Genomic DNA, 288,358 nt, shown 5'->3' on the forward strand with positions numbered 1-288,358 from the left:
GAACAGTCAGGGCTTGCTTATCCACGCTTACCTTTTGCTCTGCCCCTTCTAGGCTTTAACGCTCCCTGTCCGAGTGTTTTGTTCTTGTTTTGCCTTGAGCTTTCCCCATGAAAACCTGCTGTTTAAAGCTGAATTGGAGCAAATGTCAATTCAGGTTTTCTGTGGATTGAGCTTTAAGAGAGGATTTTCATGGGGAAAGCTGCAAGCCTTTTGCAATAATACTGTAACCTTCTCAATACCTTGCATGGAAAATGGACAGAGCAGTTTGGGCAATTGCCGCATCACGCCTTGCAAGCTGAGGTGGCCTCTCTTCCTCTCAAGAACTGCCTACAGAAGGCTGGCCAAGAACTATCCTGTCCAGAGGCAAGGAGAGATCTCACATTCAAAAAGTTTTCTTTCCCTGTAGCTTGTCTCTTTTACTTGTACGTGGTTTTAACTAATGCTTATTGTTTTAGCATTTTTATGTAAAGCAGCTTTCTGAGGTTTGCCGAGAAGCATAAATAAAGAAGCATAAATAAATAAATAAACATAAATAAAGAGATGGGCCCCTACTCCCAGCAGCCAGTCTGGCCAGTGATCAGGGCTGGGGGGGCATTGGAGTCCCACAATATCTGGAAGGACACCACAGGTTTCCCATCCCTGTCTTAAATAAATAAATTAAACAAGGCAGGACATACATCTGTGAAACCAACGGAGGACCGTAACATGCAATAGAGCATTAGACCTTCAGCATAAGGCTGTGTTGCAAACACCTGGCCTGGTGGATCCTCACAATGGCTGCCAGCTGACTGATTCTGGATGTTCTCCGGTGGATTTTTGTTCTTGATTTTAGTGGAATATAGATTAGCACTTTTATGTCTCACAACAGAAACCAATGATGGCCAAAGTGCACAGATTTAAACCCAATTCAGTCCCATGGTAGTGAATGAAACTGATTGAATTGACCTGAATTGCAGACTAGAGATCTTGCATCCTTCAACATGTTGGAATACATGGCTCTGCTCAAGCATTTGGAGGTCCTGACAAAAATCTGTGACCCAGGTTATGTGAGACAGCTCTTTTGGAGTCAATGGAGCTTAGATCTGGAGTTACAGGGCAGTGGTTCTCACAGGTTTTCCGTAAAAAGTATTTTTGATAGCAATGCTGTCTTTTTACTATTTACAGTAACCATACAGCTCCACAAGATTGGGAGCACCTAGCTCTGTCCATGCATCAGATTTATATCGCAGCCTGGATCAACATTATAGGCAGGCCAGATCCATTTTTCTTCCAGCTGCTCAGGTGAGCTGCATTCAGATGCCTTTACTTCATTTGCTGAATCTGTTTCTGCAGCTCTTCCTTATCCAGTTTCATTTTGGCTTCAAGAACCTGCCGCAGAGATCCAATGCTCTCGTAGATGGTCGCAAATCCTAAACGGGAAGAATTGAAACAACGTTTGCTATCTTTTTATTTTTAAACAAACTATGCTGACACTAAAAGCAAGTTTCGCTTTCCCAATCAATCAATTATTGTATATAGCCAAAGGCCTTTACAATGTACAAGAGGGGTTAAGATCAAGGCTGAAATCACAGAACATGACCTATAAAAGTTAAAACATAAAAAAATTACAGTTTGAGGTTTTAAAATTAGGAAGCATTCACAAATCTAGAACTTCTTAGCTGCCAGAGTGAACTTGGCTACCAGATGTGCAATCTGGAGATCTTTATCAGCTAGGGCTCGACTGTCACCTCCTGGGTGGGATTGGCCTAAGAAACAGTCAAGAACCGATGGTTTAAAAAATTCTCCGGGCATTGAATTTAAAGGGAAAAGCAGCAGGAAATGCACGACATCCCCAGCTTGATTGTATCCATAAATGCACCTGCGTTCCACATGGGAAATTCCCAGGTATCTCCCCTCTAAATACTCTGAGGGCATCTGCTAGAACCTTAGTTCAACAAACACCCTACATACACAGCTGCAGGAAAATCAGTGTCTCAAGGTAATGGGGCCTTGAGTGGTTGATCTTGATTTGGGGGCACCAAATAGAATAACGGGCAACCATAATGGATCTTGGTTGGCATCCTGATCAAAGATCCAATTTCTTAGGTCACATGGACTGAGGACTAAATATTTATCCATTTGGAGATTGTAAGCCCTAAGCTTATCATGACACTTTTGCGCCCAGCCACCTGTCCTTAGTTGCTCTAACCAACAGAGCTTGGTAAGGATATGGTCCTCAAAGGCATTTAGCCTGCACCAGTATCTGAGATGGGCTGGATCGATTCTGGCTGTCATTGAGGGGAGACCCAACTGGGCTCTGGAGTGAGTTGCCAGCGTCACTGGTGGAAGCCCCAATATCTGCCTCATGAATTTATTTTGCTGGGCTTCTAGTTCTGATTTGATACCGCTTCCCAAATCTTAGCCCCATAAAGTATTTGTGCAATGATCTTTGACATGTACGGTAGATCTTGATGGCTGGATTGATTACTCCCCTTTTGAGTAGAGGAACCTGTATAGCTGTCCAGAAGAGCAGGCAGATAATAGCTTGATTGCATCCAGATAGGGTTTCCATGAAAACTTTTCATCAATAAGTAATCCCAATTTATTTATTGGCATGGAAGGTTTTTCAGAAAAAGGCCGCCTAACAGGGCCGGTGGAAATTTTAATTTATATACTGTATTTATTTGGACACCTTAACTTTGGCCCTGATAGTCGCTCTTTCTCCAATGCTGAGTTGGCACCATTTGTCTGCTATAGAAACGTTCACTTCTTTACTTCCAATACAATGCCCCTCTTGTCATTTTTGAGTGGGAGCTACAATGCTGGCCAGGTTATTACATCAATAAACACATTCTTACCAGCATTAACCTCAGCTTTCACTTCTTTTATATCTTCATTAATATCCATCTGAAGTTTGCTGAGCTGGATGCTGATTCTGTCTTCGGTCTTCTTTGCTCCGTGTTCTTCTGTGGTGATCTTTTGCCCATCTTCCATTTTATTAAGTTTCCCTTGGATCTCGTTGAATTGCATCTCTAAGGCCCTGCTGTCCATTTCCTGGGATCAGTCAAACAATTTAAGACTTGCAATGATAAGATTTAACTGCCACATGGTTAATTTCTAGGCTAAGTAATTCAGGAAGTGCAACCCTCCTTGGGACCCCACACGAACCAAGGCCTGTGGTCTGCAAGGGTTTTTTGCAGGATTTCCCTGGCACAAATAAAGGTGAGATGGCTCAGGAGGCACTAAGGCAGCACAGCAGGAGGCTGAAACTCAATTCAAATATAATGGGGAACTGGCTTCCTCTTATGAGAATAAATCTCAGGCTTGCATGCTCCTTTCATTCTCCTTGGAAAATGGAAGCTTCAGATTTGGTTTAGGATGAGCTACCTATAGTTTTCTATTACATCTGAAATCAGGGAACTGTGTTTTATTCTAACTATGTTAGTTAGTTAAAACAAACTAGGATCAAATATGTATAGTGAGGGGCCTCAGAACAATTTTATAGAGGGCATAGGAGAATTGGGGAGGTGTTGAAATAACAATATATTTCCAGAGCCCATAGCAGTGGTGTGGCTAAGCAATTTTAGACCTTGGACTCAGTGGTCTTACAGAGGCCCCCTTTAGGCACCATGTATATTTATTAAGTTGTGAAGTTTTACATTCTTGATATACTGGAGCAGAAAACAAGAAACAGTTGGCAACTCTGATCTTTTTATAAAAAGAATACCCTGAGCAGAAGTAGTTTCTCAGTTTAAACTCACAACTCAAAGTCTACATTACATCTGCAGGAATAGAGTGGAGTTTGTTTTTGCTGCTAAACATCTGGCTTATGAATAAAAATCCTTGTTGTTGCATTAAAGGATAACCTATTTATTTAAAGTAAAAATAATTAAAACGAGCATCTGTAACCATGCCCATCCCATTAACTCTAAAATGTTTTAATAATTCAGAGGAAAGCAAGGCTACCATGGTGAGCAGCACCGGTCCCTGGTGGACCCAGGTGCTGAAGGTGAGTCTGTTTGCTGCTGCCTCCTGGATGGTCATTTGGGGGTGGGGCGGGGCTGAGTGGCCCTGGATAGCATGCATGAGGTCCAGCCCTAATTGCACATAGCAAGATCTGGAAGGGGGGTTGTGAAGGTCTTTCCAGGTGTGCTTGGGGGGGGGGGCAGGATTGTAAAATTACTTTTCAGGAGCTTTTGGAAGACAGGAAACGTACACTTTTTTCCTTAATGGCCAGGGACAGCTGATCAATCTTCTCCAGAAACTCTTTCTCAAACCGGTCATGCTCCTGTTCCATCCAGCTTCGTGCAGATGAGATCTGGTTACTGAGGTAATCAATGGCATCCTGTAATCTAGGGGAATAAAATGCATTAAGAGGAAATATTTTTTAAACATGACCTCTGAATGAATTTGGCAAAACTTAAGTGAATTTTTTGGGGGAGGGAAATCTTAACTTGACCTGAATTTCCTTGCAAATATTTAAATTTATATTGTTCTAGTGTGCCTTTTTGTGCAACACTCCTCATTAGGAAAAAGTGTAAAATACCAAATTTTGGCAAGTTAATCAGTTAGTGATTTAAAATCTGAGACAATGTTAATGTTTAATTATGGGATGCGGGTGGCATTGTGGGTTAAACCACAGAGCCTAGGACTTGCCGATCAGAAGGTCGCGGTTTGAATCCCCACGACAGGGTGAGCTCCCGTTGCTTGGTCCCTGCTCCTGCCAACCTAGCAGTTCGAAAGCACGTCAAAGTGCAAGTAGATAAATAGGTACCGCTCCGGCGGGAAGGTAAACAGCGTTTCCGTGCGCTGCTCTGGTTCGCCAGAAGCGGCTTAGTCATGCTGGCCACATGACCCGGAAGCTGTACGCCGACTCCCTCAGCCAATAAAGCGAGATGAGCACCGCAACCCCAAAGTCGGCCATGACTGGACCTAATGGTCAGGGGTCCCTTTACCTTTCCCTTACATCAAAATTGAATTTTAAAACAATCGTTTTGGATTCATAAGACTCTGACCTGAAGAAAATGAATGAGCTCATGTTGAAACATGCAAGGTTAAAGAGGCAAGAACTGTCCCATTGCTGCATTATAGCTCAGCATTCCACTTTCATTTGTGGTCAGCAGTGAACAGTAGCCTGGGGAATATGCAGATCACACAGAAGCAGCCTTCCTCTCCACTGTTGTCCATCCCCTGACATCTGGTACTTAGAAGTACACTGCCTTTTAACAAAGAGGCTCCATTTATTTAACTAACAGCCTTTAATAGGCTTATCCCCAATTAAGTTGTCCAATTTTTTTAAAAAAAGGTTTTGTAGCGTGAGGCCTTTTTCCTGATTGGTTTTTTCCCCATTATGCAAATATAGACAACTGTGGTTTGCAAACAAGCCTCTTGTTTTAGTTCTCAGAAAGTTGCTTCCCCAAAAGTCTTCTGTGGTTTCACACCAAACTTTCGCAAATTTAGAAAACTGGATTTTGAAATATATGGTGACACTCACTTTGTGTCCAGAAGGTGGAGCTGTTGGTTGCTCTCTTTATATGTGAGCTTCAGTTTGGCTTCCTGTTGCATAATTGACTGCTCTATTCTGCTCAAAAGGTGAGAAATCTGAAAGGGAGGAAAGAACATTTCTTCTGCTACCTGTTTACTTAATCCTGGTTTCAAAGGATAAAACACCTCAGAAATGCGTGAAAACTGATAAACTGATAAAACTGAAAGAAGCTGAAACAGGAAGAGTATTTAAAACAGCTTCTTTCATTTTGGTTTTAGGCAACTACACAACATCCTTCAAGAAAACAAAAGGCCACCCAGTGAATGAGAATCATCCTGTAACAGCGATCCACTGTGAAAGAGCCCTCTTTCCCCCCAAAGAATAGAGACCCTTTGGATGGAGATGATCTGCCATCTTGGCCCTTTCTGCAAGGGAGGGGACACCTGTGCTTACACCTTTGGTTGCATGGAGTGAAACCACTTGAACGATCACGCAGAAAGTGGCTGTTTTGGAGGCTAAACAGATGTCTTGTCTGTGAAGGATGAAGTTTGGATTTTGTTACTATGGTGAGCTTTTGCTAGGGACTAGCAGAAGCACTGTACTGTATAGAAAAACACCCAGCAGAAGCGGGGGCAAGAGGAGAGGGAAGCACTGACCACCCACACATTCCTAGCTAGAGAGAGAGAGAGAGGAGAGATCAGAAATAGACACCACAGATGTGTGTTCCCAAACCCAGGTAACCAACCATGGGGTTATATTATATATAGATATATGTATACATTCACTTACGCTGATTGCATTTTCTTGCACACTGGGGACTTTAAGCGCTGCTGAGGTGTTCCTTTGTTGCAGACTTTCAGTCAGCAGAATTAAAGCTCTCATTCCACACAGCACTTGAGAGTGTGTGCTCCCTTATCCAGCAGTACCCTTACCCCACAACTAAGATGTTTTTGTAATGTTTACTCCAAAGTAAGCCAAGATCAGCAAAGGTCACTTCCAGTGTTGATTAAAAGTTTCCTGCTTGCAGAACCTTTGTCCCCTTTCACTGCCCCTAGCAGGGAATCGCTTCCTCCAAAAGCAAGCTGAGGAGGCTGACTACTGACACGATTGGAGTTGAGACAGATCCACTGAGACACAAGAGCTTGACATAAACCCCGATGTTTGCAGTAGTTGGGTTTTTTTTTAAGTTTTAAAGAAAAAACTAAGCCCTCCCCACCTGCCGCTGCCTAAAACACTTCAGCTCAATGTGGACCAAGCATGTTCATCCGTCAACGATGAATGTCAGAAAAGGAAAATGGAAAGGAGGGAGGGTGAGGAGGGCGGAATGGAATGGTCCGCTAGGGGAGAGCCTGGCTGGCTGGCAGGACCACTCCTGAGAGGAGATAAAGAATGCACTGCAACATTTTGTTTCAGGTCCCACTTTTTACTCATGAGTAGCCTGTTAGGGACGCGGGTGGTGCTGTGGGTTAAACCACAGAGCCTAGGACTTGCTGATCAGAAGGTCAGTGGTTTGAATCCCCGCGACGGGGTGAGCTCCCGTTGTTTGGTCCCTGCTCCTGCCCACCTAGCAGTTCAAAAGCACGTCAAAGTGCAAGTAGATAAATAGGTACCACTCCAGCGGGAAGGTAAACGGTGTTTCTGTGCACTGCTCTGGTTTGCTGGCCACATGACCCAGAGGCTGTACGCCGGCTCCCTCAGCCAATAAAGTGAGATGAGCACCGCAACCCCAGAGTCAATCACAACTGGACCTAATGGTCAGGGGTCCCTTTACCTTTACCTAGCCTGTTACTTGCTCCTTGATGAGCCTCTCTGAATTCCTCTTTCATGTTGTACATCCTTGTTTCTCCACTGGGGTGGGGGAAGTGTTAATTATTGGTTTCTTCTCATTCTGCTTCTTTTTCTTTTCAAGAAATAGCACTATATATACAGAAAACAGCAAGATAAAATGGGCTGACTGGATTCCATGTAAATAAGGAGTGAACCAAGGATGGCAGTCTTAAGCTAAACTGCTGGTTGCAGGGAGGAACTGAAAACTCATCTCAAGCTCCATGAAACCAGTAGCACGAAACTGCCTCATTCCAGATAATGTGTATTTATTTATATATTCTGCCTTTGAGGGCAAGGGTAGCCTTTTTCTATTGCTTGTTGCAGGCTACCCTGGAAGGCTACCCTGGAAGCAGTGAAACAATAACGATTTTATTTATTAAATATATATATATATCTCTAGCCACACTTTTTGGCCACACTCAAAATGTAGTAAAAAGGAACATATCTGGTTGATTTCATTGCAGCCTCACACAGCTTCTCCCACTCCTGGCTGGTGTGCTTAGTACTACAGTGTAAGTGTGATGGGAGGTTGTTTGGCATTTCAGGAGCAAAAGAGGTCCACCATCCCTGTTGCTGAACCTTAAGACTGCACAGCATTTGGAAGATAAAAACTAAAATGGGACAACTGGGGGCTAATTTCCCAGTTTAGAATCTGAATGCCTAGCCAGCCTGCTGGACTCAGGATGACCACCTTCTTCCCCTACTGAGGAAAACCACAGATGTCTAAATACAGCTGTTTTGGATGTCATGGGATTGTGTTTCCACCATGACTAATAGACAGAAAGCGCTGCAGAGTAATGCAGGCTGGGTGTGTTGGGGGGGAGAGAGATGATGACTTTACACATTTTTATGGAACAAATTTCCTTGCAAATGACTTTCCAGATTGTGAGTGGGCCTTGGCAAGGCAGGATAACAAACACGAGCTTTCTTCAAGAAGACAGATGGGTCAGAAGACATTTCCAGGACCTGTTTGCAGTTTTCCCAAAGGCATCCGGCAGAACGCAGTGGGAAATAAATGCAGGATTGTGGTGCATAGAACTCTAGATAGAGTTGGGAGTTATTGCAAAGTTCATCTGGTCCATTGGTCTTCAACTGGTGTGTCCAGGGACCCACTGGTAGGCTGTGGCTTGATCCAAGGTGGGCTGCATCAGGGGCACCACCAACACCATGCAAATATATGGCAAAAGATTAACAAAATGGGTCCCCAATTGCACATTTGGGTTAAAAGTGGGTGCTGGGTCTGAGAAGGTAGGAGATTGCTGATGTAATCCATCCAGGAGATCTACAGGAGATCTGCTGCTACAGCATGCCTGGCAGGTGGCTCATTTACATTTTCTGTTTGTGACATTTTCTTCCTGCTGCCTTCCAATCCCAAAAGAATCCCCACATTCCCCAATTCCAACAGATTTCAAAGGATATAAGGCAGTTAATAAAAATTATGAAACAAGGCAAAAGCATCAAAATGGCATAACCTCAACTACTATATTTGCCCATATCTACAAACAACATGAGATTCATCTGCCACAAAGACTTTCACGAACTGTCACTGTCGAAAGGTGAGCAGTGATGAAGCTAGGTGGGCCTCCAGCAGAGGGCATTCCAGAATTGTATTGGCATTGTGAGGGGCTTTGTGGGCCACCTCAAACAGAAGGCCGGTAAAGCCAAAACAAGCTCCCACCTTCCAGCAGGTGTACTGTCTGAATTTGGGTTTCCTCTGGAGGACCTGATGTGTTTTTGTAACATTTGGTTCATACTCACATATACCAGCAGAGCATAAGTGGAGGGGAAACAGGTGGCACTCCTAGAAAGCAACAGATCCACTAATCCAAATCAGCTTCCAGGAGAGAAGCCTCTCAGCTTCCAGGTGTCTTCAGCTGTCTCACAGCTCTCTTTCTCTCTCATTCTCCATTGCCAACCATTTTGCACATGCACTGTTGGCATCAGGCTCTGTCCCCCACAACCCCATAGCTGGAGGTGAAGTGTGTCACCTTCTCCAAACTGTGGCAGCGCTCTCTCTTCAAAACACTCAGCAGAGACTGCCACCTCTCAAAAGACCCTCCCTGGACAATCAGATCCCACCTTTGCCAGTTACTGCTCTTCTAAATGGTCAATGCACATCTCTTGTTCACATGGAATTGTCACAGACTCTTGTCCTTTGCATTTTGTGACCATCTGGGCACACAGCCTACAATTTCCCCGCTCTGTACTAATATGTGTGTGTGTAGGTGGTTCATATGCATCAATAAGTCAAATCATGGTTTAGTGTGGGTGTGTGGACCCAGACAGATCACAGCCACTTTGCTCATCTTCTGGTCCTGCTGCTGTTGAACAGCCGGCTGCACTAAACTATGGCTTGGCTTAGCATACTGTCAGCTCCTGAGCTCATGGTTTGTCTCACTCCAGTTTGCTTTCAATCCTTGATGTTAGTCCTGCTCTTCTGGCCCGAGAGAAAACAAATGCCTGCTCCATCTTTTGTGTATGAGACATCCCATTGGATAGAAGAAGAAGAAGAAGAAGAAGAAGAAGAAGAAGAAGAAGAAGAAGAAGAGTTGTTTGGATTTGATATCCCGCTTTTTACTCCCTTTAAGGAGTCTCAAAGCGGCTAACATTTTCCTTTCTCTTCCTCCCCCACAACAAAGACTCTGTGAGGTGAGTGGGGCTGAGAGACTTCAGAGAAGTGTGACTGGCCCAAGGTCACCCAGCAGCTGCATGTGGAGGAACGGAGACGCGAACCCGGTTCCCCAGGTTACGAGACTACCGCTCTTAACCACTACACCACACTGGCTCTGGGCTAACCAGACCCAGATTTTTCAGCTAATCCTTATAGGACTTGGTTTCCATCCTGATCACCCTTCTCTGGACACATTCCCATTGGTCTACCTCTTCTTAAATGTGGTACCCAGAACTGGACAGAGTACCCCAGGTGCAATCTGTCCAGCATGGAATAAAGAGGAAATGTGACTTTTCAAGATCTGGACACTATGTTCTCCTTCATGGAGCTGAGGTTGTGTTCACTTTCTCAGATGTGGATGCCCTATGCCAATAATAAGTGGAAAATATTCCAATTTTCCCTGATATTCATAACTGGAAAGCAAATACATCTAAAACAGTAACTAAGAATTATGTGGGATCCATTATTTTTTTATATCTTACCTGTATTTCTGCTTCTTTTATTTTAGACTCCAATATCAACTTGGTCGCCTGCTGATCTTTGCTTAGGTTCTGTAGTCTTTCGTAGGTAACTTTGTGTTCAGCAGACAATCTGGCCAACCCAGTATCACACCTATTCAGGAACAACAGGGATTATTTGGAGTTGTCATAGGCACTTTTTTTGCTTGCCTCCCAGCAGCTTATTCCAAAAATACTCACCTTACCTGCCACACTATCACAGACTAGAATGTCATTTAATTGTTGATAATTTTATTACTCTTTAAAAAAGAAGACGTTTGAATTCAGACACACTTCTGGCACATGAAGGTTTTCAAACTCGCACTCTGAACCTATGCCAACTTACTCTTAAGAAAGGCAGAAGGTTTGGCAGTAGATTCAGCACAGATTTTAAAAAGAAATTCTGTATTTGCAGAATCTGCTGCCACAGAATGTGGCGATCAAAGAGAAGTTCACGGAGGTGGTGACAGCAGGAAGCTGCCTTCTGCTGAGGCAGACCATTGGTCCATCTATTTTGGTGTTGTCTACAGTGACTGGCATCGACATCGTAAAGTGACTGGCATCGACTTTACGATGTCGAATTACAACAAGAAGACGCCCTACTCCCGGAGATGTATAGATGTTTAAAAGCTTGGCCTAACTTTGCAGCTGCCCCTTACTTAACTAACATCACTAACGAAGCTTATAGATGGGCTTTCTCCAGAGCCCGCTTTGAGACAATGCCCTCAGCAGTGCTGTATGGCAAATTTACGCAGGTACCAATGCATGTGCGTCTCTGCCCCTGTATGTCTAATAAGGTAGAATCTGTCACTCACATCCTTCTATTTTGCGAATTTTATAGTGAAGAACGAGTTCAACTTATTTTGCCGCTTTTATCAAAATTTATACCCCTTCAACATTATTTGGAATCCTCCCCCGAAATTCTACGAAAATACCTTCTGGAAGATTCCTCAAGCTCAATATCATATGAGGTGGCCAAATTTTGCACTCTAGCAATCAGGAAGCGTAAATCTCTTTTGTTGAATGACACACTGCGAAGCTCCCTTGTGTAATTCTTTTTTTGGGGGGGGGATGTTGTTGTTGATTTCCTTTTGTTTGACCTTGTGGTGTTCTGTGTTGCTGGCTTTTGCCGTAATAAAACTAACTAACTAAGAAGTGACTGGCATCAGCTCTCCAGGATTTCAGGCTGGAGTTTTCCCTCAGCCCCACCTGGAGATGGAACTGGGGCCTTCTGCATGCAAAAGTGATGCTCTGCCATTGAAGCCAGCCACAAAGGTGTCAGAGCTGATTCAGTGTTGATCCTCTCTATGGAGGTTCCATTGTGCAGTGTCCACATAAAGGTAAAGTAAAGGTAAAGGGACCCCTTACCATTAGGTCCAGTCGTGGCCGACTCTGGGGTTGCAGCGCTCCTCTCGCTTTACTGGCCAAGGGAGCTGTACAGCCGGCGTACAGCTTCCAGGTCATGTGGCCAGCATGACTAAGCTGCTTCTGGCAAACCAGAGCAGTGCACGGAAACTCCGTTTACCTTCCTGCCAGAGCGGTACCTATTTATCTACTTGCACTTTTTGGCATGCTTTCGAACTGCTAGGTTGGCAGGTGCAGGGACTGAGCAAGGGGAGCTCACCCCGTTGCAGGGATTTGAACCGCCAACCTTCTGATCGGCAAGTCCTAGGCTCTGTAGTTTAACCCACAGCGCCACCTGAGTCCCTTCAGTGTCCACATAGAGCCAAACTATTTTGAAAATGGGTTCTCGTGTGAATACTCTAGAGCCCAGGTCTCCATTTCCTTTTGATCCTGCAACTTCTCCACATGTGTAATTACCTCCTCATTCGCTGACCTCCCTGCCTGGCCTGTTTCTGTTCATAATACCAACGGCTGTTCTCTTCTGGTGCAACTGTGTCACAGCTGGCAGCCACTGGCTTAGTTACGCTCGTGTCAGAGAGAGATGCTGGACAAAATTGTATCTGGTAACTGAGTTATATGACAAACATGGGGAATGGATTTCCATGTGCACGATTAACAGTTGTTAAATATAGAAACTGCTGAGATAATAGACCTAGGTCCTGTGTTTTATATAAAATTTTGGCAGAGTTGGAACATCTGTGGGTCTTAAAATGTTGTTGGACACACACACACACACCAGCTACAACTTAGTTAGCCCAAGTCATCACTACTAAAATGAGCTTCCATTCTTCAAATAGAAAACCTCCCTGGAACAGCTCAGTCGGTAGAACATGAGACACTTAATCTCAGGGCCATGGGTGCGAGCCAGGCATGCCGAGTTGGGCCCAACATTGGGGGAGGGGAGTTGTCATGCGTGCATGATGTCACACGCATGATGCCCCCCCCTTGGGCCATTCCTGCCAGGACACTCTGGTGATCACAGCAAGGGCACATGGAATGAAAATCACCCTCCAAACCTCCCGCCCCCACCTGCCATACGGGGCAGCGGGGGAGGGCTGCCCCCTCAGTTTGGGGAGGGTCAGCACCCTGCCTCAAAATATTGAGGGGGCTGTAGCCCCTTGCACCAGTGCCCCTGGTTCAAGCCCTGCATTGGGGCAGAAGATTCCTGCGTTGCACGAGGTTGGACTAGATGACTCTCGTGGTCCCTTCCAACGCTACAATTCTATTATTTTGTGGCCCTTCTGTATTATTCTGTAGCTGGAAATCACAATGGCTATATAGAACTTCTGTCTCAAGAAACAATGTGCCATTGTGGAAAATTAAATTTGAAATTTACAGACTGTTCTCTTTTGAAAGAAAATTACATGAAAATGATGTATAGATGGTATATTACACTAGTACAGATAGCAAAAATGTATAAAACCGGGTCAAACATATGTTGGAAATGTAAAGAAAAAGAAGGGACTTTTTATCATATGTGGTGGGAATGTAGAGAAGTTAAAAAGTTTTGGGAAATGATATACAATGAATTGAAAAAAATGTTTAAAATGACATTTGTAAAAAAACAACCAGAAGCATTTTTGTGAGAGATTGTAGGACAAGACCTGCCGAGGAAAACAAAGAATTTATTTACCGTGTGTATGCTACCACAGTGGCAAGAGTCTTGATAGCACAAGGATGGAAGAATGAGGAAATCCCAATGAAAGAACAGTGGCAAGAAAAATTGATGAGTTATGCCGAGTTGGCTAAACTGACATACAAACTGCGGGACAAGGACAACTGTGACTATAAGGAAGAATGGGAGCTTTTTCTAAATTATCTAAAAAGACAACAAAATGAACTGGACTCCTTGGCAGGTTTTGAATAAACATACACAAATTTATTGGTTGATAACATGATAGATAGACAAGGCAAGGATAGGTATAATTTTATAACATGCAGAGAATAATAGGTGCAGAGAAATCAGAGAGAGGAGCTGAGGGAAGTCCCTGGTGGTTGGGGGAGGGGGGAGGGAAAATGTATGTGATTACATGGTTTGATAATTTGTTAAGTTGAAATTGCTTAATAAAAATATTTTTTAAAAAGAAAGAAACAAACAATGTGCCATGGAATAGCAGTTTCTGTGGATTAACAATGGGTTGAAGCCCCTCCATCCCGCTTGCTGGGTTAATGGACTTGACCAGGGCAGGTTACAACAATGTGAACATTAGAACCAGTTAGAACAATTTACAATCAAAAGAATAGGGTGGGTCCTAAAGCCATACCTCTCTGGGGTCAAAGGCCAGGGTCAAGACATGGGCATAGCCAGGACTTTTGTTGGGGGGACAGGCAGTGGCATTTGGGGGGGGGATCCATGTCAGGAGGTGGTGTGAGACACACCTCTGTGAAAAGGGAATTCCACAGCTTTTGGGTGCCACAGAGAAGGCCCTCTCCCAGCCCCACACCCTGAACCTCTGAGGGCAAGAGAACTGAAAAAGGACCCCTCTCTGCTGATGTTTCATCCATGGAGATCATGGTGGTGGACCTGGTTCCCTCACGTCTCATTTTTTCCTTAGCAAAAGCCCTGTGAGGGAAGTTGGGCTGAGAGACAGGAGGTGGCCCAAGTTCACTCAGTGAGCTTCATCAACTGAGTGGGGAATTCAGAGTAAACCAAAAGGAGGAGTTCCCTCCATAACGCACACGAAATATACAAGCCACGGACCAATCAATGACAAAAATGATAAATAGGTGATAAAGCTCATATACAACAGTGGACTCAAGTCTCCAGCATAATATGATATAATGTAATACAGATATGGATAACTACCAATAAACAACTGATGACCCATGTATCAATGAAAATGCAACATGATACAAAATTTAAGTTTTATTGAAGTTGGACAATCAATACGAAGGCCTTCTAAAACATAAATAACAGTCCATGAAAACTGTATGTAACATAAATAATAGTCCAATATAAGTTATATGAATTCCACATGTTTGAAGACAGGTGGCATGTCTGATGCATCAAATAAAGCTGATGTACAAATTCCATGCGGCAGCAAATTTAATAGGGTGAAAATTCCAGAATATGTTTTCATTTTGGTGCTTCCTCAGAAACTACTGTGATGGATGGCAGCCAAGTTTGACTCTTACCAAGAGATTCCTAGCTGCACAAGAATATAAAAATCCATAGGTAACATAAAATGGTGAGCTTCATGGCAGGGTGTGGATTTCCATGGAATTCCATGTTCCAGTCCAACACTGACCATCACATGGAACTCAAAGACGTCTCCCATCTAGGCACTGAGCAGACCCAGGCCTGCTTAGCTTCAATAAGTACCTGCACTGTGTATCTTCAGATCATTCTGTTGCATATAAATATATTATATTTGTGTGTGTGTTTCAAGAGAGGGGGAAACAGCTTGCCAGAGACTGCGCTTTCCATGATGTATAGAGATTCTTCTTTCTGTCCTACAGCAAAGTTTCCCCAACCTGGTGCTCTCCAGATGTTCTGGCCTACAAATCCCATCAGCCTCAGCCAGCAAGGTTATATGATACTGGGACTGATGGGAGCTGGGATCCAAAACTTTTGGAGGACATCAGGTCAAGGAAGGCTTCTGTTCAAGAAACATCCAAATCTGTCTAGTAAAAAGTGAATTTGGGGTACACAGTCCCTCTTTTGAACTGGCTTTAGCTGCCTGCACAAAAGCCACCAGCTCTTCCCAACTTTCAGGAAAAAATGGTTTCTGAAAAGCTTTCTTTGCCTGCTACCCAGAAATAAACCCCATGTATGCTCCAGATAAGCATGCTGGTATAGGGCGGTATACAAATTTGATAGCTAGATAGCTAGATAATTGTCTGGCTTTAGCAATCAACACCTTTCTTACACACACTCTTTTGCCATAAAACCTATCATAATCGTCTCCTCCACGTGGCATGTGGGCCACAACATTCTCCATACAGCTTAGGCCAATGGCCCATCTAGTCCAGTATTCAGTTCTCACAGTGGATAGAGAAGTGCCTGTGGGATGCTGGCAAGCTGGACATGAGGACAAAAGCACTCCCCCCTCCTGTGGCTTCCAGAAACTAGTATTTAGATGCCTGCAAATGACTAACCTGCTAGTGTTCCCTCTACTAGCTTAATTTGTTGCACTGGGACGGGGCCTACTAGGGAAGATCTGTCATTACACCCTCTCTTATCCCAAGAGTGAGGGAGTCCCAGAGTTAACTGCAGCTCTGTGCCCTAGTGTTAACTTTCCTGCCCCTTTTCCAGCACGGGTGGCGCTGTGGTCTAAACCACTGAGCCTAGGGCTTGCCGATCAGAAGGTCGGCGATTAGAATCCCTGCGACGGAGTGAGCTCCTGTTGCTTGGTCCCTGCTCCTGCCAACCTACCAGTTCGAAAGAATGTTAAAGTGCAAATAGATAAATAGGTACCACTCTGGCAGGAAGGTAAATGGCGCTGCTCTGGTTCGCTGGTTCATGCTGGCCACATGACCCAGAAGCTGTTTGCAGACAAACGCCAGCTCCCTCGGCCAGTAAAGTGAGTTGAGCGCCACAAACCCAGAGTCGCCTGCGACTGGACCTAACAGTCAGGGGTCCCTTTACTTTTACCTATCCCAAGAGTGAGGGAGTCCCAGAGTTAACTGCAGCTCTGTGCCCTAGCGTTAACTTTCCTGCCCCTTTTCCAGCCAGGGGCTCATTCACACTTCCCTTTGTCTAGGCACAGGTTGGCATTTGTTCTGAATCAGCAGTAAACAACAAGTTTTCCCTGTGAAAGCAGTAGGACAAAAGAAAAACCTATTGGACTCGTGCCTAGGAATCGCAGTACAAACGAAAGTGTAGGTGTGCCTTAGGTGCTGCTGCATTAGCCGCTGATGCTCTCGGTTCTTCCCCTCCTCCCTGCAGAAAACCTGCTTGCCAGAAGGGCTGCTGTCACCTAAATGCAGGTCTAATTTCACCACTGCAGCGTCATCATGGCGTGCACACAGAGAAATGGATTTATAAAATATATGGCTGAGCCCACACACCATTGTGGTGGAAAGGATTTCTGCTCCAGGAAATAACTTTTTCCAACCAATAGGGGTTTTTTTGCAGGAAGGCCAAATAAGAAATATATTTTTTGGCATAGGCTAACTTGAAATGAGGTCATTTCTAAAACATAGTGCACTATTTAAGGGCACAAATTAGGAATAATAAAAAACTTTCCCCCAGATAAAATAATAACCCCTTTTCTTTAGTTGGAAAAGGGTCAAGTGTTAACATGTGCTAAGCAATATACTTCACAAATGATTTTTATTTTTTTTAGTTACCTGATTCTTTTCATGGGTACAGCAGTCAGCAAATCAAAACAGTTAAGTGTGTTGTCTTATAATCTCATGCACTCTTACTAGGAAATAAGTCCTACGGAACTCAGTAGGACTTGCTTATGAGTAGACGTGTATCGGATTGCACTGTGCGCAAAGTTTTAGGCAACGTGAAAGATTGAATTACAATAAATCAAGAGATTCAATGGACTGTGAGCTGAATTAAGGTAACTTTTTTGAGAATGGCCCCTCTTAATAATGTAATTAAACCAGGCTTCCTCAACCTCGGCCCTCCAGATGTTTTTGGCCTAAAAGTCCCATGATCCCTAGCTATGATGGGAATTGTAGTCTCAAAACTTCTGGAGGGCCGAGGTTGAGGAAGCTGGACTGCAAGAAGATCAAATCTATCCATTCTTAAGGAAATCAGCCCTGAGTGCTCACTGGAAGGACAGAATCTGAAGCTGAGGCTCCAATACTTTGGCCACCTGGTGAGAAGAGAAGACTCCCTGGAAAAGACCCTGATGTTCGGAAAGATGGAGGGCACAAGGAGAAGGGGATGGCAGAGGACGAGATAGTGGACAGTGTTCTTGAAGCTACCAGCATGAGTTTGACCAAACTGCGGGAGGAAGTGGAAGACAGGAGTGTCTGGCGTGCTCTGGTCCAGGGGGTCACAAAGAGTTGGACATGACTAAACGACTAAACAACAACAACAACACTTTTGCCATAATAAATTTGTGAGCATCCACAAAACACTCTTTTGTTTTTGCTGCAACAGACTAGCATGGCTACTGCCATCCTAAACACACTTAGCCCCACTGAGCACAGTGGAGCTTACTTCTGAGTAAACAGATGTAGGATTGTGCTACACACATTAAGGTTTGCCTGTTCTATTCCTACAAGTAAAAAAATGTGAATTAAAAAAAATTACTCAAGCATTTTTTAACACCTCCTGTTTTGGATATGTTTCCCAACATCTGATTTGGATTCATAGAAAGAATGATCCATTTGCAAATCGTTGGAAGGATCTGGATTTGAAAAACAGCAGCGGCAGGCAGGCTCAGCAGCAACAAAAGCAATCGGAAAAAGCTGGATTTTAGTGCTAGTTTGCTTTGCTAGTAAACAGTATAATCTTGACAAACCAGAGTGAGTGTCTAAAATAAACTATAAAATTATGGCACAGTGCTGTCTTCCAGATCTCAAAGGGGTAAAGGGAGGGCTTCTTCCACTGTGTAGCTGAAAAGCCTTTTTTAAATCTCTGACAGTTCTAAGAAGCGGCTGCATAATGTGAAAAAACTCACTGTTCTATTACTCCTGCCAAAGCTGTGCCAAACAACACGCCTCACGCTCTCTGAGGAAGGCACAAAAAGATGTTTTGAAGTAAGTGGGTCCTCCCTGGCCTCCATCGCAGCATGATGTGCCTCTTTGAACAGCCTGTTCCAGTGCAACAGAGGATGGTCAGTGTGATTGTAGTAAAGTTAGTATTATTTAGAAATTATTCTTTGGTCAAGTAAAAGGAGTGAAGCCTTGTGGGAGTTTCATCAGCCACAGGGACCCTGGGAAAGAAGTTGTGTATCTTTAACCCCTAGACTAGTTGGCTCCTCAGCTGAAAGCTTTATTGAACCCAAAGAAGTCTTGATTTAATGAAAAGATCTAACACCTGAGTTTGAGGGTGTAAACATCCCCCCTCAGTGATGCTATCTGTCCTTGAATTGCTTGGGAATGTGTCTCTAGCTAATTTCCACGGAAGGGAGGAACCCTTTGATTTAAAGTTTGGATGCCAAATTGGCCCAGCTGTCAAGAAGTAAAATAATTGACCAGCAAACCGGTCATTGGTGTATTCAAAAATAATTTGAGTCTTATGATTGGTTTGAAAGTTACGACGCCTTGTGCAAGTTGTGAATAAAGGATCAGGGAATTATCCTGATCTGCGCTCTCTGCCTTTGCTCTGCAATCCGCAAAGATGCCGGCTCTATTGTTCCATCCTAATGGCCGTCGTTTCGTCTTTTGAAATGGAGATCTTAAAAAGCTTTCAACTTGCAGAGTCCTAAAGACCTCAGCTATCCTATCTTGTGTTAGACCTTGTGAGTATGTATAGTTAGCTATACTATGTAACTTTGTTATTTTCCTTATCTGTAACGCCCAAAAGAGTGCCTGCTATTCTAGCATGTTTTCTTATGTTATTTTAAAATAAACCTTTTAAGAATGAAACTGTTTTAGTTTGTGTGCCTTTCCGGAGGGAATAGCTAAGTCCTAGCCTTACGCTTTGTTACGCTCTACCATAGAACTTCTGCCTGCAAGTCTGGATGCAGCTTGTGGAGTAAGGGGACAGCCAGGTTAAATGGGTCGCAGCCTGCTCCCTGGGTTGTGATTCGGAGTCCCCTGGACAAGAGGGAGTGGTGGCAGCCCTACCGGGTCTTACTTGTTCTGTTATGCAAAAAAGGTAATCTCACCTGCCAACCTTGCCCTGGGCGTCCTGGCCTGGCCGGAGAGCAGAGGCAGGAGCAGGGAGGGGCAAGCGGTTGGGGGTGAGCATTACTACAGTGATCCTCCAGAGTTCCTGGCACAGCTCTGAAAGGGGGTTAGTCAGATTTGTGGGGGATCAGTCAGTCCATCCATGGCTAGTAATGAGAGCTGCATGAAACTTCCACATTCAGAAGCACTCTAACATTCAGAGCCAGTTATAGGGGATAGAAAGCAATAGCAGGAGAATGTGACCTCCCTCTGCCCACAGCTCAGCTGTGTTACACACAATGGTGTCAGTGGCAGGACATACTGCAAGGGCAACCAAAGTGGCAAATGTTTTTAGGGTGCCAATGAAGCAGCATGCAGCTCAAGAGGTGTGGCTCAACATCCTCTGCTAAGCTGCAGATTCAGGAGCTCGGGGGTGGGGGGTAGCCCTGAGCTGGGAACCCTTTGCCTGTGGGGCATGCAAGCTGAAATGCCTCTCACGGGGCATTGCAGGGTGTGCTGTGCAATGTGAGAATTGTGTTGTTGGGACATTGGATGTTTTGAGGGTCTTGGGCTCCCAGTGAATGCTCTGCAACTGGTCCCACCTGCAAAGGATCCTGGACTATGCTCCTCAGGTCTTACACTGCCATTATTCGGAGCAACAAAACATCCTGAGATGTAAGGCATAAACCGTGTCCATTTGATTTCCTCCTGGCTTGCGCTGAGAGTAAACAAACCATTATCCCTGGCTTGGTCTTATATCCCAGCCTTGACAGTGTACTCTGAGGAAGCTCTACAGAGTTGTGGATAACTTACAACACTCAGGAGTGTTGCCTAAACACTTTCCACGTGTGCTGCATCAGGAAGATTTTGGGCATCAAATGTCAGGACAGAGTCTCAAACAAAGATCTGCTCTCTCAAGCCTACATTCCCAACATGTTCACACTCCTGTCTCAGCAACATCTACACTGACTTGGTCATGTCCACAACTTGAAGATGGCAGGATCCCCAAGGATGCGCTCTATGGGGAGCTGGCTTCAAGTACCAGGCCTATTGGCAGATCAATTTTGCATTACAAAGATGTCTGCAAATGTGACATGAAGGCTGGCAACATTAATCGTGCCATGTGGGAATCCCTTGCAGATAACCGCAGCACCTGGAGATAATCAGTCTGATTGTGTATCCACAGCAGTGACCAAAGGAGGAATGGGAGGAGCAAAGGGGAAAAAATGCCACCATGCACCTGCATCACAGCACAACTGGATGCCTTCAACTGCCCCAGCAGCAACAAAACATGTCACTCTCATATTGGTCTCTGTAGCCACAGCAGGTGCTATAACTCTCCAATGGTCTGATTCACCCCCAAAGGCACACTCTTCCATTGTCTCCCGAGACAGACAGATGCAAACAACAACACTGACTTACATTATAAATGAGCAGCAGCAGCAGCAGCAGCAGCAACTGAGTCACAGGGAAACACAGAAAAAGCAAGAGTGGAATGGAAGGAGAAATCATAGCTAGATGTTTCAGATCCCTCAGCAAAAAGAAATAGACTGGTGGTGGCTCATAGGTTGAATGGAGTCCACCAAGACTCTCTATCAAACTCCCAGGGCTTTCTCGAGGCCACAATCCACATCAACCCTGCTTCACACTCTGCTTAATTGCTCTTGCCAAGCTAGACTACATCTTTACATTTTAATAATGCCTCTTGTGCCCTGGATGGGCACTAAGTTCCTGGAAGAGTTGTTTCCAGTCAGAGTAGACCAGCCTCCCCCTAACATATGGTGCCCTACAAATGTTGCTGGGCTCCTAATGCCACCAGTCCCAGCCAGCATGGCCACTGGTCAGGGATGATGGGGGTATCTGGAGCATGCCAGGTCAGAGAAGGCTGGATTAAGCAATTCTGGGGTAGACTGACATGTGGTCTGGCTTAGCCTGTGAATGCAACTTCATGTATGTTCCCATGGGTGTCATTAGGGACTATTGGGGCTGGAAAATGATCTGCCAAGGAGCTATCATCCCTCCCCATAGGAGGTCCCAGGCTCAGTCCCTGGAATCTCCAGGTAGAAGGTTCAAGTAGCAGGTGAATGGAGGAGGCAATGCAGGGCTGGATGGACAAATAGCCCACCTTGTTGTAAGACATTTCTGCATTCTCAAGAATGCATGTGTATGCATATAATGTGCATGTCAAAGAGTAATTTAACTGGTGATTGAACCAGCCTGTAGTCTTAAGAAATACAGTCAAAATTATAGGAATAAACATGGAATGGATGAATCTGTCAATTTTTGTTCCCCCTCACCGTCCCAATCTCAAATTTGGTTTCATGCACCTAGGCCATCATTTGCAATTAAAAAAGACAGTCCTCCCAAACAGTTGTCAGTATTTTGGTGGCTATTTATCCTAACGTTTTCATTTAGGATGCAATTTTGCCTAACACACACATTTTTGTAAGCAATTTTCCTTAATAGAATGCATGTTTTGTGTTGTTTTCACAAATATATGTGTTTTCTGCACACTTTCCCCTAGCATGTTCAGAGGTGTGCCTTGCTTTGTGTATTGATTTCAGTAAGGGCAATTTTAGAAGGTTCGCATAGAAAGTTTTGCAACCATAATCAAATCTCTCTCTCTGCCCCATCCTTGTTATAAACAGATCTGAAACTGGCCTTGAGTAAGGCAGTGGCGAGCCAGTGAATGGGTGTGTTTTTGGTCCACAACTGTGTTTTCACAGAATCTTGTACAAAGGAGGATCATCTGCCATGCTGCAAGATACCCCAAGTTCTACCTCCAAAGGGCAGCAGCCTGCTTTTTCTGACTCACAACAATACACATCCCTGATCACTGGTACAATTACACCTACAATTTTTCAAAGAATATGATGACACCTATAAGGAAGAAAACAATAACTAGCTTTCAGAAACACCTGACAGTTCAATGTGCAGAAGCAGTATGCTTCAGTATGCTATTTTTGCTTTCCTTGTGTGGGAGAGCAAATGATCAACAAATTGTCATGGACAGGGAATTTTGCCGATTGCTCCCTTCAGTCAACTGGCCTTCAGCTGCTGAGCTGTGACCCAAAGGCAGTCATTTCCCATCAGTACTGGCACCATTTTCTCATTGTCCTCTTTAAAGTGGGGAAGGCAAAAAGATAGTGGAGAGAAAACAAGAAACAGACCTCCACTAGAGACTTTGCCTGAGTCATTGTTTTGAAAATGCTGGTCTTTTACAGTGAAGAACTGAACGTTTTAGGCTGGGATGAAGTCTTTGCAAAACACCTTGTTGATTACTATGGGTGCTGTGCGTGACTGGAGAGGAACCATAACACAGTTCGTAGAATCTGCAGCAGCCTTCCCCAAGCTGCGGTCCTCCAGATATTTTGAACTACAACTCCCATCAGCACCAGTCAGCACAGCTGTATGATGTGAGAGCTGATGGGAGTTATAGTCTTCTCTGGTTTGCTTCAGTGCCAGGGAATGCTGTAGCTGCAAGTATGGCTGATTCTGCCTGCCCACCTCCCCACAAAACCCCAGAAATCTGCTTTAGCTGCTAGAGAAATAACAACAAAGAAAAAATTACCTTGTAACCCGACCTCTGAGATCTCCCAGACCAGATAACTGACGCATCTCCAGGCTCTTCAGTGTTGAATTCGTTCCGTAACTGAGGTTATCCCTGACACGGATCTGTTCCTGTAGAGCCTATAATTGCAGAGGAGTGAAATGGGCAACTCCCCTCTTAAGTGTGTGGTGCAGAGAGGCTGATGGAGTGCGCCAGCTGTCAAGAGTCCTTCACACATGCTCCAGTTGCCCCAGGGTTTGACCTCAGGACCCTTAATCCCCATGCACATTCATGCATCTCCCCAAATCTCTTATCATAGACCATGTTGGCTGGGGCTGATGGAAACTGTAGTCCAAAAACTACTGAAGGGCACCAAGGTTAGATGGACGGCATGGAGAATGGATCTATCACTGGCAGTTTTGTTCATATTCAAAGGCACTCTGCTTCTACATACCAACTGAAAGGGGAGGGTGCTCCCTTCATGTTGAGCTTGTGGGCTACTCAGAGGTACTGTATCTGGTTGGCCACTGTGGCAAGGAAGATGCTGGATGAGAGAGGCCTTTAGTATGCCTCTTATTATGTGCTGACTGTGTATACATGTTGTTGACACATGGAGAAAGACACGCATGATCAATCCCATCAACCTGGCTTGTAAAAGAACCACACAATCAACCCCACCAAAAATTGCATTATTTGCCTAAATACCACAGCCAGTTGGGGTTGCTTCACCAACAAGTGGTGTGTGTATGGGGAGGGGGTCCTTTGTGATTGTGGGTGAAAAACCAGAAGGTGGTAATTATGCATCTCAGATATTTTGATTAATTAAAAACAAATAGACTGCAATGTACCTTAGTGGGGATGGTAATTATCCCAGACTAATTAACACTGTGTGTAAATGTGTGATCTTAGGTGTGTGGTACTCATGTGCTCTCAAATAGAACTGTAAAGAATTTGTCCCAATTCTTCCTGTAAATAAGCCTGCACCAAAGCCTAAGGGCAAGTACATGAAACAATTGCATGTTTCTTCCCTGTTTACGTCCTAAGTACATAGCAGGAGCCCCCCTGGATCAGACCAATGGCCCATCTAATCCAGCACTCTGATCTCACAGAGGCCAAGCAGATGCCCATTATGGGATGCCCACAAGCAGGTGCCAAGTGCAACAGCAGTGCTCTCCCCAGCTCTGCATCAGTCTCTGCTTTCCTCTGTGCAGAAACTGAGACTGTAGGTTCTTTGGCAGCAGCAAACTGTCTACGTGTACACTATAAAGCACTAGGCACGTGGATGGCACTAAACAAGCAATAAATTATAATTTATTTCCAACATTTGTTTTCTTTTGATTAAAAGGGAAACATGAAGAAGGGCTGCAGATTCTTAGGTTTGAACTACCTGTGTGGTGTAACTGTTAGTGTTGGATAATGACCTGTAAGGCCTGGGTTCAAATTTCCATGAAGCTCACAGGGTGACAATGAACTAATCACGATCTTTCAGTCTAGCCTACCTCACAGGGCTGTTGGGAGGATAAAAATGGGGAAGGGAGAACCATCTATGCCACACAGAGCTCCTTGGAGGAAAAGGTGGTACAGTGGTAACTCGCAAGACGAATGCCTAGTAAGACGAAAAACTCGCAAGACGAAAGAGTTTTTCGTTTTTTGAGTTGCTTCTCAAGACGAATTTCCCTATGGGCTTGCTTTGCAAGACGAAAACGTCTTGCAAGTTTGTTTCCTTTTCCTTAAAACCGTGCATTCAGGGGGTGCAGTTGCGACTTGACTTCGAGGAGCAACTCATAGCACGCAGTGTGGTAGCCTTTTTTGAGGTTTTTGAAGACTTTGGTGATTTTTGAAGCTTTTCCAAAATCCGTGCTTCGCAAGACGAAAAATTCGCAAGACGTAAAAACTCGCAGAACGAATTAATTTCGTCTTGCGAGGTACCACTGTATATAAACATAATAAATTTAAAAAAGAAAAAGAAACCACGCACCTTCAGAAATTTTAAAATGTGAAGACTGGGTACACCACACCACCAGAGAATTACCACTGACCTCAATGTCCCGGTTCAGCTGCCTGACGATGGCTGTGATGTTACGGATGTGCTCCTCCAAGAGCTGCCTGGCCAGCCGGTCCCCTCCACCTTTGTTCTGCATCCTATGCAGCGTGCAAACAATGTCTTCCTTGATGCGAAAAGCGTGTTCCACAAGGGCGGCTGTCGTCTTCTCATGGCTGAGAATCCTGTCTTCTAGCTGGTCCACGAGTCTCGCTGACCCAAGAGGAATGGCCGTTAGAGCTTGGCTGTGGAGGGGGATGTTCCGGATTCGTCTAAAAGAAGGAAGTGATGGACATGCTTGGTTTGATGGAGCAAGTGCTCATCCAACACCCCACTTATTTCTACAATATCTTATCCTCCCCCTCCTCCAAGGAGGTCAATAGAACACCTTCTGCCATTTCATTGTCACATTGACACTATGAGGCAGGTCAGCCTGAGAGACAGTGACTGGCCCAGGGTCACCCAGTGAACACAGAGAGAGCGAGGATTTTAACCTGGCTCTTGCCATACTTAGTGCAGCACTCTAACCATCACACTACACTGCTCAAGCCATTATAATTAACTGTTTATTGTGCACCAGAATCAGCCAGGATGTGCATTGCTCTATGTATTGTGCAGCATTGTTGTGAGCCATGAGAGGAGCAGGATTATGCTCCCAAGGACCAGAAGGGATCCACACACCTGGTACTGAATCAGTTCCCCTCATCTGGACTGGTGAAAATTGATTTTGGGTCAGGCTCAGATCTTCACCTCAGCAAGAGCCAAATTCTGGCCTTGCCTATGTGGCTTTTAGTCTCTCCAAGCATCAGTACTTGTTCCTCTTCTGTCTCCATGTGTGCCGGCCAGTTGTAAGAACCTAAGAAGAGCCTCCTGGGACTGGCAGAAAGTGGCCCATGTAGTCCAGGACCCTGTTCTCACAGTGACCAACCAGATGCCTCTGGAAAAGTCACAAGCAGGACCTGAGCACATGAGCATCTGCCCCTCCCATGGTTCCCAGCAACTGGATTCAGAAGCATAAATGCCTCTCACGATGGAGGCAGAGCAGAACCATGATGGCTAGTAGCCATTAATAGCTTTCTCCGACATGAATTTGTCTAATCCTCTATTATACACATCTATCATGTCACCCCTTACTTGCCTTTTCTCTAAACCAAAACCCCGCCAAATACTGCAACCTTTCTTCATATGGGAGTTGTTCCATCCCCTTGATCATTTTGGCTGCTTTTGTCCCATGTTTCCTATCCACTTGTTCTGCAGCCAAATGCATCCTTGGCCTAGTCCTCCTTCGAATACACCTCTGTGCTCAGATCTTGGCCTGCTACTGATTCCACTGCCAGATGGGCATTGGTGCATTTGTGGCTCTTAGGAAGTGTCCTGCCAGAGACAAGATTAAGGCTGGGTGATATCTGGTTTTCAACATCGTGATACATCACCAACTAAACATTGTGATATATCACGATGTCTGAAATAAGGATGGAGCAATGTAGAGGCATTGGCTGGCAGCATGGTTTTCCCCACATTGTGATTCCTGCATAGCACACACACAAACACACACATCATGATTTGCGATGTATTGCCAGGTCAAAAATTATGAAACTGATATCACGATATGGACTTCAAACCAGTTTGGATGATATATCAATCAGCCCTAACCAAGATCCATTGAACCCAGCATCCTCCTTCCCACATCAGCCAATCAAACATTATCAGGAAGAAGCCTACAAAGAGAGCTGGAAGGCAAGAGGCCCTCTCTCATGGCTGCTCTTTAGCAATGGGCAAAAGTCTTTGGGTCCAAACAGGCAAGTCCTCTTTTGGCCCCTCTCACACTCAGCTGAACTAAACCTGAAAATGCACCATAGTGGGGAAACATGAACCCTGTGTGTTTCCTGACATGCCCTGAACCTGGGATGTTCTGCAAGCAAAGCACCTGTCCTTTTGCCCCTGAGATTTGTTCTGACCCTGTAAGAGCTCCATGGAAGGATGGGCCTTCCTCACCAAATGTTGTTTGACCTCCAACTCCCATCATTCCCAGCAAGTACATTCAATGGTTGGCAGTGATGCAGGCTGGAGCCCAGCAACATATGGAGGGGGCTACCGGGTCTGGGAAGCCTTCAGTAAATAAATATTTCAAATCATACACACACACACACCCTCTGCCACCCCATCAAAGCAGTTCCCTCACACGCCTCAGGATACCTTTCAGTTGGGCCGAGTGTGGAGAATATTGGGCTTCGCTGTGCCATCCTCTCTTTCCAAGAATTTATGCCTGTTGGGGAAACAGCAACACAATATGACTGAAGCAGTTAAATTATTCATCTGTTTATAGCTGGCACAGAACAGCCACTTCATGCCAGCAATGCCACTGTTGGAGGGCACTTTTGGAATCTGCACAGCCAAGGCAGCACCCATGGAGAAGGCAGTGGCTTGTGGAGGCTCCCAGGATTATCTGCAACATGGGTTGGGCAGAAGCAAAACACATGGGAGTAACACATGGGCCAAGACCCCTGGCATTGCACCAAAGAGCCTTAGGCCTACACTACATGAGAACGCTGTTCCCGTATTGAACATGCAGGTAAAACATACCTGTGTGCAGAGGTCCAAAAGAAGATGTGTTAGGCCCTGGCACTCTGATGGGATACAGGAAGGTCTGCTAATATTGAGTCAGGAGCAGGCCCATGTCCTGATGGGCAGCCCTGGTTCTCTAAGATTTTGGGGTTGGGTATCTCCCAGCCCTAGCTGGAGGTGCTGCTAGGGACTGAAATGAGGAGCCTGCAAAGAAGTGTGCTCCCCCGAGCAACAGCCCATTTATTGAGAAATAGATTGAGCTAGGACTATAGCATGGCCAGTCCACTTCCAGAATCTCAGCCAGAGCAATTGCAGAATCCTGGTTTGGGCTGGTGTCCCAGGGCAGAGAGTCTGAGAGATCCAGAGGCTGGCAACACACAAGCGGGTCTTTTCTGCAGTGGCTCCCCGCCTGTGGAATGTTCTCCCCAGGGAGGTTTGCCTGGAGCCTTCATTATACATCTTTAAGCACCAGGCAAAAACGTTCCTCTTTAACCAGGCCTTTGGTTGATTTGATTGACATATTATGCCCTTTAAAAATGTGTTGGGTGGTGGTGATGATTGTTTTTTAATTATTTGATTATGCCTTTTGTGGTTTTATATTCTGATGTTATCCTGTGACCTGCAGGTATAGGGCAGTATATAAATTCAGTAAAGAACACAATAAAAAACATACTGGGGAATATCTTATGTAGCTGTCCTTGCAGTGTTTACATCTTCTTCTTTTTTTTATCTATATGCTTTAGAGCTGTCACCAGAGGAAATAAATCTTAGTGAATTGCTTGTATGAGCTTGATTCACCGTTTGGTTACAATAAACACAATTATTCTGGAGGCAAGACACACGTTTCCTTTGTTTTTTGAGGATGCTGAGAGGCCTTGAAAGGGAGAAGATGGTGGTGGCAGAGATGGGCCCAGCCAGGCCCGCGGCAGAGGAGACACCTAGTTGCCCCTGCCTCACCTTCCCCCTCCGCCACCACTAACTTCTCCTTCCTCTGTGCCTCTGGGACCACCTTCACACCACACATTTAAAGTCCTATGAATACCACTGAAACACTCATGGCTTCCCTCAAAGAATTCTGGGAGCTGTAGTCCGTTAAGAGTGCTGAGAGTTGTTAAGAGACCCCTATTCCCCCCACAGAGCTACAATTCTCAGAGTGGCTTAACTGTCAATCTCTCTTCACAGGGAACTCTAGAACTGGAACTCTGTAAGGGAAATATGGGCCTCCTCACAACTCCCAGAACGCTTAACAAACTACAGCTCCCAGAATTCATGAGGGGAAGCCATGTTGATTCAAAGTAGTATCATTGTGCTTTAAAAGTATGGTGTGAATTTGGTCAGAGTTGAGGTGCCCAGTAGCAGGGGAGGGGGGGGGGAGAGAACAGCTCCAGTGAAAGAAGGTGAGGACAGGTGACCTCACCTAGGCCCGAAGTCACCCCCCACCAAAGCAGGCTCAAAGCTTCTCAGAGCTTTTCAAAATCATTTTTCTCAGCAGCTAAAAGGCATTAGCTAAGCATCAGAAACATTCCACTCTGCTGTAACAAAGGTAGAGAACAGTCCATTGTTTCTCAGGCCTTTCTGATGCCTTCTGGCCTTGCTAAAGAACCACATTGCAACTTACTTTCTGTCCGGGAACCATGCCAGAACAAGAGATTGAAACATATCTGAACACTCTGAAACCCCTTTCCTGGGAAGGGTGCCAAGAGTCCAAGAGTCCCAAGACAGCTTTCTGTTCATGCTCAGAGGACTCCTGAGGGAGGAGAAAGGAGGAGGGAACTGGAAACTGCTTGTGCACAGAACTGTGAACTTCGTGCATGCTTTTGTGGACTATCACACTTGCTCCTTCTACCAGTTCATGGATGGTAGAAATAAAAGCCTTTTCTCCAAAACTATTCCTTGAGTGTCTGTTGACTCCCACTTCCCTTTCCCAGGCGCAATATTTTTCCCACCCAAGGGCAAAGCCTCATAAGGGTACACCAGTACTGCTCTACAGCGCTGTGTGATTAAGAAGTTTAAAATAATATATACATTTTAAACGTCCCATCCCATAGGCTGATGTCAAGCCTTTTGAAGGTGACTTCTGGGCCTTTTCTATCTCTTTGGCTTTTGATTTGATTTTGCTCCCCTTTCTCAAGCCCATGTTCCTTTCTTGCCCGCTGGTCAGAAGCTACTGCCCAGATACCTTCCTGGAAAATGTCCAGATCTTACTCTGATGGACCATAGGTTCCCATTCCAGCCTACTTTCTTTCTGCCTCTCAGCCAACTTTCATGTGACTGTGGAGAAGGAAAGCAAGAAAGAGAAATAAATGGGAGGGGAGCTGATGGAGCAACAGAAGGAGGGAGAGCCCTCTGCAAGTGACCAGCTTGGACCCCTGGAGACAGACTCCTGGCTGTCCCCCAGCAGCCTGCTGGGTGGGGAAGAGAGGGAGGGAAAAGGAGGTAGCTCAAACCACTTTTTGTCCTGGCCCATCTACCACCTAAACACCTTACATTGTTCCCCTGTATCTGCTTTAGATTGCAAGCCTCTTGAGGACAGGGACCTTTCACACCCATTCATTGTAAAGCACACAGTCGGCACTATGCAAATCATCATAATCAAAGGCTCATTTCATTCCAGCACAATAACCTGCAATATAAAATTAAACCAGACTCTGGCCCTCACCGCTTTGCTTTCTGAATGGAATTCACAAAGATTAGATAGTCACCAAGGCCTGCTACCAAAAAAGAAAAGAAAAGCCAGACTGGAGTCCCACTTGCCACCTCAGAGGCCATTTGCTCTGAGGCTGATCTCACATGCTCTGAAAACACTGAAACACCCACTGAAACCTGGCAGGATGTGCCATCAGGAGGACTGCTTGGGGATTACTGATTAAACATGATGCAATATGGTGCACAGATGGAAAGGGAACAGAGGGGTTATTTCAATGGAAGTGTCAGCTTTGCAGAGAAAAAAAGCCCACAAGGGATATCCTGCAAAACATCACAAGATACTGCTTGTCTATTAACCAAGGCCACGATTCCCAAGCACTGCATGGAAAAGAGAGACTTGCTCAAAATGATACCACCTCTCTTGGAGAGAGCTTTTGAAAATAGGGCTGCTCCCATGCCTGTAGGAACACCATATACATTAGATGAAATTGCCTGTTGCCTGTCAGCCCCCATCCCACAAGCTGTTGACTAAGATTCTGGGGATGCCATGGAATTCTCCAGATGCTTAGGGGAGAGGTATCAGCAACAGACTGCCAACAGGCAGTGCTGCTTATGAGAGATGAGTGAGAGGTCCTTTGCTAGACAGGAGAAAAAGATAGCTAGCCTGTTGAACTTGGAGGGGTTTGACTTAAGATACGGTTGGCATGCGTACTTATGGTATGACAAAGTTAAAGTACATAGAGCATGGGTAGGTAAACTAAGGCCCAGGGGCCGGATCCAGCCCAATCGCCTTCTAAATCCAGCCCGTGGACGTTCTGGGGATCAGCGTGTTTTTACACGAGTAGGATATGTCCTTTTATTTAAAATGCATCTCTGGGTTTTTTTGTGGGGCATAGGAATTCATTCACCCCCCCCCCAAAAAAAAATATAGTCCGGCCCCCAACAAGGTATGAGGGACAGTGGACTGGCCCTCTGCTGACCCCTGACATAGAGGGTTCCTAAATCATATAGTAAGGAGGAGTTTATACAGTTTGGATAAGGTATAAGGATCTTTTAGAAAGGAAAACACCATGGTGGTTATCACCTGTGGAATTATATATATATTATTTTCCTGGCTAATAAAATAGCCTCACAAAAGAAGAATCTGGCATTGACACCTGGCCAATCAAGGAAAGGCTTTATCCAAGAGGGAGAACCAAATATGGACCTTGTGGAGGTAATGATGGAAATGCGGAAAGATCTTCAAAGCCACACCTAAGTGGTAGGTGAATTATCAACAAAAATAAAGGCTCTTGCAAGTAAAACAAGTAATTTGGAGAAAACTGCAAACTCTTCAAGATGCAGTCCAAATAAATAAAGAGGAAAATAAAGAAATAAGGAAGGAACAGGAAAAGATGCTAGAGGAAGTTGTGGCAGCCAGAGCAACTCAGGAATTAACAGTGGATAATTTGGTGTTAATTGAATTAAGGCAAAAAGCGATGCTTTTGAGATTCAGATCTATTTCTCAGCAATCAGATGTAGCAATAAGGGATAAAATAACCGAAGCACTTGTGTCTTTGCTTGAGATGCAACAACAGGACGTGGATACAGCTATTGAGTGTGCGTTCAGGGTTAAATTTCCATATGCTAAGAAGAAAATCTTTCCAGGGTCCTTTTTAATTCTAGAAGTATCAAAGACAGAGTGCTCCAGACATATTATGGAGGTATTGAAATAGATGATGAAGGATTATAATTTTAAAAGACATTCCAGTAAAACTGCTGAAAAGAGAGAGATTACAATTTTTTGACAGAAGCCCTTAAAAAGATAAAATTCCGCTTCAGACGGGAATGACCTGAAGGGATTTCCTATACTTATGAAGGTAAAAAATAAAGGTGTGTAGCACCAGTGAAAGTACATGCCTTTGTAATGCCTTTGTGGTGAGACTTTGGGATTGAGCATGGAGAATAAGAAGAAGAAGATAAGGAAGAAGAAGAGGATAAACAGTAAAGAGGGAAGGGGTAGAAGGAAAACTAGAACTGTCAAAAAATATATATGTGTGTGTGTGTGTGTGTGTGTGTATATATATATATATATATATATGATAAATAAGATATACCGTAATTTTCGCTCTATAACACGCACATTTTTTCTCCTAAAAAGTAAGGGGAAATGTCTGTGCGTGTTATTGAGCGAATGTGTGGTCCCTGGAGCCGAATGGCCCGAGTGCAGGGGCAAAAATCAGATCACGCGTCACGGAGGAGGGAAGGCTGCAGAAGCGAGGCTGCTGCTTTCCTGCATTCTGCCTCAGAGTCTTACTGCCCACCCGCTTCTGTTTTTGGTTGCTGTGTTTGCTCAAAAGCAACAAAGAGCAGGGAAATCCCCTGCCCTCCTGGCAAGCAGAAGGGAAAGGAAAGGATCGCGTCCTTCCTTCTAATTCCTTCCTAGCCACACTGCGCGCAGGCTCCAGCCCACCCGGCTCAGGTTCTGTTGACTAGGAGTGCAGCCGACAGCCACCACCTCCTCCTCTCCGTGCTCCGGTGCTGCTGCGTCCAGCATTCTAGGGACTTGCAGGCAGCCGGACAACATGCAGGTGGGTGGGAGAGAGAGGGGGGGGGCTGGCTTGGGGGGGGAACTTTTGCCTTCCTTTCCTCCCTCCCGTTAAACCTCTCTCCTGCATTGTTAGCCAGCTGCTTCTCTGCACACCCCTCTCATGCTCCTTGTCCCTTCTGTGTTTTTCCTTCCCTCCAAACTTAAACGTGGTTACAAAGTACAGATCCACATGGATCCTCAGGATCTTTGCATTGGATCACCCCAAATTCACCATCAGATCACATAGCATGTCCATGGCTACAGCCTGCACCAAAAAAAATCACGCACCCACTGTTGCCTGGGGCTGCAATGGTGCAAAAATGTGGTTACAAAGCATGGATCCACATGGATCCTCAGGATCTTTGCATTGGGTCACCCCAAATTCACCATCAGATCACATAGCATGTCCATGGCTACAGCCTGCACCAAAAAAATCACACACCCACTGTTGTCTGGGGCCACAATGGTGCAAAAACGTGGTTACAAAGCACAGATCCACATGGATTCTCAGGATTTTTGCATTGGGCTACCCCAAACTCACCGTCAAATCACATGTCTGTGGCCACAGCATGAAGCACAAAAATGATACATCCACTGTTTCATTCAGAATTTTTTTCCCTTGTTTTCCTCCTCTAAAAACTATGTGCGTGTTATGGTCAGGTGCATGTTATAGAGCGAAAAATACGGTAATAGAATATGGATCTTATATTTATTTCATAGAATGTAAATGGACTAAATAGTTAAATGAAAATGAATAAAATAGTGCATATAGTGTCAAAGTAGAAATTAGACATCATTTGCTTGCAGGACACACATATAAAAAGACAACATAGAAAATACTAATAAATAAATATTTATAAATAAATAACAAATAAAGGTCTGGAGCAAGAGTTTATCTCTTCTGATAAAACCAAAAAGGGAGGGGTAATTATGTATGTTAGCCCCAAACTAGATCCTAAATTCATCTTTAAAGGTGAGGAAGGCAGAATGATGGTTATTGAAGTGAGACTAGATGGAGAACCAATTACTGTAGTCGGAATTTATGCCCCCAATGAACGGAAAACTGATTAAAAAACAAACAAACTGGAAGAGAAATTGTTTGATTTGTGTGATAGTAAAATAATAATGATGAGTGATTTTAATTGTGTCATTTCCCTTGATCTAGATAGAACGGTACGGAAAACAGATTCAAAATAAGGGAAATTGCCAAATGCCTTTTTTGATATGGTGTCCAATTTTGACTTAACTGACCTATGGCGACTTAAGCATCCATTAGAACACAAATTTACTTTTTTCTCAAATGCAAACAATTCTTCAAGCAGAATACACATTTTATTGGCTTTGAAAGAGTTAACAACTAGGGTAAAAAAGGTAGAAATTCAACCTAAGATATTATCCAATCACAATGGCATCTTTATGACAATAACAGGAGGGAAATGTTCTTCATTTAGGTGGAAGGTAAATGATGTGGTATTGCAAAATGAACAAATTATGAGTAAGGGGCAACACTCCCTTACAAGAATTTTTTTTACCTCAATCTAAATAAAGAAACAGATTTAATTGTAGTATGGGATGCCAGTAAGGGAGTGGTGAGAGGTTTCCTAATTCAACAAAATACTTTCCAAAAAAAGAGAAAGGGAAAAAAAGAAGCAGGACATATTAGATGCCTTATTGAATAAGGAGAAGTTAATTGCAAAACCAAAGGATAAAGATGTGTGTCAAGCAATTAAAATACTGCAAGCACAATTTTTGCTGTTAGTTAATCAAGAGATTGAGATGAAAATTAAATTAATGAAACAGATTTTTTTTGAATTTGCTAACAAACCACGTAAATTGTTAGCATGGCAACTCAAAAAAGAAAGAAAAAAATAGCACAATAAATAATATTGTAGATGACGATAAGCATTTGACTAGCTGAAAAGAGATAAGGAAAGCATTTGAAAAATATTATATTTCATTATATTGTTGTGAGAAAGAGGACTTTAAGAAAATGGACTCTTATTTAAGTGACTGTAACACTTAACAGAGTATCTAAGGAAAACTGGCAAATTTTGAATGCACCCAAATCGATATCGGAATTGCAAATGGCAATAAACTGAATAAATATGGGAAAAGCACCGGGACCAGATGGACTTACAGCCATTTTTTAATTAAAAGTTTCAGGATATACTTATACAGTGGTACCTTGGGTTAAGAACTTAATTCGTTCTGGAGGTCCGTTCTTAACCTGAAACTGTTCTTAACCTGAGGTAACACTTTAGCTAATGGGGCCTCCCGCTGCTGCTGTGCCGCCGCTACGCAATTTCTGTTTTCATCCTGAAGCAAAGTTCTTAACCCAAGGAACTATTTCTGGGTTAGTGGAGTCTGTAACCTGAAGCGTCTGTAACCCGAGGTACCGCTGTAGAACCACTTAAGGACACCTTGAAGGGAATTTTGGTGACAGGAGTAGTTCCAGCTTCATGGAAAGATGCATCGTTACTTTGATCCACAAATAAGACAGTGACCTAACAAAAACTAAAAATTACAGACCTATTTCATTATTGAATTGTGACTACGAACAATTTGCTACAATATTGGCTAAAAGATTGAAACGAACATTGACTGAGTCAGTCCATAGAGACCAGGCTGTAAGTAAATGTAATTAACTTAATAGCGTACGTGGAAGTAAGAAATTAAAAACAGGCTGCGTTAATCTTCCTAGATGCAGATAAAGCTTTTGACAACATTTCATGGTCATTTATGATTAAGGTTTTAGAGAAAATGGAAATAAGTAATTCTTTCCTAGGAGGAATTAAAACAATCTATACTGATCAATCTGCAAATATAGTAATAAATTATATTATTTCAGACAAATGCCAAATAGAAAAAGGAACGAGACAAGGCTGTCCCTGTTTGTTATGACATTAGAAATACTGCTTCAGAATATAACGAGAAAAGGGGAAATTAAAGGTTTTGAGGTGGGGCGTAGAGTCTATAAATTAAGGGCATTTGTGACGTGGTGTTGACACTAGAACAACCTTTGGAGAGCGTTCTCTAAGCATTAGAACAAATTTAAAGGTTTGGAGAAGTGTTGGGTTTCAAAATAAACTCAAATAAAACCAAAATGTTGGTTAAAACATGGAAGAGCAGTCAAAAAATTTTTTAGAAAGGATGTCTGGTTTAAAAATAGGCAAAAAAATTAAGTATTTAGGAATTTGGCTGACAGTAAGAAAGCTCAACCTATTTGAAAATAATTATATTAAATTGTGGAAAGAGGTTAAGAAAGAGTTGGAGATATGGGGGAGAATGAAATTCTCCCTGATAGATAGAATTTCAGCCATTAAAATGAATATACTCCCTAGGATGCTGATTTTATTCCAATCAATCCTGATTGTAAATCATTCAAGCTGCTTCAAAAATTGGAAAAAGAGGTCTCTAAATTTATCTGGCAAGGGGAGAAGCCAATAATAAAATATTTTGTATCCTGACAGATACAAAAGAAAGAGGAGGCTTTGCCCTGCCAGATTTGCAATTGTATTATGAGGGAGGTTGTTTGCATAGGTTAAAAGAATGGATTGTATTGGACAATGCAAACTAAGATTTAGAGGGTCATGATTTAAAATTTGGCTGACATGTATGTCTTTGGTATGGGAAGGCTAAAACCTATGAGTTTAATGAACCACATTCTTAGGAAGAATCTATATAGAGTCTGGGGAAAATATATAAATATGCTGGAAAGAAAAACACCTTTATGGCTATCTCACATCAAAGCAATTACAATTAATAGAGTTAATATGGATAGACAATGGGAATCTTATAGGGAACTGCTGGATTTTACGGGGGGGGGGGTGTGGAACCCAAACTGAAATCAATGGAAAACTTAAGGAGCCAAGTTATAGATTGATTGCAATATCACCAAATACACAACATGTTTAAATTAGATAGAAAGAATGGGTTTATGGACTAACGTTCACAATTCAAAAAAGAACACTTACAAAATGATAAACTTCTGTCTAAAATGTATAATTTTTTTATTAGAATGGGAAACAAAAGACGAGCTTGTTAAAGTTTCAGTGACACATAGTTATAGGACACAATATACATCTTAACCTCTGGGAGAAACTTTGGGAAAGTGACCTGAAATTTACTGCATGTTATTAATTGAAAGAGAATTATTTGAAAATGATCCATAGATTGTATTTAACTCTGAGTAGGTTGGCTAAGATTTATAAAACAGAATCAGATCCATGTTGGAAGAGTAAAGAAGTGGAGGGAACCTTTTTTCACATGTGGTGGACATGTAAAAAGGTAAAAGGGTATTGGGAAATGATTTATAATGAAATGAAAAAAATATGTTTAAAATTACTTCCCCCCCAACCCTCCCCCAAGTTCTTTTTATTGAGAATAGCCCAAACAGAAATTCCTAGGTGTCAGAAAAGCTTATTTATGTATGCAACGACTGCAGCCCGTGTTTTGTTAGCCCCAAAATTGAAAGTGAGTGAGGTCCCAACCAAAGAGGACTGGCAATTTAAGTTGACAGAATATGCAGAATTTGCAGATTTAACACACAGAATAAGAGAGCAAGAAAAACATATAATTAAAGAAGAGTGGAAAACATTTATTGAAAATATGGAAAATAAATGTATAAAGCTGAAAACAGTGGCATCAATAAGATAAATTCAACAGAGTAAATAATTTTTGCTGTAAAAGTGGAAAACTGATTTGAATGGTTAGAGTAAAATATGCAGGAATGTATGATAAGTAAAATGAACCATGGAAGGAGAAGAAGGGAAGTCATTGTATATTTTAAAATTTGTAAAATGTTTATTTTGAAATGTAAAACTGACAACTTAATAAAAAAAAAATTATATATAAGTCCCGCAAAAATAGACTGGCAGAATAAGCTAATATAATACGCAGAGCTAGCAATGTTGATTGCAAAGATAATAAATCAAGATGAGTCTGATGTAAAAGAAGACTGGGAATACTTTGGCGAATATTTAAAGAAATATAACAATCAGATAAACTTCCAAGTGGGGTTAAATATATGAGCAGCAGTTAAAATAAGCAGAAGAGGGATGGTAATTAAGGAGATGCTTAACAAGGACTAAATAAGACCCCACGGAGGAATGTGTATGGAAGTCAGAGTGTAAGATAAACAATGACAATTGTATAACTGATGTACTAAGATATGTAAAATGCATAAATTTAAAAAAGGAGAAAAAGATATTGGGGCTGGCAGACGGGAGTGACTATTAGCAGGAAAGGGGTGCTGAGAAATAGGCAAGAGGTTGGGCAGATGAGATACAGAGTACCTAGCAGAAGAGGGTTGAGAGACCTGAAAAGAATAGGCCACATGCTCCCAATTTTCCAGGGAGGGCCTCTCTTCTTTGTCCCCTCCTATCTTTGCTACATCTGTCATGTACTGAAGTTCTCACCCTGGGCCAGCAGGGGGATACTGTAGTTTTCACTCAGGTCCACATATGCAAATAAGGGATTGAAAGTGACATTCAGTGATTGGATAGTTACAGAAAATGGTTACTGTTGCGTTCTAGTGGAGCTCTATATAAGCAGGATGGCTGAACCCTTCAGTTCAGTTCTGTTCTGGCCTGTGAATAAACAAGAGCTGTTTGAAGAGTCGCTGTGTCGTCTGATATGTTCACCCACAACTTAACAACATCCCTGCCACCATTCTTGCCTTTGAGAAAGGGATGCCTTGTGGCAATGTTGTTACTGTGCATCATCACTCTTTAGGGCCCAGACTGGTTGGGAGAGCAAATATGCATTTATTCCTCAATTCAAATGGGAATAAAACAAGAGGCATTAATGTGGGGGGTCCCATGCTGTGTGCAGTTTCAGACCTTCCAAGTGTCCCTGTTTTCCAGGGGCAGACCTGGATTTACAGAAGCTGTCCCGGTTTCTGATTTGATCCTGGAATGTCCTGCTTTTCCTTAGGACATCCCTAATTCCATCAGAGAAATGTTGGAAGGTATGCAGTTTGCCAGTTCACACACACTGCCATTACTGAGGTGTATTTTGAAAGTCTGAGAACGTGATGTGTGGCAATTACAGTTGTCTAATATATCTCTTTGGTCAAAAGAGCTCCTAGCTTTCGAGACAGGCTGTTGAAGAGCAAATGCGTTCAGCTCACAGCCTTCAGCACTGGGCAGGGCTGGAGGGGAAGACTTGGTGGAGTTTGGGAAGGTGGGTGCAGGAGGCAGAGGGGTGGAGGAGATGAACTTCAGGGAGCCCAGCACAAAACCCTCACTGCAGACCCCAAAAGAAGAAGTATTTTGTGGCATCCTCATGGCTAGTTTACCTGCAAGGCACATTATGTGGGCCTGCCTTGGAAGATGATATACAGCACATGCCAAGTGATGTGCGTTAGAAAATTTTCCCTTTTTTCATCAGGTGATTAGTAACAATAAATGGGGGTCAACAGCAAATACAATATTAGGGAAGCTTGGAAAGTTCCCCCCTTTATGCTTTGTTTACAAGTAAAACGAACACTATCGCTCTTCAGGAAATTTCGCAGTGCAAATTAGGCTAATTTGCATTGGGAATTTTTCCAGTACAATTTATTTCCTGAGAAGTCACATTACTAGCACAAGCTTGGCATGCAGAAGGTCTAAGATTTAATAATTATTAAAGGCAACCACGTTAGTTATGGCATGAACTTCCATGGACTAGTGGAATCTGCTTCATCAGAAGCATGATGAGTTGCCTCAGAGGAAGTGGCATCAATGAAGACTTCTGCTAAATTTGTTAGGCTTTATGATGCCGCAAGACCCTTTGGTTATTTTTGCTCCAACAGAATAACACAGGCTTCTCTCTGGAAGCTGGTAGAAAAGCCTCAGGAACAGAAGAGGGTTCTAAGCACCAGGGGGGCAGGCTGCCTTTGAAATGCTAATAGGTGTCACAAAAATGTGGTTTTTTTATTTGAATAGTGACAGGGAAAGAGAGTAAAACCCCTCCCTCCCAGCAGTTCTGGGGCTGCTCAGGCATTTGCTATTTGCTCAGCAAGAAAAGATGCATGTTAACTGTATCCACTTCACACAACATAAGAAGAGCCTGCTGGACCAGTCCAATGGCCCATTTAGTCCAGCATCCTGGGGTGGGTGTTAAAAGGCCTTTCAAAGTGTGATATGCTTTATGGATGGGCTCTGTAGCTAGAAGGAGTCTCTCTTTGCTAATCACAGCTGTCAGTGGTGGAGCAAGGTGACAGGTGGTGTTTTGCAAATCACCCGAGGTTCAGTTGCGGAACCAAAAGGCTGGACATAAATAGTTTAAGAAATTATTTAATAAATAAGCTTCTCTCCAAGTGACAGAGGGAAAAGTTGAGAATTTGGGAACTTCCCACCTACAGGTACAGACGCCTTCACAAACAGCTGTCTGGGTAAAGGTGTTGGGCATCATTCAAGGTAGTCTAGCAGCAGAACGGAGAGAGCTGACCCACAGACCCACAGACTAAAGAGGGAGGAGGAGGAAGAGGAGGGGTGATGAAGAGAGCACCTGTTGCTGAAAAATGTTAAGTGATGGACAGTAGAGCACCTGCTCCTTTCATGCAGAAGGTTCAAGTTTCAATCCATCTCCATGGAGGGGAGAGAGATTCTGTGCTGGCCAGCAAGTAATGGCTTTTCCCACCCGCCTTGCCCCATCCTCCAGCCCTAGGAGATCTTACAGGGGAGCTGTTTCCAGAGGAACAACTGTGAGGGGAGAGAGACTCTGTTTTCCATCAGGTGGCTGGTTTCACCTGTGCTGCCCCAAGAACTTAACAGTGCTTAGTGTAACTGACCTGTAGGAAGGACTCTATGAATAGAAAAGAGAGATGCTTTGTACCCTTGTTAACTATGAAAATCCTTTTTAAAAAACAACCATTATTTATTAAAAAAAAAATGCTTAGTGTATTTTTTGGCTGCTATTTTGTTAATGCTGCTTTGTAAACTACGAATGTTGCATTGATTTGTTAATCATATAATATGACTTTTGCTTTAATTGTGACGTATAGCTTATTTTTTAGTTGCTGCTTTGCTAACAGTGCTTTATAGATTGTAATTGTTTCACTGATGATTTGTTAATTTTTCTATATGATCTATGCTGCATTTGTGATGTTCTATGATGTTCCATAATGTTATTATTTATTGTTTGCAAGTCACTTTGGGATTCATTTGAATGAAAAGCAGTATAGAGTTATAATAAATCGAATCAAATCTCCAGGTAAGACTCCTTGCCTGAAATTCTGGAGAGCCGCTGCCAGTCAGTGTAGACAATACTGATGGACCAATGGTCTGACGTGTTTTCTATGTTCTATTTCTAATGATGGGAGGAGGGGAAAACCTGCTCCTAGCTGATGGAATGGCAAACCCCAGGGATGACTGTGCTCTGCCTCCAACTGGTATCCACGGTCTGGATACCAGTTGCTGGGAACTGTAAATATGGAACAGTGCTCTTGCACTCAGGTTCTGCTTGTGGACTAATAATAATAATAATAATAATAATAATAATAATAATAATAATAAATTTATTATTTATACCCACCCATCTGGCTAGGTCTCCCCAGCCACTCTGGGCACTGTGAGAAGAGGATGGTGGACCATGAGGGGCCTTTGCCTGGATCCTGCGGGGTTCTTCTTATGTTGTTATGAAAAGACAGAGTTTGCAACTCTCCCCACTTTGGCAGGGCCAGCCATTGAGCCGGCTACCAACAACTGATCCCGCTGCTGCTGGGAAGGTGAACTTTGGATAACACTGAACAAACAAGCATGTTCGATGTTGGAGAGTAATAATTAAGCAGAGATTCCTGCCACCACCCTCAGACACTGCAGAAATCTCTCCCCACTGTAAGAATAATGTCAAGCAAGTGAGACGTCTCCCTCTTACCTTGACTGTGGGGGGGTGCCTCAACAGGGGGCTGCATCCCTGGGTCCGACTTGCAGACTTCCACTGTCAAGTTCTCCTGCCCAAGCCTCATGGAAACAAACGAGAGATGAGCAAGGGAGCCCTTCTCATTCATTTCTAGGAAACTTGTGCAGGAGAACTTCTCAGTTCATGCCTCATTAGGAATGGGGGAGGAGAAGGTGCTATTTGGATTTCCCACCTCAGGCACCAAAATAAGCCTTGGCCCATCTCATCCCAGCCGGAAAAGGCATCTTTTTATGTATGTACATCAGCCCATTACAATTAATACAACGGCAAACATACCTGAAGAAAGAAGCCCCATCAAAAACTGCTTGTCATAAGGCGCAAAAAAGCTCATCACCACCATCATACAATGCACAGATCTCCCTGCTGTCGATTTGTTTGTTTCAAGTCACCCACTGAAATGCTCCCTCTCAGATACCAGTTTATTTTGGATCTTCAAAGGAACATTTCTTAATCCTCCACCCCACCGTACGCTGACTATTTTGAGAGAAGTCACAAATGTACAACACATCCCCTCCCTAGGGAGACACCCCCCCAACAGCATCCCCCCAACAGCCTAAGAAACTCACAACAGAACATGCCACAGCTGCATCCAGGGCCCCGCTGACAGCATTCAACATGGCTTTGTTCCCGTCGCCTCAAACTCGTGTCTTCGGAAAACCAAAAGTCGTCAGGATCCTGGCATGGTGGAAGGAGGCGGCATGCAGTGTCTCCACTGGTCTCGACGGCGAAGGCTTCCCTCATTCCCCGCCCCCACTCTGCTTCCCCACCCTCATGCGAGAGACGTGTGGTCTCAGTGCCAATACACCTGAAAATATGGAGGTGGTTGGAAGCAATGGTGACAGAAAGGAACCGAAGGTCCACACCAGGAGCCTCACCACATCCGAATGCAAGTTAAACGTCTGACTGGAAGCAAGTTGTCTCTCAAGGCTGCTTACCTGGGTCTGGTTAGGGCAGGGCTGGAGTGCCCCAAATCTGCTTCTGAGTATCATAGCAGCACATTCGACTACACTTCTTGTTTGGGGGGGTGTAGGTATTTTTCAGGTCAGCAGCCACACCTAAAGGCTTGCCAGGTTGAAGCTGGGATGTACTGGTGCCCCTCTGTTGCTGATTTCCTGCCTCCACCGCGGCAACCGAGGAGCGTGGCAACCGAGGAGCCCCCTCGGCTCTTCTTGGCTGGGCCTCGGAGAAGAAGAAGCAAAGCAGCAGCTGGGAGTTGTTGCCAGGACGCTGTCGCTATAGCAACATGCATCTCAACCTCCGTGAAGCAAGGCCCTCCTCAAGAGGAGAGAGAGAGAAGGAACTTATTTATAGGGAACAAAATATCAGCACATACAAATCCTCTTTGAAGAGGCTTAACCCCACAATTATTTCCTAGCGGGGTCAGTTTCTCTCAGAAGATTGGCAGGGGGAAGAACAGTTTCTTCCCTTTTTCAAAAGCACATTGCCAGCTGTGACGAATTCTAATCCAGGCAAAGCACAGACACAGAAAGAACACTTTGGCTTCCCATAGCTCAAGCTTATATCCTGTTCAATGTGCGCCACAGAATTCCTGCAGGCACACAATGCTCGGCTATAAGGAAATGAAGTTGGTACACATAAAAGGTCCTGGTGACATTTCTCTGGGCTGTCATTCATAGAAATTAATTACCCCCTCTCCCCCCCCCACCTCCAGTAAGAGAGAGTTTGGCCTGGTGGCAAAGCAACACGGCTGCCAACCAAAGTCAAGACAGGCAGTATTGGTTTTTTACAGAGAACAAAAGGAACCCCATGCAGGGCCATTGAGGCAAACTTCCCACAAAGAGGATGTTGGGCTCCATGAAATGCTACAAACCTCAGCCATGTAGCATCATCCCTTGGGAAGTTCTCCTGCACAAGCCCCCCTCCCCCATGGAAAAGCACACACAAGGGTCCTTACGCAGGATAATTTCTGGCAGGTTGTGCCTCCAGTGGGAAAACTGGAGGGAACTGTCATTTGGGGTTTCATCCCAACACCCCAAGGCTATAGCAAGTGGCCTGCTCCAGGCAGTCGGGTCCTGGGACTGGCTGCCTATCCAAGTAGGCTGAAAGACATCATTCACACTTGGGGTTCAAAACAGGCAGAGATCAAGTTTCAGAGCAGCAAATGTGAGAGGCTGAAGGCAGGTGCTTAGGCAAAGCCGGTGGGGCTCAAGAAAAACCACTGGAAAAGTGGAAAAATGGGAGGTTGACAACAAGGTTTTCACATCAAAGATGAGAATTATTATTATTATTATTATTATTATTATTATTATTATAAATTTCTGTACCGGCTTTTATCCGAAGATCGCAGGGTGATTTACAATATCAAAACACAAAAATACATACCATAATAACAAGCAAAAACTTACTCCAGTTTAAAAGGCCAAATATTGTTTAATTAGCCATAGGCATGATATAGCTTGTAATGAAGGTACCAGGTGAGCGTCTCTGGGGAGAGCATTCCACAAGTGGGGGGCCACTGCAGAAAAGGCCCATTATTGTCTTGCCACCCGCTGGACTTTTCATCACAGAGGAGGCACACGAAGAAGGGACTGAGATGATGATTTCAAGGTCCGGGTTTATATGGGGTTTATATGGGAAACGGCATTGAGGAATTGTGGTCCTGAGCCATTTTAAGACTTTATAGGTCAAAACCAGCACTTTGAACTGGGCCTGGAAACTAATTGGCAGACACTGCAGTCAGGCCAGGATTGGTGTAAAATGCTCAAACAGTCTTGCCCTGGTTAGCAACCTGGCTGCCAAATTTGGCATCAGCTGAAGTTTCTAAACCATCTTCAGAGACAGCTCCACATATAATGTGTTGCAATAATCTAACCTAGAGGTTACCAGAGCACAGACAACAGAACTTAGGCTAACCCTGTCCGGATAGGGGCACAGCTGGGCCACTAGCCAAAGTTAATGGGAGGCACTCTGCGCCAGCATGGTGTAGTGGTTAAGAGCAGTGGACTTGTAATCTGGTGAAGCATGTTCACTCCTCCGCTCCTCCACATGCAGCTGTTGGGTGACCTTGGGCTAGTCACACTTTTCTGAAGTCTCTCAGCCTCACTCACCTCACAGAGTGTTTGTTGTAATATACAGTCATACCTCATGTTGCGTCCTCTTCAGGTTGCATTTTTTCGGGTTGCAGACTGCCGAAACCTGGAAGTACCAGAACGGGTTACTTCCGGGTTTTGGCAGTCACGCATGTGCAGAAGTGTTGCAAACGCTGCGGGTTGCAAACGTGCATCCCACATGGATCACATCCCACATGGATCAGATCCCACATGGATCACATTCGCAACCCAAGCATAATAATGAAACAACAACACAAGACTCGGAACCACCACAAAATAATGAAAACATCGGAGAAAAACATCTAATTTTGCAGCAGCGCATGAAATGGTGGCATATGACAGCAGGAAAATAACAATTTACCCATCAGTCTCAGAAGATAAAACTCAAAATTACCATTCAAATACAGTATCAGGCTGTACCTGGCCCCTAAAGCTTTAAGGGTGCCGGGTGGGTGGGTGTATCTGAGGAGGATATTCTAATAAAGGGGAGCCACAACTGAAAAGGGCACTTGCTTCTCCCCTGAAGGAGGGTGAGGCCAGTATATCTGAAGGAGCGTCTCCACCCCCATCATTCTACCCGGACACTGAGGTCCAGCACTGAGGGCCTTCTGGCGGTTCCTTCACTGCGAGAAGCCAAGTTACAGGGAACCAGGCACAAGGCCTTCTCAGTAGTGGCGCCCTCCCTGTCGAACACCAGATGTCAAAGAGAAGAACAACTACCAGACTTTTAGAAGACATCTGAAGGCCTGTTTAGGGAAGCTTTTAATGTTTGATGTATTACAGTATTTTAATATTTTATTGGAAGCTGCTCAGAGTGGCTGGGGAAGCCCAGCCAGATGGGCGGGGTATAATTAATAAATTATTATTATTATTATTATTATTAGGCGGCACCTACATGAAGACTTCAGGCATAATGTTTTGGCAGGTTCATATAAGAGTAGCAAATTCTGTCCAGGAAGAGATATGTCTATAAAAAAGGAGCTACAGTAAATAAATACACATTTACAGTCACATCACCAGCTCCCTGTCTAGCCAAGAGCATTAAATTCAGAGTAAGCCTTCCCTACCCCCGCCTACAGGTATTGGGGCAGATTACAGGTTCGGACATCTCGGTGGCTGTCCTAGCAGCCATGAAGTTATTGAAAAAGCAGTGGGAATATTGAGGTCCCCAAGAATGAGTGTGGGGTACTCAACAGCAAGCCTCACCTTTCTGAGACCACTTCTGTTAGCTGAAGATGCCTAGTCTGTCCTGATTAGCCAATATCAGATGCAAACACTGGTAGCCAGGTTTCCTGGATGAGATGGGACCATGATGTCCTAAACTAGAAAGCCCTCCTGCCCCTTCTGCCAGCATGAGAGCTAGTGTGGCACAGTGGTTATGGTACCGGACTAGGACCTGGGAGAGACGGGAGTTGAAATCCCCACTTGGCCAGTCACTCACTCTCAGCCTAACCTACCTTGTTATGAGGATAAAATGGGGAAAAGGAGAACCATGTATGCCACCTTGAGCTCCTTGTAGCGAAGGTAGGATATAAATTAAACAAACAAACAAACACGGTAATTCAGTTTTACTAGCAAACCAGAGGTTAAACTAACTCCTTTCCAGCTCTGGAAGCAGCAAGAGCATTCGTGCGACCCACCTACACACTACAACTGACACACTAATGTGTCGCACCACACAGTTTGGAAAGTTCTGCTCTATTCTGTTACTGCTGTAAATAGGACTGTCAAAGGTAGAAGGGAACATTGCTCGGTAGTTATGAACTTCTGTCCAGCGTGGCAGCAGGCTGTTTTTGGACAATAAATACAATCAGACTGAAAAGGAAGCTTTGACTTACTTGGAACATGGAGGAAACAAGACGTTCTCAGAAAAGAAAAAAGAGCAGAGCAAGAATAGCAGACTAGGGGCAGAGCTAAGGGAAACATGCCTCCCAAAACCCATATTGTGTATACTTTAGATTTTCCATACATTTTAAACTAAAACGGTTTGGAAAAACAAATCTTGAGTTTCACTCAGTGCTGAAAAGCATAATTTGTTTGGGCTTCATCTGATTGAGGTAGATCTGAAACATGTGACTCAAGGGAAGGCAATGCCACGAGAAGCACCTGGGGTCTGGCTTGAGCCAGCGAGAGGCCTAGAGATTCTGCTCATCACAAGGGGAATTTCATGTTGGTGTAAGTTGTTTCCCACTCACAGTCCTGGCCCAATTGCTAGCTTGCTGCTTAGAATGACAACAGTTATCCTTTGTTAATGCTAGGTGTTGTTGGCGTTAGGCGTATGAAACTCACTACATGGTGGGCAGGATGAACCATTAGCAACATGGGTGGAGTGTGGCCAACTCAGCCCCAGAGAAGTACTGAAACCCTGTTAGGCCAGCTCTGGGTCGCTTGGTTCCTCAAAAAGTTGATGATTCATAGCTGAACTGTGTGAACTGTCTCTAATGGAATGAAAACCACTAGGTCTGAGGGTCAGATAAGACCCAGATGGGCTTACCACCTTAAAACAAAAATCACATGCCTAGCTTGTTCATTAATAGGGTTGTTGGGGTGGATGTCTAATTTTAATTTTAGACAGGGGCGAGATCTTAACCCCATACCTGCCTTTCCTCCCTTGGATCCATCACTACAAGCACTTTAAGCCCAGCTCACGCTGGGAAAAAAGCACAACTGGGGAAGTAAGGGGAAGCTTTTTTTATATATTGTGATTCAGCAACCATGGCTGGCCTTCTCCCGTCAGTCATCACATCTAGTTTGGCCCTGATGTAATGTGAGGTGGGGACACAGAAGCCCTCTCCATTGGGTCTTGTGGTTTCTGCTGACCCGTTCACACGTCTAAGTTATCCACTTGCTGTTGCAGACATTAAGAAAGACAAACATCTTTCTTGGGAAAGAGAATCAGAGAATTGTAGGCTTGAAAGGGACACCAACGATCATCTTGTTCAGAGCTTTCAAAACGTTGCATGTTGGTGACACACTTTTGAGACACACATCATTTCATGGCACAGTAATTCAGTTTTAACAGCAAACCGGAGGTTCAACTAACTCCTTTCCAGCCGTGGAAGCATTTGCGTGACACACCTACACATTGCAGTTACACAGTTTGGGTAACTCTGGCCTGGAGTCTGTTGTTTGACTTGCCTGCTATTCTGGCTCATGCCCACTAGAGTCCACTGACAGGTTGGAACATCCATTCCCCCAGATTTCTGCTCCACTGAAAAAGTGCCCACTAACTTTACAAACAAACTGGACGCTTACTTTTAAGCAGACCGTTCGGAGGTGGGGCCAGGGTGTTAGAGGAAAGCTACTCACTAGAGAAGATGATTTATGAGTCTATGGTGATTGTGTAGGGTGTGTAGGCGTAAATGCAACCATTCTCTCTCAATCCCAACAACCTAAGTTTCAAGTACGTATAAACCACGCTGCCTCCTGTGTTCCTTGAAAGCAGGTTGTTTCCTTTCTTAAATTTCTTTATGAAATTGGATCAAATACCATAAACAAAACCTAGCCATATCTAGCACAAGTGGGGGAAGGAGGCAACTACCCTGTGAGTATAGGTCCAACCAAAAAATCATATTAGGCTTCCTCAAGGTGGAGTTAGATAGAGAATCATAGAATCTTACAGCTGGAAGGGACCCCAAGGGTCATCTAGTCCAACCCCCCCGCAATGCAGGAATCTGTTTAAAACTCTGTTTAAAAACCTCCAAGGAAGGCGAGTCCACCACCTCTTGTGGGAGTCTGTTCCACTGTTGAACAGATGTTACTGCCAGAAAGTTTTTCCAAATGTTTAGTCGGAATCTCCTTTCTTGCAACTTGAAGCCATTGGTTTGAGTCCTACCCTCCAGAGCAAGAGAAAACAAGCATGCTTCCTCCTCCATGTGACAGCCCTTAAGATACTTGAAGGTGGCTATCTCAGTCTCTTCTTTTCCAGGCTAAACCCAGCTCCTTCAAGCGCTCTTCATAAGGCTTTGTTTCCAGACCCTTGATCATCTTGCTTGTCCTCCTCTGCATGCATTGCACCTTGCCAACATCCTTCTTAAACCGTGGTGTCCAGAACTGGACACAGTATTCCAGATGTGGTCTGACCAAGGCAGAACAGAGTGGCACTCTTACTTCCCTTGATCTGAACACTGTGCCTAGACTAGCATTAGCTTTTTTTGCTGCTGTATCACTTTTGACTCATGTTAAGCTTGTGGTCCACCAAGACCCCTATATATCCTTTTCACATGTACTGCTAGTAAGCCAGGTGTCTCCCATCTATATAGTTGTGGTTGAAATTTTAAAAAAGGGATTAGTTAAATTAACAATGGCTGATAGGTTACTAGGGAGAGGGATACTGCCTTCAAGCCATCCTTCCAGGGGCTTTCCACAGACATCAAAGTGGACATCATGGGAAAAGAGAAGAAGAAGAAGAAGAGTTTGGATTTGATATCCTGCCTTTCACTCCCCTTCAGAAGTCTCAAAGCAGCTAACATTCTCCTTTCCCTTCCTCCCCCACAACAAACACTCTGTGAGGTGAGTGGGGCTGAGAGACTTCAAAGAAGTGTGACTGGCCCAAGGTCACCCAGCAGCTGCATGTGGAGGAGCAGAGATGCGAACCCGGTTCCCCAGATTACGTGTCTACCGCTCTTAACCACTACACCACACTGGCTCTCCTACACCACACTGGCTCTAGGATGTGGGACTAGAAGCCTTTAGCTTCTTACGATGTTAGCCACAATAGCTGATGGAGCCTCTATTTCCAGAGGCCGCCTGGCTATCTGATATTGGAGATAAACAGCTGGGGAACACTGTTGCCTTCAGTTTCTTGTGAGTGCCCTGGAGGTGTCTAGATGGTGGGCCTTTGGTCTCATCCAGAAGGGCCCTTCTTAGGTTCCTATAGAAAGTGGCTATCACCAGCTATTACTGGATTATTTGCCATGGTAGATAGATAAAACCTCTATGTACAGAGACGGTTCACCTCTGAAAATGAGTTCTAGCTTCCTGGAGGCATCTGATCTATATGCTGGACTGAGGTCTCCTGGTCCAATTCAACAGAGCTTAAATTGCAGGGGGCGGGGGATACAGTGTACTTTAGAAGCTGTTGCTGTGGTTACCTTTTTAATACACATCTGTTACTCTTGCATGTCAACTCCTCGTTTCTCTATTTGTAGAGATGCTCCGACTCTGGGGATGCTGCAGCAGGCAAGTTGCCACCAGCCACTTCCTCCTTCCTTGAGAGCTTGCAAAAGAAGTCTCCTTGGACTCCAGATCTGTCCCAAATGCTACAAAACTCCTGTTCTTAAGCAGAGCCGTAGCTAGGTGATCTTGCACCCCTGGCAGAACTCTCCAGATTGCGCCCCCTAGCCACAGACAAATTAGCTCTTCTTTCTGCCTCTCCCCCAACCCCCCCCCATTCAATTCACCCTCTATTTAAAACCTTTTCTTATGAGGCAATAATCAATATTTTTATTTATAGACATATTTATAGACATGTTTTTAAAGCTGATTTTGCACACACACACACCCCGCCTGCATCCCTGGTGGGGGCCCACCTCGCCACCCCCTAGCTATGGCCCTGCTTGCTGTCAGCCATGGCCAGGAAAGCGTTCTTTTTGAGACTGGTTATAACCAGTAAAAGGTTATAATTAGGGTCTTCAGCCTGATACATCTCTTTGAGGATGCACATGTTGTGTCAAATTAGATGTGACGAGTCCAAGCACATTTTTATAAAAAATGTTGTGCTTTAAAAAGTAAAATGGATTAAATGTTCTGGAGAGATTGCAGTTCTTTTGTGGCAACAAGAGAATGTGAGGAGTGGGGGCACTCTCTTTTCTAGAGGCCCTGCTTTTGGTGTATGGAAATTTACAACTGAAGCTTTTCCCTTCATGGATATAAATGGTGGGGAAAACTTCACATGTCTGAAGTTAATGTAAAGGAATGCTCCTCAATACTGAAGGCCCTGCCAGGGAGGAACTGAAATCAAGATAGACTGAAATCAAGATACATTATGTCGACAGCATCCCCTTAATCCACCAAGCTTGTAACTCCGTCAGCAAAGGAAATGAGATTTGTCTGTGTGGCGTTCGTACAGAGCCCCCGGTCGTTTCACGGACTATTGACCTGTATACCACTGCTTTATTCTTCCGCTGCCACCAACCAGGTTTCTTCTGAGTCTCAGTCAGGTTGTAAAGTCAACAACGAAGATTAAAGTTTATTGAAAAACAAACAAGTTTTTAAAATATTCAGAAAGGTTTCTCAAATGCGCGCCCTTAACTAGATGTGGCACTATCTCACACTGTCACACTCTTCTCTCTCAGTTCTATCCCTGTCTCTCACTCTAGCTGTCACAACTTCTATGTTCGTCTTACTGGCTCTGTCTGTCTCTGACTCCTCTATCTCCCCATGGTAAAACCCCTGGGCTGAGCCTCAAAACCAGGTAGGCTCCGCCTCTGAGCTTTCTCATGGATAAATCTACATTAACCATTTCCACCCCCCACCCCCCCGTACAAACAAAATCACAAGGAATGGGCAAATGCCACAGTCTGGAATTACTTGTCTTTGAGAAACCCATGCTGGGTCTTAGGAATCACAGCATTCTTTTCTAAATGCTCACAAACTGTGGTGTTCGCCCGTTCTTTTAAAAATGTCTGTACAGGGGGAGAGAAAGAGTTAATAGGTAGACCAATAGAAAAGCCAAAGGTGGAGCCTACCTGTTCATAAAAGGGCTAAGACCGAGGTTTGGGTTGGTTGGTTTTAGTTGGCTGGGAAAGGCAGTTGAGAAAGCAGTTGGCAGACAGTTGGAAATAGACAGTTAGTGCAGTTGGTTCTTGTGTGAGGGGAGGTAGACGAGTTAGAGACAGGATAAAATAAGACTAAGAAGGTAAAGAGTAACAATGTTTTGAATGCAGTTGAAGTTTATTTGTGTTTGCAATAAACTACACTCTTCTTTGTTAACTTAAGAACCTGACTGAGACTACCATATTTTTCGCTCCATAAGACGCACTTTTTTCTTCCAAAAAAGTAAGGGGAAATGTCTGTACGTCTTATGGAGCGAATGCGTGGTCCCTGGAGCCAAATTGCCCAGGGACGAAAAGCAGATCATGCTTTTTTTTTTTTTTGAAAGAGGGAGGTGGGAGTTTAAAGGAAGCAGCTGATCGGAAAGCGATCGGGGAGGGAGATAAGGGACGCTAGAGATAAAGCAGGCTGCCTGGGAGGGGGGAGGTAAAAGCCCATGGATCCTCAGGATTTTTGCACTGGGTCACCCCAAATTCACCATCAGATCACATAGCATGCCCATGGCTACAGCCTGCAGCACAAAAATCATACATCCACTGTTTTGTTCAGATTTTTTTTTCTTGTTTTCCTCCTCTAAAAACTAGATGTGTCTTATGGTCAGGAGCGTCTTGTGGAGTGAAAAATATGGTGAGTGATTTACTGGGGAGGACCTGGTTGGTGGCAGCGGATTAGTGGTGTACGGGTCAATAGTCCGTGAGACGACCAGGGGCTCTGTACGAATGCCACACAGACTGACTGGGCTGCTGGGCTGCTGCTGCGCCACTTTTGGGACAAGGGAGGTTTGAGAGGGTGGGATGGGGTGACCCCTTCTCTTACAGAAAGGGTGGGGGCTGCCCCCTATCTTGGGTTGGGGGGACTGGGCAGCAGGCTGCTCCTTCTCTTGGTGTGAAGAGGGTTTGGGGACAGCCCTTTCTATTAGGGTGGCATGAGGGCTGCTCCTTCTGTTGAGGGGGTGCTCCTGGTGGAATCTGCCCCCTTATCCCCTGGGGTGGGGCTGAGGTGTAAGCTGGCCTTTCCCTTGTGGGGAGGGGGGACCTGGGAAAGGGAGGGAGTTGGGAGGAGCTGCTTGCCCTCAGGGTCTTCCAGACACCCTCTGGGCTGAAAGGGAAAGAAAAAGAGAGGGACATTTCATTCGTTCATAAAATTATTTCTGTACTGCTTTGTCTCATACACACACACATATTCATTCATGGAAGCTGTTTACAGCATTTCAAGCCATAGAAGGATTAAAGACAGGCATGCATTAACCCTTTGTGGAGGGCTGTGTCATCCTCTTGTCATGAATATAACACATGGGGATAAGTGCATGCTTGCAAGTATACAGGAGCACAAACACGGCCCCATATGCCAAGAAAGCACTACAGAAAAATGGCAGTTGCTCTTTGAATTTTAAATCCCCTTAGGAAACAGCAGCCTCTATAGGAAAAACAGTGTCAGTAGGAGGCTGGGCTCTGCAAAAGGGCTTGTCAACACCTCACCCATCAAACAGCAGGGGGCAAAGCAGAGACACACACCTTGTGGAAGTTATTAAATGTATTTACTAAAGGTACATACTGCCCTTAATCCACAGATCACAGAGTGCCGACGACACAAAAATGCTATAAAAAAGCACAAAATACATGACAAGAACAAAAAATAAACACACCTATAACCCACCCCCATATAATAACATTATTAATTAAAGCCAATAAATTCTCTTTTATGAATAAAAAAACACTGTAAATGTTTGAATAAAATGTTTTGTGCTGGCCAGATGAGGGGCAGCCACAATCCCCTGAGTGTAACAGAACATGCTTGACCTTTCCAGCAAACTGTCAATGGGAAATACTAGACCTAACAAAAGACCTAAATAAAGCTATCTACCCAAAAATATACTAACGTTGGCCCCAGAGGTGAAAGAGACACTTTGACTGGTCAGGGACTTGAACTAGTCAAGAAAGTTGTGATTCCCCACCGGCACTTTAAAAAAGTAAGGTCTTCCTACCTTCCTTTTGAACAGCAGCAAAGATCTATCACAAACTCAGGAGCGGAGATGAGTCAAATAAGCCTAATCAGGGTGATGATTTAACCCAAGAAAAGCAGAACCACATAAAAAAATTAAGGTGTCTACTCAAACAATTTAAGTGACTCCCTACCAGAATAAGCCAATCCCCAAACAGCTGACCCCAGACCAATTTGACTGGGTGGAACTAGCAGAAGAAGAATTGATATCCTCCTTCCTCAAACCCCCTGATGAAGAACAACACAGGATTATGGACAAATTAGAGCTACCATTTAAATTGAGACGTTTAAGGACATGTACCCAGCCCAATTTTGAAGGAACAGATTCAATTGCCACAATTCAAAATCTGATTTTACGATCACTGTTGGGGCAGAGGCTGAAAATATCCCTGTTAGACACAGAATAAAAATCCTTGCTCTGGCAAAGAATTACTAGCCAACAGATATCTAGAACCACTAAACGACTAAACAACAACAACAACAAAAGCACACTGAGCATTCACTACATATCTTGTCATGGAACTTGGCAGGGTGGATAAACAGATTCGTTGATCCTGAATTTATTACTTATATGCAATCATTTGATTTACTGTGCCTACAAGAAACTTGGAGAACAGGTACCACCAGCATCCATTTACAAGGCTTTAAAATAGTGTTCTGCCCAGCAGTTAAAACAGGTAAATACGGATGTGGAAGTGGCGGTGTGGCTGTCCTCCTATCTTGCAACACACAAATGGATATAAAGGAGCTGAAATTAACAATTTCTGTTCTGATCCAGAAGCAAAGTTCTTAACCCGAGGTACTATTTCTGGGTTAGCGGAGTCTGTAACCTGAAGCGTCTATAACCTGAAGCGTCTGTAACCCAAGGTACCGCTGTATATCCCTCCTAAACACAGTGCTTTTTTCTGGGGGTACGCAGGGGTACCCCTAAACATTTTCTGAATCTTTATACTTTTGTCCATTTACTGCATTTATTTTTCCCAATTTGAACTATAAAATGGTGATTTTCTTGAGTCAAAATGAGAGTACCCCTAAACATTTTTTTTAGAAAAAAAAGCACTGCCTAAACACATAAACCACGATGCAAAACAACTCTGACAGGATCTAGAACAAGTTCTACAATGTATTGAGACAAAATTCCCAACAACAGAGGTATTGTTATGTGGGGATTTTAATATGAGAATGGGGGGGGGGGGATAATGACCTAATAAGTAAAGCTGTTGCCCTAGATGAGGACAATATTAACACCACAGACATATCCTCACAAAACAGGATCATCTATCAATTTGGGCAATATGCTTATATATTCCAGAATGGGGGCAGTATGGTAGATTACATATTTGTGTCATATGCTGTTTATTCAAAAATCCAATTATTTTAAGTAGAAGATAGGGCAGATAGCAATCCCCTTTCATTGGTGGCCCAGGTAGGTCACTTAAAGAGTAGCAAAGGCCCCACTGTCATTCATCCAATGCAGGGAGTAAACTGCGGTCCTCTATTGGACACCAGATGCTGCAGCAGGCTGTGCAGCCAAAACACCTCCCTCAAGAAGAGGTCTGCAGTTTCTCTGGCCAAGGGAAGGCCAGTGCAAGGGACAAAATGCACCATCTTGGTCAAGGTATCCACCACTACCAAAATGGTAGTGGCCCTGGGATGGAGGCAGGTCCGTGATAAAGTCCAGTCTGCCAGAGCTGTTCAGGAATTGGTAGAGGTAGAAGGTGTCCTGCCAGCTTGCCAGAACCGTCTTTAGCCCGACGACAGACTGGGCAGGAGGCCACATATTGCTCCACCTTGACCCAAAGATGAGGCCACCAAAAGTCCCAGCAAATGAAGTTTTGAAATGTCCGAAGTGCCCTGCCAGAAGACTGTCATGGCATAACCACAGAAAAATTCCCTGCTGTGGACCAGGAGGCACATAATAACGTAACCAAAAAAGAAGCACGTCCTGGTACAGAGTCCAATGGCAAGGAGTGTGTCCATCCCATTCAGGCAATTCTTGCTGCTGGTGCTGCAAATAGGCATCCTGCTGTTGTTACTCATGCAGCTCCCACAGAAAGTCCCCAGGAACTTGGGCCATAGCAAAACTGGCAGGAGGTAAGACCATGGCTGTATGTGATGCATCATCAGACCACTCATACTCCGGCTTCCTAGACAGGGTATCAGCCTGCTGGTTCTGGCTGCAGGAAATATAGATGACATTGAAACTGAAGAACTGGGACCACCGGATCTGGCGCTGATTCAGCTTCTTGGCTGGCTGGAGATGGTCTGATGGAAGTTCTGATGGTCTGTCCGATCTTCAACCAGATAACGGGCCCCCTCTAACAAATGATGCCACTTCGACAGCCAATAGTTCCTCGTCCCAAATGTCATAATTCCGCTCTGCCAGTTGAAGTTTTCGGGAGTAGTACCCACAGGGGTAGAACGTTGAAGGCTGTGGGTTGGCCTGCAGTAGCAGCGCCCCTACCGCAGCATCCGAGCATCACTTTCCACCACAAACAGCAGTGCCAGGTCTGGTTGCCGAAGGATGGGCTGAGAAGCAAACACAGCCTTCAAGGCGTCTAATGCCTTCTGAGTCGCACCGTCCCAGACAAACACAGCGCTTTTCCAAAGGAGGGCGCTAGAGGTACTGTCACCTGAGCAAAGTGCAGGGTAAACGAAGAATAGTAGTTTGCATATCCCAGCAGGTGCTGCACCTCCTTGGGGATATGAGGAGGCTGCCAGAACAAAATAGTCTCCACTTTGCCAGGGTCCATGGCAGTGCCATCAGCCGAGATGTGATGGCCTAGGAAGTCAATGGTCGCCTTGTCAAACTCACACTATGAGAGGTTGGATAATAGGCAATGCTCTTGTAATCTCTGCAGCAGGGTGTATACATGCTGCCCATTGTCAGTGGCTGAAGAGGAGTGGATCAGGATGTTGTCAAGTAAACAAAGTGGTCAGGGAGGTCCTGGAACACATCATTCATGAAATGTTAGAAGACCAGGCATGTTGGTCAGTGGCTGAAGGGAATTACGGTGTACTCAAAGTGCCCATATCGTGTCTGAAATGCTGTCTTCCATCCATTACCCTCACAGATGTGCACCAGGTTATAGGCTCCCTGCAAGTCCAGCTTGGTGAATAGTGTGCCCCCCCCCACAGCCACTCCAAAATTTCAGCAATGAAGGGAAGTGAGTATCAATTATGGATGGTAACCTGGTTTAAACACCAGTTATCATTGCAAAGCCGCAACTCCCCCAACTTACTCACAAATCATACAGAATCAGCAGCTGGTGAGGAAGAGGGTTATATAAAACATCTCTGCAGATTCTTGGTAATAATGAACTCGTGTAACGTGGCCCATTCAGGTTCCAACAAAGGGTAGATACAGGTTACTGGAATTTGAGCCCCAGGAATCAGGTTGATAGGACAGTTGTAGGGTCAATGAGGTGGCAAGAGGTCTGCTTCTGTTTCACTGAACACATCAGCAAACTCGGCATACTCAGCAGGTAGGTCGGCAAGCCCATCCTTCTCCATTCCTGCTGCCAAGGCTGCTAGTGCCAAACAGACATGGCCCATGCAGCCCGGGACACCAAAGCTGATTGTCCTCTGGGACCAACTGATGTGGGGATCATGGGCTTCCAACCACTCCAGGCCGAACACAATGGGGAAATGGAGTGCAGAAGCCAAATAGGACTCCGCCTCCTCACTATGAGTCCCCACCTGCAACTGCAGCTTGTCCACTGCCCAAGTCACCGGTCCCAAGGCCAAAAGCTGGCCATCAGTTGTTTCCACCACAAGAGGTGACTGGGGATTCCCTGCCAGGTAGCAAAATCCATGGCCATGAAGTTGGCCATAGCCCCTGAATCGATCATGGCCCAGGTCTGCAGGGCTGGTCTCCCTCTCTGCGTCTCCTTTCATTGTCAACTGCCACCAAATGAGGGCAGATTCCCCCTATTTGCAGTGACTCCTCAGCAGGAGGCACTTCTGGAGCGGGTTGGGGCATGGCACCCCCTGGAGAAGGTGGCACCAGATGGGTCCTGTTGGCACTGTTGTAGGCACTGAGCAATCCTGAGGCACAGGTGAATCCGGTTTTGCAGGCACTCTGTGTGGGCCAGTTTGTTTAGAACTGGGTCTGAAAGCCCTTCTTGAAACTGGTCCACTAGAGCTGCCTGATTCCAAGCCAATTCCTGTGTCAGCAGCTGAAATTCACTGGCATACTTCCCCACCAACCGATTTCTCTGCTTCAGCTTCCAGATCAGGCAGTTGGCAGTCTGGGTCCTGACGGGGTCCATGGACACGGCCTGGAGTTGTTGCCTAAGGTGTCAAAATCGGCCAACAATGGACTCTCTTGTGGCAGCTTTCGGACAGCAGGCTGATGATGAATCCCACTTTATGCCCATATGTCGGAAAGTCCTCAGCCCGTAAACTGAGGACAACTGGAACTGACCCCAAAAGTCTGGGAACTTTGCTGGGGACCCATCCAACTTTTCAGGGCCAGCATGGGAAAAGAGCCCCCCAGGAACAGTGTCCAACCAGCAGCTGAGAAGGCCCCTTCCGTGAGCTCAGTCTCTTCTCACACAGCTTACTTGGATGACACACCGGAACCGAGCATCCCTCTGCTGCTTCCTTTTAGGAATCTCCAGGGCCCTGGCCTGCTGCAAGCTGCTTTTGAGGATGGCCTGCCAGAGCTCCTCGCTTGCAGCCACACCAAACTGGGGGGAAGGAAGCAGGCAGGGGAGAGGAAACACGCCTGGTGAGCATCAGGAAATCAAGGGCCCCAGTCCACTGGAGACCCACAGGCAGCCCCTTCCCAGCTGCCGCCAGCCTCTCCACCCTGCTCTGGGATCCTAACCTGGGAAAGGAGGAGGTCCCCAAACTCCTCAATGGGGGGTCCTTTCTCCAACAGATCCCTCATTTCCCCGACAGAGAACCTGGGAGGGGAGGGAAGAAACACAGGAGGGGAGGTTGAGCAAGGCAACGGGAGTGGGGGAATAAAGAATAACCCCAGCAGGGACAGGAGGGGGACGGAGACGGCCTGCTCTTTTAAAAATGCCACTTTCTCAGTGGTGGAGAGACAAGGTGTCTCATTTGTTTACGTCATTTACACCCCACATTACCCTCCAAGGAACTTAAGAGGGTATCCATGGATTCCATCCTCATTTAATCCTCACAACAACCCTGTGAGGTAGGTTAGGCTTAGAGGTAGCAACAGGCTACCCCTCCATCCTCCCCTGTCCAAGGCAGTGGATGCCTCTGAACAACCCCTGTTCCTGGGGTTGCGCTCGAGCTCCTGCCTTGCTACTTGTGCCCCCCCCCCCCGAAAACAGGCTGCAGGTCTGGCTTGGCCCCCTTGTGCCTGATCCTGCTCTTTGGATACTGTGCTTTTCTTTTTGTCCCTTCTCCCTCTGCCCCTGACGCACCCAGGAAGAAGTGGAGGCCTGTGCCAGCCACAGAATGGGGACCGGTCTGGAGGGGAAACAGACTTACTATGGATCTTAAGCAGTTCTCTCTTTTTTTAAAATAAAGGTTTTTATTAATTTTCAATACAATATACATATAATACCATATCTAAAGTTTATCACAAATTATATATTATGGACTTCCTTCAGTTTATCTGCCAATCATCCATAATTAAATTTTAGTTACGCATTTCCTAAATTTAATACTGCCTTTTTATATACCTTCCCAATCTTATTTTCTTTTTTACAATACTCCTCAACCTTTCACAGAGCTTCTTGAAATCCCACAATCGTTGTTTGTTCATCACATATATTTTTCAGATACTCTACAAATTTTCCCCAGTCCTTGATGAACTTATGGTCTCGTTGATATTTAATCTTTCCAGTTAATTTGTCCAGTTCTGCATAGTCCATCATTTTCATTCTCCATTCTTCCAGGGTCGGTAATTCTTCCTGTTTCCATCTTTGGGCCATTAATGTTCTCGCCGCTGTAACTGCATATTTTACAGTCCTTTCTATTTATTTCATTTCCTACTATTCCTAACAGAAGAGCTTCTGGTTTCTTTACAAATGTATATTTCAACATCTTTTTCAGCTCATTATATATCGTCTCCCAGAAACCCTTCACCTTCTTACATTCCCAGGATCTTAATCAGTTCTCTTAGGTTGGGGAAGACAAGGGTCAGCTCCTCCTGCGAAATGAGCTTTTCTGTATGGAGCCGCTGATAGAAGAGCACGGCCACAATACGCAGGGAGCTCAGATGGGAGGCCTCCATTATAAACAGCTCTGTGCAAAGAGGGCAGAAGGGGAAGAATGTCAGGTAGAGGCCGAGTCTCAGCAGGGTCTGGATAAGAGGCAGCTAAAACGGGCTGTTCTTTCAAAAAAGACTTGGGCTCTGCCTGACAAGGAGAGATAGATCCTGCTCTCCTCCTGAACTGGGAGCAAAGCCCAAAGAGTGGCCATTGGTGGGGTGCCAAGGAGTTGGGTCCTCCTGGCCCAAAGTGACCTCCATGCTGACCGGCAGGTGGCTGTCCAGCGCCTCAGGCAGGGGTCCCTCCTTCCCAGGCCTTCCTGGAGATGCCACTGCACTTGGGGCTCATGCAGGCAAGGCTAGGGCTCCACCGCTGAGCTGTGGCCATTTGCCAGCCTGGACACCAGGAAGCACCCCATGGCTCTGGCGGTTTTAGGGCAGCATGCCCGGTGTGGCCACACTGGGCGCCGCACTGCAGGGGGTGCCAAAACAATGCTTTGGAACAGAGAAGGCAGTGGGTCGGGGGGGGGGGAGTTGCACAGGGTGTCACTGGAATTTGAGAGCCCAAAGTCCACCACTGCCATTCTGGGTCTTGATTGGAGAAAAATGATCTCCTGGCCATTTCTGAGAACTCAAAAGTTCCAAGCTACCCTTGGGAGGGAAGAAGGACCCACTTCCCAGCTGATCTCCCAGGCACTCTCTCCCTCCCCATGCTTTACCAAAGTGAAGATTCCCCTGAACTCCCTTGCCCAATATTTCTGAAGGAGACCTGAGGTAAGAGCCACAGAAAAACCCTCCTCACCATGGATGGCTTCCTGCCTTAGAACCTCTGCTGGAAGAGAGGTGGCGATGTTCCGGCCGTCTCTCTCCATAGGCTCCCATCGTACTGGAAGACTTCTTCCAACTCAGAGGGGAGGGAGGGGGTCTGCCTTGGCTCTCCCATCTGAGACTCTGGCTGTTCTGTGGAAGAAGGGAGAAGCAAAGATCTGTTAGACTGTAACATTAAAATGCATAAGAAGTTATTACTATGGGAAACAAAGGTTGAAGAAATGAAATCTTCAACAATACGTTGGGCAATAGATATTGGTCATAACATAGAAATGGAGGCATGAGAATGATTGTGGAATACGAATATAAAATTTACAACTTGCTATGGTATAAGAGAAAATTATATGAAAAATGTTATATAGATTAACACCTAGTAGACTGGCAAAAATGTATGAATCAAAAGCGACTAAGTGTGGGAAGTGTAAAGAGAAAGAAAGTTTTTTTTCCACATGTGGTGGTCTTGTAGTAAGGTCAAAGCTTACTGGCAAATGATATATAATGAATTGAAAAAAAATTGAGATAACATTTGTAAGAAAACCAGAAGCTTTTCTCTTGGGAATTATAGGACCAGAACTACCTAAACAGTATAGAAATGTATTTATATATGCAGTTACAGCTGGAAGAATGGAAAGAAGTAGATGTCCCGATGAAAGAAGAATAGATAGTAAAACTAATGGATTATGCAGAAATGGCAAAGCTTACCAGAAGAATAAAAAACTAAAGAATAAGAAGAATAAGACACTAAACTTTTTATAATGGAATGGAAATGGTTTATTGGATATTTACAAATAAACTGTAAATGGATTAAAACGTTAGCGGGATTATTGCAAAAACCTGCAGTTTCAAAAATATATATGAGAACAGATGATTAAAAGAATGAGTTAAGATAATTTGGAGTATGCAGAAAATGTGAAAATAAATATAAGGAACCACAGAAAGAGGGGGAAGGAAGTCAAGGTTCGAAATGTTAGAATTATAGTTGAACTATTGTTGTAATATAAATTAAAATTATAAAAACAATATTTAAAAACTCACCTAACTCTGTGCCAAGTCACAACAACTTTTTAAACAGACAAAAGGCACCGCCAGTTACTTCTTATTTTGCAAAGAGTGCAGAGCTGATCCCCAGGGCTGCTCTCCTGCAGATGACTAACAAGGTCTTCTGATCCACTTTCCACATTGGACAGCAAGTGGCTGATTCTGGCTACTCCTGATCAGAGCCAGGATAAACCCCTGGCCAGTCACCCAGTGTTATGATGCTAAATTACCCTGAAGTTTTCTCCATCGAGCCTCCCCAAACCTGGTTCCCTCCAGATGTTGCAATGGGACTCCAACTGTTGCAATTTGGATGGTGACAAAAAGGGAAATTCAGAAAATTCATCAGAAAACTCCCTGGGAAAATTGCTGGCTCATGTAACACAGCATGGGAGTTAGAAAGGTCAAATAACCAAGGAGCATCTTTAAAAACTAGGCATGTGGTGGGGGCACAAATCTTCAGGATGCCTCCCCCCTTTCCCATGACTTTACCTTCTACGCCACCAGCGGCACATTATGAAAAAGATCTTCAGAGCCAGAAAGACCACAAAAGGTTTTCAAGACCACAAAAGAAGGATCACTGCTTTATGGGCTGCTAACTGATCCAACTGGCTTTCAACTGACCCAAGCCTCCTAGAACTCACCTGGCCTCCTAGGAAACAAAACATTCCGCAGGATTCCCCAGCTGGTTGTGAGGTCAGAGCCTGGCCAAGGACTGGAGCCAATGGGCTCTGGGCCCCAGGAACGCTCTCTCTGCCAGGCCCATGGCACCACTGGACGACTTCAGGCAGCTGCCAAGCATCTGGCCCAGCCCTGCATTTACCCCCAAGCAGAAGGCTCAGGCAGCTGGATCTAGGCTCTCTTTAAGAGTTTCCCCAAACCTTCCCAGCTTTGCATACCTCTGGATAATCGAGAAAATAAGGCAGGCCAGGACTGTGGTCCAGTTTCTGGCACCTCCTTAAAACTCACCTGTTTGCCCAGGTGTTGTTGGCTGGCTAGTGGTCCATCATTTGGTCACGGTGTATTAGATCTTCTTAAAAAAGGGGGGGGGGCTTCATTGTATTATGGAGCCACCTTCTCTCTGCCTGGGTGCTCACCCACATTTGCCACCTCCAGGCATCTTTTTAAAACATGTTTGTGCACCTATATGCCTTTCTTGGTGCTTTATTGTATTATTACACGAAAACTCTGTATTTTCTCCTAGGAACTCAAAGTGGTGTACAAGATGCAATTCCTCTCTCCAAATTATCCTCACAACAACCCTGTGAGGTAGGCTAGGCTGAGAGCCCGAAACCTGGTCCAAGGTCAGCCAGGGAGCTTGATAGCAAAGAGGGGACTTGAACCCTGGACACCTGGGTCCTAGTCTGGTCTGGACACCGCAGTGTATTAACAACTTGGATGGGTTTAAAGGAGGATCAGACAATGAAGGAGAAGGCAAACAGTGACTACTAGCCATGGTTGCAAAGTTTTGCCTTCACAATCGCAATCAGTAACACTTTGGAAGAGGGCCAAATTATTCAGGGGTGTTACCTATGGCAGAACCAATCAACAGTGTGGGGAAATACAGTGGTACCTCAGGTTACAGACGCTTCAGGTTTCAGACTCCGCTAACCCAGAAATAGTGCTTCAGGTTAAGAACTTTGCTTCAGGATGAGAACAGAAATTGTGCTCCGGCGGCGCAGCGGCAGCAGGATGCCCCATTAGCTAAAGTGGTGCTTCAGGTTAAGAGCAGTTTCAGGTTAAGTACGGACCTCCGGAACGAATTAAGTACTTAACCCGAGGTACCACTGTATTTCAAGCAAGAGGGCTTTATATTAAGGAGCACTTCTTTTTTTGGCCGGGGAGGGGGGGACTTTTCTATTCCTCTGTAAGTTGTCTTAAATCTTTTTTTTTTTAAATGATATTTATTAAAGTTTCAAGAATTACAAAAAGAAAAAATGAACACACCACGTTAAACAAAAACCAAGCAACACACCACAATATAAAAAGGGGGAAAAAACCCAGAAAAATAAAACCCATTAAACTAAAACAAAATTAGAAAAAAGAAAAAGCATCAAATCTCCTTTCTATTCTTTCATTAGCTTGTTTCCTTGACCTCCTCACACCTCCCTTTTTTGTATTCTAGGTCGATTATCTATTTCAGCAAATCCTTTCCCTCTTTTAAAATTTTTGTCCTGTAAATTGTCTTAATATGATGTCATTTTACTTTACCTCCTTTTCCCCAATTAACAGTCAGTTATTCCCAAATCCTTTATATCATTCCTGCTAAAATCATATATTATTATTCCAAGTAAGTTGTCTTAAATCTTTTTGCTTGGGGGGTGGGCTTCCTTTCCTTGCGCAGCAGCACCTTCCTGGAAGCAATGCTGGCTTAGAAAATGGAGAGTGGAAGGACCTGGCCCCGGCCTACCTCACAGGGGCCTTGTGAGGAAAACGGAACGAAACAATACCAGCCCTCCCAAACCTGCAGCAAAGCGGCTCGTCTGAGGGAGGGAGGGAGGAGGGCAGGACTGTAATGCGCCGACTGGGCAGTAGGCTCCCGCCTGGCGCTCGAGGAGCGCGGAGCCGTCTCCCTCAGCGGAGCCGCCCGCCCGCCCGCCTGCGCTGGCTCCACGCCGGGCTCCCCCTCAGGAAAGGGCGGCAGGCTGGGCGGGCCGGCGCCGGTTCGGCCTTGTATGGGAAACGAGGCGCGGCCGGCGGGAGGAGCCCGGAGGGGAGGCGCCGCCCAGCTCCACTCGCGCCGGCTCCAAAGTTCCCTCAGGACTCGGCGGCGGCGGCGGCGGCGGCGGCTGGCTGTGTGATGGCGCGGGCGCCCCGCCGGCCTCCCCACCGCCGCGCTCGGGCCGGAGCGCCTTGAGCCCAGCCTGCCAGTGAGCGAGACAGCAGCCGGAGCCGGAGCGCAGCCAGCGAGCGAGCCATGGTGAGTGAGGCGTCCCGAGAGCGCCGGCGCCGGCCTCGCTGGGCCTCGGCCGCGGGCTACCAGGGGCGCTCGGCTCGTAGCGCCCGCGGCCTCTTCGCGCCCGGAGCCCGGCGGAGGACCCAAGCCTCCCCTGCCGCCTTCGCCGCCCGGTTTGGGGGCCAAAGTCGCGGGCGGTGAAGTTCGCTTGGTTCTGCAAGAGCGGAGAAGCTCCGAAGCTCTGCTTGTAGCCGGGGCGGAGGGAAAGCCAGAGCAATATAGGCACCACACGCCCACCGAATATATTCTTGTCTTTTGCACTTTGCAATTAACCCCCCCCCCAAAAAAAAACCCCCGGGCAGTTAGTTACTCGGGAAAAAGCCTCCTCGGATTTGCGCCCATTTGTTTCTCTCCCTCTTGGTTGGAGTGGATTCTGGCTCATGGAAGCTTTTGTGCCGCGGTGTAGTTTTGTGTCTGTAACGTCATTGGCGTATATCATGCTGTTTAGAGCTCCGCGAGCCGGAGTGAAGGTTGGCCAGGCCCTCCTCGCGAGGAGCTGACCGTGTAAAATCAGCAGGGGGCAAAGGAGCTGCTGGCTACCCCTTGGCGGTGGTGCAGAAGTCAAACTTCTAGCACATGGGGCAAGCTAAGCAGGGTTCTGTATGGTTTCAAACTGGACGGAGGATGGCATGTTGAGATTGCAGGGGGTTGGACTAGATGATGCTTGGGGTCCCTTCCAACTCTACAATTCTATGATTGCCTCTTGAGAATCGGTGTCCACCTTAGGAAGCAGGCCCTTGGTCTTGTGCTCTGGCTTTCCAAAACGCACACCAGTTCCTGGCAGCATGGCCCAGGGCTGGAGTTAGCGCTGCTGTGCTGGCTGGGCTGATGCAAGTTGTAGTCCAACAACACCTTTTCTTCCTTGTGACCTGATCCATCATATACCTTCCAAAATTTCTCCAGTGAAAATAGGGACATCCCATTCCATAATGATAATTTTACTATTTATATCCCACACATCTTATTGGGTTGCCCCAGCACTCTGGGCAGCTTCCAACATATATTTAAAACATAATAAAACATTAAACATTTTTTTTTAAAAAAAACCTTCTGTATACAGGATTGCCTTCAGACAGCTCACAGGTTGGATAACTCTTTACTCCAATATTTCTCCAATGAAAATAGGGACATCCTGAGAAAAAGCGAGACATTCCGGGATCAAATCAGAAACAGGGACGGCTTCTCTAATTCAGGGACGTCCCTGGAAAATAGGGACACTTTGGAGGGTTTGCCGTCAGATTTATTTTGTTGACTGTGGTCGGTCCCCCCTGCAGCCTGGTGCCCTGGTTTGTGAAGACTGGACTAGGAGTTTCTGGAGCTACTTTTGTGCTTTTTTGAAGGAGGAGGGGTGTCAGTGTGTGGGAGGGTGCTGGGGAACATCTGCTCTGAATTTCCATGGGGGGTGGTTAGCCTGGCATGAGAAGGAAGCAGAGAGAAGCTTTACCACCCAAATTTCTCATGCTACAACTTATTCAACAGATGTGTGGGCCTCTGATGCCATCCTCCTTCAATGCCTTGCTGGATCCTTTCCAGAAAGGAGATCCTTGTTCACATGCTGTGCTTTCTCGGTTTGCTTCTGCTTCGTTACTGCCTACCATGAGGATTTTGGCCATATGTAAGTGTCTCAGAATGGGAGAGATGCGTAAGATCCAGTCTTACTATGGAAAGTTCTCCTGCACAAGTTCTATTGTGCTGCAACTCTGATTCATTTCAATGGGGCTTGTGCAGGATAATTTCCTGCAGGATTGCGTCTAGTGTTTCTGAGGGGCGGTGGTGGAGAAGTGCCCCTTGGATTTCTCACCTCTTGGCATCAAAATGTTCTGGGCAGGCCCATGAGCTCCAGAACATGCTCTCCTGGCTCTTGGCTTCCTCTTTGGTGTTCTCTTGCATTACTTCTCTCCATCCTCTGCTCAATACTTCTGGAAGGATGTCCCCAAATTTTATTTGGTTTTTGCAGTCTGACTCTGTTCTGGGTGTTCTGCTGATTTGCAAGGCTTTTTAAACTGTTGGGTCTTCCCAGAGACTTCTGGGTTTCTGATGACCACCAGTGGAATGGATACCTCTGCCTGCCTTTTCATTGTCCTTTAGAAATTGATGATGGTGCCTTTTTCAGAGCTGTCCATTCTATTTCCTCTCCTTTCTCTGAGCCAGTGCCAGTTTTTTAAGCATGTAGAAGTCTCTACCTCTTCTCTCCAAAGGTACTGAACTTGGAGGCCAGGGGTAAGCCACATGTTGGTGATGATGGCCCAGCTTTTGGTGAGGCAACTGTCACTATTTTTGTCCCTATTTTGGCTCTGGTTTGCTTGCAGCTTCTCCTCCTTATAGCACAAGGTGGGTGGAAAGGAGGAAGGAAGCACAATTCACTAGTTGGATGGGTTACCTAGAGAGCTCTTTGTTTACCACATGAAAGCAAAAGTCAGAGAGCCTGGAGGTGGAGCTGGCAGGATTCCTGCATATGTAAGAAGGTGCTTGGTGTCCTCAAGGCTCAAATGAATGCCTTTCTTGAATGCTGGGCGTTGGCATAGTTACAAGGTTAGCTGGACTGTCTTGGCTTGAGGTGGAGGGTGCATGACTGAAGGCATAGAAGCTGTTCTGTCTATATGCTCATTCAGGAATTTGGTCCCCCCTCCTACCCTTTGCTGGCATATGAGGAAAAGTAAACACGTACCTCACAAGACCCGTTGAGTCTTCTAGGAGATCAAGAAGCCACTAAAGCCTGTCTGCCTTTTCAAAGCTGAAGCAAACACTTGTGACCGACCCAACTGAGCAAGGAAGTCAAGTGGTTGCTTGACTTGGATTTTAAGGGGTGAAGCAGCATGCTACCCAAGAGGTGCAGCCGACAATACTTTGCAGTGGATTCTGGGGTGCGGCTCCTGTTTTGCACAGTGCAGCTGGTCTGAAAAAGGCACCTGACAATGTCTTTGAGGCTTCAAACAATGTCTCTTAGGCAGGGGTCAGCAACCTTTTTCAGCCGTGGGCCGGTCCATCGTCGCTCAGACCATGTGGTGGGCCGGACTATGTTTTGGGGAAAAATATGAACAAATTCTTAGGCCACACAAATGCCCCAGAGATGCATTTTAAATAAAAGGACACATTCTACTCATGTAAAAACACGCTGATTCCTGGACCATCCGCTGGCCAGATTGAGAAGGCGATTGGGCCACATCCAGCCCCTGGGCCTTAGGTTGCCTCCCCCTGTTCTTAGGCATCACATTTCTTACCAAAGCCCATCCCTCAAGTACAGTGTGTGGCCTGCTGCCAAGCTAAGCCCACTGTGCCAGCAGATCACTAGAGGCTTGATGACCATCTTGTCATTGCTGGCTTCTGTGAAACAGTCAGGCCTGCCACCTGGGCCTCATTTGTTGGGCAGCAGTGGTGAGGTGGCAGTGTGTTTTGGAACTTAGGTACTTCAGTGGCCTTATGTAGGGGCAAAGCTAGGCTTTATTTCACATGGGTCAAAGACCCAGTTTGGCACCATGTGCATTTGCATACACATGCACAGACACAGGCTGGGAGCTTAAGTGGTGCCCTTCTGGAAGCCTCACCCGGGACAAAAACACTGGCTAGCCCTCCTCTCCCCACTCCCCTACCCCTGTAGCTAGGGCTCTGCCTTACACAAAGGGTTATGTTTCAGTTCCCTCACCTATGCAGTGTAGATAGGAGCACTGGACTGCCTTGTCAGATAGTTGTAAGGGCAGCCAGAACAATATATTTGGCATTCTTTTACTGTACTTGGGCTTCCCCCCAACTCTTTAAAAACTGGGGATTAGACAGATCAATGGTGGTTGGAGATCTCTCCTTTTCACAGGCTAAATAGAGGCAGATGCTGGGGGCAAATAACGGGGGGGGGGGGAGAGAGACAGAGAAAACTCCTGAGTAAACAGCTTCCAGGTGGTTAGATTGTTAAACAAGCTTAACTTATAGGTGTCTGCAGGACGGCTGGTTTGAAAATAGTACTGCAGGCTGATAACCTCTATCTTTTTTAAACACTTGAAGACAGAGAGAACATGATATTCTGAAAAAGAAGAGAGAAAATACAACACATCTATTGCGAAAACTTGTAGACCGTTTTCTGATCCCTCCTTGCTTATGAGTTGATCCATCAGATTTCTTTTGCTTATTGAAGACAGCCATCTTCAATCTAATGTCCTGCAGGTGTTTTTGACCATTATTCCCATCACCTCCAGCCCAGGTTGTATGATGGTTGGTTGATGGGAAAACAGCTGTACTAGCTAGTCCAAAACATCTGGAGGGCCAAAGATTGGCACAGTTGACTTGTGGAGGCTTGTATTGGATTACTGTTTTAAAGCATACCGTCCTGTAATGGTGGTGTCTAATAGCTGAGTCTGTAATTAACCCTTATCCACCATGGCATGTGGTTGCTTCCACACCTCCAGCTGTCACATGCCCCCCCCCACCTCTGACTTGGTGGTGCCATGGGCAGGTGATGCAAGAGGCCAGTGGGGGTTCACAGGCCTCTGTGAAGCCATAGCCTCTGAACATAAGAAAAAAAGATGAATCTGCTGGATCAGGCCAATGGTCCATCTAGTCCAGCATTCTGTTCTCACTGTGGGAAGCCTGCAAGCTGCACATGAGTGAAACCACACTCTGCCCGCTTGCGATTCCCAGCAACTAGTCATAGTGGCTAGTAGCCACTGGTAGCCTTGTCCTCTACAAATTCATTCAACTTGCGAACAATTCTGGAAGTAAATACTGGGTTTGCCGCGATTCGCGCATGCACAGAAGCGGCTTCTGCCATCTGCACATGCGCAGAAGCGGCTTCTGCCATCTGCACATGCGCAGAATGACGCTGCCTCCGAATGCCCACACACAGAACCACGCTTCTACTAGCGACCTGGATCGACTCACGAACGTACTTCCGGAACGGATTCCGTACGTGAGAATAATCCGCCTGTCTGGATGGAGGGCTCCTTAACCTGAGCCATGAAGCACAAGATGCTACCAGACTGTTCTGGGTGAGATGCTTGTGCTCCATCCTCCACTTGGATCAGAGTCCATAGCTGCTTCTCAGTCCACCTCAAGTCTCAGTAGAGGCTGGATGTCGCTGGACACACTGGTTACTGGTGTTTGTGGGATTTTACCAGCCCCACTAAACAAGCTCCTCTGAAGTCAGTAAGAGGCAAAGCCGTGTTCAGGACACACAGGTGTGATTGCTTTTGGTTGTTTTGGCCCTGGGGCTGTTGGCAGGCAGGCAGGGGAGTCAGGTGGACGCCTTCAATGCATCTTATTTCAACCATAGGACTGATAGAGAAAAATGTTGTGCTGCAGGTTAAACTGGTAATCCAGGTTGACCCAAGACATTTTGACACTTGAGGTCAAAAATCTGAATCTCTCACTCTTTCTTTTTCCTTTGCCTTGCTCCTAAATTAAAATTAGATACAATCTACTGCAAAATTTGTTATTGTGATTGTGTCACTTTCAACCATGGGTAGGCAAACTAAGGCCCGGGGGCTGGATCCGGCCCAATTGCCTTCTAAATGTGGCCCGCGGATGGTCCGGGAATCAGTGTGTTTTTACATGAGTAGAATGTGCCCTTTTATTTAAAATGCATTTCTGGGTTTTTTGTGGGGCATAGGAATTCATTCACCCCCCCCAATATAGTCCTGCCCCCCACAAGGTCTGAGGGACAGTGGACCAGCCCCCTGCTGAAAACGTTTGCTGACCCCTGAACCATCCCTTCACAGATAGCTCAATGATGGAGCCTGCTTTGCATGGAAAATGTTTCCAGGTTCAGTAGCCTCTGGCATCTCCAGTTAGGGCTGTGTAAGACTCTTGTCTGAAATAGGAGAGAGACTGACAAATATCTGTACTTCTGAAGACATTTTTTATTATTCTGTACCTAGATATTAATAAAAATAGGCCAAAAACATAGAATCAGAAGAACCTTTATTTTCATCAGCCACTAGTCATAGCAATAAAATAAAATACGGTGTACTGAAAATAGAGGTAAAAACCTAACTTTACAAAATACATTCTGGAGGTTTACATCAATAATCAAATAATAGATATTTTTCTAAATTTCCCAGCTAAATTTTTTGCAGTTTTTGCTGTCACCTGATTACCTTGATTTGCTAGAAGGACACAGTAGCAATGGTTGGGCGACCTGGTATGGATAGTAGTAGAGGGGTAATAACCTCACTCCTCAAATCTTTATGAAGAGTGGAAGCCAGAAGCACATGAGCTACTTATTCAATACTGTCATCTCCACATGGACATAACTGTTTTTCCAGCAGATTTTTTTTGAAATTGACTTTCAAGTACAGCTAAAGACAGTATATTTAATCTTGTGTAAGTCAAAGCGCATCTGTACTTTGGAATTGTTAAATTTTGCAAATAGGGTGCTACTGTATCAAAATGACAAGGTGGAAAATAATCATACCATGGACAAAATTTCCTTATCGTGGCGAAATTATTCTGTCACTAAATTATTTGCTTTACTGAAGCCCAGTGTTAATGTTCTGGTGATAAACCAGAAAAGTAAAGCTTTAGGTTGACAATTTTAGTTCAAGTGCTCTCATGGCAATCTTGTGATACTAAGGGTAGTAGACTGGTGAGGTTTAAATTTAGCTGAAGCCAATAATTAAATGTCCTGCACCAAATCTGTAATTCAACAGGGGGGAGATTAGCCTCCAAGCTCAATGAAGCATTTGAAACACAGAATGGAACAGAAAAAATTGCCTTAGGAACTTAGACCGAACAGCTTCTGTAGATCCAAGGTGAGCACCTGCCCAAATCTGAGCCCTATATAAGAAAGCATAGTGGATAGCCACTGCTGACATAAATGGGCGGATGGTTTGACTTGTAGGCTGCTTATTCTGATTCTATATTGGTGATAGGTGCCTTGAGGAATTATACTCCAGGGGGCCAGATGTATTCATCTCCCAGTCTGCCACTGCGAAAAACACCCCAAAACTGAGACAATTACCTCTATTGGTAATCTTTTCCCACAGTCTGTCAAGTCTTCCGAAGTAGTTTTGTATGGCTGAAGAAATCTTGAGCTGATGGATCTAGTCTGTGCAGCATATGAGATTGTTGGCACTGGTCCCTTTTTGCACTTCTGAAAAGTGCACTGGCCCACTCTTGTCCTAAACCAACCTAAAACTGGAAACCAACGATTCTCTTTTGGGCTGCTGTGTCTTCTCTAAGTGTTTGTGCTGTCATTGCCTCCTGCACAGTGGTGCCCCAACACAGCAGTCTGAGCACCGCAGCACCACTTTTAATTTGCTGATGCAACAGATCTGTCCGTGTTTTTTATCCACTGCAATAGATCTTCCATTGCAGAATAAAATGTGAAGTGCTTGCTTTTCTTTTCCAACACATTGCCCTTTTAGGGTGAAACCATCTGGCAAGCTACCAGTTACCTGTGAAGTGGGTTGTTAATAATAATAATAATAGAAATAATAATACTCTTCCCATCCGGCTGGGACTCCCCAGTCACTCTGAGCGGCTTACAACATATATAAAAACATAGTAAAACATCAAACATTAAAAACTTCTTGATACAGATGCCTACAGGTGTCTTCTAAAAGTTATGGCTTGGTTCCCAAACAAATTGGCTTCCGAACGTCACAAACCCGGAAGTAAGTGTTCCAGTTTACTAATGTTTTTTTGGAAGCTGAGCATCCATTTCAGCTGTAGGCATTGTTTCCGGGGCTAGCAGCCAATCAGAAGCCATGCCTTGGTTTGTGAACATTTTGGAATTTGAACGGACTTCCAGAACAGATTGAGTTCGGGAACCAAGGTACCACTCTAGTTCTTTATCTTCTTGACATCTGAAGGGAGGGTCTTCCACAGGGCGTCACTATCAAGAAGGATGCAAGGAGGTTCCCTGACAGAGCTGTTAAGGGCAGGAAGTGGAAAAGGAATCCACACTCTGGGCAGATGAGACAATGTCTGCATCCTTCCAGTGCCAAGGGTTCAGCTCCACATTATGTTTAATGCATACTGTGCAGCTCTGGCTCTTGTTTTTCATTAATTAATTGCAGGCATATCTCCCTCCAAATTACTGTCAGGATCACAGCACAGAGGGAGGGAGGAGAGATTTATCCCCTTCCCTCCCTAGTCACCACCCCATCCTAAAACAACAACAACAACAAAACACACCTGACCAACTGTGCAGCTACAAGGCTTAGAGAGAGAAGAATCCTGTTGGAAACAGTGGGAATATTTCTAAGCCTGTGGAGGGGAGGAATAAACTTCCCATTTCTCTGTGCACTGTGATCCCAATTCCTGCCCCCTGTGCATGCAATTAATTGAAGAAAAACAGGAAACAGTTACCAAAAGGTGTAGTTAGGCCCAGAGGTGTTATAATAGTACCTTTACAGCAGTGACTTGCAAATAGTGTTTTCAGCAGCCCTGGGCTACCTTGGGAGCTAATTGGTGGATTTTGAACTAGACCAGTGATGGCCAAACTTGGCCCTCCAGCTGTTTTGGGACTACAACTCCCATTATCCCTAGCTAACAGGATCAGTGGTCAGGGATGATGGGAATTGTAGTCCCCAAACAGCTGGAGGGCCAAGTTTGGCCATCACTGAACTAGACAATCAGAATGGTAACAGTGGACATGTTTCTGCTGTACTTGAACTCATGTTTGCAGATGTTCCTGAGTTCAGTCCCCACCATCCCAAGTAAAAATAAGAAAAATTGATTGTAGACCTAGGAAAAGGCTAGAGAACTGCTACGTCACATGAACAGGACTGGGCTAGATGGATACTGGTGTCATAGAATAGAATCATAGAATCATAGAGTTGGAAGAGACCACAAGGGCCATCGAGTCCAACCCCCCTGCCAAGCAGGAAACACCATCAGAGCACTCCTGACATATGGTTGTCAAGCCTCTGCTTAAAGACCTCCAAAGAAGGAGATTCCACCACACTCCTTGGCAGCAAATTCCACTGTCGAACAGCTCTTACTGTCAGGAAGTTCTTCCTAATGTTTAGGTGGAATCTTCTTTCTTGTAGTTTGGAACCACTGCTCCGTGTCCACTTCTCTGGAGCAGCAGAAAACAACCTTTCTCCCTCCTCTATGTGACATCCTTTTATATATTTGAACATGGCTATCATATCACCCCTTAACCTCCTCTTCTCCAGGCTAAACATGCCCAGCTCCCTTAGCCGTTCCTCATAAGGCATCGTTTCCAGGCCTTTGACCATTTTGGTTGCCCTCCTCTGGACACGTTCCGGTTTGTCAGTGTCCTTCTTGAACTATGGTGCCCAGAACTGGACACAGTACTCCAGGTGAGGTCTGACCAGAGCAGAATACAGTGGCACTATTACTTCCCTTGATCTAGATGCTATACTCCTATTGATGCAGCCCAGAATTGCATTGGCTTTTTTAGCTGCCGCATCACACTGTTGGCTCATGTCACATTTGTGGTCAACCAAGACTCCTAGATCCTTTTTTTGCCCAAGTACCCCAGTGCAAGGCAGTTTCTTATGGCAGCTGTATTGGATGTCTTAAGAGCTCCTCATGTCAATTGGACTGATGCCTCTTGCAGCTTTGACTCTGATGGTGGCGCCTGGCTGGCCATTTGTGAACTAGGTATATGGAATGTTCCAGGCTCCACGTCCAAGATGCAGCTGTTCTGCAGCAGATGGATTGATCAGTGAAAGGTTCCCCAGAGGCAGAAATTGTGAAAACATCTCCTTTGCAATACTGATCCTACAGAACTGTTGCATTAAAAAAAGCAAACCTTGACATGTTTGTGTGAAATATATTTGTTTCATAAAGTTCTGTGCACATAAATGTGTAGCCTGGTCTCTTCTTTCTAAAACTCTTGCCACACTGATCCTATCTCCTGCACCCTTCCCTGCATGCTGTGCAGGAGACCTGGGGTCTCACTTTTGTAGTACACAAGATAAAACAGGTCCCAGGAGCTACCGCTGCTGTCTCCTCTGATCCAGCTCTGGATTTGAAGCTTTACAGGAAAAATCTCTGGATTGGCAGCTGGAAAGCTCTATGGAGTTTGGAACTGGGTTCCTTGAAATCATTGGGACCTATTTCTGAGAATCCATCAGCAGATATTTGGGTTCCATGTCCCCTATAGACATGCAGGACAGTTAGGTTGGATCTTGCAGTCTTTGTGGAGTTAACTTGGCTGGGGCTGTTTGGGTGGGTGGATTGCTCAGCACTGAGACTCCCTTTGCAAATGAAGCATGAATTACTGCTCAACAGTACATTGGAAGCTTCATGTAAATAAGCTTGCATAAGGGTCTTTTCTTTCTCTCCCCCGGCCCCCTGATCATGGTGGGTGCCAAGCCACAGCCACAAATGCCTTTGCTGTGCTACAGTTATGAAACTGATGCCCTTAAATGCAAGTCTGTGAACTTTGCCCCTTTAATGCCTTGATGTCTGGATCAGGTGGGGTGTTGTATAAACATATTCAACTTTAGCTCATTTCCTTTTAGGTCAGAGGCCAAACTAGATGATGTAATTAGCAAAGTGTGGCGTGATTATTTAATGTATAAATTGCAGGCTCAGAGAACCCAACATGGATCAGAACTCTGGTGGGGTGGGGGATTTAACTATCTGTCCACACAGTGGTCCTGATCTGGATTGGGGGTCCCTGTGCCTGCTGTTTGCATGAAGAAGAAAGCTCCCATTGGCACCAATGGGATTTTCCCTCCCTAGTTCAAATCACAGGTGCAGCGGAAAAGGGTTAATGCCCCTTACCTTCGTGGGGCACAATCTATAACAGTCCCTTTGCATCTGTTTCCAAACTTGCAGCATTTACTGTTGAGGTATCAAGCACTTGCAGCCCACTGCATTTAAGCAACAATTTTTTGAATACTTTCTGGTGGTGTAGTGGTTAGAGTGTTGAACTAGGACCTGAGAGACTAGGGTTCAAATCCCCACTCCGCCATGAAGCTCACTGGGTGACCTTGGGCCAGTCATTGTCCCTGAGCCTTGCCTACGTCACAGGATTGTTTGGGGGATTAAATTAGAGGGGGAGAATTGTGCACGCCAGTTTGAGCCCTTTGGGAGAAAAATATGGGATATAAATGCTTTAAACAAATAAATAATGTTCAGATTCTAATATAATACAATGGTACCTCAACTTGCAAACGCCTCAGGTTACAGAAGCTTCAGGTTACAAACTCCACTAACTTGGAAGAGTTACCTCAAGTTGAGAACTTTGCCCCAGGATGAGAATGGAAATTGTGTGCCGGTGGCGCAGCGGCAGCAAGAGACCCCATTAGCGAAAGCACGCCTCTAGTTAAGAACAGTTTCAGGTTAAGAACGGACCTCCGGAACGAATTAAGTTCATAACTAGAGGTACCACTGTAATCTCCTACAGTAACTTTTCTAGCAGAAACTCTTTGACATTCCAGGGTTGCAGCCTCTTCAATGCAGTGTCCATCTAACACACATTTTAGAGCATGGGTAGGCAAACTAAGGCCCAGCAGCGAGATCCGGCCCAAACGCTTTCTAAATCTGGCCTGCGGACGGGCCAGGAATGAGCGTGTTTTCACATGAGTAGAATGTGTGCTTTTATTTAAAATGCATCTCTGGGTTATTTGTGGGGCATAGGAATTCATTCACCCCCCCAAAAAAAAAATAGTCTGGCCCCCCACAAGGTCTGAGGGACAGTGGACTGGCCCCCTGCTGAAAAGGTTTGCTGACCCCTGGTTTAGATCCTATGTTTTCATAATAGCATGTGAAAGTGCTGCAGAGTGTGGCTCTTGGGAGAGCACTATGCCTGTGTGCATATGTACTCATTATAAAGGGTTTTCTCATCTCTCTGCCATCCACTTTGGTACCTATTAATGCTTCCTTTGTCAGGGTTACCTTTTCAGATGGTGTTTCTCTTGCCTTATTGATTTTGATGACAGGTGTGACATTTCGGCAACTCAGCTGTGGCAGCTCATGAAGGTTAGACTGCCTTTCTGGAAACAGAGGAATATTCTTTGTTTGTCAGCCACTGAATAGTTTAGGAAGGCAACAATTTAGGCTGTGCTGGGGACACCATTCCCACTCTTGGAGAGCTGTGTTGCGGACATTGCAGTTACTGAGCAAACATGGACACTTCAGCCTTGATGTCCACAGAAGTTCATCCCAAGAATGCAAGGGGAGAACACCGCCTGCAGCCAATCAGAAGTTGCACTTTGGTTTCTGAACATTTTGGAAGTCGAATGGACATCTGGAACGGATTCTGTTTGACTTCCAAGGTACAACTGTACACCTGTTTGGAAGCCACTGCAGCCAGATGTTTATTCTCCCAGAGACTCCAGAAGGTTCTTCCTGCAGCACATAGCTAAACTTTGGAACTCACTCCCACAGGATGCAGTGATGGCCAGCAACTTGGAGGGCTTTAAAAGAGGATTAGACATTCATGGAGGAGAAAACTATCAGGGACTACTTGCGATTATAGCTATGCTCTGCCCCCATAGTTGAAGGCTGTAATGCCCCTGAACACCTAGTTGCTGAAAGCCATGGGACGGGAGAGTGTTCTTGAGCTCTGGTCCTGCATGCTGGTTTCCCAGAGGCATCTGGTTGGCCAGTATGAGAAGAGGCTCTCTCCCTGCTATTCTTATTTGTCTTCAGTCCATCAGCCAAAGTGGGACAACTTGTACTGCTTTTTTTTTTATCTGAGGCTTCATGTCAACTTTTAATTTAGATGATCCAAGAATGCAGGTGGCTGAACAGTTAAATGCTTCCTATTACGTACCTGCTTGAATGTGGTGCTATGCTGGCCACAGTCTTAAAACCTCAGAACTGTAAATGCAATAAGATGAGTTTGCATGCTGGTGGCTTTGTGGTTGTAGGCTTTGGTTAAAACCCTGAATGCAGAGCTTTGGTTTGCAGTCCCCAGAGACTTAGTGACAGATACCTTTGGGGAAGATCACAACCGATAGGGGCACCACCAACACTACTCTCCTTCTTTCTATGGACTAATCCTTAACTTTATCCTCTCCTCCAATAAAGTCATCTTGTTAAAATAAAACTAGAGTATCTTTTTGCTGTAAAAATATCTTCAAGACCTTGTAAGCACTGATGTGTTAGTACCGTAAATGGAAAATAGGAAGGGCAGAGAAGGGGCACCTAATCATTTTCCCTCTGGTATTCTATAGATATATTTGCTCCAATTGTCCTGAAAGTTACTTCACTTTCCTCTGCATACCATGGAGGTTTCAAATGCTGTGTAGAGGTGGGTATGAAGGAAGCAGCTGGAATGGTAATTGGTAGAAGAAAAGTAGGCAGTTTTTCCTCTGCACCCCCACTCTGTTCCTGGATTGCATCTACTGTATGTTCAATGGTAGTTTTCCTTAAGGGTGCCTGACTTTTCCCTTTGCCTTGCATAAGGTACGGTAATCTATGCACATAACTGTCTTGGAACCATGGTGGAAATATAGCCCAGTGCACACAGACGGAGATTTCTAGTGAGGGTAAAAGGAGAAAAAAGTGATTTGTGTGTGCAGCAATAACTGGACTTTAACTAAAAAGTGTTGACAGATAGTATTATCCGTCGACTTCCGGAGGCGGCGCGAAGGGTAATGGCTGCCCTTTCCTAACGGGGAAGGGAAGCTCCGCTCGAGAAGGGTCGTCCGCTACGGCGCAGCGGAGACCCAAAACGGAAAACCGCAGGCAGCAGAAGCCTGCGGTCCCGGGACCCGGCGGGCGCCAGCAGCGGCCACCGAAACGTTGAAGGAACCCCGTAAGGGGCTCCGGATCGCGGAGGAGGCTGCGGCGCTGTGGGTCGTTCCGCAATCGGCGGAGTGAAGCCGCGTAGCCGTTGCCAGTGAGCGCTGACCTTTCTTCCTGAAATTTATGCTTTGAAAACAACAACCCGTGAGTAAACAACTGACTGTATGCAATTTGGGACTTTAAAATATCAAATTTGGCTGAAAGCGGAGTGACGAAAAACAGGAAGTCCGTCTTCCGCTCCCATTGAACTTGAACGCAAAGAGCTGGAGGAGTGGAGGCAAAGAGAGATCTTTTAAACTATTTGATCTGAGCACCCATTGAACTTTATTCTAAGTGGAACAATAACTTTATGTGTTGGACTTTTATGAATTTTAATCACACGGGGATATCTTTCTCCCTTTGGAGCTACATTCTAACTAAAAACCCCAGGCGCTGGAGCTGCCTGAGAAACTGAGCTGTCAGCTTGCAGTTTGCAGTTTGGATACTTTGAATCTGAACTTTGAAACAATCTGAGAGAGTTTGAACTTGCTACTTTAAGGCATTTGGATTACCAGCTTGCACCATCAGAAACACTGTTGCTGTTTTAAACTCCAACTCTGCTGAAAAATCTTTTTATTGAGGGTTCCTGGACTTAGAAATCTGACTTTATTTTAATTGAAATTGATCTCTTTCCTGAAATATTTCAAACTCCCCCTAGAGGATTTGGGACTTATAACAGTGACTTTTATTTTACTTTCCTTTTCCCGGCCCTCTGCTGACTGCTACCATCTGGGCCGTGGCTTTCTCATGGGAACAACTCAGCTTGACCTTGACTTTTAGATAACTTTGGAATGAGTGGTACAAGAAGGAGAGGAAGAACTAAACAAACAACTTTGACAACTTTAACCGCAGCCTCACAGGCACGTAGATCATCTGTGCCTACTTTGCCTTCTGAGGTGGAAGCTGTTTCTCTGCCTCGGGCAGGGGAGGGAGAAACTGAGGAATTACAACTGGAAGATATGGCCTCAGGGGCAAGCACTGCTATTTTAGAGAAAATTTTTGAAAAATTAGAATCTTTGGATAAGAAAGTAGAATCTTTGGACAAGAAAGCCGATGAGCAAACATATAAAATTGAGCAGAACACAGAATGTTTAAATAAATTATCTGGACAAGTTGCACAGAATACTCAAGCGATCGCAGAATTGAAGGAGGCTGCAGGGGAAAATCGGAAATTGGCTGAAGATACCAGTCAAAAACTTGAAAATTTAGAACAAGAGGTAAGACCACTCTGCAAACAAGTAGGTGAACATCAGACCTATTTGTCCATGCTTGAACTGCGGAACAGGGAGAGCAATTTAAGGATAAGAGCAATACCAGAAGTGGAAGAAGGCAACCTAGCTGAGTTTTTGACTAAAGAATTTTCCAAATTTTGGAGTTTAGAGGAAAAGGACTTTAAAATTGTTTCGGCTTTTAGGCTCGGAAGACTTCTAAAGAAAGAGAAGCCCAGAGACTGTTTGATAATACTGAGGTCAAAGGAGGAAAGGGATAAGATTTTGGGCCTACACTACGGAAAGTCACTGGACATTTTGGACAAAAGAATTGAGATTTACAAGGATATTCCTAAACAACTGCTAGATCTTAGATCTAACTATTTGGAGTTGACAAGATTACTAAGGAAGAATTCAATCATCTTTAGGTGGGAATTTCCTCAAGGACTATCTTTTACTTTTAGAGGGAAGAAGATCAAAATCAGAACATCGGAAGATAGAGATAAATTTCTGAACGTATACGGAGAGGACCTTCACAAAGGAATTGACCAACTTCCAGGGCCTGAAACACCAGAGGTACCTGCACCCTTGGACCCTGAAGATCCTCTGAATAAGATACCACCCCTTGAAAAATAACCAGATTTATTCAGGATGTCTCTGCAACTTTTGAGCTGGAACATTAATGGCTGCAACATCCCGGAAAAAAGGAGGAAAATTTTTCATATATTAAAAAAAGAACAATTGGATATTATCTGCTTACAAGAAACACATGTGACTAGGCTCCATAGAAAGGTGTTAATAAACAAAAGACTTGGTCAAGAATTTATATCTTCAGACAGAGTAAAGAAGCGAGGAGTGGTGATATATGCAAAAGAGAGCCTGTCACCTAAATTCTTATTTAAAGACGAACATGGAAGAATATTAGGAATTGAGATACAACATCAAGGAGAAAAGATTTTGATATTAGGAATTTATGCACCAAATGACGGGAAATCGGAATTTTACAAGAAGTTGCATGAGAATATGCTGGACTATCTGGACTACAACAACATCATTATGATGGGAGATATGAATGGGGTCGTATCGACAAACATGGATAAGTCACAAAATCAAAATGTTACAAAAGACGGCAGACTGCCAAAGACCTTTTTTGAAATGGCTGACAATATGGACTGGATTGACATTTGGAGAACTAAGAACCCCCTGGGAAGAGAGGGAACATTCTTCTCTGAAGCCCAACTGACTTGGACAAGAATCGACCAAATATGGATATCTAGAGGTCTGGCACCCAAGGTCAGAAAAGTGGAAATCTGCCCAAAGACCTGCTCCGACCATAATGCGCTGAAGATGGATATGACACTTTTGCCAACCGGCTCCTTTAGATGGAAGATGAATGATAGCTTGTTTAGAGATCAGGAGATTGTCAAGAAGGCCCAAAAAACTCTGAAGGATTATTTTGAAATAAATATGAACACTACGGTGGAAAAAAGAACTATCTGGGACGCAAGCAAAGCTGTGATGAGGGGGTTCTTGATACAACAGAACACTGTAAAGAAAAGAACACAAAATGAAAGGAAGGATAAGATTTTGCAGAAAATCAAAGAATTGGAGAAGAAATTAAGATCAAATCCGAAGTCACAGCCGATTCTGAGAGAAATTAAACTGTATCAAGCTCAATATTTCAAATTGATAAACCAAGAAATAGAATGGAAGATTAAATTAATGAAACAAAAAACTTTTGAATCGGCAAACAAATGTGGGAAACTGCTAGCCTGGCAGTTGAAGAAGAGACAGAAACTAAATACAGTTACAAACCTAGAAATTGAAGGAAGAAATATCCAGAACCCCATGGAAATTAGAAAGTGCTTCCAGAGATATTTTAAAAAATTATACACTCAAGGGCCGCAAGATGAGGTTGAGATTAAACAATTTTTGGAAAGAAATGGACTAACAAAGTTGTCACAAAAAAACAGATTAATCCTGAACAACAAAATAACACAGCAAGAGATTGAACAAGCTATCCAGAACATGCAATTGGGCAAATCTCCAGGGCCAGACGGTCTGACCTCCAAGTATTATAAGACATTAAAAGACTATTTGATCCAACCATTGATGGAGGTCTGTAATGAAATTATGGAAGGGAAGAAGGCGCCGGAATCGTGGAAGGAAGCTTTTATCACATTGATACCAAAATCTGAAGCTGAAAAGACACAACTTAAAAACTATCGTCCCATCTCCCTTCTGAATGTGGATTACAAAATATTTGCAGACATTTTGGCAAGTAGATTTAAAAGAGTTCTTAATGAAGTAATTCATAAAGACCAGGCAGGCTTTCTCCCAGGCAGACATATGTTTGCAAATACTAGGAACATTATTGACGTTTTGGAACTTTTGCAAACAGATATAAATACAAAAGCAGTGTTAATTTTTATAGACGCGGAGAAGGCCTTTGACAATATCTCTTGGAAATTTATGAAGGGAAATTTGAATGAAATGGGAGTGGGACGGGGGTTTGAGAATGGGATTGACGCAATATATTCAGAACAAAAGGCTAAACTAATAGTTAACAATGTGGTCACAGAAGAGTTCAAAATTGAAAAAGGAACACGACAAGGCTGCCCGATTTCCCCTTTGTTATTTATTTCGGTTCTGGAGGTGCTCTTGAACTTGATCAGAGGGGACCGGTTGGTGGAAGGGATTCAGGTCGGAGCGAAACAATACAAATTGAAAGCTTTTGCAGATGACCTAGTTTTGACTCTGCAGGAGCCAGAATCTAGTACGAAAAGAGTATTACAACTGATACAGGATTTTGGTCGGGTGGCAGGATTTAAATTAAATAAACAGAAAACTAAAGTGTTGGGAAAAAATTTGACAGATATAGAGTCGGAAAGGTTTCAGAGAGAAACAGAACTAACTATGGTTAAAAAAGTAAAATACCTAGGGGTAAACATAACAGCAAAAAACCTGAGTCTATTTAAGGATAATTATGAAAAATGTTGGTCTGAAATTAAGAGAGACTTGGATAGTTGGACAAAATTGAAGCTTTCTTTGTTAGGCCGAATTGCTGCTATCAAGATGAATGTATTGCCAAAAATGTTTTTGTTTCAAACATTACAGATTGTGGACAAAACGGAGTGCTTCCGGAAGTGGCAGAAAGATATATCCAGATTTGTCTGGCAGGGCAAAAAGCCCAGAATTAAGTTTAAGATATTAACAGATGCGAAAGAAAGAGGGGGCTTTGCCCTGCCAGACTTAAAGTTGTACTATGAAGCCGCAGCTTTTTGCTGGCTAAAAGACTGGCTACTTCTCGAAGACACTGACGTGTTGGACTTGGAAGGTTTTAACAATGCTTTTGGTTGGCATGCATACCTATGGTATGATAAAGTTAAGATCAATAAGGCCTTTAAGAACCATATTGTCAGGAAAGCAGTGTTTAATGTCTGGACAAAATACAAAGACTTACTGGAAAATAAAACTCCAAGGTGGCTCTCACCTCTGGAGGCTAAGGCCCTAAAAAGACCCAATATGGAGGCTAAATGACCAAAATATTGGGAAATATTAGAAAAAGATGGAGACAATTGGAAATTGCAGAGTTTAGAGAAAATGAAGGATAAGGTGCGAGACTGGTTACATTATGCTCAGATTAAAGAAGTTTTTAAAAATGATAAAAAGTTAGGGTTCCAGGTGGAGAAATCGAAGTTAGAAACTGAATTGTTAGAACCAAAGACTAAGGTATTATCTAGAATGTATAAGTTGCTGTTAAAATGGAATACACAAGACGAAATGGTTAAATCGGCTATGATAAAATGGGCACAGGACATTGGGCATAACATTATGTTTGAGGACTGGGAAAGGTTGTGGACCACTGGGTTGAACTTCACCGCATGTAATGCTCTGAAGGAAAATGTAATGAAAATGATATATAGATGGTACATGACCCCAGTTAAACTTGCCAAAATATACCATTCGTCTGATAATAAATGTTGGAAATGTAAAGAAAACGAAGGAACATTCTTTCACCTCTGGTGGACATGCCCTAAGGTGAAGGTCTTCTGGGAAATGATATATAATGAGCTGAAAAAGGTATTTAAGTATACCTTCACTAAGAAACCAGAGGCCTTCCTTCTGGGTATTGTCGGCCAGAAGGTGTTAAAGAAGGACCGAACATTTTTTATGTATGCAACAACGGCAGCAAGGATACTCATCGCAAAAAACTGGAAAACTCAAGATCTACCCACACTGGAAGAGTGGCAGATGCAACTGATGGACTATATGCAACTGGCCGAGATGACTGGCAGAATCCGTGACCTGGGAGAAGAGAAGATGGAGGAAGACTGGGAGAAATTCAAGAAGTATCTACAAAAACATTGTAATTTGGTTGAATGCTAAGAAGGATGCTAGATTATAAAAAACTGGCCACCACTAAATTAGATTTGAAATTTGATGATAAGTGAGACTAAAGAAAATATAAAATTTTTTGGAAGAAGTGCTAGATTATATTTGAATGAGTGGACATGAGATTGTAAACAAGTTGATAATTTGTTTGGAAAAAACTTTTAACGATGTAAATGGGAGCGGGAGACGTGAGGGAGCCCAAAGAAGTGATGAAATTATGTCTGTGATACTGCATATACAGTAGAACACTTGCAAGTTAGAGACACAAATTATTCAGATGTAGTAGAGCAATGGAGACAAGTTTTCCTACTGTGGGGATAGGCAATTTGTGGTAATATCACAAATTTTATGGTCTGTTTTTAGTATACCTAAAATCCTTTGCTTATTAGGGGCTATCCCACATTTTCTTCAAAAAATTGCTTTGCACAGGTAACTATCATAGAGTTATCTAAATTTTCAAAAGTAGGGGGTCTGTGGCTTGACTTTTGAAAAATAGGGGGTCCTCAGTAAATAGCCAATTGGAAACCACTGCTCTAGAGATCTTGTGTGGGAGCAGTGGACTTTGGTGGTCTCTTTGAGTACTTGAGCTATGTGTCTCCCTCTACTTTCAACGTGTGTGTGTGTGTGTGTGTGTGTGTGTGTGTGTAAGTAAATCAACTCACATGTTTCACTAAGCCTCTAGTGACCTCCTTCCAAAGGGAACCTGACCTCAGAGAAGTCAGGTGAGCACAACAATATTGATTGCAATTCAAAATGCTTGGCTATCATGGTATATGACAAAGCAGACTCTTCAGCCCTTCATCCTGACTTCCTGTCTACAAAGTTATCATCTTGTTAGCACAGGGATAAGGAACCTCTGGGCCTTCAGGTGCTGCTGAACGCAGCTCCCATTACCTGTGGCCAGTGACCATGCTTGCTGGGGTTGATGGGAGCTGTCGTTCAGCAACATCTGGAGGGTCAAAGGTTCTTCCCCCCAATGTGAACAGTTTCTCTAACTCCATTAAACCAGGGACCTGAACTTCTTGGTCTGCTTGTATTATTTTTTGGCAGCCTCAGCAATTGAGAACGACTGTGAGGCATTGCTGCTCCACTTTGTTCCACCTCTGTCAAATTAGAGCCAGAGGCTTAATTTCTAGCAGATTCTGTTGTGTTGGCTCGTGGTGGAGAGCTTACCGTCGACCTACATTGATGTGTTTCTTTAACCTAGTTTTTGCTGACAAAATTGGCTGAAGCAAAGAAAAAAAACCCCCAGTCCTTGTTCCTCCAGAAGTTAATTTGGAACTTAGATCAGCCGCCTTCTTCCTCAGCTACTAGACATTTTGGCACCCCAGGCATTGGCCTGAGAGGCCTCCTTGCAACTGGCTGCGAGCATCTCCACACAGGAAGCCAGAGGCGGCTCTCAAAGCCCTCTTGCATTCGTCAGCTGAATCACCTGGTCTGCTGAGCCCAACATCTATAAATTGTTTGCTGCTGTCACCCTTGTGACTAATCTGTATGTCTGAGGCTGGTTGCCGTCTGGAGGCTGCAGCCTTGATTTATGGCTCTTACAAAGCAGGGCCTCAGTTTTGGCAAATGCTTTGTTGCACTTGGGTGGAGTTGCAGCCTCAGTAGTGCTAAAAGAGGCGGGGGAACTCTTTAGAAAATGAGTGGTATGTGCTAGCATGAGAGAGCAAGAGAGCCATTTTTATTGAGTGACATCTGTTGTCATGTAAAAGATTCTGGTTGTTGAGTTGTACCAGGCTTGGGAATAAATTTACAAGCACTACTAGCACACCTAACTTTTTATTTGCTTGCCTGTTCACAAGTCGCAGTCCAGTGATTTAACAGCAGAAAACCTTACCTTTTTGGTGCAAACTTTTAAGTTTGGCCCTTATATTTTTATTTAACAGATGGTTGAGATGTTGCTACGTTAAATTTTATATTGTTGTCTTAAATGTCGTATTTATACTTGTAACCTGCTCTGGGGTCTTAGGAAGAAGGGTGGAGTATAAGTCTGAGAGTAAACAGATCAGTCACTTGTGGCAGTGCAGCAGCCTGAAGAACAAGGAATTGGTGTTTTTTCCCCAGTTTACAAAAATGTCTGTAATTGTTCATCTTTTAAAAGTATGTGACCAATGACTGGCTGTCTTCAAGCCTGGGCTACAAGAGCATAGGAAGCTTTGAGTGACTACCCCTGGGTCAGTAGTCTGTGCCACCCTTCCCCAGATGATGTCTCCAATGATCAGGGATGATTGGAGTTGTAGTACAGCAACATCTGGAGGGCACCAGTTTGAAGAATGCTGCTGTTTGTTGCAGCTCTCCAGGATTTTGGACAGCAGGGGGATATCAGTGGGGACTGAACCTGGGACCCTTTGTGTGCAAAGAAGAAACTCCAGCATAGAACTGTGGCCTTTCCATCTCTGGATCTTGACCTGAGAGGGTTTGTGGGGACTTATCTTGCAAGGTGCCAGAAGAACCACAGCAAGAGGCAGCAGATCTGAGTAGAAAACCCATATAGTGGTACCTCGGGTTACAGACTCTTGAGGTTACAGACTCTGCTAACCCAGAAATAGTACCTCGGGTTAAGAACTTTGCTTCAGGATGAGAACAGAAATTGCATGACGGCGGCGCAGCAGCAGTGGGAGGCCCCATTAGCTAAAGTGGTACCTTAGGTTAAGAACAGTTTCATGGTTAAGAACGGACCTCCAGAACGAAGAATTAAGTTCTTAACACGAGGTACCACTGTATTAGAAAGTGTCTTGCTCTGCTCTCCTGGCAGAGCGTGGAATCAAAGTAACATGGCTACTGCTAATTGCCACTGAAAACCCTTAAGTGGCTATGGAGATACTTATAAACACGGACTTGCCTGCCAGGTTGACACAGTGGCATAACCTGCTTTAGGGATGGTTGTCAGGTTTAGGCTGTTAGGCAGGAGTATAACAAAGCCAAAGCCAATGGCAAGGCAGCTGCCAGATTTCCTGAATCTAAACCTGCTACATTCTTAATTCTCTGTGTCAGTTCCCCATGTTGAGTTAACTTGAGATGTTATGGTTTCATCTTTGCAAGGGATGTGTCATTGAGCCATATTGGTGACAGGCAAGAGAATACCAACTGCATTTTGAGTTATTTCTTGTTAGGGACTGCCAGGAGTCTTTGATGTGGTGCTTTGTTCCTCCCCTGAGTTGGATCCTGCTAATAAAACAACCATGAAAGTCAGCGCAGAGTGTAGACTTGGGAGGGGGGGAAGGGAGAATAATCCAAATGAGCACATTCATAGCCCCTCCCTCATTTCCAAATGTAACCAAGCTTTAAGTATGTGTTATTGAAAATGAGCACATTTCCACCTCCCCCCGTTTCCTCCTGTCTATTTTAGTTTGTAAGCGCTAGGGCAGCATAGAGCTTCCTAGGCTTTCTGGGTAACCCTGTAAGGTGTTGCATTATATACCAGCTTTCCCAAATTCTCTCCAAATGCTTTGGACTAAAATGCCCATCAGCCCAGTTAGTTCAGCCTGGCCCAGGGATCAGGGTTGACTGGAGTTGCAGCCAAAATATCTCAATGGCAGCAGGTTGGGGGAAAGACAATATGGATGTGCCCCAATGGAACTAATTTGTACATTATATGATGCACTTTGTGGGTGATGTGGTGGAAGATGCACAAGCATTCACAATCCCTTCATGTGAGTATGGCAACCCTAAATGTGTGAAGTGACTCAGAGAGGCAGTGGCTCATTGGGAAACAGACGTTCATATGTTCCGCTTTTCTTTCTTCCATTTAATTCTAGAAAGGAACAATGTCCTGAATCCAGGGAATGTGAAAAATGGTCTGGTGTTGCCTCCCTTTCTAAAACTTGACCCATGGAAAGGGCCATAGGGCAGAGGTAGAGCATCTGCTTTGCATGCAGAAAGTCTCATGTTTAATCTGCACAAATGGCGGAGAATGTCCCCTGCCACCAGCCATGTGATATTGGGACTGTAGTTCAAAACATCTGGAGGTCACCAGGTTGGCAATGGCTGATGGCTAGCTGTCCACAGCTGTGCTAGGATTTGACTGTGAAGCTATGCCTTCCTGCCCTAGCTGTTGTTTCCATTGGCTTGCCATCAATGGCCTTGGTTTTGCTTCTCTGCAAGAAAAACAGCATGCCTATGCTAGCTATTTTAAAAAAAACAAAAAGCCTCCGGGCTTCAAAGATAACTAGTGTTGTGGACAGAGCTAATTGTATTTATTCTTGGATTTCTTGACTTGTTCATTTTTACAAGGTACATATTTGAGTGCCCCAGACTTAACAGCTGCAGTCAGTGTGAGCCACTGCCACATTCTTTCTTCCCCTATTGCTGTTCCAGAGGCAGGAACTGACCTATAAATGTGTTTATCCTCTGTTGTCCCAGAGTATTTTTCCTAGGGTTGCATTCCATTAGTTTTGAAGCCAGTGAGGTGGGCAGATTTGAGGCTTTAGCATCTCTATGTAATGAGCCAATTCAATAGTATTTCTCAAAGCAGTGGAGGGGAAATACTTAGTCTGGGCTGATGGGAATAGTCTGAAGACCAGAATGCATATTTCTCAAAATACACTCGAGGAATTTTGTCCTTCTCTTCCCTTTTGCTACAACTAAGCTGAGGTTTTCTTGTTGGTTCATAGTTTTAGTCTCATGTGTTACGTATTTAGGTGTGTTCTTGTTCCGCTAGGGTAACTTTGGGTCACTTTCTACTTCTTAGATAATCTACCTCACAGGGTTGTTGTGAAGAGAGAGGTCAGTGATTGCTGCCCTGAGTTGAGCTCCTTGGGAGGAAGGGTGCAGTAAAAATGAAAGGTTGTATCTAATAGTCCTTACTTTAACATATTAAGCTGTAATTCATTTGCTTGTGAAATACATGTTCCCTTCCAACTCACTATTCTATATTTTTTTTGAACGGCCCTAAACAGCCTTGGCTCAGTATTCCTGAAGGAGTGTCTCCACCCCTATTATTCTGCCCAGACACTGAGGTCCAGTGCTGAGGGCCTTCTGGCAGTTCCCTCCCGGCGAGAAATGAAGCTACAGGGAACCAGGCAGAGGGCCTTCTTGGTAGTGGCGACCGCCCTGTGGAACGCCCTCCCATCAGATGTCAAAGAGATAAACACTACCTGACATTTAGAAGACATCTGAAGACAGCCCTGTTTAGGGAAGTTTTTAATGTGTGACATTTTAATGTATTTTTAATCTTTATTGAAAGCCACCCAGAGTGGTTGGGGAAACCCGGCCAGATAGGTGGAGTACAAATAATAAATTATTGTTATTGTTATTATTATTATTATTATTATTATTATTATTTATTAAGAGCTGGAATTCCAAAACCAATTGTCATTCTTCATTTTTGCTTCTTTTCAATGCACACAGTACAGTCTCTCTCTTTTTCATACTGGACTGAATACTCTTGAGATCCATATCATGATACAGTTTAAACATGACTTGTATGTTCCTTGTGGGTTTATTTCTCAGAAGAATGTTTGTGATTCAGTTTTTCCTCTAGATAAATGTTCTGGCTTCTGTTGCTTATTAACCCTCTTTGCATCTGGCTCTGCAGCAGACAGAAATGAATAGTATTTCAGATCCCTTTTAAATTTCAGGACTGAAATTCATCCTGAAAATATGTGGTTGAGTTGCAAGAGCTTATTTAATGTCCAAAAGCTGGGTGGGATCCTCCTCCTCCTCCATGCAGATCAGTTCTTCAATTCATGTGTTTAAAAATGAGCCAATTCTTTGGGAACCTACCGTGAAATAAAAATTACCACCCTAAAATATGCTGGTAATAGTGGTTGGATTTCTGTAGCCATTATGAAAGAAAATGGCTTAGTCCTGCGAGGAAGAGTTGGGGCATGCTGAGCCTGGAGAAGAGGATGGATTGATTTTTAAAGTATGGATATTGTCCTAAGGAAGGGGCAGAACTAGGCTTTATTTCACTCAGGTCAAAGACCTAGTTTGGCACCCCGCCATGCGCATTTGTGTACACACACACACACACAGAGAGAGAGAGAGAGAGAGAGAGAGAGAGAGAGAGAGATTGTGTCTGGGAGCCTCAATGGCACCCTTTTGGAAGCTTCACCTGGAGCAAAAAACCTGGCTGGCACCCCCATAGCTACAGCTCTGCCTAAGGCAGGGTGGGATTCTCTTTTCCAGACCTTAAAAGTTCACATGTTTTACATCTGTCCCTTTTGCCAATACCAAATGGATAATTTTTGTGTGTGGCATCACTGGGTTAGGCATGTATCACAGTAATAAATATAGACACTAATTGCAAGATCGTCTCTATGGTGTGGTCTACTAATGTAACTGAGTATTTACTGCTCTGGAGTCCAGATTGGCCAGTTCATTCTTCACTGCAGGATCCATGCTTAGCAAAGAGCCACAGTGATATTTTTTATGTTGTTAAAAGCAGCAGAGAAGGATGGATCCTGGATTGGCTCGAAACTTACTGACTGGATGGGCAGCTGTTGAATCCTAATTCAACAATGTGAATGGGGCTGTGTCCTGCACTAGAAGGAAACAGGCTAGTTTACTGGGGTTGAGGTGGGGAGGGGAGTGCAAGCAGTTGATTCTTCATCTCTGCAATTACAAAATGCAGCTTTCCCTCTGGTCTGTATCTTTGGGCGAAACACACAGAGGTTCCCTGATAAGTGTAAAACAGGAATAAGGGGAAGCTAGGCAGTTTTCATATGATCAAAACAAGGTTTTATATAAATGTAAAAAGGTAAAGGTCCCCTGGACAGTTAATCCCAGTCAGAGGTGACTATGGGGTGTGGCGCTCATCTCGCTTTTCAGGCTGAGGGTGCCGGCGTTTGTCCACAGACAGCTTTCTGTGTCATGTGGCCAGCATGACAAAACTGCTACTGGTTCACGGAAGACCTTGATGAGTGCAAGAGTGCACAGAAACACTGTTTACCTTCCCGCCGCAGCAGTACTTATTTGTCTACAGTGGTACCTCTGGCTACGAACTTAATTCATTCCAGAGGTCCGTTCTTAAGCTGAAACTGTTCTTATCCTGAGGCATGCTTTCACTAATGGGGCCTCCCCCTGCGCGCACGCCTCTGGCACGCAATTTCCATTCGCATCCTGGGGCAAAGTTTGCAACCAGAAGCAGCTACTTCTGGGTTAGCGGAGCTCGTAACCAGAAGTGTTCATAACCAGAGGTACCACTGTACTTGCATTGGTATGCTCTTGAACTGCTAGGGGGCAGAAGCTGGGGCTGAGCAATGGGAGCTCACCTCGTCGCATGGATTCGAACTCCTGACCTTCCAGTTGGCAAGCCCAAAGAGGCTCAGTGGCTTAGACTACAGCGCCACCCACGTCCCATAGGAATCTGTATATAGCAAGGGGTAAGGAACCTTTTTGCCCCAGTGGGCCAAATCATGATGACATCAGATGACTGACAGGTGGGCAGTCCCACCTGCCTTCTTTGCCAGCACATTCCCCACAGCACCAAACAGTTGAAGATTGGAGTGTCTGCTTTCCTTCAGGGAGCATACTGGCAAAGCAGCACCCAGTAGGATTGAGCCCCACCTATCAGCTAACAGCAACAACAGCTGTGATAATAGAGGGCTGCCATACATCCGGGAGTTCAACAACTTTCGGTGTGTCCTTGTTTTTACTTTTTGAAATATGGCAACCCGAAATAATAATGGTGGTGATGATATTATAATTTATACCCCACCCATCTGGCTGGGTTGCCAACTGGAGATGTCAGCTGATTGACAGGTAGGCATCACTTGGGGGATAAAGGGTGGTACATCCAGGGTACATATCTAGTACAAGTCTTCAAAGGACCTGGTGCTGGAAATCCTAACAGTGGACTTTGCCAATCTGGTGCCTTCCAGATGTTTTTTACTCGAGTTTCCCATCAGCCCCAGCAGCCTTGTAAGGCAAACTGACATTATTCCCATAATACAGACCTGTAGATGAGGCTGTGGTATGAGACTTGCTTAACGTCACCTCAGTGCTTCCCCCCTCCCCAAAAAAATGTTTAGGGGTACTTTCATTTTTCTACTCATACTGAAATACTGCCCCTCAATGAGGCCAAACTTAGATTCACAAAATATTTAGGGGTATGCATGCCCCTGTGTACGCCCAGAAAAAAGCAGTGTGCCACCCAATGAGTCGGTTGCAGAAGGAGAGGTTTGTGGCTTTTATCCCCTTATTCTCTCCTAGGAACGCATGCCTGGCACCTACATACAAATTTATTCTTGGTTCACTGGGAAGCCTTAAGCAAGCGTTTGAGCTGGAGAGTTCTGCACCAGCATCCATTGCCAGGGATTTCTGAGCTGTGCGTCTCCCATTATGCATGGCATCCTCTGTGCCCCTTCATATTTCCTTTCCAAACCATTGCTTGGGTTACTTATTCAGTCCGGCCAGCTCTGGGTGTAGCCTAACTATTGTGTTTGTTATGCAGGAACAGTTAAGTCACTTGGGAAGGCAATACCAAAGATGGTCCTCTGCCAAAACACCATTAGTAACTTCCTTCTTTTCATATGGTCTGAACCTTCTTCACCAACTCCTTCTGTTCCTTTAGAAGAAATGCTGAAGCTGAATTTAATTAGTACCAGCAGGAGAGTTTCAACATTAGTAAAACTGATTCTGACAACCTCTGTGATCTGTGAAAAAAGCATACATTGTTTGGTTTTTTAAAAAAAACTTGTGACACCAGGTGAAACTGAATAAAAAATAGGAAGCTGTTGTTTTGATGGGGCTACTTGAGGGGTGTCTCCTCAACACACACTTATCCAGGGTCCCAGAGAAGGGCTTGCATTATTATTATTGTTATTATTAGTATTAGTAGTAAAATTACACAACTTTTAGGAGACATCTGAAGGCAGCCCTGTATTGGGAGGTTTTTAATGCTTGATGTTTTTAGATATGCTGTAATCTACCCAGAGTGGCTGGGGCAACCCAGCCAGATGGATGGGGTATAAATGATAAAATTATTGCTATTAGTAGCAGTAGTAGGATCCTGCCTATCTGACCGGGATGCCCCAGCCACTCTGGGTAGCTTCCAACAAAATATAAAAACACAGTAAAACATGCATCAAACATAACTCATCTCTGCAGTAACCGGAAAGTTTTTTAAATAACAATAATTGATTTACAATTTTGTTAGCCGACACTCATTTGTTTTGTTATTATTATTCTACTTGTTTTGTTTTACATTTATGTACATTATATATGATGTAAAAACTTAATAAAGCCTTTTTTTTAAAAAAAAGCAATAAACTTTTACACAAGTCTCCCTCCACATTTGTAAACGTGTTTTGCATGCTATATTATTATTATTATTATTATTCACTGTAGTCCTATTTTATGAAACCACATAATCCAAATGTGCAGAAATTATTCCAGATGTTAACAAATTGAACAAGAAGAGTGTTTGTGCCCTTTGTTAGCAAAGCCCTTGCTTCACTCCTCCTCTGCACCTGCTCTTGCTATCCCAGGGTGGAAACAAACCAGAGGCTGGCTTCGTCTTACCTTTGAACCAGTGCTTGAGGTTTGTTTCCTGCAAACAAACTATGGATAAGCCAAGAACAAATATTTGTTTTAATTTGTACTTTGGAGAAAAGCAAACCTTGAGCATTAGCTCATGCACAATGGTTTGGGCCTGCAACAGCCTCTGGTTTGGGACTGCAGCGGGCGTCAGCACACTAGTGCTTGTTCGTGTTAAACCATAGTTTATTTTTAACTGCTATGTCCAAGTCAGACCAATATGTTGTAAATAAAGTTTTCCCCTGGAACAACTTAAAATCAGTGGTGTGTGTAGTGGTTTGAGTGTTGGACCAGGACCTGGGTTCAGCTCCCCACTCAGTCATTAAGCTCGCTGCTTGTGACCTTGGGCCAGTCACTGCTTCTCAGCCTCAATCTTCCTCACAGGGTTGACGTGGAGATTAAATGAAGAGGGGGTGAATGCTGTGTGCCACCTTGAGCTGTTTAGTGGGAAAGTGGGCTATAAATGCAATAAATAAAAAAGAAAGCGTATAGAAAATACAGTTTCCCTCAAGTACAAATCTATATTGTCCTTGAAGGGAGGCACTGAGGGATGGAGGATAAAGGACTAATGTGGTATGTTTCTCTATTGATGTTGGGGTGTGTGTGAAGAAGAGTGAGATTTTGCTATGTTCACATTTGTGCCAGTGTTTTTTTTTAAAAAAAATAATAGCTTGACTTCCGATACTCAAAGAAACGGACGAGACTCATAAATATTTTTGCTGTTACTTAAAAAGAAACAAAAAGAACAGAAGCTTTTTCAGGCAGCAGAGCAACTCGTCTGATTATGGAACTTTGCATAAAGTTCCATGTATGTTGATGGCGTTATATGTATAATTTCAGCTGGATTTGCTGAATCCTGGGAAAATAAATTCAGCTGTAGTGGCCCTTTGCTCTCCTTTGCCAAATGCTTTAAACGTACTTCCTTTTATGCAGGTTTGCTGGATTTCCTTCTAGCAGGTGAAGTCATGGAATGAAAAATTATCCCCAGAGCTTTGTTGCTATTGCTGTGAAAATGCAGGTGTGCAAACAAGGAAGAAAACAAAAGGCAAGCTGGCCTCTCTGTTTGCCAGAGCAACAGGCAGGCTGCCTACTCACCACTCACTGCGGAGTGCAGTCCCTGCAGCAGCGATAGCAACTGCAACAGGACATGACAACAATGCCTTTCTGGTCAAATCCAGTGGTAGCGAGTATGCCCTTTTAAGGGTCTCCTTGCACACTCTCATGGGTCAGTTGCATTGTGCTGGGAGGAAAAGGGAAGTTCTCTCTTGCTATATTTGGATATTGGACTTTTATGGGCATAGAGATGAGCCTGTCCCTCAGGAGCAGCGAGTCAAGGCTGCACTTGGAGTAGATGCCAACCAGGAGGTCCAGCACCTCCATACTCAGGATGTTCTTACTGGGCCACGGCCCACCCAGCAGGCATAATTTGGACAGGTTGCAGGATTTGGATTCTTTGGAGCCTGATGAGCAGTGTGAATATGCCATACTAATGCAGTACAGTCTTCATAGTCTATGGAGAAGGCAACATGGGAAACTGCCTTAGACAGAGCCACACCATTACTTGCATGTGGCCCAGTATTGCTTCAGGCCATGGAAATGCCAGGGAGCAAATGAAGAGGACTCCTATATGATAAGACTAGGAGTGGATTGGTAGGACCATGCACCACAGGGCATCCTTCGCCGACCTGATGCCCTGCAGATGCTTTGGTCTACAACTGCCATCAGTCTCGCCATCATACATCCATGAGGTCTGCGGCTGATGGGAATTGTAGTCCAAAACATGGAAGTCTGCATGGGATGGGGGTGGGGTTATCATGGTGCCTTCTTGTTTGTGCAGCTCCTCCCTGCCATTCAGTGTAGTGCTATGCGACATAGAGGAGGGCGTTGAATGAAGGCACATGCTCTAAAAACAAATAATTAATCCAGACTTGGTGCTGAATGTTTGGTTGGGCACGTTAGCTTGGGAGAAGATAATTGCATAGCTGGTTTTTCAGTCAGCACTATGGGTTTAAGGGATCCTGCAGAATTTTGCACAGGACTCTGAATTTTACCACATCTGGGCTCTTCCTTGTTGTGTCACCTCTGAAAAAGTGACACTGCCAGCTCTTAATGCCACTTGAACTCTCAAGTGGAGCCACTGGCTCAGCAGTGACTCAGTGGACAGAGCCATAATTACTATATTGCCACCCTTTCTTCCTAAGTTACCACCCAGAATGCCTCTTGGTCTTGCTCCAGGCCAAGGGCAAGACCCCCAAAGGAAAAGCTGCTGCCGTCATTCAGACAGGGAAGGAACTTGAGGTTCTAGCACATGGGGTGTGTGTGTGTGTGTGTGTGTGTGTGTGTGTGTGTGTTGCTGAGCCTGTCTGAGGCCCTGACAAGACACTTGAGTTTGTTTTTGCAGTTTATGTGCTGAACTCTTTCTCTTCTCTTGTGTTCAGAAATAAAAGTCTTCAAGTTGGCAGAAGCAGTGAAAACAAGAGGGTTTTTTTTTAAGCACTGCTTTTGTGGGTCTGCCTTTTTTCTTTTCCTTTTTTCAAGAAGAGCAGGTGGAGTGGAGTATACTCCCTAAAAGCTGAAATTCTTAATGAGTTTCTTTTATGATGTAGAAACAAAAGCACAAGTCAACCCATAGCTTGGTATTGTCTACATTGACTGGCAGCAAGATTTTCATACAGCTCTCCCTAGAGATGCTGAAGACTGTACCTGGAACCTTCTGCATACAAAGCAGGTGTTCTGCTATGGAACTGCAGCCCTTCCCCATGGAGGAAGAGCCTTGTCATCAAACTGTAGAATTGAAAGGGACCACAAGGGTCATCTAGTCCAGCTCCCTGCAATGCAGGAATCTTTTTGCCCAACGCAGGGCTTGAACCGATGACCCTGAAATCAAGAGCACTTTGCTCTCCCAGCTGAGCTATCCCGGGTTGTTGCCTCCCACCACATGGGACCAATTCCCTGGACTGTGTGCATATGATTTTAAAATGCATTGGGTCCATGTCCAAACCTTGCCTTTCTCTGGAGATCCCTGGTGATTGTGGGCAAACATTTTCATCCCAACTTACTTGACGTGATAGTTGTGTGGAGGCAAGTTATGGCAACTCTGTTGGAACGTGGCTGTGCTCCTGCAGATCTTGTGTTCATTTCAGTGAGGCTTGTGCAGGAGACCTTCCCAGTGTGCCTTGTGCTCTGTTCATGTAACGGAAAGATGGGGGTGGGCTCGGAGAGCCTGCTTATGCTCTTCCTTGCACAACTATATTGCAAGGTAGGACAGTCAAGTCCCAGGGCTATCCAGCAATCACTGCCACTACCGCCTCTCAACACATACAGCACCCAGGTAATTATGTGTTGCTTGAGGAAATATTTTGAAAAGGCTCTTGCTGTGAGGAGTCACTCAGCAATGGGCAGTGCACCACCCCTCCACATCTGGTAGAGAATAGCTTTCGGGGAAACAGTTGCCTATATTCCAAAGCATAGGCAAAATATTTATGGAATGTTTCCTACTGCAAATTAACTCTCCCCTCCCCGCAATGAATCACTTTTGTAAGAGTGATCTTAAGTGCTGATTATTTTTCCAGCTGACACAATATGAAGAGTGTCTGTTTATTTTGGCCTCTTTAGGGAATTTCTTTGGAATACAAAATCTCACAAGGGATTAGCTTGATATCCCACCCAGCAGACATTTCTGGGACCCTGTGCTGTTTATCCTTGTTCTAGTCCTATGTGTGGTTTTTCCTTTGCCTTGGAATAGGATGGCTGGTTAGCAGCTGCGTATATGATGAATGCACCTAATGAGTGTGGAAATGCAACTTTTAGCAATTGCTTTTGAAAACCTCACCTGTCTAGAATGGTGACCTGTGAATGGATGTCTCTGGTTTAGTCAGCCTCTGTGTAGATATCCTGTCCTGGCTATAGCTTTCTGCAGGCAAACATCACTCTGAGACTTGACTTCCATCCAGCGGTGGACCTACATTTGGGGGGCCCTGAAGCTTGAACTGTTATGGAGGCCCTTCACAACCAGCAATGAGGTCTGGATAACCATTATTGTCTTCTTCAATGGGGTTGTTCCATGAAAGATCAGCACAAATTTTCTGTGAGTTTGCGTTTTTGGTATCCACTAAAGTACATTTGTGAACTCATTGTTATTCCCCTAGTGCAGGGGTAGGCAACCTAAGGCCCGTGGGCCAGATGCGGCCCAATCGTCTTCTCAATCCGGTCCGCGGATGGTCTGGGAATCAGTGTGTTTTTAAATGAGTAGAATTTGTCCTTTTATTTAAAATGCAACTCTGGGTTATTTGTGGGCATAGGAATTTGTTCATTTTTTCCCCCTTCAAAATATAGTCCGGCCCCCCACATGGTCTGAGGGATGGTGGACTGGCCCATGGCTGAAAAAGATTGCTGACCTCTGCCCTAGTGTCTTGACCTCTGTTAAAAGGAGGGAGCACATGATTAAATTAGCCATAGCAGAACAGCCAACTTACCTCAACACTCAACCATTACAACATCTGTGCTACTGACTCTCAAACTTTGGGATTGTTGAACTATACCTAAGCCAGAAGCCAGGACAGCCAGCGGGATCGCAGCGCAGCGGGATCCCGCTGGCTGTCCTGGCTTATGGGATAGCTGCACGCAGCCTCTCTTGCGCTCCCTTTAAAGAGCCGCATGGAGCGCTCCATGCGGCTCTTTAAAGGGAGCGCTGAGCAGAGCCTCCTGCCTGCATTCACTCCGTAAGACACACACACATTTCCCCTTACTTTTTAGGAGGGGGAAAGTGAGTCTTATAGAGTGAAAAATATGGTATACAACAACAAAATTTATCAGTTTAAGTCATGTGACTCAAATTGGGTCTAGACCCCAAAAGTTTAAGCAATGTGAACTAAAGTTGCCTCTGGGGCCCCTCCAGGATTAGGAGCCCTGAAGCTTAAGCTTCATTAGTTTCATAGTAGATCCACCCCTGCCTCCATCTTGTTTGTGTCCTCAGTTGTTCCATTCAGTTTCTTGGGGGAGCCCTTCTTATCTTATCTTATCCTGTTTATCTAGGAATTTGCTCTGACCTGTTACGGGGTCTCTGTAGGCCTTTGTGGCTGTTGTGTCATCATCTGTTGCATCACATGCACTATATATTTAATGCAGGACCATACCACTTTAAACAGCCATAGCTTCCCCCAAAGAATCCTGGGATGTGTAGTTTGTTTAGAGTGCTGAGAGTTGTTAAAGGTAAAGGGACCCCTGACCGTTAGGTTCAGTTGCGGACGACTCTGGGGTTGCGGCACTCATCTCGCTTTACTGGCTGAGGGAGCAAGCGTACAGCTTCCGGGTCATGTGGCCAGCATGACTAAGCCGCTTCTGGCGAACCAGAGCAGCGCACGGAAACACCATTTACCTTCCCGCCGGAGCGGTATCTACTTGCACTTTGTGTACTTTATCTACTTGCACTTTGACATGCTTTCAAGCTGCTAGGTTGGCAGGAGCTGGAGCTCACCCCGCTGCGGGGATTCGAACCACTGACCTTCTGATAGGCAAGCCCTAGGCTCTGTGGTTTAACCCACAGCACCACCCCCATCCCTGCTGAGAGTTGTTAGGAGACCCCTATTCCCTCTCAGAGAGCAGCAATTCCCAGAGTGGTTTATTGATAAGTCCCTCTTTCCAGGGGACTCTGGAAATCGTAACTCTGTGAGGGGAATAGGGGTCTCCTCCTAACAATGCTCAGTACCTTTAACAAACTGCAGTGCCCAGGATTCTTTGTGGGAAGCCATGACTGCTTAAAGTGGTATGATACTGCTTTAAACATATTGCAGATGAGGCCTCCCTCTCTGATGTCAAATTCTATTTAAAGAGCTGCTGGTGACTGTGAGGAGATGAGCCCCAGAAACACGGTGACTTCATTTTCTTTGAAGGTGAGCAAGCTCCTTGTGCCTGATGAGGATGCTATTCATCCTGAAGGGCTTCTTTTTGTCCTCAGGAGACCAGCTCAGACAAGGAGACCTGAATGGAACTTCTGCCCAACAAAAGGAAGTCACTCCATCCACTTCAAAGAGGATAAGATCAACTACTGAATACCACAACATCTTCAGATCACTTTCTTTTTGTTCTAAAGTTGTGTTTAGACAAAATATTTGTTTTCCTGACTTAAAAAGACTGCTATGGCTTGGATCCAAACTCCCTTTTGTAACATAAAATGTTGGGGAGGAAAATGGGCACCAGCCATCTGAGGCCACCAGTACAGGATGTCAGCAATGTCTAGGTAACCTGATGACCATTGTGTTGCCTAGACATTGCTGATGTTCTCTTTGTAGCGCAGGAGTTAGTTTGGTTACACCAGTACAGGATGGCTGCTTTTGGTTTGTTTTTGGTGGTAGTATGAGAAGATTTTGTTCAAACAACCAAATTTGTTCTTGCTGTAGAAGAGATTTCATGTTGGCTCTTCTTATTCATCTGCCAATCAGCTTCCCATCTACACAACTTATTTTTATTGGATATTCCTCTTCTGCAGCAATTCACAGAGCGTTATCTATCTCAAATGAAGCTTCATGCAAATAGGAAAAAAAATATGGAGGTAGCCATGTTGGCCCATAAAAAAAAACCTAAAGCCACATTGTGTCACCACACCTTTGTTAGAACCAACTAAAATGTCACCATCATGAACAAGCTTTTGAGTTTTGCAGAGCAGAAGACACTCCTTGGGATGGGGAGATGGTATTTTACATGCATTGTGCAATCACTGAGAAGGTTCTATCCCAAATCACATAAGAACGTAAGAAAAGGCTGATGGATCAGGCCAAAGGCACATCGCGTCCAACATCCTGTTCTCACAGTGGCCAACCAGATGCCTCTGACCATGGAGGCAGAGCATAGCCATTCTGTCTAGTACCCACTGATAATACTTATCCTCCCTGAATTTATCCAGTCCTCTTTTCAAGCCATCCATAGCTTAACTAAGCATAGTGTGAATAATTCTGCCTGAGCCTTACAATGCCCCTGAGTTCTAATATTGTGAGAGGAGCGAAGCTTTTACTCTACCCACTTTTCCACACCATGCACAATTTTATACACCTCTATCATGTCCAATACAAGGAAAGGTCTTCTTTGAATAACTGGGTCCAGTTGAATTGTATGTGAACACTAAAATTGGACTCAGTATCACATAGGCCAGCCTCATCCACTCTGGTGCCCTCCAGATGTTTTGACTACAACAACCACAGAGAAGTAGTCCAAAACACGTGGAAGATACTAGGGGATTCAACACTGAGACATGTAGCCAGTGCAAACATTTGCTGCTAAAATATCTGGGTCCTGTAACTAGGAATTGAGGCCTGATTCTCGCATGTCTTACGCACTGCTGAAATCAGCTCTGGGCTCTCTGCTCTGCTGCCACAGTTTAAGCTGTACTTTCCTCAGACAGCTGCAGATCCAGGAAGAATGTGTCTTTCTTCCAGCATTATCTTCTAGTTTTAAACACGTTTCTACCAGCAACTGAAAGCCAGAAGGAACTTTGGTGGATGCAAATTGGCTTCCGTTTATGGAAATATAGGCTTGACAAGAAACAATACTGCAAAAGAAACAGAGGGGATCAAATATTCTCTGGAGCCAAAGTTCAGAGAAGCATGTCAAATGGGTTGGGTGGAGGAAGCAGGAATCAAGGGTGTGCACTGCGATTGTCAGCTCAGTCTCTCTCTCTCTCTCTCTCTCTCTCTCTCTCTCTCTCTCTCTCTTGTTCTAGTTGCTTGGAGGCTTATGATCTGACCCACTTTACCCTCTGACCAAAATAATATTTGTGGGTCACAGATGGCTTCCTGTGAGGCAAAGACCTAGCTGAACTGTTTGTATCTCATTGCGGCAGTAATTATATCCTTCTGGTTTTGAGTTATAGCATGAGAGAGGGAAATTTTTAAACTGTAAAGGAGCAAAAGAACTCAGGGGAAATGTACAAATGCAGCTGGTGCCTGCTGCCCTCTTTGCTACCAGCTCTCCATGACTGTGAAAACTGATGTAGGCTGAACTATAGATGAGAGGCTGGATTTCATGTTGGATTTCAGCTTAGCTATGAATGCAGTTGTCAGCTATAAGCAACTCCCTGCCCTTCTGATTTTCCTTCCCATTCCCAAATATACAGTATTGTGGGGACATAATGCTTTATATCAGCCTTCTCCAACATGGCAACCTCTAGATGTTGCTGGACTCAAATTCCCATCGCCCCAGCCACAGCATGTGGTCAGGCATGGTGGGAGTTGTTGCCTAAAAAATCTGGAGGGCAATAGGTTGGGGAAGGCAGTTCTAAATGTCTGTGTTGACATCATCCTAACATTAGCACTTCTAATAGGTGTTTCTTGAAGTCCTTCAAGGATGGAAATCCTGCTGCATCCTTGAGGAGTGCATACAGGTGGTGCCTGACTTTTTAGTTTGTTGCTTTAGATTCTGTCCTCCAGGCATTTGGTAAGCCCTTATCTTGGTATTGCCCCCTCTGTCCATGGCCACATCTTAAGCAGTGGTTAAAGCTGTATATTGTTATCAGTTTAGCTTCCAAGTTTTGAACTTCTCCTCTCTTCAGTTCTCCCGCTCCAAGTTAGCTAATGTGGTGCCCTTCAGTGATTGCTGGACTACAACTCCCATAATCCTTGATCATTGGCCATGTTGGCTGGGGCTGATGGGATGTGTCTCATTGGCTACTCCTGTGCTAATCTTATGTCTTAATTCTGCTCTTAACACCATGTTATGTCACAGCCCTCCCACTGAAAGAGTCAAAAGCTATTGAAATACTAGCTGAGTTTGGACATCATGAGAAATCATGCTTTATAATGAAGGGAACATACCTAGTATTGCCATTATGTGTGCCACAAAGAGGAGATTCAAAGCTTTCTGTTTTTGATTAGCCACAGTTTAGCACTAATTCAAACACTAAACTATGGTCTGTCTTAACTATGGTTTGCTTGAAACAAGTCAACTTCATAGCTGTGGTTTGACGGTTACTTTTTAAAAAGATGTAGTTAGGATAAACCACCATTTTGGGGACTCAAATGACACAACAAACTATGGGTAATAAAAAATGGAAGCAAAAGTTTCCAAGCTCCACCTGGACATGCCAAAGCAGAAGCAGATAGGGAAGGGGTGTGCAAGACCAAAGAGAGGCTAGATAAGCCATTGTTTACTGTGATAGATGAATGTTATCCTTATATATAAGCTCTTAGTTCCTAATGACCTTTATTTATTTTAGTTTTTGTATGCCTGAGAAACGTATATTTTTTCTGTTTTGTATTTGTTAATATTTTGAAATTCAGTAAAACTTTGCAACAGTTTTGTGGCATCTTAATGGCTTACCCTTTGTGGACTTGAGTCCACTTTATCAGATGTGTGAAGGATTATTCCTGGTTGGGTGCAGAGAGTAAAAATATAAACGGAAATAGTGAAGTTGGAAGGAGATGAAATGCCCAAATTAGTCTGTCCTTTTGTGGTACCAGATGGGACATATTCGCCAATGGTGGAGGGTGCCATCAGTTGACCTTGGCAATTTTCCACAGCATGTGATTGGCCACTGTGAGAACAAGATGCTGGGCTAGATGGGCCATTGGCTTGAATTAGGTTTTTATATTGAGACATGCCTTTTCCATCATAGTTTTTCACCCCTCTATTCTGAGGAAACTTCCGGAGGCGGCGCGATACCAGAAGTGGAAGAAGGCAACCTAGCTGAGTTTTTGACTAAAGAATTTTCCAAATTTTGGAGTTTAGAGGAAAAGGACTTTAAAATCGTCTCGGCTTTTAGGCTCGGAAGACTTCTAAAGAAAGAGAAGCCCAGAGACTGTTTGATAATACTGAGGTCAAAGGAGGAAAGGGATAAGATTTTGGGACTACACTACGGAAAGTCACTGGATATTTTGGACAAAAGAATTGAGATCTACAAGGATATTCCTAAACAACTGCTAGATCTTAGATCTAACTATTTGGAGTTGACAAGACTACTAAGGAAGAATTCAATCATCTTTAGGTGGGAATTTCCTCAAGGACTATCTTTTACTTTTAGAGGGAAGAAGATCAAAATCAGAACATCGGAAGATAGAGATAAATTTCTGAACGTATACGGAGAGGACCTTCACAAAGGAATTGACCAACTTCCAGGGCCTGAAACACCAGAGGAACCTGCACCCTTGGACCCTGAAGATCTTCTGAATAAGATACCACCCCTTGAAAAATAACCAGATTTATTCAGGATGTCTCTGCAACTTATGAGTTGGAACATTAATGGCTGCAACATCCCGGAAAAAAGGAGGAAAATTTTTCATATATTAAAAAAAGAACAATTGGATATTATCTGCTTACAAGAAACACATGTGACTAGGCTCCATAGAAAGGTGTTAATAAACAAAAGACTTGGTCAAGAATTTATATCTTCGGACAGAGTAAAGAAGCGAGGAGTGGTGATATATGCAAAAGAGAGCCTGTCACCTAAATTCTTATTCAAAGACGAACATGGAAGAATATTAGGAATTGAGATACAACATCAAGGAGAAAAGATTCTGATATTAGGAATTTATGCACCAAATGACGGGAAATCGGAATTTTACAAGAAGTTGCATGAGATCATGCTGGACTATCTGGACTACAACAACATCATTATGATGGGAGATATGAATGGGGTCGTATCGACAAACATGGATAAGTCACAAAATCAAAATGTCACAAAAGATGGCAGACTGCCAAAGACCTTTTTTGAAATGGCTGACAATATGGACTGGATTGACATTTGGAGAACTAAGAACCCCCTGGGAAGAGAGGGAACATTCTTCTCTGAAGCCCAACTGACTTGGACAAGAATCGACCAAATATGGATATCTAGAGGTCTGGCACCCAAGGTCAGAAAAGTGGAAATCTGCCCAAAGACCTGCTCCGACCATAATGCGCTGAAGATGGATATGACACTTTTGCCAACCGGCTCCTTTAGATGGAAGATGAATGATAGCTTGTTTGGAGATCAGGAGATCGTTAAGAAGGCCCAAAAAACTCTGAAGGACTATTTTGAAATAAATATGAACACTACGGTGGAAAAAAGAACTATATGGGACGCAAGCAAAGCTGTGATGAGGGGGTTCTTGATACAACAGAACACTGTAAAGAAAAGAACACAAAATGAAAGGAAAGATAAGATTTTGCAGAAAATCAAAGAATTGGAGAAGAAATTAAGATCAAATCCGAAGTCACAGCCGATTCTGAGAGAAATTAAACTATATCAAGCTCAATATTCCAAATTGATAAACCAAGAAATAGAATGGAAGATTAAATTAATGAAACAAAAAACTTTTGAATCGGCAAATAAATGTGGGAAACTGCTAGCCTGGCAGTTGAAGAAGAGACAGAAACTAAATACAGTTACAAACCTAGAAATTGAAGGAAGAAATATCCAGAACCCCATGGAAATTAGAAAGTGCTTCCAGAGATACTTTAAAAAATTATACACTCAAGGGCCGCAAGATGAGGTTGAGATTAAACAATTTTTGGAAAGAAATGGACTAACAAAGTTGTCACAAAAAAACAGATTAATCCTGAATAACAAAATAACACAGCAAGAGATTGAACAAGCTATCCAGAACATGCAATTGGGCAAATCTCCAGGGCCAGACGGCCTGACCTCCAAGTATTATAAGACATTAAAAGACTATCTGATCCAACCATTGATGGAGGTCTGTAATGAAATTATGGAAGGGAAGAAGGCGCCGGAATCGTGGAAGGAAGCTTTTATCACATTGATACCAAAATCTGAAGCTGAAAAGACACAACTTAAAAATTATCGTCCCATCTCCCTTCTGAATGTGGATTACAAAATATTTGCAGACATTTTGGCAAGTAGATTTAAAAGAGTCCTTAATGAAGTAATTCATAAAGACCAGGCAGGCTTTCTCCCAGGCAGACATATGTTTGCAAATACTAGGAACATTATTGACGTTTTGGAACTTTTGCAAACAGATATAAATACAAAAGCAGTGTTAATTTTTATAGACGCGGAGAAGGCCTTTGACAATATTTCTTGGAAATTTATGAAGGGAAATTTGAATGAAATGGGAGTGGGACGGGGGTTTGAGAATGGGATTGACGCAATATATTCAGAACAAAAGGCTAAACTAATAGTTAACAATGTGGTTACAGAAGAGTTCAAAATTGAAAAAGGAACACGACAAGGCTGCCCGATTTCCCCTTTGTTATTTATTTCGGTTCTGGAGGTGCTCTTGAACTTAATCAGAGGGGACCGGTTGGTGGAAGGGATTCAGGTCGGAGCGAAACAATACAAATTGAAAGCTTTCGCAGATGACTTAGTTTTGACTCTGCAGGAGCCAGAATCTAGTACGAAAAGAGTATTACAACTGATACAGGATTTTGGTCGGGTGGCAGGATTTAAATTAAATAAACAGAAAACTAAAGTGTTGGGAAAAAATTTGACAGATATAGAGTCGGAACGGTTTCAGAGAGAAACAGAACTAACTATGGTTAAAAAAGTAAAATACCTAGGGGTAAACATAACAGCAAAAAACCTGAGTCTATTTAAGGATAATTATGAAAAATGTTGGTCTGAAATTAAGAGAGACTTGGATAGTTGGACAAAATTGAAGCTTTCTTTGTTAGGCCGAATTGCTGCTATCAAGATGAATGTATTGCCAAAAATGTTGTTTTTGTTTCAAACATTACAGATTGTGGACAAAACGGAGTGCTTCCGGAAGTGGCAGAAAGATATATCCAGATTTGTCTGGCAGGGCAAAAAGCCCAGAATTAAGTTTAAGATATTAACAGATGCGAAAGAAAGAGGGGGCTTTGCCCTGCCAGACTTAAAGTTGTACTATGAAGCCGCAGCTTTTTGCTGGCTAAAAGACTGGCTACTTCTCGAAGACACTGACGTGTTGGACTTGGAAGGTTTTAACAATGCTTTTGGTTGGCATGCATACTTATGGTATGATAAAGTTAAGATCAATAAGGCCTTTAAGAACCATATTGTCAGGAAAGCAGTGTTTAATGTCTGGACAAAATACAAAGACTTACTGGAAAATAAAACTCCAAGGTGGCTTTCACCTCTGGAGGCTAAGGCCCTAAAAAGACCCAATATGGAGGCCAAATGGCCAAAATATTGGGAAATATTAGAAAAAGATGGAGACAATTGGAAATTGCAGAGTTTAGAGAAAATGAAGGATAAGGTGCGAGACTGGTTACATTATGCTCAGATTAAAGAAGTTTTTAAAAATGATAAAAAGTTAGGGTTCCAGGTGGAGAAATCGAAGTTAGAAACTGAATTGTTAGAACCAAAGACTAAGGTATTATCTAGAATGTATAACTTGCTGTTAAAATGGAATACACAAGACGAAATGGTTAAATCGGCTATGATAAAATGGGCACAGGACATTGGGCATAACATCATGTTTGAGGACTGGGAAAGGTTGTGGACCACTGGGCTGAACTTCACCGCATGTAATGCTCTGAAGGAAAATGTAATGAAAATGATATATAGATGGTACATGACCCCAGTTAAACTTGCCAAAATATACCATTCGTCTGATAATAAATGTTGGAAATGTAAAGAAAACGAAGGAACATTCTTTCACCTCTGGTGGACATGCCCTAAGGTGAAGGTATTCTGGGAAATGATATATAATGAGCTGAAAAAGGTATTTAAGTATACCTTCACTAAGAAACCAGAGGCCTTCCTTCTGGGTATTGTCGGCCAGAAGGTGTTAAAGAAGGACCGAACATTCTTTATGTATGCAACAACGGCAGCAAGGATACTCATCGCAAAAAAATGGAAAACTCAAGATCTACCCACACTGGAAGAGTGGCAGATGCAACTGATGGACTATATGCAACTGGCCGAGATGACTGGCAGAATCCGTGACCTGGGAGAAGAGAAGATGGAGGAAGACTGGGAGAAATTCAAGAAGTATCTACAAAAACATTGTAATTTGGTTGAATGTTAAGAAGGATGCTAGATTATAAAAAATTGGCCACCACTAAATTAGATTTGAAATTTGATGATAAGTGAGACTAAAGAAAATATAAAACTTTTTGGAAGAAGTGCTAGATTATATTTGATTGTGTGGACATGAGATTGTAAACAAGTTGATAATTTGTTTGGAAAAAACTTTTAACGATGTAAATGGGAGCGGGAGACGCGAGGGAGTCCAAAGAAGTCATGAAATTATGTCTGTGATAGAAGTAAGATTGTTTATTATTTGTGCATTTATATTTAAAAACTTTAATAAATATTTATATATTCTGAGGAAACTCCCAGTAGACCATGAAGTTTCTAGCTCTCTCCATCTCTTGCTTAGGCTGCAGGTTGAGTTTGGAATTCAAATGCACACATGGGAAAGACTATTACTGATAGGATAGTGCAAGCTCCTTTGCTAAGTTCTTGTACTACCCAAAAGTGATTTCTAACACTAGGCATCCTGTTTATGTGTTTGTACAGTAAATAACAGCGTGAAGGTGCCTTTACCAACCCAGTGCCCTCCAGATGTTCTGGACTCCATCTGAAGGGCATCAATTGACAGGCTGTCATGAGGTTTTTTAGGGACTTACGGCTGTAAACTTTTCCCGTTTTCTTTTAAAAAGATAAAGAATCTCTTGTTTAGTCTTGCCCATGCAAAAGACAGATTTCCCAGGCTTGAATTTGTCTGGGACACATCCTTTTCAAGCCATCTCTTTTCATTTGACTTCTGTCTCTCAATGTTTATTGGGAAACAATCTTCCATGGAGTTAATTCTTCTTCAGGTTAATTGCCTTTTATCATGGGGTGGTGGTGGTGGTTCTTTTTTTTTTTAATAATAATATTTATTAAAGTTTCAAAGCAGTTACAAAAATGAAAAGAAAAATAAAATGAAACAAAAAAAAATACAAATTATAGAAAAATAAAAACAATTAAAAACATACCAGTCTTTCCATATCTTGTCTTTCATTTGCTTGTTTCCCTGACCTCCTCACACCTCCCTTTTTTGTATTCTAATTCAATAGTTGTTTCAGCAAATCCTTACCATTTTTACTTTTATCTTGATATTTTATCTTAATATATTGTGACTTTACATTTTCACCTATTAACAATCCATTTTTACATACCCATTTATAACATTATTTACTAAAACCACATAACTTCATTCCAGCATCCTTCTAACATTCCTTAATTTTACAATGTTTCTGTAAGTAATCTTTAAATTTCTTCCAATCTTCTTCTACCAACTCTTCTCCCTGGTCTCGGATTCTGCCAGTCATTTCTGCCAGTTCCATGTAGTCCATCAACTTCATCTGCCATTCTTCCCGGGTGGGTAAATCTTGTGTCTTCCAATACTTCGCGATGAGTATTCTTGCTGCTGTTGTTGCATACATAAAGAAAGTTCTATCCTTCTTTGACACCAATTGGCCGACCATGCCCAGGAGAAAGGCCTCTGGTTTCTTCAGGAAGGTATATTTAAATACCTTTTTCATTTCATTATAGATCATCTCCCAGAAAGCCTTAATCTTTGGGCACATCCACCAAAGGTGAAAGAATGTACCTTCATTCTCTTTACATTTCCAACACTTATTATCGGGCAAATGATATATTTTTGCAAGCTTGACTGGTGTAATGTACCACCTGTATATCATTTTCATAATATTCTCCCTTAAGGCATTACATGCCGTAAATTTCATACCTGTGGTCCATAACTGTTCCCAGTCAGTCAACATAATGTTATGTCCAACATCTTGTGCCCATTTTATCATAGCAGATTTCACCGTTTCATCTTGAGTGTTCCATTTCAACAGCAAGTTGTACATTCTTGACAAAATCTTAGTTTTGGGATCTAACAGTTCTGTTTCCAGTTTTGATTTTTCTACCTGGAAGCCACTTTTCTTGTCCTGATTGTAAGCCTCCCTTATTTGATAATAATGAAGCCAATCTCGCACTTTGTCTTTTAGTTTCTCAAAGCTCTGCAATTTCAATTTATCTCCTTCTTGTTCTAAAATCTCCCAATGTTTCGGCCATTTGGCCTCCATATTGAGCTTTTTCTGAGCCTTCGCTTCCATCGGTGACAGGGGTGGTGGTGGTTCTGATCAGCATTTGCCTACTCTGATAACTTTCCTGTTTCTATTCCAGGCAGTGTTTTGGTTCCTGGTTTGTATTGTGGGGAGCAGGGAGTGTGTTGGTTCTTTCTTTAAGGATCAAAGGGCCTGGTAATGGTGTGCTTTATAAACTAGCTCTGAGTTTTGTGCTTCCCGAAAACGGCAGTTGCGCCTGTGTTTCTCTACAGGTAATAACACTGTTCTAAGGAGATCACCATTGGTTTCTCATGCGTTTCTGGGTTCAATTCAAAAACAAACAATCTTTATTACGGTCCAGAGACCCAACAAATCGTTACAAAGCAATACACAATTCATACAGCCTATCTCCAGGTTAAACAAGCATTTTGTTCAGAATATAGGGATCATTGGTTCTTGCAACCACCGATAAAAACTTCGCCACTGCTAATGTTCTAGGGTTTGTCCGGTCTTCCAATAGGAACCTGACATAGCGAGCCTCTGATTTTCCCAGGAATGGTGCCAGCAAGGGTAGTATCAGTTCAGCCCTGGCTTGCTCATATTTTGCACAGTGGTTCAATTCAAGGTACAGTGGTACCTCGGGTTAAGAACTTAATTTGTTCTGGAGGTCTGTTCTTAATCTGAAACTGCTCTTAACCTGAAGCACCCCTTTAGCTAATGGGGCCTCCCGCTGCCACCACGCCGCCGCCGCCGCACGATTTCTGTTCTCATCCTGAAGCAAAGTTCTTAACCCAAGGTAATATTTCTGGGTTAGCAGAGTCTGTAACCTGAAGCATATGTAACCCGAGGTACCACTGTACTTGTTTTAACATTTAAACATCATACAGCTCATTTGTCTACCTAGCTCAGTGCTGTCAATGCTGACTTGCAGCAGCTCTGAAGGGTTCAGGTGGAGGACATTCCCAGCCCTACTTAGAGGTTCTGCTGGGAACTGAACCTGTGGCCTTTTGCATGCAAGACAGCTGCTATGCACACAGCTAGGGACATCTCCTGAAGCAAAGGTGAGGAAGCTGTGGGGGCCCTCCATGTGTTGCTGCACTCTAAGCCAGCCCCCCCCCCCCGCATCCTTAACCATGGGCCATGCTGGCTGGGACTGATGCAAGTTAGGGTCTGAAAACATATGGAGGGCTGCAGGCTCCCTATCCAGGCTTTTTTTTTTTTTTTTGGACTTTTAACAACCTCCCATGCAAACCTGCACCAGATGCCCTTGGCTGGGGTGGGGGGTTTAGGGCAGTAGTGACTGGGGAGAGGGAGTTGAAGGAGGGCATGTCCCATTTGAGAAATGTCCTTCCCTAGTATGTAAAGAAGACAGCAGCCCATTTATCATGCAGGAGGCAAGTTGAAACCTTTCTGCTGGCTGATGCTTTTAGTGGTTTCTATCATTTTACTGCATGTTTTAATTCCTTGATTTATTACAACCTTGGGACCAGTGGCAAAATGCTGCTGCCTCAAGCCCTGCCCGTATGTGAGCAGGGCTTGGAGAGCATAAACATCAGCCAGAAAATCCTGGAAGCCACAATGCAGCTCACATGCCCTCCTCCCACAGCCCCTTCTGGGTAAGCTTCATTCCTCAGACTTGTGTGGTATTTGGATTTCAGTGACTGTTTGATGGGCTTGTGTGAGCCTTCCTCCTCCTCCTCCTCCTCCTCCTCCTCCTCCTCCTCCTCAGTGCAAAGACTCTGCATGTGTAACTTTTCCCCTCTTACCTTTTGGTCACAAATGCTGGAAGAACTTTTTTATGTGTTTATGGCAAAACCTTTATGGGAGACATTTACATAATAAATCAAACATTAAATCCAGAAAACATAGTCTGCATGTTTTACTGTTGTGCACATTATTCAGAGCCATATTTATTAAAACCTGATCTTCAGGACTGGGTACAATGATCAAAGGCAAGTGGGAAAGCACCCTCCCCCCACACTCTCAAAAAAGGGTCCCTGGGGATCAAAGGTTGAATATCACCATGATGAGATAACACATGCAAGAATATGCAAGGACAAATCTTTAGATATCTCTTCCAGCCAACCTACATTGCTGCATTTATTAGGGGAGAGCTGTTTGACAAATCCTGTGATACCATTGTTGAGTAGCAAAGCCGTCTTTGCATTTCCAGAACTTGTGATTGAATAGTGGCAAGCATGTCAGGAGCAGAGCTCACACCTTTGGTACACATTTCCTAATGTACACTCCGGACTGGGAGCAGAACGCTGGGCTAGGCGTATCATTTGTCTCGTGGAGCAGGCTCTTTTTTATTATTCATTTCATAAAATTTATGTACCGCATGGTTGTAAAAAATAAAGTTCCCAAAACTCTTCTTGACTAAACCAGCACCTCCTGTTTTATGCTGGGAACTGCCCTAAGATCTACAGAGAAAGGGCTTTATACAAATTTAATAAATAATGATAAAATCAAATAATAATTTTCTTCCTGCAGGGGAGCAAGGGGCATTATCGGTATCACTGGCAGAGCCACAATGTCAAGCACAGCGGGGTGGATGACATGGTCCTTCTCTCCAAGATCTCAGAAGATTCCATTGTGGAGAACCTCAAGAAGAGATACATGGATGATTACATATTTGTATCCTTTACTGCAGGGCCTGGGGGACATTTATCAGCTCGAAGGTGGCATTTTCTCATAGGCATAATTCTGCGGTCATTTGTGCATGCTTGGATGTGACCAGAGATGGAAGTAGAGCAATGGATGTGATTCTTACCCTTTTGTGTACAGGAGGCTATGTTCTAGCCAGGCAAAAGTTAGGTTTCTATGGGCACGACCCCTTTACCTCCACCCAGACAATTAAGAGGCCCTGTCACAGTTCAGGAACACATTCCAACCAGACAAAAACCCTCAGGGAGGATGTCCAGTGGGGTGTGTAGTCCCAAGTTCAATCCCCTTAAATTGAATCTTCTTCTCTGCAGATGGAAAGCTACCACACCTAGGGCTGATTGGTAGATACCCTACACAGCAGAATGGGGACTTCTTTTTAGCAACAGTTTTCCCCATGCCAAGTCAAGTAGAATAAAGATGTCAAATGACAAGGGCTAGTCTTTTCTCCCATCGTTGCCAGTCTGCCCAGGGAAGCTGCACCTGTTAGATTTTGTTCTGTCATGTCTTGCTGGAGTTGGGGAGAAAAACGTAGTTCTGTGCCTACTGCTGTGCCAGGTGTGGGGCACAAACTAGCCCTTGTTGGCTTGTAAATGTTAGCCGTGTGTTTGAGGATGACGGGTCTGTGGGCTCTTGAAACGAAGATGGAAGCAGCGGGGATGTTGTGGAGGAGAAAGTGAATTCTCATAAGAGCATCATCATCCCACCCCATGCCTGCTGCCAAACCTGCTTTCATGCTTGAAATATCAGGGACTTATGAAAGGATTCCATTGACGTGAGACACAATGGCTTGCTATTCTGCTCCCCGCTTTCACACTCTCAGGTACTCAGCAGAACGTAGAGTTTCGGAAGAGGAGAGACTATCCTTCTCTCTCTCTCTCTCTCTCTCTCTCTCTCTCTCTCTCTCTCCCCTTCCCCCCTCCCCAATAGTTGAGTCTTTGCATTCCCCTTGTGCGTTTGAGGGCAGAGCTATATAAGTTACACATGTGATTTGGGTTAGAGCAAAGCAGCTGGGAGGGGGCTGCTATGGAGTGGGAAAGCAGGGGGAAGTGATTAACCCTTCACAACCCTTCACCACCTAACCCTTCACCACCACTCAGGTGCGTGCTGAACCTCACAAATGTGTGAACCCCCCCCCCTTCTCACTTTGATAAAGCACTATGTTTTCATCAATTGCCATAGAATACTGGCTGGTGGGGAAAGAGTTGACATCTCAGCCCAGCCATTGCACTCCTTCCCTTGAAGATGCTATGTCTCTGTTGCTAGGCCCCTTGCAGAGGGTTACCATATTGGCCTGAATATAAGCCTCACTTTTTACCCAAATTCCAACCGTGAAAACCGTGAAGTGCGGCCTATATATGCGTCATTACGGTATGCAGCCAGGAGCACAGCAAACTGGCACCTGTCCCGTGCCTAGTCCCCTGTCCTCTCCCCTAAGGCTGGGAGGGGAGAGAGCGAGGGAGGGGAAAGCTCCAACCCCACCCCCCATACAGCCAGGAGCAGCAAGGAATGGAGCAGTTTATATTCAGGTATTTTTTTTTTTTCTTCCTCCCCAATCAATTTTAAAGGTGTGGCTTATATTCAGATGTGGCTTATATTCGGGCCAATACGGTAGTTCATATGCTGCTTTTTCATGCTGGACTGTGCTAGTAAAGCTCAGATATCAAAATAAATATCAAAATACAACACATGTGCTTTGTTACGCAGTTCTACGTTTCACTTACAGTTCTCCCTTGTGAGAAGGTGTTCTTAAGGACTGTAATCTTGTTCTGGAGTCAAACAGACTTGAGCAACCAGGCTGGAGTTTGTGTGCTGTCTCAAGCTGCTTTTCTCACAGGTGGCAAGCTTCAGTTCTGAGGAGAGATCCTTCAGTCTCTTAGTCTGAGTGGGTTCTGCCACCATGACTGTCCTGTCAGTGCAGATTGTTGCAGAATTCCAGCAGCAGTCTGGCCTCCCCTCGTAAGCTTATTGGGCTTCTAACTTTTTCTGCTGCTCTCCTAGTCTGTAACAGGCATCCCACAATCTCACTCAGGCCTAAAAAGCTTTGCAAGATCTGGTGCTATTCTCCTGATAGCTAAGAGCAACCCTCACTGCTTTCTTTTTTCCACTTCCCAAATTCTGAAAAGGGAGGCCTTTTAGTTTTCATCTGGGCATTGGCTCCTGAATGGCTCAGCTGTCACCGCCATCAATCATAGGGAATTTTTTTTTTTACAGTGTTCCTCATATTGGAGAAGCTTATTGAATCATTCCATAAATTATTAACACTGAATCAACAAGTTGCTTTAATATATTTTATGTTCACACAAACACTTCTGGATTTGCCATAGAGATGCCCTGAGTGGTGCCACGGTTCCATGAATATCCTCCAAATGTAGCAATTTCGCACAATATGGAAGTTATGCTTGTTTGCCTTAGTTGCTTTTTTATTATTTGCAGCATGACATCATCTTGCCGTTATTATCCCAAGACAATGGGCTGCTGTGTGCAACACTGAGTGCTGATTGTGCCTGTGTTGGGTGTGTGTCTGTGTGTTGAATAGCAAAGCGTTAAACGTTGCTATCACTCATGCAGCACCAGTCATCCAAACACAATATGCATATCCTGATACTAATGTATAGGGCTGCAATGCTGAATTGCTTATATGCGTCAGTAGAAAAGCATATTGATCAACTAAGGAAGTCGACTTTGAGAGTTGGAGAAACTGCAGATGGCAAGTGTCATCCCAAAAGAGACACTTCATCTTCTGGCTTGCACAGGAGGAGATGCCTCTTCCAAAATGGCAGCTGTTGTGACATATCACATGGGCATCATCTTAAAAACAAAGGAAGTGTGTGTTTTGTGCCTGAACTGTTCTGCTCCTATGCAAATTCGTGCATATTTTATTATTTCACTAATTGACTATAATTTCATTTAAAAGAACTGGAGGAAGGGGAAGCATTGTACACAGAAGGCCCCAGGATGAAACCCAAATAGCATCACCAACTGAAAGGGTTGGGAAGCAGCAGGCGATGGAACAGAATCTCCACAGCCCTGAGACCCCCCTCCCCCCAGAGAGATGCAGCTGGTCAGGGCAGAGGGTGGTGGGGACTGGATGGATAAAGGGTTTGATCTGGTTTAGGGCAGCTTCCACATGTACTTCTCTAATGTTCCTGTATAATTAAACAACTAAGATTTATTTTGCTCGGTAACCACTCTACTGTACTATCAATGTTTTGAGCCTGCAAGCTGAAATGTGCGCACATTCACACATGGGCTGCAATATAGAAAAGCAGAGGGTGGACTAATTGGGTGGAGAGGGAGTTTGCATCATAAATTGATTTTTTTTTTAAGCATTGTGAACCTTGACTGTTCCAAACACAGACATATATTGGATCAGTGCTGATCTCTGTGAACCCGTTCAAGCAGATGCCATATTTTGGAGAGAAAGAAATTGAAATGTATCAAGGAGCTGTAAGTGATGATTTCTCTCTTAGCTTATTTCATTCTCAAAAAATGTTTGAAGGTTTGCTGATGCCAGTTGTCTCTTCTCTTTTTTCTTTTTAATTTGTTTTTCTAAACAACAAAAACAGACAATTCACATGAAAAGAAAATGGATGTTAACAAAATAATATGAATACAAAAAAGGAGCTTTTGAGGATAAAGTCCCAAAGAAAGATTTAAAAAACAGGAGTAAATGAACAGGGTACAAGTGTGAAATTATTATTGGCTTCTGTGCACATCCGGGGGTGAAGCCAGACCGCTGCATTAGCAACACTGAAGTGACCTCCTGGGGCACAAGCCTGGGCTGACCAGATGACAAGACCTCCCTCTTGGCCTCACTGAAGTAGTCCAAAGGAAAGCAGAGCAATATGTTTGGCTGCAGGAGTTGCCAGAAGGAGACATACAAGACACCATCCAACGTCTTAGGGCTCTGTTCTAGATTTGTGTAGGGTTTAATCCTTAGCCTTTCTTCTCCTGAAGATATCCCACAAGGCGGCAGAGGTTTTGGATCAGAGTTTTCCTTCTCTTAGATGGACTACCTTCCATCGAGCCCCATCTGCCCCTCACTCCCCCCTCTACAGCATGTGCAGAAGCCACCTTCTTGACCACTGGACCCACTATTGGTCTTGTCCGCTCAATCCACCTCAGTATCTCATTGCACCAAATTATCTGTTTCTAGAAGTTGGAAGCTGTCTGTCAGTTTCTGGATGCCCTTGGGGGCGGGGAGGTTAATGCTGTCCTGTTTGAATGACTGAGAAGTTATCTTTTTGTTGTTGATATGACCTTTCTTAGTAACAGTTTCATTTATTGCCTGGTGCTTCACATGTATTTCCCTCCCCGTAGGCTCAGTATGAAAATCCACCACATATCTATGCTCTAGCGGACAATATGTACCGAAACATGATAATTGACAGAGAGAACCAATGTGTCATCATCAGGTAAGGACTTGCTCTTTAACCTCATGATTTGCATTTATGCCTTGGTTTGGATAAGGGGCACTGGACACAGTCTAGAAGCCCATCTTGCTTCTATTGCAAATAACTGTTAATGCCATGCTTGAGCAGACTTGCTTCAAAGTATTGTATCTGACTCAGTGTAGGCCCACTGAATTAAATGGTTATAAGGCAGTCACAGTTAACTTAGTCATGTGTGAGAGGGCGAGTGTGAGTCGCTTTGTGTGTGACAGTGAGTGAGCACTGTGGCTGATGAATAAAGAACATGAGTTTACCACCCAGAAAGCATCTGGCTTTTTGTGTCCCAAGCCTCCAGGTCTGTTCCACAGTCCAGGGCCCACCTCTCCCTTCCCTTGAGCCTCCCTGGTTGTTGTGTCCATCCTGTTAAATGCGTCTTGCTCAAGTGTCCACCATTCATTCTCATGTGGCCTTTCCACATACCCAGTTCCTTTACATCCAGCCTCAATTCTGGGTGACAGTGCTAATCTACAAATCTTTGTCAGGGCCCCTTTTCTATTAGCTGGCTGATCTCTGTCAAAGACTCCTTGGATTATTGGGAACAAGTCGTTTTCATTTGTTTTTTGGAAGGCTAATGTGATGCAAGAAGTACTGGCTGATATGTCATAAACTCCCAAGTACCTTCATGCCCTTGAGCCACTAGTGGCCGACTCTGCATTTCAGAAATCTTTTTGTGCTGATCTCTGTATCGGGTGGATATATTGCTGTGGCAATAAATGAAATGCGGTCATCTTCAGGGTCCTTTTCCCTGCCATGCTCGTTTATGCCCCACACATCCTTGGCCTGGGAGCAACCAGCCGTCTTTTATTTCCCAACGTATCATCATTGTGGCTTTTTGAGTCTATTTCTGGAATCTGAAGCTTAAAAATAAATGTACTCTTTACTGCTTACAGGAATTCTCCTTGAGTGTGGCTAGGGATAAAGAAAAGAAACAGTGACGTGGTTAGAAATGCAGCTTCTTGTTTTGTGCTGTGCAACACACACGCGGCAGCGCTGTGGCCAAAGTGTTCTCCTCCATATCAACTTTATGACAGTCACCACTTGGGTCCAAGAATGACCGTGCTTGAAATAAAATTTTACCTTGAGCCATGGGATTGGTGGTTAGAAACATGGTCCCTACAGCAGATGATATTACATTGCATACTAATTTGATAATATCTAAATTTATTATTATTAATAATACCAGTCCCTTCATCATAACGTCCCAGGGTAGACGGCAACAATTAAAAGGCAAGCAGCTCATCCACAGGGGTTGAAGGGGGCAACTGCAGCTATTTATAAGATGCTACTGGGCACTCAGGACCCGGATGGAGGAGGACTGTGAACCATTTGGGAAGCAGATCCCATTGTCTGATTTATTGGTTCAGAATGGGTCTGTGGACTAAACCTCATTTAAAGTCCACTTCTGCAAAGATGAGAAAGGCAGGCTTAAAACTAATACACAAGTGGCACTGAAACCCTGTTAGGCACACTTACACAAATCTAGACCTCTCTCCGCTTTGCTGGAGGGGCTGTCCAGTCAAAGTCTTGGGGTGGCCATGTGGAAAAGTACAGAACTTGTGGGGCACCAACAGCAGGTGCCCAGTGCAGCATTAGGAACACAGAAAGCTGCCTTATATCTAGATCAGTATTGTCTATGATGATGATTAGCAGCAGCTCTCCAGTGTTTCAGGTAGGGACATTCTCTCAGCCCCACCTGGAGATGTCAAGGACTGAAACTGGGACGTTCTAGCTTTTCTAGGAAGTAGCAGGCACGAGGCCCTTTGCCTTCTCAGCATTGTCTTTGGGGGGCTGTTTTGCAAATCAAGAGCTCAAAGGTCTTCCTAGATCCAAAGGTCAGTTCATGTGATAACTGGCTCTACCTTTGTGGATAATGGAGGAGTTCTGAGCCTGGGGAACACGGGTAGTGAACCTGTGCCCCCCCCCCAGATGTTGTTTCTCCACCTCCCGTCAGATCCAGCCAGTGTGGCCAATGGCCAGGGATGATGGCAGGTATAGTCCAGAAAAATCTGGAGTGCCATAGTTCTCCAGCTCTGTTGTAGAGAATAACAGAGGCCCAGACAATCAGGTGTGCTTGCCCTGTTGACCCCTGGAGCTGTGTTACAACAAAGAGGGTGTTGCACTTCATTGAATAACCCTTTAAAAATTAAACATCCAGTTGCTCAGATTTCATTATGGAAACAATTTTACCTAGAAATCAGGGTGCTTGATACTGCATGATTCCTTGGGTTCAGTTTTCCGCTTTTATATTTCAGCATTTAAATGCATCCTCCTCCTTTGGGAATTTTGTAATCCATCTCTTTGTGTGTTTGTAGTTTATTTGTCATGGCATTATTTTTTCTAACTTATTCCGCTTTCGCTCTTCCAGTGAATATGGTGTTGCATCTTCTAGAACTTATGCATGGTTTGCGTGAATGTAAACAGCAGACTCAATACAATGGGTTGGGGTTTTTTTTGCAGACCTCTCCACCCTATACAGTGGTACCTCGGGTTAAGAACTTAATTCGTTCCGGAGGTCCGTTCTTAACCTGAAACTGTTCTTAACCTGAAGCACCACTTTATCTAATAGGGCCTCCTGCTGCCGCCGCGCCGCCGGAGCACGATTTCTGTTCTCATCCTGAAGCAAAGTTCTTAACTTGAAGCACTATTTCTGGGTTAGCGGAGTCTGTAACCTGAAGTGTATGTAACTTGAAGAGTATGTAACCTGAGATACCACTGTACGTGTATCTGATGGTGACATTGGAACAGGGCACAGTGGACTGAGCCTGTTCAATGCAACCTCCACCAGCTAAACTCCTACTTTGTTCTGGCACCAAATCCTGCTTTGATTTTTCATTTAATTGTAATAGTACTAATGCATGGACTTCATAATTTATTTAAGCATATAGTTGAGTCTGACTTCTCAGAGGCTGCTGAGCTGCCTGTGGCTGTTTCTCTTCTCCCTGCAAACCTCTCCAAATGGAATGCAGACTAATAATCATAGAATTGCAGAGTTGGAAGGGACCCCAAGGATCACCTAGTCCAACCCCCTGCAATGCAGGAATCTCAACTAGGTCATAAATAGACAAGTGAGTCCAATTCAGCTCAATGGGACCTGTGTCTGAGTAAACATGACTACTGCCAGCCAGCTTTTGTTTTAACTATTTCACACAAGAATTGTTGCCGTCCTCAGTGGCCACCTTTCCCCCCTCCATACCACAGACTCTTTGAATTTGGCACTACATGTAGGCATTATGCCACCTTTGATAGCTCAAATATCCCCTCCCCCTACTCTCTTGGGATAGAGTTGTTTCTGTTAGAAGGCAGGTTTTAAATCTAATTTGTTGAGAATATGGCCGTGTGTTTTTTGAGTCCCCAAATCCTTAATTCTGTAATCGGACTATTTATGCACTTCCTAACAAAAGCCATGTTTTTAAACATCTTGGAACTTCCTGTCAGCTGGTTGGTTGTTAAGTAACATGTGTGAGCAGCTGTACTGGTCTCCCCAGAATGATAAAAGCAAGCCAAATGAGTATTTAGAAACAGGATTTACAGAATGCTTTTTGAATTTTCAAAATGGCTTCACAGACACTGGGAAGGCTCAGATGTAGCATTGAAGTTTAATCCTAAGGAAGCCTGCTTTGCAGCTTCTATAACTTGCTGGGGTTTCAGTGCTGTATTTTTAGCTGTTCCTATTGTTCACATTGATTTATAGTTTCAATTGCTTTCAGTTGATTTTATGTGAGCTGTGCATTGTAATTTATGCATTATACTCCACCCTGGGATCTATTATGATGAAGGGCAGGCTTCAAATAATTGGCTTGTGGGCTCTCGCCTGCTCAGGAACAGCCACAAACAGAGGTTTAGAAGCATTACTTTCTGTTTTCAACTAACTGTGGCTTCAATACCTCAAGAGCACCTGTTCTGCATGCAGAAGGACCCCCGGATTCAATGACTGACCTCTCCAGTGAAAAGGGCCAGGCAAGAGAAGGACCATTTCCCACCAATAATCTTTCTCACCACTGATGGGCCCCTTTCAGGCATAGTACATGCCTGATTATCGTCTTCCAGAGCAACTACTCTATTCCCAATTTAAGAATGGAAGGCATAATGTCAGTGGACAGCAAAAGAGGTTTAAGGCAAATCTTAAGGCAAATATTAAAAAAAGTAATACAATCATACCTCATGTTACATCCGCTTCATGTTATGTTCTTTCAGGTTACGTCCCGCGGCGGCCCGGAAGTACCGGAAAGGGTTACTTCCGGGTTTCGCCTCTCACGCATGTGCAGAAGCGCAAAATGACATCACATGCATGCACAGAAGCGGCGAATCGCAACCCGTGTGTGCGCAGACGCGTCACTGCGGGTTGCGCTCTTTTCATGTTGCAAATGGGCCTCCGGAACGGATCCCGTTTGTAACCAGAGGTGCCACTGTATAAACACTGACAACTGGGAAACACTGGCCTGCAAGCACTATGGTTGGAGAACAAGCCTTCACTAAGTCATGGACTTTGAAGAAGCACAAACTCAGGACGAAAGGGAGAAATGAGCTAAGAGGAAGGCACATTTGGCAAATCCTCACCAAGATCAACTCCTGCCCATAAACCTTTGTCCCCATTATGGAAGGATGTGCGGATCCAGAATTGCCCTCCATAGTCACATATGGACACACTGTTAAGATCATATTCATAGAAGACAATCTTAACTCGGCTACGAGTGACCACCACAGAAGAAGGGGTGGCCTGGCTCATAGCTCCTGTTCTGATCCACCTCAGCCCACCATCTCTTAAAAATAATGATTTTTACTTAGGCCAACCAGTTTTTAAGAGTGCTAGAGAAAGCTTTTGTATTGTATTGTTTGGGTACCAACCAGGTACTCTCCAGATGTTTCACATTACAACTTCCATCTACCCCAGTATCGTACAGCCATGCTGGCTGGGACTGATGGGAACTGTAGTCTGAAACATATGGAGGGCACCAGACTGGGCAAAGATGTATGATATCATGTCTGGTAGTAATCCAACTGGGACACAGGTGGCACTGTAGTCTAAACCACTGAGCCTCTTGGGCTTGCCAATCGGAAGGTCGGCAGTTTGAATCTGCATGACGGGGTGACCTCCTTTGCTCTGTCCCAGCTTCTGCCAACCTAGCAGTTCAAAAGCATACCAGTGCAAGTAGATAAATAGGTACCACTACTCTAAAACCAGCATCAAACTATGGTTTAACTGTAGCTGTTTTCCACAAGATTTGTTGGAGGCCACCAACCTGGGCATCAGTAGCTTCTAGGCATGATGACTATATATGCTCCCTTCCTGGATCAGAGGCAGTATGCAGTTGAATACCAGTTCCACAGGATCATGAGCAGGGAGAGAGATGTTGTGCCTGTGCCCTGCTTGGGGGCTTCCCTTAATGGACATGGGCATCCTATGAGGACGAAGTAAGCCTTTGATCTGATCCAACAGCCAGGCTCTTCTTCTGTGAATCAAAATGTATATTATTAACCTATATATTATTTGTTTCTCCGTTATAATTTTTTGAAAATGTCCACTGAAATGAGGTAGTGCAGAAAACAAAGGCTCTCTGTAAAACTTAGTCATTACTCTTGAGTGCTATACAGGATGCTTTTATTGCCCAAGTTTTTCTCTTTATGTTTTTTTTTTTTAATGTTCAACACACATTGCAGTTTTTGGTAACTGTACATGGGAACACTTAATAGAGGCATCAAAATTCCCTGAAATGGATATGGGATGCATTATGTTTCTCTCTCTCTCTCTCTCTCTCTCTCTCTCTCTCTCTCTTGTGTTCTTTTACCCCCAACCTTTAGTGGCTTTGAGTCACTTATAACTGCTTTGTTTTTTAAATTTAAGATACATGTTTTTGCAGAATGCTTCTGGTGAGCAATCCCTAAAGGGGGATGGAATTAGAAAGGAGAGTGCACATTTTTATATGCTTATTGGAAAAGCAATAGAAGAGAGAGGAACTGGTGCACAACCACTCTAGAAAAATCCTTTTGCTGGAATGACCACAGTTCCCTGGAGGGATTTCACTGATATTTAAGAAGGGCTCAGAAAGAGTCAGGCCAGCAGGAATAGGACTCGCTTCTGGTTATTGCAGTTCATAAATATTGTACTGTTGTCTTGCTTAGTTTTACAGTTTTTATATTGAACAAATTTATCAGGTTCCTGATCAATAAAACTAGAATAAAAACATTGTGTGCAGATGTAAAGGAGATCAGATATAATGTGGGCTTTCATGCTTCCTTGTTCCATCACATTTAGAGATTAGAAGCCTCATTTTCTGGTTTCGTGCAAACTGTTGTTGTCTTTGCATCCCAAACTTGAAACTATGGGTTGCCTGCAAAGCAGGATTATACATTCACTTTGAACTGTAGTTTTCAATCCAAGAAGGTGGGCATACAATGCACAGGTAATAGTTCACCGGATGTGAATGAAATGACAAGTCAGAAGGGCTGCTGCAAAGCAAGAATGGAAGGGAAGAACGCATGAGGTTGAGGCTCGAGTCTGCTTGAACTTGTAATGCTGAAACCATGTATTTGGGGACTCTGCCTTTGGATGGCTTCAAATATATCCTACTTCTATTCCCCCCCCCAGTGGTGAAAGTGGTGCTGGGAAGACTGTGGCAGCTAAGTACATCATGAGTTACATCTCCAAAATATCAGGAGGAGGTCCAAAAGTGCAGGTAAGTGGATACTGCTGGGAGAAGTATTTGTACCATTGATTGTCATCAGATGACATTCCCTTTGGACTCCTGTGTAGCTTGTTCATAGGCTCAGTGGGTTAATCTGAGGCTGAAACAAGTTGAAACTTGTTGAAAGGAGCCTTGGGTTAGTTAGGGGCATCTATTCTTGCTTATGGGACGCTGGTGGCACTATGGGTTATACCACAGAGCCTAGGACTTGCCAATCAGAAGGTTGGCGGTTCGAATCCCCGCGACGGGGTGAGCTCCCGTTGCTCAGTCCCAGCTCCTGGCAACCTAGCAGTTTGAAAGCATGTCAAAGTGCAAGTAGATAAATAGGTACCGCTCCGGCGGGAAGGTAAATGGCGTTTCCGTGCTACTCTGGTTCACCAGAAGCGGCTTAGTCATGCTAGCCACATGACCCGGAAGCTGTCTGCGGACAAACGCTGGCTCCCTCAGCCCATAGAGCAAGTTGAGCGCCACAACCCCAGAGTAGGTCACGACTGGACCTAATGGTCAGGGGTACCTTTACCTTTACCTGTTCTTGCTTGTTCATCTAATGGTATCATTAATCCTGTCAATATCTTAGTTCTACAGGGACTGGTAGGGGCTAATTCCTTCAGTGCTTCCTGATGTTCTTTTGACATAGACCTGTTCAGCTGTGTCACTGTTGCCTCCCAGTCCTCACCCTCCACTCTGTAACGGATGAAGGCCCCTTCTCCATTGCTAACTTACTCCCACTTGCCCTCCCTTGGCTCCACCCATTCAAAGCTGCTGTTTCCTGCTTAACTTGTGGAAGCCCCATCCCGCCAGTATGGTTGGCTCAATGGAGCCTCCATGTTTGGGGGCAGTATAGCTCTGTGTTGCAGTGCTGAGAACAAGCAATGGATTTCGAGGATGAGGTTTTTTTAAAAAAATTATGTGTCCTTTTCAGTAGAGGGCTGTGCTGGAACAGCACCAGTGGACCGCTTCCCCTGCCAATCAGTTTGACTTTACCTAAAACATTCAAATGCATTCATGTTTGCTCTTCAAAAAATTATTTGTTCTCATTTCTGCCTCTGTTCCCCCACGCTCCCACTAAAATAAAGGAAATCCCAGTTTCCACCACTTCTCTTCGATCACAACCAGGCCCCCCAGCATAGCGGGATGCGGCAGTCAATGGCAACTAGTCATGATGGCTATATCACCTCCAGCATCAATGGCAGTATGCTTGAGAGGGAGAGTGCTATTGCTGGTGGGCTTCTTAGGGGCATTGCATTGGGGACTGTAGGAAAAGAATGTTGGGGTTGGTCAGATCCAGCAGGGCTCTTCTTACTTATGACAGCTCTCCCATCCCCTCCCTAATTCTTTCTACTTACTGTGTCTTGCTCTCTGCTTCCAATGTAAAGAGGCAATGGGAGTGTATGCGACATTTCTAGAACACTGAAATCTGGTGGCCAGCTGCCCGCCCTTTAGCCCTCCCATTCTCTATAATCCACACAGGCTCTCCTCTGTAGGAGGAATTGGACAGGGAGTCTCCTGAAATCCTGTTGTACCTGTACAGGTACAGCAGTGCCAGTTCTGGAGGCTCAGAGCCTTCTCCGTCCTGAATGCCATCTTAAGTCAGAAAAAGTAACAGCCTGAAAATCAACCACTTTGAACCCTTGCTGCGTGTGCACTTCCTTTTCAGCCAGAGGTGTAGAGGAGTTGCAGCAGCTGAAGGGTAAGGCAGGGAGCTAGCTGTGGCATCTGACTGACAGGTGTCCATGAGATCACCAGCGGATGGGTAGATGGGCTATTTTAAGAGAACTAGTAGCTGTTTCCTCCTACCAAGCGGCTGCTGTCATTGCTCCTCAACTCCCTGCTGTTTATTTGCTTTACTGTACTCACGTTGATTATGCCCTTCCTGTTTTCTTTCCATGGGAAACAATGATAACTGTCTGCATGGTTTGGTCTCTCTTAGTAGTCAAAGAAACAGTGACTGGACGGAAATATGCACTGTGTTGTTTCTGGAATTGGTTTAATTGCACACTATAAATAGCCTTTTCCGTTATTTTGGGGGAAATTCTACCATTTTCTGCAAAAGCCAAAATGAAAACTGCACTCTTGCCAGAAAACAGGTGATGAAATGGGTACAGTTGTCTTTTGATTACTGGATTGGGTGCATGTATCTGTCTGTCTGTGAATATTAAAAGTCCACCTGCAGCCTCGTTGGAGGCCCTGTGCACCCATTTGAGGCTGGTGTCTGGAGGTGGATTTAATACATGAATAAGGTGCCTGAGACGGTCAAGTCACTTGTCCCTCTGCCTCATAACTTTCTCCTCTAAGAATGATCTCTGGTCCAGGCAGAGGCTTCATTCCATCTCTATTCCACAAGATCCTTCTAATGTTCAGGTGCCTGGGAGCAAACCAGGGGCTTATGCCCTCTATCAGTTTTTCTTATCTTCAAACCTCCTTTTGACCAAGGGAGCAGGATTCGAACCTACAAGCACACCAGAGCTAAAACGACTGGGAGTTCCAGATCTAGACCATAGCTTTTGTTTACGCTGGATCCCCTCTGCCCAGAGTACGAGTCTAAAGAGCCCACTTGGATCTTGACTGTAGGTAGAGGCAAAGGAAAGGAAGGTGAAAGGCCATTAAATACCGTATTTTTCGCACCATAGGACGCACCGGACAATAGGACACACCTTGTTTTAGAGGGGGGAGAACAAGGGGAAAAAATTCTTCTGCTCTCTGCCCAGCGCCCCTTCAGCGAAGCGGCAGGAAGCGCTGCGCAGAGAGTGGGAGAATTTTCCCCCTTTTGTTTTCCCGCTCTAAAACAAGGTGCCGTTTAAGTTGCGTTCAGGCGGCTACCTTGGAAGCCTGGAGAGCGAGAGGGGTCGGTGCGCACTGACCCCTCTCGCTCTCCAGGCTTCAGGTTCCTTTCGACCTGCTCTTTGGGGCTGGCGGGGGAAGCCCACCACCAGCCCCAAAGAGCAGGTCAGGGAGCAGCGGCCATAGGCGCGCGTCACCTCTCCAGCCGGGAGAGGGTCGCGGGGGGCTGCTTTAGCCCCTGCGTGCTCTCCCGGCTGGAGAGGTGACGCGCGCCTATGGACGGTCCTGCCATATGCGCACGTCACCTCTCCAGCCGGGAGAGGGTCGCGGGGGGGCTGCTTTAGCCCCGTGCGTGCTCTCCCGGCTGGAGAGGTGATGCGCGCCTATGGATGCTCCTGCCATAAGCGCGCGTCACCTCTCCAGCTGGGAGAGGGTCGCGGGGGGCTGCTTTAGCCCCGTGTGTGCTTTCCCGGTGACGCACGCCTATGGAGACTCCTGCCATAGGCGCGCGTCACCTCTCCAGCCGGGAGAGTGCGCGCGGGACTAAAGCAGCCCCCCGCGACCGTCTCCCGGCTGGAGATGCGGGGTTGGGGCGGGGGAAGCCCGAGCTTCCCCCTCCCCCAGAAGGCATCGCTCTGGGAGCTTGCGGGGCTGGGGGAGGAGGAAGCCCTCCGCCAGCCTCCAAACTGCGCCTCTCCCGCTGTCTCCCGAGTTTGCGGGGCTGGCGACGGGGAGGAGCAGGCTTCTCCCCCCCCCCCCCCGCCAGCCTTCTAGCCAAGTCGGGGGACAGCGGGAAGGGCGCACTACGCCTCTCCCGCTGTCTCCCGAGTTTGCGGGGCTGGCGACGGGGAGGAGCAGGCTTCTCCCCCCGCCAGCCTTCTAACCAAGTCGGGGGACAGCGGGATGGCGGCGTTCCGCCTCCCCGCTGTCCCCCGAGCTTGTGGGCCTGGCGGTGGGGCTCTCCTGAAGCCTGGAGAAGCCCCTGGAGAAGCTCTCCTGAAGCCTGGAGAAAGCCTGCATTCGCACCATAGGACGCACACACATTTCCCCTTCATTTTTGGAGGGGAAAAAGTGCGTCCTATGGTGCGAAAAATACGGTACTTAGCAAGATTTCCCTGGAAGTCATCTCCTGAGACTGCATTGTTTTCCCAGCTCCTGGTGAAATCAGGTCACTCCTTCACAGAATTGAGAGTAATTTGGGGGGCACTGTAGCGTCCTGTCCTCTTTCTCCCTGCACACCACAAATACAACAGGATTCTGTAATTATTGGCGCAGGTGAGTATCCATGATTCTTTTGCCAAAAGAATCCAGAAGAAGACTCTGCAGCTCCCTGTGGGAACCTGGTCCTTGAAGATCAGAAGGATTGCCTTGCTGGGACACATGTAAAGGCCCAACTAGCCCAGCACTGTTTAACAAAAACTTTTGGAAGGTTGTTTTTTTAACTAAGGTATTTTTTCTTATATGCAATTAACCCCATTTATTCTTTTGACTCTAGCATGTGAAGGACATAATTCTGCAGTCTAATCCCCTTTTGGAAGCCTTTGGGAATGCCAAAACAGTTCGGAACAACAACTCCAGTAGATTTGTAAGTCCTCCATGGAAACTTGCAAAAGGGGCACCACACTGAGAAAGAGGACACATTGCTTTGGGGGTGGAAAAGGGGCATTCTCTTTCTCTCAGTACTTGGAATGAACTAATTTGGTTTAACTAGTTCAAAGAATTAATTAGAAAATCTCTTAATTGCATCTGAAAGCAGTTCCTATAATTTCCAGGCAAACTGAACATAAGTTCCTTTTGTGCTGGGACTTTGGGATATTTTTAATTCAATTCCATTTTAATTTAAATACCATTGTTTATCTTCCTATATACATAAGAACGTAAAATGTTGCCATGCTCTGCAGCTGGTGTGAAAGCCTGATAGGAATGCCAGCCCAGTGAGAAACGCCAGCCCAGGCAAGCTGTTTGGAGAAGCACCTGCCCTCCCTCTGTTAAACTCATCGGCAGTAGGGTTTAACAGAAGGGTGGGGATATGCTTCACACAGCCTGCAGGAGGGAGAAGGGGAAAGTGCTTCTTGACCCCACTCCATTAAGCCTTGCTTCAGACAGTGCTGGCTAGCTGATGGAAGGATGGGAGCTCGCATCCACCGCATGACATGAGTGTGTGTGTCTGTGTGTGGTTGGCAAGTGGAGCGAGCAGAGGCAGAGTCCCTAGGGCAGGTGTTGCATTACGCTCTGTGTGCGCACATTTTGATGTTTTCTTAGTCTTCAATATATATTTTACTTTAGCAGAGCAGCCTGTGCAATTCTCTAGGCTTAAAAAAATGCCCAGGGTCACATGAATGAATTGTGAATTGAACTGCAAATTAATCTTTCATAATCCAAATTCATTTTTGGAGTGGGTGAACTGGAACTGGAGCAAATTCATTTGCAAAATGAACTTCCCAAGCACTGCTTCCTCCTTGTGTGAGTGGGAGGGATATTCAAAGAGAAGAAGGCCTGGAGATTCTGTGCAACCTTTTTTTGGAGGGGATTCCCTTCACTCTCTGTGATTCAGATCAGCTTGCTTTTCTAAACTACTGACTCAGGACTGCTTTCTCTGTGCTTCACATCAACCAAGAAATGGAGTAACAGAATCCCCCCCCGCCCAATGTGTTGAGGATATTGATAGAACAGTGTGCAAAGAACAAATTTGTGCTTCCTTTCCTTCACTCCTACCAAGGGGAGAGAGAGAGAGAGAGAGAGAGAGAGAGAGAGAGAGAGAGAGAGAGAGATTGAAGGGGGAAGAGGTGCAAATGTTTGTGCCTTCTTTGTTCTGGAAGTATGAAGGAATATTTCTTCTTTGGGTTAGGACAGACAGAGTAGGGTTTCCCACCCTCTGCAATGTTGAAGGTGATATGATAAGTGTCATTGTACATGGTATGTACACTCATTTTACCCCCACCCCACCTCATTCTTGTCTCTGGTCTAATAAGTTTTATTTGTTTTGTCAAGGAAGTTGCAGAAATAAAACAATGACATACTCAATAACATAACACAATAAAATCATGCAGTACAGTTAACTAAAAAGTTGCCCAGACAAAAGGGCTTCTTTGTAGTGGCACCCGCCCAGTAGACTGCCCTCCCATCAGATGTCAAGGAGATATAACTCTGAGGTCTTCTAAATCTGAAGGCAGCCCTATACAGTGGTGCCTCGCAAGACGAAATTAATCCGTTCCGTGAGGCTCTTCGTGTAGCGGTTTTTTCGTCTTGCGAAGCAAGGCCATTGACAGCTTAGCGGATTAGCACTATTAGCGGTTTAGCGGCTTTTAGCGATCAGCTGATAAGCGGCTTAGCGGCTTAGGAAAAGGGTGGGGAGGGGAAAAAACCCGCAGGAACTCGCAAGACATTTTCGTCTTGCGAAGCAAGCCCATAGGGAAATTCGTTTTGCGAAGCGCCTCCAAAACGGAAAACCCTTTCGTCTAGCGGGTTTTCCATCTTGCGAGGCGTTCGTCTTGCGGGGCACCACTGTATAGGGAAGTTTTTATGTTTGATGTATGACTGTGTTTTTATATTTTGTTGAAAGCTGCCCAGCATGGTTGGGGCAACCCAGTCAGATAGGTGGGGTAGAAAGATGATGATGATGATGATGATGATGATGATGATGATAACATACAGGCAAAATCTTTGCATTCAAATGCCTGCTGAAAGAGGCAAGCCTTTAGCTTTTTAGCACCTTTAGTCATCTTAAATGTTTAGGAAACCTGAAAATCTGTTTGACCACAATCAGAAAAGGAGTTTCTTTGGGTTCCTCCAGTTAATGAAATAAGGCAGGAGACTACAAGGGGGGGGGGAGACTTTTTGCTGGTGGCCGAAGTTTCTCCTTAGCGGACTGTACATTGGTTTTAAATCGTTTCAGCTGTTGTGTCTTAGCCTGATCCTAGTTGCTTGTTTCCTACTATTGTGATATATTTTATTTTAGTTTCCGCATGCTTATTGTGAATTGAGTTGTATATTTTATTGTTTACGTAAACCACACAGAGAACTTGGTTGGACGGGCGGCATACAGATGAAGTAAATAAATAAGGAGAGAGAGTCTCAAGGGTGTGGAACAATAAAGGTTTAATGATGTATTTTGAGGGGAATATATATATTGGGGGAACTCAACTGTGTCCTCAACTGTGCTGGGTAAGCAGATGAATCCGGTCTCTCCCTCTATCCCTGTTACTTGTGATTTCCCTGTCCACTGTCATGCCACCTTTAATCCAAAACAAACAGCCCCCCCCCCCAGTTCTAGTCCCCCCTCCATTCTAGTTTAAGACCTCACACGGAAAGCTCTTGGAAGAATGCATACCATGCATAAAATTATTATCAGTCCTTTTCCCCCCTAGAAAAATAGGTGCCAGTACTCACCATGAAGTTGTTACAGTAGGTGCCACACTTTTTAACAACAACAAAAGAGGTGCTGGTACTGCGTACCCTTGAATATCCCCTGAAAAAAACCACCTCGCTGATTGTTATTATTATGCAACTTAAACCTTGCCTGCAACCAGTTGGCAAGGCCTAGTGTCATTGAGGCTAGTGTTTACTTCATCCACTTCCAGCAGTCTGCATCCTTTATGTCTTGCAGGGAAAATATTTTGAAATCCAGTTTAGTCCAGGTGGGGAACCAGATGGAGGCAAAATATCCAACTTCCTGCTGGAGAAGTCACGGGTGGTCATGAGGAATCCTGGGGAAAGGAGCTTCCACATTTTCTATCAGGTTAGCTACCTTTCGAGGAGGTTTGCGTTAGGCCTTTGGTTTTCTGTTGGAGTTCCTCTTGGGGGGCGGAGATGGGGTCCCTCTTTGGAATGTTGGGCACAATCCATGTCACAAGAATCTTCTTTTGAGTAAGCCCCTTTGTAATGAGCAGACCCTGTTTGTTTCCATATGTTAGGGGCCGGGAACCTTTCTTCAGTCTGAAAGCTGTGTTCTTTAGTGCAGCATCTCCTGGTGCAGTGATGTGGAGCCTCCAGCAGAAGTCCTAATTTGGCTGAAGAGGCCAGTTTTCCCCAAGCCACATCCATCTGCCCTACTGGTAAAAGTAGCCACAGGCAGATAAAGATACGGCTCCCAGCTGAAAGTGGGGTTTGCAGGTGCCCCTGACCAGCCCCACCCACCTGTTGGAGGATCCACTTCTCCATCCTCCTTCTAAGGGGCTACATGACTATGGTGGGTGGGGCCAGAGATAAAGTGGGTGAGCAATAGATGTGATTCTAACCTTTGTACAATCGGCTTCATTCCAGCCACACAAAGGTCAGAAGCTTCTCTACTGACTTGGGACTATTTTCTGCTCTTTGTCCTGCAGATGATTGAAGGTGCCTCCACTGAGCAGAAATCCAGCCTCGGCATCACCAGCATGGACTATTACCACTACTTAAGCCTCTCAGGATCCTACAAAGTGGAAGATATTAATGACAAATCTGATTTCCAGGAAACTTTGGTAAATTCTTCACCATCTTACTACCTCTCCCCTCAATAACATTTCAGTTTAAGTAAAAACAATAACATTTCTGCTTGTACAACAATTACAATGCGTGTGAGATTGAAAACTATTTTGCACATTTTTTCCATATAAAACCTTAGAGGCCCCCAACAGATTATGGGCTATTGACAAGCAGTAGCTGAAGACCAAAGGGAGTGGGGGCACCAGCATCCTTGGGGAGTTGTGAAGGCTGGAGGAGCCCCATACCTCAGCCACTAGAAACCCTTTTTCTGGCTCTTCAGCCAAGGATAGTAGCAATTTGCTTTTTTATTTAAAAAACAGGGGAAAGAGGTGTGCATTCCTTTATTATGTCCAGTGGTCTGTTTGACTCTCACTGTTTCTTCATGTGAAGAAGGCACCAGAATCTCCCCTGCGGGTTGCCCATGGCAGGCAAAGATTGGTAATGGTAGAGAAACTGCAATTTCACGGAAGGTGGTTTTTGGGGGTCTTCCCATTGACTGGATACACACTGAGGAACTCCCCCTGGAGCACAGCCCCAAAATTACCTGACATATGGGACACAAAAGGAATATGCCACTGGCAGGAAATTGCAATATAAACCTGGTTTTAACTATAACAAAACAGACAAGCTTTTGCCAAGAGGCAGTAAAAAATATTGGCCTGTAAAGTTTACAGTTAGTGGGACTCTTGAGTAGGGGAGGCAGGACAGCGGCTTTATTATTCCAGTTTCAAGGGCGATTCAGAATTGACTCAGATGCAAGGAAAAGCCCACAAGTGAGCTGTGGTTTACCTTTCTCCATTTTAGATATAATATGGGGAGGAGGGATGGGGGCATGGATTTTGGCTTGCTGTGAGATCCCCGAGCCCCAGATGACTTCCAAAGTTTATGGATCTTGCAAGAGGCAAATTCAGCAGATTCTGCTTTATAAGAGATGTATGAATTGATGTTTGTACTGTGCTGTGCGTGTACATTTTGACACTTGAGACACATAGTTTTAGGACCCACCTTATTTCTGTGATTGTAAGTTGTTTCAAACTGTTCTTATTACTGTGTTTTAATGCTGTAGCTTTCCTTGGCATCTTAGAGTGATACTGCCCTTCATCTGCAGATTTCAGGGTAGTTTACAACATGAAAATACAGTATAAAAATACAAATACATGATAAAAACAAGAACAAAACAAAGCGATAGCCCCCTCTCGCCCTCCCTAAACCTACCTCCCCCCTCCCACAAATACATTTAAAGGGGCATAGGATGCTAATTCTCATCCTAGGCTTTTCCAGCTGAATCCTTCTCCCCTACCCACCCCATTCTCTGGACTGCCATTGCTCCTACAAATTTCTGTACTGTTTGCAAAGCCTGCACTGTTTCCTCCTCCTGGTAGTCTACGTGGACAGATGTGCATTGTTGCACTATGACAACCTTTGCTAATAATAATAGTAATTGATAATGCATTATGCTTTCTAGTGGCCAAGGTTATTTTGGCAAACAAAGCAGATCTCTCCTCCAAGGGGCTTATAAGAGCCCAGGAGGCAGTGGCAGCTGTAGAGGTGAGAAAGCACAAACAGAAGGGTTCTTCCTTTGTCCTGTCCCACTCTAGAAGAGAGGGCTGTTGGGAGCTCCTTGCCAGGGGACCCTCTAGACCAAGGGTAGCAAATCGTCATTACATGTGAACTTGGGCTGTGTTTCAGTTGGGATAGGAGACTGAGGATTTAACATGAGGGGTTTATGGGAAAGGTGAGTTCTGTGGAGGGATTTGAAGGCTGAAAGAGTGGTACCATTCCATTAGTTGCTATAGCATGGTGGTTAATGGAAGACAGTTCAAATGTCACCTCTGTGAAGAGGTGCAAGCTCACCTCTCCCTCAGCCTCTGCTAGGATAATGATACCAGGCTACCTCACAGGGCTGTTGCAAGGATTGCTGCAAGATAACATTTTGAATGCTATAAAAGTGATGCAGAAATACTACTGGAATTTTGCACAAAAGGCATTTGGTTATTACGGTGGGCTTTTAATTCATCCACTGCTTTAATTTTTGCAGCATGCCATGAATGTGATTGGGATCTTTGCTGAGGAGCAGGCTTTGGTGCTGCAGATCGTGGCTGGAGTCCTTCACCTGGGCAACATCAGCTTCAAAGAAGTCGGCAACTATGCAGCTGTGGAGAGCGAGGAGTGTAGGTGGCCTCTGTGGATTCCCAGAGCATTGAGATTTGAATGTGAGGCAGAGATAGCAAGGGGGGAAAGCTAGTTGGGTCAGGGCATGCTCAGGCGCTTTGATATAATGTTCATGGTGGCGCATCCCATTTCGCTGCTTGAGGCAAAGTGGGAAGTGCCGCCTTGCCTCTACAGTGCCCCGTTGCCCCTGCCAAAGCATCCCTTACCTAGGTTGCATGGCACTGCTGAAAAGTAATGATGGCGACAGCTCACAAGATTTTGCTGATACTGGGGCCACTTCACCACCGCCAGTGGAAGCAGAGGTGCAGGCAGGGTGCCCATGGGGGGGGGGTGTCGCCCAAGGCAGCTGCTTCACCTCACCTCGTGGGTGGGTTGGCCCTGGGAAGGATGGACCCAGGGGACATGATGGGCTATTAATTTGGGGAAATAAATTAATTTAAGGTGTCTTTATTTACGGATGATTTTGGGATTAATGAATGGGGGAATTGGATTGATGTGGAACAGGATCTGTTGGGAAATTAAATGGGGGTAAATGAATAAAAGGTGTGGTACAAATTAATTGAAGGAATTACTTAGGGCAATTTGGATAGGAAATTAGTTCCCCTGCTGCCTGTGACTCTAAATTTGCATCTGTACATATAAACTAGCATTTGCAAATCTGTGCCTGTTTTCCTCTTCCAGATCAGGTGTGTAGGCTGTGATCTAGAGGTGCCTCCATGCTCACAGGAGACTCATGAACACTTAGTGATTTTCCCATTCTCCTACCCTGACCCCCCAAAGCATTGTGCCAAGAATAAGTGGAAAGCCTGATGCTTGGGCTGCAAATACTGGAGAGTTTTCATATGCAAGCCCCAGTGATGGTCCTGGGGTTTGGATTTGAGGGTGTCCTTGGGCAAGGTGTTGTCAGTGGACCCCCTCCTTTGTGCCACCTCACAGTTTGCTGGCCTCTCCCTCTGGGCCCTATCCGTACTGTCTCCCAGAGGGAAAGAACTGCTTCTGGCCTTGCGTTGGCTTCCTTCCTTCGACAGGCCAGGTGAACTGCCAGGAACACTTAAGAATAAGGGATAGTAAAGCCAGGAGACTGCAGGGGTTCAGCTGTGGGCCCCCAACAATGCTACTAGCTGATGCCTGCCCTGCCCAGTGAAACAGCTCCACTCTTGTGCAGCACCCTATCTTTTTCCATGCGGCTTGTGTAGGAAGATTCCCACCTCTTTTGTTAAACCATGTACGAAGGTTTTGCAAGAGGATTCTCCACCTTGCCTGATGAGCCACTGCCACCATCTCTATTCTTTCTTGGGAAACCTGATAAGAACAAGCTCACTAGTTCAGGAATGGAAGAGAAGCGGAGACCCTGCAAGAATGTAAAGCCTATTTTCTCAGCAGAAGGCTTTCCAAAATTTTAGAGAATCGGTTGATAAGCATGTTTTACTACTACACCTCGGTGGGCTGCTTTGTTGGATGCAGCGTCACTTATTTTGATTCTGCTTTGGGGTTGCCGTCAGCTTGGCTAACCTTGCCGTCATTGTAAATGTTCTATTTATGTGTTTGTTATTTCTTGCAGTCTTGGCATTCCCGGCTTTCCTCCTGGGAATTAACCAGGGCCGACTCAAGGAGAAGCTGACCAGCAGGCAGATGGACAGCAAGTGGGGGGGCAAATCGGAATCCATCAACGTGACCCTCAATGTAGAGCAAGCCTGCTACACCAGGGATGCCTTAGCCAAAGCCCTTCATGCCAGAGTGTTTGATTACTTGGTGGATGTAGGTGTGACAATTCAAGTTTTTTGGGGGGGCGGGGTTGTTGTTTTTGGTTTTGGTTTTGGTACCATACTCAGGTGGTTGACTTGAATCAAAAATTGTGGTCTTTATCATAAACATAGGCACCAACTCATGGGGGGCCGGTGTCTTCAGCCCCTCAATAATTGTTGGCAGGTGGCTGAGCTCCCCCAATGTTGCGCGGGCATAGGAGGCCAAGTGTGGAGCCATGCTCAGCACAGCATCAGTGGCCAGCTCCTGAGCATCAGAGAGGAGCTGCCAGCAATTGAGGCTGCGATGTGCTGGGTTCTGGGCTCCTAGCCTCCTCCTGATGCAACACATGCATGACATAAGAGGAGCGCTGTCACCGAGCCGACAGGCAGAGCAGGTCATTCACAGGTCAGAGAGAAATGGGAAATAAAAAGGAAGGAAATTAAAAAATACAATGAGGCTCATAAAGGCAAAATCCTCTAATGAAGCAGTTGTGTGAACTGGCATGCAGCCCCTGCTTCACTCTCTAGCCTTCTGAGTCAGGGCTCCTCCTCCTGTGGTCCAGAAGTCTCTCTCTCTGTGCCTGCCTGGCTTGTTGCTCAGCAACATGTAACATTTGTTGCATTCTAGGAGTAAGGGGCTAGAGAGCCGCTAACAGAGAAGCTGTCAGGATGGATGGATCACCCTTCGATCACCTCTGTCAAAGCCTGCATCCAAACTGGAAGCCTCATCACCTTGCTCTGTGCTGGGCCACCTGCCTCTTTGGCCTCTTCATTATCCCTCGAGCTTCCTGCTTCTAGTACCTCCCCGCTTGTCCCCTCCTCTGAGGTGTGACAGGTCCCCCCACCAGGATCCAGGATCTTAGTCATCATCTTCTGTGCCTTCCTTGGGGGGCGGGGAGTTCTTTTGGTGTGTGTCTTCTACCACTCTTCCTCATCCAGCCAGTCCCTGACACAAGTGTGATGTCGCACATTGGGCCCCCTCAGTCTTGGGTCCAAGTCAGTGCCTCTGATCCTAAGGACTAATCCTTTGTTGCAAAACTTCCCCAAATCTGAAAATACTGTTCAGGACTGCAGCCTGTTCCACATACTACTAGAAGTGGCTAACCTGTGGTCTTCCAGATGTTGTTGGACTCCAACTCCTTCCTGAAAATTAAAAAAATATTTTAAGATCTTGGCAGCTGCTATCAGCCCCAGCCAGCATGGCTGATGATCAGCAATGATAGGGCCACAGTCCATATTGAAGGCCACAGGTTAGCTGCTCATGATGAACACACACAGACACTTGAAAAAACAAAACAAAAAAAGTTTGCCTCATAGAATAATGGAATCATAGAGTTGGAAGGGACCAAGGGTCATCTAGTCCAACTCCCTGCAATGCAGGAATCTTAGGTAAAGCATCCATGATAGATGGCCATCCAACCTCTGCTTAAAAACCTCCAAGGAAGGAGAGTCCACTACCTCCCGAGGGAGATCATTCCACTGCCAAACAGCTCTTACTGTCAGAAAGTTTTTTCGAATGTTTAGTCTAAATTGAAGCTATTGGTTCGAGTCCTACCCTCCAGAGCAGGAGAAGACAAGCATGCACCCTCTTCCACGTGACAGCCCTTAAGATATTTGAAGATGGTTATCATATCTCTTCTCAGTCTCCTCTTTTCCAGGCTAAACATACCCAGCTCCTTCAAGTGCTCCTCATAAGGCTTTCTTTCCAGAACTTGATCATCTTGGTTGCCCTCTTGTGCACACTTTCCAGCTTGTCAATATCCTCCTTAAATTGTGGTGCCCAGAATTGGACACAGTAGTCCAGGTGTGCATCTTATATTTGTACATTTGTTTCTTCCTGCCTAAGTGCAGAACCTTACCATTGTCCCTACTGGAATTTATTTTGTTAGTTTGGGCCCAACTCCAGTCTGTTAAAGTCATTTCCTCAATTCCTTCATCCATTTATAAAGATGTTGAACAGCAGGCCCAGGACAAAGCCCTGTGGCACCCCACCTACCACTTTTTCCCAGGATGACGATGAACCATTAAGGAGAAGGTTTGGTCAATCAACCAGCTACAAATTCACCTAGCAGTTACCTTGTTCAGCCCACATTTTGCCAGCTTCCTCGCAAAAATATCATGGGGGGCTTTGTCAAAAGCCTTACAGAAATAAAGATACACTATGTCCAGAGCATCCCCCCGACCTGAAAAACTTGTAATTCAGTCAGAAAAAGAAATCAGCTTCGTCTGACATGACATGTTTTCGAGAAACCCATCTTAGTAATCACAGTGATCACAGGCCAACTTTTGAATTGTCTGTTCGAGGACCTTCTTGGTATCAGTCTCAAGCTCACCAGCTGGTAATTACCTGGGACTTCCTTTCCCCCCTTTTTGAACATGGGGACATTTGCCTGTCTTCAGTCTGTAGGAACCTCCCCTGTTCTCCATGAATACTCAAAGATCATAGATAGGATCTATGAGATTACAGCCACAAGCTCCTTTAGTACCCTTGGATGCAGTTTGTCAGGCCCTGGAGATTTTAATTCATTTAAAGTAGCTAGGTGTTTCCTTACTACCTCTTTTCCTATCTTGGGAAAGATCCCAAGCTCCCTCCTTACATCATTTATTCTGTTACCACCAGGTTGGGCATCACTTTCCTTTGGGATGAAGACAGAGGCAAAGTAGGTGTTGCATAGTTCTGCCTTCTCTCTATCACCCAATAGCATTTCTCCGTCTTCTGCATGCAGAGAACCTCCCACTTGCTTGTTCTTCCTCTTACTTCGGAAATAGCCAAAGAAACATCATCATCATCATCATTATTAACCTCTCTTGCAAGCCTGAGCTCCTTCTGAAACAGAAGTGGGGAACATTTTTCAGTTCAAGGGCCACATTTCCTTTTGGGTAGCTTTCCAGATGCCACACGTTAGTGAGGGGGGTGGGCAGAGGCAACTGGGCAAAGCAGCAGATCTGATTCTTTTCTTTGTACACTTGACTACATTCCAGCCACATAAAAGCCAAAGGTTCACACAGGCAACACATGTAAACACCTCCATCCAGGCAAGCAGCAGGCACCACCCCAAATCAAAGACACATTTCAGCCAAGGGAAAGCCTTTGGGGAGGGTGGGTCAGTTGGGGTGTGGCTTGGGGAGAGTCCCAAGGGGTGGACAGAGAGCTGCATTCAGCTCTGAAGGCTGAACTCCTCTAGCCCTGTGCTAAAACCTTAAAGATGGCATGAGGTGTGTGTGCAAAGCAGGAGAAGCTGAAAGAAAAACATTAAAAAGAGCAGAACTGCAGGAGAGGAATATGCCAGCACCTGTCTTTTAAAGGGCCAGAATGTTCTGCTGAATCCCATGTGGAAGGATTTCTAATGAGCATGGCTCACGGCTGCTATCATGTGGCTTTTCTGTAATGCGTGTTTTGAAGCTGGTAATTTTCTCCCTTCTGCCTCTGCTTCCCTGTCTATTTGTGGATTTCTATTCCTCTTCTTGTCTTGGGGAAGCTCCCTGAGTCAGAGAGTCTGCCCACTCGTGTGTGTGTGTGTGTGTGGCGAGGTCCTCACTGTATGGCAGGTGCTACTTTGCATGCTGATGATCCAGGTTTAGTCCTGGTACCTCCAGTTTCAAAAAGCACCTCAGGTCACAAGTGACCACCTCCTGAGACCTAGGAGATTTATAACATATGAAAAATCCAAATTTGTTTATTTGGTACATTTATATCTGGCCTTTATTCTGAGCAGCTCAAGATGGCATGCATCAATTCTCCCACTGCCCCATGCATTTTATCTTCACAACAGCCCTGTTGGGTAAGTCAGATTCAGAGACAGTGACTGGGCCAAAGACTCAGTGAGTTTGTGCCTGTGAGGATTTGAACCCAAGTCTGCTCAGTCCTAGTCTGATGTTCTTGTTGTCACTTGTTAATGCATATACAGAAGTACTTCCTTCCAATCTGGCCTGTAGTGGGTGGCCTTCCTATTGTATGGTGGTTTCAAAAAGAACAATAATCCTAACACACCAAGAAGCCACACAGTGACGGTAGGGTTGCCGGATCACCTCTGTTTTCACTTTTTGCTTTACCAGATTGTTTCCTGGGCCTTTTTTTTATAGTGGCTCAGTTTACAAGCATCACTGGGTGATAATAGCCATCTCAGTGCCATGAAATCCTCACCTGCTGACCCATAGATGAAGTTGTTGTTCAAAGTTCAAGAACAGGCTAGGCTGCTTTTTTCCTCTTCCCTTTTTCTGGTTGCTTGGCAACCATTAATATACTGTGTCCAGGATGTGGGTTTCTGCAATTGCTTTTCACGAATCTGTTCAATGAATTTATCTATTACTTGCTTTAATGCAAAAGGCTAAAAGCATGTTCTAAAGAAAGGAGAGCCACATTTTTGCCACAGGGCAAAAGCATCACACCTCCAATATTCTGTAGTGGCTGCAGTGCAGTGGCCATTTCAGGCAGCCATGCGGCTCTAGCCCTGTGACCTTCCAGACGTTGCTGATTTCATCACCCTTGAATCATTGACCAGGCTGACTGGGATTAATGGGAACTGGAGTCCAGCAGTATATGGAGGGCCCTTGACTCTCCAGCCCTTCCAACCACCTTCTTGTTCCAGCATCCAGACTAAGAGAGAGCTGCTGCTTACCTGCAGTGCCTTTACTGTTTAGGCCAGAGAGGTGACCTTGTCTCTTTTTCTTCCTTGTTCCTTCTGGTGTTTAATTTATTAGAGAAAGAGAAAGACGGGATTCCTACTCTCCAGTAACAGAGTTAACACAATGGTGATTGCTCCAAGCATATTCAAACTTGCTTAGATTTACATCTGCCCTCATCCACCTTTAGACAAATGTTCACCACAAAAATGCTTAAACTAGAAAAAATTGCAGACACTTAGCTTTGCAAATAATATTTTACTCACAACTCTCCATCCCTGGCAATAAAACAAAGAAGGAAAAAGACCATGCAATCTTTGGGTTAGCAAAGATCCTGGCTATAAAATATAATTTTAAATTCAGTTCATTTGTTGCATTTGTGAGCCAAGCCGCATGGCTCCTTCTTGCTTGTTTTAGGAAGCACAAAGAGAAAGATTCAAGAAGGTAGAGAGCAGAGACATTGAAGAAATATTTTTTAAAAATTAAACCTCTCTTTCTTATTCTGAGCTTTAGCCAGCCTGTTGGCTACTTGTGTTGGCTACTTGTGTATACTCATCCTTTCTTCCATTTCCCCTTTCTTCCATTTCTTATACATGCCCTTCTTAACTCTCAGCTCATCTGTAAGCTCCTTATGCAGCCGCAACAGTTTCCTTAGATTTCTCCCACTTTTCTTGTTGGAATTGTCTGCATTTGGACCTTCAATATTTTTCCTTTTAAAATCTCCCATCCATGGATTCGGTTCTCTTTTGAGTATTTCTGACCATGGGATCACACCCAGTAGCCCCTTAAGCTTTTTGAAATTGGCCTTCTTAAAGCCCAGAGTGCATGTCCACCATGCCCAGGTTTCCCTTGCCTCTGTATCCTGAAACCCAGGAGAACATGATCACTTCCTCCCACATTTCCTAGTACTTCCACTGTTAGTAAGTTCCTTCCTAATGGTGAGGACCAGGTCCAAGATAGATGATCCCCTTCTGGGGATAGATGATCCCTTTCTGAGGATAGACGATTCCACCTTCTGGGAAATGAAATTTTCAGCATGGCAATGGAGGAATTTGTCAGACCTTACATCCCAACAGATATCAGGGAAGTTGAAGTCCCCCATGATTACTACAGTGGTACCTCGGCTTACATGCGCTTCAGGTTTTATACCCTTCAGGTTACACACTCCGCTAACCCAGAAATAGTGCTTCAGGTTAAGAACTTTGCTTCAGGATAAGAACAGAAATTGTGCTCTGGCGGCGCGGCGGCAGCAGGAGGCCCCATTAGCTAAAGTGGTGCTTCAGGTTAAGAACAGTTTCAGGTTAAGAACGGACCTCCGGAACGAATTAAGTACTTAACCCGAGGTACCACTGTATATCTCTCCTTTTTCAGTGTTTGGTTATCTGCTCTAGTAAGGCATCATCCAAGTCTTTAGTCTGGCTTGGCGGTCTATAGCAGACACCCACAATAAGGTCACTGTTGTTTCTCTCTCTTACAATTTCCCCCCATATACTCTCAATCTCCTTTCCATGCTCCAGGTCATGGATTTCTTCACAAGTATATACATCCTTTACATATAATGCCACTCCTCCTCCCTTCCTGTTTGGTCTATTCCTTTTGAACAAGTTATACCCCTCAGTTACTACATTTCAGTCATGAGTCTCATCCCACCAAGTTTCAGCAATGCCTAGCAGGTCATATTTGCCATCCTGTACTAAAAGCTCCAATTCTTCTTGCTTGTTCCCCATACTCTGTGCATTTGTGTAGAGACAACTGAAACCATGAGCTGTCCCCTCCAGCTGCTTCCTTCCTGTAGTTTTTTGCCCTTTAGCAGGTTTCTAAAGCACCACCTCAGTTTCCTGTGCATCAATGAAGCTATTATCCCCAGTGCCAGGTGCTCTTCTGTCATCTGTAATGTTGTCTCCCTTTCCCTCGAGATTTAGTTTAAAGCTCTCCTAATCAGGTTCTTGAGACTTTTAGCAAGCAGAATCTTGCCAACTACTGCGACATGCAGCCTATCTTTTGCTAGACTCCCTTCCTCAAGGAAGTAGAGACCGTGATCCAAGAAGCCAAATCCTTCCTTATGACACCACCTGCACTGCCAGTGGTTTATCTCAAGTATTTTCCTCTCCCTGGACCATGACCTTCAACAGGAAGGAATGATGAAAAGACTACCTGTGCCCCAGTTATCTTCAGCTCCCTGCCCAGTGTCTCATAGTCCATTGCTATGTGTTGCAGGCTGTGTGTGGCAGTATTATTTGTACCCATATGAATCAGAAGGAAGGGGTAGTGGTCAGTGGTTACTCTGGTAACTTGAGGCCAGGGCTCAGGTTAACCCTTTCATGCATGCAAGTGTAAGTCAGTATTACAACATACTTGTATTTTTTCCTCTCCTGCTGTCCAGCAAACAATAATCCTGATGCCAGAGGGAGGGAGGGAGGGGGCTGGGGCAGAGGTTTCTTTGTTTCTTCTGGTGAGACAACCAGCTGCATGCTGTTTGTGCTGCTGAGAGACTGGACAAGTGGAGATGCCCCAGAGAGTCCCCTTCTTGCTTTTCAGTGCAATATCACAGAAGAAGATGAAGCAGATGGGGTTCAGATACTAGGCTTCCCCAAACGGTTGCACGCCTGGGGTTTGGCACTGCAGCTGCCATCAGCTCCAGCATGATATGGCTGTGGTGGTTGGGACAGGTGGAAGTTGTCATTCAAAACATCTGGAGGGGACCAGGCTGGGGAAGGCTGCCTTAAATGTTTTTTATGTAACTCATTCATTCATTTATTCATTAAATTCTTAGTCCTTTTTTCATCAAATACTTAGTCCTTTAGACAAGTCTGTATTTTTCTGTTTTTGTTTTATTAGTCAATTAATAAGGCTATGGAGAAGGATCACGAAGAATATAATATTGGTGTCTTGGACATCTACGGCTTTGAAATATTTCAGGTAATGACTTAAAGCATTATTTCAGTGACAGCAAAAATACCCCTGTTTTTCTTTTTTCTTTTTTTTGGGGGGGGTAGATAAACTTTATTATTTTTTTATTTTTTTAAATAATATTTATTAAAATTTTTAAGGGTTACAAAAAGCAAAAGTAAAAACACCATATTAAACAAAAACAAAACAACACATCACAATAAAGAAAAAAAAACACAACTAATCTTCCCATAACTTATCTTTCATTTGCTTGTTTCCTTGACCTCCTCACACCTCCCTTTTTTGTATTCTACTTCGGTTAACTATTTCAGCAAATCCTTTCCATCTTTTCCAATTTTTATTCTGTAATTTATCTCAATATGATGTAACTTTACTTTCCCTCCTTTCACCAATTAACAGTCTATTTTTTCCTAAACCCTTATAACATTTCTGCTAAAACCACATAACTTCATTCCAACATCCTTCTAACATTCAAAATACCCCTGTTTTTCTGCCTGGTTTGGGCAACCTGTGGTGCTCCAGGTGTTGCTGGACTCCTAGCACCCAATACCTTCAGCATCCAACATGGCCAGTGGCCAGAAGTTGATGTGAGTTGCAGTCCAGCAGCATATGGAGAGTCATGGCTTCCCAACCACTGTACAAAGAAGAAGGAAATTCAGCTCCTTTGGCATCGTGACTTTGTCATTTTCTACATGGCAATGACGATAATATTGCACAAATTAAATTCTACTGTATACTGCCCTGAAATTTTTGGATGAAGGATAGGTGTGTGTGTGAGAGATATTAAATTAAAGCAGTTTTATCTCACTCTCGCTCCCAGAGTGACTTACAGATGGAATTAATTAGAGGGCCCCTTGTTCTCAGCCTTACAATTTTAAGGCTAAAACAAAATAAAAAAATTCCTTCCAGTAGCACCTTAAAGACCAACTGAGTTAGTTCTAGGTATTAGCTTTCGTGTGCATGCACACTTCTTCAGATACACTGAAACAGAAGTCACCAGACCTTTCTATATAGTGAGAAGGTGGGGAGGGGTATTACTCAGAAGGGTGGTGGGAATGGGTGATTGGCAGATAGCTGCGATGAGCCTGTTGACGACTCTTAACGACTGCAATAGGTCTAACAGGAAAAAGCAAGGGGTGAGAAGGTGAAAAATGGCTTTGTCATGTATAATGAGATAAGAATCCAATGTCTTTGTTCAAACCAGGTCTCTCCATAGTTTTAAGTTTGGTGATAAGTTGCAATTCAGCAGCTTCTCTTTCCAGTCTATTTCTGAAATTCCTTTGTAATAGAACAGCTACTTTGAGATCTTGTATAGAATGTCCTGGGAGATTGAAGTGTTCTCCCAGGACATTCTATACAAGATCTCAAAGTAGCTGTTCTATTACAAAGGAATTTCAGAAATAGACTGGAAAGAGAAGCTGCTGAATTGCAACTTATCACCAAACTTAAAACTATGGAGAGACCTGGTTTGAACAAAGACATTGGATTCTTATCTCATTATACATGACAAAGCCATTTTTCACCTTCTCACCCCTTGCTTTTTCCTGTTAGACCTATTGCAGTCGTTAAGAGTCGTCAACAGGCTCATCGCAGCTATCTGCCAATCACCCATTCCCACCACCCTTCTGAGTAATACCCCTCCCCACCTTCTCACTATATAGAAAGGTCTGGTGACTTCTGTTTCAGTGTATCTGAAGAAGTGTGCATGCACACGAAAGCTAATACCTAGAACTAACTCAGTTGGTCTTTAAGGTGCTACTGGAAGGAATTTTTTTATTTTGTTTTGACCATGGCAGACCAACACGGCTACCTATCTGTAATTTTAAGGCTGTGACACAAAAGGAAATAATTTGGAGGGAAGAGGAAAGAGGCAAACCAGGCATTATTTCTCAGTTACAGAGTTCTGAAATGGGAAGAGTTCAGGAAGTGGAGCCAAAATTTGCTGGTTTTTAGCAGAGTGGAAAGAGTGGCCACACAGTCCCATTTCTCTCTCTCCTATAGTCTGGTGGAAAGGCTGTCACAATTTTTAAATTTAGTTTAATTTTCATAAAGTTGCAAAATTTATGCCCTGCACCCAGAGTACATGAATGGAAACCTTTGGGGATAAAGTTGGGACATACATATTACTTCCTATAATTGGAAACAAATATAATGTAAAACAAAAATGCTTCGTATAATGCAGGGTTTGAATGAACTTGTGTAAGTTGTTCTAGGAACAATAACAGTTCCTTTAATGAAAACTCAAGTCTTGGAAAGAGCTTTGGAGAATCTAGGCTACTGTCTTCTCTGCTGAGGTTTGCAGTGCAAATGTAAAAACCAGCTGTTAAACTTACTGAAAATATATTGCAAAAATAATCAGGATTGACCTAATTGGTAAAAGGGGTGTTTTTATGAAGCTAATGTTTTGATAGCTTGTTTTCTCTCCCAGAAAAACGGGTTTGAACAGTTTTGCATCAATTTTGTGAATGAAAAGCTGCAACAGATCTTCATTGAATTGACGCTGAAGGCAGAGCAGGTAAAAAAATACCGGTTTGTGGGGTTTTTTGCACAGATATTCACAAAACTGCCTTCCCCTTGCCAAATGTGGCCTGGCTTTTTGGGTGATGACTATTTAAAATTTGTCTGGCAACTATATTTGAGAGAAAACAGTTGTGGGTTTGCTAGTACAATTTTGGAAAGTAATGCAGCCGCAGTTGTAAGCAGATTTTATCATCTGACATGGTGACCCAAGAGTGAGTCTCAGCAGAGAGAACAACCATCCTGTCAGCTGACTGCCTCGTGGATGCTGACTTGCTGCCACAGATGGCTGGCTTACCTTTGTGTTGGATAGGGCTGTCAAGTGAAAATGGGAGAATATCTGCTTTCTCAATTTCCTACCAACCTATCTCTTTGAAAGAGAAGAGGAAGGGGTTTCCCCTGCTACCAGCCAGTCTGAAGAGCCGGTATATTTGTTGGTTTGTTGGTTTGTTTTGTTTTGATTTATTATATTTCTATGCCACTTTTCATTCAAATGAATCCCAAAGTGGCTTACAAACAATAAATAAGAATAACATGATCGACAATAATAGAACATCACAAATACAACATAAATTATATAGAATAATTAACAAATAATCAGTGAAACAATTACAATTTGAAAAACACTATTAACAAAGCAACAACAAAAATAAGCTAAACATCACAATTAAAGCAAAAGTCATACTATATGAATAACAAATCAATACAACATTTATAATCTATAAAACAGTACTGTATTAACAATATTAACAAAATAGGAGTCAAAAAATAAACTAAGCACTGTTAAGTTCTTGCACACACTCCCATGACTCATAATCTTTCAATCTATTTAGCTCATACTATTTCAATCTATTTAGCTTGGAATACTCATGTGTGTAATGCCTGTGGCAGCAACTCTCTTCTGAAGGTTCCTTGGGCAGGATCTGGGACAGCACAGGTGAAACCAGCCACCCCCTGATGGCAAACAGAGTATTTTGCCCCCTAAGTACTACAGGGAAGCAACAGAGCTCATTTATCCCTTCAAATATTTGGACTGTGATACTGAGTGGGGCAACTGAACTTAGACCTCAGAGTGTGTGGTCTGCTTGGTTACTTGGAACAACTTTGTCAAGTCGTTTTCTAAAGTGGGGCTGACTAACCCAAGAGTCTTCATCACACACAGGAAATTTATCTCCCTTGCTGCTGGACCCCACAAATTTTGGTAGATGTTGGTGAAAAGAAACGTTTTTTAAAAGCAGACATGGATGGAATGATTTTAAAAAAGCCACGTCCAGTGTCTTAATGGGGTGGGGGAGAGAGGAAAGTCACTCCCTCCCCAATCACCAGATTTATCAGTTGATGATAACCTCAGCTGGTCTGTATGTAAGTGCAAAGGTGGACTCACCCACACACACTCCTGGATGGTTGGCCAAGGGTGAACGTGGCCTTTGAGCCAAAGAGAAAGGCTAGCCACCCCTGAATTAAAGGAACTTTGAGTAAGAACCCTATGAAATGTATAATTTAACATCCTCCACTTAAAATTAGTAATTGTTGAATCAGGGCTTAGACTTGTAGGCTGTTTCCAGCGTCAGTGGTGACTCAGCCTGGTTTTCCTTCCTCTGAATAGCACCCATGATCCATGATTTATGGAAAGGTCTCTAGGACAAGCAAGCTCCAGCTCCAGCCCCTCATATTTTAGAAATTAAGCTCTGTCATACAAACACACACCAGCATCTTCACCTTCCTTGTTTTGAAAGACTTGGAGTGACAACTGCTTTGGTATCAAAATTCGCAACAACTAGGCAGGACCCTGGTGTCTTATCTCACACAGATCATAATTTTAATTACAGTAGGCCAAAAACATATGTGGGAGTTACTTCCCCCCTCCCAATGCAACCATCACTACCTGTGTGAAGCCGGTGCACTGAGCAGGAAAGATCACAGGAGCCTTGCAGGGCCTTCCAGAGTCCTCGTGCAACCTTCACAGAGTCTGGAAAAGACTTAAAAACACTTTCTGCAGCAGAAAACCTGGCACTGAAAGAGCTTTTTAAGCTCTCTGGGCTCTGGGAAGGTTATATGAGGGCAGTCTCCCACCCTCTTTCCATTCATTCATTCATCTGTTGATGACGCATGCAAAGCTGTGATCACGTAGGTTTGGGGCCTAGTCTTCAAAGCCACCACAGTGTCATGGGATGGCCAAAGCAGGACAATACAGATGAAGGGTTTGTCAAGGACCAGGGGGAGGGCTCTAACTTGTTGTGGAGGTCTTTGCTGGAATTGGGGCAGCCTGATAGTAAGGATCCAGTTGGGGACATTCCTTCAACCTGCTCTCTTGCCTTACTCATCTCTGCAATGAGAGCTGAACCCCACCTTTCTCTCCATCTCCATCTCCGTCTCCATCTCCACCTCCCTCTCCACAGCGGTCAGAGCCCTTCTCTGGCACTTCCGCAGTGCCTGCCGCACCACCTACCCAGGCGCCGTCAGACACTGAAAGGAGCCCTGCCTCTCCAGAGGGGGATGTTCTGCTGGTGCTGTCTGCCTCTCAAGGGGCAGAGACACTTCCCCCATCACCTAGATCCAGGAGGCGCCAGAGGAGGAGAGAACAGATGGTTCTGCCAACTAGGCTTACTGAGAGATTGCAGAAACGCTCGCTGTACTAAGCTGAGCCCACCCCTGTTCCTATATATAGGATAGCAAGGGGGTGTATCCGTGTCAGATCAGCATCCAAAGCTTTGGGAGTTACTTTGCCTGACTTTGTTGTAGCTGAATCTAGGATTAATTATGTGGCTTAAGACAGCAATTTGTTTATGTACCGCAGAAATCTAAGCATTAAATCCTTGGGAGAGTATTCTTCAAGTCTTCATTCTCTGAATCAGGACAGACAGCAGTTGCCACCGTTTGTAGATACTGGGCAGACCCAGGGCAATCAGTTTAAGCCCAAAGACTGTTCTTGGGTGTTGGGGTATCCAGAGTGGAACTGCCTGCCTGTCCCTTCCTATTTCATGCATCCTTTGGCTCAGCTCCAAGAACTCCCCCCCCCCCGATATATGTCTAAGCTTGTAAATAACAACTCAGCTGGTCACTTGCGGCAAGTAAGATACTCCCCACCTGCCCCACGCCAAACTCCATAAAGATTGTAGCTTTACCTATTTGGCCACAAATGGAAGCATGACTGGGGAAACATGTTAATCATTTGTGTGCCCTTCTCACAGCAGATTAAAATGGTTCCACTTTTCCCTCCTGAAACAATTCCTCAAAGAAATTCCAGTGACTTTTGTGTTACACAAACACCACTCAACACTGTGGGAGGAATTCAGTCTTGAGCTAAAACAAATGGTCTGTCCGCACCCGCATTTCTGCTTGCTTGACAGAATGTCCTCCCCTTTCCCCCCTCTCTGGCTGCTCTGGGGTTTCCTATGACCTCCCAAAATGGGTGGGGAGAAGAGGGGGAAGCCCCATTGCATTAGTGCAGAAGCCTTTGCACTGGCTTCTGCTAGTGGAGCTCTTTAGCTCAATCTGGCCCTGTATATTCAAAACTGGGTGTTTCCCATAGGGAACAGGCAGCTTTTTGACACCTGGCACTTTGGGAGTTTTGTAAATGAGACAGTTTCTACAGGTGCTGCTTCTACAGCACAAAAATGTGACAAGCTGCTGTCAGTGAAATCAATAAATTATCTTACCTCTGTAGCTATCTCTGGAGCAGAATCCCTAATTCAGTGTTTCCCAACTTTTTTCCGGCCGTGGCCCCCTTCCAACCTTGTTTCCTTCCTGTGGCCCCCCCATGGGCATAGCCAAGTGGGGCAGGGGAGCAGCTGCCCCCCAAATAAGTAAAAATCAATACAAATGTGAGGTTCTGCCCGCCCAAAGCCTCCCCCCCAATAAAACTCCTGGCTATGCCCCCCCTTCGTAGGAAGGTAGAAAGGTAGCTATTTAAATGTTTTGTTTGTAAAGAGAACAGGTTTTATTCATAATTTTTATAATTACATAATTTTTATAATTACATAAAATGATAGGAACATAATGAAATACTGTTGAAGCAGAAAAACATCGAATCACCTTTCTAGTGCAACCGCCTGCGATGTAGGAAACTCAGCTAAAGCATCCATGACCGATCACCATCCAACCTCCGCTTGGAAACCTCCAAGGATGGAGAGTCCAGCACCTCCAGAGGAAGATCCATCTTTCATCAAAACTATCAAACTGAAGTCTCTGAAATTCCTTGAATAAGTCAAGGTGCCAGACTTTACCTGGCAGAGATCAAGCTTGTAAAGTTTGTATAATCGACAAATGTCCAATTCTGATGTCCAACTCTGAACTTCAGTTTGATACTTTTGATGTTTTGAATTATTCCATAAAGTTTTCTATACTGTCATTGTTTCTGGCCATTGTGTTGCTTTCGATATTGCTAATGTCAAAAGCTGGCTGGACATTCATTGCTTTAGATGCTACTTGCTATTGGATCTGTTTCACAGACATTTTGATACTGCAGAGTTTTGTGTCAAAAATGTCCAAAATATGCGCCTGAATCTCTGTATGTCTGTTTCTAAGCTCTTATTTCTGCACTGCAGGAGGAATATGTGCAAGAAGGAATACGCTGGACACCCATAGATTACTTCAACAATAAAATTGTGTGTGACCTCATAGAAAATAAAGTGGTATGTGTCCTGAGGGCCTCCCAGGTCTCATGCAGAGAGAAGGGACCCCTGTCTCTGTTGGGGATTGAACCTGGGACGTTATGCATGCAAAGCGGGTGCTCCCTCAGTCTACCGTGGCCTGTCTCCACACGTTCAGCAGATTCTGGTTGGATAGCTTCCAGTGGGCCACAATGATAGTCCTATGACACATGGAGAAAACTGGAAAAAAATCCATACTAATTCCACTTTTGAGAACTAAACACAAATGGATGCCAGGAGGAGCAACCACACCTCCTGCAGAAACCAGCCAACCCCACAAACTTCACTGGTAGCTGATTGGCTTAGTCTCTGACCAGTTGGAAACAATCCTTTTCTTTAAAATTCTACAAAGAAAAAATGAAAGTGAGGTCCTAAGTTATGGCACCTCAAGATATCTGAACAAGCATCACCTTTTCTTAATTGTACCCAAATCTGCTTCTGTTTTGTGCAGGTTTCACAGGGGGACATTCTGGTAAACATGGCTGGATCAAAGAAGGGTCAATAAGTGTGAATAAACAGAAGTTTTCTGAAGTGCAGTGGCAGTGTGTGTGCTCATCACTTCCCTGAGCCTTTGATCTATAGGTGTTTGGGGAGGGTACTAAAAGCTGAGATGACATTTATTTATTGTATATATAGATATCCTTTCTGTCAAAAGGCACCCAGTGACCTTATTTGTTTAAAAATGACTAAAATCCAATTAAGCACCTTGAGTTCCTGGCCTAGAGGTAGGGGCAAGAAGCCTCGAAGGTTTTGCTGGAAAGAGGTTTGTACACCACCTGTTTCTTCTTGGTATACCAGAATCCTCCAGGCATCATGAGCATCCTGGATGATGTATGTGCCACGATGCACGCTGTGGGTGAAGGGGCCGACCAGACCCTGCTGCAAAAACTCCAGATGCAGATTGGGACTCATGAGCACTTCAACAGCTGGAACCAGGGATTCATTATACACCATTATGCTGGAAAGGTGACTCTCAAAACGCATTGGTGAAGGGGGGGGGGCGCTGATTCAGTTTTTGACTGATCTGAGACTTGATTTGGCTAGTATATACCGTGCAAGGCTGTGGGGAGCAGCCAGGGTGGGGGGCTCCTTGGCATGGTGCTGTGTCAGTAAACAGGCTTCCACTGGCCCATTTTAAAGACTTGTTTGCATTTTTATTGAGAGGTAACATTTGTTTTAACCCTGCATGGGGAAAGGTTCCTGGGTAAGAATGTGTAGGGTTTGGAGCAGGGAAATAGAACAGGAAAATATCCAGCCTCTCCCTGGATCTTCTGTGCTCTCAATCTCTCCCTTTCCGAAGCAAGCAGCATCAGCTGATTTTAAGAGAGAGCATGCATTTAGCCCCCTAATTTCTCCAGATTGTGCCTTAACAGATTGCATTATTTTCCAAAACTGCATTGGGAATTACAAGAACTATTTTCTGTAAGTGAAGTGCATTTCACTCCCATATCCCTTGCAAATGGAATAAAAGCTCACTCCTTTCCCCAGGTGTCCTACGACATGGATGGATTCTGTGAGAGGAACCGGGATGTTCTTTTCATGGACCTGATTGAACTCATGCAAAGCAGTGAACAGTACGTAAGACATGTTTCCTCCCACTTAGGGGGGGCATTGCACATGTGTCCCAGATGTAACAGTTCGTATTTCTCCCCTCTCCCCCAATCTCTCCCCATCTGTGCTTTTGCGTACAGTTTCCGCTTGCGTTCTCTAAATTTAATAACATAATCCAGGCAGCAGCTCAGATACCAGCCTTCACCAACCTGGTGCCCTCCAGGTGCTCTGGGCTGTACTGCCCATGGGCATCAGCATCATGACCATGCTTGCTGGTGCTGATGGAAGTTGTAGTAGAGCACATAGAGGGCCCCAGGTTAGTGAAGGCTGAGATAACCTTACACTGCACTCTTCTGGCTAGACAGGAGGAGAATTAATTGGTTCCATATAACAGGAATTCCAGGAATTCCAAAATAGGGAAAGTGACCACTTGGAACTAACTTTTGATGGTATAAGCCAGGGGTCAGCAAACTTTTTCAGCAGGGGGCCAGTCCACTGTCCATCAGACCTTGTGGGGGGCCGGACTATATTTTTGGGGGGGAAGATGAATGAATTCCTATCCTCCACAATTAACCCAGAGATGCATTTTAAATAAAAGCACACATTCTACCCATGTAAAACATGCTGATTCCTGGACCGTCCGCAGGCGATTGGGCTGGATCTGGGCCCCGGGCCTTAGTTTGCCTACCCATGGTATAAGCAGTGCTTAATTTCTAACATTTAATAAAGATCTGGGCTATTTCTTAAATATGAAAAATGCTGTTTGGAATAATGTCATCTCGAATCAGGATTCAGAAATATGCAATTTCTCTTCAACGAAAGAAGGTTCAATCTGGAACTTGAGGAACATCTGCAGCATCCCTTAGTTACTGTCAGGGCATTACTCTGTTGGACATTAAAGCCATAATCAGAGGACTGCTTTCGTTTTTAAAATAATAATAGCGCCTAATATAATATTATTATTAACTGGAGTGAGACCTTGTCACCATATATCACCTGTGTTAGAGATCTCCAGTGGTTGCCCCTTTGCTATTGGGCCAGGTTCATGGTGTTACTATTAGTATATAAAGCCCTTAACAACTTGGGACCAGTTTACCTGCGAGATCACCTTACCCCATATGCCCCTTCTGACCACTTTGATCTGCAGAACTGGCACTGTTGCAGGTGCCACATGGTATTTGTTCTGAGTTTGTAAGAAATTGGTCTTCTAGTATGGCAGCACCCACACTTAGAAGCTCCCTCCCTGTGGAGCTGTACTCCTTTCAGTGCCTACTAAAAACATTTTTGTTTAGACTAGTCTACTTAGACACATAGAATGCTGGTGTATGTTTTAATCTGTTTTTATTTTATTTGTTTTGAATAGTTTTTAAACCGTTTTTCCCTTATAATTTTATTGTTTTATTCTTTTTGCAAACCACTTTGTGTTTTTTTTTATAAATATTTATTAAAATTTTTGAATATAAATGCACAAATAATAAACAATCTTACTTCTGTCACAAACATAGTTTCATCACTTCTTTGGGCTCCCTCACATCTCCCGCTCCCATTTGCATCGTTAAAAGATTTTTCCAAACAAATTATCAACTTGTTTACAATCTCGTGTCCACTCATTCAAATATAATCTAGCAATTCTTCCAAAAAAATTTATATTTTCTTTAATCTCACTTATCATCAAATTTAAATCTAATTTAGTGGTGGCCAATTTTTTATAATCTAGCATCCTTCTTAACATTCAACCAAATTACAATGTTTTTGTAGATACATCTTAAATTTCTTCCAGTCTTCCTCCATCTTCTCTTCTCCCAGGTCCTTTTTGCAAACCACTTTGAAGTTTGGTTATTTTTATAATCAAGTGTTGTATAATTTTTATGAAACAAACAGGTCAGGATGGACCAACTGACAGATGGAGGAAATGATCATATATTCACCTGCTTCTCCATCAGCCTCTTGGTCTTTTGTATTATCACTATGTGCTGACCTGTGTCTTATTTTTCCTCTCCTAGGCCTTTTATAAAGGCTCTGTTTCCTGAGAATCTCCAAGCTGACAAGAAAGGCCGACCCACGACAGCTGGTAGCAAAATCAAGGTGTGCTCCAGTTTATTGAGGGTCCTGTCCTACAATTGCACATTTGGAAGTGTTATGTGGAAGTTGTGGATAGGTACTGGAAAGTTTCAGGGCATGGGCTCCATAGACACAGATTTGCCTATGCTCATTTATATGTACAGATACACATTTGAAAGTCAAATAAGGCAAGTGAACTAATTTCCCATCCAAATAATAAATTTGTCTGTTAATTTGTCCCCCCAAATGTTCCTCTCCAGTTCATTTTCTTCCACATAGATCCTTCTCCAAATCAATTCATTTCCCCTTCAGTTGTTTCCATTCACCCCTCCCAATCACCTCTAGATAAAGTCATCATGAATTAATTCATTTCCCCCAATTAACATCCTGCCAAGTAACCCAGAATCCCCCACCCTCATTCAATTCCCCCATAGTTCATTATTTCCTCCAAAGCACTTGGGCACCTAGGAAAAGATTTTGAGCCCCCTCCTATCAGCACTCCTGACACTTGCATTGGATGGGAGGGGAAACCAGTCAGCATTGCCACCCGTCTTCATCTGTGTGGGAGGCGGGCTCTTACTGTGGCTTCCCCCCTCAAACACCCTCTCCCTTCTGGTCCCTGACCCTCAGCCATGCCAGGCAAACTGTATACCAGTGTGAAGGGATTCTTGGAACCTGTTGATCTTGGCGGGAAGATTGCCCATGCAGCAATAGTTCTTCTGAAGGGCAATTTCAGGAGAGACTGCTGATACAAATCAGACATCCTTCTTTTCTCAGAGACCAGGGTCAGTAACATTATCGCTTACAGTGCATTAGTTTTCTGGCTTCAGTAAATTCTCTTGGGATCCTGTTTCTGATATAGTGAAATTACCATCTAATTAAAAAATAAAAAGGAGCAAAATTATTATCAGTAGCAGTTCTAAGCAGCAGCTAGTATCTAAATATGCCATTATTATTATTATTATTATTATTATTATTATTATTATTATTATTATTATTATTTGCAGAAACAAGCCAATGACCTTGTTGGCACCCTGATGAAATGCACGCCCCACTACATCCGTTGCATCAAGCCGAATGAAACAAAAAAGCCTCGAGACTGGGAGGAAAGCAGGTATAGAGGAGACAGTTCCCACTGCTATTTCATATTAGATTGTTCCCTGCATTATGCCCAAGATGGCGAAAGAGTCGCTTCCGTGGCATGTAGTATACTTGATGTGTGGCTTCATGAGCAAGAGTAGAATCATCTACAGATGTAGGTTGCCTGTTAATTGAGACTACAGCAGAGACCACCCATGGAGAAACAGCAGGCAGGCAAGACAAATGCAAATACGTTTTGTTCTGGCATTATAGGCCTTCCCCCATGACTCGTTCCCTTTACACCTCACCTATCTCCTCGACTATCCCCCACTGCTCTGCCCACCCCTCTCCCCAAAGCTTGCCCCAAGCCCCTTCACTCACAGCTCAGCCCAACCCCTTTTTTAGAGGAGGAGGGAGATGCTTCAGACAGGTGCCTCCCCCTCCGCGGTTAAGCAGCTCATCTGAGCTGCCTGCCACTTGCACTCCTTGCTCTCTGTCCCACCTGCCATTCTGTCATCTACATTTTTATGTATATAGGAAGAAATTATAAATACAGTGGTACCTCAGTTCTCGAATGTCTCCATTGATGAACATTTCGGAACCCGAATGCCGAAAACCTGGAAGTAAATGCTTCCGTTTTTGAAAGCCCCTCGGAGGTCGAACGGCTTCCACTGCGTGTTTTTCAATTTTCTCGACTGAATTTGCAGACAGCCCTTTGCGCCTCCATTTTCGAACGTTTTCGGAAATCGAACTTCGAGAATCGTGATACCACTGTACATTATTTTGAATGCACTTTTGCAGCCAAGTGGTAATGGTGGTTAGGGTGAGCAGGAGTTACATAAATGTTCTGGTCAGTCTAAAGGAGGGCTGTGCATTTCCTTGTAGGCAATACTGTCATAGGCCTCTGAATACCAGTTGCTGGAAACTGCAGGAGGGGAGAGTGCTCTTGTGCTCAACTCCTGCTCATGGGTTTCCCCCAGGCATCTGGTTGTCCACTGTAAGGTACAGATGCTGGATGGGCCATTGGCAGGATCCAGCTGGGCTCTCCTTATGGCCTTAGCCTTCTGAGTTGGGCCAGAAGCAACAGTGGATGGGATCAAAGGGGAAAGTGGGTGGAGCAGTAGATGTGACTTTTACCTTTGTAGACCTCACTCCAACCATACAGTGGTCAGGAGGAGAGTGTGTGTGTGTGTGTGTGTGTGTGTGTGTGTGTGTGTGTAGATACATAAACATGTGCATGCACACACACACACAAACAGGGTATTCTATCCTCCTTCCATCCAGTCAAGCAAGCACTGAGGATTGTCACAGTTCAAGGACACATTCCAGGCAAGCAAAAGTACTTGAGGCGTTTCTGGAGCAGGGCTGATGTGAGGAGTAGCCTGAGGAAGGGGCATGACCTAGGGCCACTTAAGGAAGCACATTCGACCCACAAACATGTATCTTTAAATGGCATGCAAAGCAAAACTCAGAACACTTTTTCAGCAAGCTTGTCAAATCCTTATTTTTTCCAATTAATATTTTAAAAATTGGTTATCCTCAAACCTAATATATTTTTCCAAATTTTATTTCCATACTGTATTTTGCTATTTTTCCAGACTGCAGTATTACCAACTTGGAGAATTCTTTTCCAAGCTGAACTTTTAAAAAAGCTGTCTAAGTACAAGATGCATTGCCAGTTAGGGTGTGTAGCTTTTTTTCTAAAATCAAGACATTCCTTTTGCATTTTTCACTGCACAAAACCAGTGAAAAATGTAGTTGGCGTGATGTAGAAAGTGATTAAATCTCTACAACCAATTCTAAATCTCCATGTTGCAACTGGCACTGCCCTCTAGTTCTTTCAAATTTTGAAAAATGCCTTCCATTACAGTTGTTCTGCCCCCATCCCATCCTATCATAGTACTATGCTGGGGAGGGGAGAGGGGAGGAAAATCAAATTGTTCTGTTCGAAGAATTCTGTTCGGAGAATTGGAGTCCAGAATCTTGTTCCCCTTCCAAAGCCTTCTGGTGGAGTAGCCATAAAAAGATCCGATCAGCCAAAGTATATTTTCCTGTTTATAGATTCCCGTCTGCTGACATATGGAATAATGCAATGGGGCGGGGGGGGACGACGACAAAGTTAGTCCTTGTTTCTTACTGCTTCACCAATGCCAATCAGTCTCAATCTACAAAGAACTTTTAAGACTGTTAAAAAAAGGTTTTGGGAAAAGGCAGTTCTGAAGCATTCTCTCTCTCAGAGCCAAAGCCTTTTTGGTCAATGTCTGGGTATCAAGCTAATGAGAAGCATTATTGTAATTCTGGGGAAAACTGTTATTTTTAAAGCACACACACCATTTTCATATTTTTACGAGGTAGACTAGCAAAATTATAGGTCTGGCTTGGTTCAGAACTAAAGAACTTAATTATTCTTACGAAAGCCTGAAACAAAAGTTTGCTTACTGCTGACCTGGGATGGAAAGTTCTTTATTTTTTGTTAATATTCAAATGTTTGTATTCTTGAAATGTGGAGTTTGTTAACTTAAAATCAAGGAAATAATGCTGCCACACAAATTTGTTCTCCTATAAATGATGTTCCTGAAGCTACTTACATTAGAAGATACTGCTTTCCAAAAGTGGATCCAATATGACTCAGAGTGCTGTAGCCAGTGCTATTCCCTGTGGAAGGGTGTACAGATCCAGAATTGGCCTCCACAGTCACTTATGGACACACTGTTAAGACCATATTCATGGAAGACAATCTTACTCAGCTATGAGTGATCGCCAAAGAAGAAGAAGAAGATGCATTGATTTCTATGGGTCTTCTTTGAGTAGGACTAGTGTTGAATGCAACTCTGAAGGAGGGACCCTAGTCCAATGGCTAAGCTGCTTTGCATGGTCCAATTCTCCAGCAGGATCCCCAAGTGGCACCAGGAGAGATCCCTGTCTGGAACCCTGGAGGATTGCTGCCAGTCAGTGTAGACAACACTGAGCTAGATGGACCAATGATCTGACTAACTCTGAGGCAGATTCCTCTTTTCCTGCGAAAACTGGCATGGATATAATTCCAACTGGCTGATTTATACCTTTCTTGCACATGCAAACATTGCAACATGTTATGTCACAAGAGTTTCCTTCAGCATAATCCTCCACTTTGTAATCCAAAGTGTTGTTCAGCGGGTATATGTCCCCTGCATCTTTTCCCCAGCACAAACACAGCGACATAGCCAGAATTTATCTTGACAGCTGTGTATACTAACTCAGACCAACTTTAGTTGGATTCCCCCTGACTTAAATCATACCCACAGACACACATGGGGGGGGGGGTGTCCTCTTGCTATTTACACATTTTACTGAGTTTCCCATATCCATCCATGTTACATTCTCCTGGCTGCCGGGGCTGTTGGAAGTTGATGTACGGCAATGTCTGGAGGTCACCATGTTTATCTTTTATCATCTTTATTTTGGAGGACCAGATAGCTGAGGTCAAGACTGCACAAGGAGTTTGCAGTGCTTGTTAGAAGCATCCACTGTCTCTGGATGTTCCTAACAAACACTGCAAACTCCCTGTGCAGTCTTGACCCCAGCTATCTGGTGGCACTTGTTTTCAGTGTCTAAGAAAGATCTTAAGAAGGTCCCAATATCTGTTTTGAACATTACAAACGAGTGCAGCAAGCTATCCACATGAGAAGAGCCACCCCTAACCTGGCTAGGTGTGCTTTGCTGTCACTTGAAACTGCTGCTTCTTTCCCTTCAATCCGTGACTGTAAGGGCCGTGAGTTGTTCTCCATGTAGAGTTTCTGTAAAGACACTTGAAAGCTGATTCCCACCTACCTCTTCAACTCATCGTGCTTGTTTTCTGACCCTTTCCCTGCAGGGTAAAGCACCAAGTGGAATATCTTGGGCTCAAAGAAAACATCCGAGTGCGGCGAGCGGGTTATGCCTATAGGCGAGTGTTCCAGAAATTCTTACAGAGGTACGGTATTCCTCTGTGTTGCTTTCTTCTCTTCAGGGAGCTTTTGAAATGGGAGGGAAGATCACATTCCACAAAAAAACCATTCCCAAGTTTTCCTCTCCATTACTGCATAGAGTAGATAGGAGCCTAAAGAAGCCCAGTTGTCTTAAATTTGGGCTCTTGTTTGCTTGTCAACAAAACTAAAAATAATGTTTCTGAAGGCAGACCTAAGATTTGAGGAGCAGCTGAAATGCTCTTGCACCACATTCCCCCGTCTTACTCCTGCCCTTGTGTGTCAAGGCTGCCTGCTTTTTAAAAAGTATTATTATTACTAACATGGCACAAATGCTTAAAAATACACTACCTTATAAATAAAGGTAAAGGTACCCCTGCCCGTTCGGGCCAGTCTTGACAGACTCTAGGGTTGCACGCTCATCTCACTCTAGAGGCCAGGAGCCAGCGCTGTCCGCAGACACTTCCGGGTCACGTGGCCAGCGTGACGAAGCTGCTCTGGCGAACCGGCACCAGAGCAGCACACGGAAACGCCGTTTACCTTCCCGCTATACAGCGGTACCTATTTATCTACTTGCACTTAAGGGTGCTTTCGAACTGCTAGGTGGGCAGGAGCAGGGACCGAAAGACGGGAGCTCACCCCGCCGCGGGGATTCGAACCGCCGACCATGCGATCGGCAAGCCCTAATCGCTGAGGCTTTACCCACAGCGCCACCCGCGTCCCTACCTTATAAATAGAGAGTTGCAAATGCTGCCCTGGCAACTGCTTTGTTGGTGACACTTCCCAGTCGATGTCTTCCTTCTGTGTTTGTCCTCTCCCACCCAGCGCTTCATTCAAACTGACCATGCTTGAAATTTGCTACTGTATTTTGTGTTATGGTAGAATAAGGAAGCCTTCCCCAACCTGGTGCCCACTAGATAGGACTCATGGTAGTTGTAGTCCAAAACGTCTGGAGGACCCCAGGTTGGGTAAGGCTGGAATAAGGTATGTCATTTTTCAAATGAGCCGTACTGCTTTAAGGAACAACAGCTTTGTCTTCTCCACCTTTACTCTCTGTACTGTTTTTGCTGTGATAGAGTAGCAAAAATAACAGCTGCTGCCTGATGAAAGGAATCTTAGTTGATTAATCATTTAAGTTTACATTAGTTAATCAGTTGATTGTTCAGGGATCTCCTGCATTGCGTTTTTGAGTTGTATGTCACTCTGCAGTGTGTAATATGAAAGTGTGGTTTATATGTATTTAAATAAATATATGTAAATGTGTAATTTAAATTCACACTTTAGGGAAATTGTTCTAAAGAAAATAAAGCATACTTTCTTTTGATTTTCGATTATACAAACATACATCTTAGATCATACACAGAGCATTCTCCTCCCCTCTCCCTCTCCCTCTCTCTCTCTCTCTCTCTCTCACTCTCTCTCTCACACACACACACATACACACATACCCCTTCACCTTCTAAGATGTCCCCCTGCTATCTGTAGTTTTTATCACTATAAAGAAATAAATTATAACCAGGAGGACCCTTTATCAGAATGTTTTAAAGTCGTCCAGGCGTTGCAGCCCTAGCTGCTAAAACTCCTCCTGGGCTCTTCTTCCTTCCTTCCTCCCTTGCTCTGCTTTCTCATAACAATGGCTTGCTTTTGCTTCTGTTTTGATTTTGTGTGTGCTGCAAATTCTTTCAAGCTGGAAATGCCCCACATTTCTGCTATGTCTAAGGGAGGATGGAAGCTGATGTGGTTTAATAAAGAAGCATCAGGCAGTTGTTAGGGAGGGAGAGAGGAAGTGGGCAAAGGATCCCACACCAGAACTGCAAGATTGGCCCCCCTGAGGCAGCAGGCAATGCTCTTTGTGCACTGCCAGAGAGACAACTGAATGACAACATTTTGCTGTCTAAACTGTTTGGTCAGCCCTTGTTTTGTTTTGATGATTCCATGACCCTCCTGTCTTTGCTCACATATTAATTATGATTTCCAAGGTTGTTTTCCTGTTGTAACTGAGCCTTGGGGTGGTGTAGCGGAGAGGTCGGGGGAACACAAATCTTAGTCCAGCAGTGAACTCCCTGGTGACCTTGAGCTTCTCTCTCCAATCTCTTTCTTTGCCTGACACGCACCACAAGGCTTAGGGTACAATCAGGGAATCCCCAGGTAAACAACCTTGATCATACTGGAGGAATGGTTAGGGTACAAGATGGTAAATATGTTAGACTACACAGCTGTGATTATCCAAACTCTAAGTTGACTTTTATGTATTATCTTTCTTCAGCTAGATATGATGCCTTGGGAAGAAATTTTAAAAGCTAGAAAATGTAAGAAAATACCGTATACCAAGTCAGTCCACTGTTGTCTCTGATCAGTTACAGTTCTCCATGGTTCTGGGGCCTGTTCCAACTCTTGACTCCAGTGGGATAGTTCTGAGTTAGAGGCCATATTTTAATTTCTCGTGCTTCATTATCCCAGAATCCTTGTTGCAGAACATTTCTGTTGCCCCTGGGAGGGAAAGGCTGACCTCCATCTTGGAATTTCCAAGTTCTGTACTTCTTTGCTTTTTGTTTTTTCTCCCCTGACTCCCCCCTCCTGACAACCCCCTCCCCCCTTTGTGTAACTTCTTACCTGATGAACTGTTCTGGAGAACTTGAAAACTTACCTCACTTTTATGACATTTTGGTCAGTCTCAAGTGTGGATTTTGGAATAACAATAATACTCTTCTATTCCTTGAACTGCATTAATCCATTCTTGAACAAACTGAAGTCTGGGTGCCTCTGGATGGTGCTTATATTAGAGCAGGAATTTCAATTGGTGTATCCCAACAACTGATTTTTAATTTGTCCTGGAATTGCCCATAGATGAAATCTATCACTGAGTGGAATGGCAGAATCTCATCATCATCATTATCTGATGATGATGATTAAAATTTAAATACCACCCTTTATCTGAAGATCGCAGGACAGTTTCCAATATAAAAACAAAAAAATACATAACATAGTAACAAACAAAAACAATAACTGCCCCCAACAGTTTAAAAGCCCATAGATGGTTTACTAAGCCAAAGGCCTGGGAGAAGCGGGATGTTTTTCCTGGCACCTAAAGATATGTAACAAAGGCGCCAGGCAAGCCTTTCTGGGGAGCACATTCCACAAGCAGGGAGCCACCACAGAAAAGACCCGTCCTTGTGTTGCCGCCCCCCCCCAGGCCTCTTGTGGAGGAGGCACATGAAGAAGGATCTCAGGTGATGATTTCAGGGTCTGGGTCAGTTCATATAGGAAGAGGTGGACCTTGAGGTATTTTATTTGTGTTTGTCTTTTATTTTTAACCGTGGGACAACCCAGCCAGATAAGGTGTTAATGATGATGATGATGGTGATTATGCTTTTCTGCAGGTACGCCATCCTGACCAAAGCAACCTGGCCTTCCTGGAAAGGAGACGAAAAACAGGGGGTTCTCCACCTCCTCCATTCTGTCAATGTGGATCCTGACCAATATCAGCTTGGGAGAACAAAAATCTTCATCAAGGCACCAGAGTCTGTGAGTAGAAGGGCAAAGTCTTGACTCCAAAGAGTGAGACAACCTGCTAGAACTGAATTGTAGAATTGGGGAGGGGGAAAGGGGAGGTCACTTGTCAGTTCTGCAATGTGTTGTGTAGACCAAATGGATAGAATTTGCACTTGTTCCTGGACTGCAAGTCTTTATCAAGCCATCCTCTTCTCCTTTGTTTTCCATTTTGTGACACAGCAGTGCTGGGGAGAGGTTACCTGCTCTCCAGAAGAGGATTCACCAGAAGAAAGGAAAGCAGGTGGTGTTTCTCTCTACTGTGGCAATGGACTAGGCTGAGAGGCTTAAACCTCTTCTCCCAGGCCAGTGTCACAATGAGGAGAGAAATGTCTCACTCTTCTGATGATCTGCAGAGGTCGGCTAAAAAATGGTGGGCAGGGGCTCAGCATGTCTGCTTGTGTGTGGCATGTGTGTGCTTTGGTGGGTGGGAGGGAGTAAGTGTACAGTGCATCACCTGGTATCACAGGCAGCGTTTCCTAGATGTTGCTGGGACTCCAACTCCCATCAGCCCCTGCCAACATAGCCAGTGTCAAGGATGAAGGGAGTTGCAGTTCTGTTATATCTGGAGGGCCCTTGCAGTTTCCTCTGCCCTGCCCTAAAGAATCCTAAGAATTGTAGTTCGGTGATGGGGACGATTCACCCCAACCCTATAGAGCTAGATTTGATAGAGTTCCCTGGCAATAGGTAATGACTGTTAATTAAACCAGTTTAAATTGGTGGTGTAGACATCCATTGAAATATCTGATTCAGGTCAAGTGTAGATGTCTCATGAGCCATGTTCTTGCAACGTAACTGGGGTGAGTAAACTATCCCCGTGGGGCTTTCTCCACACATAGGAAGCCTGGAAGGAATGTACAGTTTCCAATCAGAAGTAGAGAGCCCACTGCTGAGACAGTTGGGTGCATGTAGACACCATGCAGTCATTCACCTGAACGCGCATAGGCTGGTGGTAGACCCCACTGCTGCTGTGATCTTGCTTCCTCTTGGGTGTGTGTTGAGAGGACTGGACTTGTGCTCCCCTGTGAACCGCAGCTACCTGCCTCAGCAGTGTAGGCCTTCTTCTTGAGTGAGAGAGTGCATATTTTCTGGAGGTGGTTCCCAGTTTGCCACCAGGGTTTAAAGGCAACTGGGTTAAGTATGGATCAGACCTAGGCCTTCTGTAGCACTAATTGCATCTCTCTCTTGGGTGCACCAAGATAAAGTGTTTTTAAGAAGGAACAATGAAGGAAATAGAAGATCATTCTTTATAAAAATTCTCTAATATGTTTTTGTTGAAAATCTCTTGCAAGTCATTAAGGTGTTGTTGTTTTTAAAAGAGGGATGCTGGTTTTTCTTTCTGGGCACAGGAAGTGTGTCTGATGCAAACTTTAATTACATCTGATGGGTTGCTCTGCTTTGATAGATGTGCTGCAATTAGTACAACTTTCTGGGAGTCAGCCATGCAAGTAAAGTTGCTATGAGCAGCTTGTTCTGCCAGCTCCCTTTTCCAGTTTTTTTAAAAATAAGGCAGAGAGGCTTGCTAATTATTTCAGGAGAGAAACGTTGGCCACAGCATGCTGAAAACTGTAAGCTGTTTTCATATGTGTGAGGACACATGTAGAAACTCGACAACAGACTTTGCTAAAACCACAGCAGACGAGAGTTGTAGTCCAAAATATCTGAAGGGCTCCAGGCTGGTGAAGGCTGCTGTTTGTAGAGGCAGAAGGATCAGACCCAGAGGGTGCAAATGACACAGGGGAGTTCCTCTACGCAAGCTGTTCCACAACTCCTGTTCACTTCCATGGAGCTTGTGGAGGAAAACATCCCAGTGGATTATGCCACATGCTATAATTAGTGGGAAGGCAATGGGCACCATCCCACTTGGGACACCAGAAGAACTTGGTGGAGTTGTGGCCACCATCCTTTGCTTTGTCAGCTATGTTGTCATGTAAGCAGAAAGAATGGATAGTCACAGACTCGGGGATGCCAATCCTGGAAAATCTGCTTCCTTACCTTGCAGGCCTTTCCCCACCTGCCTTGGGCCTGACTGACTCCAGCTACAAAAGCTGAGGCTGCTGAACAGAGGGTTTTTTGGGGGTGGTTGCTGTTGTTGGCTTTTTGTATATTTATTATAGATCTCCTTGTGATTTATGTGGAAATGGTTCAGTTTGGTTGTACATTTTTAAATGTTTTATTTATTGTTTATGACTACCTTTTTTACCTTGTAGTTATGTATTTTTCCATGTTGTTAAGTAAGCCACCTTGAGAATGGCTTGCAGCATACAAATAAAATTATCTATGCATGTGGGCGCTGGGGTTGTCCCTTCCTGCTCTACTGAGCTACTGCAGTCCTAGAGTGGCAGGATTGAACCCTGGTGGGATATTGCAACTAGACAGGGGTATTCAGGACTAGGGAGGCTGTCAATTTAGAAGTCCCACTGCAGCTGCTCTGTGTGCAGGTTGGTGTTCAACCTCAGGAACCTCCACTTCAAGAGACTCAGGTTGCAGGTGATGAGAAAGTCCTCTTCTCTGCCTGAGGCTCTGGAGAGCTGCCTGTTCCCCAGAGCAGGATAGATGGGCCAGAAGTCTGACTTGGCATGAACCAGTTTCATAAATCGCTCCCACCCCAGCAAAAAATCTGGCCAGACTGGAGGATCGTGCCGCACACCTTGGAAGCCAGAGGCTCTTGGCAACAGCCCAGGGAGCTGAGGAGTGTGCAGGGTTAGGAGTGCATTTATGAAGGGTTGCAGGACCCAGCCCTGTCCAGGGCACCCTGAAAGATGTCAGCATTGTATCTCTGCATTGCTTTCCTCTCTGTGAGCATCGCACTGTGTGCAGGAACTCTGCCAAGACTCCAGCAATCAGAACGTCAAGCAGATGCTGCTAAATCCCTTGTCAGCAGCCATCATGCGCTGCTGTCTCTCTCCCGTCATCTGCCTGAAAGCAGATGTGAAATGTGTGAGATAGACCAGATCCCCTTTTGACTTTAAGATGAACTTCTCCTTGTTTCCCAAAATATCCTCCTTTCATCCGCTGCTGGTTGATTGGAGACATACATGTCTTGGAGGAAGGTGAATCTCTGCATTGTCTGTCTGCGGGACTTCCTGAATCATTTCACATTTCCCACACCTGGGCTTTTCTTGCAGTGCTGGAATTTCTACATTTAAAGCAGGGGAAACTGACCCACACTGACCTGTTTGTGCCAGTGGCATATTTGTGGCACACTCCACATATTTTTGGAGGTTCTGTCTGTTGATCCAAGTGGGTGGCACCCGCTGAAAGTCAACTTCAGTATGCAATTTGTTAATGAGGCGTTTACAATACCCAAATGCCTCATTAACAATAGCGGGCGATTTTAATCCTAGGGTGGGAATTGACAATGAACAATTAAGCAGCGCTTTAAATTGGAATATGGATGATATTGCACATTCAGTGAAAATGATTCTCTAGAGACAAGGTTATAAACAGGGAAGGTATATGCTTGCTCAAGCTGTGTAATAATTTTAATTTACTAATTGTAAATGGCTCAATAGATGGGGATAGAAATGGGGAATTTACATACTTCCCCTCCAGTGTAGTGTCACTGATTATAGTGTCTCTTGTGACACTGTAAATCTGATAGTGGACTTTAGAATTGGGACGCGCACAGAAAGCAATCACCAACCATTGTTGATGTCTATAAATTTAAACTTTGATTTAGAAATAACTAATCGTAACAACACAAAATTTTGTCAATACAAGCAAATGAGCCAACTAAAATGGTCCCAGGAAATGAGTGTAGTAGTGGGGCAAAAACTCATAGTTGATTTTAGAAACCAGGTTCTCTCTAAAGAATATCAATTCTCATAGTGACATTCTGGAAGTACATAGTGAAATTTTCAAAACATTTGAAGAGCTTACCACTCCACCAAAAGTCAGGGCACTTAAAAACAGAACTGGTCCCTGGTTCAACGATGAATGTCTTCAGCTTAAAAGAAAATGGCGCCAAATTTCAAAGATAACCATAGCAAACTAGAACCCTACAGGTGGTTAACCCTTGTGAGACTTCCTGCATGGTGGGCAGGAGTCAGGTATAGTCATTTCGGGTCCAATGCCTAAAGCCAATACCACTCACATTCTGTAACCAATAAAGTTGTGGCCTTTTTTCGCCCATTAACCGAAAATACTGGTGTCCACGTGTTTTATTCATCAAAGGAGGGGGTGTGGTGCCTTGACGCGCAAGCACCTTTTACTTAGATTAGTTACCAGGATAAAAATATCTAAACTTGCCAGGGAAAGAACAAATAGGTTTTTCCAAAGGCTACTCTATCTTAGACCATTGTCTCACACATTTGGTTGAAAAATATAGACTTCAAAATCATTCCAAAATTTATGCAGCTTTCATAGATTTTCGTGGTGCCTTTGATTCAGTTGATTGTGTGATATTGTGGAGGAAGCTTGTACAGTTAGGAGTTGATTAACGCTTGCTGATCCTAATACAGAATTTATATGCTTTTAGCATCTGCCAAATCAAAGGTCCCCTCTCTTTCAACATCCCTAATAAATTTTCAATAAAATATGAGAATAGAACAATTCTGGGAAAATTAGAGAAATGGAAAATAAGAGGACAAGGAATCCAGCTAGTAAAGATGCACAGATATCTCAGAATTTTATTCCAGATGGTTGGTCAAACCATCACACAAGTGCTATAAAACAGGCAAAGTGTACCTCCTCAGCAGTAGATCGGTTTTCTTTTGAGAAAGGTAACCAATTTATATCAGTTGCTATTCAGATTTATCAAGCTAAAATGTCATCCCAGCTGCTTTTTGGGATCCTAATATGGATACGAGCATATAATAGTGATTTGGATAAGATACACTCAAGTTTCTTGAGACGTATCCTGGGGCTCCCAAGTTCAGTCAAGTATGAGATGATGTTTGCAGAACTAGGTAATACACACGATGGAATATTGGGCGATTGGGCGTGGTCCAGCACTATAAAATACTTGTTGCGTTGGCCATATTCATTGCCAACCTTTGAGTCGGCTTTCTGACTTACTTAAGGACTCTTATGAATCCAGTTGGTTCCAACTCTTACATAGCAAAATCAGATCTATTGGTACAATGGTACCTTGGGTTTCCGAACGGCTTGGCTCCTGAACGCTGGAAACCCAGAAGTAAGTGTTCCGGTTTGTGAACGTTTTTCGGAAGCCGAACATCCGACGTGGCTTCCGCTTGAGTCCAGGAAGCTCCTGCAGCCAATCAGAAGCTGCACCTTGGTTTCCAAACAGTTTCAGGAGTCAAACAGACTCCCGGAATGGATTAAGTTTGAGAAGCAAGGTTCCACTGTATTGAAACTGGATATTGGAACTCTTGTAAAATTCAAGTGAGCAATATATTTATCACAATATTCAAACCAGATTAAGGGCCACTGAAAAACAAAATATTGAGTCAGCTGTAAATAAAATTTGCTCCCCTAGGTTCTATGGTTTAAATACAGATAACAGGGTCACTCATATCTCAAAATTAATAATTCCAGTCCAACACAGGGCCTTTATGTTAACCCGACTGAACTTTTCCCCCTCAGCTTTTGTCAATGGCAGATATTTAAACTTCCCCACAAATGATAAACATTGCAGTTGTTCTTTGAATGTGTCAGATACTGTAAAACATATTCTTTTCTACTGTCCATTATACAACCAGCTATGCAAACTCATGCTATCCCCATTTTTGGGTAGTCTTAACATCACAACACAATAAAAATACCAGATTCTATCCATCTGACATTAACCTGGAAGTAACTGCAAGGGAGGCTGAGGTTTTGTCAATAGTATCTCTTAGAGTGATGAATGTCTCTATTTAGCAGGAAGAAATCCCAATGAAAATCCTTGTCAATATATATTTTACATGCTGTTTATTTGTATTTATTTTAAATTTTTACATATGGATGTGTTATGATGGCCTATACTTGGTTTGGCAAAGTAAGTAAGCAATTTGTTGCCCAACGCGGTGTGCCTGCTTGGCTTCTGCTTCTCATCCTCTCCTCTCCTCTCTCACTTGCTGAGCTGATGGGTTTTCTTTTCATTGCAGCTGTTTTTGCTGGAAGAGATGCGGGAGCGGAAGTACGATGGCTATGCACGGGCCATCCAAAAGGCGTGGCGGAAATACGTGGCCAGGAAGAAATATGTACAGATGAGAGAAGAAGGTATGTCTCAGCTGCTAATAATGCAGTAACTCAGGACTTTGCCCCTGGCTGCTCCCGCCTGTCAGTATTTTTAGCTAGTGGGTGAAATCAGCTCTGTGATTGACAAGTGAGTTGTTTGGACACTAGGCAGTAGGAATTCCTGGAGTCCTGAAGTGATTCTGTTTCTGCCTCCCATTTCGTGCACATTTCTTGCTTCCTGCTTCATAGGAGTTATTTTCTGCAAGTAGTACTACAGAAGAAGTGTGTGTGTGTGTGTGACAGAATCGCCTCACCAAATGGCAAATGCAGATTGTGAAAACTCCGCAAAGTGGCTTAGGCATGTCTGCTGCTGTGCAGGAACTGATATCCAGGTGCTCAGTAGGAATTCACTGCATTGTTAACTTTCCAGAATAATGGATTACGTGTCTACTTAAGATGTAAGGTTCTTTGTGTTTAATGGGGCCTACTCCCGGGTTAAGTAGGTGCAGGGTGGCAGCCTGTGCATTGGTTTAAGGTTGGCATTGTGAAAAACAGGGGTATTGTGCCTTTTACAGCTCTGTTTCCACAATCATAACCTTTAGGACATAGCTTATTTCCCATAGTAAGCATGAGGTTCTCTGAGGGCAAGGAGTAAAAAATCAGTAATCACTCTAATTTTATGTTATGCACTTTCCCCCCCCCCCCCCCGAAAAATGTAAATGGAATGGTATCTCTTTGCTCCTCAGAACGGTGAAACTCATCTTTATAATTGGGGCTGCAAAGTAACACTTCTTCCTCTCTCCCCGTTTTAAAGCCTCTGACCTGCTGCTGAACAAGAAGGAGAGAAGGAAAAACAGCATCAATAGGAACTTTGTGGGTGACTACATAGGCATGGAGGACCGCCCAGAGCTGCGGCAATTTGTGGGAAAGCGGGAAAAGATCGATTTTGCTGACACTGTCACCAAATACGACAGGAGGTTTAAGGTAGGAATGGGTCGGGGCAAAAGAACTACACAGTGAATTCTGCCTGGGCTGGCCGGGTCTCTGCACCATCTTACATTTTTCCCTGTGGGCATCAGAATATATTGGGCTGTCTGCTGGAAGCAAGTTCCATCACACCTAGGTGTCTCCTTATTTCTTTCCAGATGATGGAACTTGGAGCCTAAAGCTAAATCAATCCTTATTCCTCATTTTTAAAAATTCTGTTTAAATCATAGGGGCGTAAACACAGGTCTGCTCTTATTTCCAGGGCATCAAGCGAGACCTCATCCTCTCCCCAAAGTGTGTGTACCTGGTTGGGCGTGAAAAGGTGAAGCAAGGCCCAGAGAAAGGCCTGGTGAAAGAGGTGCTCAAGCGGCGGATCGAGGTGGAAAGGATTCTCTCAGTTTCGCTAAGGTCAATCCCACCTCCTCTTTTTTTCACAGGAATAGGCCAGTGAGGAAAGGGAGAGAGGAGGGGAGCTAAGTTGGGTGGGAGGCAGGGTCAGTGGGCAGTCACAAGCTTTAAAGTCCCAGAGCAGGACCTGTGGAGCCCCCCAGGTGTTGCTGCCTTCCAGCTCCTATCAGCCCCAGCCAGCATGGCCAATGGTCAGGAGTGATGGGTAGTGCAGTCCAGCAATGCCTGGAGGAGGGCCACAGGTTCCTCCTCTTCTGCTTCATGACATGTATTAAATTTGCCCATTTCCTAGAGGTATCTGCTTGGCCAGTATGGAAGGAAGCTGGATCCTGGGACTGGATCTGGTCTGATTTAGCAAGGAGGTCCTTCCTACTGATATTAGTGATAATAGCTCAGGAGCATACCATTGAATACTAAATTCTAGAGATGGCAGTTTACCTTCCTGCCCAGCTTGTGGGCTTCCCTGGTTGTCTATTGTGGGAAACGGGATGCTGAACTAGAGAGAGAGAGAGAGAGATCTCTTGACCATCATCTAATAACTAATCTGCATTAAAACAAAACAAATTCCTTCCAGTGTTTTGTTTTGACTATGGCAGACCAACACGGGTACCTATCTGTAATCTGCATTAAGTGATCCTGAGTGCCGGCTCTTGCTCAACAATTTGAGAAGTGCCTTGCAGGATCAGACTAAAGTCTCCCTCATCCAACATTGTTGTCCAGAATCTAGTCAAGAAACAAACCCTCAGTCACCGTTGGGGAACCTCTCCCATCCTCTCTGACCACTGGCCATGTTGACTGCTGGGTGCTGGGAGCCCAACAGCATTTGCAGGGCCTCCCACAGCCTCCCCTCCCCTGACTGGCTGGGGCTGATGGAAGTTGGCAGAGACAGCACACATGCTGTTCCCCATTTCAAAAATTCCACTGTTCTAACACTGATCCTGTAACTATCACAGTACTACGTCATTAAAAAAAAAAATTCCCCAAATTATTACAAATCAAACCAAATTACTTTAATTTAATACAGTTTCTTACAATCAGGTTTCCCGCTCTTGTTGCAATCATATGTCCAAGATTTCCCCCCATAGCTGCTTCATTTCTTATTTATATCCAGTTGACACCCTTCACTTGCCATTAAACCATTCTTCCAGCTGTCCGCTTTTTCACCTTACAAAACAGAACCTCACTTTCATCTTGTAAATATATAACCCATTTCACGTGTGTAGCTCTTTATGTACATTTTTGTTCCTGACCTGGAGTGTTGGAAGAGTTCAGTTCTTTTTCTCGTTGTTCAGGTCTTTGCAATGTTTCCATCTCACTGTTATCAAGCTGACTTGCGAACCACAGCCTTAAAAAAATCTCACAGAGTGAACTTTCCAGATATCCACCATTAAGTTCCCCTCTGGAGTTCTTTCTCAGCACAGGATACACAGCAAAATCTTTTCTAAGATTCATCCTCATTTCAACAACTCTCCAGCTGTGGGCCATTCCTCCAACAACACACCCATCCAGTGGTACTCATGAATAAAATCCATTCAGCCTCAGTCAAGGGGGCACATAGCAAAACCTTGTTAAATTCCTTGTAGAGCATAAATCAAAAGGCCCCCCCCCCTTTTCGGAGTATTAAACAAAGTAGCAACTACAGTCGTACCTTGTAAGTTGGACAGAATCCGTTCTGGAAGTCCGTTTGACTTCCAAAACATTCGGAAACCAAAGCATGGCTTCTGATTGGCTGCAGGAAACTCCTGCAGCCAATCAGAAGACGCAGAAGCCTCACTGGACTTTCGGCTTCCAAAAATAGTTCACAAACCGGAACAGTCACTTCTGGGTTTGCGGCATTCGGGAGCCAAAACATTTGAGAACTAAGCTGTTAAAAAACCAAGGTACGACAGTACATACAGTGGTGCCCCGCAAGACGAACGCCTCGCAAGACGGAAAACCCGCTAGACGAAAGGGTTTTCTGTTTTGGAGGCGCTTCGCTAAACGAATTTCTCTATGGGGTTGCTTCGCAAGACGAACAAATCTTGCGAGTTCCCGCGGGTTTTTTCGCTTTTTTCCCCCCTTTCCTAAGCCGCTAAGCCGCTTATCAGCTGTTCCGCTGATAAGCCGCCTCTCAGCTGATCGCTAAAAGCCGCTAGACCGCTAATAGCGCTAATCCGCTAATCCGTCAATGGGCTTGCTTCGCAAGACGAAAAAACCGCTAGACGAAGAGAATCGCGGAACGGATTAATTTCGTCTTGCGAGGCACCACTGTATGTCTCCTTATTGTAGGGGAGGACAAGAGAAAGAAAGACCATTACAAAAAACCATAAGAAAGCACAAAGCTCCTTGTCCTCCCCCTTTCCTTTCAGGCTTTGTAAAGATTCTCAAGCTTCAGAAAATCATTCAAATACCTTCAGAAAACCAGTCCCGGTTTTTTGGCAGCTGATTGATTGCAGCCCATTAGCATATGATGCTTCAAGAGCCCCTCTTGATTAATTCCAATTACCCAGATTGAGGAGACACCTTCCACAAATCATGCCAGTAACGGAGGCCCATCCATGGCAGGGGCACACGCCCAGATCACTCCCCTTCTGCCTTTCAAGTTGGCAGCATAGCTGTCAAGTGTCCCTTATTTGAAGGGACAGTCCCTTATTCCAGCGCCATGTCCCACTGCTGTCCCTTACTGATGGATATCCCTTAAATGATGTCCCTTAAATTTCAAAGGAAGCAGCTCCTCTCCCTCCCTCCCTCCCTGCCAGCCAGGGAGGAGGGAGGCTCCAACTGTGTTGCTTGGCTGTGTTGCTCACCCACTAAGAAGTCTAAGAACGACTGGGGGGTGGAGCTTGCATGGCTTGTGTGTGGCTAGTTAATGCAAGCTGAGGGGTTTTTTGAATGCTGGATGTCATTTTGTTGCACCTGCTGCAAACTTTGCAGTGCAAAGCCAGGCCAGGGAGCCATTTTAAGTTGAGGCTGCATAGACCTTGTAGTGCATGTGATTCAGATTCTATTCAGTTGAACCTCTGGTTACAAAGTTGGTTGGATAGTGTTCTCAAAGCTACCAGCATGAGTTTGACCAGACTGCAGGAGGACAGGAAGACTGGAGTGCCTGGAACAGGTGAGGCTGCAGGTCCCTTATTTTGGCTGCTGGTCCCTTATTTTCAAGGCTGCTGGTCCCTTATTTTCAAATCTAAGTTGACAGCTATGGTTGGCAGACATGGGATGGCGCGACATTGCGGGATGCAGTGAACTCCCCAGGCCCCACTGAGGAACCTCGAGAGGATTTCGGCCTCATCTCCTCCGTCCCTTGCCTGAATTTCTTCGCAACCCCCAGAGGGCTATGAAGAACAACCGCCACTGACTTGTAGGCGTGGCCGGAAACCACTACTTCCTGTTCTTGAAATACAAATATATTCATATCCTTCTGGCTGACTGCTGATTCCCATTTAGATTGATCAGGCGCCTGTGTCTGACAGAATGAGCTGAACAGCAGGCGGAATGTAATTCATTCAGTCACCTTCAGAACAGCTTGTATGCTTCTCTCATTCAACCAAGATACAGAGCAGGCAACCTCTTTTCCTCTAGGAGAGTGAGCTGCTTCTACTTCTCCAGCAGAGGACACTGTCAGCTCATTTCTGTCTGAAAGGCGGTTAGAGGAGAGGCTAGTTTTGAATTTCTTGTGACCCTGGCTTTTATTTCTGCAGCATGATGCAGGATGACCTCTTCGTCATTCATGAGCAAGAATATGACAGTCTCCTTGAGTCAGTCTTCAAGACGGAGTTTCTCAGCCTTTTGTCGAAGCGCTACGAGGAGAAGACACAAAGGAGGCTACCTCTCAAGTTTAGCAATACGTGAGTGACAGGCTTAACAGCAGCACTTTCCTCCTGTCAGGCTGAATCACACGAGTAGCCACAGCTGTCCCTTTAGGGGCGTCAGCAAAGGCAGTTGGAAGTATGGCCCGGAGATAACTCGTGGTAATCACAAAGCACATGGTTGTTATCATTTATTTATTAAATTTATATACTACCCTTCATCTGAGGATCACAGGGTGGTTTACAATATAAAAATACAAATATACATACTGTAAAAAGGTAAAGGACCCCGACAGTTAAGTCCAGTTGTGAACAGCTCTGGGGTTGCAGCACTCATCTCGCTTTACTGGCCGAGGGAGCCGTCGTTTGTCCGCAGACAGTTTTTCCGGGTCATGTGGCCAGCATGACTAAGCCGCTTCTGGCAAAACACAGTTTACCTTCCCGCTGGAATGGTACCTATTTATCTACTTGCACTTTGACATGCTTTCAAACTGCTAGGTTGGCAGGAGCTGGGACCGAACAACAGGAGCTCACCCCGTCGTGGGGATTTGAACCGCTGACCTTCTGATTGGCAAATCCTAGGCTCTGTGGTTTAACCCACAGTGCCACCCGCATCCCGAGAAAGAGACCAACCCTGCAGTAAAGATGAACATCAGTGTGAGGAGGGTGTCAGCATTTTCCTTATGACATGCCTGGAATGACCTCCCCAGCTGGCCTTTGGGCCCAGTCATACAGCCCAGCCCTTTCACCAGGCTGAGCAGTCTGTTGAGGGAGGCGGGGATGTAGTGAGCTCACTTCCATTTGGTAGGAAGCACCAGAGTATGGCTTTCAGTTGAGAATACTGGTTTCTGAATGAGGGTGAGACCCTGCTTGGGCCTGGGAGAAGGAGGGCCAACCCGTTTCTCACCTGGGCAGTGCCCTTGGGGGTAGGTGTCTCTTTCCTGGGCTCGTTTTTCCAAGGTAGGCCCCTTCCCCCCAGGCTACTGTGGGGGGAGGAGAGACCACAGCCAGGTCCTTCTGGTTGCAGGAATCCCCCCCCCCCACGGTTTCATCCCAGTCCAGCCCCAGGCCTTTTCCAGAAGCATGAGAAGGGATAGCTTTTTCCACAGCTGGGCTTGCAAGAGAATGGCGACCCCATTTATTTTCCTTTGTGGTTATGAGGAGGAGGGGGAACTCGCTCTGCTCTGTAAGAAGGAAGAGGGAGAAATAAATGCTCCGTAAGGAGGAAAAATAAATTCTGACGCAAAGCCCACCATCCCAGAATGTTTGTTTTTTTAGGCAAGTCATTTCCCAGCTTGTGTAGGAGTCTCAAAAAAAAAAAGCAAGAAAAAAGGATAGTGAGTGCATTTTGCTGGTGTCATTTCCTGGCTGAGGCAGGGGGCTACGAATAGCTTTTTTGTAGCTCAGGGCTCGCTCTCTGTGTATCAGCTTGTTTGCTTTTTGTGCATGTCATTAAACGCATAATGCAAGGGTGGGCAAGTCTGCCATCCGAAACACCCAGCAACCACATGACAGCAGCCCTGATGGGAGAGGCATATTCTTGTGCGGTGGGCATTCATTTCAGTGGAGCCTGACTTTAAATTTCACCTCCCACAGCAGCAGAGATTTTTCAGAATGTCAACAACTCTGCTCCTCAGAGATGAAACCAAACTTTGGGAAACAGACCCCACCTTTTGGGGTCGAGTGGGAATTCGTTTTCCGTGCCCCCAAATTATACGACGGTGGTGTCAGACCCTAGAGCCGCTTTCCTCAACCTGATGCCCTCCAAATATTTTGGACTACAACTGAAGCTGTGATGCTGAAGCTGATGGGCTGCAATCAATGGCTGCTCTTCGGCATGTGGGTGGTATCCTTCTCATGCAACTTGGTGGTATCCTTCTCATGCAACTAACTGAGTTTTCCTGCCCACTTTGTTTCAGGCTTGAAGTGAAGCTAAAAAAGGAGAACTGGGGGCCCTGGAAGGCTGGTGGGTCCCGCCAGGTGCAGTTCAGCCAAGGCCAGGGAGACGTGGCCATTCTCAAGCCAAGTAATAAAGTGCTGCAGGTCAGCATCGGGCCTGGACTCCCAAAGAACTCCCGTACGTATGAAGTCCCCTGAGGTCGCAAGGAGGGAGGGGGAGGAGGGCCAGCAACCATGGCCACCTGGCCCCTGCTGCGCAGCAGCCTGAACAGGTGTTGCAACTTGCCTTGCAGGCCCCACCAGAAGGAATGTAACCCAAGGCAGGAGCTGTTCCAACAGGACCACACAGGGCCAGCACTACCCCATGAGGGCCGCACCGCCTCCCCCTGGTTTGTATTTTGGAGCAGATGTTGGCAAATGATGCTCTGGTTAAGGGAACAGACATGGCTAATCATGGAAGACTTCTGAATTCCTTGACTGGGGTGGAGGTGGGGAGGGCACCTTTGATGGTTGTCTTTTGCCCTCTTCTGGAGAGATTCCCATTTTAGGAAGAGCTTCCCTTTTCCTGGCAGCTGTTTGGGCCCATCAAATTTACATGGCTTTAAGGTTTAGCGCTGGGACACGGGTGGCACTGTGGGTAAAACCTCAGTGCCTAGGACTTGCCGATCGTATGGTCGACGGTTCGAATCCCCGCGGCGGGGTGAGCTCCCGTCGTTCGGTCCCAGCTCCTGCCCACCTAGCAGTTCGAAAGCAGCCCTAAGTGCAAGTAGATAGATAAGTACCGCTTTATAGCAGGAAGGAAACGGCATTTCCGTGTGCTGCGCTGGTGCTGGCTCGCCAGAGCAGCTTCGTGCATATCGCCTCATGACAGTAGAGGCAGAATATAGCCACTGTGGCTAGCAGCCATTGATAGCCTTGCCTTCCATGCATTTGCCTAATCAGCTGCATCTTGTAGTAGCAAATTCCATCATTTAACAATGCGCTGTATCCATGGTTTCACTATGTGCCATATGAATAAGGACTTTCTTTTGTATGTCCTGAATCTCCCAACATTCAGCTTGACTGGATAACCCTCTTGGATTCTAGTGTTAGGAAAGAGGGAGACCAGCCACTTTTTCCTCGCCACACATAATTTTGCACATTTTTGTATGTCTCCCAATTACTCAGCTTTTTTCATGTTTAAAAACCCCCACCAATTTGCAGCCTTTTTTCATCTTCTCTGTTTGATACCTCTTCAGTATGTTTTTCAGATGTAGCAATGATAATGAGGTGTAGTATTGACTTCTTCTTTTATGATCAGCTTCCTCAAGCCATTTCTGTTCTTACTTCTAAAGGAAAGGCAGGGTATATATATATTTAACAAATGAAGTCCCAAAGTTTGCCACACTGGTTTTTTTTCAAAGCAACTGCTGTCGCCTATGAATGTTTGGGTGAGGGTGTTATACACTAGCCATGAAAGCTGAGAGAGGCAAAATTTCAAAGATAAAGGAAGGTAGAGCTGGAAAATCGATTTTAAAAATGCAGCCAGAGATTGGAATACAGTGAGTTGCCTTATCAAGAGTCGAATCCTTGATCTATCTTTCTCATCCTTGATGACGCTTAACTGGCAGCGTCTGCTCCCAGGGTTTCAGACCAGAGTCCTTTCCCCCTCGTGCCTGGAGATGCCATGTCAGGGATTAAACCTGGGTGCTTCTGCATGCCAAGGCTGTGCTCTGTCATGGAGCCACTTTCTTCTTACATGGGAAGAAGGGCTAAAACATTTAGGGATTGAGCTGCTGTTGCTTTGAAAGACAGCTGGGGGAGGAGAACATGATAGAGGATTCTACAACAGTGCTTGGAGATATTTTTTTCTCCTTTTCTTTTACATTGCTAGAACTCAAGGCCATCTGCTGAAGTTGGCAGTAGATGCAAAAGGCTTGCACCGTACATAGTTAATGAAAGGAGCTGCCTGCTGCGGCTGCAAAATGTGGTTGTGATGGTCACTGGCTGACATGGCTTTAAAAGAGGATTAGGCATTGTAATGGAGGAAGAGGTCTGTCAGCAGTTATTGGCCATATTGGTTAAGCTTCCATGTTCAGAGGCGGCGGCAGCGTGACATTTAATACCAGTTAGTGGAAGGAGGAGCAGCAGCAGGAGTTGGTTTCCCCAAAACATCTGGTTGTCCACCACAGGAAGCAAGGTGTTGGGTGAGAGGGTTCTATGCTGGCCTAAAGGGTCAAGGCCTGCTTTGGGTGGCAGAATTTAACTGGGAGAATTTTCAAATGGGTAGCCCTTGTGCTAGTCTCTTGAAGCAAAAGCAACAAAGAGTCCTGTGGCACCTTAAAGACTAACAAAGAACCATCAGTAGATATGCCATAATCCACAAGTCTTGTGCCACAAGACTCCTTGTTGTAACTGGGACAGAAGTTATCCAGACTTAGAAAGGTATTCTGAGGGGGTTCCCTGTGAATGGAGGGTGTGGGCTCCCCCAGACTCACATCTTGAACTATTTCTAGGTCTTCATCACAACGGGGTAATAAAAATCCCACAGCACACACCTCACCCTCAAGGCCTCGCGAGCCAGCGATGCAGCCAGAGAAGCCTGTACACCAGTATGGTGCAGCCCCCATTGCCTCAGGTCTTGGGTGGATCAGATCGAATTTCCCAGCAGCCAGACAGCTTGGACTTCCTCAAGGTCCCAGACCAAGGGGCAGCCGGGTAAGTGCACCATCCAATACATTTAAGTGGATAGCTTGCTTGTCTGAAGTCAGGCAGCTGATTGGCTGAAGGGTTGTTCCTGGGTTCATGAAGTAGGTCTTCTGTGCCTGGCAGTTTCTGTGAACTGCAGTGGAGAATCTGGTGTCCTGGCAATTCTGTGTTCTGTAGAGTGCTTCATAGAGGCATCTTTTGACAGGTGGGCCCTTGATAGAGGCCGGTCATGATCCGGAGAAGCACATGTGTCAGGCCTGCTCCCCAGCTCTCTGTACCTGTTTGGGCAGCAACAGAAACTTGATGCATGCATTACTCCTATGTAGGGTATCCTTGAGGTTTTGTTTTTTTAACAACTGTATGTTGAGTCTAGGTGCCTATGTAGAAGGCCAGCACACAGGTGTCTCTTCACATGTAGGGGCTCCATGACTAGAAAACCATGTGTTTCTTTAAAAGGGCAAAGCTAAAATGCAGGCCCCCGCCCTGGGTCTGTAGGTGGCTGTGCCTTACACACAGATAACACATCCACAGGGCTAGAATCTCTCTTTATATAGAGGTTTCAAGATGTATGAGAAATCTGGCTTAGAGTAGATAACTTCATCTCATTTCGCTGCAAAATGGAACATGGGAAGCTGCCTTTATAACAAGTCAGACCACTGGTGCACCTACATTGAGCATTATTACTTGGCAAAGACTCTTGATGGTTTCAGAGAGGGGTCTTTGCCAGCTACACTTGGGAATGTGAGAGATTGAACCAGGGAGCTTCTGCATGAATAGCATGTTCCCTATCACTGAGCTATGATTCACTCCTAAATATTAACATTTCCTAGCAATGTTCCCTGCCGTCCTTTTCCCCGCAAAGTGAACATGGGCTATGTCAGGGAGCTACAACTCATTCTCTCATACATGTGTATTTTTCTGTCTTTGATTTTTTTTAAAAATCATTTGCAGGGAAATAATTTCAGTGTACAGAACTCAGTAGGTTGGAGATGAATGTGATTAGAGGTGGTGCAGGTCCCTGCAGCTATTCTTCCTGGCTCAGATGATCAGTGTGTCTCTTATCTGATTTACAGATGTGGAAGGCACAAATACTGTTTTGAAACCATCTGTTGGGAGGGCAGCAGGAAATGCTGTTTGTGCTGTGGAGGGGTTAACTTTGTACAGTGGCCAGCAGTGCCACCTGCTGTTTATTCAGAATGAATGCATGCTTTCTGATGGGAATCCACTCATTCCACCTTTAATTCATGGGTTCACATTTAATAAATTAGTAGATTGTATATTTTTATAAGAAGGTGTGGAGTTCAAAGAGTCCTATTAGATGAGACCAAAAGTTCTTAGTCCAGAACAGGCATAGGCAAACTCGGCCCTACAGATGTTTTGGGACTACAACTCTCATCATCCCTGACCACTTGTCCTGTTAGCTAGGGATGTTGGGAGTTGTAGTCCCAAAACATCTGGAGGGCCGAGTTTGCCTATGCCTGGTCCAGAATCTTCTTTCTCACCCCTTGGGTGCTTCTTATTCTAAGTGCCCAGGTGTGGCAATGCATCGTGGCTGCCAAGCCTAATGACTTTCCTGTGTGTGTCTGCAGCGTTCGCAGGCAGACTACAAACCGGCCCCCACCTGCAGGGGGCAGACCCAAGCCACAGCCAAAACCAAAGCCTCAGGTCCCCCAGTGCAGGGCGCTGTATGCCTACGATGCTCAGGACACAGATGAACTCAGCTTTAATGCCAATGATGTTATTGATATCATCAAAGAAGGTAAGACCTCTTTGTTTTTACATTTTCTATGACCAGTGGTGAGAATATTGAAAATATGTTCCATCTTTCCATCTTCTAGAACAGACATAGGCAAACTCGGCCCTCCAGATATTTGGGACTACAACTCCCATCATCCCTGACCACTGGTCCTGTTAGCTAGGGATGATGGGAGTTGTAGTCCCAAAAATATCTGGAGGGCCGAGTTTGCCTATGCCTGTTCTAGAAACACCCTCCCCCCACCTCTGCTCCAGAGAAGAATCTGGAAGCATTGTGCCTCTGCTTCTAGTTAAGCAGTTTGGTTAACCATCCAAACAGGGAAATGTGATTTAACCTTAACCATGGTTAGTTGTGGGGCTGTTTTATAGCCAACTTCATAAGCCATGGTTTGAAGCAGACCTAGTATCCAGCCAGTTAATATTAAACTACAATCCTAGTTGGACTACATGGGAAATGGTTTAACTAAAACCTAAAGCTTTTAAAATCTTCTTTGGCTCTGTGGGAGAAGGGAAGAGACCAGGAAGACTCATTCACATGCACAGTGCATGGGTGGGGAACCTTTGGCCCTCCAGATGTGGCTGAACTACAACTAACCATTGGTCATACTTGCTGCAGCTGGTGGGAGTTATAGTTTAGCAACACCTGTTTTATTTATCTGATAAGTTCATTCTCACAAAGGTTAATGGCAGCATTTTGCTCCCACCCCTAGTTTTCTTTTAAAGTTTGGAGAAGCGTATGTTGGGACAACCCACAGATTTGCTTCTAAACTCACTCCCTTTCTTTTCCAGATCCCTCAGGCTGGTGGACAGGCAGGTTAAGAGGGAAAAAAGGACTCTTCCCAAACAATTATGTGACCAAAGTATAATCCTGCAGCCCCCTCAAGAGGCCCTTGCGACCGTAAAGGTGCTGCCGGTTGTGCTTTTCCAGCTGCTGTGGTCTCCTTGTAAAGCTACAGTTCTGTGCAGCATTGATAATAGACAGCAGTCGCTCCATCAGTGAAACTGAAAGGCAAAAGATGGAAGACGGGGAAGTCCCCATGTTTACTCTCCAAAAAGCCAAAGCCGATGTGTCAGCTGCCCACGATACCAAACCAAGGAATTATTTATTTTATTGAATGCTTTTTTTCTCATGAAGGAAGAAGAGTGTGTTTAAATTCCATTCTTTTTAAAAAAATGCCTGAAAATAGCAAGGTGCTCTGTGAGGACTATGGAAGAGTTACATACACACTTTTTACAAGTGCCTTTAGTTGCTCTGGTGACTTTCTTCTAAATTATGTAACAAAATAATGGCATTATTATGCACATTTCCTCTGTTGATGACTTTGCGGAGGATCACAGTAATAAGTTATGCTGCTACCTGCCTTAGAATAGTAGGATTCTATTTCTTCTTGGACTCTTGTCATTCTCTTCCCCCAAGCATGTATTTTAAAAGGCCTCACAGCAAGCTTGACCAGGTTTACTTGGGAGCTACAATGATTCTGCAAGGGCACTGCGACCAAAGAAAGGCAGCCTTGTATGCTGTAAATGGTTTGCGTTTATGTTGACTTGTTAATGTGGCTGGCCCATGTTGGTTTTTATTATTGATGCATCTGTTTGGGTGGGGGACGGGACCTTCCCAAGGAAGCTTTGTGCATTTAATGAATAGAACTTATGAAATACACATTTTAAAAAATCAAATAACAGGCAAACCTGTATGAATGTACACAGCAGTAACCCACTGTACTTAATGATAAAGGTAGCTCAGTTAGCATTTTGGGGCCGGGTACTTCTACCTATGCACTATTCTTTAAGGATAAAGTCAGTGTTACAAAACCTTGATTAAGCCCAGCTGCCTTTCCCATCAGCCACAAAAGCTGTTGCTTACCCAGTGCATGTTAATTTATCCATTCTCTTCTCAACCATCATCAATAAAAACATAGGAACTACCGCAGCAGTGTGGGGGGCTTTTATTGCAAGTGGGAATTATGCTCTTGTTAGTGGGAAGTACTGTTTAACAGTACACATTGCAGCTGAAGCATAAAAGGTGTTCCGAGAAAGGGACTGCAGCCCTAGTGGCAGAGTATCTGCTCTGCGCACAGGGGGACCAAGACACATTCAACCCCTGGATGTCTCATCAAGGTGGTCGGTAGGATGTGGCAGGTTCCGCTTGCTCTGCAACTTATGGCCGCTGGCCCATCCTCCGTGGCCAAGAGCCTGCCAGACTCTGCACCAACCTTCCCTTGTCCTGAGGGGCCTGCATGGGGAGCCAGCTGCAGCCACCCTTCTCTCTGTACAGCATTAGGTCCTTCCACCATGACAGATGCCTTGAGAATAAAAACATTCATGCTGCTTTCATGCATATTTAGTTGCTTCTGCTCCAGAACAAATCTAAGCAACATCAGGAAGTTCTGTGTCATAGGACCTCTGCTCTGTCAAATGTAGTAGAAGAATGGAGCTCAGAAGCACGTAATCTCATATCTAGCTGCAGCAAAGCACTTGAGCAAGAAGACAGAAGTGTTTTCAAGTGGCTTCCAGAAACGCTAAACTTTTAAAAGTAGCTGCTACCACCAGAAATTCAACACACTCTGCCACAATACAAGATTTAAATGCTACAGTCAGAAATACTAAGGATGGTACCAACAAGCTTACAGAGAAAGAACAGAAATCCCCCCCCCTGCACGTCTATCCCCTTCCCACAGCACACTACAATCAAGGCTCAGGCTGTATTCAGACACCAAGGGTGGTAGGACTAGGAGTGATTGGGCACCTTCTTGTTTATGAGGGTTTGTTAAACTCTAATTGTCCCATTTTACCTAAACCTGCACACACATGGAACAATCCCCCCCCGCCCCCGCAAATCAGGATTTCAGGCCATGGGTTTGACAAGACTGAAAACGATGGCTTAACCAGCCTCCGGCCTCAGCAGTAAGGCTGCTTAAACTTGTTTGTAAATGGTAGAGTAAAGCTAAGGCATTGCCCAGAGCTTCTCATTTTCAAGAAGCAAAATATTTCAAATACTATCCTTTAGTAAGGTACAGTGGAATTCTTACTGATGCACAAACACAAAACCAGCAGTAACTTACAGGTATTTTAACACCGTCAGTTTTAGATCTCCTAAACTGTATAGAAGGCAAATTGTAACAAGGTGTGATTTATTCCAGATGTTTAAATTTGGTTACAAAAAATGCTGAAAATGACCAAAAACATTTTCTCTTGGCCTGTGAATGTCATTCTGGCTCAGTGCATCACTTTCATGGGGGGGGGGGGCAGCAGAAGGTTGCTTCACCCTGAAGTCTTAATCAGTGTCTGGCCAAGAACAGCAAATCATTGTTGGCCAAGAAAACACACTGCAGTGAGGGGACCGCTTCTGGCTCCTGTGCATAAGGAGATGTGCAACATTTTCAAGGCATGGAAATGCTGTGGAGCAGAAACAAGAAAGGAAACTGCCTCCTGGCCCTCTTGGGCTTTCACTTACCCTGGTAAGCCCAAGCAGCACAGTGAGAAGGACAGCTAGAAAGAAGGGATGGACTTGCAAGACTGCCAGACTAGCAAAGTGTTGCTCTGCCTTGGTAATGCCATTATGACTCCTGCTTTTTGTTTTTGTAAAAGGACTTTTTTTTTTTTTACAATATCTTTATTATGTACAAGAATATGGAATATTTGTTTAAGAGCAACTCTAAAGCATTCACCTTAAAAAGACCTCCAGAAGGCCACATCCAAAAACCGCATATTTTCTTCCATGTAATGATTGGACAGTGCTCACATCAGCTGCCTGGCTTCACCCAGCAAAGGCGCTGCAAATTCTTTAATGCTGCTGGAGTTCAGCTGAGGGATAGTGCTGATCCTCAGGAATTTGCTGCTAGAATATTTGTTCTTGACAGCCTGTCAGAGGTGTGAAGTGGGAGAAGGTTTAGGTTGCAGAGAATATGTTTACCTTGCTGCAGGAATTAAGCTGCTGGTTTTCTTCCTGAGAAAGTCATCACTTACACTTGACTACTTGTAGGAGAATGTCAAATTCTCTCAACATCTATTACTCTTACTTTTGATGGCAAAGAAACCAAGATCTCCCAGCACCCTGCTGCTCTACTTTCTTTGGCCTAAGGGGAAAGGTTTGTGCTCATCTGATTCCAGCATCCCAAAACAAGAGCACCCTGAAAGGCAGCCTTTGCAAACATGGTGCTCTCCAGGTGTGTTGGCTTGGGCTCATTGGAGCTTTAGCCCAAAACATCTGGAGGCCAACAGCTTGGTGCAGTAAGATATTGATGCAAGTGCTCCTTGCTTGTGTTATCGAAAAGAGGCAATCGGAAAAGGAAAGAACAGTAACATTCAGACTATACAGGCTCGAGTGTCAGATGTTTCAAGCTAAAAGGGGCTTCCAGCAAAGGAAGCACACCAATACCCAGGAGTAGGGGGTGTGTAATTTTTTGCCCTTCTTTTCTATATTCCTCTTGTGAGCATGCAGAACAGTCAGCATGCTCACCAGAAGCAAGTGGACAAAGTGGTCTCCTCCCCTCCCCCTTTGGGGTAAGGAGCACAATTCAATGCTAGAGCACCTGGTTTAGTACCAGATTCAAGCCATAAAAGCTTTTGCCAGTCAGTGTAGAAAGTAATGAACTAGGCGGGCTAATTTGGTCTAAATATATAAAGCAGCTCCTTGGGACTTCAGCTGTCCCCCCATGATCACAGATGGTGGGGTGGCAGCAGTGGTAGAGGGGTTCTAACCCCCAATATTAAAGGAAAATAGAGCCAGCACCCAGATCTCAAAGCAACTGGATTTGCCTTATTTTAAGAGAGTGGCAGTTTGCATTCCAGGCTCCCTCCCTCTTGCCCTGTTCTCTTTCCTGGGGTGAACGCACCCACCCATGCCCCACAGTAGTTGCCTATAACAGGAACATTAAGCCTAATAGCAGCCAAGGCTGCTAAAATAGGAGCAGATACTTACAAGGTGTTTTGTTAGATTCCTGTTGACTCTGACAACATTCTTGGCCATGTGCTCCATAACAGGGGTAAGACTCTCCTCTTCATATCCAGTATAATAGCACAGCTTGGGGTTCTACAAGGGAGAGGCGGTGGTGGCTGTCAAAGCCTGTCCCAAGAGCACTGTAAACCCCCAGCTGCCAGGGCCACCCGTAGTAGCTAGGCAGGACCCAGCAAATCCTTTTGAGCTGTCAGTGGACCTCACAAGCAGACTTGCTCAAACATTTGTGAGTCAGTAACTTGTCTGTAGGTTTGCAGGACTTAGAGCAAATCGGTTTCTGACTGGGTTATGATGCTGGTAGGGCCTGAAAGCACCTGTGGCCAGCACCTTGCTCATGCTAAGAAGGTCCGGGTCACTGCCTGGAGGCAAGGAATGCCAGGTATTCTCTTCACAGACTCTCCACAGGGGCCTCTAGTCCAGTTACTTGGCGGGGAGGATGTGGTCTCTGCCCCCTTCCATACCGCTTTCACTTCAACCAAGACTCACCCACTGGCCTTCTGAAAAGACCTTCCGAGACAGGCAAATTGCTGCAGCTGCAACCTCTGAAGGATTATAATGCACCATATTGTAGTCCAAAAGGGTCAGTTCCATCAGGTACTTTGCTAGCAGGTACGATTCAGCAGATGCCTGGCAAAACAGGAAGAGCACTTGCATGAATGCAGCCTGCCTCTAGTTTTAATGCCTACCCAGTGAAGCTCGTGTATCTTTGATTTTACTGGAACTTGTAACTAGATCTAGAGCAACCCCCACAACCCTGATACTCTCCAGGGTTCTGGACTACAATTCCCATCAGTTGTGGTCCAAAATATCTGGAGGATGCCAGGTTGGCAGGGGTGGTGGCTTAAGTCAAAGGAGAGTTCTTAACTCCCTTCCTAGCTGCTGTGCCCCTCTTTGCTTCATGACTAGGTGCACTTGCCTTCTCTGAGAGCCCATGCTTCAGTCCTGGATCATCATAGGCACAAGTAAAGTCAGCTCTTATTCATCCTGGGGGTCCCTTTTCTTTCATCTAGCCTCTCCCTTAATAGCTGCTTTGTCTATGCTCATTTAGCCACTTGCCAGAGGCCTTGAACCTGTGTTCCTCCCCAGCCCCTTGCACATTTGTGTACTTCAAGAGCAGAAACAAAAAATGGCTTTCATGGGAATAGAGAGCTTGCACAAATCAGTGCATTCAACTCTGGAATCTACGCACAGCACCAGGAGACTCTATTTGGCTTGCACATGCCCCTTCCCCTCATTACCAGATACTGTAGTGCCCAAATCAAGTGATGCCATGGTTGGGTCCCAGAACTCCTTCCCGCTCACTCCAACACACAGCTGGACACTCCTTTCAGAAGAGGCTGGTCAGCACCCCCACCCCTCAACCATACTCAACATCCTATTACCAGGCTATCCAAGCTCAAGGTACTGGCAGATGGACCTACATCAGAAACTTTGGCTATTCGCCTCAGGAAGTGGAGTGGTAGCGGTCTTCCTAAGGCAAAGTTAAGCTCCTTAAGGATCTTCTGCTCCGTTGCCCGGATCTGAGTCGGTGTGTATGCTCGGTCGGTCATGTAGACAAAATCCAAAATACTTGGTGGATAGATCTCTTCATATTTTGCAGCCAGAAGCATTGCAGTAACACCAACCAACTGCAGTTCCTTGCGAGAGACAGGCTGAGCCTAGTTTGACACACACAATACTGGTTGTATTACACAAATGTTGAGATATTGAGACCCTACCTTGCTCCTCACTTTTGCACAGGGACAGCTCTCAGGAACTGACAAAGAGGTTACTTAATAGGACCTACTTTATAGTTCTCAATAGTTTGGGTTTCAAGTGTGATGGTGTTTTGGAATCAAGATAGACAGAGGCCCCCCTGCCCTCTGCAAAATCAGCTGCACCATGGTCTCAGAGGGCTGTGTTCTACCTACAGCTCCTAAAAACACTTTGGAGAAGCGAACACCTCACGTTTTAAAATGGGGATTGTTCCAGAGTATGTCCACCACCTAGTTGAAGCTAAGTTGGTTTGAGTCTGATCAGTGCCTAGAGGGTCGTCATGCACACACATGACACTTTGGGTCTCATGTAGGAAGGGGGGGGGGATACAAGCATAAGGGAACCAAAGTTTGGCTGACTGGAATGTAGTGAGTACCAACAACAAATTCCCAGTATACCTTAATTCAAAGCATGGGGAAGATTCCAGTCACTGCTTTTACATCCCAGTGTGAGAGATTAAGCCAATGCTTAAACCTCCCTACTTGACAGTGTCCACTGTTTCAATATCAATCTCCCACCCCCAGTGTGATGATGCCTTCCGTGCCCTAATAGGAGTTGTGGTCCAAAACATCTGGAAAACACCACACTGCAGAAGGCTACTCCACAGCTCAGTCTATGCAACTAGGAATCCATCCGCCAAGCCCCCACCCAGCAAAAGCGGCATCTCAGAGCTCAAAACAGGAGTTTCATGCACAGCTCCACCGTTCAAGCTTCATACATGCTATAAATGCCAAGCTTACTTGCAAGAAGCGATCTATGATAGCCACACACATGTAGAGAGTGTCCTGCATAAGTTGGAACCTTGCATGGAGCTGGATCAGCCAGTCAACAAGAATGGCCCGCATCCGCCCATTGATCTCTGTGCCATCAAGGTAGAAGGGAAAGACACGCTGCTGGACCTGTTGGAGAGGGTCAACAAGATCAGAGGCTTGTCCCATGTTTAGATAGCTGGCAAGAGGGGAGCAGCTAGAAGGGAGTCAGACCCAAAATGCATTTGTCAGGGTTCGGGTCCAAGGACTCCAGGGGCATGTCTGCTCATTTGTTAGCAGAATGGCAGCTCCAAGTAGGTGTGTGGTTCTAGAAAGAACTCGTGATGCAGTTGATTCATTAGTAAAAATTTACTAAGGCAAAAATAAGCTTGACAGTTCAATACCAGATCCCTGGAATGGCAATCTCTTTACAATCCAGTTGCAGCAAAATATAACAGTAAAAAACTTAAACATACTATATACACTAAGCAAGTAAAAATCAATTCAGAAAGAGAGTGAAGGAACAGCAGAGAGAGTGAAAGCAAGAATAATATGAGATCCTGTTGGACTGCATTCATAGGCAGACCTTGAAACACAACGAGCTCATTCCAGCTGCATGTCTGTTCCCTTGGAAATCTTCCAGACAATCTGGAAAATGCTAGAACATTTCTGTTAGCTTCTACAAGCTTCCACGAGTTCTGTACCTCAGAAACGTCATCATAGCTGACAGGATTCCCCATCCAACAGCAGCAGCCCAAACACCACACACCAAGTGGGAAGGAGTTTCACTGCCAGGCATAAATACCTCCAGTTGCCTCAGGTACTGGTAAATATCCTTCACGTAGTCACTGCACATCTGGGGGTCCTCCCTGTCACCAGCATCAATATCTTCTATATTGCCCCGCAGCATCTCAGAAAAGGCTTGGCACAATTCCACTTCCATAGAGAATGAATTGGGATCCTAGTTTAAGAAGCAACCCCCACACACCCCAGTTGAAATTATTTTTAACTGGTACTTTGTTTGATTTTCTTGATATTTCACCCTGCCCCTTTTTGTATTAATATTGTTAACCACCCGGTGACCATTTGGTAGAAAGGCAGGATGCAAGTTTAATAAATAACATCTAAGAAAAAGAGATAGCAGAGGTGAAGCCACAACACCAAATGGGAGATTTTGGAGGCCCACCAATGCTCTAGTAATAAGCTACAGAAAGAGAGGATGGGAGAGGGTGTTCTGATCACTTCCTGCTCAAGGTCCCTTGCACGCTTGCACTCGCTCACCATTGCCAAGCACCTGGCCTTTGCTTTCTTTCAAATAATTATCTGGCAAGGTGGGTTACACTTGCTCAAGGGCACACAGGTCAACATCAAGTCTCAAGAGGAGACTGAACCCACATGTGCCTTTCACCAAATGAGGATAGAAAAACTTGCATATCACTTGCAACAGCCACATTCCAAGAGAAGTGGTATCTCACTTAGGAAGAATAAGCCTCCCCCATGCCCTCTTCATCCCCTGTCCTGCAAAGCAATGCTGGTGAAACCAAGGTACTTGAAACTTTAGGGATGAAGAAAGCAACTGGATCCATTAGCCTGTAGCACCAGACACCTGCCTGAAAAGGTCAAAGGATTAAACTAGGACCAAGCAGATTCCAGCAGCACCAGTAGAGCCGGCTAGTCCTCCTCCACTTTGGTCCAAACATGCTTGTAAAAAATAGTAATTATTAACTGGGTTGGGAGAGCCAAGTTAGATGAACTGTAGGAGCACAGTTGGCCGTGAGAACATGGGAAAATGTTTGGGTATCAGACACTGAATTTGTTGTACTGAAGACAATGAATTAATTAATTAACAGGCCTCTTAACTAAACATCTGTAAACTACACTGCAACTTATGGAGGTAGGAAGCAGAAAAGGGGAGAACATTTAGAGAGGTAGCCAGTGCTGTGGTGGAAAGAGTCAGGAAGAGAATTTTTTTTTGCTTCTAAAATTCCTTTAAAGCCCTATACGACCTGGGACCCTCATAACTACGGGACTGCCTCTCCTAGTACGCCCCGCGGAGGACCTTATGGTCCGCAAACAATAACATCTTGGAGGTCCCGGGCCTCAAGGAGATTAGACTGGCCTCGACCAGAGCCAGGGCCTTTTCGGCCCTGGCCCCAGTCTGGTAGAATGCTCTGTCGCAAGAGACCAGGGCCCTGCAGGACTTGACATCTTTCTGCAGGGCCTGCAAGATGGAACTGTTCCACCAGGCCTTTGGTTGAGGCTCAGTCTGACCCAGTGGCGGAGCATCATGCTCTGGCACCAGGGGGCGGAGAGCAGGCGGGGGCAGGGCTGGCACATGTCCCGGGGGCGTGGCAAAGGCAGAAATGCAAGAGGCAACCCCCCCCCCCACACACACACAGCTAAAGGGCTAAAGTTACCTTGAATCCTCCTTTGGGTCTTTGGGTCACCATCCTGTTGCTGATTTCTTGCAAAGGTCCCCGTGGACCATTCAACAGGCTGCGGGTCTTGCCATGATCTACTGTCATGTCTTTCTTCAGATGGTTTAGCATCTAGAAAGTGAGGACCAGGCATTACTTCTTCAAGGGGCTGTGCCCGCTCCCAGAACCCATTGATTAAGACTTAGCCACTATGTGGGCCCAGAACATTCTGCAAGGTCATCCACTCTCGAGACTCTGCAAGCTAAATTATGTAGTTGTAGGCACTGCATGTCTTATTGCTTAAGCAACACTACCAAAATACTGTGAAGATTTCTGCAAGTTCAGCCATAGAAAAGGTGGGACATCAGACAGGATGACAAATAAGCACACAATTTACATGCCGGTTCCAGGGGCCACACCTAAAGTCAAAATCACATATAGTCAAAACCCATTCGGTTCAACGGTGGGTGAGATTGCCAAAGTCATTTTTTCACAGAACCCCACCCCCTTTCCTCCTGTTTATATTATTACTGTATTTAAGTATCACACACACAAAACTGAAGTTAAATGTGTGTAAATTGTGGGATTACTGTACGCACACACATGGATTTTGATTGTCATTTCCCACACACTTCCAAGAATATATGTGTAGCCTTAGAGTTTTGATGCCAATAGGAATGAATTCTGTACCAGCTAGTAAAGCTTATGTTTTATCCACTCCTGGGATGGAATAAGAGAATTGTACAGTTTGAAGGCGTCAAAGATCATCTATGGGCCAATAAATCATGGCATATGCCCCCTATGCTCAGTACCACACTTCTACAAGATAAAGAAGCTATTGCACTGCACTGGAAAGAACGTTACCAGCATCTTCTTAACTGCAACTCCCCCATCCTCTCACAAATCCCACAAAAACAAATTAAAGATGAGCTTGCAGTACCTCCAAATCTGAGAGTGTTGTGTACAGCTATTAACCAAATGAAAAACAACAAAGCCAGAAGACCTAATGGGATACCTGCTGAAGTCTTCAAAGTGGGTGGAATCAAACTTACACAACTTCACAAGCTCATCGGAAAAATCTGGGAGAGAAAGGAGATCCCAGCAAACTTTAGGCATGCCAAAATTATCAATCTCTTTAAAAAAAGACAACAGAACAGATAGCAGAAACTATCAAGGTATCTTTTTATTAGCTGCAGCCAGCAAAATTCTTGCAAGGATCTTAGCAAACCGTCTCTTAACAATATCCAAGGCTACCCTTCCTAAATCCCAAAATGTTTTTAGACCTTCTAGGGGGACAGTGTACATGATTTTCACTGCTTGACAGCTTCAAGAAAAATGCAGAGAGCAAAACCAACCCCTGTATATGGCATTTATTGACCTTACTAAGGACTTTGACACTGTAAATCGTAATGCCCTGCAGACTGTCCTTCTGAAAATTGGATGCCCAGATAAATTTGTGAACATCGTTCTGCTCCTGCATGACACTATGACAGCAACAATCTCAGATAACAATGGTTCTCAAAGTGAACCATCCATAGTGGGATCAGATGTTAAACAGGGTTGTGTTATCGCCCCAACTCTATTCATTATTTTCATTGCCATGATCCTACACTTGGTCAAAGGGAAACTCCCCACCAGAGTAGAAATCATATATCAAACAGATGGAAAGCTCTTTAATCTGAGTAGGCTGAAAGCAGAGTAAAGTTACCGTAACTTCCACCTTAGAGCTTCAGTATGATGACAATGTAGTGTGTGCACACTCAGAGGATGACCTCCAAGCCATCCTAAATATCTTCACAGAAGCTTACGAAAAGCTTGGCCTATGGCTCAACATCCAAAAAACAAAGTGCTGCACCAACAAGTACAAAATAACCCCTCTGCAGCACCACAAATCCAACTCAATGCTGTAACACTGGAAAGTGTTGATCACTTTTCCTACCTGGGCAGTTATGTTTCCCCAAGGGCTGACACTGATGCCAAAATCCAGCATTGCCTGAGCTCTGTGAGTGCAGCTTTCTCCCAATTGAAGTGCAGAGTGTACGAGAATCAGGACATTTGCAGGGAAAGCATAATGCTTGTTTGCAAAGCTATTGTACTAGCAACTTTACTGTACACTTGTGAAACATGGACCACTTAAAAATGCCATCTCCAACTACTTGAAAGATTTCATCAGTGGTGTCTGAAAAAAATTACACTTCACTTGGGAAAACAGGTGAACTAATGCCAGTGTACTGGAAGAAGCAAAGATCACCAGTGTTGAAGCAATGATTCTTCAACATCAACTTCTTTGGACTAGTCATGTTGTTCAGATGCCTGATTATTGCCTTCCAAAGCAACTACTCTATTCCGAACTTATAAATGGAAAGCGTAATGCTGGTAGTCAAGAAAAGAGCATTAAAGATTCTCTCAAGGCAAATCTTTAAAAATGCAGTATAAGCACAGGTGATTGAGAAACACTGGCCTGCGAGAGCTTCAGTTGGAGAACAGCCTTTATCAAAGGTGTCATGGACTAGAACTCTGGATGAAAGGGAGAAACAAGCTCAGAGTTAAGCAAACCCTCATTGTGATCAACTCTTGCCCAGAAACCTATGTTCCCCCCTGTGGAAGGATGTGTGGATCCAGAACTGGCCTCCACAGTCACTTATGGACTCACTGTTAAAACCGTGTTCATGGAAGACAATCTTACTTGGCTATGAGGGATCTCCAAAGAAGAAGGAGGGGTGGAGGAGAGAACAGTGGAAACCACGTTTTACGCAGAGTAAACCCACTTAAATTTATGAGCATGACTATGCTGGGTCCTCTAATTTTAATGCCTCTGTTTTGAGAAAGACTGTGCAGCAAAGCACCATATTCACCCCCTTGGAATCATTTATAAGCAGCTAGATATTACAGAAGGCCCCAGGGGTTTACAAGGAAAATGCCACTAGTGGGCCCAGAGAAAGTGGAGCCAGTCCTAGAGGGAAACTTGACCTTCTGCGAAAGTCTGTCAAATGGAAATTTCTCTACACCCAACAACAATTCGTGACCGGCGCCGGTAGCTCTTCAAGGGGCAGCGCGTTCCGAAGGCACAAAAACGACAGTCAGGGCTTCTTGGCCCAGGGGCGGAACCACCCCTCGCTCCGGCCTTTAAACCCCAAAGAAGCTTTCCCCCTAGACCCCAAACCTGGCCGTGGGGTGGCAACAAGAAGCCCCGCAGCGGGTCAGTCTCGGAGCACCCAGGCGACCCTCGGACCAAGATACGCGTCACGGACCTCATGCACACGTGCAGCTGGAGCCGCGCACGAGTGGAGCACAAGCCCAAGAAGGAGGAAAGCCGGTTCGTCACACGTTGCCACTAAGCCAGTGGCGGGGAGTTTCACAGGCCACGACTCAACAGACCCCTTCGTAGCTGCGCCGCCATGGCCAGCACAGCCGCCTCCTCGCGCTTTTTCAAGGCCGCCGCCGCCGCCTCGCCCTTCTGAGGGGATCCTAGCGGCGTCGCCATTGGCTCTTCGCGTCGAGCCCGCCTCGCACAATTGGCTGCCACTCTCTTGTGCCCGCCCCTTATGCCTGTGTTGCCAAGGCGACTGCGGCCTTCAGCTGCGGGCTCCGACGCTCGAGAAGGGCGAGAGGCGACACATTCTCTCAGGGGCCGCTAAAAGCGCGCAAGGCGACATGGGAGTTGTAGTCCTGCCTGGGAAGATGCTCATCTTTAGCAGTTTTTGCAAGTCGTCGGTTCGAAACCTGCCGTTTCCTTTGCGCGGAAAGTAAACAATGGCTGCTTACAAAGATCAGTAATGAGACAGCCCCTGTCTTCAGCTTTCGCGACGCAAAGACAAAACACAAAAGAAACGGGGACTGAGAGGGAGGAGGGGAAAAGTAAACCCGGGCATGTGTTACAAAGTTCTTCTAACGATCAGCTGGAATGGAAACGGTTCAAAGGAGAGAAGCCCCCAGTTGCTGGTCTCTCCAATGAGTTGATGGAGAGGCCCTGCAACCCCATCTCAGGCCCTTTACAGTAACCTCATGCACATTGGAATGACCCACGAGAATTGCCCTGCTGGGTTCCTCTGTTGCTTGCTTGCAAGTGATGCTTGGTCTGCCCCATGGTAGCAATATTTAAGAAAAATAGTTTTGTGACCTGGTATTTGGGCCATGAATAATTATTTAAGGGTGTGGTGTGGTCCTATGGATAAAATTGCTGTTACTTTTTACATTTTATTTCTGATATTTTTCCGTTCTTCTGACATATGGTTATCTTCTTACTGCTGTTTGCTGCGCTGTGGTTCAGAGGAAGAGCGGGGTACAAAATATTGAATGAACATCCAGTCCAATGTGGGATTACTTTTAATGGGTTATGAAACAGATTCCTCTTATGAGATATGTCTACTAATGACTGAATTTATTTCTGAGTGCAGTTAGAATCTTCTCAAGTGCAGCTACCTGACAAAATGCAAACTGGTTTGTAAGGCCATCTGCTAGGAAAAGCTGTGCTTCTAACAGTTTCAAACCATCTGATATTCTAATAATTTAGAAAGTTGTGATACAGTTGAAACCCTCAACTACTCCCTTCATGCAGCCATTCTGCTTTTATTCTTAAATGGCTCATGTAAAGATTGACATCTTTTGTCAGATTATTTGTTTAAACAGAAAGGAATTATATTCAGAGAAGGCAAAAACAAAACACAATTTTATCACTCTTGTTATTTTTATTGCATACAAAAAATAGTTTTGAGCAAGTTTTTAAAAAGGCATTCAATATAGACTATTGAGTGTTATGTTCCAGCTCAGTGATTATACTTTGATATGTACGGTGATGGATCCAGGCTAGTTGTTTTGATTCTTACTGCATGCCTAGCTGTAACTTTCAAAACACAACTGCTCCTGCACACCCACTATGCCAGGAAATGCAACCAGCTTCTCTACTGCTCCTTTACCCACGCATGGGAGACAGGGGTGCCCAGGATATTGGTGGTGGCAGGTAAGGGAGCCTAGAAGACAAAGGCAAGGGTCCTTGAAGGACAATGTGCCAGACCTGCCTTCAGGCTTACACCCCAAAGTCAAAACCTTCAGCTGATCTCCCTCAACCCCGCATTATGACCTCACAGGTTAGTAATGTCAGCCTTTCATCTTTTATGGCTATCATTTTAGTGTGAGGATTGCAACATCCCTCTAGGATGAAGAGCTGTTTGACACTGGAACAGACTTTTTCAAAAGGTGGTGCTCTCTCCTTCATTGGAGGCAGTGGAGTGCAGTAAAATTTATGGGAGTATCGCACCTCCCTAAGCCAGCCAAGAGCTTCCCAAGCTTTGGGAAAGAGGTGCCAGAGAACACTTAAGGGACTTAGTCCCCTAGTCCACTACCTGGAGGTTATTAAAGAGCAGTTGGATGACCATCGGTCAGGGATTCTTTAGCTGTAATTCCTGAATTGCAGGAAGTTGATGACCTTTGGGGTCCCTTCCAACCTTTCAATTCTATGCGTCTATGAGGAAAGCTTGGATATCACTGTCCCTTAGCAAAAATACCAACCCAAGTTATATGAATCTCTAGACCATGGGTAGGCAAACTAAGGCCTGGGGGCCAGATCCAGCCCAATTGCCTTCTAAATCCGGCCCGTGGATGGTCTGGGAATCAGTGTGTTTTTACATGAGTAGAATGTGTTCTTTTATTTAAAATGCATCTCTGGGTTATTTGTGGGGCATAGGATTTCGTTCATTCCCCCCAAAAATATAGTCCGGCCCCCCACAAAGTCTGAGAGACAGTGGACCGGCCCCCTGCTGAAAAAGTTTGCTGACCCCTGCTCTAGACCTTCCAAAAAGGAATTAGCCATGTCTATCAAACAATGCAGGAATTGCATTCAGGTTTCAAAAAACACCCACACCAAAGCCAAAAGGTGTTCTTAGCATCACTCAAGAATCCATAATGTGCTCTCTCTTTGAATCCTAAATAGCTGCAGTGAATTTTGCTGGAATCATCTCTTCATTACATTGCATTGTGTTCCTTTTGTGATGCTACTATAGGCCTTGAAAAAAATTGGCTATATGTTGCCAGCTTCCTAACATACTGTACTAAATATTGCAAAATTTATGAATGCTAAGATGATGTCGGACTTAAAAATAATATGGCATTAGTGATAAAGTTATAAGGAATATGTAAAAATGAATTAAAAAGGGAAGAAAGATTGGAGATATAATATGCTAAGCTATATAATTAATAATGAGAATTGAAAGAGGGTAAGGATTTGCTGAATTTGATTGGGTAAATGGGAACGCAAAAAAGGGAGGTGTGAGGAAGTCAAGAACCAAGGTTAAACAAGTATAAAGCTAAAAATTGGATCTTTTCTTTTTCATGTTCTTCTATTATCTTTTTTGCTGTTTTATTGTATATTTTTTGTTTATTTTCTGTCTATTTTTGCTTTGTCTGTTTTTTCTTTTTATGATGGATGTATTTATGTGTTTTTTTTGTAAAACCTTAATAAATATATTTTTTTAAAAAAATACTGTACTAGAAAAAATCAGTCCCCATTAGAACTTGATTAAGAAAGCACAGTATGCCCACAGTAATTAACAGCTTGAAGGTATCTTGATTGAGGCATAATGAATGTACACAATAGCACTCCCTTGTTCACCTCAATTGGAGAGTGATATTGAAACCAGGATTGGGGGTGGGGGGGATGCTTTGGCTAGCCTTAGTCCAGTAGCATTTTTTCTTTTCCTGTACTTCTCTATTCTGCCCCCCACCAGTGGGCACAGACATGTGGGTCTCCAGATTCAGAGGTAGCATGTCATGCATCATTGGTGGGTAGGAAGTGCTGTTCAAGGAAAATAAAGTTCAAAACCCAGCCTTTTCGGCTAGTTTTATACTAATTTGGATCAGGGCTTAATTTTGCAGCCAACATCACTGTATATAATAAAGATTTATAACCTGTGTCTTTATGGATTTTATTGGACTCCAGCTCCCCTCAGGCCCAGCCATCATGGCCTGCGGTCAGGCACAATGGGAATTAGGTCATTCATCCCTTGTACCTGGGGGTGGCTGCCTGATCTTAGGGCAGTCAGTACAAAGCTAGCAACAGCATTAACAGTCTGATTCCTAACCCACCCCCCAAATTATGCAAATTGAGCCTTAGAAACAACACAGGAGACAGGTGGATTCAGCTAACTTTATTAACTGTAAAACTAAATTAAAAAAAAAAAAAAAACACCACCCAGTTCCCATGACAGGGCAAGGGACCTTTCAAAGTTCTATGAAGTCATGGATATTTGCTTTAGGAAGTTAAATTCAAAGTCTTGGTTTAATCTTTGTGGCTGTTACCCCAACCCCCAACCCCAATTTTTGTATTTTTTATTTTTTTTTTTACAAAACCAGCTTGTGCAGATCTTTAGATGAATTTAGCATTAAGACTGAGGAGCAAACAAACAAATAAAAACAGCCTGTCTTTCCCCCCTGTTTTCCTGCAAACTTATTTTATTCAATCTGCATGTATCTACAACCCAGCTAGTTGAAATCAAATATTTAGTGTTCATTAGAGCTGTTTCACAGCAGCAAAATATTACGTTAGAGAAATTCAAATTGCTAGACATAAGAAAATGGTACATACAATCGGACAGCAGTCTAAATGTTTTTAATATTGACATTCAAATATATCTGCATTGTGCTGAAGGTTTAAGAACATGAACATTTGATCTGAAAAGGATGATCCAATAATGGGTTATGCCATTTGAAATCAAAGGATCTGAAGGTTATGTTCCCAGTTATTTATTATGGATGGTGCAACTTGGAACGAACAGCGCCTGCAGAGCTCTCACAAGGCTCCCATTCACTTTCAGGAGGCTTGTGCAGGAGAAGTGCTTGGCGTCTCTCCCCAACACAAGTATACAGCAGCTTTTTCCCCTAATTAAGGAATGTCTTAAAAACACAATAATCTCCTTTTTGATCTTTATACATTTAGAACTAAAATACATGATTAAATTAAGGACTCTGAGGTTAGTATTGAGTGAAATCATACTCTGAATAAGCCTGACTCTATGTAAAAAAAAACCAAAACAAAAAAAACCACACAATTCTATTTTCTAAAGCAGATAATCTTGCCTGCAAGTTTGGAGAGGTCACTAAGCCCATAACATGTGCAAAGAAATGCAATACAAGGAACCATGCAAAATGTACAGGAAAATGTGTTAAGATTAGGGAAAACTGTACGGTCTAAACAAACAAAAGAAAAGCTTTATAAATACACTGAACTGTAGGTTTAGCATTAGGTATACCATAGAGCAGACAAACAGCACTCTAGCAGGTTCAAATGCTTCCAACATCTGCACAGGTAAGTCATGCCATCTTTGGTTGACTGCAGTACCAGGAAGGATGAGCGTGAAGGAGGAGAGCAAGAGGTTTTAGGCAAAAGGGTGTCAACTTTCGCTTGGCAGCTGAGCCTCAATGTCCACTCTGCAAATGGGGCACTTCTTGTTTGTGATCAACCACTGATCTACACACACTTGATGGAAGAGATGCATACATGGAAGACGCCTATGAACAAGAAAAATGGAAGGAGAGAGGTCAGCACTTCACAGGCAAGAATGGCTACCTGAAAACATACATGATAAAAAAGGTCCTCCATTAAAAACAACAACCCTACTTTATTTTATCTCACATTTTAACATACTGATTAGGAGATCTGACTGTCAGCAAGGCTGTGGCATTTCTTTCCAACATGATGGGCCTTGTATCATAGGGCACCTATATTTTATAAAAGGATCCTTAGTGCATAGTGCACCATCTAGTTTCTGAGTCTCTACTTGGGCCTTGCAAGCTTCTCTCTGCAACCATGAAAGTCAGAACTTTTTCCCCAAAAAGGTTTGCAATTCCCTGGGTATTATATATGGTGATCTGAGGATGTACTAAAAGCACACGGCCACAATAACGCTAGCACCCCAAACACACTAAATTAGATGGTTCAAGATGCTGAACTGAAACAATACAGCAGAGCTTGTCCTAAGGTCTGTCAGTGCAGAAGAGTTGACACTGTCTGTGGCAAGGAAAAACTGTCACTGACAAAAGGAGATGTAGGGGATTTTCTTTTTATCAATAGCAGAAGTATGCAGAAGTATGCAGTCTTGAAGATGGCCAAAGGCATGGGTGAGCCATGCCCACCCCTTCCTACTAAGCACTGCTCTAATCACATGCAGTGCACACACCCTAGTTCTGACATAATCCTGGCAGCGGCAGTGCAGGCATGCATTGGCTTCCAAGCATGGGAAAAACACAAAGGAAGTCGCCTTAAACCAAGTCATACCACTGGTCCGTCTAGCTCAGTACTGCCTACACTGTCTGGCAGCAGCTCTCCAGGGTTTCAGGCAGGGGTCTCTCCCAGCTTTACCACCTGGGACCTTTTGCAAAGCAGGTGCTCTACCGCTGAGTTATGGCCTGTCCACATCATGTTTAAGAAGTGTTTAAACATGTATGATTCCAGGTGAAGCACTACAGCAAGGAAGAGCTTTTCAACAACACTCAATGTGAAGGTGGCTACATGAAACTCAGCCTTTTCTCAGTTTTTGGACTACTATAGTGTTAAATGTTATTTTTCTGTTTTAAGTGTGTTTTGATGATATGTTCCTTCTTATTGAAACATTATAAATATTTCAGTTTTTTCACTTCAGGCCCTATAAATGTCAAAAGGGCAATACGCTACAGTCCTGTTAACTGATGACCTCTAAAAATCCTGTTAGCAGTATTTTCTGATGACAGTTCATTATGGCACTTCCAGTGTACTGATGACAACTAACTGGGACTGGAACAGACTGAATTTCCAAATGCATCTAGTAACCCTCAATTTTGAGAAATATAACATTTCTAAAATGGTTTTTAGAACGCCAGGGATTTGGTCCTGGCTTGGGGTTTTGTTTTGTTTTTAGTTATTTACCTGACATCTTCACCTTCCTCTAATATAGATAAACAAATGGTACATTTTTCCTCTGTATCTTCCTCAGTTCCTTCCTCCCCATCTTGTTTGCAGTGCAGTTTCCTCTGTGAGAACCAATCAGTTGTTACCTTATTAGCAGAGATGACATTATTGGCAAACTGAGTAAGATCTGTTTTATGCACATTTATCAGTTCTGTTATGACTGCATTGGAAGTACACACATGAAGGTTTTAACAAAATGCAACAAGCAGGCTAAGCAACCCATCCATTTCTAGCCTCCCCACAATCATTTTAACAACATATTAAACTTCAGTGATTAAATTGGCATAGACATTTGCAACAACCTTAACAAGTTAAGAAAGCTAAAGAATCTAAAATTAAAGGGAAAGCAGTCCTGGACAACATTACATTAGAAAACTAAACCAATAGTGATGATGATGTCTGGGGCGCCAATCCTAAAATATGCTTTGGTGTATAATCCTGGAAAAATAGTGCAACAAGCTGGCACAAACTCATGTGGTGCAATAGGCAGGCCTGATAATTGGGCTGAAAAGCTGAGATTTCAGATCAGCTGACATTGGTGGCTTTAGGCAACTCTTATTCCCCAACTCAATTTCAGCACTATAATATAAACTAAAACTCCACTGATAGGATTGCTGAGATTGAAATTACTACAAATCACTTTTGCATGCTACACGATCAGCAGACTTGTATTACATGTCTGTTTTTGTGGCTCTACCTTTTGGGTGATCAAATGTCCCTACAAATACAAAGAGCACATCAGGGGAAAGGAGAGGTTGGACTTTCCTGACATGCTAGTTTGTATGTGTTGACATTTGATGGAACTTGTCCCTCTCACCTATTTATTAACAATTCTGAACTTTTAAAAGATAAAACAATGTAAGGCTGTGGATTGAGTAAGAACTGCATTTTCAGCTCCTTAAGGAGAAGCATCCAGTAGCAGTCCTAGGCCAGCTACACTTACAAAACATGTCATTTGTCACTTTCTATAAAAGAGCAATCTAGTCACGATCTGAGGAGTACATTCTTAAAAGGGTGTGTGTTCTATTTTCTATTATTTACAGATAGGTAAATAAGAATTTGTGGAACTAATATTTGCAAGTTTAGTTGTCCAAAATGTATTCCCACCCCTCCACATGGCCTTAAAACAGCCCCTAAGACATGCTCACCTTCTTGTATTTGTGTGGATATGTGCACCTTTCAATTGTCCCTTGCGAAGCTCCACGATTCACATTTCCTAAACGTTCTTCCAGATGAATTAATTCCTGGAATCAAGGAGGAACCGAGAGAATTCAATATCTTGGTCCTCTCACTTAATCATTTATTCATTCTTCAAATGGCAAAGCAGTTGTCTCAACTACTTAATTTACATGCATGTTATTTGGAAAGTAGTATGTAAGCAGTTTTCTATTTCTGATCTCCTCTAATACCACAGGGGTCCTGTCAATCATCAGCCCCTCTTGCTGCGAATGGCTTACCTGCTCTGATGTCATAAAGAGGCTCAGCATGAGGTGGTTTAGTGCTTAAGGGGGTTCTTGAGTCCCAACATGGATAGGGAACCTGTAACTCTCCAGATGTTGATGGACTCCAACTCCTCTCAGCCCCAGCCAGCATGGCCAATGGTCAGGTATGCTGGGAGTTGTAGTCCAGCAATATCTGTGGAGGGCACAGGTTCCCCATCATTGCCTTAAGACTCTGCAATCCAAGGTCTGCAAATAACCTTCATGAAACAGACCCCCTCAATCCCCTTGTCAGGGCTCCACAGGCTTTTGGAAGATACCTAGTTGGTTCAAATAATGCCAGCTCAGCTTGCTGGTGAGCAGTCGGCTTTACTCTTGTGCTTATGCACAGGATGGTTTGTTGCATGTTTAATAATGATGGTAGGATGACAATAAAATGCACTGAAAAGGCTGCACTTCCTGATTCTACAACAAGAAGAGCACCAAAGCTTTTGGCTGAAACACAGTAATCAGTTTTTGGCCCCAAGAACACAACTTAAATTGAAAGCACTTCCTGAACATGTTTCCAATGTACTAGAATAGTCTTCCCCAACCTGGCGCCCACAGGATGTTTTGGACTGCAACTCCCATGAGCCCCAGAATCATACAGCCGTGCTAGCTGGGGCTGATGGGAGTTGTAGCCCACAACATCCAGAGGGCAACTACGCTGGGAAAGACTGAACTAGAACATTAAGAGTTCATTAACTCTCTGCATCCGATGTCTTAATTTCTCTGATGTGCATAACAAACTTCAGCTGCAAACGTGGCCCAGCTTCACTTAAGCAAGAGGATTGACAGTTTAACGCCAACTGTCCTCCTCTTCAGCAAGCCACCTCAAGCAGTACCGCATCCTCTCAACATAAACATTTATTGCAGTACATAGTCCATTAACTGCCACCTACTGCTGCATAATAGTAATAAAAAGTATTCTATGCTTTTTAAACACCAGCCTTGTTCCCAAGGCATAATTAAAAGGCCAGAGGTCATTAAAAAAATATAATCTAAAACCAGATTAGTTTACATTTAACTTTGCAATGTACCCCTCCCCCGTGTCCCCTCAAGCAAAAATCCTGCCACATAGCCAGGTTTATTCTATTACAAACCTCAAAATTGCCCCTGAAAGGGCCTCTGAATGAAGTTCCATCCAATCCCGATGAAATGTAACGAATGTGAGGGTAGCCCGCCATGTCAGGAACCTATTCAAATAGCAGAATGGAGTTAAATCTAATTGCAGAACAGTTTCGAGTATTTTACTGTCCATGTTGCAAAAATACAGAACCCTGCTGCTTTGATTCTCATCAGCAATTGACAGAATCCTGGAAGATGGTGACTCTGCCATCCCTTCTCTTTTTGTAAGGGCTCCTAGAAACAAACTCTTTCAAAGGAGGAAACTATTCTGAACATGGTCTGAACTGGTCCAGAGGATGACTTGTTTTCACCCAACCAAGACTTAAGGTGTGAGTATTTCAGAAACATTTTGGCAAATCTAACATGATGATGGTTATTATAACAAAACTTGCAAGTTATCTAAGAACAAGTCAAGGTAGTTCCTTAGCTAGCCAGCTTCATGCATTGTTCGCATATAATTCAAATAGGCATATACCTTAGGGTCTTAAAAGGGCAGGGACTCCTTCCAACAATGATACAACACTTAGAATAAACTGCAGTTTGAACTGACTGTTGGTGCGTGCCTCCACATACGCAACCTCACCATGTTATTTCAGAACCTACACACCTACACACACACACCTACACACCTACACACCTACACACACACACACCTACACACACACACACTGTTAGAAATTCCAACACTTTTTTATGGAAAGGTGAGAACAAAAAACAAACCCCAAAGGGAACACAGCAAGTCCCTTCAACAGAGAAATCCCAATCTGCACTGTAAAGTCAGTAAGAATGCAGCAAGCAACCCCACTTTCCAAGAATGCTGGCCTAACATTTGTGGAGCAGTATTCACCAGCCTGGTACTTTCCAGATGTTTTGGGCATACTGGCTGGGCTGATAAAATATATAGTCCAAAACATATTGAGCGGCAGCAGGCTGCTAATGGTGAAGGCTGCTTTTGCAACATTGCTGGCTCCAGAATATCATGTCCCCTAAAAGGCCACAGAGATCTCGAGTTAAAGTCATCCCACCAAGCAAAGCAAAAATGAAACAGCAGACATTCCAGTATCCCTTCATGCCTAAAGCAAGGAAGTAGTCAAAAGAACTATAGGTTCAGAGTTTTCACCACAGCTAGATGCCTATCAGACGGATTCCACATTCTGCACTTCCTCACAAGTTCAAGCAAACCCCAGGTCCTCAGATCCTTTAATTATTGAATTAAGATGCAATAGAGGTCACTGGATAGGAAAGTGGGGACTAAATCTTTAAAACAGTAAATGCTCAAATCAGGATGATTTTCTGTCCTTCCAATGACCTGGAACTAACCTTAGCAGAAATGATGCCTTCCCACCTGGCTGACTAACTAGAGCACTTCTAGGCTACTCGTATGCATAGTAAAGAAAGCCAGAAGAACTGCCTGACAGTAAGAGCTGTTCAACAGTGGAATTTGCTGCCAAGGAGTGTGGTGGAGTCTCCTTCTCTGGAGGTCTTTAAGCAGAGGCTTGACAACCATATGTCAGGAGTGCTCTGATGGTGTTTCCTGCTTGGCAGGGGGTTGGACTCGATGGCCCTTGTGGTCTCTTCCGACTCTATGATTCTATGAACTCACAAATCCAGAAATTTCCTGGAGACCAGCCATAACCGGTGCAACTCTACCTACACAGACCATCCTTCAGGACTTTGTAAGAAAGGCACAAATAAAAGCTTTAATTCCTTTGTCAACCATCATCTCATCACACCTCTTTTGCTTTTCCAACAGAAATTTTCTAACGATTTCGTTTAGGTAAGTGGTAGTCTCTGACATTGACAAGCTGCACAGGGTCAATGATAGTGATGCATAAGCCACTTGCACAGTTACGCTAAGTGCTGTACGACATTCACGACATTCTCTGCAAACCGGGATGAAGAACCTGTGGCCCTCTAGATGTTACTACATTACAACTCCCATCATCCCTGACCACTGGTCATGCTAGCTGGGTTGAGGGATGTTGGGAGTCCAACAACATGGGGCCATAAGCTCCTGTTGTAAGAGAACCTGACAATCCAGGTGCTATCATTTTAACTAGCATTTCATCTAGCACATGAAGAAGAAAAGCCAGCGACATGTGTCATCTTGTGAACCAGAATCGCAGAACGTGGATTGTGGTACTACAAGCAAAAATTTCCTTTCTAATTCAGGAGCCTAAGCAGTCAAGTAATGCCACTGGAAAAAGTTATTCAGGTACAAAGCTAGGCAACAACTGCCAGAATTCATCAAAAGTGGTCTCTTCCTTTTGCATAAACTGTCTTTTTATTCTGGAGTCTGTGATCAATCTCAGATTCTGCCAAATTGCACATAAAAATTGCGGGCAGACCAGCAGCAAATAACCATCCTTGCTTCCAATATGCCCTTCCTGTAATCTCAAACCCCAATATTTGTATTAAAATAGAGGGGGTGCTAGAATTCAAAACTACTTCCACCAACCACATCAAATGTGAAATTAAACAGTAGCAAAAGTAACTAGAAGATAATCCTCTTAGCACTTTCCAGTTAAACAAGGAGTGCTGTAACTTAGCCTTGCAAAGTGAGTTATAAACTAAGCAACAGCAACAACAAAATCAGATGCAGAGTGTCAATGTACTACTGGCTAATTTAATTTGGGTTATATTCTGATTTCCAAGTGAGAAATGTGGGCGAATTAAACCCAATACAAGACGCTGCCAGTTAGGACAGAGATGCAGAACAGATGCTGCGGGACTAGAACTCCTGCCATCCCATGCTGGCTGGGGTTGATAGGAGTTGGGAGTCCAACAACATATGGAGAACAACAGGTTTCCCAACCCTGGGTTAGGAAGCCCACCTTTTTCTTTTTTCACAAAAATCTTTGTATAAGTCAGTGTTCCCAAGAACATAATTTCAAATGAAATAGAAGCAGGGACCACCTGCCATGGACTCTGTGACACAATCCTCACTCTTTTCAGAAGGGAGGAGCTGCGCCCAGTGGCTGTTGTGCAGCAGCAAATATCAAATACTGGCAGTGGCTTCAGAGCTGTTCTCCTTACCATTAAAGGAAGAGCACCTATTTGCAAGTGGTGAAGTCGAGGAGGTGCGTGGTAGTGAGCCAAGTGAGGATGCAGCGGGCCTGGTGGGTAGGTAGCTGCAGTCACTCCTGCTTCGATTCCCAGCTCCCTATTGGGGGAAGGAGAGAGTTCACTTTTAGTCAGGCTAGTTCCTGTCTTCTAGGCAGTGAAGGCAGCAACACCTTCCTTATTCAGGGAATGAAATTATTTCACAGCAGCAATAACTTTGACTCATGCAGTTTTCTGGAGATACTGTACATAAACATTGGAACTAGGAGTTCTGTGTTGATTATCTGTTTATTTCTAGGCCTGGATCAAAATACCTGTTTTCATTCAGGTTTGTTAGATGCTTTCTAAAGCAAAGCCTTCTCAAGGAGGCTTTCATAAAACGTAAATGAAACATACCAGCCTTTCCCTACTTGGTGCTGTTGGAAGCTGTTGTCCAAAACACGTGAAGGGGCTGAGAAAGGCTGCAATATGCAATATGCCTACTCATAAAATACAATTACTAATTTACCAAACAACCATTGTGTAATGCAATATAACCCCTGCACAGACAAAAACAATAAAACAAAAACAAAATTAGTAGCACAAGACTTGTAGCACACTTGTGAGGATAAAATGAGAAATCTCTCACAGTTGCTTTGAGAAAAAATAGGACACAGATGCAATAGATTAAAAACAAAGCCCGTTTAAGGAGGAACTCAAAAACAACTCAAAGAAGCATCTGCAGCCTTTACAAAAAGAACTGATCTACAATAAACTAAGAATTTATTCTTGATCAGTTGTCTTTGCAAGTATGATGAACAGGGACGCTTTGCTATAACTTCTAAAAGCAAAGGTTGCTATGACATGCTTTGCTGATGTAAATCAAGAGAAGGTAAGAGCTTACTAACCAGGCAGATCTCTCTGGTGCTTGACGTGGGTGGGAAGACATTGTCTGTGGTACATGAATGTGATGTCCATGGCCATAGTTGGGATGCATCCGGTGAGGATGTGGCGGTGGTCGTTCATGTGCTCTCCTGGGGGGGGGGAGCAGGAGTATTGAAACCTTAGGAATGCAAAGCTTTTCTCTTTTGTATATTACCTCACACTGCAGCCTAAGGGTGATAGGTTTCTCGGCTTCCATTTCTGAGCAGCCTGCTTTATTCACAATCTTCCCCACCCTGTCTCAACCAAAGTTCAATCTGGTGAAGGCGAGGAGAGAGATTCCTCACTGAGAAGTACATGGCTAGTGGGGGGGGAAGATGCTTGTGGACAAATAGTCCTTTGATGTTTGTTTTTGATTCCCCCCCCCCCTTTAACAAGTTTTTAACTTTCTATAATTTTATTGTCTGGTTTTATGTTTATATTGTTGTAAACTGCTGACATATATTTTATTATACAGTGATACAGAATAGTTTAAATAAATAAGTGTGAGAAAGGCTGTATACAGTGGTACCTCGGGTTAAGAACTTAATTCGTTCTGGAGGTCTGTTCTTAACCTGAAACTGTTCTTAACCTGAAGCACCATTTTAGCTAACGGGGCCTCCCACTGCCGCTGTGCCACCGGAGCACAATTTCTGTTCTCATCCTGAAGCAAAGTTCTTAACCCAAGGTACTATTTCTGGGTTAGCGGAGTCTGTAACCTGAAGCGTACGAAACCCGAGGTACCACTGTACATGCTTGACACAGGATATTTTTACTATATAAAAATGGCATATTTCTAAAATGATTCAGATGTATTGAACTTCTAGACTTTCGGTGGCCTTTGCCTATTTCCCATTTCCTAATAACTAAGCCTCAGTTACTCGAGCTTTTTAATGAATATCAAGTGAAAAGCCCTATCTCAATTAGCATTCCTTTTTAAAATCCAGAAACTGGATGGAGTTGCTGTGATGTAATTATTCAAAATGACAGAGGCTGACATTTCAATTAATAGCAGTTCCATTACAGCTAAACATTTGAGTGCAGATGATAGGTTCCTGTTCTTAATGAGATTTGCTCCCAAGTAGAAGTGAGTCAACTATTTACATCCATTCATGTCTTGAGCTTTCTGCTCAAATTAGAGCCCAGGGAGAAGGAGAAGGATGGTGCAGCTTTTAGACCTTGCTGTCCTTACATCACAGCAAATACCAGTTAACCTCCCCCACTCCCCAATCCTTTCTCCTGAGTTTCCTAAGAGTCAGTGTAGTGTCCTGATTATAGCACTGGCCTAAGGTTGAGGAGACACTGGTCCAACTTGTCGCTCAGCCATAAATCCACTGGATGACCCTGGGCCAATCAACCACTAGCTGCACAGTCTCATTCACAGGTTGTTGTGAGGAAAAAAATGGGTGGGGAGAGAAGCAGGTCTACCAACCTGAGATCATAGGAAGATGGCATTAAAAGAAAAAGGTAACTAGTTTACTGTCAGCTGCTGTTCAGAGGCAGACTTACAGCTCCTTAGTTACCTCTTGGCAATTGCAACTAAGTGGGTGAACAGTCTTCCTCAACCTGGTGCCCCCCAGAAGCTTTGGACGACAGCGTGGGGAATCTTTGGCCTGCCAGATGTTGCTGAACTACAAATCCAATCAGCCCCAGCGAGCATAGCCAATGACCAAGAATGATGTGAGTTGTAGCTCAGTAAAATCTGGAGGGCTCAAACTTTCCCTGCTGTCAGCCTCTAACCAGCACAGCTGATAAGAGCTGCTGCAGTCCCAAGCATCTGGAGGGTGCCAAGCTGCGGAATGCAGAGAAAAAAGATCAGGTGATCTGCCTGTATTCTAAAGGATTCAGAAAGAACCCTCATTGAAGCTGTTCTGGGTATAAGCTTTCTTATATCTGAAGAAGTGTGCATGCACACGAAAAGCTTATACCCAGAACAACCTTACCGTATTTTTTGCTCTATAAGACTCACTTTTTCCCTCCTAAAAAGTAAGGGGAAGTGTGTGTGCATCTTATGGAGCGAATGCAGGTTGCGCGGCTATCCCAGAAGCCAGAACAGCAAGAGGGATTGCTGCTTTCACTGCGCAGCGATCCCTCTTGCTGTTCTGGCTTCTGAGATTCTGAATATTTTTTTTCTTGTTTTCCTCCTCCAAAAACTAGGTGCGTCTTGTGGTCTGGTGCATCTTATAGAGCGAAAAATATGGTAGTTGGTCTCCAAGGTGCTACTGGACCATTTTTTATTTATTTCCTCATTGAAGCTGACACTCCTCTATGCCACTATCCACCGCTAGGTGGCAGCAGCCACTGCCCTGTTCCTCCTCCAGGCTAAAGCCTGACTTACGTTGGGTGCTGCATCATTCTTCTCCTTTGGACCTCCATCCTCTGGATCACCTCGTGAGGATGCAGCCTTTGGGCCGGAGATGCCGTGGCAGGGATGTGATGGGAGATAGACTGGTGGGTGGCTGGGAGGGGCTGGGGGATTGGGGCAGCAGCGTTGGCCAACGGGTGTGGGGGCGGCGGGGGTGGGACAGGGTGGGAAGAGGCATGCGAGGATATGGAAGGGTGGAAGGGGTGGACGGGGTGAGGGATGACATAGTCCACTTGCGAAGTGGGTTGTGGCGGCTGAGGGGGGACAGGGGGAGGGGGGTTTCCATGGGAATGGGGACATGCAGCAGCTTGATGATGAAGCGGCCGAGTCAAAGAGGCATCTGGAAAGGGGTAGCAGAGAACAACAAACCCGGTTAGTTCATTACAACTGTCTGCCTAACTATGATCATCTGCTGCTCTTGACAGCACCCCCCCCAAAAAAAAAAAATCAGATGCCCATGGCAGACACTTCGCTTTACCCTGCCACAAGGTAAAGCGGCACCACTCAAGTAGGGTGAGCATCCTGCCAACTGCACCACTTTGCAGAGACCCTGCCAGCTGCCAATATGAAGCAGGGTATGCTTGGGGGGCCTCCCCCGCCCAACTCATATACAGACTGCAGTCATTCTTACATGACATATAATGCCGGCAGGATGCCAGAGAAGCCTGGGGTGGCGGCTGAGGCTGGGGCTGGGCAACCATGTTCGCACTGTATCCATCTATGGCAATGGGCTGGCTGGGAGTAGCACCCGCCTGGTGCCCGTATATGGCTGTTCGGGAAGAGGCTCCTGGACAGCAGGGGTCAAAGGCTGATGCTCCGTGGAAAGAGCTGCTTCCGTGGTTCCTTATGCCATTGTTGCTCAAGTCCACTGGGAGTGCCTGCTGCAAGGAGGGAGAGCAAAACAAAAGATTATTTGAATATTCGTGGAACTGTGACCAAAAGGCTGCTATAGGACAAGTCGCACAAAAACACATATGCACAATGCTGTCCATTAGCAAAAGACTAAATAAGCTTTTGTCTCTGAATGGTATGTTTAACGTTTGCCATTAGTAAATTTAACAAGAGGGCAGCAACTAGTTTTTCACCATGAAATTGGCATCTTCCTTGTAAACCTGCTAGTTAGCAGATATAAGGAAACCCATTTGTTCTCCACAAAGAGAGGAACCCAAAGAGCTACTTTAGGATTCGGAAATAAGAAGTTCCTCCTTGGGTCCAACCAAGGGCTATATTGGCCAACATTCCAGTTCAAGTCAGGGCACACATGTAGTGCTTGGGAAAAGCCATGACTGAGGCCTGCCAGCAGCAAGAGGCATGAGGGACTTCTGAGTTTCGCTAGCCAGATATCCTAACTCCAAACTCTCCCTAATCCCATTTTCATCTCCACCAGCCTTTGCCCTCCAGATGTTTTGGGGGTAACTGGTTGAGTGCATACATTTACGTTTAAAGCCTGGGGCCCAAATATCTGAGAGAATGTATGCCCTCATATAGACCTTTCCTTGCCTTGAGACCTGCAGAGGATGCCCTGAGCAGCAGCCCTGAGGCAGCATGTAGTGCATTAGTATGTCAGAACATCAGAAAAGCCTGCCTGCTAGCTCAGGCCCAAGGCACAACTAGTCCAGCACCCAGTTCTCACAGTGGCCTCCCAGGTGCCTGGAAGAAGCACACAAGCAGAACATCAGCGCAGCAACACACTCTTCACTTGTGATTCCCAGCAACTGCTATTCAGAGGCATACTGCTTCTGACAGTTGAGGCTAGCAGCCTAGAACCCTAGAAAAAGCACTCTGCACAGCACAGCACATGGAGAAACTATTATCCATAACTCTTCACCATGACCACAGTGAAGCATTCTCAACCAAACCTGCCTGCTCATGGTACGTGGTGCCAGAACTGCTACTTGACCCTGCAGGTGCCGGCACTGGGGGAGGCCTTTCCACAGGGCAGCTGGATTCACTGAACGATGGTGAGAGAGGGACGCTTGCGTGGGGGTTGTGGTGGTGGTGATGGTGGAAATGATGGCTGTGCTGTTGAAAACAGCTGGCGTGAGGGTGCCCCAGGATGTGGTGGTTCTGCGAGGAGCCGCCGCATGGAGAATGCTGGGGGCAGCATGACGGCAGCCTTGGCATTGCAGGAGGGCCAGATTCCAGTGTTGTACTTGAGGTATTTCCTCTTGAGTCATCTTAAATTGGGAGTGAAAGAAACATGTGAGCTCAGCTGATAACATAGGTACAGTAAAAGCCAAACCTGAAAACTCTGCAGGATGTACAACTGGATTAGTCATTTGCTTATTAAAGTGAGACCACTGTGACCTGCAACAAAATGTTGCAGTGTGAAATGCTCCTGTTCACGGTACCAGTTTGTCATGCCCTGCTCCACGATACTTCCCTCCTCCACCCCTCTTGTTTTGCATGCAGAAGGTCCTAGATTCGAATTCTCAGCATCTGCAAGTAGCAGATGATGGGGAGGACCCAGAGAGCCACTGCAAGAAGAGTAGCCAGTCTTTGGCTAGACTTAGGCCAAGGTTTCAATCTCCCTGGTGTGGGATTCCTCTGTACAAGCTGCATTACAGGGCATTCTGAGGCACTCTGCACTGGGCACCAGAGAAAATTGTTATGACTCACCAGCAGCCCCTACAAACTGGATGCCCTGGAATGTGCTTCAAACTTTCCTGGGGCTGCACACTGTGAGTTTAGGTACAAGTAGTCACTCAACGTTTTCAGTAAGAAACCCCAACATTCCCAAGAACACATGCTCCCCTGCTAGGATGACAACACTGTCAAGCTCACCTCAAGAGCCTGTGGAGTCTACTATTTGCTATCCCAGTACAACAGATTGACCCCAAACTGGGTAACACTCAGATAAAAAAAATTCACCGCAACTCCCTGTAGTACACTCATGTCATCAATAAAAAAAATACAGAGGAAGGAAACACTGGCCCCAGAAATTCTTTGCCTCTCCAGCAAAGGCATACAATACATCTTCAAAGTAGTAAGCACATCAACTTTGTGGTAAGCCAGCATTTTCACCTACTGCAGAACAGTAAAAATAAAATAAAAAGTCATACCTCCTGCCGAATTCCCTGCAGCCCCACTATTGGTGAGGACAACCAAAGGCTCTGGGGCCAAGGAGGACTGGCTGTTGGAGATGCTAGAAATTACGTCAGAGACCTGCTCTGAGGTCGTGACACTAGGGCCGCCATCGGACGTGGAATTTGCAGTCTGAGATTCTACTCTAGATGAAGTTGTTGGCACAACAGTGGGCTCTGTATAAAAACGACAAACAACATAAAGAAATTTAAGCACCTGCAGCCTGTTTAAGTGGGTTATGACTAAGAACTCATTTGACACACATCTTGGGCAAACACAAGACAGACAATGTGGGGTTACTATGTGGCTGGCTGTGCCCAAACAGTACCCTTTGGTGCATAGAGCCAGTGTAACAGTGATATATTTACAGCACCAACCTCAATAGTCCCACAATTATTCATATCAGGATCAGTTTAACATTGTTGTGTCAAATGTGCCCATGGGCCGCAAAAAGGCTGGAAACCCCTGATTTATTCTGATCGCATCTGTGTTGGGTGGTAGGCCTGCAAAAGTTCAGAGTACCAACAGTAACTTCTGAGGATGCATGTATGCAAACATAGGAGTGATCCAGAGAGACTTTCCCATGTCTGAAACATCATGAAAGGCAGCCCTGAGCCTGGCCAGACCACAAAGTATCATGTCTGCACTCCCTTATGTGATGCAAGCAGCTTTTAACATGGCAATCCAAAAGTCAAGAGTTTCAATGGCCAGCTAACACATCTTGTTTCTTTTCGGAACACTAATCGGCTTCTCACTGATGGGAGGGTCAAGGCTCTGTCACTGCTGCAACCTACCATCCTCATCCACTGTGAGGTCCACTACTTCTGCTGCATTCTGTCTCAGGGGCTGAATGACTGTGGAGATTCTACTACGGTTCCGCTGCTCCTGTGGCCGTGAAGCATGCGAGTTTGAACTGTGGCCCCAGTGGGATCGAGAATGCCCAAGTGACGATCGAGACCTGGAAGCATAAAGTACAAATGCCTGAAAACTCAAAACAAAGGTTCTCTTTTTTTACCATGACAGGTCTGGTAAGATGATCACTTCTCCAATCTGTACCACCAACAGCTTCAGATAATTCAATTCAAAACTGAGTTTTGTTTTAAGTGGTATTTTGTTTTCCAGATCAATTGTGGGCCACCTTCAGTAACATGTGCTCTATTTAGGGTCCAAGGTTCAATCCCTGGCATCCCCAGGTAGTTCTGGGGGCAGGGGCAGGCGGAGGAGACTCTTGTTTGAAGCCAAACTTAATGACTGGTTTGTGTACAGCCTTGGCTACCTGTTACACCTGAAGCAGAGGTCATGGTTTACTGCTCCACAACAAGTCACAAACCCTGGCTTGGACATAATGGGAAGTCAGGACACCCTGGTTTGTTTATCCCACTCGTGCCGGGGAACAGGGAAACCAGAGTGATTAGGCACCTACATGCTACTTGTTCACATTAGAAAGTCTGGCTCCTCAAGAGAAATGTGTAACAAATTTGAAGTTTGAAATTAATTAAATAACAATAACAATAAAAAAACTTAATAATAATAAAAAAGAAAGCCCGGCTTCTCATTACATGTGACCGCTTTAGTGTGGAGACAATTCTTAGCTAGATAGCTCAGCCAGGGCAGACAACTGCCTCAAGTGGCAGGATCCATAGGGTCAGCAGATCTGGCCTCCAAGGGGCACACGGTTTACTGCCGCAGCAGTGGTTGAGGTGCACTCCTTGGAGGATGGATCTGCCTCCACTCCACAACCCACCCCCCTGCCACAGCACAGCATTTCGTGGTTCACATCAGGAGCCAAAATGTCTGGCACGAGCCCTGTGGATCAACGGTCTGAATAGAAAGCTAAGGCAGCTTTCTGTGTCCAAAAGACTCTGAACGACAGTGGCACTAACTAGTCTGTGTCAACTAATCTTGAGTTTGCATTCTCTTAAGAACGTACCATGCAATAGCACATGGGCTATCTTTGCAAAATTTTAGCCCCAAGTAGGTATAGGGGGGTCCACCACATACTGACCATGATGACCTGTCACAATCCAGTCTCATTGCCCCAAGAATATGTAAACAGATTTTCTACTGCAGTGTAGCTTTGGAGAGTATTGAATTACAGAGTGGGAGAGATTCAAAAGGACAAGGCTTAGACTGGACCTAGCTTAACTGTTAAACTGCAGGTGTGAATGCACATTACAATAAGAGTAAAAAATGGCACAAATGCTACCTTCTACATCACTCATGTACAGCTCTAATGAGCAAGTGTAGTGTCATTATACGCAAGAGCCTCAAATCTAAATTCATACTTTTATTATGTTTATATATCCTTTGATATATAGGAATGCTATTTTAACCTCATTACACAAAAATAAGAAGCCAGTGTAACAAAACTGAATACTCAAACCCTTTACTACATAGCCTATTCAGAAAAAGCATGATGTGAATCTCAAGTTTGCCAGAGCATCTTCACTACCCTTCATCCAATCAAAGATCAAATTATAGGTACCCATTTTAACAGTAATGTTAGAATGTTAAATTGAGTATTCATAACTGCATCCTTGATTGGATCAAGAGTTTTGCCAACACAGAATTAAAATTACAAAATCTGTATTAGGAAAATTAAGAAGCCAAAAGATCAGGAAACCAAAATAACTCTGACAAGGCATAGACTGCATGGCTTTAACAACAGTCAAAATACCTTCCCCCCTCTCTCCTCACTATCTAGCCTGATGGTGTGTGCTAGAAAATTCCAAAGCGTACACACTATTTTGTGATATTTTGATTGGCCTAATAAAGGTATTGCCCTGTTACCGTATTTGCAACTTTTCTTAGAGGCCAACATAAGCTACCTTGACTTTTTGAATTAAAATTAGAGCATTCTGCAAAAGATCCCAAGTACAGTGGTACTTCAGGTTACAGACTTCGCTATCCCAGAAATAGTACCTCCGGTTAAGAACTTTGCTTCAGGATGAGAACAGAAATCATGTGGCGGCAGCAGGAGGCCCCATTAGCTAAAGTGGTACCTCAGGTTAAGAACAGTTTCAGGTTAAGAACAGACCTCCAGAACGAATTAAGTTCTTAACCCGAGGTACCACTGTATACAGTCATGGGGAAAAGAAGACACCCTCTTTGAATTTTGTTTTTTTTAACATATGAGGACATAATAACATTCACTTGTTCTTTAGCAGGTTTTAAATTACCGTATTTTTCGCTCTATAACACGCACCAGACCATAACACGCACGTAGTTTTTAGAGGAGGAAAACAAGAAAAAAAAAATTCTAAACGAAATAGTGGATATATGATTTTTGTGGTTCATGCTGTGGCCACAGACATGTGATCTGACAGTGAGTTTGGAGTAGCCCAATGCAAAAATCCTGAGGATCCATGTGGATCCATGCTTTGTAACCACGGAGAAGGGAAGGAAAGGGAACCATGGATCCTCTGCTCACGACTGCAGCAGATCCCCCCCGCCACCCGCAGGCATTCGCTCCATAACACGCACAGACATTTCCCCTTACTTTCTAGGAGGAAAAAAGTGAGTGTTATGGTGCAAAAAATACGGTAGGTAAATACAACCTCAAATTAACAGCACATGACATATTACACCGTGTCATGATTTATTTAACAGAAATGAAGCAAAAATGGAGAAGGCATGTGTGAAAAACTAAGTACACCTTATGATTCACTAGCTTGTAGAACCACCTTTAGCAGCAATAAGTTGAAGTAAACATTTTCGGTATGACTTTTAGTCTCTCACATCGTTGTGGAGGAATTCTGTTCCACCCTTCTTTACATTATTGCTTCAGTTCATTGAGGTTTACTGGCACAGCACTTTTAAGGTCCCGCCGCAGCATTTCAATTAGGTTGAACTGGGCCATTGCAACACCTTGATTCTTTTCTTTTTCAGCCATTCTGTTGTATTTTTGCTGGTGTGTTTGGGATCATTGTCTTGTTTTATGACCCAATTTTGCCCAAGCTCCAATTGTTGGGCAGATGGCCTCACATTTTACTCTAGAATACTTTGGTATACTGAGGAGTTCATGGTCGACTCAATGACCGCAAGGTTTCCAGGTACTGTGGCTGCAAAACAAGCCCAAATCATCACCCCTCCACCACCGTTCTTGACAGTTGGCATGAGGTGTTTGTGCTGACATGCTGTGTAGGGTTTTTGCCAAACATGGTGCTGTGCATTATGGTCAAACATCTCCACACATCTGTCAAAAGGACACTGTTCCAGAAGTCTGGTGGTCTGTTCAGATGCAACTTTGCAAACCGAAGTGTAATATGTAATGTGTTGTTGTTCATCTGAGGTTGTATTTACCTAATTTTAAGACCTGCTAAGGAACAGGTATTGTTATTATGTCCTGATATGCAAAACCACAGAATCCAAAGAGGGTGTACTTTCTTTTTTCCATGACTATATATCAGTATTTTACAACAATGTCAATTAAGTAACCAGGTACACATTAAAGTTGCTGTTTCAGCATTTCCAAGTCTTTAGTTCATTCAATGCCTAGGTCAGAGCTTTCCAAACTTTTCATGTTTGTGACACACTTTTTAGACATGTGTCGTTTCGCGACACAGTAATTCAGTTTAACTAGCAAACCGAAGATTAAACTAACCCTTTTCCGGCCCTGGGAGGAGCGTGGGGAGCGTTCACATGACACACACTGCAGCCGACACACCAATGTGTCGTGCAGGGTGGATTTGATTTAAATCAAATCGATTTAAATCACAATTTAAATCACTAGTCAGTAAGACTTGATTTAAATTATTTTTTCACAGAAAGACTCATTCTTGCTGGTATAATCTTAATATTGACAACCAGATGAAGGTTTCATTTTTGGAATAATAAATTCTCAGAGTAGTTTTCACAGTTATATCAAAAATTACTGATTTGGTTAAACTATCAGAAATACATAGACAGATAACTATGAAATTATGGTGAGGTTTAATGTTAACTGTTTATATTTGGACAACTTTTCTGCTGCACTTTTATGGAAGGAGAAAAATAATCACTTCCTTAATAACAATTTAAACCATTTATTTAACTGAAACAATAACATTATAGCATATGTATCCATGTTTGTTAACTGATGTGGTTAAACGGTTAAAAAAACAACAACCTTAGACTGAGTTTTAGCACACATGAAAATCTTAAAACAAATCCTTATTTCCTGATGAATAGCCTTTGGACTATAATGTAACTTAAATAAAAAACTATATTTAGAAAGATTTTTCCTCCAAAAGCATTTTATTTTAAAAATCTGATTTAAATCAAAAAAATCTGATTTAAATTTTTAAAAATCCGATTTAAATTAAAAATAAAATAGTAATCATTGATTTTTATCCACCCTGGTGTTGTGACACACAGTTTGGAAAGCTCTGCCCTAGGCTGACCATGGCCTCATGCAAGTTCCTTTTGATTTCTCTCTCCTACTTTAAAACGGATTCCTACTGACCGAACCAGTAGGAAATCGGACTCCTTGATGAATCCAGTGCTTGATGAATCCGTGGACAAATGAGTGATACTCGTGCTGGGCATAAAACTGGGGTTAAAACTCCAGCTAAAACAATCTTTAATAACAAACGTGATCCCATGATTTTAGACAGGCAACAAGCTGGATATTATCTTTAATAACAAACGTGATCCCATGATTTAGACAGGCAATAAGCTGGATATTATCAGCTGTGATCAGGAATCTCTGCATGCTGAGGGAAAGGGCTTAGGGTGGCAGAATAATTTTAGACTAGGAAGGGATTGGGTTTTGTTTTTTTTAATGTACGTATTGTTAGAACTAACGGCAAAGCTCCCATCAGTTCTACTGGGTGAGGGATCCATACATTTTGAGAGTCTGAAAAGGGAGGAGACCAAGACTTTGCTTGGGTCTCTTCTCATTTGCTGAGGAGACTGAATTCAGAAGGTTTATTCATTTATCTTTGTTCAAGGCATCACGGCATCTATCAGCAGAGTTTCATCCAGGATGACACTTTAAAGCACTGCTGCAAGATGAAAGACCAAAATAATTGACAACTTGAGAACTATCTGCATATCTCTCCCTAGTACAACTACAGATTATTCCTGCAGTTAGATGGAAAGAGGCTTTCATGTGCAGCACACATAAAATAATAATATATGGTTTAATGAAGCAGGAGCAAGGAAGATGGTGAGGCCTAGAGTAAAATGAGAGAGAAAAGAAAAAAGGAACCGTGTATTAAAAGTAAACTCACATTTGTTGACTTACTTTACATTCCTATACAATGGCAGGACCAACTTTTCATAGGCCTGAGGCACAGGAAGGACCCACACTGGAAAGCTATGAAGTAATCCTATTAAATGGATTGTGTGGTAACTGGTTGCCTGTGTTGAGGCAGATATATTATGAGGTAGCTGTAAATATATTTGAGAGTAACCATAGAGCGAATAAATTGTGTTTTCAGCCTGAAGTCATGCACTGCCTTGTTTAGTAAAGCTCCATTTTGAACCCAGGATGGCAGCTAGAGAAACTCAAGACCCGGAGACATAGCAGCCAAAATTAACAAAATATTGAGGTAAATAACTGAAAGGACAAACTTATTCTGCTTCGCCAGTAGAAAGCAATGTTCTAGTTTAAAGGTAGCTGACGTAAGCAGCTGCTATAAACCATGTTAAGCCACTGGCCCACCTTGCTCAGTGGGATTTAAACTGACTGGCGGTGTCAGAGATGCCTTATCTAGAGATGCCAGGAATTAAACTTTGGGCCTTGCAAAGCAGCTGGTTCTCTGTGGAGAAACAGTTCCCCCTCCCAAATTCTTTTTTTTAAATGTTTTTTATTATGTTTTTCACAAACAAAAATAAAACAATCTTTTACAGTCATCATTTTATGTCATCTTATTTACACTGCGTATATTCATGCCCTGACTTCCTTCCCTGCTTCAGTTTTCTTAATATATATCTTCTCTTGCAGATTCTTATTCACCTTCTATAAACATCACAGGATTTATGTTAACCCTGCTAGTTTTTAAACTTCTACAGTTAATTCTTATGTATGCAACCCACTCTTCTTCAAACTTTGTCCCTTTTTGGTCTCAAGTTTTATAAGTCATTTTAGCTAATTCTGTATACTCAAAAAATTATCCTGCCATTCCATTACCGTTGGGATCTCCTGTAATTTCCACTTTTGAGCCTCCCAAATTCTATTTCTAAGGCAAAGCCTTGTTTTAACAGAATGCGTAACAGCATTCACACTACTGAACGTAAAGCGAAATCTGTACAGTATATAAATGGTCCTCACTTTCATATACAAGGTATACAAGGGCGGCTGGCTGTTTAACACTGCATTGACTCAAAATAGCAGTGACTCTGGGAGAAGGTACATGAGGGAACGAAAACTGGTCAAATCTGATTTGTCAAGTTATTGGGCATTGCATCTCATCCCACTTAGTGGCCTGTTGAGCACCGCCGACTCCACGCAAATCTTACTAGTTGGGAAGATACCCTGGTTGGAAAGAAAAGGGGTGTCTCAAGGAAGAGGCAGTTAATGGCTGGGTGGGGTATAAATAATAAAATTATTATTATTATTAGGTAGATCAGTTAGAAGAAGTCAGTTGGGGGGAGTGGTCAGCCAGTAATCAAGATGGCTGCAAAACTCAGAGTTCCTGCCCTCAAGTACATAATTTCTTTTCAAAACAGCCAATTAACTGGGAAAACTTGAAAACTTTTACCCCAGTTCAAGAAATATGCTGAGATAAAAATAAGGGGGTATAATTAACTTTCTCATGCCACGGGAACACCAAGAAGCCAGGGCAATGAGCCAGCAAAGAGAGAACATGGCGCCCGAACCAGTTAAGACAGCAGAAGCTGCGGCAGAAAAGGGCACCAATGCAGTGCTGAGAGGGGACAACATGAAGAAAAGCTTTGAAAACTGCTCACGAGAATATGGATATAAAATCAAAGCTGGAGGATTCTCAAAACAGACTTAAAGGGTTAACTTTGCAGGGGCTTTGTAGAAGGGGCAGAAAGTGACAAGATAGTGGTTTAAATTGCTAATACCTGCCTTGGAACTATCTCCAGAGGATATTGGGTGAGCCCATGGAGCCCTATCAACTCGTCCATGTGTTTCAGCCCCTCCAAGAGACATTATTATATATAATATATTTACATAGATTTTAGGAAAAAAGATATGGAGAACACTTAGGAATGTGGAAAATATAACTTTTGAAAATCAACCAATTATGGTTCTCCAGGATCTATCTCAGGACACCTTGAAAAAAGGAGAGAATTTCACCTAGTAACATCTAGATCAGGGGTAGTCAACCTTTTTATACCTACTGCCCACTAATGCATCTTTCTTGATGGTAAAAGTTCCTTACCGCCCACCAGTGCTCAATGGAAAGAGGAACCCCCTACCGCCCACCTAGAATCCTGAAACACCCATTAGTGGACGGTAGGGACCAGGTTGACAACCCCCGATCTTGATTATCAGAAGTGGGAATCAGATTATCACTGAGCGTTCACTTTCTGTCTAATATTCAACAGAGGAAATTCAGTTTTTTTGGCTGCAAACCTCTGGGAAGTAGCAGAGCTTTTGCAACTTCTGGAGTTGGAATGACTCTCTGAATTGCTAAGCTTTTTGCAACAAGAAGGCACTGTCCCAGGAGAAGAGAACCCAGTGGAGTCTAACCTATAGTAGATCTTGTAGCACAAAGATAGCACAAGGAAAAGCAAACCAGACTTCTCTACTCTCAAGCAACTAGAAAATGAACAATTAAGACCCTTCTCTGAGGTGTTAAAAATAATTTATTCAAGATGAAGCCATACAATTGGCTAGACAAAGCAGTAATTATAGCACATGTACCCCTTGAAGATAAGATCTAAGCTAATATTTAAAATGTACTCATCATGTGTACTTATGGTATGTTCTATACCCCAATGGTGCAGGAGTGCCCTCTAGTGTCTATAGAGGACACATACAGAGTTGTATTTTACTGTTTTAAGTTGAATGTTGAATTGTTTTTCAGTTGTGGGGAAGGGAGGGTGTATATACAAATAAGAAAGCAAGATGGCATCAAATAAGAAGAGTGGAAGTATAACTATGATTACCTTGAATTTAAAAGGGATGGGAGATCCAATAAAACATGTTCAACTGGCAAAATATCTTTATAATAGGTAACCAAATATAGTTTGTTTACAGGAAATACATGTGGATCAGAAAAACATCTTATTTAATCAATCTTGGGTAGGATGATTCATAGCAATAGGGTCAAATAAAAGAAGACAAGTTGTGATCTTAGTTCATTCTCAACTTAATTTTCAGGTCATTAAAATACTAAGAGATCCAAATGGTAGATCTATTGTTACAGAAGGAACCCTCAGTGGGACATGTTAGGTAACTTTGGATTCAGTTTATGTGCAGAATACTGGCCAAATGTCATTTTTACAAAAACCTGTGTCATGCCTCAATGATTTTTTCTTCTTATGATTTAATAATTGGAGGAAGATTTAAACTGGAGTGCAAGTAGCCTTTCACATAAAGACCTAACTGATTCTGCATGGGAAAAGCAATGTAAACAACAACAGTGGAGTTTAAAAAGGGCAAGGAACAACTGAAATTGTTGAGAATATTGTAAGAGTGGGGTCTATGGGATATATGGAGTGAGTGGAATCCAGTGGATACAACTCACATGTTTGTCTCCCCTGTTCATGGCTCACAATCTTTAGACTTTATATTAACCTCTGCCCTGTTTCAGAATCTCAGCTATATAACCTGGGTGCCAAATGGATCCTTAAACCAAGGTTACAATCGCCAAAACAGAATGTCTAGTTGCCATTTTAGGGCAATACGGCTCTAATTTTTCAAATGAAGGACTGTGATGGATTGTTAAACATCTGGTTAGTTCAGATTGCAACCCTGAGCTAGGTCAAGATTGAGGACAATCCACATATATATAGACATTCCTACCTCTTTTTCTTAATGGTGACATGGGCCATTGATATCATAAGAATATTCTTCACAACTGAGAGCAGGGCAGTAAAGGCAAGCTACAACAGTTAACTATAATGTTGTTCATCACTCCTTCTCAGGCTGCACAGAAAAAGCATTTTGGTTCCTGAAATCCATTCTGATTGTGCAGAATGATTGAATTATACAGTCCTGATCCAATGATCCCCAGACATGCACCTCCAGAAGGTTGGAGATGTCAGGCACCATCCTGGGGCCCAGGCAACTTCACTTGGTCACGTAGCCAACAGCTTAGTGCAAAATGCACCTGGTACCTGGCTAATTTCAAACCCTGTCTCCTTTTTAAAGGAAGTGCAGACAGCTCATATTGGTGAAATTAACATAACAGAACACACTCCAGTGAGCGCAAACTTCCTATTAATTCTGTCAGAAAATGTGACCTGTATTTGGTCTTTTAGTCCTGTCCTTAAAGGTAAAGGTAAAGGTACCCCTGCCCGTATGGGCCAGTCGTGTCCGACTCTAGGGTTGTGCGCCCATCTCACTTAAGAGGCCGGGAGCCAGCGCTGTCCGGAGACACTTCCGGGTCACGTGGCCAGCGTGACGAAGCTGCTCTGGCGAGCCAGCACCAGCGCAGCACACGGAAACGCCATTTACCTTTCCGCTATAAAGCGGTACCTATCTATCTACTTGCACTTAGGGGTGCTTTCAAACCGCTAGGTGGGCAGGAGCTGGGACCGAAAGACGGGAGTTCACCTCGCCGGGGGATTCGAACTGCCGACCATATGATCGGCAAGTCCTAGGCACTGAGGTTTTACCCACAGCGCCACCTGCGTCCCTTAGTCCTGTCCTTATAACCAATCAAATGGTAAAAGAAAAACTTAAGGCATCGTTGGAACAAAAACTAAGAAAAATAATAGAAGGACTAAGTTCAGGATTGCTGTGGGAAACAATAAAGGCAGTGTTTAGAGGAGTATGTTTCAAGAAAAATCAGGACTGAATAAAATCTACAGGACACAAAAGATGCAATTAGAACAGGAAGTCTCTTCCCTAGAACAAAAGCATAGGACAAGAACTTCCAAACAAGTTTACTAACAATTACAAATTAAGCAAAAATAACTCGAAGCAATAGAAATAGATAAAACAATGGTACAATTATTGTATTTAAAACAAAAATATTATTACTATTTTTGCTGCCAAGTTGCAAAAAGAGAAACAAAGCAATAACTACAGGTATAAAAATAAAGGCAGGAGAAAGGGTTTATAGTACAAAATTAATATGTGCAGAGTTTTTTTCCTTTCTGTACACCTCCACCTCTCTCTAGAAGAAATTAAGAAATTTTTAGACACTACAGCAGGGGTAGGCAACCTAAGGCCCGTGGGCCAGATCCGGCCCAATCGCCTTCTCAATCCGGGCCGCAGACAGTCCAGGAATCAGCGTGTTTTTACATGAGTAGAATGTATCCTTTTATTTAAAATGCATCTCTGGGCTATTTGTGGGGCACAGGAATTCGTTCTTTTTTTATTTTTTAGAAAAAAATAGTCCGGCCCCCCACATGAGCTGAGGGACGGTGGACTGGCCAACGGCTGAAAAAGGTTGCTGAACCCTGCACTATAGCAATACCTATAACTAAAGGAGGAGGACAGTAAATGTATGGGAAAGGAGGAGATAAAGGAAGTAATTAACAATGATATTGTAATGATATTTTAGCTGATAACAGATTTCCTGCAACCTGGAGACATTCAAAAATAGTACGTTATTCCCAAGCCTCGCAGGGACCATCCAATTTTGAGTCAAACAGACCGATCTCTTTATTCAATGTTGACCAATCTCTGGCCAACAGATTAAAAACCTTTTCTTGACAATTATAAATACCTAGACTCTTAAGAAGAGGGGAGAGGAGAGGAGGCTGAGGGAACCCTCCACAAGGGAGGGTGTTTGAAAAAGGGGGGGGCTGCCAGCTCTGCGGGCAAGGGGTGCCATAACTGGGCTCCTGAGCCCCACAGGGGTGTTGCAGAAAGAATGTTTTTGGTCAAGGGAGCAATGGACTCAAAAAGGTTGAAAACCTGTGCTGTATGTAATTAAATGCATACATCTGAAGAGAAGGGTTCTCTTGTTCTAAATTTAGAATCGGCATCCAACTGTTGCAGAGGCAGAAGGACAGGGACTAGAGAATATCTGTATCATCAGATGGTGAAAAGGAAAGAGCACAGCTAGGCAGAAGATTTAACACATGACAAAAATGGCAACGATCTGGCCCATACCAGGGGCTGCCTATAGCTAACTTGGAAGTTCCAACTACAAGAGGGTGAGAGAAATCAATACAATGAAGTTTAAGCAGTGTTAGAAATTGGGATAGAAAAGCTAGGGCCAAATGGCTTCTGGAATCTGGGTTGTAGGCACAAAATCAGAATGGCTAGTTGCCATTTTCCCCCCAGTGCAGCAGTACATTCCATTTATTTTTGCGAAATAGGTCTATGAAATCAAAATTCTTGGAAGAACAGGTCCAACAGCATAATCCTAGCCATTTCTACACAGAAATAGATCCTACTGAATGAATTCAAAAGGGTTTACACCAAGGCAAATGGGAATGAGATTCTACATGTGAAGAATTCTTCTGAATTCCTGGCAAACTGAGATCAACATTTGCAATCACCTAGAAAACTTTCCTTATCCATCAATTTTCATTAGACAAATCTCTATTTCACAATATGGAATTCTGTACAGACCAATTCACCCCATGAGAAAAATGCATGCATTTAGAATGCATTTTACATTAAGTCTTTAAGAAAATGTTACATGGGGGGAAATATAATAATTATTTCTTTTTTAAAAAAACAGATATTCTACTAACACTATAGGTTTTCTGTTTTAAAAACCAAATTTCGGCAAAAAACTAATTCAGGCATGTTTAATAACATGAAATAAATGACAGTTTAGAAGAAATTTTTAATACAACTATGTGAACGTCATAGCTTTCTGGCAAGAACAACACAAGGGCGGGGGAATCCCATAATGAAGGCTCTGCTAATTCCAACTGCAAACAGTCTATCCACCAATTTCCCTATAGGAAATTGGTGGATAGACTGTTTGCAGTTCCCTATAGGAAATTGGTTCCTGAAACCAATTTCCAACCAACAAAGACAGCCTGCCAGGGGAAGTTCACCTGGAACCTTCACCTTTAGGTGCCAGGCAAAAAATGGTTCCTCTTTAACCAGGCCTTAGGCTGATTGACATCCAATGCCCTTTTAAAATGTGTTGGGTTGTTTCTATTTTTAATTTGTTTGAGTATTAGCATACTTGAGCATTGCTGTCTATGGCTTCTTTAAAGTGCTGAATACAGAAAACAAAAGTGTGGTTTTTAAAAAGGCGGGTGCATATGTAGCCCGGAGAAAACATGTTGGAGTTGTAGCTAGGGGTTGAAGTGAGGCCAATTAAGAAAGGGGATTGTTTTAAACTTTTATCTTTTTATTTAAAATAAACAAAAAATATCCAGTAGCAGCAAAAATGTAATGTGTTTTTTAAATCAACTGTGATGTCTTAGCATTCTAAGATCAGCAGTTAATAATGTTTTATATAAATTGGTATAAATTAGGGAGAAATGAACATGTGAAAAAGCCCTAACTTACAATGAACACAGGAATTCTGAAGCTCATCATCAGTAATAATATTTCCCCCATTGAAAACATAAGCTCTCTTTCTCATTACGTCATATATAATACACAGCTCTTAATACAAAAAGAAACATAAAAGGGAGCTTATGTAGTAACTTGGTTATATCTTGAAGTTCGAATTAAGTGCATTGTAAAAAATATTCTCCTTCTAATCATTTCAACAAAAAATATAGCACCCAAAGTAGAAAGCCACAGTTATACATCTCTGAATTATTTCAAAAGCAAATTACCAAGCCTATGGAAGTACACATATACTTTGGGCAGGAATTTTTTCAAAGGTGAACATACTGTGTGTGCTATTACTTAATCTAAAACAGAAGGACTCAATGTTCATACCAAATTATATAAAGAAACTAACGTGTAGTAATTTTGTCTCTTAATCACACTCCACATTTATCAACATGATTTGCCCTGAAAAGAAATAACTGACTACGTCTCCAGACATTCATTAGACCTCATACTGTTTTGAAGAGACTTCAAACATTAAACTCTAACCTGCCTGGCCGAGAGGGGACTCCTGCTACTATGTGGGAAGGGCAGGGAGCCATCTAAGTTATGTTTATCCTGGATGGCTCCCACATCCCTTTGCATTTGAAAAAAGCTTTATAACCAAGACTTTTGAGTACTCTGACTTGTTGCCACTGTCCTGTGTCCTCCACTGATAGCAGCACCAGCTTACCTGTGTGGGGAGAAGGTGACAGTCTCACCTTCCAGTCCCTCCCAGCAGCAACAAAGTCAGATCACTAATGTGTTGATTAGAATGCTCTTTTCAAATGCAAAGGGTTGTTGAGATCCCTAGTTGTGTTTCTGTTGTGCTATTAGCTGGGAGGCATTTTTCCTCCTGTGCTCTCAGTGGTCAGTTGCACCATTTGAATGGTTCAGCAGCCGAATACTAGAACTATGCATCAGGACGTGATCTCATTCAGGGAATTCTTAGTTGCAAAATGCACTCCGCACCCGCTTATTATGAACCCTGACTTTAAGGAACAGCTGTTCAATAAAGTCCAACCCTTATTCACAAAGTTATTATCATATTCCAAAAAAAAAGAACATTGGCCTTACCGGTAACTTTCTCCAACTGTTACAATCTCTACTTCACTGTCTGTTGAGGTAACATTGATTTCTTCATTGGCAGTGACTTGGGGAGTGGAGGATGCTTCGATCACCACCACATCTTCATCAATACTCCCTGAAAGGCAGAACGCAAAGGAAACAGAAGACTGAAATAAGTTGCATTAGATTTGAATTCCACAAGGTATTAACTACATATGGTGCAAAATGGAGGCAGTCAGTAAGTGTTGCAGAAGATGTACAGTGGTGCCTCGCAAGACGAAAAGAATCCGTTCCGCGAGTCTCTTCGTCTTGCGGTTTTTTCGTCTTGCGAAGCAACCCTATTAGTGGCTTAGCGGATTAGCGCTATTAGCGGCTTAGCGGCTATTAGCAGCAAAGCGGCTATTAGCGGCTTAGAAAAAGGGGGGGGGGAGCGAAAAAATCGCAAGATGCAAGCCCATAGAGAAATTCGTCTTGCGAAGCGCCTCAAAAAACGGAAAACCCTTTCGTCTAGCGGGCTTTTCGTCTTGCAAGGCATTCATCTTGCAGGGCACCACTGTAACTTACAAAAAGTAATAATACACCTCTTCTGCGCCAGTTACATTTAGTTTTAATAAGACTGCAGCCACTTTCAGTGGTGCCTGGAAGCAGCTTTGGCCCAAAATAGACCAGGAGCTATTTGATGGGTCAGGAGCAGATTAGAGCTACCAAATTGTTGTTCTCAGATCAGAGTAACTCAGCATTGTTTAATTTATTTCCCGCTTTTCTGTGAAGTTCAAAGAAAGACACATGTGAGATTGGAGCACAACCTCTCATCCAGGCACCAACTGACTCAGTGTCAGCAAAATGCTTGCCTCATGTGCCTTCACACACAGGGAATCTGCAGCCCTTCAGATGATGCTGGACTTTCTCACTGGATCCAGACATAAGAAGATAAGATGATGACTGCTTGACCAAGCCAAAGGCACATCTAGTACAGCTTCCTGTACTCACAGTAGCCAGCCAGATGAGCCAAATGAGCAAGAGCAGGAGCACAACAGCATCTTGTGACCTGCAATTTCCAGCAAGTGGTATTTAGAGGCATTATGCCTCTGACAGTGAAGGCAAAGCTGGTAGCATGGTCAGTGGTCATTAACATCATGGTCAATGGTCAGGAGTTGGAAGTCTAGAAATATCTGAATGGCTGCACATTCCCTGCCATACAGTTTCAATGAAAAGCAGATAATTGAGAATGAATTTGTAACCTCGGAAACTGTATTTTATTTTCAAAGCTGTGACTAAGCATGCCCTGAAAAACATTTCTAATTCCTAAGCATGCCCCAACACAGGAGGCTTTTACAGACTTTCCTGGATTGTGTCGTATTTCAGTTTAAACTCAAGAGTCACTGAACACGTAAAATAAAGCTTTGTCTTACAAGTGAAGTCAGGTCCTACGACTGTCTAATTTCTGCATGTACAAAGAGAGAAGCCATACAGTGCAAATGAATGGTCAGCAATACACACAACACATAGTTAAGCTATGGAATTTGCTATCTCAAGATGTAGCAACATAGATAGCTTTAAAGGGGATCAGACAATTTCAGTGGCTGCTAGTCATGAGAATTGTGTATTACCTCCAGGATCAGACACACCATACCAATATCTGTCACAAATAAGCATTGGGCTTCCCATTAGGCCATTTGGTTGGGTCCCAGAGGAAACAATATGCCAGCCTATGCCTCTGAACTGATCAAGCAGAGAACTCTTCTTATGCTGAGGCATCCAAAAGATGAAACGCTATAGTAAGGTGCCTTTTACTACCCTCACATAGACTGAGTGCAAGTGCGTTGCAGTCATGACAAAAAAGTACCATTTCTAAATGCCTGCCCTCTAGAACAACAATCATGGAACCAACCGGAGGGGCAGCAGGAACTCTGGATTTAATCTTAAGCAATGTAGAGGTGTTAGATACAAATGTTATTGAACTGACTGGAAACTGTGGCTATAGTGCTATCCAAGTCAATATATATGTAAATGGAACAATTTCCAAACAAAAACAAAACAATCACATTTGACTTCAAAAGAGGTAACTGCTTTTCAGCTTCCTTTTCAGCAAACTCAAGAGGATCAAACTCTCCAAAAAAGATTGGGAGTTGTTTAGAATCACAACATGAGAAGCTCAGCTGGAACATACACCAGATAAAGAAAGGTGTACACACACACACACACACACACACACACGTGTGTGTGTGTGTGTGTGTGTAAATATAAGATATAGAGGAAAAACAGAGGTGGAATTGAGAAAGAAACAGTTTATTAAGTATAGAAACGGACCTGCGTTGAGGGGGAAGAAAGTCAAATACAAATGAATAAGAACTGAAATAGGGATGTATGTGCATTATTTGTTGTGTGTGTGTAGTTATATCTTTTTGTAAGTTTGTCTTGTGAGTGACATCTGTGTTGGTGTTGGTATAATAACCTAAGAAAAGCATTTTAAAAATTAAAAAAGAAAAGAAAAGAAAAACAGATAAAGAAAGGCACCACCAAAACCTAGAGGATGCTAGTGTCCTTAACAAGCAAAGAAACTATTAGAGACATGAGGGCTTCCTTTAGAAAATGGAAGTCTTGTCCAAACGAGGCGAACAAAAAGGAACACAAACTTTGGAAAAATAAATGCAAGCAGACAATATAGGATGCTGAAAAAGAATTTGAGGATCACACTGCTAAAAACATTAAGACCAGCAACAACAAAAAATATTTAAATAGTTGCAGGGAACCGGGGAGGAAGGTGGACACTTTCAACGCCAATGGAGTCAAAAGTCTGATCTAGCAGTCTCTCTTTCTGCTCTTAAGCCAAGACTGGCTGAAAACCCTATACTGTACAGAAATTACTCCCATGAAAGAGTTTGGTCATTTGTGGTCCCTTGTGGATGGGTTACCAATGTGAGTTTTGAAAGAGGGAACACCAACCATGAGTGGGAGAGTTAATGTCTGCATCCCAATTGCTGATTCATACAGTTTTCATATCTATGTTTCATAGTAACAACTTCTTGCCTCTTAAAGACTAACAGATCTACTGTTAAAACGAAGTTTTAATGGACTAGAGTCCATTTCATCAGGTGCATCAAGAGTTATCTTCAGTGGACAGCTATATACAGGAGCAGAGATGTATATACACGTACCCAATGCTTTTTTAATTAGAAAAAAAATGTGCTGGTACTCACCATGAGTTGTTACAGTAAGTGCCACACTTTTAACCTTGGGGTGGGGAGGCACTGGTACTGTATACCCTTGGGTACCCCCAGGGAAAAAAGCACTGCATGTACCTGTCAAATGAAAGTAAACCTTTGTGCATCTGATGAAGTGGACTCTATTCCACAAAAATTTAGGTACAATACAAAGAGATCTAAGGTACTATGAATTCTTTGGTGTGTGCATTGAATTCATATCCTATTATTCAGATTTTACAGAAAACCTCTATGGGATCTTCCTGCTGATATGAAAAAGCATATTTACAATGACTGTCCACCCAAAGATGAGAAATATCAAAAACACATGGGCTCACTGGATACATGCATCAACTTTTGTTCTAGTCATGTGAGCCGTTTCATATCTTTGTAAGCAAGAGGCAAAGAGAGACACCTAAACAAAGGCAACAGGAGTGTGCAGGTAGAACACAACAACTCATGGAACAACTTGTTATGGAAGGGGCAGAACCTCCACCCCATCAACCCAGGAGTCTTTTGCAGGCAGTGTTCACACACTTTCAAAACCACAGGTGAACTGGTACTGTTACAGGTGCCACACAATATTTGTTCTGAACATGTAAGAATTTTACTTTTTCTTATAGACCACAGTGCCACATGCGTCCCTAAACAAAGTTAATGGAAAATTGGTGTATTACATCCATACATCATGGGCTCATTTTACGCTCATTCATGGAATGTTTCTACAGACTATAGTACAGCAAAGGCTAGTAGAAAGTGGGCAGTCACAAGAGTAACCTATGCTGAATTTTTAGAAACAATACTGCATAGGCTTGGCATGTTGTGTGAACCAGGCCATTGTGGTTCTGATTATACTGGAGATCAGGGATGGACACAGGAGATTATGTTCTTTTGGCTTCTTGCAACCCTGTGACATTCTGTCTATGCTGACTATGTGACACTTCTAGGGCTATCAGAAGTTTGAAACAAGACTGTTAAAAGTGTGTCTCTTTGCCTGTGCTTCTGCATGGCCAGATATAATCCAGGATCTCTCACACCTAATTCATGGTACATGCAAGAGATGTTCTGCAAGAGGTACATAACTGTTTGAAGACCCTATAGATTAAGGGAAATGAACTGGACCCAGGCCAATGCTCACCCTTCTGAGATGGGTGTGTGTAGTGGGAGGTTGACTGCTGTAGTAATGGGACTTGTTGGCAGGCCACTTTGGGCAACTAAAAATTTGGCACACCAACTCACACTCCCTTTTCATAGAAGCCTTTTGCTGAAATCAGGCAAAGTCTCTTCCCTCCCAAGACTGAGTCACTTTGCCCAGCCATGAAAAAAGAACTCAAGAATCTGGGCTGCAGCCTCCTCTTCAATCATCTCCAAAATCCCAGCACCACAATAAATGGATGGTTGGATCCCACATAGAAACATATGAACCATCTTCTACTGAATCAGAGTTCTGGTCCATCTGGCCAACATTGCCTCCCTGACCAGCAGTGGCTCTCCGAAGCCTCTTGCCCCGCAGCCCTGAGAGCCTTTAGCTGAAATCCCTGCAGCCTGAACTGAGAATCCTCCACTCACAAAGTGCATGTGCACTATGTCTTAGCTATGGGCCCTCCAGCTAAGCAACCAGAGCTGCAGATAAACTATTTGAAAAACTCTATGAAGAGGAGCAGTATAACACAGTTATTTGACAGCAAGGTGGTTTTACCTGAAGGAACAGCAGTACTGTTTGGGTGGTTATCGCCAGTCGACACAAAGATGTCTTCCTCTCCTTCAGTGGATGAGCTGGAAGAGGAATCACTACTGATGTCATTCTCACTAGAACTGCTGGAGCTGGGCAGCAGAGCATACTTCCGCCGAGCCAATACCTCCCTTTTCTTCCGCTGCATTAAAATCCGCTCTTTTTGGTTTTGTGTCCGCTGGGAGGAGCTGGTTTTCACAAACCGCTTCCTATAAGGGAGCCTCCTCAGAGTACTGCTGCTATGGAAACAGGGCCTTTTCATCAAGAGCCCTGGAACAGACTCTGTCTCTGTCCGGGGCCACTTTTGGGGCCGAGTACCATGAGTTCTGCTTGAAGCATTCAACACCGGCCGAGCATGCCTCACGGGGGCCGCCTCCTTGTCCTCCTCCTCAGACGTTACCGTGTCAGAGTCTCCAAAATGCAAACTAGATGAAGGTGAAGAGACACAGTCACTAAAAGATGAGTCATTGTCTTCGCTTTGCGGATCGAGGCGCTGCCTTAACCCTAAAATCCGGGGGTTCTCTTTTCCGCCACAGTTCTGAGCATAGGAAGGACCAGCCTGCTGGTTTTTACGTTTCTTGCGCATGACTATGGTTTCTTGCTCTGGGCGATTTCCGTTGAGGTCCTTCTGCTTCTGAGAGTCACCACAAAGGTGAGAGAATTCATCCCCGACTTTGTTGGCAATCATCTCAACTTCTTCAGGGAAACTTTTGGCTGCCTCAATGGACTGAGGAGGGTTCAAAAGGATCCCTTTCAGGCTCTCCTGGCTCTTTGGTGCACCAGAAGAAACGTCACTCTTCATATCCGCTTCGAGGGTATAGACTGTATTACATTTAGGAGTCCATTGAGACATGGGAAAACGGCAGGGAGGGCCTGACAGAAATAAAAACAGAAATATTAGAATAATGAACAATGCAAACACCAGCTGTCAGAAGAACTTCCCAATAACTAAATAATTCATTTCTTCCCCCTTCGTAAGTTGCAGGAAAGTCTGTGGAAATCCAGTGTTTGGCATCTGCCATCACAGGAAGTCATGCTGTGTTTTAAAACTCTATACTTCACAAGCTTTTGAAACTAACCGGGAGCCAGCAGCGCCCCCTAGCAACCAAGTGGAGATTTCTGGTCGCAGGAAATGCAACTTGAAATCTCCACCACTCAAAAAAGCTGAAAAGCTGTTAGCAGTTATTGAGCTTCTGGCATTCCCTTGTTACTCCTCAGCAGGCCTTTTGCATAAGTAAACAAGTAAGCTCCCCTTTCACCATCCCAGAAACAATGCCATTTGGAAGGCTGTAGCAGCTACTTTTTCAGCCCCACCTCCCCTCCAGAGCAGCCTGTTTTTAAGCCTTTGCCTGTTTTTAATACAGGTTTCAGCTTTGCTTTAGGTTTCTGATGAATAGGAGAGGGATGGATTGGTACTACTGGAGAGATACTGCTCAAAAGTAACAAATTAGGTTGCAATCACATTTGCCTGTGTGGGTTAAACCACAGAGCCTAGAACTTGCCAATCAGAAGGTCGGCGGTTCGAATTCCCGCGATGGGGTGAGCTCCCATTTCTCAGTCCCTGCTCCTGCCAACCTAGCAGTTTGAAAGCATGTCAAAGTGCAAGTAGATAAATAGGTACCACTCCAGCGGGTAGGTAAATGGCATTTTTGTGCACTGCTCTGGTTTGCCAGAAGCGGCTTAGTCATGCTGGCCACATGACCCAGAAGCTGTACGCCGGCTCCCTCGGCCAATAAAATGAGATGAGCACCGCAACCCCAGAGTCGGCCATGACTGGACCTAATGGTCAGGGGTCCCTTTACCTTTACGCCCTTTTGAATTCAGTAGGAACTATTTATGTGTAGAAATGGTTAGGATTGTGTCTCTCTTTCAAGAATTTTGATATAATTATTCAGTTTGTTAGTGGCTTGGCAAAGGGGGCTTTATGGTGGGGAATAGATACGTAAATCTCATTGATTTCAATGGGAGCATTTCAGCCTGATTCAGTACATGTTTTCAGTACATATTTTCTCTGAAGTAATTTCCAGTTTATTAAATAGAATTTACTCTCAAGAAATCCTGTGATAAGGATTAAAGCCCTAAGCATGTCCTTGACTCTTGCCCACTGAAAACAGCACAACCAAAAAGTACTTTACTTTAGCTGGATGGTGCCCAGGAACTAGAATGTTCTCTTATCCTATATAGTATCATAGTTCATTTAGCATTTATCGGTAATTGCTGTGTTATTGTAAATGAGATCACCACATTCTGTGAGAATGAGCGTTAGTACACCTGTTCTGTTGGAAAAACTGAAATATCTTGCAGCTAGTTGTTTTCTTTCTCAAGAAAATGGTGTGGAAGACGTAGTTTTGGTTTTTAAATACTGTAATTAATTTCCAGGTCCGTAATTTTCTATGCCATTGTAATCTTTGGTTTCTCGATGCATAATTCTGGGCATGAACGAAGCCCAAAAAAGATGCTTGCATTTCTCTTTATTTTAAAATAATTTTTTTAAAGTACATAAAAAGAATTATCTGTAAAAAAAAAATATACCAACATTCTACACAATGCGTCTCAATAGATATATCATTGGTTTACCTACACAGTTTCATTTTGTGACATTTCCTGAAGGCTCCAAGATGTAATAATTATAAGAGGACAATTGGGTGTGGTGGCTTTTTTAAAATCCCATGTCATTTTCCAAACAAGGAGCTTCTGAATGAAGCACTGGAAATCACTATTTCATTGTGAAATTTCTCACAGAATATGAAATGACGACAGCTGATCCTGAGCACCCTAAGATGTAGTGTGAAGCTCTTTAGTAATAAATAGTTCTAATTTTAAGATGCATTGTTTATACTGGGATTGCCTTAGACGATACTTATCATCTTCCTACCTGTTTGCCTTCCCAGTGTAAAAATAACAAAATAAACATATGAATGTGGGTTGCAGGAAAGGCTTTCATGTATTCGATATAATACCAGTTTTCATATTTATTTTATAAAATCTCAAGTATAAAACTGGACTTCTCTAATCCTAGCTTTCATTGCAGTTTGAAGAAATCTAGCTAGTGATAGAATCATAGTTGGAAGGGACACAAAAGGTCATGTAGTCCAAATCCCTTGCAATGTCAGACGTGTGTGTGTGTGTGTGTGTGTGTGTGTGTGAAGCTGGTACAACTGAATGACTGCAATTTATGAAGAACTACAATGTGGTGGGGGTTATTTCTTTAACCCAGTAGTGTAGCTCCAGTGGTTGAAGCAAGAGGTGTGGGTGTAACTTAACAGCCTTTGAGTGTGTTCAGAAAGCAGTACAAAAATCAAACTGAACAAAAAATGGCAACTAGCCATTGTGTTTTTGTGCCTGCAACCTAGGTTCCAGGAGCCATGTGGCGAATAGCTTTTCTAACCCAGTTTCTAATACTGCTTGCAACAACCCACAAATTGCCGTGTCTCAAATAAAATGAAGCAGAAGTAGAAGACATACCCAGGGAGATGACTGGACCAGAAAAAGTTTAACAAGAATTTAAGTTAATTCAAGTTGGAAGATATTAATGATTAGAAAGGCAAAATAAAATCCAAGCTATATTAAAATGTTATTTGTTAGGAAAGCAGCAGTATTCCCTTTCACATAGTTCTAAACTCTTGCAGACAAGGACTAGCGTCTGATGAGCTTTAAAGGATACCAGGACTACAGTGGTGCCTCGCAAGACGAAAAGAATCCATTCCGCGATTCTCTTCGTCTAGCGTTTTTTTCGTCTTGCGAAGCAAGCCCATTGACGGCTTAGCGGATTAGTGCTATTAGCGGCTTTTAGCGGCTTAGCGGATAAACAGATAAGCGGCTTAGCGGCTTAGAAAAAGGGGGGAAAGGGAAAAAAAGTCGGAAAAACTCACAAGACATTTTCGTCTTGCGAAGCAAGCCCATAGGAAATTTGTTTTGCGAAGCACCTCCAAAACGGAAAACTCTTTCGTCTAGCGGGTTTTTCGTCCTGCGAGGCATTCGTCTTGCGGGGCACCACTGTACTTTCACAACCGAGTGCAGATAATCTGTGGAACTTCCTGCAATCACAGGAAACAATGACCCACAGAGCACAACTAAGTTGTGCAATTTTTTGGAGAGAATTTGGACTTGCTTGTTTGAAAACAAAATATATGTAGGGAGAGGGATGAAGATTTAAGAGAGCTGCGGTTTGCTATCAAGTGCTCACCTCCCTCTCACCCTCAGTTATGAAAAACACAGGTGCACACTTCACTGCTTTGCCATTTAATAGTATTTGTACACACATTTGCAAGTTTTAGCAATAATCATGTGGCCTGGAAGCTTGCTATTTATTTTTATCTATTTTGAATGCTCAGAATCTGAGAATTCTGACTTAACCATTCTGTACTGTCATCAAGAGGGGAACCAGCTGAGGTCAAGAAGCTATGCAGGGTCTGTCTAGGATGCTGTGCTTTAAACACCCTTGCTCTCAAGATAACGAATGCTTCTGCTGTTGCTCATCACTTTTCCAGTTAGTAGCTGATAGTTTAATAGCCTCTCAGAACCTGGGCAACAGCAGAGAGAACTGGAGAGCAAGAAGTAGCAAATTTGCACGTTGCAACTGCTGTGAAAACTGGGAGGGCTAGCAAACTCTAATTCACTAAGCAATTAGGTTCTGAATATGTTAACAAGTTACCTTCATTTCTTATGCCCTTGTTGGGATTTTGTCAGCTTGAACAAAAGTTTCCCTGCAACCAAAAACACCCCACTCCTGTGATACATATTCTCTTCTTGCAGCTATAGGACAAGGAAGCCTTTTGCTGCCGCTCTACCCCACCAAACACCTGATTCACCCGGCAGCGCAGCAGCAGCAGCAAAAAAAAGGACACATCTTTTGCTGCTGGGCAAATCAAGTGCTGGACAGGGTAGTAAAAGACGCAGCCAAGCAGGTGGAGATGCTATGCACCAAGGGTATCTCCTGGACATCTCCATCCAGTTGAAAAGGCTGATTGCCAGTCGCAAAATGTGCCTGGCGCCTGACTAATTTCGGACCCTGCCTGATAAGGAGTTGCAGTTCAAATATCAGATGGGCACCAGGTTGCAGAAGGCTGTCATGAGGGATCTGGTGTATTTGTCTTGGCTGTAAAAAAAAAAAGAGGGGGTGAAAGTACATATGTAGCTCCATGTACATTTCCTTTCACATAAATGGCTCAATAAAGCTATGTGAACAGCTTCTTTATGGCCAAGCATTTTCACATTCGAAAACTAAAGAGGGAGTACAGAAAACTGTGTATTAACTAACAACACAATTGAAACTGGCCTCCAAGCAAACACAGTTCTAGGAGGCCCGTGTTTAGAAGCATGCTTATCAACAAGACAATGCTCCACGTTCCCCTAACATGCAGAAAACTGGCAGGGATGGCTGTGGTTATTGCACTGCTTGACACAACCAGGAAAACTGTATGATCCTGGCTGTTTACAGACAAGCAAGGAAGGAGAAGCATTTTGAGAAAGAGCAGCACTAAAGGAACTACGGAAAGGCTTAGGCAGAGGCATAGCTGGGGGGTCAGTGGGGGGCACCGGGCGGCACTTACCACACCCGAGCCACGAGTCTCTCCTGGGAGTGACATGGTGGCTTGGGCGCCTGTAGGCTCTGCATGCGGCACCGCTGTGCTGAGGGACAAACTCCTACATAGGGTGACTTCTTACTTTCTTTGTCAACAAACAGTGGGAGAATCACAATCAACCTTGGTGTTGCTATGTTTTATTTTGTACATTTCTACCTTGTCAACAGATTATTTCTAAGGTGGCTCACAAAATTGCAATACTTAAAAAAATACAAATATTAAATACATCATCACCATAAATGTTTAAGCAGCAGGGATGTAAAAATTACTTATTATTGCATCATTTATAATTTATTATCCATCTTTCCACAAAGGAGGTAAAGGCATCATTGTATATGGCTCTCCCACTCCACATTTTGCCCTCACAACAACCCTGTGAGGTAGCCTTGAGATGAAAGACGGTGATTGGCCAGGTCAAAATCACCCAGTAAGCATCATGACTGAATGGGGATTCAAACACTGATATTTCAAGTCCTAGTCTACCACCCTTACCACTGTAAAAAGGTAAAGGGACTCCTGACCATTAGGTCCAGTCGCGGATGACTCTGGGGTTGCAACGCTCATCTCGCTTTATTGGCCGAGGGAGCCGGTGTACAGCTTCCGGGTCATGTGGCCAGCATGACTAAGCTGCTTCTGGCGAGGCAGAGCAGCCCCATTTACCTTCCTGCTGGAGCGGTACCTATCTATCTACTTGCACTTTGACGTGCTTTTGAACTGCTAGGTTTGCAGGAGACCACTGTACTAGACATCAAAGCAACACAACGAGTAGGCAGAACTAAGAACACCACAATCATGGGCAGATGTGCAAGTAGCACTATTATGACCTGGCCCTAGCGAATTCTGAGGACCTAAACCTCAGAAGCACTGAAAAACAGAGTCACCACACCCTTGACCACAGTAGGTAGGGATTTCCAAAGGGTCACCCCTGACCAAAGGGTGGAAGGTTCATGCAGGACTAGGTGGCCCTCAAGACATTCTGGTCCTGAGCTGTGGGGCTTTTGTAAGCTAATGCCAACAGTCTTGACTTGAGCCCAAAACCATTGAAGGAGCCAGTGAACCTTTTCCAATACCTCCACCCCAATCTTCTAAACATCAGGAGCTGACTGAGCTTGACACTCCAGAGAACATCCTACATGATGTATGACAACTCTCCTAAGCATATATAGAAACATACTCCACTCTGCAGCCAAGGCTCAGATTCTCTTCTCTCTATCATGCCCCCTCCTATCAGCAGGGGTGGGAGACCTATTTCAGCCCCAAGGCCACATTCTCTCATGCGTAACCTTCTGGAAGGCTGCTGCTGCATATGAATGGTGGGCAGGGCACAAAAGCGGGTGTGGGCAGAACAATGGACATGGCTCTTCCCTTTATACCAGGGATGGGCAGCTGATGCTTGCTGACCTACAACTCCCATTATCCCTGGCTGGGCTGATGGGAGTTGGGAGTCCAACCAAATATGGCTCCCAATCTTCCCTACTTTATTCATTATGCTATATTCCAGGCAAGCAAAAGTCAGAGGTTTCTACACCTACCCTCATTTCTCCATCCAGATAAGCAAGAGGCGTCATTACAGTTCAAAGACACATTTCAGCCAGGCAAAGGCACTCAAAGAGGACACAGAGCAGGGCCGGTGAGAGGTATGGTCTGGGTAGGCCACTCAATTTAAAGTGCTGGTATGAAAATTTTAGAGGACCAAATTGTATGAGGAAACCTACCTGAGCCCCAATATCAGCTTTGGAGTTTAAGATGTGACTGGCAGATAATAAGGAAAGGGCCTTTACTGGGGGCAGTACAGATGCATAACTCCCTCCCTAGTGATATCTGTCAAACCCCTTTCTTGCCCACTTATTGCAAAGACCTTTCTGTTCAACAATGTATGACCCACTCCTTCCCAAACTGGGCAGCAGAGGTCCGGAGACTCATTCAATGATGTGAGGTGGCAGAGGCCCAGGAAAGTCATGCACATTGGCAGTGATACTGGGTGGTATCTGAGCTTTACTCAGAATAGACCCAATGAAATTAATGAACATGAAGTCAGTGCCATTAATTTCAGGTCTACTTTGAGTAAAATGCTTTGGATGCCAAAGCAGAGAGTAAAAACACTGCGAAGTTAAATAACTAACACTGGAGACTACAAGAGGTATTGCATAAGCCATACTTGTAAGCCAGTTGTTAGCAAGAGTTCTTTATAGGCCTTTCCATGGGCAATGCCTTCGTAGAGATTTATTCCACAGAACAGCTGCAACCTCTAGAACAGTACCATCCCCTAGTAGGACATGGGATTACCTGGGGGGCAGTAAGAGGCAAGGGGGTGTCAGGGGGTGCTGGAGGTAACTGAGGCCAAATCTATCATCTCTTTATTTACTTCAGAGTTAACTCTATTCAAGTGCAATGTAAGGTGTTGCACACTGTACCAACCTGTCTGAGCTAGAAGAGAAAAGTGGGATGTTGTTGACAGACAATGGAGTGCGCCTCTGGGGGTGAAGTCAAACCGCTGTAAGCACTGAAGTGACCTCTCTGGGATGCAAGCCTGGGCAGTATGTATGCAGGTCCTGGGCTGCCCAAACGACAAGACCCCCCTCTTGGCCTCACTGATGCGGTTCAAAGGAAAGCAGAGCAATATGTTTACAAGCTTTTTGTCACCATTTGGATATGCTGTTTAAGATATGTCTAAGTGATTTGGGGGATCTTCTTTTGATAGAAATTCCATATTAGAAATCCATTTTCAGATATATTGAGGAAGTTGCGGTAGTGAAGAAAGAACTACCTGAGCTACAAAATGACTGAGCTGAAGCCAAAGTTTAAGAAATCATACAAGTTTTGGTTACAAAAGGAAATTTCTGATTGCTCTCTGTGCTATAGACAGAGGTTAAACTCCTTGCTGCATTTCCAACATGAACCTTGATGGAACACAGTTTAGTGCTGTTGTCCACCTTCTCCCCAAGCAAAGAAATGGACTTCCAGATTACTAAATGTAGTGATTTAAGAAGACTCCTGCTATGTGACTTTAGACCAGAGAGTGGCAAACTGGTATAACTTCATCAAGCCCATCCACTGCATTCAGAATTTATGGAACAGTGAAGGAGTTACTAAATGTGATATCTAAGAAATGACTCTCAGACTTTGAAAAGCTGGTAGCACTGGATCAAGATAATCAATTTTGTTGAATTAATTAAACTAGTTCTAACTGGATTTTGAATAAATGTGCAATTAATTGTTACTGCATTGAATTTTATTGTGTTTTCATCTTCCTTAGTGGGTCATGCACACTGCTATTCTGAATAATGCTGTTTATATGGTAGGGAACACCGAATTTATTTTATTTTTTTAAAATAATATTTATTACTTTTAAAACTTACAAAAAAGATAGAAAAGAAAAAAGAAAAAAAGAAAAAAAACAGGAAAGGGAAAAAACAATACAATACAATATATAAACAATACAAAACACAACATTGACACATTGACCTAAACAAAACAAAACAAAAACAATTTAAAAACATACATCATACCATTTCAGTACTCTATCTTTCATACCCTTGTTTCATCGACCTCCTCTCACCTCCCTTTTTGTATTCCACTTCTATTAATTGTTTCAGCAATTCCTTTCCATCTTTCTCTATTTTCTGTCATATAAATATCTTAACTTATTTTTACCCTTATTTTCCATTAATACTATGATGCTTATTTATGCTTAACTCCTTATAACATTTCTACTAAAGCCATAAGATTTCATTCCAACATTTTTCTAACACTCTAATTTTACAGTATTTCTATTTCTGAAAATAAACTTTAAACTTTTTCCAATCTTCTTCCACCATCTCTTCTCCCTGGTCTCGGATACTGCCAGTCATTTGTCAATTCCATATAGTCCATCAACCTGGTGATCTTCTGTCCGAGGCTCTTAACTCTTTTCCAAGTCCCTTCTGCAGGTCTTCTTCATATTTATACATGCACTTTACTTTGTCTTCTACTGATCTTGTTCTTATTTTCCTTCCTTTGATACTGAAGAGCAGATCTCGGGGAAGCTCCACCCCAGCAATGCTTTTATTCCTTCTCAACAGGTCAACCAAATCTCCATGGTTAAATCTAAAATCCATAAGGTATTTCAAGACATGTTTCAAAATTCCTCCAAATCCAAAGGCCCCCACAGCTCCAATCTCCTCACGACCCAAGTCCAAATCCCAAAAGTCAGTAAATCCCTGCATGAAGGGATCTATCCAACTTTCCTTCTCCAGTCCAGGCAGGGCTCCGATCCTCAAAATCTGACTTTTTCTAAATTCAATCATAAAAGGCCTCAACTTATAGTCCTCAATTTGCCTCTGTAAGGCTGGGGCTCCCACTTGTATTACTTTAGGTTCAACAACAGCAACTTTCTCCTTCGCCTTCTCGACAATTTGCCCTGTCAAAGTAGATTCCTGTATCAGATCCTGAATAATTGCTGTATTGATGTTCACTTTTTGTCCCAAATTAGTCACTTTTTGTCCCAAGTTAGTCACTTTTTGTCCCAAGTTATCAATTTTAGTAGTCATAACATCTGTCTTCTTGTGGAGTTGTTCCAACGAGTGACTTATCTTACATAATGCAATCACTAAAGCTTCTTCTGTCGACATTCTCAAATAGTCCAAGGTCAATCCCTGATTCTCACAGTCTCTTATCTTGCAGCTGGTTCCCCCAGCTCAGCTCTTATAACAGTTTCAAAGGCTCCCTCTAGAGGGAAACAGTTTCTATTTGTGTCAATCCTTTTAAGCACAGTTCAAACAGTAAATATAGTTCCAATTTTCAGTTACTTTTCCTCCTTTTTAAACGCAGAAGAGGACAATGGAAACAATATATTACTCTTATTTAGCTAACTGTCAAGATATGTTCTATTCACAGCCAATGAACTTCAAAACGTCAATCTTACTGGCAGCCCCTTTCCAGGTTCAAAGCGGTGGTGATTTAATTTTCATTACTCTCTCCTGAAGGCTTGTGCGATCCAAAATTTCCCCCCTCTTCTCCTGCTTCCAAGGGGGGTTTAATAGTTTTAAGCGATGGAAGTTTAATCCTTTGCGGAAGACTTTCTAAGACCTTAGCTTGCAGCGTCTTTGCTTCAATCTATTTACAAAAGGGGAAGGCGGACTTCCTGTTTGTAACCTTCCCGTTTCGGTGCCAAATTAATACATTTATAGATCCAATTTTCCGTTCTACTCACGGGTAGTTGTTTAAAATCGAATTGTCCACAGGAAAAAGTCAGCGCTCTCCGGCAACAGCAATGCGGCTTCACTTCGTGAAAGAAGCAATCAATTCGAAGCACCACGCCGCTCACCCCACGTTGCTCCGGATCCCCGAAACCGGGTCTCCCCGCGAATAGGGGAGGCGCAAAAGGTGCCAGCCGAATCCCAGGTTCACAGGCTTCTCCCACCTGTGATTTTTAGTGGGTCTCTGTCTTCGCCGTGGCGGCCAGACCCTGTTTCCACGGAGTAAATTCCTCCCGATGAGAGGAATTCCGCCATTGCCAGAGGCGGAAGTCGGGAACACCAAGTTTATAGAACCAAGGGGGTGGTGGCCCCCAAACCACTGATCTATAAAGCTGCAAGGACATGTGTGGGAAAGACTCCTGCAATCAGCCCTGGCCAATGGCCATGCAATTCCAAGCCTTCAAGTATTACAGCTGTGCTGTGGAATGAACCCACAGAAAAGCAGTTTCTACAGCAGTGTAAAATACGTTAGGAAGGCACCGCATATTCATGTCACTGTGTGACGGGACTACCTCTGAAAATTGATTCTGGACACGGATTTTTCATTTTTAAAAAAGCTTATTTTAAAGAGCACCAATAACCAGAAATGAAAGGAAAATCTTACCGTGAATTTCTATTCCCAGAGGCACCTGAAGGACACTCCTTCCATCTGGGATAACTCTTCTCTCAATGGTTAGGCCAGTGAGGGGGAACAGCCATCCCAGATGGAAGGGCTGTCCTTCAGGAGCCTCCGGGGAACATAGCTTTCTACTGGTATGGAAGAAATCAGGATACAACAAGAGTTAAAGATAAGGAAGAAGTGGCAGCATCTACCAGGGTTTCCATTTGAACCCAGACTTTTATAGTTTGTATTGCAGCAATTCAGAGTATTGGACTAGTGCAGGAATGGGGAATACGTGGTCCTCCATATGGTGCTGGATTATAACTCACATTATCCCTGACCAATGGTCACATACTGGTTGGGACTGATGGGAGTTTGGAGTCAAGCATGTGGATTGGCACAGGTTGCTCACATTACTGGTGCTAAGTCACAGATGAGGTTGATGCTCCAGCTTTCTACACCCTCAGTGGGCATATTGAAGAGGAAGGGAAGTGGGCTAATTGTTACTGACTAGCACCACAGTAATTGGTGCTTCTATTGTGCTGTACAGTAGCTTGTTGCTGGGTAAGAGACATTATGATCAGGGTGGTGGAGTTGCACAATTGCTGCAAACTCTGTAGTGGGCAAGTCACAATCCCTGTGCTTGGGACTTCTGGCAGCATTCCTATGACTGCATGGCTGGCTAAGTTCAGGATATTGAATGCAGATCACAGCAATATCAGAGGCTCCATGTTAGCCATCTTGGCTGCTCATTCAGACATAAAAACCGTTTTAATGGTTTGCCATCCCCCTACCCTTCCTATTGCCTTTCTTTCTGTTTCAGGTTGGTGTGTTGGCTGCTATCCAACTGATGCTTTTATTAGTATTCATGGATAATCTGTTTTGCTTTGCTGTGTTATGTTTTATTATACTGCTGTTTTAGAAGACTTGCCATGTCAACTCTGGTAGAAATGTGGCATGCACAATTTTGAAATTATATATATATATATTAAGGACAGCCCAATTTTCTGGTCTCACTGCTACCCTAGTTGTTTCTCCCCTGCTGCCATTCTAATAATAGCAGTATTCGGAGTGGTATATTAACAAGTATTTTCATTAATGTACTGAAGACCAAGCACCACAGCAATCCTCATCAGTTCACATTGGAGAGAGCTGCTCATATATCACCAGGATTACAGTAGTTAGTAGCACTGCAACAGTGTTAGAAATTATGAGATAGATAAATACCACCAAATGGCACCTTAAACCTGGGTTATGGTTGCCACAATGGAATGGCTAGGTGCCGTTTTTGTTCATTTGTTTTTGTTTTGCAGTGGACTTCATTATCATCATAATCATTCCTTTCATTTCTATACCTCTTTATATTTTAAAGACCAAATCTCAAAGCCATTTACAACACATCAAAACAATCCAGAAAAAAACAAAGTCAAGCTTCAATGACATATTTCAGATTCTTCTCTAAGTGACTTTTTGCTTTCCCCAGCCGCCATCCAGAGATTTCCACCTGGTCGCAATTGGACCTGTGCCAGTCGCAAAACATACCTGGCACCTGGCAAAGTTTGAACACTCCTATACAAACTATACCAGCCTTCCCCAAATGTTCTGGGCTACAGGGGAAAAGGTGGGATATAAAAAATATATATAACAACAACTTCACTCAGCCCCAACAAAATCCAGATAAGCCAAAGCATCTGGATAGTGGAAGGCTGGTCTATAGTCCTATATCTCCTGCTATGGACCCCTTAGGATCCTGGGGTGGTAGTGGGGGCGGGGGGGGGGGGAGAGAGAGAAGATCGCCACCAGCTATTCCAGTTAGCATCAGGGGATCTCTTACTATCATGTAACCCGGGGAGCTTACCACTTGGGAGATTCATTCACATGAATGACACCCCACTCCACTCAACTCTGTAGAGAGAGACACAATACATTAAGTCCTTGTTAACATGATTTCCTCACCACTGTGACCCACCATTTCAGGACAGACCAGTTGGCACATAGCCAAAGTGTGTTTAACTAACAGCAGATCCACAACCAAACACTGTAGTTCTCTCATCCCACTCTATGCATGTACAGTATATGTTGTGTATATAAACACAATGCTAGCTATTGTACGTTTGCCCTTCATAATCTTCTCACCACCTTCACTCCCCCAATCACATGTGAAAGTTGAACCTCGATTTACATTAAATTTACCTACAACCTGCCTGGTAAACAGATTTCACAGTACAGTTAACAAGTGATTCCACAAAATATATACCCTGGGAGGACAACAAAGCTTGCCAAGGTTCAGAGTTGCCACATAATCCAACTTGCTACATGGCCTTTGACAATGTACAAAGATACCACCAGATATTTTATTTTGAGAGGGGAGGAGTTAAGATTGAAATGCTCTCATCCTCTCCCTGTCCTACTACATTTAGATTTCTGATTCCCGCCCCGTTCCCATGCTGAAGTCGAGGCTTTCCATGTAGTCCAGGCACTGACCCACCCCAGACCAGCTCAGATTCAGCAGGGTAGGTCCATTGCCATTTGTTCAAATCAAATTTCAAGCATTAATAAAAGGGCTACACATTGATAAAATAAGGACTCCAAGTCACAAGAGTACTTCACTCCTCTCCAACCTGCAGACAAATTGTGAACAACATTTGGTTTGTTAATTTAGTATGCCAACCATGGCACACAAAAAACTTAAAACAAATTGCAGAGCAATCTTCAACCACTGCAAATATGATCTTCCATCTTAGTCCTACTAGAACCCCATACAACCTCCCCAAGTCACAAATCCTGTTCTCCTTTTCTTCAGGCTCTCTTCACATCAGGGCCATATACTTAAGCTTTTACTGTCCATTCATCTGAAGTCCAATGTCACATCCCTACTCTGTTTCAGAATCCATACTCCATTCACAAGCAAACACTTAAGTAGGGAGAGAGAGTCCACTCTGAATATGTGACAGAAATAAAAGGGGCTGTGTTGAAAGTGTGTTAAGAGATAATGAATCCACATTAAGGCACCTTGGGCATATTTTCTCTAGCGATAGCATACAGCAAGTGATCACCCAAAGTCTTGCCCTTGGGTCAGTTCATATCAAGTGATGCATTTTTTTTCTCATGTCATCCAATTTTTGTCATATTTTGTACACTTGTTGAATGATCAAAACTAAGTTTAAATCTTTTTTTTAATCTCATCCTGTTTTTGAGTTATGAGGGTTTGAAATTTCAAAAAACGGCAATTTTGGCCTTGCGGGACTACACAAAAACCTTTAAAATTTCTTCAAAACCTCATGGGCTTTAATGTGATATTTCGCATGATAGGCTTACTTTAAATTTTAAAGTTAAGTTACAAAATTGTAAATTTTAAAAGGTGATTAAAAATCCATATGATTAAAAATTTCCCAAAATTGTATTTAATATTTCTAAGAGCTACCTGCAAAATTTCATATTGGTATCTAAATGGGATCACATTAAAAAAATGTTTTGTACATACATGTCTGCCTTATGGGGTTCTATTTAGGATAAATGTGTCTTCTTGGAGTAAAATATAACGGAATAAACAAGATTTCAAACTATAATATCAGCTACTTCAGCTACTTTCTTTAGAAAGTTATACAGTTAAAAGGTATCTGAAAACTAATCAAGTTTTCTTTTAAAAATGTGTTCCAAAGCGAAGTGATAGCTTGTTGTTGCATGATAGAATTAACACTTTAAAAGAATTCTTCTGAGTGCTTCATTTCATGAACATTACAACAAAATACATGGAGGGGATATATCTAATGAAAATGCTCTATTGAAACTTTTAAATAAATGCTTTTTTATTAAATAAAAAATAAATGCTTCTGATCAAGCAGAAATGTCAAATGAAGAGAGGCATTTATCCTGCTAAACACACTCATTCGTTTGAATGAATGAAAGACTAACAGCCTTATGTAGTGATCCCATACACACTCAGAAACAAGCACTAGTGATTTCCAACAGGTATTTTCACAAGTAAACCTGCACAGAATTGAGCTGCATGCATGTTTTGTTTGCTTCAGCCACTTTCAAGCAGATTCCCTCTTGCCACCTTTTTATGCCATCATATTCTGCTACCTTTGCAACTCATCTCCCCATTCCAACCGCATTCTAGCTGTAAGTTTCTAAAGGCAGAGGACTGCCTTTTGTTTGGGTTCCCATATAAAGAGCCATGTGCACCGATGGTGCTGTATTATTAATTAATTAATCAATCAATCATCACACGTCAATATGGAAATGACATAAAAGGCAACAATCCAGGACCCATTTCTAAAGCTGCATTTCGTTTCTTCACCCTCCACTTCAAGCTTCCACCCCCTTAAGGTGCTGGAAGGGGAGGGGCTGCTGTGGCCCTTACAACTCCCCCTCTCTCCACGCCCCTCCAACACATGCAGTAAGAGAGTCTAAATTTAGATTATTAACTTCTCAATGCAGGCACTTGCAGTTTTTTTACTCACATCGCCGACGTTCACCAGACCCTCGAGGGTGCTGGACCAGGGCATAGTGACTACCAATAATTCCATTTCTTTATCCAAGATCGCCCAGGCCCAGCGCGGGGGGGAGGAGGAAAGCGAGGCGCAAGAGGCCGGCCAAGCCCGAACTGCCCATATTTTGCCTTCCCTCCCACCCCACAAGCTCTCACGCTGCGTGGAGCTGCCACCCTTCCGTCTCCCCCCACCCAACCAACCCGAACTGTACGCCTCTCGGGACAGAGATCTGCCGGGAAGGCGGACGGCGCTGCACCAGTCGGGGCCCTCAGCCCACCGCCGCCTATTCCTCGGCGGTCTCCCACCTTCCCTTCCGCCGTGAAGCGGGAGGAAGCGAGCGGAGGCGGCGGCGGCGGCGGCGGGCAGCCCCGGCCCAGGGGAGCCCCACACGCAGGGCGGCCTCTGGCCCTCCTCCTCCCACTCCCGGGGCCCACCGAAGCCTCCAGCGCGTACCTGAGGGGGGCGCTGAGGGGGGCGAGGGCGAAGCGGCCTAGCCCGGCCCAGCTGGCGCCGGACCCTCCTCACGGCTCCGCTCGGCGCGACGTCCTTCCTCTCGCCCGGTCCCCTCCTTCCCTCCCCGGTCCGGGGCCGAGGGCGCAGCCCCGAGCGGGGGCAGTTGGCTTTGCTGCGCGGCCCCCGCCCCCCGCTCCTGCTTCTCCCGCCGCCGCCGCCACCTCCCTCGTCTCCTTCTTCTGCTGCTTCTTCTTCTCCTCTGCCAGCCGCTCCCTCCCTCTCCCTTTCCCCCTCTCTCTCTCCCTCCGCGGACGCAAAAGCGCGACACTCGGCGACGCTTTACGGCCAAGCCGCCAAGCGCCACCGGGCAGCTGCCTAAAGAGGGTGCGGGGCTCTCCTCGCAGCGCGCACTTCGGGAGTGCGACGGGCGACTCCACGTGCGGGTGCAGGGCGGGGAAAGACAGGGAGGGGGGGTTGGTGGGGTTTTTTTTGTTTAGTTTTAAATAAGCCTAGTTAAAGTATCGTGGTCTTGTTTATTTTGATGAGTTAAAACAAAAGGGAACCCTGACAAGATCTTTATTTCATCAGCCAACCTGCGCCCACAGGCGGAAGGCCACGCTCTCCTCGAGCAAACATGAAGCAGCGGAATGAATGCACACCTTGGTTTTGTTGCGTGCGCGCTTTTAAAACGACTGAATAAACGCAAAACGTATTTCCCCCCACTTTCTACGCCCCGCACATGGAGTCCAGCCGAGGCATATTAGCGAGCCGGAAGTGTTTGTAGGGAAAGCCGTTAAGATTGCAGCCGCTTTGTCATCACCAGAGAGACGCACTAACGTCCCTCCCCATCCGCCCCCCCCCCGCTGCCGCTCCTATCACCGCTCATTATGGGCGGCGCGCCACCTACTGGCCGGAGGACTACGCAGCGCCTTGCTGCAGAGGATCAGCCTGCAGGAAGGGATCCTGTTTGCGCCTCGTTGCTGCTGCAGGACTGCGAAATGGGTGGCGATGGGCCATTGTAGCGTCACTCTGGGTGCCCCACACGCTTCTCAGAGCCGGCTTCCCAGCAGCGAGCTGCCTTGGGTCCATGAATGGGTCTTGCTGGTAGCCCCTGGTAGCCCCCCGACCAAAGCAGCCTCGGCTTTCCTCCAGATGCGGGGCGGAGTAATGCTACCTAACCCACTTCGCGGGGTTGTTGTGACGGTCCCAAACGATCCAAGAATTGTAGAGTCGGAAGGGGCCACCAGGGTCATCTAGTCCGACCCCCTGCAATGCAGGAACCTTCTGCGCAGGCTGAGGAAGCCATTTGCAGACCTAACATGAACCCCTGAACTAAGTCGAGTCGACAGGTTCTGACAGCTGGATGATAGAAGGAAACACGTGTGTGTGTGTTCAGTGGGACTCCCAAGTCCACAAAGCGTCCGCCACAATGGAAATGTTATTTTCTAAGATGCCTCAAAACCCTTCGGGGATTTGGATCGAGAGGGCTGCTGCAACCCTGCGCTGCCTCTGGGGGGCAAAGAAAAGTGAAAGTATCCCCAAGTTTCAAAACTAAGGAATTAAAATAATCGAAAGTGGGCCCGTAGAGGGGGAAAGAGGGACGTGTAGAAACTACTAATTTCTATTTTAAATTTTAACTATTAATTTCGGAACTAGCGAACTTAATAACCTGCACTGCCATTATCCCCACGTACCAAAGCTTTCCCCCCGACTGCGTAGCTTTTTCGCACAAGGCTCCATGGAGTTGGGCACAGCTAAGCCTGCGGAGAGGAGTCAGAAACCTGCGCCACTTCAACTGCCCGCTTTCCCCCGAAGAATCCTGGGCGTTGTAGTTCGTTGCGTGTCCGGTGAACTGAGTTCTTCCAACCCCCGCACAGAACATACCATGACAACAGCTCATCCAACTGTGCATACGGAGAAAAATGCGCAGCCTTCCTTTACAACCCTAATTCCCACCCCACGTCTGCTCTGAAGCACTAGTGAATTTAGAGGGGGGTTCCTCCCAGGAACTGGAGTTAAGATTTCCACTTTAGGGTTTTTTGTTTTTTTAAAAAAATGCTTTATTGGTTGTTGTTTTTTAAACAAACCCATAACAAAACAGAAAAACAGACCAACCAGTATATAACGATCAACAAAAAAATCCAAAATTAACACTCCTCGCATACCAAAAAGAAAGACACAAAATTAAGTTCATCCTTTACTAATTGTAATGTGACTTCCGGTCCCCCCACTGTGGTTCCTAAGTTCCCTTTCAATGCACACTTAATTTTATCTCTCCTAAATTCTCTTTCACTCAAATTCTTTAACAATCTTTTGTTTTTACGGATTTCCACTTCAGGAGTAAACAAAAGGGGGTTGTTTTTGGAAATGTAGTTCACATTTCTTTGGAAGATTGTTAAAACATCTGTAGTATTTGCGTGTGCATTTGTGTGTACACACACACACTTATATTTATTACAGTGCCTAACAAAACAGAGATTTTGAATTCTTACAGCAAAAGGTTTCGGCTACTGCCTCCTTCAGGTGCTCTGAAGTGAACCCAAGGGTTCTTTAGCCAAGGTGGCAGTTCAAGGAATATTTGCAAGCGTGCCCTTTGCTGGATCTTAGCAGTGCGGAGCTGGGGAGGTTTTTCTCGTAGGGCCATCAGTAAGGGAAGGTGCAAGGAGCCATCTCCCAGAGTGACCCATCTCACCTGTAGCACCCCAGTTATGGAACACCAAGCGTCCCTATTTTCCAGGGACAGTCCTGGAATTTCAGAAGCCATCCTGGTTTCTGATTTGATCCCAAAACGTCCCACTTTTCTTAGGATATCCCTATTTTCATCAGAGAAATGTTGAAGGGTATGGAGTCATGCGACCCCTGAGCCAAGGAAGTAACTATACAACTTTAAGAAGACATCTGAATGCAGCCTTGTATAGGGAAGTTTTTACATGTTTAATGTTTTGTTATGTCTCTATAGATGTTGGAAGCCACTCAGAGTGATGGTATAAATATCAAAACAAAACAAATTCCTTCCAGTAGCACCTTAAAGACCAACTAAGTCAGTTCTTGGTATGAGCTTTTGTGTGCATGCACACTTCTTCAGAAAGCTCATACGAAAGCTCATACCAAGAACTGACTTAGTTGGTCTTTAAGGTGCTACTGGAAGGAATTTGTTTTGTTTTGACTATGGCAGACCAACACGGCTACCTATCTGTAACTGGTATAAATATCATCATCATTATCATCATCATCATCATTATGGTTGTTGAATAAGACATCCCTATTTTCATTGGAGAAATATTGGAGGGTATTGAACACACTCCTCCCCTCCTTAGAAATTCAGTTGGCACAAACTTTGCTTTGTTTTAGGTCCCAACTGAAAACATGTATTTTTGCCTGTCCACAGAATGCAGTGATTTGACAGTTAAACTGATTTTAATATTGATTGTTGTCATTGTTTTCCCTTTGTGCAATTCCACCCTAAGGTCTACAAACCAAACCAGGTTGTTGAAAAGTTGTTTAGATTTACTAAACAAGTAATAATTCACTTACACAATGCAGAATGTATTGGTACATCATCATATAGCACCACAACACTGATTATATTTTAATTGCAAGCCTTGTCACCATTATGGTTTATAGAAATAATTATCACCTATGAAAATTACAATGGCTCAGCCAACCTGCTATCATGCAAGCAGGGGATTTTTCATAAAGAAAACACTATATACATATCAACAATTGGCCCTTTTAAAATCCTCCTATAATAAGAAGGTGCAGTATATTCCTAATCACTATCGCCTCTCTTTCATGTTGTCTTGATTACAATTGATATAAAAAATGCAAGCCTCATGATTAGAACCCCCCGAATGAAGTCCGCCCAAACATTTATAATTTGGTAAAATATGCAAGTTTCATCAAAATTATCTTCAAAGCGAAAAGAATATTGTTAACAAATAATTGGGATTAAATTACTTGGTTTTCAGATGTGGATTAAGGCCTACTAGTGGGTCATGGCGTGTTCTAAGGTGAGTCATAACAGCAGTTCTACCACCATACAAACATATGATAAAAAAATTAAGAAATGGGTCCCCACTTTAAAGTTGTATATCAGCTGGAGATCAAATACAAATAATTGCCATTAAAAACATATCTGGATAGGAATTATTTAGACACCTATTAAAATCGACATGATAATGTAGAAGAATAAATAATATATACTTTCTGGTGTGTGGTTTTTATAATAGTGAGAGTTTCCTTTATTTTTGCTTTTTAAAAAAGGAGTTAAAATGTATATGGCTCACTTAAGAATTAAGTTGTGCAAGGCTTTATCCTGTATGCTTAAGTAAACTTCCCTTCCCTTTACTCACTAAATTTGAAAGTGGTGTCATAGTGCTTTAAAAATGCGGTGAGACTGTGGCCTTGCTCCACACCTTATTTGAGTGCTTTTGTTTGGCAGGAATGTGACCTTAGTCTGTGATAATGTCTCTTCCTTGCCTTGAAGGGTGAGGAGAAATAAGGGAGTGATACAGAGATCCTAACCCCCAGGGCTAAAAAAGATCCCCCAGGGCAGAGGATCTCAGGGTTCTTATAGATCCCACAATCCTGAAGTCTGCCCCTCCTTGGTGTAATGAGTGTGTGCCTGCTTGTATCTATGGATTCACACATTACATACCTGCATATATTATTTGTTCTATCATTTGTGTTCTGCTTCTAGCCAAAAAAAAAGGCTTCCAGCTTACACACAGTTTGATCAATTCAAACAATAGATTGATCATCCTTACCTCCAGGGTTTATAATCCTACAAGCCTATTGAAATCATGCACTGTACTCTTTTCGGCACCTGCTGAAAACAATATTTAGACAAGCCTACCCAGATGCTTAGAAAGTTGAGGTAATTTAAATCTCCTTTAGTATTTTAATTTTTGTATTTTTAAAGTATGGTTGTGAATTTTTCTCTGTTTTATTGCTCTCTCTTTTCATCATGTTTGTTTTTGCAATCAAGCAGCGTATATATTTTATGAAATGAATGAACAATTAATGATAAAAAATTTATGAAATAAATGAGCAATAAATGATAAAAGTCAAGGCACAAGAGGGGGGAAGCACAAAGAAGGATAAAAACAAAAGCAAACTCAATTCTTAAAGTTATGTGGTAATAGTTCTTATAATACGCTGCTGAAATGGAAGCAGCCTGATGGAATCAGCCGAGGTGGGAGATGCAGAACTACAACTCCCATCACTCCATGCTGGCTGGCTCTAATGGGAACTGAAGTCCAACAGCATTTTTGATCGCTCAAACGCCCCAATAAGCCCCGCCTTCCTTTCTCTCTCTTCCAATAAAGTTCAAGCTCCTGCCTTCCGGCAATCCAACTAACCAATCCGCATGCTTGGAAGACGAAAAAGAGGCGGAGCCGAGCGCCCCTCTCGGCGCAGCGGAAGACAAGGCTCCATCCAGTTACACGCATGCGCTCAGACTCGTGCACGGCCCGCCCGCCCCGCATGTCCGCCCGCTACGCAGCCTCGGCGTCTCTTCCATCCGGGTCCTTCCTGAGCGCGACTCGCCAATAGGCGAGGAGGCGAGAGGCGTGCGCGTGCGCGCTGGAGGGCCGGCCTGGCTGGTTCTGAGGCTGAGGGGGAGGGGCGCTGCATTGTGCGAGCTGCAGAAGCGGCAGCAAAATGGCCGCTGCGCCGTCTGGGGCCGCCGCCGCCGCCGCCTCCTTCGCCTCCCCCGCCGCCTCGGCTACCGCTGCCTCGTCTTCCTCCTCCTCTTCTTCGGCCAGCGGCACCCCGGGCCCCAACCAGACGCCGACGGAAAGCAAGAAAATCACGGAGCTGCGTGTTATCGACCTCAAGTCCGAGCTGAAGCGCCGCAACCTGGACGTGGCCGGCGTCAAGACCGTCCTCATCGCTCGCCTCAAGCAGGTGAGGAGAAAGGAGGGTAGGCCGCGGGCCCCGCAGCCAAGCGCCGACCTGGCCTCGGGAGGGAGCGGGGAGGAGGACGCGGGGCCTCCGGCTCGCCTTGCCTCCGCGGCCTCTCCCTCCCTTCGCCGCTCGGCGTCCTTCCTCTTAACCGCCTTCCAACGAAGAAGAAGCGCGGCGGGCGGGCGGCTTTCCTGCGTCCCGGCAAGGCTTCTCTTCTTCGTCTGCCCCCGCAATTTGCAGGCTGGTAGCGCATAGGGAGACGCCGTGGGGTTTGATGGGGCTTAAAAAACAGAAAGCGATTTCGAGAGAACTCTTTGCAGGCGGCTCTGTGGCAATGGCTGTTCGGCATCCTGCCCTGAGGTCCGCTATAAGGGCAGCCGATACGAAATGTGCTCAATCAAACAAATGGGCGAGATTGAAAGTGAGGGAAGGAGGCGGGAAACCCTCACCAGTCAGCGAAGGAGGGCATGTGTGGAGTTGAGCTTGTGCTCAGCTAAGTCACGATGCACCTTGGTTTTTATTCTTTCCTCCAAGGAGCTCCGGGTGGTCTGCATAGTGGTTGTCTCTCTCACCCCCCCCCCCAAAAAAAAATATTTGCTCCGCACAACAACCCTGTGAGGTGAATCAGACCAGCAGTTAATGACTGGCTCAAGCTCTTCCAGTGAACTTCATGGCTAAGGGAGGATTTGAACCTGGCTAGTCTGACTGGTCAAACCATTATTCCATGTTGTCTCCTGAGAATCATTGCATATGGCTGGGCATTTATCATCCAGTAAATGTTTGTGAACTTGTCTTGGATCTCGGCTTCTAGAGCCAGGGGTTGTTCATACTGCACTTAGTTTGTTTTTGTTTTTTAAAATAATATTTATTACTTTTTAAAAAGGAAAAAAAGACGAGAGAGAAAAGAACAAGAAAGAAAAACTAAGAAAAAATAGAACAATACAATATGTAAACCATACAAAACACAACCTTAACACATTAATCTAACACAATAAACTAAAGAAAACAAAACAAAAACAATTTAAAAACATACATCATACCTTTTCCATATTCTATCTTTCATTCCCTTGTATCATCGACCTCCTCTCACCTCCCGCTTTGTATTCTACTTCCATTAATTGTTTCAGCAATTCCTTTCCATCTTTCTCTATTTTCTATCATATAAATGTCTTAACATATTTTTAATCTTATTTCCATTAAAATTAGTATACTTATTTAAGCTTAACTCCTTATAGCATTTCTACTAAGGCCATAAAATTTCATTCCAACATTTTCCTATCACTCATTAATTTTACAATATTTCTATATATAGATTTTACATACTGCATTTATTTTGAAAGTTCTGCATTGGCTGCCTTATCACTTCTGGGTTTAGCTTAAGGTGTTGATGGTGTTTAACTTTTAAAACTTTAAAAGATCTGGGACACAAATTCATGAAGCAGCATCTTTTCCTATACCAGCCTACACATATCTTAAGATCTTCTGAAGAGGCCTGCTCCAAGTTCCTGCTTTTATACTATGCTTCTACAAATGAGATTCACAAACGAGAGTGATATTTTCCCTGGTGGTATTCCAGATTTGTAATGCTCTTCCTATGGTGCCAACATTACTGGTTTTTAGACACCATGTGAAAACATTTCTATATGCTTGGGCATTTTAGATTAGATTAGATTTTTTAAAAATCATGTCCAGGTCTGTTTTGGGGTATTTTGTTTTGCTTTATTGGATATTATTAGGTTTTCTTTTAGTTTTAAAATGGATTTTTATATTGAATGAAATTTATTTACTCTTTCTACACCACTATGGAATTTTTAATGAAGGGTTGCTAAATATTTTAAAGAAAGTAAAATATTGTTTGTTAGGTTTTCAAAGGCCTATTGTAGTTTAATGTTTGTATAGCACTTATAAATGTTGGGGGCTTCCTAAATAACAGGATTATATCTGGAACCCTTGGCATATTTAAGAAAATCACAGGTTTGTACTGCGATCCATGACAGTTACCCTGCTATAAGTTGTTTCTGGTACCTGCAGGCATACGTAGTGAAAATTGCTGTTAATGTGTTCGTGACAGAGTTTTAATTTGCAAATTGTTGAATCCTGTACTGCTGTACCCCCATTTCTTCACGGTTGTTACCCTATTTGCAGAGGTCATAATTCCCGAGTCTCCGTTCTTTTGCCCAAGGCACAGAACAAGGGCAGCTCCATAGGTTGAGTGTTAGATTTATTGATTTATTTAACAACACTTTTAACCCATTCTTCATTGATAGGCAAACTCAGAGTGATGTACAGTAAAACAAATTAAAATTGCAGATAAACAGCTTAGTCTAATCACAGGATAGGTAAAACCAACACCTAGCAAAACAAGAATTAAAAGAAAGAGAAATAACCCTCCTACTTAACGAAACCTGTGCAAACAAATAATACTTTTAGCTGGCAATGAAAATGAATTGGTGCCAGCCATAACCATGGATTCCACAACCATGGCACCACTACAGAAAAGGTCCTTGTATGCTGTCTGTATGGCATAATCAACATGTGACAGAAGTGAGCTGAAACTCAGTGGCTTGCCCCTCACCTTTGAACACAGAGCATATATTGCTTTCAAGATGAACATGAATAAACTGTGATTAAAATGCCAGATTAAATGTGTTGGGTATGGCTAGAAGATTTAGTCCCCCTCCCCCCTGCTCCTCCCATGCATTTATTGTTTTCTGCCCAGGACTACAGTTGTTTCAAGTACATACTAGATTGGTTTAACTTTGTGGGCACAGGTGTCTAATGATGCATATATTGTTTGCATGTCATCATTTAGTATGGAGGACTGCTGCATGACGTGTGCAGCTATCATGTACCTGTGGAATTGCTTGGACTGTACCTGGGTCTCATATCCATGCATAACAGACTCTCGGAACAATTATATTAGGTAGTCGGTCTGCTCAGTCTTGTTCATGTTCATTCAGAAGTCTCACTTCTAAGCAGGGATGTGGGTGGAACATTTTCTCAAAGGAGTAATTTCCAGAGCTTTATTTTTCCACGGAAAAAAAATACTTAATAAGTTCTTTGGTAACAATGAATGGTTGCCATTTGCAAATAAATTTTAGGCAACCTTGGCAATTCAAAAGTTTTTAGTTTGAGTACAAAATGCAAGTAAAATATCCAAATACTACTGGGGGGGGAGGCTGTGACCATCGTTCTTGATGATTGGCCATGCAGACTGGGGCTTTAAGGGGAAACATGCTGTGCTTGTATTATTTAATTATCATAATTATTGTCATTCTGTGCTACTTTTCCTCTCATAGGAGGAAGTGCAGTATAGGGTAGTTTACAGCATTATAAAATTTGATCTTAAGAAATCTTGTTAGATATTAAAGCTACATAGCTAAACAAAAAAACCTAACTCATCCCAGGGACATTTAAATTTCTTGTGATGATGTTGGTATGATCCTGTTCGATTAAAATTTCTGTGGCAGTCAATCAGTGAGGTCTCTCAATTATCCCTCTATATATTTTCATTGAAATGAAATCCAAGGATACTTTGCAGGAGAAACTAGAGAAGGAGAGAAACCTGCACATGGTTAGGCAGCTTAAGTCACATTGAATTCAGTGACAAAGGTGTATCTAGGGTCCTTTGCGCCCTTGCCAAGGAGTGATATCTGCACCCCCCTGCCAATAACTTCTTCTGTGTTTGATCTCACCACTTATTGAACATACATTTAAGCTGTAATTATCACTGACTGGGGAAGGGACCCCAAGGGTCGTTAGCCAGTGTTTCCCAACCTTGGGCCTCCAGATGTTTTTTGCCTACAATTCCCACCATCCCTAGCTAGCAAGACCAGTGGTCAGGGATGATGGGAATTGTAGTTCAAAAACAGCTGGAGGCCCAAGGTTGGGAAACACTTTAGTCCAACCCCCTGCAATGCAGGATTTTTTATTTTTGTATCTCATTGCCATTCAACTCCCATCTTATAATTTTCTCCTTTGTATGCCTGTTGGAGGGGTGTGAGGAGGTGATGAATCTTTCCACCCATACTGTCTGAAATTGTGATATTCAAAAGTAAGGACAACAGGGTTGAGGTTTTATGACCTTAGTTTTAAAAAAATCAGCATTATGATATTCTTTAAGATATGCGGTGACAATAATTACACACAATATTCCAGGAGCAGCTACAGAATAGACTTGTATAAGGCCTTTTCGATATTTCCATTTCCCCCCAATCTTTTTCCTAATGGTCACCCATTTTACTGCTGCCACAACCTGGATCAGCTTCTTGAGCTTTCCACTATAAACCTAAGATCTCATTCTTGGTCAGTCACCGCAAGCTCAGACCTCAATAGCATATATGTAATGTTAGAATATTTTGCCCCAGCATGCATCACTTTACATTTGTTAACACTGGACCAGATTAAACCATTCACCCAGTTTGAAGAGATCCTTTTGGAGTGCCTTACAGCCTCTTTTAGTTTAAACTACCTCAAACAACTTGGTGTCATCTCCAAGAAGGGTTAGAAAGATGCTCTGTCTCATGCTGCAGACTTAGGTTCAAAAAGCAGATGACAACACATCCAGTAAATCTCACTGTCACAAATGGGCAGGACCAGAACAAAGAATTAGACCAGAATGGGTTTCTTATCTATTTCAAAATAGAAGCATTTACACTGCTCCCTTCATACCAGATACACAAAATCAAACACAGGAAGGGCGGCCCACCCACCCCCGCAAAAAGCCTCCTTTTTGTCATAATTTCCAGTTTGCTCTCCCCACCCCCATGCTCAGCCTGCATTCCTAGAAAAAAAAAGATGCAGCAGAATCCAAATAAATCGATCAAACCTTTGTTTTTCCAGGGAAGCCAGCAAAAATAATACTATGAGAATAAATGAAAGGCAACATGAGAAAAGCAGCATTGCTTTACTGCAAGGTGGATTTGATTTAAATCAAATCAATTTAAATTACGATTTAAATCACTAGTCAGTAAGGCTTGATTTAAATCACTGGTCAATAATAATAATAATAATAATAATAATATATTTTTATTTATACCCCACCCTCCCCAGCCATGGCCGGGCTCAGAGCGGCTTACAAGCAATAATAAAAACAAATTGAATGATTACAACTTAAAAACAAAATTAAAATACAACATTAAAATATGGAAACATTAAAACATTAAAATGTAGCCTCATCGCAGGAGGAGAAGGAAAGGAAAAAAGAAAGAAAGGGAGGGAGGGAATCAAATTGGCTCCAAGCCAAAGGCCAGGCGGAACAACTCTGTCTTACAGGCCCTGCAGAAAGAAATCAGATCCTGCAGGGCCCTGGTCTCATGAGGCAGAGCATTCCACCAGGCCGGAGCCAGAGTTGAAAAGGCCCTGGCTCTGGTTGAAGCCAATCTAACTTCCTTAGGGCCCGGGACCACTAGGGTGTTGCTATTTATGGACCTTGAGGCTCTCCGTGGGGCATACCGGGAGAGGCGGTCCCGTAGGTACGAGGGTCCTAGGCCGTGAAGGGCTTTAAAGGTCAAAAGCAGCACCTTAAATCTGACCCTGTACTCTACCGGGAGCCAGTGCAGTTTAAAAAGCACTGGGTGAATATGCTTCCGTGGCAGAGACCCTGCGAGGAGCCTCGCTGCAGCATTCTGCACCCTCTGGAATTCCTGGGTCAGTTTCAAGGGCAGCCCCACGTAGAGCGAATTACAGTAGTCAAGCCTGGAGATGACCGTCGCATGGATCACTGTGGCCAGGGGGCGGGAAAGGTAAGGGACCAACTGCATGATGCGGCAAAGGTGGAAAAATGTCGCCTTGGCTGTTGCTGTGACTTGCGCCTCCATGGAAAGGGAGGCGTCAAGGATTACACCCAAACTCTTAACAGAAGGCAATGGCACTAATTGGGCCCCCGCAAGAGAAGGGAGTTGGTCCCTCATCCCCATGCCATCCCGACCCAGCCATAGGACCTCTGTCTTCGAAGGATTTAGTTTCAATCAGCTCCCACGAATCAATTTAAACTTGATTTAAATAATTTTTTTACAGAGAGACTCATTGCTGGTATAATATTAATGTTGACAACCATATGAAGGTTTCATTTTTGGAATAATAAATTTTCAGAGTAGTTTTCACAGTTATATCAAAAATTACTGATTCGGTTATACTATTAGAAATACATAGGAATTATGAAATTATGGTGAGGTTTAATAAGTTAACTGTTTATATTTGGACAACTTTTCTGCTGTACTTTATTGGAAGGAGAAAGATAATCATTTCCTTAATAACTATTTAAACAATTTATTTAACTAAAACAAGAACATTATAGCATATGTATCCATGTTTGTTAACTGATGTGGTTAAACATTTTTTTAAAAACCCACCTTAGACTGAGTTTTAGCACGCATGAAAAACTTAAAGCAAATCCTTATTTCCTGATGAATAGCCGTTGGACTATAATGTAACTTAAATAGAAGACTATCTTTAGAAAGAATTTTCCTCCAAAAGCATTTTATTTTAAAAATCCAATTTAAATTAAAAAAATCTGATTTAATTTTTTTTAAAAAAACTATTTTTATTTGATTTTTTAAATCATTGATTTTTATCCACCCGGCTTTACTGCTAGATAGGGCTGGGCCACGTCAGCTTTTCAACGTTGCGATGTATCACCAGCCAAACATCACGATATGGCGATACACCATAGTGTTGAGATGAAGGGGATGCAACACACACACACACACACACACACACCCCAAGTTAGGAGAGGGGAGGGATGAGTGCCATCTTCCTGCTTTGTGTTGCTCGCTAGCCTGCCCAGCACCACAATCCCTTTCCCTAGGATAACTGCTTTCCAAAGGAGCCGAATTCTCCTTTGGGTTCCACTGTGCTCCTGCCTGATTTCAAGCATCCTTCACCACACACAGTCATAGAATCATAGAATCCTAGAGTTGGAAGAGACCACAAGGGCCATCGAGTCCAACCCCCTGCGAAGCAGGAAACACCATCAGAGCACTCCTGGCATATGGTTGTCAAGCCTCTGCTTAAAGTCCTCTGTGTTCCATCACCCATCCACCCCCCCCCCCCCGATTTCAAACATCCTTCACCACACTCCTGATTCTCCATGCCCCACAGAGGCCTAGGAAGAGGATGCCCCCAGCCTTAGTGGCCAATGGAGACTGGCCAAATGTGAGGCCAGTACCTTACCTTGGGCATGGCTGGGCCTGCATGGCAGAAAGGCTCCCCTTCATCAGGCACTCGGCTCCCAGGCAGGCATTGCACACAGCAAGCACAAGAAAGGCCAGAGCAGCGCTTGCCTGAATGCCCAGCTTCCTACTTGTCTGTCCGTTCCCAACAGCAAGGGCTGGTGGACTGGCTGGCTAGGTAGGCTCCCTCACCCAGTTGTTTGCTTACTCCAAGGCTGCCTCTGTTGCTGGCAATCAGGACCCACTGGCCAGCCCCAGAGGCACCATTCGCCTGCGGAGCTTGTAGCCAGGGCTGCTACAACAAACAGCTACACAAGCCTTTGGGAGGCAGAGAGATGAGAGGGCATCAGACGGAAGGAAAGAGGGACTGAGGCTGGTGTTGCCCGCGGCACCCCTGACCACCATTCAAGGCACCCCAGGGGTGCCTTCTCATTATTATAAAGTGTTATTAGGATCTTCCTCAAGCACCTCACCAGAACTATGCAATATGAATTACACTTTGTCCTTTGCAAAATGCCCTTAACTTGAAGTTTATTGTATCAGTGCAAAAACTAAATTGTACTTCATGAGTAGAATGTTTGTATAACCCAGTCCTGTGTTTCATTTTGTTAGGCTATTGAAGAAGAAGGAGGGGACCCAGATAATATTGAAATAGCTGTCTCAGCTGATACTCCAAACAAGAAACCAACCAAAGGAAAAGGTCAGAACTTCTGAAAGTAAACTTTATTAAAATGGTGATGTTAGTTAAAGAATCTGCTATTGAATTTTAAAACACTTTTCTGCAAGTAGAAGGTATCCTGGTATTTATTGAGATACTAATTAACTGATATCTTTATCTTGATCACACCAGTTTGTTTGAAGCCTTCGACTACACTGCCCTTTGTTCCTTTATAGTACAAATGTCTAATTTGCTAATCTCCAGATGTTACCAGACTCCAACTCCAGTTTTTGCCATCCTGGCCGTAATTGGGGCTTCCGGGAGTTCTAGTCCTGCAACATATGGTAGCCACTCTTGCTTTCTTGGCTCAGCCAACATTTAAAATGTATGCCTTGTTTTTCTTAACTTAAAGAGCACAGCTATCAGTATAGTTAGTGGTTCAGCTGAAAATTTTGACTGAAATTAAATACATTTGATTCGTCATCATGAGTTTATTGTTCTAGCCAAAGGCCATGACAAACTTGTAAAATACAGAACATAAATCTATAATATAAGAGAGAAAAGATACCAGAGGCACACACAAGCTTAAATCTAACTTAATTTTAGATTACACCTCTGAATCACCAAAACAACTCATAGCAATTTTATCTAAAACACATTTTTCCTGAACTTTTTAGCTGCCAGTGTGTAGAGGGCCCTCTCCATTATTTTCATTCAAAAGAAACTCAACCATTTCTGCCAGAGTGTAACGGTTTGCTTGTGAGAACAAAAGTTTCCGCAAGTGATCTCCTGGATCTCTATACAAAGAGCAATCTAACAGATAATGAGTGATGCCTTCCACCACAAAGTATTTCTGCATACGGGACCTTGTTATGGTAATGGCCATCCAAGCTTGCAGTTGGCATCACTTGGAAACACAGCTCAATAAAGGCATTTCTTAAGAAACTGGTGAGAGTTTGGTCAGATAACTAGCTCTGAAATGCTTTGTTGTCAGGAGTGGGTACTAAGGAGGAAATACGGTGTTCCTAATTAGTTACAAGTCCCTTCTGGATTCTAGCCAGAAGAGCCAATCTCTTAATTGACACCAGTGTTCGAAATTAACCAGTCGCTAGTTTGTTTGTTTTTTGCAACGCAAGACCACCACCTAGCGACCAAGTTCAGCTTTTTGGTCGTGTGCTCTGCAACTGGCTGTACAGGAGAGCTGAGGGGAACATCTTTGACTGAATTTGCTCTGAGGACTGCTAGGAAGCTCCAATACAAAACAACAACAACAACAACAAAACAGGCTGCCAAGCCAGCCAGCCTTCCTCCAGGTCTTAGAGAAGGCTGCTGGATGCTTATAACAGGCAGCACAGAGGAGACCAAGTGCTGCTCCTAGTTGCAAAAGGAAGCATCTTTTACCTCAATAAGCCAACCCCTGCTCCCACAAGCCAAAGACCACAAGGGTCTCTCTACCCAAGAGAAGAACGTCGCCCACTAATGTTTCCCATTTTTTTATGTCAGAAGACAACCCTCCCAATACCACAAATTGCAAAAAGAACCAAATATTTTTTTTACAAAAAAACAAATAGAAAGTGCTGTTGCATTGGGGGCGGGGAAATGGTGACTAACCATTCTGTTTTTGTGCCCACAACCCAGCTTCTAGGAGACAGTTGGTGAATAGTTTTTGCATCTCAGTTTCTAACACTGATTGACAGTTATTCAAGGTCAATTTAGAGTTCAGTTCTGGAAAATAATAATAGTCTAAAATATCTTGACAGTTGGTTATCACCCAATTCCGTATAGCACAGCACAGGAAAACACTCAATTGGTATAGTAGTGATTCTTTTAATATATTTTAACTAGATGCAGTCCACTCTTGCCTCACAGGTTGACCACCTGTATTCTATATATGGATATTGTACACATTTCCCAAAACTTTAATGGAGTTCAAAGAGACCCACAAATTTCAGTGCTGTAGGGCATTTGAGTAAGCACTGCTACCAAATAACTTTAGGGCAGGTTCAGTCAGCTTCCCTCCCTTATTGTAATAGAACATTTATCAATGCCCCTCTGGTTTTCTAGGCTTGGACTTTCCATTTGACACTTCCACTAAAGAGTGCACCCAAGTATCTAAATGAGGCAGTTTGTTCTATAGCTTGCTTCTCTAAACACAATTTATACCAAGGTCTGTCTTTGCCAAAATCATAATCCTGGTTTTATAGCAATTCATAGATAGGCTTTCCTGGTTACAGTATTTAGTGATCACCTCCAGGAGATTTTTGGGTTCCAGTCAGGAAAGTGAGAGGAGCACTAAATCATCTACTTACATCAAGATTGAGATCATTCTGTTCTTAATTACCAGAAAGCTAAAAGGCATGGGGGCCAGTATGCAACCTTGCTTTCACTCCTCATGACATTTTAAAGGCATCAGTCATTTAAACCATTTAAACTTACTATGACTTACTATGACCCTCATTTTTGTGTTTCTGCCTAGTTCTTGAATCAATAGCAGAAGTCTACAGTCAATGTTAGCAATTTGAAATTTCTTGCACAGTCTATTGCAATTAATAGAATTGAATGTAGCAGACAGATCAATAAAGGTTGCGTAGATTATTCTTAATGTTCTTAGTATATTTCTTTATAATATGGTTCCGAGTAAAACATTGATCAATGGTACTGCGTCCTCTGAACCCTGCTTATTCATGAATAATGTTACTTTGCAGCCAGTTTGATAACAACCTAATTGGCTGGGCCCACCCATGCATAAGTGAAGTGCATGTAAGTGGAGAACACCCTGGAGAGTCCTCATGGCGCCTGAAGATACCTTTCCCAGAGCCCAGAAGACTTCCTCTTCAGGCTCTGGAAAAGGTGTCTTCATAAGTCATGAAGACTTCGGAGCTCCGTGGTTTCCTTGCAGCAGGCCTTTGTTGAGACTGCTCCGCCTCCCACCTAACAGCTGATGTGCAGGGTACTACAGCAGCAGCAGCTGCTTCCCTACACATCAGCAGAGCAGCTCAAGAAAGTCCCAATGGCCCTCCAGCTCGTGAGGACACCCTTTCCAGAGCTCAAAGAGGACATTGGGGAGTTGCCTGTATTTAAAGAGTGAAAAAAAATGTTCCCTTAATTCCAGGAAGTTGTACTATAAATTATACAAAATTTCAGCTTTTCCCATCACAAGTTCTATAACAATGAAAGTTTAAATATAATTTAACATAAAGAGCATGCTGTCATACAAGTAGCTTATGTTGTGCAGTAAAGGATAAAACTCTGCTCAGTAAATTTACTGAAGATTTTGTTTTGTAGTATTTGAGGGGGAAACCAAAAAGTTTTTTTAAAAAAAGAACTTTCAGTTGAAAAATTACAGGCCAAGCTATGAATTTGTGGAAGCACAGCTGCTGAAAAATAAATCACCCATTGCTAAATCAAATTGAGTGATGTGATTCTCTGCTCAACTGAGCTAAATAAAGATATTCAAACGCTGTTTTTTGCAGAAATTGAGTGCTTTTCAAGGTGGGCATCTTAAGTTCCAAGGAATAGTGTTCAACAAAGTGGCTTTTCTGGAAAAATCTGAAACTTCCACATTTCCTTAATATTGTGCCTGCATGTAGGAGCCATCCATTCATTGTTACTAATTTACTTGTGAAGTAAAAAAATTTCCACAGAAAAATTAAGCATTGAGATTTTTTCACTTTTGGAAACATTTCTTCCAATCATCATTAGTAGTATGGGTATTCTAACCCCACAGGAACAGTGACTACTGGGGCATGTGAATACTACCTGTTCTTAGTTTTTAGAGGTGTACATTAAATTTACAAACACCTTAGAATATTTGGCTGTGGTAGTTGTTTGGTTAGTAAAAAAACTGAAAGCATTAAGTTGGTTGAGATGCATTTATCCATATAATGTCATCCAATTTTCTTAATATATTGTACACTTGTTGAATGACCAAAACTAAGTTTAAATCTAAAATGTTTATTTTTTATATCATCCCATTTTTTTTTAGTTATGAAGGTTTGAAGTTTTTTTATTAAAAAAATGGCAATTTTGGCCTTGCCAGACTACACAAAATCATTAAAAGCTCAGCCCAGAATTAAGACATTTCAAAACTCAAAATACCAACCTATTCAGAACTGCATGGGCTTTACTATGATATGTCATAAGATGGGCTTACTTTAAATTTTTAAGTACTTCATTTCATGGACATTACAACAAAACATATCAAACAAAATTATTATGACACCTCTGTAACTCTTTAACTGGTGCTAAAAATTGGATCACTTGATATGGAATGACCCAATGTCAGTTTATTATTATTACATTTATATTCCACCTTCCTTCCCAGAAACTCAGTGTCAGTACATGGTTCCTCCACTCTCTGTTTAATCCTCTAGATTAGGCTGAAAGTTGGTGACTGGCCCAAGGCGAGATTCATGGCCAAGTGGGCATTTAGACCCTGGTCTCCCAGGTCCTAGTCCAACTAATCACTGTACCATGCTGGCTCTCAGACAGATAAGGATATGTTGATGATGATGATAAAATGGTATTATTGTTAAACCCCGTCCATCTGGCTGGGCTTAGCCAGCCACTCTGAGTGGCACTCACATGGCACTCAAATATATCTATTGAGGGACATGAATGCTCTACTCATGTGGAAGCCTTAACCTCTAGTAGAATTTACAGATTAATTTGTCTGATGTTGACGTCACATCTTAACCTGGGGCAGCAAATGTACCCCTCAGTTGTTGTGAACTCTTAACTCCTTGAACACAAATGTGTTACTTTATGATACCTGTTTGGAAGATTTCTTTGGCTAACAAGGAGAGTTGTATAGATACGCAAGTGACAATGTGATATGAGAATATGAGTTCAAGCCGTGTGTTTCTTACAAGAAGGGGGTATTCTGTGATTCCTGTGGAGCAGGGCCAAGTAGCACTGCGTGATCCTAGGGCCAGTAATGCAGCTGCACTACGCAGTAGAATAACACATGAAGGGGATGTTAATGATGAATTTCCATAACTGAGAGGCAGAGATGCTCACCAATTCAAATCTTTTACTTGATAGCAGGCAGTTGCAGAAGACTATCAATCTAGATTGTCACAGTATAGATTTAGATTAAGTTGATTAAGTTCTGTCTGTACCACAAGCTGTCCCCCAAAATGTAATATGAAAAAGGCTTCCTACAGCATTCAATGTATTGTTGCTATGGCTTGTTTCTACTTGGGGTAAGCGGCTAGGTGATTGATTGTATGTTTTTGGGTTAGATTGTTTTTCTGGAGTGCCTTATTCGTTGAGGGCTTTCCTGAGTCTTGTGGTGAGAGAGACACTTGAAACGGAGCAGATACAAGGTTGTCATTGGCATATCATGTCTTTTAGGTAAAAAGCAGGAAACTGATGAATTAAGTGGTGATACTTCAGTGGAAGATGATTCCATGGTCAAGGTAATTCTGCTATGAAAAATAAAATTGGGGATCCAGTCCTAAGTTTTGCCAATTCATTCTCACTTCTAAACAATTTTGACTGTAAACCATCTTTGATACTGAATTTGCAGTTTATTGTTATTCAGACTAAGTTAGATGCTCTTGGTTCCCTTTGATTTGAGTGGGAGTTAAGTCATCACTAACACATCCCATTGAGCTCAGCTTCCTTCATCTGTATACAGTTCTATCAGACCTTGCATACCAACTGTAATAAAGTATTGTTGGGCAAGTTATCTGTCAAGGAAGCATGAACGCTTTGTAATTTGATGAAGAGACCTTATGTTTAGTTAGAATCCTAGGTTTTAAGGCTACTGAATTCAAGATACAAGAAATTTCCTTCTGATATATAAGTGTTGCTCCTATTGAAAGGAGAGTGAACTGGAAGCTCAAGATGCAAGTGACCAGGATGGAAATGATGAATTGAAAGAGTCGGAAGAATCCGCAGAAAATGGAGAGGAATCCTTGAATTCTAAAGCGGTGCCTCGTGTAGACAAGAAGAAAACTCATTCAAAGCAGACAGAGAAGGACTTGGAAATCCAGGTATATTGCAATATAAGTAAATTATTAGGATGGCATCTACAACTTTCCTTTCAAAATTTGTCCCATTAACATTCCATAAATTCACCTTCTCCCTTGCCCATGGTGATTGCCTGTCTCGTCTTGGGTCAGTGCCCCTTCTTCCACAGCAACATCCACCTCGTTGCTGTTGCTGCCTCATACAAAAGTCAGGCCAAGGGATAGAAATTGCACCGCCTTTCCTCCATGAACAAAGTGGAGAGGGAAAAGGGGTACAAATTCCCTCAGGAAGGAGCAATGATGGAAGCAACAGAAATAAGTGCTTTGTTTCCATTTGTGTATGTGCTAATCTGTTGCCTCCTCTCATCCTCTGTGCAATGTGAATGTTTAAACCAATGGAGCTCTTATGCACCAGCCTGAACCTCCTCTGCAGCTATGCTGGCTGGTCCAAAACTGGGAATGTAATTCTAGCTTGCAAAGCACAGCCTTTGGAAGACAGGTATGAAGCGCAGTCTGGCAGCTAGTGATTGCTAGTTTTATTTTCAGTGAATTGGCAGATTCACAGGAGATAAACAAGTGCTGGGAGGATTGCATCCAAGGATGGGTGGGTAAATTGGTTTAACCCTTGCCTTCTACCATGCAGTCCTAATTATCCCCACCTTAATCCCAAATGCACTCTTCAGAGAGAGATAACAAAGGCAACATAAATGGAGAAAGTGCCATTTTAGAAACCCAAGCTTAAGTGAGCAACAAGATGTAATTTCTCCTCTCCTCCAGTTCAGTTGTGACATTGGAAAGAGGTGTCATCTGAATTACTCATGGTTGCTTCAGGTTCTGTGCGGCAAAACACACTTCGTTTCTATTTATCTGTCTTTCAAGGCCCCTTCTGTGTGATGCCATCACTCTCATTGGACATGAGAAGAGCTGGCATTTATGAAGTTGTTGGTGGGATCAAGATGTCAGTGTGAACCTTTCCCCAACCTATTCCCACTTACTTGGGAGTAAGTGCCATGGAACTCTGAGGCTTACATATGACTAAGCCTGCTTAGAATCAAGCTGTTAAGAACACTTTCCTTAGCTAAATATAGTAAGGGAGAACAGGGGTAAAATAAAATAATTCCATTGATCTGCTCATGCAAGAAGATAAAAGTCCTGAATAGGATTTACTGCCATGGGAAACAATTAATTGTCCAAATTTTGATACAGCTACAGAACTTGTAGTTCTTTGTGCTGAACAATCATAACAACCAGCACATATTTGATTAGACACAACCTCTCTGTTTGTCATCTTCCCTAAATCTTTTGGCAAGAATGTTTGTTTGCAAGTGATGCTGGGATGAGTACATTGCTAGAAAATGATTGGCCATCAATTCCAGACTCAGTTGATGCTAAGATCTAATTTCCCTTTGCTTCTTGCCTCTTGCTGCAACTGTGTAGTGTAAAAAGTGCATTAACTGCCAGCGAGAGTGTTTACCATTTGTGACAGTTTTTCTGGGGGAACAGAGCTCCTTGCTTCCCCATATGTCTCCAGAGATTGGAGTGGGTAAGAGAAGCCTTTCTGTCCTGTTGCAAGGTATTGTGGTGCTCTCTGGTTAATGGAAGAACCTTATTAAGGCAAAACCTTTGCATGGCACTGTTGACAGTAGCTCAATTTATGGACAGTTTGTGACTTGTCTTATAATATTGTTCAGTAACTTTAATATATTTGGAAATGGAGACTGCCCTTTGTAAGCTCAAGAAAGGACTTGGTGTGGTTTTCATGGGTCTGAAATTTTGGTTGCCTAGCCACAACTGTGCAGAAGATGAAACAAAGAGAACTCAATGAGCTTTGTTCGGCTGGTCAGCATTCTGTTAGACAGGTCTGCTCCACTGCAGGAAATTATGGCAAGGTAGAGAAACTTGCTTAAGCAGAGGGTTGCAACATTACCAGCTGTCCCTTAGAAGGCATCTTCTTGTTACTGCTCACCTCCCCAGTGGGAGTGAACCACACCCAAGGCAACTTGTAAAAAGCAGTTGTCATTCAAAGTGCAAGTTCTTGGTTAGTGCATTTGCTTGCTTCTGAAGTAAGCCAACTTACTTAGGCTGTCTTTGTTTATTTCCTCATGTTAGGCCAGCAATATTCGAGATACAGAAGATGAAAGCTTTTCCGCTAGTCATGTAAGTTTCTAAATTGCCTTCTTAAACCTGATTAGAAAGCTGATTATATTTGAATTCAGCTAGAAGGGATCTATAGGGACCACCTCTAAAGTGTCAGGTTTAGTTGCATTGTAGAAAGACTTTGTATACCTTAATCTCTGTCATCTAATTCCACAAAACTACTGAAATAAATACCATGTGTTGTGGACTATGGATGAGATTATGGCTTGCACCTTACTGTCTCAAACCAGACTACTTAACTGTTCCCAGAATATTCCAGGATATCCCTGGGTCTGGTGTAGCACATTGTGCAAACTAGTGCCTATGGCCCCCCACCCCATTTTATTTTATTTTTAAAATATTGCCCTGCATTGGCTTTGCTTAACAGTCACCACTGCCGGACATGGATTCTTCCTTCTTGTGTAGTGAAAGAGCAGCCTTCACTAGAGTTAGTTACTTGCTCTGAACCAACTTTTAATGACATCTGCAGGAAGGTGAACTTGCCTTGAAACAAGGGTTTGGGGTGCTATTTAAGGGGCACCACAAGGGAGGGAGATGAACCATTAGCAAGTTTGACTGCACTAGTTCTATTGAAATGTGTGGGAGCAGGATAATTTCATAAATGAGAAGGATGTCTCTTGGGTTGTTGTACCTCAGTCACCAAAATCTTGCGGAGTTGTGTGGTCTTGGATTACATATATAAGACATTTAAAAGGCTTCCACTGGAAATTTTAGGACTTCCTGAATAATAGTCAAAAGGGAAATGGCAGTTCCTTCCCTAGATCTCATAGTATGTTTTTGGAGTTTCCATATTGTAGACTAATCATTCTTGGAAATAGTGGAAGCTACGAACCATCCACTAGTACTAGCTTAGAATGTAAAGCTTAATAGATTTCAGCTGGGCAGATATCTGTTAATTGAGTCTTTGCTTTATTAGAACAGGCACCTCAGTTTGTTCCTCTAGATTGCCATTAGTTTACTGGCTCTGTTTAAATTGAATTCTAATCTGGAATGCTTATTCAATTTTTATTTTATTTTACAGGATGGAGATGAAGAGAATGAGAGAGGTATGTTAGAAGTTCAGTAGAGTTTTGAGTGTTCTAATATGCTTCAAGTTGCCTTTTGTAAATGGCAGGTGCACCAGTTGATTCTCTATCAGGCATTTCAGCTATATCTGTGCCTTTGCAATGAAGAGTGGTTGGATCCATGCTCTCTGTTGGCTTTTCTGCTTTTAAATTGTGCATGTGCCTATCAGTTACTTCAGTGGATGTTGTTACATGCATATGACCACCACATGCCTTCAATGGAACAAAGATCCCAGACTCCGTAGATCTGAATCCTTTTTTCTCTTTTTTGTGGAGTGGGGGGTACGGTAAGTCTTTATGTCTATACATTCTCTTGCACTGCAGTAACAGATAGGTGCCAGTTGAATATTACGTATTCTGCAGTTTGCAAGCCATTTGAACTACGGGCCACATTCTGCTTCCACACATTGGCAATTGCCACATCATGCTTTACAGCCTCACATGACATTTTGGAACAAGTAACAATGGAATCATCTAATCAGCATTGCCTTTAAAAGCTACAGAAACCCACCCTGGCTTCACATTCTTGCTAAAGAAGACTTCTAGAGAGCATGCTAAGGACCTTGCATGTTGTGGACTAAAGGACATGGAATCATTGTGACTCAAGCATAACAGTGGAAATCTTGAAAGGGCACTTGTGGGTGTAAGCCACAGACTTGTGTTTGGAAGGGATCCGAAGGCAGAAGCTTTTGTGGAACGTAAGAATGCTGATGGAAACACTGTTAACAGAACTGAGAGTATTGACCCCATGGACACAGGATGAAGACTCCGCATCCTTTCTGAACTTTGGCCTAAGTTGGTGCATGAACAAGAACAGCCGACATCTGCGACTTCACCATGGCTGACAGCAAGAGTTGGAACGCAGAGGACAGTGGTTATGCAGCTATGAAGGATTCGTCTATTGAACTATGAGCCATTAGAAGGATATTGGAAGACAAAAAGACTTGTCAGTGGAAGTGTAGATATACTGACAAGCAGTCACTATTTGGTCATGAAGAAAAACTTCTTTGTACATTAATGCCAACGTTGGAAGCCAGATACTTGTATTGAAGAACAGGTATCTGCTGGATGGAACCTTTGTCTAACTTCTGTTCTATTTTGGTATTTATGTCTAGAAAATTTGTTTGCCATGAAGAATGAGTGATCCTGGGTAAAGGATTGGTTTATATGTTAATGCCCCTTATGCTTTCCTTCCCCCCCAACCTTCCATCAGTTCTAATAACTGGCTTTGTATTTTCTAGGTCCTCTCTTCTAGCTTATACATATGCAAATGTTTAAACTTCTTGTTTTGCCATATTTATTCCTGTTAAATCCTCTTAGATAAAGCAGGTTCTGGTGATGGTACACAAGAAGTATCTAAGCCTCTTCCTTCAGAAGAGAGCCTAGCTGAGGCTGATCACTCTGCTCAGGAAGAGATGGAAGCTAACGTGTCTGTGAAAGAAGCTGAGGATGATAACATATCGGTTACAGTCCAGGCCGAAGATGCCATCACTCTGGATTTTGATGGGGATGACCTTCTAGAAACAGGTAAAAATCTGAAAATTACAGATTCAGAAGCAAATAAGCCAAAAGACGGACAAGATGCCAGTGCATCGAACCTGGAGAAGGAAAGCAAGGATTATGAGATGACAGAGAACCATAAAGATGGTAAGAAGGAGGACTGCGTGAAGGGGGATCCTGTCAAGAAGGAAGCCCGAGAAAGCTCGAAGAAAGCAGAATCTGGAGACAAAGACAAGGATACTTCGAAGAAAGGTCTCTCGTCTACTGGGGCCTCAGGTCAAGCAAAGAGGTTTGTCTTTCTATGTCAGTTCTTTAAGATACTGCCAGCATTCGATAAGATCACTCTGCATTAAGGGGGTAGCAGCTTAGTATCTTATGCTCCTGCCTATAAAATGTTTTGACGGCCATAAGTTACCTGTGTGTTCCTTAAAAAAAAATCGGGATCTTCGTATATGCTTTGTCCTGCTGGCTGCATTGGCGAATTGACAGCATTTTATTTTTTATTTTTTCAAATAGTCAAGTTTTATGTATCCTTGTGATGATGGTAATGAACAACTCTCAGTTCTGAGAAACACCAGTATGAAGTCAAGTCCCAGTCCTGAAAGGTGGAGAAGATTACCATATCCACTGAATAAAATTGTCAGAAAATCTAGATCTTCGGGCATCTTGGGGAAAATCAGTGCAAGAAAACCATGATGAGGGAAAATCACTTTTCCTCAAATAACAGTCCAGCCCTCCTTTTTTTTTGTTTTTGTTTCCTTTTTTTGAAATGACTTGCTTAATAATGTAAGATTCTGGACAAGCAAATTCTGCATGTTCAATTTTCTTTGATTTGTTCCTCCTTTTAGCTCTACTAAGGAATCTAAAGAAAACAAGGCTTCATCAAAGGATGAAAAAGGTAATGTGTCCTTTGTGATATGTTGCTATCTTGGATCTGGTAGCAAGGCCATGAGACTAGAACGCTTCAGGGATGTTTCTGCCTGTCCCGGAGGGGGCGATGCTTATGCCCTCCTCACCTTCAGGTTTTTTCCTTTCCGCTATACAGCCTGGCTTCAATTAGCTGATTTGAAAGGTTTTTTTTTTACACAGCAGGCTACTTCTAAGTGGGGTGGTATGACTGTAGTTACTTTAGATGACCAGGTGTCAATCTTGCTCCACTGCTACTTTTTATGCTATTGAGTGAGTGGGGAAACATTGTAGAAGCAAAAGTGTTCCTTCCATTGCTGCTAACTTGTGCCTGTGACTTAACAAACGTTTCCCCAAACATCTTTGTGGAGAAGGAGGATCCTACTGAATATATCCTTAGTTGTATTCCAAATATTGTTTTTTACTCGAAAAATGTTTCATACATCCAGTTGTTGATTACATTGCTCTGTTGTATTCTCATCCTAGAAAGAATCTATAGATTGTTCATGCTAGGTAGTAAAGTTAATTGTAAATGAAATTTTAAATAGAAGACATCTTCATTTGAGACAATGGTCTCCTTACAAGATGGCATCTGAAATGAGGTGAGAAATCCTAGGCTTGGGCATTTGACTGGTCAGGCACAGTCAGCAAATAAGTTAACTTCTTTAAATTTAGTGGATTACTATAACTTAACAGTTTTTGGTAAGGTTTTTGTAACTGAACAATTTCAGTGGGCAGTGTCTTTAGTTTTTCCCCTGGAATACTTAGGGAAGCCTATCATTATACTTTTTAAAAATGAATTTCAAATAAGTAAAACAAAATAACAGCACAATAAAAAAAAAAATCAGTTGTGCTAAGAGAGCCAATTCTTCAAGCATGAGCTTCATTATGAAGGAGATGCTGCCTGGTTTCTGGAGTAAGCAGGACTGAGACATGGGCTATCCTTGGCGAGGGCATTTGCCGCTAACTGCTTATATTCCTGTTTGGAGGAGCCTGCAGTTACTGCAGCTGTTCCATAGAAGCAGCTTTGCACTGCTCCTGTGTGTTTGCCCCTGACTACTGCAAGGCTTGGCTGCAAACTGCCTTTTCTGCCTCCCTTGCTAACAAATGGCGCCATCATGAAATAAATGCAATATAGTGGCAATCTGAGTTGCATGGAATATTTGACAACTCTGCTGACTATCCTGCAAACCTAATAGATCAGGGGTCAGCAACCCTTTTCAGCCGTGGGCCGGTCCACCGTCCCACAGACCATGTGGTGGGCCAGACTATATTTTTTGGGGGGAAATGAACAAATTCCTGTGCCCCACAAATAACACAGAGATGCACTTTAAATAAAAGGACACATTCTACACATGTAAAAACATGCTGATTCTCGGACTGCCCACGGGCCGGATTGAGAAGGTGCTTGGACCACATCCAGCCCCCAGGCCTTAGGTTGCCTACCCCTGTAATAGATCCTTGCTTGAAATATGTCCTCAGCCGACATAACTTGATGCAAGAATGCTAACTAATGGGTATTTAAAACAACAACACCATGAAGTTTGTAAGGTGTGATTTTTTAAAAATGGAGGCACATACCTGTCATTGTCTTCTCAAAGGTATCTTAGAATAGTCTGCTTGTTGGGACCATAGAATAGTAGAGTGTTGACTAATCTGAGCTGTGGCAGCTCTCTAGGAGCTCGTGAGGAAAGGGTCTTTCTCGTCACCTGCTATCTGAGTGGTTTCTGGATGTGCTTGCTTTAGAAAATCTTTAAAAGTGCATTGTAAGTGTCTTTGCTGCTGTAAAATTGGTGGCACAGATTGCATACCCTCCAAATCTCCCCTCTTGCTCTCTGATCTTGGTCTTTGTGCACCGTTTGCTTATTAAAAGAAAATTGTGGGTAGAAGTCATCTTCCAAAACTGCACTTTACCACTTGAATGCTAGTTTTTAATATTGACACTGAAATGTTCTGTGAAATTTGTTTTAGGAAGTGCAAGCAGTGGGAGCAGCAGCAGCTCTACTAAGAACTTATGGGTTAGTGGCTTGTCTTCTAACACAAAAGCCGCTGACTTGAAAAATCTCTTCGGCAAATATGGGAAGGTATGGTTCCATTTTACAGTATCAGTTAATGAATATGACATTGACTGAGGTTGCAAACAGTGTTCACACACTTGGGAGTGGTATGGCTTTAAACACAAACAAACAATAGTTTCACTTAAAATAGCTTAGATTTGAATGTATTACTCATCTCTCAGAATTCATCTCTCAGAACTGAATCTAGACCCTTGACTGTTGAGCTAAAACCTACTTTTCCATATAAAAGAACAAGACAGAAGCAAAAAAATAAAGACTTTAAGATTAGACTTCATACAATAACCTATTATGTGCAAACTATGGGTACTTGGACATTCAGCCAAAGAGTGTGGAGACCTAATTTTCCATCTTCTGGAGAGAAATGCTGTTTTGTCCAGCTATCAGTCTTTTCTTCTGGAATGTATTTGGCACTTACTCTTCAAGAAACTGATCTTACGTAGTGTCCTTGCATGTGAACAGGAAGCCAGGCCAAAATCTTTTAACTTAAAATTGTTCCCCTACACAGTTATAAACTGTGTAGTAGGCACCAAAGGCTTGTGGGCTATATAACCAGAGGACTTGAGAGCATAAGAGCTCTGTTGGATCCTGCCAAAGGCCCTTATGGTCCAGCATCCTGTTTTCACAGGGTGTAGCGGACTCATCCCACTAACTGCCCCCAATTAAATGTAGCAGGCCCACCGCACAGTATGCGAACAAATTTCTTCCATTTACCACAGGCTATCTTGTGGGGAGGTTGTGTGAGGGGAACTTTGTTTCAGGGAGTCTCAGGCAGGAGTTGATCAAACAAGGAAAGTTTTATTTACAAAAAGAGATTGGTGACACAAAGTTGGGCTAGGAAGAAGTTAACTTTTACTTAAACTAAATATAAAGATGTCACAGGCTTAAACGCAGTAGTATATGCACATCTTTTCTTAAACTTCAGTTGCTAAATATGGGTCGCTGCACTTCAGGTAAATGTTCCAGTTTCTAGAATAGGTGGTGAAATGCGTAACTCAGTTTCTCTTGTTCCTTTACTTAGTTATGACAGGTGTTTCAGGTAAATACTTTGGACACAGCACAGCTTCCTTCACAGCTTAATGCTCTGTTTCGTGATCTGTTTCATCATTTACCCCCTCTCACTTCTGAGGTATAAGAGACCTTGGGATCCCCTCTTAGCTGGCTTGGGAGTCTTCTTTTCCTTCTTTTCCTTCCACCTGACGGGAAGGAAACGCAGGGGGTCTGTAGTCCCACAGCTTCTCCCTCCCCTGCTCAGACTCAGCCCTCCAGGCAACTCCTGTCTCCTCAATCTCTTCAATATGAGGCTCCTTCCTCTAGCTACATTCTCCTCAGAGCGGATGCTAAACTCACATTTGAACCCACTCTCTCAGACAAACCCATTCCTAATCCCTTTCTCCCATCTCAAACCAAACTCAACCCTGTCTCGCTCCAGCTCTTTCCCTTCTCTATCCCTATCTCAAGGCTTCCTCAGAAGCTGCTCCTTTTATGTGCCCCCCCATTCTGCTCCTCCCCTCTCTGTGGCCAGCTGACTTTGTAACCAATCAGAAAGAGGCTCCAACCCCCTGGTGGAACTCTGAGGGACCTCCCATCACCTAGGGGCCAACCAAAAGCCTATATGGGAAGCCTGCAAGCAGAATCTGAGTGCGTGCAACTGTGTTCTCAATTATGCTTGCCAGCAACTGATGTAGTGGATTGCATCCAGTTAAATTCTACTCAGAGTAGACCTATTGAAATGGACACACCCAAGTTAGTCATGCCCATTAATTTCATTTAGTCTACTTGGCGTATGACTAACATTGGATACAACTTGCTGCCTCCAATATGCTCCCGGGGAGTAGAAAGTCTCTAGTTGCAGGTGGATCTTTAATTTTGTTAGAGTAACAGGTAAGTGTGCATGCTTGTCTTGTTCAGAAAATACAGAAATTACAGTGGTACCTCAGGTTACATACGCTTCAGGTTACAGACTCCGCTAACCCAGAAATAGTGCTTCAGGTTAAGAACTTCGCTTCCGGATGAGAACAGAAATCTTGCTCCGGCGGCAGGAGGAGGCCCCATTAGCTAAAGTGGTGCTTCAGGTTAAGAACGGACCTCCAGAACGAATTAAGTACTTAACCCGAGGTACCACTGTAGTTTGGAGTCCATCACTGTCTGTAGGCCCACCAGTTCCCCATCCTGACTTTAATACTACCTCAGGGAATGTTACTAGCTAAGAAGCATATTTTCTTCCCTTCCTTTTAAAAAACTGTTTGCCCCATGTTCTTCCATGTACACTCACCTTCAATTGAAGAGACTGGCAGGCCGGGTTAGCAAAAATTGAGTTCCAAGCCCAGCTCCTAATGGTTGAAAGTAAAGCAGATGCCACACTAAGTGGTGGCAGCAATTGATGCTAAAGTAAATTTTGAGAGCCAGCAACGCTAACCTGTTGAAGTTTCAGGGAAGGAGACAGAGAGATGCCAGTGCTCTTTTCTTCTCTACCCACTTTCCAGTAAGGGGCATAAACTACTATTCATGCCCAGCCATTTCAGGTTATGACAGTCAAAAATAGCAGGCTATCATAACACTAGATACAGGAGGAAGAGGATATGGGTTTGTATGTTTGAACAAAGATGGTACATCTTGATGTAAACAAGAACAGCAGTTAAGCAAAGGGGTGAAAATAGAGACCACTTTAATATAGTATTGCACGAGGATCTCTCACTTGTCACCATTTATCTAGAAGACTCTCACCATTTATCTAGAAGACATGGCATTGTACAATATTATAATTAATACATAAGATCAATACTTACAGAGCAAATAGCCAGTTCTGCATTCAATTAATTTCTAAAAATGCTTGGCAAAACCGACAGTTTCAGCAGACAACAGAATATCACAATCCTCAGGTTTCAGTAGAAAGTGTTCCAAAGTCCTGGAGCCACTTTGCTTTTTTAAAAAAAAGTCTTGGTTCGCAAAAAACAAACAAGTGATAACTGTGAGACAGTCAGTAGGGCTTCTCCAGATGATGGCAGTGTATAAGGGACAATTTGGTCCTTCAAGTCAGTGGCGTAGCATGGGTTGTCAGCACCCGGAGCAAGGCAAGTAATTTGCGCCCCCTAACCCGTGGATTTGCGCCCCTAACCTGTGGATTTGCGCCCCCCAACCCCCAGATGTTGCGCCCGGTGCGGCTGGCCCCCCCTGCACCCCCCACGCTACGCCACTGCTTCAAGTAACCTGGTCATAGGCTTTTTAGGACTTTACACACAAACAGTGGTATATGCATAAACCAATTTAAGGTGTGTCTAAAAAACTTGGGATTGTGCGCATGTGCACAGTGCTGAACCCAGAAGTGACCCGAAAAGTCACTCAGCACATCACAGAAAGGGTGGGGTGGGCTTATACCCGCATGGTGCTGGGAATGGAACCTCTGCAAAATGCTTGTCTACTGTACTTTGAATGTAGCGCCATAATATACTGGAAGCCAGTGCAGAGCTTTCACCACTGGTGTAATGCAGCTGGTGCAGGGCTAGTGTAACCAGAAGCCACACCCAACATTCTGCACTTGCTGCAATTTCTGAGCCAGCCTCAAGCGTAGCCCCACATAGGGCATAATACAATAGAGGTTACCAAAGCCCACATCACTGTGACCTTAGTATCCATGTCTGGGAATGGTCATAACTCAATCTGAGGGAAAGCACTTGGCCACTGTGGATGTGGTTTTTGCCATATAAACTGCCTAAAATGGGCTCGTAAGAAAGGTACATTTTAGCAGGGCTGTTCCCCTACCAGCATCATGCCCAAGCTTGCATGTATCATTCATGCATTCTGACCACTTTCTTGGTGCAACAGTAATGTTCACTTGTTTTTCTTTGCAAGAACAGGTGTCATCATCACACACACACCCCGACTAAAAAGCTGCTTTTCTCCTGGCCAGCAAACCTGATGTTGAGGCATACAAATTGCCAGGTCTAATGTGGCATCAGATCATAATGACATAACTGTGAATTTTTCTCTGGCTGTCCCAGTGCATGAGATGTATGCAACCTAGTTGCTTACTGATATTTAGGTATTGCCTCTGGATGTAGAGTAGCAAATGATGAAGATGTCAGTTTAAAACCATGACTGTTTCCATTTCTTTTTCTTACAGGTTCTTGCTGCAAAAGTGGTCACCAGTGCCCGAAGCCCTGGAGCCAAGTGCTATGGCATTGTGACCATGTCATCGAGCACAGAAGTGGCAAGGTGTATAAGCCATCTTCACCGTACAGAGCTGCATGGGCAACAAATTTCCGTTGAGAAAGTAGGTGTGACGTGCGCTCTCTTAACAGACAGGGGCAATATCTGTGGAGGGGAAGATGCATCTCTTCAAGAAACTGGGAGGGAAGAACTTATCCCTTCAGAAGAGGGATGCCACCTCCTTGACTCTGCTCAGCGGGCCTTGAGGAAATGGGCTGGGTTTAAAGTAGATGCTGTTGGAAGTGAACTCAACCTGAAACTAAGCCAGGCTGCACATTTCATATCTAGACCAACAAACAGTTGGTCTGGAATTAATTTGGGAAGGGAAATGCTTTAGCAGTTAGGCCGGCATCCTACTGAATTATAACAGTGTTAAATAATTTGGAGAAAGTTCTTATGTGACTCTCCTCCTACAATGTATGTATGTATGTATGGGATGGGCTTCCAAAAATAAAAAGAAGAGCTGTATTGGAATTAGTTGTCCATGGTTTCTCCGGGGTGCTGTCCTGTGATCTTCTGTTTCCTCCTCCGCCTCATATTCAGAGTAGCAATTGGCTGGATATATAACAGAAAACGATGACTGATAGCAAAAAGGAATGCATCCCTTTTAAAGTTTATTTTAGTCCATTGAGAAATGGCTCTATGCTACACGTCCTGGTTGGCAGTCAATGTGTAACGTACTTAATTTTAAAAAATAAATTGCAGGTAAAAGGTGATCCTTCCAAGAAAGAACTGAAGAAAGACAATGATGAGAAATCTGGCTCCGGTAGGAATCCTGGAGAAAAAAAGACGACTTCAAGCGACAAAGCCAGCAAGTAAGAGCCTGATCCTGGAACTTTTGTGTAACCAGAATTTGTTTGGAAAAAACATGAGCCCAAGTGCTGCTTCCTGTATTTTTAAAACAAAAATAAAAAAATGGTTTATCAGCAAAAGCTGGATTCGGCAACCTATATAAAGTATGCAGACTGAGGAGATATGCATAATACTGCTCTTGCTAGATAAGACATGGGGCAAGGAGCTGTGTAGCATTATAAATACTCACTCCCACCTACTAAAAAACTTCCTTAGTCACCTCTCTGGTTTGAGATTTCAACCTTTTCTGCCCATGTGCATTCCAGCGTATTTGATAACCATCTATCAATAATCCATCAGAACCAAAAACTTGCTTTTTCTTCAAATTATAGTTATACAGGCAACCCCCGATTTTCTCAAGGGTTGTGTTCTTGGTCCCCATGCACATTAGCGGCACACATAATCCTGCGCCGTTCCACTTCCATTCTGCCCTCTTCCAGGTCCAAAAGGACCCACACGTCAGTCGCCGCCTGTATATAAAACATGCAGTAACAAAGTTATTGTGAATTTTACTTTGCTCACTAACTCAGTCCATAACTCATAAATTCAATCCATTTGGTAACTTTTGTAACTTTAATGGCTATCCAAAGTCCTTCCCACTACTAAGCAAAAATTTAGTTTCTCAGAAAGTGAATTCTGTACCACCCCTGTTTGTTACCTTTTTTAGGACCCTCTCCAAAAAGGAGGATAAGAAATCTGACAAATCTGAGAAGAAAGAAAGCAAGGATGGGAAGAAACCTGAAGGCAAAGAAGAGAAGAGTGACCATGGATCCAGTTGTCCTGCTCAAGACCCTATGAAAACGGCAGAGGAAAAAAAGCGAATAAGTATGCATTGCAGCTGCTCTCCTTACAAACAAATCTCGACCATGTACTTGGGCCCCTACTATATTATGCTATTGCTTTTTATGCTAATGCTTTGAAAAGGATTAGGCTGTATAGTCGTACATTAGGCTGTATAGTCATACATTTTTGAGGCAGTGAGCTGGCATTTTAACAGGTATCACCTAGAGTTTCTCTTAATGTTAACAAATCTGCTTTAAATATTTTAGAGTGGAGTAGTGTTAGGCTCACTTGACACAAAATGGTGGTGCAGGGGCAGCGCCAGTCAGAAAATGGTGGCATATGAAGGCAGAATTTGGCAGTCAGTTGAAAATTACTGATGTCACTTTCTAATCTTACACGCCTTTGGAAATTGCTAAATTCTTTGTCGCAGTGTTTTCCTTGTAGCAAGGAGTTCTATGGTTCAGCTTTCCTCAAGCTAAGAACAGACATTTGCACTGGAGGTATTGTGATTTAGCCTCCCCCCTTTCAGCAGAATTTGCTGATCCAGAAGTTCTAAATGGGGAAAGCCTTTCCTTTTCCACCCTCACATACTCTCCAAAGTGTTTTTACCCTTCTCCTGTAAATTCTTCTCCCATTCCCCTTTCTCTTGTACTTTATCCACATGCATACTGTAGTGCCAGTTTCTTTCATTCCTCCTGCCTGATTTTTTTACTTTAACTTCTTCTATAGCAGCTTCCCTATCACACCCTCTTCCATTCTTATTCCCGGTTTGTTTGCTATTATTTAATAGCAAACTTTTCTCTCACTTTCTAATTTCCTTCAACACTTCCTCTGGCTCTTTCTTCCCTCTTCTCCCTGCTCCTCTCCCCACCCTGCACCCCAAACACTTCTGTCTCTTGGCCACTTTTACTCAGCATGCAAAGAGTTGCTGGTACTGTCCTTGTTCCAGCCAAAAAGCTGTGGCAGGACTGGAAGACAGGAGAGGCAAATAAAGAGGCGTTAGGCAGGCTGTGGCCCTTAGGGCCCACCTGAAGATATTCCAAGGCCCACTGATTAAGAAACATGGATCTAGAACAATTAGCATGGCTTCTTGTAAAATCCAAATCCAAATTAGTTGGCCTTTACATCAGAAAAAGTACCTTTAAATTTTTTTTTTTACATGTTCCTGGAACATGTGCAGACTTAGCAAAATGGCTTTTGTGTTTTTTCTTATGTGAATAATTAAGCATGTAATTTATCTTCCAAAGGTGTAAAAAGTCCAAGTCATATGGTAGTCCTAGACCAAACAAAAGGAGACCAAGTTCACACCAGGACAATAAGAAGGGGACGGTTTGAAAAAGTAAGTATTGCTCAAAACATTAGTCTGTTTAGGCCCTAATTCAGTTTATGTGAGAGTTGGTTTTAGCTGAGACAGAGGAGTGATGGGGTGCTGTGTCACAAAGGAGACTAGCTAACCACAATTTGACTTTTTTCTGAAGCCTAGGCAACTATAAGGCAGCTCTCACAGCAAAGTTTGGAAGTTCACTTGCAAAAGTCTTGATTAAATGCTGCAGTCAAGATTGCTATGCAAGCATCACTCCTACCTCCTATGCAATTGGCTCTTCTGGAGAAAGATTAGACGGGGGTCTGGAGTAGGAGGCACTTCCCACTCCCTCTTAGAGCCAGTTTTTCTCTTGCTGCCTCTGTAAGCAAACTTCCGTTTCACCTAAGACCCTGTCATAAACTGTTCTTAGTGGGAGTTTGTTCTTTATTTTACAGAGAAAGGGAGCTCTTGGGCATTGGGACCCTTCATAGTCCACAAGAAGCCAGATGACTCTTGGCATGCTGTAAACATGTAAAAGTGTCCCTAATTCTCATATTTATATAAAAACACTTGTCTCCAGCCACCTATGTTAAGGAACAAAGAGCGTTTTCTTCAAGACAAAATGAAGTTCAGAGACTACCGGGGCAGAAAGGACATACTGCCTTTTGAGAAGATGAAGGAGCAGAGAATGAGGGAGCACATTGTTCGGCTAGAGCGAATTCGCCGTGCTGTAGAGTTACGAAGGTAGGAGGGATGCTCAACACTTTGTTGCCATCAAGCTTCTCAGGTGCTTGGGGAAAACAACACCTTGAAGCCAAAACTAGACTCTGGCAGTTGGACTCCTGTTTCCAGGCATCTCATTGGCACTGAGAGAGGCAGGGATGATCCGCAGGATGGAAGTGGCGAATGGGAGGAGGGGTGCTTAACCTTTTTGTCCTCCCAAGTTCTAGACAGGAGAGTTCATGGCAAGCATGTAGTCCTATGTAGCTCCACCCTAATATGATGGTTGCTAGTGGAAGAACAGAAGAACAAAAGGTGACACCAATGAAGTGCAAGATGTTTCAGAAATCATTACTCACAATGATGTGGGAGAGAAGAGAGAAATTGCAAAGTGCTAAACGGTTTTCTGCCCAAGTGCAGTTACCCCCCACCCCAAATTGCACACTCTGGAGGAACCCCATGCCCCGTTATAACAAACCCCAGAGCATCCCTCAGAGCAGGTTGATGTTACTGCCATTGTCTGTAGAGAGTTCTCCGCCCATCTTGCTCGCCAAAGCACAAGAACCTGGCAAGTGTATTCTGCAGTAACTTTTTCAGCGTTGCCGTAACCATCAGTCGTGTGACTAACGAAGGAAGTCAAGTCCCAAAGGAACACCTTGTTCACTTGTTGGCCTTGGGCCTAAAAAGGCTGCCTGCAGCTGCCCCACCTTTGAAGCTCCCGCTTTTTGCAGGCGAAGAGAAATTGCCGAGCGAGAGAGAAGAGAGAGGGAGCGCGTCAGACTCCTCCGTGAGCGTGAAGAGCGTGAGCGTTTGCAGAGGGAGAGGGAGAGGCTGGAAATTGAGCGGCAGAAGCTGGAGAGGGAACGGATGGAACGAGAGCGCTTGGAGAGGGAGCGTATCCGTATTGAGCAGGTGGGTTTCCCTCGCTTTTATTTTCTGTTGCTTGCAGTCTGTCCAGCTTCTTTGAAGGGTGTTAGTTCCCTGGTGACAGAGACTCCTGCCAGGTGCTTTCTCTGTCACGTAGAACCCAGGAACTTGTCTGCTTCTTTACATAGTTGAACTTTCTGGGATACGTTTTGGTGCTAAGGTCCAGTTTCTGCCATTGCAACAAAATATGCAAATGGAGCCAAGTCTGCCTAGTCTTAATTAGCACAACTTGGTCCATCAGTAATGACATGATGGGAGGAACCGGTGGGGACCATGAAGAAAGATATGAGTGCAGCTGGATACTTTTTAGTCTTGGATTGTTAGCTTATGTGGTTTCTGAGGAGGGCTGGTAACATCAGCATTGCACTTTGTGTTGAAACCCTTTTAAAACACCAGGCACATCCACTTTGCTGCTCCTTTGGATCTCTTTGAGCTCTTGTACAGTGGTCAGTGCTAATTCTGCTCCTTCCCCAATTGTAGCTGAAGATCTGTGGCAGGGATGGGACACCGGTGATTCTCCAGATGCTGCTGTACTACAACTCCCATCAGCCTCTGCCAGCATGGCCAATGGCCAGGGATGATGGGAGTTGCAGTCCAACCTCTGGAGGGTCACAGATGTTCCCCATCCGTGTCCTCTGGCCTTCCCAGTGGGTTAACTTCTTCCAGTGCTCTTTAGAGATTCTTTCTCTTCTCCTGGCTAGGAGCGTCGCAAGGAAGCAGAGCGGATTGCTCGCGAAAGAGAAGAGCTTCGGCGCCAGCAGCAGCAGCTTCGTTACGAGCAGGAGAAGAGGAATTCCCTGAAACGGCCTCGGGATGTTGATCACAGGTAGTGCTTTTTTCCTTTTCAGGCTGGATGCCTGCTCCTCTGTCCCATTGGCCCTGACAAAGCACAAAACAAATAAATGTGTGTGGCAGCTTGGAGTCCTGACAGCCGTGTGTCTCTTCCCCACCCCATTAGGAGAGAGGAGCCCTACTGGAATGAAAGCAAAAAGATTTCCTTGGACACAGATGCACGTTTTAGCCATGGGTCTGATTACAGCCGGCAGCAGAACCGCTTTAGTGATTTTGACCACCGAGACAGAGGGCGATACCCAGAGGGTTCCGCAGTGCAGACTTCCTTTGACAGGTATGCTTGGGGATGATGGTCACAAAAGTATATTCTGATGTCATGATTCAGTAATGGAAGGGTGGCCTCAAGTGGAGCAGACTTCCCCAGGAAGTTGTGGACTCTCCTTCATTGGAGGTTTCTAAGCAGAGATTGGATAGCCATCTGCCATGGATTCTTTAGTTGAGATTCCTGCATTGCAGTGGGTTAGAGTAGATGACCCTTCTATCTTTATGATTCTAAGTGTCCCACAACAATTTTCATCCTGGGATACAGTTTACACCATTCAAATGTGTGTTCCCTTAGTTAGAGAGGACAGGGTATTCTGATTCTTGAAGTGTGATCTCAGAAATAAGTTATTATTACAGCTAGGAAGTTGCTGTTTGTTGCACTAGTGCAGGGGTTGGCAACCTAAGGCCCATGGGCCACAAGCGGCCCATGGGGGTCATTTAACTGGCCCAAGTACCCCCTCCGCCTGCTTGGTCGGCTCCCATGCATGGCACAGAGCAGAGCAGGGACTGCCTTCTGCAACACCAGCCAGCTTCCCATTGGCTGCAGGACCATGAACCGGGCCAAGCCACAAAAACTTTGCTGACCCCTGCACTAGTGTGTTCTTGGGTAATGGGAAGTGTAGTCCAACAATATCTATAGCCGAGATGGGGAATCTGGTGCCTTCCAGCATTGCTGGATACCAGTTCCCATCAGCCCCAGCTAGCCTGGCCAGTGGTCAAAGAGGATGGGAGTTGTGCTCCAACAGCATATGAAGGGTACCAGATTGCACATCCCAGATCTTGGGTAAGAAATAGAAATCAGTGTGCTCTGAATAAAACATAAAGACTGCCTTGGATTCTTTTCCCTGTATTTCTGCTGTCTTTTGCTTTCAAAATTGATTTTGTGGGTCTTTCAACCGTAATAAAGAATGTGTGTGTGATCTTGGGGGCACCATATTGGCTACCTGTGATAGGCCCTGATTTTCAAGATGATAAGTTTGCAGTGTGATCTGAAGCATGTTTACTCAGGTGGCAGTGGGATTTACTCTGGGACAGAGGAGCGGATCTGGTAGATTTCTGCATGGATTGGCAAAAGTGACTCTCAACTGTTAAACAATAGTAGCAACACAAAAGCTCCCCCCTTCTAAATTAGCTTAGTTCTGCTAGTATCAATTCTATGATTCTGTGATACTGAAAGTAAATTTCTGGGCTGAGCATGTGCTTACATTGCTCCTAAGTACTAGCTCTTAAACACCCCCCTCCCGAGCCCTGGTTGGTGGATTTCCGCTTGCAGTCTCAACTTTGTGCTTTTCTAGAAGCCCTAGAAGTCTGGCCACCCTCAGGCTACCGCGGTTACTTGCAGCTGTATCCCTAATATCCCCATAATGCAGTCCTCATAATGATAAATTAAGCAGCAAAGCACCTTGGGGTATGGCAGGCAGATGCTGTGCCAGACAGAGAACCAGTTTAGGGAGTGACCCTTAATCTGAAAAACTCTTGCCTTTCTGAACAGGCGGGAACGATTTGTCAACCAAAGTGATGGGAAAAAAGCTCGGCCAACCACAAGGAGGGAGGAGCCTGGGTTTGAAAGATACCCAAAAAGCTTCAGTGAATCCAGAAGAAATGAGCCCCCTCAGCCCCGAAACGAACTCCGTGACAGTGACCGGCGGGAAGTGAGAGGAGACCGCGATGAGAGGAGGACTGTGATAATCCAGGACAGACCTGAGATCCCTCATGGCCGTCACCCACGAGAGGCTGGGACCAACTCATCCCGGCAGAGTTCTTGGAAGGGTGAAGGAGGCATCAACCCTGACAAGCGAGATGCCAGGTGATTCTTCAACCTGGGTTAATAGCTGGGATGTGCAGGTTCATTCCTGTCCAAAACTTGGGGTGGGGCTGTGTATATGTGGCTGTGATTCACCAAGACAGAACAGGTATGACTCTGTTGCCCTTTCTTCAACTGGAAATTCTTCAGTGTGTGGGATGTACTGGGTAGAGAGGGAAGATCTTGCTACGTTGCCCTGGCCCATTTGCAGCCTGTCACTTGTGCATCAGCCTGGCTGTGTAAGAATCGGAGTGCTTTTCCTCAATATGTTGGGTCTGTGCCTGTTCCATATGAGGCCTTCAGGCTCATTATATTTTGATCCTTGATATGCTCCAACACATTAATACTTAATTTCTAACCTAGGTTTCTTTTAACACACTTCTTTGGGTGCCATTCTTGGCAGTGAACAGCATGACTTGCATGTGCCTAAACTGAGCAAATGCCATGTTAAATGACTGGGCTTCCATGTAATCTTCTATTTTGCATACTGGTGAGCAAATGGACAATACAGGCCCTTCAAGTCACAGTTAGAAAGAACCCTCTTGAGGGAGGTGATGCTTGCTAGGTCTGCAGATTTGCTTGCTAAAAAGGGGTGATTTTCTAAACCTAGTTGGGACAGGCCAAGAGAGCTCTAGAGTTACTTTCCTTCCCCAGTCAGCAGGAGGCAAACTAGATTGCTTTATATTTTTGGCACATTTAGACTGCAGCCAGTCAGCTAATGGAAACACATATGGGATTGGCTGGAAGTGCACAGATAGTAGGAGAGAATTGTTTGCACTTCCACAATTTGAGGAAGGCATCTTCAGCCCTTTATTCTAAGGTGTTAAGAGGGATGAGTAAAATGGAGCCCCCCAATTCAAGGTGTGAATTATTACTTACTGTACCATGTTGACTCTTTCCTTCCGCAGAGAGAGGCCAGAAAGATCAGGCCGAGAAGTCTCTGGACATTCTGGGAGTCGTAGCAGCACATCTGGCTACGGAAGCCGGGAAGCAGAGCGCAGTGTGATGGAGCGTGGAAGTGGGGGGCAGGTAAATGGAAGGGGGCCTTTGCTCACTTGGTGGAACGTGGCAGGGGGCCATAATTAACATGCATATTCTGATTAGGAATGTGGCAATTGATCTTCGTTGCATTTTCTGCAAGGTCACTCGCGCAGAGGTAAAGGCAAGGTAGTTTTCATCTGCTAATTTGGGGTCTAGTTTCACTTCATTTGTATATACCACCTTCTGGCCAAAATATTTGACCCTTTAGGCAACTGATACTATATTGCTACTACGTTCTTTAAAAACCCATCGAAATAATGAAAATGATGAATCACTAAGAGAAGCAGAAAACTGTTCACTTAGTAGCGTGACAAAAGCAGAAGTGTCAAAGCAAATCAGTGAGGTAGCCAAGTAGGTTGATGATACCAAATGGTTTGAGATAGCTGAAATAAAAAGGGATTGTGAGGCGTTCA

General features: G+C 44.0%; 5 protein-coding genes and 3 long non-coding RNA genes across 22 annotated transcripts in view; 3 read left to right on the forward strand and 5 right to left on the reverse strand.

Annotated features, from left to right (window-relative positions):
• Window positions 1-532: 532 nt before the first annotated feature.
• Window positions 533-43,491, reverse strand: FAM81A (family with sequence similarity 81 member A). Of its 6 annotated transcripts, XM_081839133.1 has the most exons (10): window positions 42,811-43,491; window positions 42,442-42,550; window positions 27,388-27,457; window positions 25,190-25,463; window positions 23,172-23,290; window positions 10,445-10,574; window positions 5,474-5,580; window positions 4,196-4,331; window positions 2,838-3,033; window positions 533-1,409 (listed from the first exon to the last, which is right to left on the reverse strand). In XM_081839133.1, exons 1-10 carry the CDS (start codon window positions 42,862-42,864, stop codon window positions 1,303-1,305), a joined length of 1,302 nt encoding a protein of 433 aa, XP_081695259.1. In that variant the 5' UTR covers window positions 42,865-43,491; the 3' UTR covers window positions 533-1,302. The 6 variants fall into 6 exon arrangements, with proteins under 6 accessions (XP_081695259.1, XP_081695260.1, XP_081695263.1 ...); XM_081839134.1 differs by lacking the exon at window positions 42,442-42,550 and having other exon boundaries at window positions 42,811-43,484; XM_081839137.1 differs by lacking the exons at window positions 42,442-42,550; window positions 42,811-43,491 and adding an exon at window positions 42,681-42,777.
• Window positions 43,492-52,311: 8,820 nt separating this feature from the next.
• Window positions 52,312-53,360, forward strand: LOC309329024. Its single transcript, XR_014151027.1, has 2 exons — window positions 52,312-52,519; window positions 52,651-53,360. It is a non-coding gene; the product is annotated as an uncharacterized lncRNA (long non-coding RNA).
• A 1,415-nt stretch (window positions 53,361-54,775) lies between these two features.
• LOC309329453 lies at window positions 54,776-58,937 on the reverse strand. Its single transcript, XR_014151168.1, has 2 exons — window positions 58,287-58,937; window positions 54,776-56,668 (listed from the first exon to the last, which is right to left on the reverse strand). It is a non-coding gene; the product is annotated as an uncharacterized lncRNA (long non-coding RNA).
• Window positions 58,938-60,822: 1,885 nt separating this feature from the next.
• On the reverse strand, window positions 60,823-193,111 carry LOC309328956. The gene is made up of 3 exons (XR_014150952.1): window positions 192,521-193,111; window positions 62,267-62,547; window positions 60,823-60,871 (listed from the first exon to the last, which is right to left on the reverse strand). It is a non-coding gene; the product is annotated as an uncharacterized lncRNA (long non-coding RNA).
• Window positions 64,550-181,916, forward strand: MYO1E (myosin IE). 2 transcript variants are annotated; one of them, XM_081838799.1, is made up of 28 exons: window positions 64,550-64,698; window positions 111,986-112,129; window positions 115,517-115,606; window positions 116,480-116,574; window positions 123,197-123,284; window positions 127,570-127,659; window positions 130,681-130,812; window positions 131,399-131,533; window positions 133,576-133,708; window positions 135,271-135,467; window positions 142,916-142,996; window positions 145,416-145,502; window positions 150,052-150,138; window positions 150,955-151,122; window positions 151,645-151,730; window positions 153,711-153,792; window positions 154,776-154,882; window positions 158,702-158,800; window positions 162,173-162,317; window positions 168,392-168,506; window positions 169,279-169,448; window positions 169,714-169,859; window positions 173,540-173,686; window positions 175,567-175,724; window positions 175,840-175,935; window positions 178,042-178,243; window positions 179,824-179,993; window positions 180,779-181,916. In XM_081838799.1, exons 2-28 carry the CDS (start codon window positions 112,052-112,054, stop codon window positions 180,853-180,855), a joined length of 3,261 nt encoding a protein of 1,086 aa, XP_081694925.1. In that variant the 5' UTR covers window positions 64,550-64,698; window positions 111,986-112,051; the 3' UTR covers window positions 180,856-181,916. The 2 variants fall into 2 exon arrangements, with proteins under 2 accessions (XP_081694925.1, XP_081694924.1); XM_081838798.1 differs by having other exon boundaries at window positions 64,560-64,694.
• On the reverse strand, window positions 181,920-191,872 carry CCNB2 (cyclin B2). Of its 5 annotated transcripts, XM_081839285.1 has the most exons (8): window positions 191,807-191,872; window positions 189,868-189,999; window positions 188,256-188,411; window positions 187,442-187,600; window positions 186,368-186,604; window positions 185,433-185,573; window positions 184,911-185,021; window positions 181,920-183,850 (listed from the first exon to the last, which is right to left on the reverse strand). In XM_081839285.1, the coding sequence occupies exons 1-8, from the start codon at window positions 191,855-191,857 to the stop codon at window positions 183,728-183,730; spliced, it is 1,110 nt and encodes a 369-aa protein (XP_081695411.1). In that variant the 5' UTR covers window positions 191,858-191,872; the 3' UTR covers window positions 181,920-183,727. The 5 variants fall into 5 exon arrangements, 1 of the variants encoding a protein (XP_081695411.1); XR_014150863.1 differs by lacking the exons at window positions 189,868-189,999; window positions 191,807-191,872 and having other exon boundaries at window positions 181,920-182,292; window positions 183,658-183,850; window positions 188,256-188,422; XR_014150864.1 differs by lacking the exons at window positions 189,868-189,999; window positions 191,807-191,872 and having other exon boundaries at window positions 181,920-182,392; window positions 183,658-183,850; window positions 188,256-188,422.
• A 3,883-nt stretch (window positions 193,112-196,994) lies between the features above and the next one.
• RNF111 (ring finger protein 111) lies at window positions 196,995-249,751 on the reverse strand. Of its 5 annotated transcripts, none has more exons than XM_081838822.1 (14): window positions 249,471-249,750; window positions 231,372-232,277; window positions 226,479-226,605; window positions 212,617-212,780; window positions 211,801-211,998; window positions 210,602-210,915; window positions 209,370-209,619; window positions 208,712-209,078; window positions 206,361-206,486; window positions 205,447-205,573; window positions 202,386-202,478; window positions 200,953-201,048; window positions 199,763-199,866; window positions 196,995-198,369 (listed from the first exon to the last, which is right to left on the reverse strand). In XM_081838822.1, the coding sequence occupies exons 1-14, from the start codon at window positions 249,514-249,516 to the stop codon at window positions 198,252-198,254; spliced, it is 3,036 nt and encodes a 1,011-aa protein (XP_081694948.1). In that variant the 5' UTR covers window positions 249,517-249,750; the 3' UTR covers window positions 196,995-198,251. The 5 variants fall into 5 exon arrangements, with proteins under 5 accessions (XP_081694948.1, XP_081694947.1, XP_081694950.1 ...); XM_081838821.1 differs by having other exon boundaries at window positions 199,763-199,890; XM_081838824.1 differs by lacking the exon at window positions 202,386-202,478 and having other exon boundaries at window positions 249,471-249,751.
• A 3,629-nt stretch (window positions 249,752-253,380) lies between these two features.
• The window catches only part of SLTM (SAFB like transcription modulator), a 39,326-nt gene continuing 4,348 nt past the window's right edge, over window positions 253,381-288,358 (forward strand). The window contains exons 1-19 of the mRNA XM_081838814.1: window positions 253,381-253,683; window positions 261,468-261,555; window positions 266,869-266,933; window positions 267,342-267,512; window positions 269,598-269,645; window positions 270,667-270,691; window positions 272,030-272,498; window positions 273,058-273,107; window positions 275,087-275,199; window positions 279,314-279,463; window positions 280,105-280,214; window positions 280,919-281,076; window positions 282,282-282,373; window positions 282,918-283,081; window positions 283,789-283,969; window positions 284,686-284,810; window positions 284,943-285,110; window positions 286,593-286,907; window positions 287,813-287,933. Coding sequence (XP_081694940.1) covers window positions 253,438-253,683; window positions 261,468-261,555; window positions 266,869-266,933; window positions 267,342-267,512; window positions 269,598-269,645; window positions 270,667-270,691; window positions 272,030-272,498; window positions 273,058-273,107; window positions 275,087-275,199; window positions 279,314-279,463; window positions 280,105-280,214; window positions 280,919-281,076; window positions 282,282-282,373; window positions 282,918-283,081; window positions 283,789-283,969; window positions 284,686-284,810; window positions 284,943-285,110; window positions 286,593-286,907; window positions 287,813-287,933 — 2,859 coding nt within the window. The 5' untranslated portion in view covers window positions 253,381-253,437. The remainder of the gene's footprint in view (window positions 253,684-261,467; window positions 261,556-266,868; window positions 266,934-267,341; window positions 267,513-269,597; window positions 269,646-270,666; window positions 270,692-272,029; window positions 272,499-273,057; window positions 273,108-275,086; window positions 275,200-279,313; window positions 279,464-280,104; window positions 280,215-280,918; window positions 281,077-282,281; window positions 282,374-282,917; window positions 283,082-283,788; window positions 283,970-284,685; window positions 284,811-284,942; window positions 285,111-286,592; window positions 286,908-287,812; window positions 287,934-288,358) is intronic.

Source organism: Podarcis erhardii, assembly GCF_964252035.2.
Source record: "Podarcis erhardii genome assembly, chromosome: 14".
Classification (NCBI taxonomy): domain Eukaryota; kingdom Metazoa; phylum Chordata; class Lepidosauria; order Squamata; family Lacertidae; genus Podarcis; species Podarcis erhardii.

Bases quoted from the DNA above. Each gene is read 5' to 3' on its own strand.
- FAM81A (XM_081839132.1), bottom strand. From the start codon at position 42,616: ATGAGGGAAGCCTTCGCCGTCGAGACCAGTGGAGACACTGCATGCCGC. The intron at 23,291-25,189 runs GTCAGTGGTAAT...CTGCAATTATAG, and splicing joins AGCTGAACCGGGACATTGAG to GCTCTACAGGAACAGATCCG. The intron at 10,575-23,171 runs GTAATTTTTTCT...GTTCCTGAATAG, and splicing joins CTCAGAGGTCGGGTTACAAG to GTGTGATACTGGGTTGGCCA.
- MYO1E (XM_081838798.1), top strand. The intron at 130,813-131,398 runs GTTAGCTACCTT...TTTGTCCTGCAG, and splicing joins GCTTCCACATTTTCTATCAG to ATGATTGAAGGTGCCTCCAC. The intron at 179,994-180,778 runs GTAAGACCTCTT...TTTCTTTTCCAG, and splicing joins TATTGATATCATCAAAGAAG to ATCCCTCAGGCTGGTGGACA.
- CCNB2 (XM_081839285.1), bottom strand. From the start codon at position 191,857: ATGCTGGATTTTGGCATCAGTGTCAGCCCTTGGGGAAACATAACTGCC. The intron at 186,605-187,441 runs GTAAGCTTGGCA...GTGTCAAACTAG, and splicing joins TCATAGATCGCTTCTTGCAA to GCTCAGCCTGTCTCTCGCAA. The intron at 183,851-184,910 runs GTAAGTATCTGC...CACCTCTGACAG, and splicing joins GGAATCTAACAAAACACCTT to GCTGTCAAGAACAAATATTC.
- RNF111 (XM_081838821.1), bottom strand. From the start codon at position 249,516: ATGGAGCCTTGTGCGAAAAAGCTACGCAGTCGGGGGGAAAGCTTTG. The intron at 206,487-208,711 runs GTAAGTCAGGCT...CCCCCCCCCCAG, and splicing joins AGAATGATGCAGCACCCAAC to GAGAGCACATGAACGACCAC. The intron at 202,479-205,446 runs GTAAGGAGAACA...CTATTTGAATAG, and splicing joins TAGGTGCTCTTCCTTTAATG to GTTCCTGACATGGCGGGCTA.